At 44.4% G+C, this 243793-nt stretch overlaps 2 protein-coding genes across 3 annotated transcripts in view; one reads left to right on the top strand and one right to left on the bottom strand.

Annotated features, from left to right (window-relative positions):
- The first annotated feature begins 946 nt into the window (after nt 1-946).
- Nucleotides 947-186033, top strand: SLC4A5 (solute carrier family 4 member 5). The gene is made up of 24 exons (XM_073569061.1): nt 947-1058; nt 37140-37269; nt 74588-74748; nt 74902-75057; nt 78876-78971; nt 79573-79628; nt 82536-82693; nt 84303-84390; nt 86833-86987; nt 87206-87349; nt 99779-99953; nt 108746-108879; nt 109698-109969; nt 112404-112465; nt 115426-115626; nt 117367-117480; nt 120865-121026; nt 121237-121415; nt 123323-123395; nt 148941-149009; nt 153508-153681; nt 178672-178827; nt 182804-182871; nt 185425-186033. The coding sequence occupies exons 1-24, from the start codon at nt 1040-1042 to the stop codon at nt 185588-185590; spliced, it is 3168 nt and encodes a 1055-aa protein (XP_073425162.1). The 5' UTR covers nt 947-1039; the 3' UTR covers nt 185591-186033.
- Nucleotides 186034-234874: 48841 nt separating this feature from the next.
- Nucleotides 234875-243793, bottom strand: part of MTHFD2 (methylenetetrahydrofolate dehydrogenase (NADP+ dependent) 2, methenyltetrahydrofolate cyclohydrolase) — a 21153-nt gene continuing 12234 nt past the window's right edge. For both annotated transcript variants that reach the window (XM_073569059.1, XM_073569060.1), the window contains exons 3-8: nt 242125-242247; nt 238384-238536; nt 238179-238286; nt 237572-237664; nt 237356-237481; nt 234875-236686 (exon numbers count right to left, since the gene is read on the bottom strand). In XM_073569059.1, coding sequence (XP_073425160.1) covers nt 236535-236686; nt 237356-237481; nt 237572-237664; nt 238179-238286; nt 238384-238536; nt 242125-242247 — 755 coding nt within the window. In that variant the 3' untranslated portion in view covers nt 234875-236534. The remainder of the gene's footprint in view (nt 236687-237355; nt 237482-237571; nt 237665-238178; nt 238287-238383; nt 238537-242124; nt 242248-243793) is intronic.

The following is a 243793-nucleotide window of genomic DNA, read 5'->3' as shown; positions in this document are numbered from 1 at the left end:
TTCTCTTATTCATTCTCGTGTGGACTATTGTAACTCTCTTCTAATCGGTCTCCCTCTTACCAAACTCTCCCTCCTCCAATCTGTCTTGAATACTGCAGTCAGGATCATATTCCTCGCCAATCGTTACAGCGATGTCTCTACATTGTGCCAGTCATTACACTGGCTACCCATCCACTCCAGAATCCAGTACAAACTTATCACCCTCACCCACAAAGCTCTCCATGGCTCAGCACCACCCTACATCTTCTCCCTCGTTTCAGTCTACCACCCTACCTCTGCCCTCCGTTCTGCTGATGACCTGAGGTTAGCATCCTCAATAATCAGAACCTCCCACTCCCGTCTCCAAGACTATACACGTGCTGCGCCAATTCTTTGGAATGCACTTCCCAGGTCAATACAATTAGTCCCCAATCCCTACAATTTTAAGCGTGCCTTGAAAACGCATTCATTCAGACTGGCCTACCGCCTCAACACATTAACCTAATCTATCCCTGTGTGGCACAGTCAAAAGTTTGACCATAACCAGGTTCCCTCTGTCATGTTCCCACATGCTTTATGCATCCATTAGCCCTCTGTTTGGACCAGCCATAATGTTAAGTGTGTAACAGTATAGACACAATCAGGGCAACTGTTACCACCCACCTTTCGTGTCTACCTCTTTCCTCATAGATTGTAAGCTTGCGAGCAGGGCCCTCACTCCTCTTGGTATCTGTTATGATCTATGTGATTATTGTTATGCTGTAATGTCTATCGTCTGTACAAGTCCCCTCTGAAATGTAAAGTGCTGCGGAATATGTCGGCGCTATAGAAATAAAATTATTATTATTGTTATGTTCATTATTACATTGGAGCATACATAACACTGAGCTGCTGTAAATTAGGCTCAGGTCGTATCACCTCTGGATACTGGATTGTGTGACCTCACACTATGAAAACCCCTGTCCATGGTAAAGCACTTGAAACCTTCTGTAATCTGCTCACTAAGCTGTAGCTGAAGTAGAGAAACTTCAGTCACTAGAGAAGAGGACAGCGGGGCAGCATGCAGGTACCACCTCCAGGTAAGACCCAGCCGGGACCTTACATGTGGGCACGCTTCATTGCCACAGAGGCATGAGGCTGAGACATTGCAGCTCACAGACAACAATTCTCTCTACATTCACCACCATGTTCTGTAATCAGGAATTTAAAGCCATGCGTGGAATCCAATTATCTATCTGTCTATCATCTATCTATCTGTCTGTCATCTATCTATCTATCTATCTATCTATCTATCTATATATCTATCTGTCTATCATCTATCTGTCTATCATCTATCTATCTATCTGTCTATCATCTATCTATCTATCTATCTACCTATCTACCTATCTATTATCTATCTGTCTATTTAATATCTACTGTATCTGTCTGTATATCTATATATTACATGTCTGTCTATCATTTATCATCTTTCAAAAATGTATTTAATATAACAAAACTGACGTGTTTCTTTATTGATAAAAATTAAGCATTTTAAAAAATGCACTAAAATGGGACAGAATGCTTAACCCTAACGTTGCACCACTTAAATGTGCACTAAAATTCTTTACAATTAAAGGGTCCTACAGAAAATGAAATATCTGAAATAAAGAAAAATACTTTAGAAATAAATTGTAAAATTCCTTTGAGTTTTTATTTATATCCTTTTAGTCTGAGTGCCGATGGTTTCAGATACAATAGTAAATTCAGACCCTATGCTAAATACAAAGAAGGGTTGTGTCAGTGCAGAGAGCCCCAGACCTTGAGTCTTCCTGATTGCTCTGTCAGTAAGGATATGTTCACACAGATTTTTTTTTTTCACCATGGATGATTTCTTATGTCTGAAAAATCCACACTGAAAAATAAGCTTGAATAACAAAGTTTTTAGCATTTTTTTGGTGTATTTTTATATACAGGGAGTTTTTTTTATACAATAGTCAAAGTTGAGGCATATTTACAAGCAGAACGCCTCAAGAACTGACATGTTGCCTCTTTTTCCACGTGTAAATAAACCATGTGAACCATAGACCTGGTTTCAATGGAAAAGTGTAGGACACTTAATCAAAGAGTCCTTGATGTGGTTTTTCATGTAGATTTTGAAAAACTCCAAGTAAAAAACCATATGGCCATACTATTTTATATAAGGAGAGACAGAAGCCTCCTGTCTTCCTGTCTGGAGTAGATGTGTGCGTCTGGTCCCTTCTCACAGCTTCTGAGGTGTCTGCCTGTGCCTCATTTATGGACACACAACTGTGATGTTATCTCATCTGTGTTATATACGGATTGGTTTTACGGTTAGATACAGAGAAGGCAAAAATCCCATGGGAAACCTCGAAAACAATAGCACAATATAGGGTCTTACCCCGTAAAAAATGGATAGACGAGAAGTGCAGGGATTTGATCACCTTGCAGGGTCGTGAGATCACAACATCATATTAGCTCAAAAAAGCAACGGCTGCTGCAGATCCACGACTGAATTCTAGGAAAAGGTTAAAAGTGAAAAATGTACCCTTTTTGCATTGCTGAAGACACCAATAGCGGTTTCCAGAGATTTTGATGGAAGAATCCAGAAGACGAAATGTAGAGAATTGTGGTTTTATTGTCTACGTGCTTCGAAGTTCACAGACTTCTTTATCAAAGACATTTCAGGTGGTTAGTCCTGATGAAGAAGTCTGTTAACTTTGAAATGCGTAGACTCGCAAACTGCTATTCTCTACAATTCGCCTCCTGGATTCTTCCATCACAATCTTTGGAAACCACTATTGGAGTCTTCAGCAACGCAAAAAAAAGGACATTTTTCCATTTTATCCTCTTCCGAGAGAAGGCAACAGAGCTTACGTAGTTCTGGCTCTCTTTATGGACACAGTCCATCCTGCTCTGTGTTTAGGAGGGGTTTTCTGTTTATTAGAGATGAGAAAATCGATTCTGCGAGAACCAATTTTGGGGCACATTTTTTTAGACAATGTAAATCCAAATAATTCTAGATTCCTTACTAGTGAACTTTCTAAACTGGTTGTCGCAATGTTACAGATAGCATAAGACAGAGAAGAAGGTTTCATTGATCTCAAGCACTTCCCCATAATGCCTTGCAGCAGGCACCCTATAGCACAGCAAATCATATAGGATTCTAGGTTAGAGCTCAATAATAACTGATAGCCCAATCAGGAGCAGCTGCTTTTTTGTGGACAATGTGGATAAGGCCAGGTTCACACATGCGAGGAATACAGCCGAGTCTCGCATGTTAATACCCGTCACTGCCGCCGGCACTTGTGCTCCTCCATGTATTTCTATGCGGCCGCATGCTACGATCCGAGTGCCGGCGGCAGTGCCGGGTGTTAAGATGCGATACTCGGCCGTGTTTCTCACATGTGTGATCCCGGCCTAAGAGAGAGGACCTCAGAGCTCAGTCAGAGAGACATACAGTCAAGATCGTTTGTGTTGACACTCTTTAAATTGTTACTCATATATCTGACTATAATCCTACAAAATCCCTCACTTTTTTCAAGTTTACCTAGCATTAATGCAGTTTTGAAAGAAAAAGGGTGGTTACTAGTGTTGAGCATTCCGATACCGCAAATATCGGGTATCAGCCGATATTCGCGGTATCGGAATTCCGATACTGAGTTCCGATACTTTTTGCATATAGAATACCGGAATCGGAAGTTCCCATAATGCTATGAGCCAGTTTGATTTGATTCAGCCAATGACAATCCTCAGAAGTGTGGGCACATCCTGTTAGGCATGTAGGCATGTTAACTAATGGCGTGGCTGTGATTGGCTGCTGAAATTATGTCATGATGCACTATAAAAGCCGCCGCCGCCGCCATTTCGGGTTCACTCTACTGTGAATTCAGTTAGGGACAGGCTGCTGTTCAAGACTCTGAGAGACAGTTAGAGATAGCGATTTTACAAATAATATTGTGCTTTACCCAGGCTACATTATCAATCAGTGTAGCTTTCTTTTGCCTTGCAGCGCTGTTCACAGCTGTCTGCAAGGTCTGTGTGAGTGCAGCTCACGCTGTGTAGTGTGTCCTGCAGCCACGTCTGGTTGTAGGCCGCTCAGCGTGCGTCACTGCCTCTTACATATTTTTCTTTTATTGCAGCTCATTTTTCATTAATTCTCCTATTAGTGTGCATCCATCCGTATCCATATACATTGGTTGCAAACACTATAGGAGTAGACAGCGGAGCCTTTCTGCAGCCTTTCAGTGCTAGTGCCCAGTTATCTGCACTGTTCACGGCTGTCTGAGAGGTCTCTGTGTGAGTGCAGCTCACGCTGTAGTGTGTCCTGCAGCCACGTCTGGTTGTAGACCGCTCAGCGTGCGTCACTGCCTCATACATATTTTTCTTTTATTGCAGCTCATTTTTCATTAATTCTCCTATTAGTGTGCATCCATCCGTATCCATCTACATTGGTTGGTTGCAAACACTATATAGGAGTAGATAGAGGAGCTTTTTTTCTGGCTTGTGCCCTGCAGCCGCAGCCAGATTAGTATTACCCTATTTTTTGGAGCCTCATATATTGCATTGTAGGTTACCTTCCTGCATTGTAATAGCTCCAAAAAGTTTGTGATACTATCGCTTTCACATCTTTGGTCACATCCTTTTTGTTTTTTTGAAAACAAAAAAGAAAATAAAGTTCACCAAACACTCCACTTGACAGATGTGTAGGCCACATTAGCTCATATTAAAGTGTAGTCCACACACTTTATAAAATTAGTGTTTCTTCTACCTGTAACCAGCTGTTCAGGAATAAGCACACTAAGCCCCCCTTTGTACTTTTCTGCCTATCTTTATCAGTCTACCAAGATGAAGAAGGCAGGGAGTAAGGCACGAGGTCGTGGGCGTGGAGTTGCAGCAGCGAGAGGACGTGTTGATTCAGCAAGGAGAGGACGTGGGGATTCTGTGCCTGCTGCGGGCACCAGTGAGTCAGCATCCCCCAGTTTTACCAGGCAACAGTCCTTTATGCGCAGCTTTGTAGGACCTCACCGTACCCCACTGCTGCGGGACGAACAAATTGAAGCCGTTGTCGGATGGATGGCAGCTAACGCATCGACTTCAATGACTTCCACATCCTCTCAGGGCCAGAGCACTGAAGAGCAACCATCTGTCTCTTCACCACCTGCCAAATTGCTCAGGCAGTCAGAGAGCCCTGAACAGGAGCCATCTCAGTCTCTACTTCTGTTCTCTGAATCTGTTGGCTTGGAAAGAGGGGGCCTGCCAAGCAGCATTCAAGAATGTGAAGAAGAGGGAGTATGCAGTGATGCGCAACTACTTTGTCCCTCTGAATCTGAAGAGGCGGGTGGGCCAGTGCCTATGGTCAGCACACCTCAGTACGCATCAGATGATGAGACTCAGGTGCCACTTTCTGGTGCGTACGGTGCTGGCGAGACTACCCAGGAGAAGCAGATGTTTGAAGAGGGGAGTGTAGATGATGAGGTCCTTGACCCATCATGGCGTGAGGAACAGGAAGGTGGTGGGAGCAGCTCTGAGGAAGAGATTCCCCGAACGGCCAAAACAGGAAGGAGAGAGAGGGAGGGGGCAGACTTGGTTGCCTGTAGCCTCCACTTCGGCACCCGTTAGGAGCATTCCTCTTCCAAAAGCCAAAACGGGCGCTCCCAAGACTTGCAGTGCGTGGTCCTTTTTTGACACAGTTGCAGATGACATTTGCTTTGTCAAATGCAAGCTGTGTCAACAGAAAGTCAAAAGAGGGAAAAGTGTCAGCAACCTCAATACCACAAATATGTGGAAACATGTGCGGACCAAGCACGAGGTGGAGTTACAAAGACACACTGAAGACGTAGGCCAACCTACAGCACCACCTACCACCTCTTCAGCTCGTGTTGTAGCCTCTTCCTCCAGCTCACACACAGCTGGTTCGGCTTCCTCACAGGATTGCCATGGAAGAACCTCTGGCACTGTTGTCCAGAGACCCAGTGACATTCCACCCACAGCACCACGTTCCCGTTGATCCTCACAGTCCCAGGCCACTCTACAGCCATCCGTAGCACAGGCATGGGAGAAAAGGCGGCCATACTCGGCAAACCATCCCCGAGCACAGGCTCTGAATGCTGGCATTGCCAAACTACTGGCCCTTGAAATGCTCTCATTCAGGCTGGTGGAGACAGACACCTTCCGGAACATCATGGCATTGGCAGTCCCACAATACACCGTGCCCAGCCGCTTTTATTTCAGCAGGCAAGCCATCCCTGCCCTGCAAAAGCATGTGGAGGGAAAAATTAAACATGCGCTACTAAACGCCGTCAGTAGCAAGGTCCACCTGACCACAGATGCGTGGACCAGTAACCATGGACAGGGACGATACCTTTCCCTCACTGCCCATTGGGTCAATGTTGTGGAGCCGGGTACAGATCTTGAGAGTGGTTCTGTACGTGTTCTGCCAACTCCAAGGATTGCAGGAATCCAGTCTGTACACATTGACTCCTCCTCATACTCCAGTTCCTCAGAATCAGCGCTGCAGGAGCCTGTTACGACCGATATGAGCACAGCCGTGGCCAAACGTCAACATGCCGGACTGAAATTAATTTCTTTTGGGGAATCGAAGCCACACAGCGCAGGAGCTCTGGAATGCCATCAAGCAGGAGAGCGACGTGTGGTTTGTGCCAGCGAATCTCCAGCCAGGCTTGGTAGTGTGTGACAATGGCCAAAATCTGGTGGCAGCTCTGGGTCTAGGCAACCTCACTCACATCCCATGTCTAGCACATGTGCTCAACTTGGTCGTGCAGAGCTTTCTGAGGGACTATCCGGATCTTGATGCACTGCTGCAATCAGTAGTAGTCTACAACAGATATTAAACTTGATGAAATTAGGCCTCAGCCTACACCCTGACTGACCCTGGGCTCCAACATTGCCAGTTGTTGCTCGGAAGTGCCATCTGCACAGAGAAAAACACATGCTCCAGTGTTAGTGGGATTCAGTAATGCCAGCTGCTCCCCTGCTGTGTGTACGGCAATGTCTCCTGCTCCCTCCACAATCAAACTACATCACATATAAAACTTGCTGCAATTAGGCCTCAGCCTGCTCCATGATTGATTCTGGGCTCCAACATCGCCAGTTGTTGCTCAAAAGTGCCGCCCGCACAGAAAAAAACACTAGCTCCTGTGTTAGTGGGGTTCAGTAACGCCAGCTGCTCTCCTGTTGTGTGTACGGCAAAGTCTCCTGCTGCCTCTACATTCAAACTACCTCAGATTTTACACTTGCTCCAAGTAGGCCTCAGCCTACACCATGATTGATCCTGGGCTTCAACACAGCCAGTTGTTGCTCAGAAGTGCCGTCTGCACAGAAAAAAACACTAGCTCCTGTGTTAGTGGGGTTCAGTAACGCCAGCTGCTCCCCTGCTGTGTGTACGGCAAAGTCTCCTGCTCCCTCCACATTCAAACTACATCACATATAAAACTTGCTGCAATTAGGCCTCAGCCTGCTCCATGATTGATCCTGGGCTCCAACATCGCCAGTTGTTGCTCAGAAGTGCCGTCAACACAGAAAAAAACACTAGCTCCTGTGTTAATGAGGTTCAGTAACGCCAGCTGCTCCCCTGCTGTGTGTACGGCAAAGTCTCCTGCTGCCTCCACATTGAAACTACCTCAGATTTTACACTTGCTCCAAGTAGGCCTCAGCCTGCTCCATGATTGATCCTGGGCTCCAACATCACCAGTTGTTGTTCGGAAGTGCCGTCCGCACAGAAAACAACACTAGCTCCTGTGTTAGTGGGGTTCAGTAATGCCAGCTGCTCCCCTGCTGTGTGTACTGCAAAGTCTACTGCTGCCTCCACATTCAAACTACATCCGATTTTCAACTTGCTCCAAGTAGGCCTCAGCCTGCTCCATGATTGATGCTGGGCTCCAACATCGCCAGTTGTTGCTCGGAAGTGCCGTCTGCACAGAGAAAAACAAATGCTCCAGTGTTAGTGGGGTTCAGTAACGCCAGCTGCACCCCTGCTGTGTGTACGGCAAAGTCTCCTTCTGCCTCCACATTCAAACTACCTCAGATTTTACACTTGCTCCAAGTAGGCCTCAGCCTGCTCCATGATTGATCCTGGGCTCCAACATTGCCAGTTGTTGCTCGGAAGTGTCGTCCGCACAGAAAGCAACACTAGCTCCTGTGTTCGTGGGGTTCAGTAACGCCTGCTGCTCCCCTGCTGTGTGTACGGCAAAGTCTCCTGCTGTCTCCACATTCAAACTACATCCGATTTTCAACTTGCTACAAGTAGGCCTCAGCCTGCTCCATGATTGATCCTGGGCTACAACATCGCCAGTTGCGGACGACACTTCCGAGCAACAACTACTAGTAGTGGGAATGTGGACAGAGCAGGAGACATTGCTGGACACACATTAGGGGATCAGCTGACGTTACTGAACCTCAGTAACACAGGAACAAGTGTTGATTGTGCAGACGGCACTTCTGAGCAGCAACTGGCGGTGTTGGTGGACAGGGTAAATACTAGAGACAGTGGAGCCAGAGGCCTAATTGGAGCACGGTTAAAATCAGTAGTAGTATACAACAGATATAAAACTTGATGAAATTAGGCCTCAGCCTACACCCAGATTGACCCTGGGTTCCAACATCGCCAGTTGCTGCTCAGAAGTGTCTTTGGCACGGGTACTCCCTCCTGTCCAGCCTGGTTCCAGCACGCCTGCTGTTTCCGGGTAGTGTCAACGTTACTTTGCCACCAATACGTTGTCCTGTCGTGTTGCGGTCGGGTTAGCTGAGTCTATGGTGCCTGCAGTTTAGGTGCTTCCTATGTGGGCTGCGGGTTCTGGTAATAAAGGCTAGTTCCGTAGTGCCAATAGGACAAGCATCCCCTGTAAGGACTGTGGGTTTCGGTAACTGCGACCGGCTCGCGGCCTTGCAACATTGTTTTTCATGGGTACCTTCTGCTACCCATCCAGGTTCCAGTACCGTCAGCTGGTTCTCGGCAGTGCCTTTGGCTGAGGTGCCTCCTTCTCGGTATCCGAGTTCCAGCAACGTCTGCTGGTCCTTGGTAGTGCTTTCTAGCACAGATACCTCCTGCTTAGTAACCGTGTTCCAGCACCGTCAGCTGGTCCACGGTTGTGCCATTGGCTCTTGTTCCTCCTGCTGCCCTCCGGGTTCCAGCACCGTCAGCTGGTCCTCGCTAGTTCCATTATCTCTTGCAACTTCTGCTACCCATCCGGGTTCCAGCACCGTCCGCTGGTTCTCGGCAGTGCCTTTGGCTTAGGTGCCTCCTTCTCGGTATCCGAGTTCCAGCAACGTCTGCTGGTCCTTGGTAGTGCTTTCTAGCACAGGTACCTCCTGCTTAGTAACCGTGTTCCAGCACCGTCAGCTGGTCCTCGGTAGTGCCATTGGCTCTTGTTCTTTCTGCTGCCCCTCCGGGTTCCAGCACTGTCAGCTGGTTCTCGGCAGTGTCTTTGGCACGGATACTCCCTCCTGCCCAGCCTGGTTCCAGCACGCCTGCTGTTTCCGGGTAGTGTCAACATCACTTTACCACCAAAACATTGTCCTGTCGTGTTGCGGTCGGGTTAGCCGAGTCTATGGTGCCTGCAGTTTAGGTGCTTCCTATGTGGGCTGCAGGTTCTGGTAATAAAGGCTGGTTCCGTAGTGCCAATAGGACAAGCACCCCCTGTAAGGACTGTGGGTTTCGGTAACTGCGGCCGGCTCGCGGCCTTGCAACTTTGTTTTTCATGGGTACCTTCTGCTACCCATCCAGGTTCCAGTACCGTCAGCAGATTCTCGGCAGTGCCTTTGGCTGAGGTGCCTCCTTCTCAGTATCCGAGTTCCAGCAATGTCTGCTGGTCCTTGGTAGTGCTTTCTAGCACAGGTACCTCCTGCTTAGTAACCATGTTCCAGCACCGTCAGCAGGTCCTCGGTAGTGCCATTGGCTCTTGTTTCTTCTGCTGCCCCTCCGGGTTCCAGCACCATCAGCTGGTCCTCGCTAGTTCCATTGGCTCTTGTTCCTTCTGCTGCCCCTCCGGGTTCCAGCACCGTCAGCTGGTCCTCGCTAGTTCCATTTGCTCTTGCAGCTTCTGCTACCCATCCGGGTTCCAGCACCATCAGCTGGTTCCAGGCAGAGCCTTTGGCCTAGGTGCCTCCTTCTCGGTATCCGAGTTCCAGCAATGTCTGCTGGTCCTTGGTAGTGCTCTCTAGCACAGGTACCTCTAGCTTAGTAAGCGGGTTCCAGCACCGTCAGCTGGTCCTCGGTAGTGCCATTGGCTCTTGTTCCTTCTGCTGCCCTTCCGGGTTCCAGCACCGTCAGCTGGTCCTCGCTAGTTCCATTGGCTCTTGCAGCTTCGGCTACCCATACGGGTTCCAGCACCGTCAACTGGTTCTCGGCATTTCCTCAGCCTTCTTGTACCTTCTGCTACATTTCCAAGTTCAAGCTTTTCGAAATAGTTTTTGTTTATTATCACTCTGGATCTCCCTGACAACAACCCTGAAGACGACGACCCTGAAGACCACCCCAAAGAAGACGACGACAAAAACGATGACCCTGAAGACGACGTCCCGGAACACCACCCCGAAGAAGACCAAAAAGATGACCCTGAAGAAGATGACCAAGAGGACAAAGAACATGAAGACAACTACCAAGATACAGAACAACAAGAGACAGAAAACCAAGAAGCAGAAGACCAAGAAGCTGCAGAACAAAAAGCAGAAGAACATTAAGCATAAGACTAAAAATCAGAGCAAAAGATATTATCTAAAGCATAAGCAGAAGAAGACTAAGCAGTGTATGGGGGTGAGTCCATTCCTCCTCGTGGTGCCCCTGGAAAATGCCTGCTGCTGCAGGCCAAACTGAACGCGGACAAATCCTGTTGTAAATCTTTTGTGACAGGCAGAACGGAAGGTGTAATCTTCAAACTTTTATAGATAAAAACTACAGGAATGCCTGTCACAAATAAGAATATGATGAAGAAGAAGAATAGGAAGAAGATGAAGAAGTAGAATATGAAGAAGAATAATAGTTGAATAAGAAGAATATGAATAATGTAAAAAAATGAATAATAGGAAGATGGTGAAAAAGAAGATAAAAAAGGTGAAGAAGAAGTTGATGAAAAAGATGCTGCTGCTGCTGCTGAGGATCATGAAGGAGAAAGTGTGGGAGAAGTAAAAAAGAAGATGAAGAGCATGGAAGTAGTGAAACATACATATCTGACAAAATATAAAAAAGGTTAACATTGTCAATATCTTTGTAACTCCAAACGTCTTTAAAAAAAAAATTTATTCCTGCTATTCCATTTGATTGGGATAAACCTCTATGCCTTTAATGTCTCCTCCACCTCCCCCAATACATTCTACATTATTCTTAGTTGTTTTTCTTCATGTTGAATTAACCTACAAGGAAAGAAAGGGGGTATTTTAATTCCGATCTTTCTGTCCCATTGACTTGCATTGGTTTCCGGTATCGGAATCGGCGATAACCGATACTTTTTTGGTATTGGTCCGATCCAATCCGATCCAATATTTCACGATATCGGATGGTATCGCTCAACACTAGTGGTTACACCAAATATTGATTTAGATTTCTCTTTTGTTCATTTATTTTGTCTGAACCATTAATGGAGTTTTGTGTGAAATTATATCCAATTTGCCATTTTTGCTTGTTTTCTTTGAGTTTTCCAATACATAAAGGAAATAAATATGTGCATAACAAAACGTGTAATTGCCATAATATTCTGAGAGAAATATTCCATTTTCTGAAACAATTTCAACACTTTCAGCCATGATTGTACAATGCTTTGCAAACCTTTTAGGCGGGTGATGAAAAATGCTTCAAAGCGAGAAAGCATTCAAAAATAGAAGTGCTAGTAGTTTAAAAAAAAAAAATGCAAAGTGAATGAATAAAAGAAAAATCTAAATCAATATTTGGTGTGATCACCTTTTGCCTTCAAAACTGCATTAATTCTAGGCATACTTGCAAAAAGTCTGGAATTTTGTAGGGTTATAGTCAGATATGAGTAGCTAATTATACTAAATATGCAATTATGATCATCATTTTCATGTCTAGGTTGAAACACAGTCATTAACTGAAAAAGAAAGTTAAAACTGGACAAGAAATAGCTAAACTCTGTTACAAAGGTGAGGTTTTGGAAGACAGTTAAATGTTTTAGGTCAACGACAAAGACAAGACTGAGCACAGCAACAAGTCACAATGTAGTTATACATTGAAAGAAAAGTACAGAAAAGTCTCTCCCAAGTTTTAAAAGTAGACTGAAGTTTCAAGATGTGCTGTTCAAGCTCTTTTTAAGATGCACCAAGAAATGAGTAACATTGAGGACCATATACGCAGTGATCAGACAGGGAACGATTTCAGGTTCAGGTACCGCGGGTGCCACCTCAGGGTGCAGGTACCATGGTTGCAGGTTCAGGTACCACGGGTGCAGCTTCAGGGTTCAGGTACCAGGGGTGCGCGTCAGTGTTCGATGGCCGGAAGTGCAGCATCTGGGTTCAGGTACTGCGGGTGCTGCTTCAGGGTTAAGGTAGCGCTGGTGCAATTTCAGGGTTCAGGTACAGCCTCAAGGTTTAGGTACCGCAGGTGTGGCTTCAGGACTGTTACCATGGGTACAGCTTCAGCATTCAGGTACTGCAGGTGCGGCTTCAGGGCTCAGTTACCACGGGTACAGCTTCAGTGTTCTGGTACCGCAGGGAGCCGTATTAGGCTCAGGTACCACAGGGAGTGGTGTCAGTACTCATTTGTGGAGCTTGCCATCTACACATCTATTGAATTGAATAGGAGGCGGATGCACCTCGGCCACCACCAGAAGACGAAGTAGCTTGGAAAGTGAGTATTTCCCACTCATGGCCGTCTTCGCCAACACCTATAACAGCTGACTCAGAAGGTTGGGGCCAGATGTGACAGTCTCCTTTCACGCATCATCTCACTGATCCATTCCTGGAACTTGAGAAGAGGAGATGCAGCAGAAGACTCTCTTTCCAGCTCATCAAAGACCTTTCAGAAGGCTGCTAAGAAGACCTGCAGATCTGAAATCACGGGATCTCCTCTCTCCCATAAGAAGTTGAGCCAAGCCATTGCCTCTCTTGCATATCAGCGGGAAACTGATGAACCAACAATTCATAGTACTGCGTGCACTGTTCTAGGAACCAATGGCACTGCTTAAAATTTCCACCAGAACATGATGGAGCAGGCAGGAGGGGTTTAGCTCCAGGAGTGTAAAGCCCCCGTCACACATAGCAATCTCGCTAGCGAGATCGCTGCTGAGTCACAAGTTTTGGACGCAACAGTGATCTCACCAGCGAGATCGCTGTGTGTGACACTGGCCAGCGACCGGCCCCCCTGCCGGTTATCGCTGATCATGCTGGAATAGCCAGGACATTTTTTTGATCGCTGGTCTCCCACTGGCCAGCACGCATCGCTGCGTGTGACAGGCGGGAGACCAGCGATCAGCGCGCTGGTAACTAAGGTAAACGCAGGGTTTCTAAGGGGCGCGCGTCACTTAGAAACCCGATGTGTACCTTAGTTACCAGCGCGCTGGTGCAGGGAGCTGGTAACCAAGGTACACATCGGGTTTCTAAGTGACGTGCGCCCCTTAGAAACCTGATGTGTACCTTGGTTACCAGCTCCCTGCATCAGCGCGCTGGTAACTAAGATACACTGCGGGTAACTAAGCAACGTGCGTCGCTTGTTTTACCTACGTGTCGCTGCTCCTGATCGCTGGTGAAGCTGCCTGTTTGACAGCTCACCAGCACTCATGTGGTGACACACCTGCGATCCTGACAAGGTGATATTGTCGGTATCGCTAATGAGTCGCTATGTATGACGGGGCCTTAAGTTGCAGGCTGATTAGCCATGGCTGCCGATACAACTTGGGCTGGAGCAAATGAAACAGCCGTGGTCAGGGCATCCCACTGGGTATTCACAATCCATAGATAAAATAACATTTTTACCTGCTGATCTCGCTGATGGATCAACTGTTGTTTGTAAAGCTTCAAAGCCTGGTGGTCTTGGGATCAGCAGGGTTCATGGCCAGTACAAACTGTCAAGCACATGTGGATGGTGTATCCACCGCACCGCAATCTGGGCTTACCTTGGAGGGGTATAGCTAAGCAGCTACCTGGTTTTGGCTAGAACTTATGATGGTGGAGTTAGACTTGAGCTGAAGGTAGCAGCCATGTACCACTAATGGGCAGTTCCCGGTGCTGCAGCTCCTCGCCCCAAGGGTTAGGTTCGTTGACACGGACACGGATTTGGAGTAACAGGAAAAACAGAACTCGGACATTGTTCAGACATCTCAGATTCTGGGTCAATTTGAAGAACAAATATTGACACAGAGTCACAGGCAGGGCTAGTGGAGCGCCCAACGGGGCCGGGGGTTACTCGGTACCAGGCCTTTCAGGCTCTTGCAAAGGGGAAGTGTGTCACGGTGGTGATGGTGACCCGGTCAGTGGCCCTGGGGGTCCATTGTCAATGATGGAAGTTCAGATATAGGGGAAGATGGTAGGAAAATGAATTAGGAAAAGGGGATTCGTGACGCCACCTGTGGTATTCGGCAATGCGGTTGTTAAGCCGACGCTGATCTGCAGATCCTCTGGGAGGGTGTTAGGGCAGCGGGGATGGTAAAGCTCTCCACAGGTAGAGCTGTGTCCCAGGGCAGTTGAGCCGGTGAGCCGGTAATGGTGATGTTGAGTGCGGTGTATGGCAGGAGAGATGTAAAAAGACAAAGGACACAGTTGGGTGCAGTTTCTGGATTTTTACTCACAAGTTTCTTGTTACTTGATGACCCGCTTGGTACTGTGTCCTCCAGGTGAGGGGTCCAGCCAACTCCCAGGTAGATTGGGTTCACCTTTCCAGGACTCCTCCTTGTGTTAACCTTTCTAGGCCGTCTCTCTGCACTGTTCACTCCTCTCTCTCCTGCCCTGCGCCTTCGCACGCAGTGTCCCCAAGCCGGCAGCCACGGATCTCACCGGGCGACAGGTTTCAGGCCCCGGGACCCTCCACAGCCACCTTTGTTAGGAATGTGTACGGTTGTGGCCGAGGTACTGAAAGTCACCTCAGCCTCCAGCTTTCCAGCTGAGCTTTGTAGTACTCCACTAGTTTGAGGGGCCGGTTTCCTCACTGCGACCTGGTCCTCCATCTCAGGATGCGGGTCCCACGGTTGGCTTAACGCACAATCCGTGCCCCAATGACCCCTTCTCTTCTCTCAGGAGCTTCCCTCTGGATGTTTTTCCCACTGACTGGAATTCTCACTGCGTCAGTCCTGCTCCTCCGCTATCCAGTAACCAACTGACTACTCTCTGGAAAGATCTATTTACCTCAGAGCTAACTCCTCCCACAACTGTCACCTACTTCAATCTGATTGGATGCCTAGCTATCACTCCTCTGCTAAGCTCCTCCCACTCTACCTACCATTCTCACTTGCCTCCCAACACCCTTTCCTGGCCAGTCTGGTGTGTATAGAGTGCAAGTGATAGGCGTCCTATGTGGTGTTCCCTCTGGATGAGGTGCAGTACCTCTGTGGCGACCGGACCCTCAGGGGCGCCACACTAGATTCGGACTCTGTTCAGACAACACAGACAACGCACATTCTGAGTAAGTTGGCAGAACCTATACTGACATAGAGTCACAGGCAGGGCTGGATTCAGACTCTGTTCAGACAACACAGATTCTGGGTCAGTGGGAAGAACAGATACTGACACGGAGTCACTGGCAGGGTTGGATTCGCATACTGGAATAGGCTACAACAGTATGGACTCTGGAAAGCTAACCAGAAGAGACACTGATGCTGGTTCAGGTACAGCAGGTGCAGCCTCAGGGTTCAGGTACCACAGATGCAGCTTCAGGGTTCAGGTCCCGTGGGGGCGGCTTCAGGGTTCAGGCACTGCAGGTACAGCTTCAGGGTTCCGGTACTGCGGGTGCAGCTTCAAGGTACAGGTACTGCAGGTGCAGGTTGAGATACCGCAGGTGTGGCTTCAAGGTTCAGGTACCGTGGGTGAGGCTTCACGGTTCAGGTACTGCAGGTGCTACTTCAGGTTTCCGGTACCACAGTGAGCAGTGACAGGCTCAGGTAGCGCAGGGAGTGGTATCAGGTTCAGCTAAGGTACCGCAGGGAGCGGTATCAGGCTCAGGTACCGAAGAGAGCAGCGTCAGGGTTCAGGTTCTACTGATGCAGCTCCAGGCTCAGGTACCGCAGGAAGCGGTGTCAGGGTTCAGGTGCTGCCGATGCAGCTCAGGCTCGGGTAACGAGGAGCGCTGTCAGAGTTCAGGTGCTGCCGATGCGGCATTTTGCTCAGGTACTGTAGGGGGTGGTGTCAGGGTTCAGATAACACAGGCAACAGGAACAAATTCAGGGTCAAAAACAAGGGGCACAGGAGTATTTTCAGTAACCTGGCAACAAACTAACAAGAATGACCGCAAACACTAAGAAGGGAATTGTACAGGCACCTCCCTACAGAGGAGCATGACTGAAATACTAGATGCCTACCAGCTATTGTCTGGGGGTATTTCCATAGTTTGCTTCTTTAAGAATCAGTGATCGCACGCTTGCACTAAGAGCGCCGCCAGGGAACCAGGAAGCCGTGCAGAGCAGAGAGATACCGCTGAGCAGCTGGGACAGTCAATATGTCAGCCCCAGGAGGAAGGAGATGGAGCATTCAGGGACGCCATCATAGTGTTACATAATCAAGCAGCCAGCGTCATTAAGAACTAGCTTCAGCATAACAAACAAGGATCCTGAAAGTGATGGTATAGCCCCACAGAGCCCTGATCATCCAGTTTGGGAGGGATTACATGAAGACATAGAAGGATTTACCCAAGCCTGTATCAAAAGAAGATCTGTGGTTAGTTCTCCAAGATATCTGGAATAGCCTCCCTGCCGAGTCCCTTCAAAAACTGTGTGCAAGTGACAAGTACAAGTGGACCCAGTAGAACTAAGGCTGTTTTGCAAATAAAGTGTGGTCACACCATTAATAGTTTTTATTAAAAATTCTCTTTTGCTTATTTACTTTGCATTTTTGTTGCTTGATAAAATAAACAACTAACACTTCTATTAATTAAAGCATTCTTATTTTGAAGCAGTTTTTGTACACTTGCCTAAATCTTTAGCACAACACTGTACTATGCAGAATACAGAGCTAAATATAGTGTAAGTGGAGTAGAAGCTAAATAGCTTTAGCTACATAGAATTGATGGGTAGTGGGAGAGAAATAGGAGTCACTGCCACTGTGTGAGGGGGGCTTCTGCTAGCAGCGCTGCAATCACACTGCAAATCAAAATTACATTTCGTTAGTGACTTGGACTTAATCAATTTGCTCTTTGTCCAAGTACAGGGACAATTTAGCATGTTATAGCACTCATTTTTTTGCACCAGTGCAGTGACTGCGAATGCCATACTGTCACTACCACAGCTGCTACACAGACTGAAATCTCCTGCCTGTCCCTTTGTTCCATACTGTCTTGCTGCTTCTGCTACCATTGTCACAACACAGCTGCCAGTCCACCATACTACATATTGTCCTGCTGCTGCTAGGAAGGAACTCAACCTACACAGGGTAAATATAACAGCAAACCTGAAACTGCTCCCAGAAAGGGATAATTTTTGGACGGCTAACAGAAGCCATTGCTTTTTCACTTTCCAAAGACCAAACCTATTGCTACTTCCCAAAAAGGGATAATTCTTGGACAGTCTTCTTTCATCTATATCACCTGTGTGTAAACGTCGGCATGGCAGACATCTGCCCCCGGCCCAAAATTGATAATTTTTGTATCTTTTTTGCATTTTAAAAAGCATAGAAAGTTTTGGAGGTGCATATTTTGATTAAACAAGCATTTTGTCACCACCGTATTATCATCTGTTAACCAACAGTCATATAATTAATGCCACTTTGAAATTACTAATGGTGTTTGTGTATTAAAGAGGTTGTAATGGGTTGATAAAGTCCTATGAGACCTCACAGTGCTATACATGTCTTTTCCAAGCAATTAAAGGCTTTGAAGCCAAATTGATTTATTTCAAAACAAATTATTTGGATGAATTGGGCAAATCGAACCTGAAACAGACTTCAGGAAATTCCTTCATCTCTAGTAATTACTAATTCAGTATGTCAGCAGCCAGCCACTTTAATAAACCTAATAATACACCACAAACAGGACAAGAGTATAGAAATAATTTAAACTATTCGTGAACTTATTTATAATATTTTTTTTTTTTCATTTTCTGTAGAACCCCTTCAACTTGGAAACGTATAGCTATGGATAGTATATGAACTAAAATGCTGCCCTTATATTTAGGTTAACAGGTATCTATTGTCACGGTCACGTGTGTCTGGACGCAGCGAGTACCGCAAGGCGAACCCATATGATGCACGTGACCCTGGATACACCGCCTCCAGTGGGGCAAATTTAAATAATATGACGTGCAGCTGGATACGCCGCCTCCAACTGGCGAATTTAGGTATTACACGTAAATCTGGAAACCCCGCCTCCAGTAAGGCGAATTTAAACAATAAAGGAGAACCTGGGTAACATCAACAATGGTGGGCCCTGCAACAGGGAATAGGGAAGTGGAGACCTCCTGTACTCCCCTGAGCCAGTGTCCCTGCACTCCCAATGTTCCCCATGCCGGTTCTGCACCGGGCGACGCACAGGAACCCAAAAACCCTAGCTCGCCCTGAACCTAACCCCTCACTAGGGAATTGGTTGGTGCGGAAACTAATCCCACCACTGCACTAAACACACATGAGGGAAAATGACAATACAGGGGAAACACCACTTAGCTTTGCTCTGTTGCGTACTCTCCTAGCAACAGAGCCCACCACCTGTGTGCATCTTCTCCTCCACCCGGATCCATCACCATAACTGGATCCTTCACCATAGTGCAGCCTTGGAGCAGAGTCCACCACCAATTGCAAAAGTCCAGCAACAGAGTCCCAAAGATGAGTTCAGCTCCTGCCCAAAAAGTCAAGCATGCCCGAGTCCAGCTCTCAGTAACCAAGTCCCGCATGCTGAGTGCAACTCTCTCCATAGTCGTCACTCCACCAAGCCATGCAAGCACTTCCCGCCGACACCACAAACCGTGACTCCACCACGCCATGCCCGCCCTTCCTGCAGACCACATAGCTGCCACTCGTCCCCTCTGGCTGGGCTAGGCAGGACTCATGTTCAGCTCCTTCTTTCACCCAGGCTTGCTTCCCAAATGACGAACACACAATATCACCACCTGTGATTGAACACACCTGGCTCCCTTTTATAGAGTCTAACACCTGATTTGTAATTAAGTGCACATTAACCCCGTACCTACAAATGATGTAATATTCCGTCCATGTGACCATGGACCTAATTACCATGGACGGAATATTACGTCATCGCGATCAGCGGCGCCCACGTGGTGAGCGCCGCTGATCGCGGCCGAGTGTCAGCTAATTATCATAGCTGACACCCGGCACAATGTGTCAGGGGCGGTCACGGACTGCCCCCGACAAGTTAACCCCTTGCACACCGCGATCAAACACGATCGCGGTGTACCGGGGGTTAAAGGGAAGCATCGGCAGGGAGGGGGCTCCCTCTGTGCTTCCCTGAGCCCCCCACAGCAGCGCAATGTGCAGCGCTGCTGCGGGGGGCTCCTTTCCTGCAGGTCCCCGGATCCAAGATGGCGACGGGGACCTCCGGGGGCCTGCAGGAAGCTGGCTTCCTCAGTGCCTGCAAAGCGCAGGCATGAGGAAGCCTGTGCAGTGCCTGTGACAGATTGCTGATCTGTCACAGTGATCTGTGATGTGACAGATCAGCGATCTGTCACAGGACAGTGATGTCCCCCCTGGGACATTGTAATAAAGTAAAAAAAAAATAAAAAAAAAAGTGTAAAAATAATTTTAAAAAAATCGCCAAATAAATTAAAAAAAAAAAAAAAAAAAATATTCCCCAATAAATTCATTTTTTGGAAATAAAAAAAAAAAAAACAATAAAAGTACACATATTTGGTATCGCCGCGTCCGTAACGACCGGCCCTATAATACTGTCCCAATAGTTAACCCCTTAAGCGAACCCCTTAAAAAATAAAAATAAAAAACGAAGCAAAAAATAATGATTTATTATCATACCGCCGAACAAAAAGTGCAATAACGCGCGATCAAAAAGACGCATATAAATATCCATGGTACCGCTGAAAACGTCATCTTGTCCCGCAAAAAACGAGCCATGATACAGCATCATCAGCAAAAAAATAAAAAAGTTATAGCTCGCAGAATAAAGTGATGCAAAAATAATTATTTTTTATATAAAATTGTTTTCATTGCATAAAACCGACAAAACATAAAAAAACGACCTAAATGAGGTATCTCTGTAACCGTACTGACCCGAAGAATAAAACCGCCTTATAAATTTTACCGCACCCGGAACGGCGTAAACGCACCACCCAAAAGAAATTCATGAAACGCTGGTTTTTGTAAATTCTGCGTCCCAAAAAACAAAATAAAAAGCGATCAAAAAATGTCACATGCCCGAACATGATACCAATAAAAGCGTCAACTCGTCCCGCAAAAAATAAGACCTCACATGACTCGGTGGGTCAAAATATGGAAAAATTATAGCTCTCAATATGTGGTGATGCAAAAACTATTTTTACAATAAAAAGCATCTTTTAGCGTGCGACAGCTGCCAAACATAAAAACCGCCATAAATAGTAAATCAAACCCCCCGTTATCACCCCCTTAGTTAGGGAAAAATAATAAAATTAAAAAAATGTATTTATTTCCATTTTCCCATTAGGGATAGGGCTAGGGTTAGGGCTAGGGTTAGGGTTAGGGCTAGGGTTAGGGTTAGGGCTAGGGTTAGGGCTAGGGTTAGAATTGGGGGTTTCCACTATTTGCGCACATCAGGTGCTCTCCAAACGCAACATGGCATCTGATCTCAATTCCAGCCAATTCTGCATTGAAAAAGTCAAATGGTGCTCCTTCCCTTCCAAGCTCTGCCATGCACCCAAACAGTGTTTTACCCCCTCATATGGGGTATCAGCCTACTCAGGACAATTTGCAAAACAACTTTTGGGGTCCTATTTCTCCTGTTGCCCTTAGGAAAATAAAAATTTGGGGGCAAAAATATCATTTTTGTGGAAAAAAAAATGTTTGTTATTTTCACGCCTGGGCGTTATAAACTTCTGTGAAGCACTTGGGGGTTCAAAGTTCTCACCACACATCTAGATAAGTTCCTTGGGGGGTCTAGTTTCCAAAATGGGGTCATTTGTGGGGGGTTTCCACTGTTTTGGTACATCAGGGGCTTTCCAAACGCGACATGGCGTCCGATCAGAATTCCAGCCAATTTTGCATTGAAAAAGTCAAACGGCGCTCCTTCCCTTCTGAGCTCTGCCATGCGCCGAAACAGTGGTTCCCCCCCACATATCAGGTATCAGCGTGCTCAGGACAAATTGCACAATAATTTTTGCAGTCCAATTTCTCCTGTTACACTTGGTAAAATAAAAAAAATTGAACCTGAAGTAATTTTTTTGTGAAAAAAAGTTAAATGTTAATTTTTTTTAAATATTCAAAAAATTCCTGTGACGCACCTGAAGGGTTAATAAACTCCTTGAATGTGGTTTTAAGCACCTTAAGGGGTGCAGTTTTTAGAATGGTGTCACTTTTGGGTATATTCTATCATATAAACCCCTCAAAGTGGCTTCAAATGTGATGTGGTCCGTAAAAATAAAATGGTGTTGCAAAAATGAGAGATCGCTGGTCAACTTTTAACCCTTATATCTTACTAACAAATAAAAATTTTGGTTCCAAAATTGTGCTGATGTAAAGTAAACACGTGGCAAATGTTACTTATTAACATTTTTGTGTGCCATATCTCTGTGATTTAAGGGCATAAAAATTCAAAGTTGGAAAATTGCGGAATTTTCAAAATTTTCGCCAAATTTCCATTTTTCTCATAAATAAACGCAAGTTATATGAATGAAATTTTACCACTAACATGAAGTACAATATGTCACGAGAAAACAATGTCAGAATCACCGGGATCCACGGAAGCGTTTCAGAGTTATGACCTCATAAAGGGACAGTGGTCAGAATTGTAAAAATTGGCCCGGTAGTTAACGTGCAAACCACCCTTGGTAGTGAAGGGGTTAAACCAAAGAAACTAAAGTGCACTACCGCTCACCACCACCGTGGCAACTTAGAATGAGCGACACCACGTGTAATAATTCTAATGGCCACCGGGGGGCAATCAACCCACTTTGGCACCAAGCCAAAGAAAAAAAAGTTCACTTTGTGCATTTAAACTGTCAGATCCACCTTGGATCATGACATCTATAAATGAAAGTTTCACAACATGTTTGGGACACTTATAACTCGCAGGTCAGGCCTATATCACTGGCACTTGGCTCCAGAACATAGAAAACTTTCGTATATCATTCTAGATCTGGGCCCATCACTTTATTACTACTGCTGGGCACTATTTCATATATTTCCTATGTTTTTCTTAACTTATTAGTAGCTGCGTGTCTGGTTCTAAATTATCAGTAGAAAGAACAATTGTTTCATTTATATAATTTCTGCAATTTTTCTATATTTTGCACTGTTAATATTCAGAAAACCAATACAATATATGTTCCAGGACTAAAATCAAAGCGATAACTAATTTAAATTAATTTTTACATTTTTTTTTAACTACAAAACCTAAAAATGACGAACAAAATATTCCAACATAGAGACACAGAGACAAATTTACTCTAATAATCAGATAAATAATTAAGAAAAGATCACAAATATATCATTGTTTAAGATGTGATCATAGATTAGTTAGAACCATATAATAATGGAGATTGGGAACACAAGTGACATCAATCCCGCAGGGAAAGTCCAAGAGTAATAAAAATAAGAACAAAGTGTGGTTGATATTAAGGAACTCACCCACGAAATATCGATGCGCGTTTCACAAATGCTTCATCAGGGGTTAATATTCAGTATATTCACATCTGATATAAGGAAATTAGATTGTCATCTATGACAATCTGGGTACAGCATTGCAGAACGTGTGGCTGCTATATCAGCAACAGGAAAAAAATACATAAATGCACATTGAGTTATAGTAGTTATGTCTGAAAACTTCCTAGTGATATGTTGAAACCTGATGAAAACAGTAACCATCAATTTCCTTTTTATTTCATAACCCAATAGTGCACATGGAAATGAAAAACTTTGTATTATATCACATAAGAGAAATGTGCTCCTTTCTCCTCCTGAATTGATGTTTCACTCTAAATTCATGGCTGAAATTTGTTAGCTTTGTTTTCAGTGAAGATAGACTTTCCCATTACTGAGATAGGCGGTAACAGTGTTTTTCAAATTCTATGGAGGAGGAGGAGGAGAACCTTGAGGCTGACACAAACATCATGCTGCAAGTTTTCCTGAAACAATAGTTACAGTTCTTCATAGTATTTTATGAGCACCAACTGCCATCTCCTATCTTGCAGTGGGAAATTCTGTATTCACTCAATACAGATTTTACCTTTGAATCGAGAATTTCGAGAATCAACGATCAGTTCTGGAGGAGAAAAAAGCTGATTTCTCTGATGAGATATATTACAAGAAAAAGAAAGGAGTAATATACGACTAAAACAATTAACTTTTTATTGAAATAACACATAAAAAAGTACATTACATAGCCAAAAACATAAGAGATAACAAATATCAGCACCCTAGCGACTTACTATTGCATATATATGAACTGACATAAGTACATCAGTTTATCAAATTTATCTATATCTATAATATAAAGTTCTCATCATATTGACAGATAATGATAAATATATAGGTACAGGAAAACAACACATTACACAAGTAATAGACACAATGGTCAGAAGAGACTACATCCCCATCATGTGCCAGTTCAAATGTATATGGCTGTAAAACCACCTTTACTCATGATATAATGTACCTAGCCTGGTTACCAGCGATACATGCTCCCCAACGCGCGTTTCGCATATAGTAATCTTGCTTCCTCAGGGGCACAATACACTAAACAGCCGATCTTTAAATATCGTAAAGCAAGCGATCACATGATCGCCCAGTAACCAATGAGATCCAAGCTATCGGTGCATGCACACAGCGCCGTGCACTAACTTCACATTTAGTTTTTGCATAGTCGGAGAGCAGGGGCATGTAAACTGCATCTATGCAGAAAATCCTAAGGGTCATCCTCAAATTTCTGCCACGGTTTCTAGAGTGAATACACGGCAAATCTTTTCACATGAACAAGGAACATTCACTGTAAACTTTTCCTGAGCTAATTCTGAGACAAAGAAGTGTTACCCTGTTCAGGATGACCTCACTAAGAGCTGGCACCAGCAATCAACACATAGGGGGAGGTATTGGGGAGGGTTTATTGATGTAAGCCGGCGCACCCAACTGGCGTTGGACCCTCCACATGGTAATTGTAACCTAATTTGCACAAAGGATAAAACGACATGATAAATTACAATAAAGTTGTCTTAAGAAATGTCTTTAGGCATACTACTCAGCACTGCCATTAGTTCAGTAGCGGGGCTCCATCTGCACAATCGGAGGGTTCTCTTGTAGTTTACAGCTTATAATTAGAGGGTCCCCGTGGTGGGACAACCTGTTTCAAGCTTATTTTAATGAGACTATCGTAACAATAAGTGATTGTACGAAGTGAGTTTGTAGAGAAGCATCTTTCTTGTATGTCTCGCAGTTACTTTCCGTATTATTTTCTGGGTGAGTTGTGGGCACGTTCCCCTCAGCACATGATTAGTTACCAAGTGCTAGAATTTCAGGTGCCCCTATGGGTTCTGGATACAGATCTGCCATCTCTGATTCTTTACAAAAAATGAACATTATTAGATTTTCCCCTCTTTTGTCAGTGTTTGGTGATTAAACCGCTCCAGAATGTAGGTATAAAACGAAGAGGAATTCTTCTGCAGAAATAATGTGGGATTAACTTTTGACATACAATGCGTGAAAACTGCATTTCTGAGTAAAGCCATCCAGAGAAACAAAGAGGAGACTGTTAGGTTTGTTCTTAATGGTTCTTTGAAATAATATGACCCCTGCTGGGAGTATGTTAGTTTTGTTTTTCGTACAGACGTAGTGCCACCTACCGCGAGCAAATCATTCTGCAGTGGAGGAATTCCCGCCAACATCCAGGAATGGATCACACAGAGAAAAACTAACATTGAAAGATTGACACCTGTTCTGTGTTTGGGAAACACTCCTGGTTTTGGCATACACATAAATAATGTGAATAAAACCTTAAGGAAGAGTGAGAAGTATAGCTTGGATGAGGATCGCAATGCAATGCTTGGACTGGCTGGCGGCTCTCCCGACCCAAACATGACAGCTGCATAGAAATACATGATTCTTCCCTTAGGATGCAATTTTCTGCATTCACAACTATTTGCTACTGGTATTGAAAGAAGTAGTACAATCTGAGTTTGCATTTGTGATTCTTCCATATTACAAAGAAGTTTTAATCTCAGATAATAGTAGTAGAAAACTCGGCACTCAAAAGGAAGCTTTCTTAAAGAACGTGGACTTTATTTACAAAAAGGAACAGGCCGTGAAAAACAGCTAATGACATTTTGGTCCTACCAGTGACCAGGTCACCAGTCTTCACCGCAGATAGCACATGTTTCCTTAATGAACACAGCCCGCATCACCCTGATCAATACCCCTGAGAATATTATGCAATGTCACAAAAATACAGTGAATAGCTGATGAAGGTCCATTTTTGACCGAAACGTCGTTAGCTGTTTTTCACGGACTGTTCCTGTTTGTAAATAAATTCCACTTTCTTTTGCAAAGCATCCTATTTAGTGTCGAGTTTGTCTACTACTATTATCACTGATTCGAGCCCTACTCTGGCGCCTCATCAACTTCTACCAGAGTGCCGTATATTATTAATTTACTGAAATTTTAATCTCAGTCACATGGTAAGGAGATGGAGCACCAAAATTTATATGGGTGGTTTAATTGACCATCAAAAAGTTTAGCAAAACTTAAATTTAACAGTATTTGAAGGATATAGACTATATACAGATACAAAATATTTCCATCTGTGGTGGGATATATGATGTCATGGTGTGATATGCTATGTGGATGTCATTTTTTTAATATTCCTATTTTTCTATTTCAGTTATTTTCAGTGTTTTTCTTATTACATTGTAAGTCTACAGCCTCACTGTATCTGTCTCTTGATGACCCCCCTGTAGTGCATTAATCCCTAAGGCCCTTTGTTCTCCTCTGGGGGGCCTGGAAACCGCCCCAACTTGTTTGACTTTCCCTGGACAAGGAAGGGGGTGGAGAGAGAACAGGAGCTGGGCAAGTCAGTTCCGGTGTGGACAGGATCATGTAAAGACTGCATTTCAGAGAGAAGGACCCATTTTATCCTCTGGTGCTAGAGTTTTGGAATCTCATTTCCCTGGACATTTTATCCTGTTACTTGACTGCATTCTTATTCTGGACTATCTTATCCTTTGTGTGGTGGACTGAATATGGACCTTTTCGTATTTTTGCCTGAATAAAGGTCTTGGAATTGTTCACTCTTCGCTTGCTCTGTTGATTGTGTGATACCAGAGAAGGACCCCATGGCAACTGGTGGCAGCAGTGGGATCAACAGAGCGTAACCCAATGGAGAACCACCCACAGAGTGAGTACAGAAATTGGACTGTATGCAGTTTACAGGAGAGAGCCAGAGACCTGGGCCTGAACTACCAGGGACTGACTAAAGAGGCCTTAATCGATCTACTGGTGGGCGATAGCCCGGCCACCGCCTCCCAGATGTCTGAAGGACGAGCACTGGAGACAGGGATCCCCTTCCAGAAAAGCCAGTGGTTGGTGTGGTACGAAGAAGAGATGGCGGTTCTGGGCCTCGGCGTCTCTCTGGAGTACGAGGAGGCTGCCCGCCGGGCACAACGGAGACAGGAAGCAATGGAGCTTGAAAAAGGGAGTAACGCAATGTGGAGTGTAACCCCAACAATCCGGGAGCCTGTACGGATCACCTGGACAGAGTTTAAGCCATTTGATGAGGCTTCCGGAGATGTGGAGGGGTTCTTCAAGGACTTTGAGCAGCAGTGTGCTGTGATGGAGGTGCCCCACTCTAGCTGGATGCGTTTGTTAGTGGGGCTCCTGAACGGAAGCATGGCGGAGGCTTACCGAACCATTGATGCACTGCGGAATCGGGATTATAACATTGTAAAGCGGACGATCCTGGATTACCATGCTATCACCCCAGACTCATATAGGGCCAAGTTCCGAGACCTCCCATGCATCACGTGGGGATCGTTTAGGATGTTTGCACATAAGATGTCCGAGGCATTTCGGAGATGGCTGGAAGCAGAAAACGCCTTTACTGTGGAAGATGTTATACAGGCGTTCCTTATAGAACAATTTGTTGCTAAGTGCCCTGCAGAGGTACGGGAATGGGTCCAGGAGCGCACGCCGTGTACCGTGGATAGAGCTGCAGCCCTGGCCGATGAAGCTCTTACTATCCGGCCGCAATGGAGGAGGCTTCTGGACAATGAACCACGGCCTGCTCCCGCGCCCCGTCCCCCTCCAATTATATCTGCCCTTCCACCTAGTCGTAAGCCGATGACAATCACGCCTCACAATCCTAGGCCCCAACAGTTCCGACCACGACCTGGGGGTATCACAGAGAGGAGGTGTTATGGGTGTGGGCAACCTGGACATTTGCAGTCTGGCTGTCCCTCCAGGATTCGGAGGGAGCCCCACGCAGCCCCACCTCATCCAGTGCATCTTGTACACTCCACCACACCTGAGGAAGAGCTACCACAACCCCCACCAGAGTGGACCACCGACCACGGCACCATAGATACCCCTAACGGAGGACTCTCGGGAGCGCTCAGCCTTCATTACTCCATTTGGGCTTTATGAGTTCCTGGGAATGCCCTTTGGGATGAAAACTGCCCCCACTACTTTCCAGAGACTGGTGGATCGACTGTTACAACAATGTCAGGACTTTGTCTGTGCTTACTTAGACGACATTGCCATTTTTAGCACAACCTGGGAGGAACATCTTAAACACTTGGGCATAGTGCTGGACTGTATCCTTACTGCAGGACTGACCATTCGCCCTGATAAGTGCCAAATAGGGATGGCTGAGGTGCAGTACCTCGGGCATAGAGTAGGGGGTGGGACACTAAGGCCTGAGCCTGCCAAGGTGGAAGCCATTAGCAACTGGTGTAGACCCCAGACTAAAAAGCAGGTACTTGCATTTTTAGGAACTGCTGGTTACTATCGCAAATTTGTTTCTAACTTCAGCACCTTGGCCAAGCCCCTAACCGACCTGACCCGCAAGAACATGCCTAGGAATGTGACGTGGATGATGGCATGCAAGGATGCCTTTTCAGCGTTAAAGACTGCCCTCATCACTGCTCCTGTCTTGGCTGCCCCAGATTACAAACGCAGGTTCCTCGTGCAGACAGATGCATCCACCTTTGGGATTGGGGCAGTACTTAGCCAAGTGAACGCCGCCGGAGAAGAACATCCTGTTGCTTTTGCCAGTCGGAAACTAATGGATCGGGAAGTTGCCTATGCCACTATTGAAAAGGAGTGCCTTGCCATCATATGGGCGCTAAAAAAAATTGCAGCCATACTTGTATGGCAGAGACTTTACGATCATTACAGACCACAACCCCCTCACATGGCTGAATCGAGTATCAGGGGACAATGGAAGATTGCTGCGGTGGAGCTTTTCCTTACAACCCTACAGCTTCTCCATCCAATACAAGCGGGGAAGCCAACACCAGAACGCCGATGGACTGTCTCGACAAGAAGAACCATAGGCTCCCCAGGCCGACCTACCCCTGCCACTGTACAAGGAACTATAAATAACTGAGCAATGTGGACTAAAGTGAGCAGGCCAGAGGTCTGTGTAGACCTCATGGCGTGCTCACTTATTATGGGGGGGAGAGGTTGTGATGGTGTGATATGCTATGTGGATGTCATTTTTTGTATATTCCTATTTTTCTATTTCAGTTATGTTCACAGTGTTTTTCTTATTGCATTGTAAGTCTACAGCCTCACTGTATCTGTCTCTTCATGACCCCCCTGTAGTGCATTAATCCCTAAGGCCCTTTGTTCTCCTCTGGGGGGCCTGGAAACCGCCCCAACTTGTTTGACTTTCCCTGGGCAAGTCAGTTCCGGTGTGGACAGGATCGTGTAAAGACTGCATTTCAGAGAGAAGGACCCATTTTATCCTCTGGTGCTAGAGTTTTGGAATCTCGTTTCCCTGGACATTTTATCCTGTTACTGGACTGCATTCTTATTCTGGACTATCTTATCCTTTGTGTGGTGGACTGAATATGGACCTTTTCGTATTTTTGCCTGAATAAAGGTCTTGGAATTGTTCACTCTTCGCTTGCTCTGTTGATTGTGTGATACCAGAGAAGGACCCCGTGATATATGACATCGCAAGTACAGAGCACATGAAATTGATGTACTGGAAGTAGGAAAAGTGGCAAAGCGTACAGTTATGAGCGACGTTAATAAGGATGTAATAATTACCATTAGAGGATGGGGTCAGAACATTTCCAATACTTCAGGCTTGTGAGGTTTTCTCAGGTTGTAACAGTGCGTGCCAATAGTGGCCTAAAGCAGGACAACCTGATGACCTTCAACATGGTAATGAGAGTCCAAGACACATGAGGTGTAGAGATGAGCAAAATAAAATAAAAATAATCTTTTTGTTCATTGCTAATGAGGAGCGAGAGTTACCCTGTAGTTGCTGATTCCACAGAAGTAAAACAATTTGCTGAAATGCCTCAATGGGTCAGAGCTCATGTGACGGCATAAGGGGAACCTATACAATATTAGGTACATGGTTGAAATTTTAAGGTGCGCGAGCGGGGTAGTCGGGGTGAGCTGTTGCTCCTCTAAGCTCTGGCATCCTACAAAAAAATCGAATCCCATTCTCAGTATGCTGTTAGGTGTGGGGTGCATCCCACTCACTTGTGGGCCATAGGTCTCCTCTTAGCATAGGACTAATTTCTTAGCCTAGGACAACTGATTGGATCAATGAGGCTCTTTGCGTACATCGAGTAGTGATCACTAATGCCACTTTATTCATTTTAGGAAATTATCTCCACTAGTCTTATAGAAAATCCAAAGAGCATCAGCATCATTCAAATGGGGGAACACTGGAACCGCAATGTTATGATCAACATGGGTCTCAGAGATATGGCTAAGAGCGATCATACTCATATCATCTCTCCATTGGGTACGTGATAAGTTATAATTGTCAGACCACCTCTTTTTGTGCTTCACATGCATAATTTTGGCTTCATAAAAGTCTCTGTGTGGGTTAAAACAGAGCACCTCTATTTTAGACGTTATAAACAGGCAATCCCCACATGTATTCAGGCTGTCCACCAGCCACAAATCATGCAGCTGCGTCGACAGAAACTAAATCTCCAAGCACACCAAAATACTCAGAGGACACCCGAGCATGCTCAGGTAAACCAGAGCAACGAGTATACTCGCTCACCACTAGAAATAAATTAACTTTTTGATGATATTCTAATTTTGTAAGAAGCACCTGTATTTATTTAATGGCTGTTTTGACAGAATTAGGTATTTATGGACTCTTGTGTCCTATCATATGTATCAGCTGCCATGTCTACAAGTGCGCTGCTGACATCGGCTTTGTAAGTAGCTCCCCTGACAACAGTGTGGTATGTTTCCTCCTGCCCAGGTACAATTTATGATAATCAGAAGGAGAGTTAAAGAAAATACAATTCTTTCTGTTTTAAGGATATAAGAAAATGACGATACATTAAAATTTGCTGCACATGTAATAAACCAACCTCGTCCTCCGTCTATGAGCAGTGAAGTGCCATACACAGCCATGCGGATCAGCCAGGCACTTGTGATACATTCTGTTGCGCGCTCACAGTAGTGGATCTACATTCTGCAGCTCACGATAAAGAGCAAGACGCTTAAATTCTTACACACTGGATAATTTAAGGAATGTGGTAAATCCTGAGATTACACCATTCATCAATTCAAATACACAGAGTGTTACACTATAAGAATCTTTTGTAGACTGAATACAGAAAATACTAGCACATCTTCACTCAAGTTACTCCTCTCATCTTTTTCTCAAGACATTTATGTATACAGACCTAGGGTTTCTTGGACCTATTGGAGGATATGATCGTTTCATGAATACAGAACATGAGCACGTACCATTAGTTGCCCAGAGTTGTAACTTTGAATGTGCCCAATGCAGAATCAGTAACAACCCTCATCCCTACCATGTGCTATTTATAATATTGGTATCTCATACCTTCTAACTTTTATAGAAAAAGAAAGAGGGACAAAACAATATTCTGACCATGACCCTTGCCACACCTCATGCCACAGCCATTTACAATTTCTTTCTTCCCTGGCGGGAAGAGATGCCAGAAGGGGTGGTGATTATTGCTGCTTTTTTATGCCTTTCCACCATTATTTTTTGTTTATTTATTATGTTTTTTGATATTTTTTAGTAATCTTATAGGAAGAAAAAAAAATACTTTTTATTTACTGCTAGAATACAGTTACATAGAAATACACTGCTACATACAATGTATCTCTATGTAATAGCATAATCTAATTGAGGGTTCAGAGCCTGCAAAACTCTCCATGTCTTGACAGCCTAGACTGTGGCTCACAGCTTTAGCTGCTGCTTTCAATGACAGAGGTTGTGGGTTTGTTTTCCAAGGAAACCAGATAACAAGGAGAGAAAATAGCATATTTGTTTTTCATTATTTTTTAGTAATAGGAAGAAAAAAATCTGAATTTTATTTTCCCTGTGGAATACAGGGACATAGAAATACACTGCTATGTACAGATGTATTTTTATGTACCATATCATTATAACTTGCCTGTGGTTTCAGAGCCTGCAATATACCTTGAAGTATACAAAATTCTCCCATGTTTATCAGTGTTATCTGTTGAGCATAGCTTTAACTGCTGCCTGCAATGGTAGAGGTTGTGGGTTTGATTCCTGGGAACAGAAAATCTTTCTTTAATTACGGTAATGAAAATGTGTACATAGCAGAGATACTGGCGCACCACTCCCAAGGACAAGTAGGTACATAGCGATGAAGACATCAAATCACACAGAGAAGACAGTTAATGGAAGTTGTGATAAAGCCCTGACCTGCCGCAACAGCAAGACTGATCCTTCAAATCGGGACTGTCCCACAGAATCTGGGACGGTTTGGAGCTATGATATCTTCCTGGCATAGTGGTTCCTGGTTTCTACTCTTTACCCTCCATGCCTCTGCACAGGATGTATCATCAATTATGGAGGTCTAATAAGTAATTCGTGAATCCTCTCATAAGGAATAAAACTTAGTTGTAAGTAACTGGCTCCAAACTCACCTCAAAATAGGATATTGTTATGATAGAGTAAGTAACAAAATAAAAACTGAAACAGAGTAAGTAACAAAATAAAAACTGAAACTGACCCTACTTACTCCTTTACAGACTAGAGATCCTGACCCGCAGTCCCTAAAGGTACCTGTGTGAGCATAAATAACCCCAGAGAGTATCCCACATAAAGTCAATTAAAACATAACCTTTAATGAACCATTAAAAGGACATAACACACAAAAACATTACTAAAAAGTGCACGTGTGAACCAGTGCTTAATAAAAAATGGTTTGGTCTCACCGTTGGTATTAGATATAGCATTCCAGCATCAGGGCGTATCCTGCTGGAGAGACGATCCACTCATGGGGAGCTGAGACATGGGAAAACCAGTGTTAATGTAAAGTGTTCCCCTACACTCCCTGTCGTGCCCCAGTGTTACTCCTATCCTAACAAGGACAGGCCCCGAGTGGATCCTGTAGTGGACACCCCCACTGATAAGGGGAAAAACAGACAGAAGCTCCCTACGCGTTTCTTCCCCAATGGTGGGGATTCATCAGGGGAGTCAAATAGATATAAAGCAGTAGGAAAGGATATATAGAATTAGTCTTATCCGTTAAGTCCACAGGCCCTGCAGTGGCGAGGTGCCTAAAAAACTAGTGTGACAGTCCCTGTCACTACCAAGGACTCCACTTGGTAGTGACAGGGACAGTCACATTAGTAAAGAACAGAAACAGTAAGGAGAAAAATCCTAGCTGGAATTTCACTGACTGGCTTTAAGCTACAGCAGAATAGCTGAACAGTCACAAGAACTATCACCAGGGGGACAGAATATAAAGTCGCACCCAAAAGATGATAGGGCAGACAAATGAAAACACTTGTGCTAAGCTAAACAGATTTTAGCCAGAATAACAAAACCTAAACATTCAGACAAAAGGTGTGGATGCTGTGGCTTGGCAGATAGAGACGCAGACCACAAAACAGCCCAAGGGTTCAAACCCACCAGTATGAAAGGTATTTGTGACTGCTGTACCCTTTGGGCCCATTATTTTGTTAGAGCCCTTACCCATTAAAAGATTATTTGGTACTATGATGGGTATGTAATGAATGTCCTTTTAGGCCCCCTTGACACGTTTTGGTTACTCCTGTACTGAAAAAAAAAACAGTACTCATGAGATCTGTGGTCCATGTCCGTGTGCTATTCATTTGTACGCATGTGACATCCATGTGGTGTCTGTGCTGTCAGTGTCCATGTGCTGTCAGAGTGACAGTATAGAAATTATACAGTTTCATGTAATAAAGATGTTTAAAGGTACAGATAGATAGCGATGAGGAACATGACAGAAGATAGATAGCTAGAATATGTCAGTGTGATTTCTAATCAGTGCTTTGCGTGCTTATTTTTCTGTATGTGTATTTATTTTTTAAATAAATAAAAAAATGGTATGGGGTCCACCTTAATTTTCATAACCAGCTGAGGAAAGGTGACAGTCGAGGGCTGATGTTAATATTCTGGGTAGGGGCAAATAGACACAAAGGTTCCCAACCTATTAATACCAGCTCACAGCTGTTTGCTTAGCCTTTACTGGTTATTGTAGGGGAGACCACCCAAAAAATGATGTGGGTTCCCCCTATATTCACTAAGGAGCAAAGGCTAAACAGACAGCTGTAAGCTGATATCAATAGCCTAGGAAGGGGCCATGGATATCAGTCCTCTCCCAGACTAAGAACATCAGATCTCAGCCACCCCAGAAATGATGCATTCGTTAGATACACCAATTCTGGCGCTTAGCCTCCACTCTTCCCACTTGCCCTGGTGTGGTGGCAAGTGGGGTAATAGTTGTAGTGTTGATGACAGCTGTTTAATCGCAGTTGACATTCAGCCCAGAGGTTAGTAATGGAGATGCATCTATAAGACACTCCCCATTACTATCTCTATAGTAAAATTTAATAAAGACACAGACAGAGTAAAGTTCTTTAATTGAAATAAACGTACAAAGTCCTTTTATTAAATAAACACTCCAGACCCTCTTTTACCCATTTATTCAGCAAAGATAAAAAATAAGAAAGCAAAGTTATACTCACCTTTCCGCCGATAATCTATTACTGCGACCTCTCACCACGCCAGCTGGAACACACTGAGCTGAGCATGAGAATGCGGTCATAGGCAACACTTTTCATGCTCAGGTCAGTGTGTTTTGGCTGGCATGGTAAGAGCTCGCATTACCGATGTGACCACTCTCCAAGCCATCTGGATCATCGTGGGATGTGAGCATTAATGAATTATTGGCAGAAAGGTGAGTATAACTTTGCTTTTTTTTGTTGAATAAATAAAAGAGGGTTGGGGAGTTTTTATTCCAAATAAAGGACTTTGTGTGTTTATTTGAATTAAATGACTTTACTCTGTGTCTTTATTAAATTTGACTATAGGGTTAGTAATGGTGGGGTCGTATAGACGCATCTCCATTACTAAACCCTGGGCTTGATGTCAGCAGCCTTTAAACAGCTGACATCAACCCTACAACTATTACCCCACTTGCCTTTGCACTAGGGCAAGTGGGAAGAGCATAGGCTAAGCACCAGAATTGGTGCATCTAATAGATGCAACAATTATGGGGCAGCTGAGGGCTGATATTCTTAGTTTGGAAGGGAAACAATATTCATGGCCCCTTCCTAGGCTATTAATATCAGTCTGCAGCTGTCTGTATAGGCTTTGCTGGCTAATAAATACAGGAGGACCCCACATCATTTTATTTTGGGGTGTCTCCCCTATAATAACCAATAAAGGCTGAGAAAACAGCTGTGAATTGATATTAATAGTCTGGTAACTTTTATGGCTATTGGTCCCTTCCCAGAATATTACCATCAGACCCAAGCTGTTGGCTTTCCCTCAGCTGGCTATGAAAATTAAGGGGGACTCCATGCCATTGTCTTATTTAATTATTTAATACATGCTACACAGACAGTGTGTGCTGACTCCAACTACCATCAGTGTTGCCTGGTCTCGCTGATTGCAGGGAGACCATGCGACAATGATGAGAACTGTATTCAGCACCCAGCGCCTAGGAACAGCGCTAATTGTACTGCTTTTCCCAGGTGATATGTGTCACAGTGATGACACACGGATATCATTCGTATGTCATCAGTGTGCACATGTGCAGCACGCATTTTGTCCATTCTGCATGAAAAAAAGGATGTCTGCGGGTTTTCACACCGTCACACGGTTTGTGTGAAAAACCTGAATGTGCGCGCCACCATTCAATACAATGGATGTGCTTACGTCCTTAAAAAACAGACTATATAAGTGTCATGATCCCTGTGCGGGTTGGACCCGCATGCTTTGGGTTAATGTCTGGAACCAATGCTGGTGGACCAGCACTTCTGGGGTTAATGTTATGATCTCAGTGCAGACTCTTACCTGCACACCTGGGGCTTATTATTGTGGCCTCTCCTTGGTTCTTGGCAGGTGTGTTGACCCCTGAGTGTGTTTGTGCTGTGTTCTGGTTGCCTGATACTTTGGTTTTAACTCGGTGTGTTCTCTGGATATTGCTTGTTGGATTCTGCTTGGTACCTTCTATGTCTGTTTGGTTTTGACCACTGCTTGACCCTGACTATCCGTTCTGTCTCATCCCTGGTACTTTACTGCTATCTCTGTTTATGACCCCCGTTTGTCTGACTTTGAGCATTCTTGTAGTTGTGTCCTGCCGATCTCTGGCAGCCCCTTGCGGTCATATGACCATATGTCCTTCACTGCTTGCTAAACTTCAGCATCCCCAGGTCCTGTTTGTCTGAGCTTCCCAGCCATACCTGATCTCTGCTCTGCAGAGGCTGCTCGCCGGCGCTGACAGGACCCTTACAATAAGGACATAAAAAATGGACATTTGAAGAAGGCCTTAGTGGGAGAAGGTTCAACAAAATATCCATTCTTGATAGCATATGAATAACACAAATCCTTGGCACTCTATTAGGGTGCTGTTAGCACTGATATGGGGCATTTTAGCTGGTAATGTTATGGAGGACTGTGCCTGTGTCTGCAATAGTGGCACTGTTTCAAGCAGTCTTGTCGGGTTATTTAAATGGGGCAATGTGACTTGCTCTTATACTTACGCTATGGATAGAAAGAATAAGGTAAGTCAGAGGTGGGGAATCTTTTTTTTGCCAAGGGTCATTTGGATATTTATGTTATCCTTCGGGAGCTGTACAAATTGTGCTCTAACTTCGCCCACAAAGTACATTCTGATGCTGACATTAATGGACCGGCAGCCTTCAAAATACAGCTGCAGACCCAAGCACTGAAGTCCCCGGGAATCTGCCCCAGGGGCCGGATAAAAGGTCATCGAGGGCCGTAAACGTTCCTCAGCCCGGCCTTAGGCTATGGAACCTAAAAAAAAGGCCACTGGAAAAATGCTAAGATGTACTTTTATTCCTTTTTCAGATTCACAAAGGAGAAGAGGTCTAGTTACTTATGTGGGTAATGATGGTATGATATTGTGACTTTTTGGGTGCTATTTTTCTGTAATAAGCGACCCTTAATTTTGTGCTCTCAAGAAAGAGTTCATATAACTTTAAAATATCACTTTAAGATTTCAACATCTTTTGGAATCTCCCTGTTGAATACTAAAATGAGTCTATCTGCCCTAAAGACAACCCTCATCCATTATCCAAACAATAAGATAAATTATATTTTTTGTATAATAATCCTGTTATGATTTCAGATCACTTGCAATCACTGATAATTCGCAGAACAAGTCCATGGATTTTATGCACTAATGATCACTTTATGTCACCCTTAGTGTCCCCAGCGGCTGAACGCCTGCGATATATTCTGGGAGAAGATGATTACGTGCCAAATCCCACGTTATTTACAGAGATGGACACTTTGCAGCATGATGGTGATGAGCTGGAGTGGAAGGAAACCGCAAGGTAGTTCTCTATACACTATATCTACGTCACCAATTCTAGAGAATTTACTGGGTCCTGAGCTGCCGTTGCAACAACATGGACATACTGTACTTGTAGTATGATAATATACAGTATACATTCTGAGGCCTTCATCATTCCACAGGGTATAGGTATACATGAGGCTCTCCTGGGGAATGTGGCCTAGATTTTGGGCGCCCTTAAACATAATCTCTCTTTGTGGGACCGTCTGACTATCTTAGGTTTATGGGGTGTCTCAACGTTCCCTTGATGGCAGATGGCAGGGGAAAATGGGATAGAGAATATTGGATTTCAGTATGCCTGATCCTTTCTTCTTTTGAAAGATAAGCCTATTTCCCCACTGAGAACAAATGGACACTTGAGTGAGTCTTGCATGCATGTATATGGAGATAGTAAGTGTAAGAAGGAAATGTTGTCAACCTAACAAGCAATAAGCCAGCAGCTATCTAAGATGTATGTCCTCAATTTTCACCTTTGCTTGTTGTCCCTGTAACGTCCCTGCCGGAATCACAGCATGGCTTTCCATCTCCCATTAGGCAGATACACCATCTTACTTACCTCTCCTGGCCATGCTGTGAGTTCTGTCCTCTGTCTGCTCCATGCTGTGAACCTCATGTCCTTGTTTCCTGCATACTTCCTGGCTGTATGCTTAGGGCGGCGGCACTGGCACTTCCTGAGTCTTATAGAGACAGTGTGCACACCCCTAATTTCGCCCCAACCTATTGCCAAGAGGTATCAGGTACTTAAGGCATCTCCACAAAATAGGGAGATGCCTGAGCAACAAATTCTGTCAGTCTGTACTTTGCTACTGAGTTGCCAGGTCCTGTCCTGTTTCTGCCTTCCTGAGGGCTGCATACCCAGGCCTGTTTCTGTGCTCTTAGTGTCTTGTTTCCGCCTTCCTGGGCGCTGCATACCCATGCCCGTGTCCTTTGTCCTATACCTGTTCCCGTGTCCGTCCTTATCTGTCCTAAATCCGTTTATTGTACCTGTTCATATATTTGCCTGTTTCCTTCCCTACTCAGCTGTGTATAGCCTTGTGTCTACTCCTTCTGCTCGGCTCTCTGCTCCACACCCTGCGGCTCTGCTCTGCTCTCCGCTCCACACCCTGCAACTCTGCTCTTCGCTTCGCACCCTGTGGCTCTGCTCGCCACTCCGCATCTTGCGGTTCTGTCCACTCCCGTTCCGCACCTTGCGGTTCTGCTCGGCTCTTGTTCCGCATCCTGCGGGTCTTTGTCCTTCTAGTATGAACTGGTTCCTAACAGTCCCTGTCATTCCAGTCTGAACTGCTTCCTATCAGTCCCTCCAGTCTGAACAGGTTCCTATCTGTTCTGTGATACTCCTCATACCTGCCTATGTTCCTGCCCTACTTGTAATGGTTCTGGTTCCTCCAGTCTGATCCATGCCCGTCTGCCTGCCAGAGTGCCAGCCGTGCCTGCCTGCCAGAGGTGCCCGCCTTTCAGAGTACCAGCCGTGCCCGCCAGCCTGCCAAAGTGCCAGCCGTGCCCGACAGAGTACCAGTCGTGCCTGTCTGTACTTGCCCACACCTGTCATTAGTGTTCTGTCCCCAGTGGGATCAGCTGCTACAGCCAGATACCTCCCTGGAGTGGTACATGGAAGCTACCTGCCGCACAAGCTTGACCTCACTATTAGAGGCTCCAGTGAACACCAAGGTAGCTGCTTAATCATGCCCCTCCAGGGTAGTCTGGTTTGTGGCACAGTGGGGCCACAATCCTCGCTCGCATCATCCAGTGTGGGCGCGAGCATTACAGTCCCCAGTCAACCCTTTTGCCCCTGTGATCCAGTCTGCCAGTTATGGATTTTATAGAACTAGAGAAACAAATGGGTTATTCTGTGTTGCCTTGGAGAAAAAAATGAAGGATGACAATCCAATTTCAAATGGTTTTATTCGTCAACCTATTTCGAAGTATATAACGTCTTCATCAGGATAAACTACAAGACCCATTTTTTTCTACTGTTCTACGCATTTATATCCTTGTGGGTCTGCAGCAGCCTTAAGCCTTATAAGTGGTTGTGTGCACACAACCCATCCAGATGAGCACAATCATTCTGCCAGCGATGATTGTATGTGAGATGTGTCTGAGGGATGTGAGCACAGATGTCTGTAGAAGCAATGGCAGATAATGTTACTCGCTACCCTTCCCTCCTATGCTTGACCAGCTGCATGTGGTTGATCCTGGAAGGATGATACAGTGATGAACTTTGACCACTTTTATTCACAGTACCTTGGTGAGATGAGGTAGGATGTCAGGGAAAATGAAGGGATGAAGATGAGGTAGAATATGAAGGGTGGAGGATAGAGGTGACAGGAGAATCCTCTCTTCAGTCCTGATGCAACGTTCTGCAAGAAGGCACTGACCAGCAGAAAGGATGTGATGTAGAAGACACGAGCAGTTGCAGTGAGAGAGGCATTGTGGGAAATCACAGCTATAATACATGAACAACATATTATAACAATGGTCAGTAGATGGCAGCAAAGTACAGAAAATACTAGACAGTCATATCTAGATATGATAAATGAATGAATTATGACATATAACAGTAGGCAAATGTCCCTGAAATGGCTGAAAGAATTTGCAGACTATTAGCTGAACAGCACAGAAATCGTGCATATACAGTACGTCTATATTGTTACCCAGATAAGACCCTATTTGTGCTTTGTCTCCTCTCCTTTCTCTCTCTGGATTTGTGCATTTCAGGTGCTGTCCAGTGAGGTCTATTGTATGTCCCGCTACACCCCTTAGCCGTACTACTGTGCTGCCAGTGTGAGCATATCAGTAGTGCTCCTTGATGCCTGCTCCCCTTGCTCTCATGATACATTTTGTTGGGGGCAATAGAGAGACAATTTGTGGTTACACCAGTGCCTAGTAAATTGGGCATGGTTGCTATGAAGTCAGGCAGACAGCTTTATACTGTGCTGTAATTACATGTACACTGTGCTCTACTGCCCACGTGTCCCTGAAGTCCTGCCTTTTGTGCATTATTCTTTCTCTGATTTTTATCTGTGACACTGACAAATAGAGCAAGATTATGAATTCTGTCCCATTTCACCATAACGACCACAAGCAATTTTGGTAGCGATAGAAAGGTTATGATCTCTATAGTTAGCACTCCATCATTTATTACCTCTTCACTTTCTCTCCTGTTCCACAGAAAGTATGCCCTCTCCTCTTCTCAAAAATCCCTTTAACATAGCCCCTCAGCATGCTACTTTTGGTCTATGCATACACCAGGAAGGCCATTTATTTTACTTTTGGATTTGTGGGATTTAGGATGGTCTCCTCAGACTCAGGGACGCAAAACAACTGCCATGCCTATTAGACCCATGAGAATTGGGAGCATTAAATACTTTATGTATACATGATATCAGGCAAAGACTGGCCCACAGTGAGACCGGTAAATCCTCCAGTAGGCCTCTGTGCAGAAGTGAGCACCCAAACACCTCATTCTCCTACAGGAGCAGTGATTGGCGCAAAACACTTGACGTGTTGTATAAATGTAGAGAAAACCAACATAATCTAATATGACTAACCACCATTAGTTAATAAGCAATTCGAACTCAGGTATCGAAGCAATAAATATTTTTATTAGATAGCAACATATAAGAGCAATTAAAAAGACAGAGAAAAAAAGCCTCCAAAGGATAGGGGAAGGAACAACAGCAATTTAATGTGTAAGTCAAAAGATGGAAGGGAGGAATGGAGGTGGGGCTGGCTGATGTGGATATGGAACAATATCAGCCAAAATATGTGGCCATACTGTAATGGCAGCAGAACCCCAGTAGGCAAAAATGTAGTGCTTTTCACTGAAGTTGCAGTAAATTGCTGGGAATCTGCCATGCAGTGGACAGTAAAACTGATATTGAATGTAATATCCCCACATATGGATCCTGGGAGTGCAAATATACCAGTGTGTCAGTGCAATCAAAAAAGGATCTGCACTAGTGCCACACTGATTGAGGAACCCCACAGGGAGACAGTCCCTCCCCTCATGAACCAATCATCCATAATGTACAAGTCAAACTCATGTAAATATAAAATATTACCTATTGGAGAATGGTACAGGGGACAGTGAGTGTCATGATCCAAGACGGGGTTTCACTTTGGCCCGTCCTGGTCAGACTGGGGGTTAATTGTTTTGCCTCTCCCTGGCAGAGGGCGGCTATTTAATGCTCACTGGACCTGGGTCCGGTGTCAGTTAAACTCCTGCCCTCGGCTGAGTTAGTTGACCTCTTGTATACGTGTGCCTTGTGCCTGATTACTTGTTGCTTGTTTGGTTGTGATCCGGTTCTGTCCCTGTTACGAGTTCTGCCTGCCCCTCTTGTACCGGACTGCTCTCTCGTGTATGACTCTCTGCTTGTGACTCGACTGCTCTCTGCCCGTCCCTTTGTTACAGCACCGCCCTCTTGTGTATGACCTTTGGCTTTGTCTGACCTCCCGTCTGTTTATCCCTCCTGTACCTCATTTGCCTGTACTGTGTATGACCTCCGTTTTGCCCGACTCTGAGTTTTCTACCTTCTCTGAAAGCAGGACACTAAGCCCTGCCCCCTTGCAGTCACATGACCGTAGGTCCCGTGCCAGCTTGCTAAACTTCAGCGTTCAGGTCCTGTGCATCTGTATTTTCTGGCTGTTCTTGTCCCCAGGGTTCCCTACAGTACGAGTGAGTCCCTGCTTAGCGGAGGCTGTACGCCAGCGCTGTCAGGATCCTGATATTATAACTGACCAAATATCATTTTTTTTTCTCTGCTCCCCTTCTCCTGTGTGTGTGATGGATCCTATGCATGCTCTTTCTGAGCAGGTAAAGCACCTGACTCAGATGTCTCAGAAACTCCTTGGAGAACAACGAGTCCTGGCTTAGTCTCAGCAGCTGATCGCTGACACTGTGCAGGGGAGTTTTTCGTCAGGGGCTCGGGAGGTTACATTAGTTTCCCCTGAGTCTCCGGTTAAGTTACCGGATACCTTTTCTGGAGACAAAAAAGAATTCAGAATTTTCAAGGAGGGCTGTAAGCTTTTTTTCATTAAGACCACACTCTTCTGGGGATGAAAGTCAGAGAGTGGGGGTCATTATGTCTCTGTTAAGGGGAGCCCCCCAAGCTTGGGCTTTCTCCCTTCCGACCACGGCCCCTGAGCGTAGGACTGTGGATGCATTTTTGGAGGCCCTGGGGCATATTTATGATGAGCCTGATCGGATGCGTATGGCTGAGGGCATGGTGATGAGTGTGTGCCAGGGGAAGCACTCAGCCGAGTGGTTTTGCTCAGAGTTCCGACGATGGGCTGCTGAGGTCTGCTGGAATGATGCCGCCCTCCGGGGTTTGTTTCGTAGAGGCCTGTCTGAACATCTGAAAGATGCCTTGGCTCTCCACCCTCCGCCTGATTCCCTGGAGGAGGTTATGACACAGGCCGTCCGAATGGATCGCAGGCTACGGGCAAGGGGAGTGATGCAAATTGAGACACCGTTATTCTCCCAAGGAAGGAGAGCCAGTCCTACATTGGAAATCACGGAGATGGGGACCATCGACCTCAAAGAGAATGAAAGGAGACAACGGCGCGTGGGAAAATGCTGTTTTCACTGTGGCGATTCTGGACATTGGAAAAAGGATTGCCCCTCCCGTCCACCAACCTACAAGCGACTGAGCCCGGGTGATTGTCATGGAGGTCACCCAGGCTCTCAGGTACCCTTTTCTGCCTTCTCTAAAATGTTGCAAGTGGAACTTTGTTGTGGGAGTGTCTCCACATCCACTTCTGCCTTCGTGGATTGCGGATCATCATTGAACTTTATTGACTCTGACTTGGTGTCCAGATGTAAGATAGGGACAGTTAGGTTGGAGACTCCTATGCACATTGTTGCCATTGACAAAACACCACTGGTTAAGAATGACATTATGTTTCGTACTGAAGAGTTTCTCCTTAAAGTGAGTTCCTTGCACCAGGAACATATTTCATGTTTTGTGATGGACAACCTGCCTGCGGGACTGGTGTTGGGGTTCCCCTGGTTACAATTGCATAATCCTGTGATTAATTGGGATTCTCGGGACATTGTTAGATGGGGTCCCTATTGTTCTGAAAATTGTCTGGTTACTGTGTTTGTGTCGTCCATGGGTCTGGAAGGTATTCCAGAGTGCCTGAAAGTTTTCTCCGAAAAAGAGGCTGAGGTTTTACCACCACATCTCCCATTTGATTGTGCCATTGACCTAGTTCAGTTCCAGATGCTAAATTGCCCAAAGTCCGCTTTTATAACCTTTCGGGTCCAGAACGGGCTGCGATGAAGGAATATATTTCCGAGAGTCTCCGTAAGGGACACATTCGGCCTTCTGTTTCTCCCGTGGCGGCGGGGTCCTTTTTTGAAAAGAAAAAAGAGGGTGGTTTACGCCCATGCCTCGATTTTCGTGAGTTAAATAAGATAACTGTGAGGTATACGTATCCCCTTCCACTTATTCCTGATTTATACAACCAGTTATCCGGAGCTAAGTGGTTTTCAAAATTAGATCTATGGGGAGCGTATAACCTTATCCGAGTCCGGGACGGAGATGAGTGGAAAACCGCTTTTCTCACTACTGAAGGGTTGTTTGAAAATTTGGTCATGCCTTTCGGCCTGACCAATGCTCCAGCGGTTTTCCAAAATTTAATAAATCACGTGTTTTCTGATTTTATTGGACGTTTTATGGTGGTATATTTGGATGATATATTGATCTACTCTCCTGATAAACAGGCTCACATTGGTCATGTTCGGGCAGTTCTCCAAAGACTCCGGGAGAACTGTCTCTTTGCTAAACTAGAAAAATGTTTATTTTTTGTTCAGGAACTGTCTTTTCTGGGGTTCATCGTGTCTGCTGAAGGGTATCACATGGATCCTAATAAGGTGCAGGCTATTGTCAAGTGGGTTCAACCTTGTGATCTGAAGGCTCTGCAGTGTTTCCTAGGATTCGCCAATTATTATCGTAAATTTATAAGGGGGTTCTCACAGGTGGTTAAACCCCTCACAGACATGACTCAAAAGGGGGCCGATATCAAGAATTGGTCAACCGCAGCGGTAGCGTCATTTCAGTTTTTGAAAAAATGTTTCATGTCTGCCCCGGTTCTTATTCAACTGGACCCGTCTGAACCATTTATTGTTGAGGTGGACGCCTCAGAGGTGGGGGTGGGGAGCATTGCACCTAGGATTTCACTGATTGAGCGCCTTTGACGGCTGCCGGAGTGTTTTCTTTGACTGGTCTCCCTGAGGTCAGCGATTGTTTTGTGATGTTGGTCTACTAGGCCTTGCTCCCACCTAGCCAGAATCCTACTCCACACTGATGAGGGGCAACACCCCGAAACAGCTGTCTGTGGATGGATACCTGGCCTTGGTATTTCCCTTGTCATATCTGTAAACTCGTAAAGAGCTGGATATTGACTTAAAGGGCCACTTAATATGGTGGTAATGGTGGTTTCCGAAAGGAGCCACCCCTTGGCTGGGTCCTTCCCTGGAGGAAGATCTGGCAGGTCCCGTGTTTGAGACTCTTAAATGAGGCTCCACGGACTTTATTTGCATATTCGTATTTCCCAGGGAACATTGCACCTAGGATTTCACTGATTAAGCGCCTTTGCCGGCTGCCGCAGTGTTTTCTTTGACTGGTCTCCCTGAGGTCAGTGATTGTTTTGTGATGTTGGTCTACTAGGCCTTGCTCCCACCTAGCCAGAATCCTACTACACACTGATGAGGGGCAACACCCCGAAACAGCTGTCTGTGGATGATACCTGGCCTTAGTATTTCCCTTGTCATATCTGTAAACTCGTAAAGAGCTGGATATTGACTTAAAGGGCCACTTAATATGGTGGTAATGGTGGTTTCAGAAAGGAGCCACCCCTTGGCTGGGTCCTTCCCTGGAGGAAGATCTGGCTGGTCCCATGTTTGAGATTCTTAAATGAGGCTCCACGGACTTTATTTGCATATTCGTATTTCCCAGGGAACATTGCACCTAGGATTTCACTGATTGAGCGCCTTTGCCGGCTGCCGCAGTGTTTTCTTTGACTGGTCTCCCTGAGGTCAGTGATTGTTTTGTGATGTTGGTCTACTATGCCTTGCTCCCACCTAGCCAGAATCCTACTCCACACTGATGAGGGGCAACACCCCGAAACAGCTGTCTGTGGATGGATACCTGGCCTTGGTATTTCCCTTGTCATATCTGTAAAATTGTAAAGAGCTGGATATTGACTTAAAGGGCCACTTAATATGGTGGTAATGGTGGTTTCCGAAAGGAGCCACCCCTTGGCTGGGTCCTTCCCTGGAGGAAGATCTGGCTGGTCCCGTGTTTGAGACTATTAAATGAGGTTCCACGGACTTTATTTGCATCTTTGCTAAACTAGAAAAATGTTTATTTTTTGTTCAGGAACTGTCTTTTCTGGGGTTCATCGTGTCTGCTGAAGGGTATCACATGGATCCTAATAAGGTGCAGGCCATTGTCGAGTGGGTTCAACCTTGTGATCTGAAGGCTCTGCAGCGTTTCCTAGGATTCGCCAATTATTATCGTAAATTTATAAGGGGGTTCTCACAGGGGGTCAAACCCCTCACAGACATGACTCAAAAGGGGGCCGATATCAAGAATTGGTCAACCGCTGCGGTAGCGTCATTTCAGTTTTTGAAAAAATGTTTCATGTCTGCCCCGGTTCTTATTCAACCGGACCCGTCTGAACCATTTATTGTTGAGGTGGACGCCTCGGAGGGAGGGTGGGGGCAGTGTTGTCCCAGGGACCCGCCACTTTGACCAATTTGAGACCTTGCGCCTTTTTCTCAAAGAAGTTCTCCCCTGCGGAGAGAAACTATGATGTGGAGAATCGAGAGCTTCTGGCTGTAAAGTTGGCCTTTGAAGAATGGAGGCATTTTTTGGAGGGGGCTGTCCATCCTATAACTGTAATTACGGACCACAAAAACCTAGCTTACATTGAGTCAGCTAAAAGGTTGACTTCCAGGCAGGCTAGATGGTCACTTTTTTTTTCTCGATTCAACTTCTCGATCACTTTTCGTCCAGGATCAAAAAATGTCAGAGCTGATGCCTTGTCACGCAGTCTAGATCCGGTGTCCCCCCCGGAACCTCCATACTCCATCCTTCAGCCTGGATTGGTGGTGGCAGGTATTTCTAATATGTTGGAACGGGAGATTCGGGAAGCCCAGTCTCTTGCACCTCCGGCTAAGCCGGTGGATAAACTTTTTGTGCCAGCTCAGTTTCGTCTCAAGGTCCTCCGGGAGTTCCATGACTCAGTTCTGGGTGGGCATCCAGGGATCTTGGCTACCCGGAAGGCCATTGCTAGAGTATTCTGGTGGTCTTCTTTAGCCTCTGATGTTGGGGAATATGTGTCTGCTTGTGATGTTTGTGCCCGTGCAAAAACCCCCCATAACCGTCCGGCCCGGGGAATTGGTACCACTGTCAATTCCTGAGAGACCATGGACTCATCTGTCCATGGATTTCAATACCAACCTTCCCCCCTCCAAGGGCAATACCGTCGTCTGGGTTGTGGTGGACAGGTTTAGTAAGCAGGCACATTTTGTACCTTTGCCAGCTCTACCTAATGCGGAAACATTGTCCAGATTGTTTGTTGAGCATGTGGTGCGGTTGCATGGGGTACCCTTGAATGTGGGGTCTGATAGGGGAGTGCAATTTGTTCCCAGATTTTGGAGAGCTTTTTGTAAAAGGTTAGGTATTGGTCTGTCCTTTTCATCCGCTTGTCATCCAGAGACTAATGGGCAGACCGAGCGGACCAATCAGTCTCTGGAACAAATTCTGCATTGCTTGACCTCAGCCCGACAGGATGATTGGTGTTCTGTGTTACCGTTGACCGAGTTTGCATTTAACAACCGCATTAACCAGTCTACAGGTATATCTCCCTTTTTCTGCAATTATGGGTTTCATCCTCATTTTGGAGAATTTACCCGTTTGAATTCTGGGTGTCCTGGGGCGGATGAGACTATCCAGCGGTTGGGGGAGGTATGGCGGGAGGTCCAGAGTAACATTACGAAGGCCCAGGACAAATTTACATTTTTTGCGGACAAAAAACGATCCGCGGGACCAGTGTTTCAGATTGGGGATTAGATATGGTTGTCCGCCAAGAATATAAGGCTCAAGGTCCCCGCTGCAAAGCTTGGACCCAAGTTTATAGGTCCCTATGAAATTACCGAAGCAGTTAACCCGGTGGCTTTTCGGTTGCGTCTCCCGCCATCTCTGCGGATCCCAAATGTTTTCCATAAGGCCCTTTTGAAACCGGTGAGATCCGGTGGGGAGGGATCATCAGCTTCCCCGCCACCGGTTTTGGTAGACGGGCAGTCGGAGTATGAGGTGGAATGAATTGTCAACTCCAGTTTGATCCGTTGTGCCCTTCAATATCTGGTACATTGGAAAGGCTATGGTCCTGAAGAACGCTCGTGGGTTCCGGCTCGATCGGTTCATGCGGATCAGTTGGTCTGGGCCTTTCACGTCAAGTACCCTGAGAGACCTGGGGGTCCAGTGGCCCCCCATTGAGAGGAGGGTACTGTCATGATCCAGGACGGGGTTTCACTTTGGCCCGTCCTGGTCAGACTGGGGGTTAATTGTTCTGCCTCTCTCTGGCAGAGGGTGGCTATTTAATGCTCACTGGACCTGGGTCCGGTGTCAGTTATACTCCTGCCCTCGGCTGAGTTAGTTGACCTCTTGTATACGTGTGCCTTGTGCCTGATTACTTGTTGCTTGTTTGGTTGTGATCCGGTTCTGTCCCTGTTACGAGTTCTGCCTGCCCCTCTTGTACTGCACTGCTCTCTCGTGTATGACTCTCTGCTTGTGACTCGACTGCTCTCTGCCCGTCCCTTTGGTACCGCACCGCCCTCTTGTGTATGACCTTTGGCTTTGTCTGACCTCCCGTCTGTTTATCCCTCCTGTACCTCGTTTGCCTGTACTGTGCATGACCTCTGTTTTGCCCGACTCTGAGTTTTCTACCTTCTCTGAAAGCAGGACGCTAAGCCCTGCCCCCTTGCAGTCACATGACCATAGGTCCCGTGCCGGCTTGCTAAACTTCAGCGTTCAGGTCCTGTGCATCTGTATTTTCTGGCTGTTCTTGTCCCCAGGGGTCCCTACAGTACAGGTGAGTCCCTGCTTAGCGGAGGCTGTATGCTGGCGCTGTCAGGATCCTGATAGTGAGACTGTCAGGCTGTGAGACTGCCTACGTTCCCTTCACATCCGATGAGCACCGTTTTGCAGATTGCTTCTTCCGGGGGCGTGACAGGTCTGGGATGCCAGTGCATGTTAAGTACAATTATTCCCATGACGCTCTGCCATGCCACAAGGGTTTTTTTTTTGCCTTACTCTGGATCAACATGTTAGGGCAGGTTAGGATAGGATATGGGTTGAACTAGATGGACTTCAAGTCTTCCTTCAACCTTAATTACTATGTTACTATGTATGTCATTAAATGTTTCTAAGGCGTACTCGTAGTGCGTGCTGTTGAATCTCCACCACTATAGCTAAGGGGACTTCCGGAATCGTGCTTACCTGTTAGAGCACTACCGGAGGTCGTATGGGAGACTGGACACAGCGCATACACAGGACGTCAAGGGAAGAAATACCGGCTGGCCAGAAGCTAGAGATTAACAGATGGCACATCGGAGTGAATACGAAAAGCGGTGAACTCCTACGTATAATAGTGGACGGGAGGGAAGGAAGGAAATAGGACATGTGATCAATTTATAACAGATAAATATAAAAAGGTACATAAAGCAACTTTGGGTATATACAGAAAATGCAATAAAGTGGACATTATAGATTAAAATGACAAATAAATCCCATACATCTCTTATATCAAAAATAGAACCCCCATATTCAAGTAAAGGGGAAATATATTAGGACTCTCAATCTAAGAGTGGAGGTAAAGTAATACCAACCTAAAGGGGGGGTATGAATAACTATTTATACCTATTTGATGAAAGAAATTCGATCACTGTTTTGATTAGAAAATCATGATGTGATCGCATCTTAAAAAGATTGTGACTTAGGCCTGTTTCACACTTCCGTTTTTGACCATCAGTCAAAATCCACCATTTTTGCAGAAAAACGGATCCGCCATTTTTTTTGGCGGATCCGTTTTTTTCCCCATTGATTTGCATTACCGGCGGATCTTGACGGATGGCCATCAGTTGGATCCGTTTTTTTGCGGATCCGTCAATTTTTTTGCGTCCGCCGAGATATGTCTCTCTCTCTCTCTTTCTCTCTCTCTCTCCCCCCCCCCTTCCTGGGCAGCGGTTCCTTTAAAATTCTTCATTCAGCAGATCCGTAAAAAAAACGGTCTGGTGGCATCCGTTCACATCAGTTAACAACGGATCCGCTTTCCGCCATTTTGGCGGATTTTATCTGACACAAAAAAACTGATGTGTGAAACAGGCCTTAGGCATCAGCTTATTATTAATAAGAACAAGTGTGGTGCCAAAGCGCATTTCATAGTTTATTAAGGAAGGCCGTGTACCTTCATACACATATTAGTACATAAAGGTAATAAATTGCTGCAGTGCTGTTCATAAACCGCTAAAGGCCTGTAATTTTTACACAACAAAAAATATAAAGTGTGTAAGTGCTCGCGGGAGTAAAAGGGGCCTTTTACTCCCTCCTCGCCTTTTACTCCCTCCTCGCCTTTTACTCCCTCCTCACCTTTTACTCCCACAAGCACTTACTCACTTTACATATTTTCTTGTGCGACATTTACAGGCCTTTATATAGCGAAATCATATTCTGCAGAGCTTTCCAGACATTTCCATCACGGTCCCCATTTGTTGTTTTGAGGTCTCCAAGTCTCTCTCTATCATAAAATGTTAATGACCTAATGTGTACAGTATTTGTACTTCTGGCCATGTCAAATTGATTGATGTTATTGCAGCATTTATGTCATGTGAATGGTTATTGCAAAAGCATTGGGAAAGTCTTTTATGGGAAAATGAAAGGATTAATTTTTGTAATATTTGAGCATATTAATATTACCACCCGCATAGTCATAGTTTTTGGCCTTTGTGGGTAAAAATCTGCAGAAACAAGAGGTTTAGAGCTTTTAATTCTCTTGAGGCTGTTTTAGTTACCGGGTGTGTAATCAGGGAAGGAGTGACATCAATAAGTAATATGTGTCAACCTGAAACAAATTAGCGCACTAATGAAACAACCGCATGCATTCTTATTAGGAGAGCACAAACAAATCCCGCTTTAAAGTCTAATGAAAGAATTACATGAGCCCGAAGAAATGAAACTTATTAAAGTGAGGCGATTAACGAGTCAGAAGCTAAAATCCACAAGGAATTTTCTCTGTATGCCACATATCCCCATAGGACCTTATTGTGCTCACATAGCCCTCCGACAATCCCACCTACTGGCCGGACAAAAATAAAGTTACCTATTGAACTACATTCCAAATATTATATTTCCCATAAGTCTACGGCTTCACTTTTTTCTACCTCAAGTCAAGGTAAATATATCATGCAATGTTAATAGGCACTTCCATCATCTTCATCCATTGGTGTAGGATTAAGCACCAGGTGGTGTGCAGGTGTGGGAGTGGGAGTCCCCACTGTGTAACCGGGCTGGAACCAAGGGAACTGTCACCCAGTTTCCTAGGGAAACTGTTTCTGGGGGACATAATTAGAGGACGGACCGGGGATAGTTCTAGAGGGAGTGGGGGCGGAGCCTAAATAAAAGGAGCTGAGGACGCCAGCAGGGGGCACTTGAGAGAGTGGGAGAGAAGGAGCAGGAAGACTGGAGGGCGCCGGAGAGCCAGAGCCAGAAGGAGAGAGCACCAACTAGAGGAACTGGAGAGAGACTCACAACGGACAGGAAGGAGACGGGACCAAGCCGACCAGCAGAGGGACCCCGACTGCACGACCGCGCTCCCCGCGGCTGTCACTGCCCGACTCCACTCAGTGGCTGCAGCCTACCTGCTGCTGCCTGCGGCCGCCACAGCCCGACTCCAACCCGTGGCTGCGGTCTGTCCGCTGCCGCCTGCGGCTGCCGCTGCCCAGATCCAGCCCGTGGTTGCGGCCTGCCCGCTGCCGCCCACGGCCACCGCTGTCCAAATCCAGCCTGCGGTTGCGGCTTGCCCGCTGCCGTCCGCGGCCGCCGCTGCCCAAATCCAGCCAGCGGCTGTGGCCTGCCCGCTGTCACCCACAGTCCAGATTCAGCCCATGGCTACGGCCTACCCGCCGCTGCCCGCGGCCACCGCTGCCCAAATCCATCCTGCGGTTGCGGCCTGCCCGATACCACCCACGGCCGCCACTGTCCGCCTCCAGCCCGCAGTTGCGGTCTGCCCGCGCCCGACCCCGGTCCGCGGCTGCGGCCTGTACTCTACTACCTGTGGCCATCGCTGTCCGGCCCCAGCCCGTGGCTGTGGCCCACACAGCTCGGGCCCTGACTGTCGCCATCCCGCCTCCGCCGGGAGGCGTAACGCAGAGGAACTCTAAAGGGGCCTGTTGAGTCCACACTTCATCTGGGCGTAGGAACACCAGAAGCATGCGTCAGATCCTCATCGGCTGGGCCCAGCAGCTAGGACGCCAAAGAGACACCGACCACCACTCTGCCGGACGTCAGAGGAGAATAAGTGACACGTAGTAGTTGATAGCCTGTAGTTTTCTGGACCCGTAGTCGGCCATACCGCGGCCCTATAGTTAACGGTTTAGACCGGTTAGTCGTGTTCGTGTTACCTGTGTATTATTGTTCTGTTCCCTGCGAGGAATAATTGTTGTCAGCTTGTTGATTACTCAAGATAGCCCTTACAGATATAAATATACATCTATGAAAGTTATATTCTAAGTTCACTCCGACTCCCGTCTCGTCACTGCATCCCGCGTACCTGCATTACCTACACAGGTTTGGCATCAACCTGCGCAAGTTAGCAAAACCAATTATCACATGGCTGTGAAATTGAAATGAGCCTCTAAAAGCATGTATAAGCATAATCCTCCATTTGCAATCAAATAATAAGAATTTGGGGAAAAAAAGATAATGTACTAAGAATTGTGATGCCTCAGAGTTACCTATCATTTAATTCTTTAAAGATAGGTACTACCCAACATGTGTAGCAGATCGATGGGGTCTGGGTCCTGTGGACCCCATCAGTTACTCAAAAAGCCCCTCTGTGGCTCTCTTGTTAGAGTAAAGTACAGGTTCCTAGACTTTCTATTGAAGCTCAGGGATTCTGCATGAGTGACACGCAACAGAGCAACTTTTTAAGTGATCGGTGAGGTTCTCAAGACTAGGTGCCTGGATCTGCTACAAGTTAGGTTGTAGCCTTCATTAAAAAATGTATTTACATGATGGGTACTTTTTAAGGTTGGATCCATCCCCCACCGATTATTCAAAAAGCTGCTCTGTGGCTCTCTGGTTAGAGTGGAGTACAGGCTCCTAGACTTTCTATTGAATCTCAGGGATTCTGCATGAGTAGCACTGCATGAGGAGCCTGGGTCTGCTACGAGTTAGGTAGCAGCTTTCATTAAAAAATTAATTTATATGATAGGTACTCCTTAAAGAGTTCAGATGAGCATGTAAAAAAATGCCCATTTGTCATCTAGAAAAAAAACACAAATTTTTTCATCTGTATGATATTCGTTATGACCGTTCATCACATCCACATGTCATCTGTATGTCCATTTTTTAATTTTGTTTTTATATTCACAATTTAAAAAAAAAAGAGTAAGGTACCACGCTAGCTTGATTTTAAAGAGGGATTGAAATCTGAAATGGGTGTCTTTTCATGTTTCACATAAGTCATTTTTCCCGTAGTTTGGAGTGGTGTCTCTTGATCTTGTAGAAATCAAATTTTGCTATTTGCCCATGTAATACACAAATAGGAACTTGGCAGCTTCCACACTCTTACTCCTCGTCTATTGTACAGCTACTCTCTTATAAAGATGAGGATGGCAAACGTTGCAGGCCTGGAAGGTTTAGGAAGCTTAGGATTACGAGGCCTGTTTGATTGTTCATCTGCTTAACAATAATTTTTTTCTAAGAAAATCAAAACTCTTAAGAGAGTTTCTTAAAGCCTCCCCTTGTTTTAGCTGTAAGCCATAATACAAGTCATGCAACATCTAGTAAATGAAGGAAGAGGAAAACAAACTGAGCAGGATTAGCTTAGCCGGCAGAAATGTAAGATATTTACATTCTTTAGTTTCTCATTTTTTAGAATTTGCCAGGCTTAGAATAAGTGCACACTGCGTCTGTACAATGTATGCAACGGAAGAAACTCTGATCATACATGTTAATGATTTCAATAGCCCTGTTTACCAGATGGTGGACAAAAGAATGACCTTAGGCTAAGTTCACAGTTTGCGTTTTTGCTGCTTTTTCTTCTGCGGCAAAACCTGACCTCTTGGCATTAAAGAAGCTGCAGAAAAAAAGCATGTTTTTCTTGCGTTTTTGATGCGTTTTTTTGCTGTGGTTTTGGCATGCTAGATTTGTCTCTTGTAAATGCTGATAAAGCTTAGTATTGAAAAAAAACGTCCTATTCCAAAGAATGAGGTTTTGGCACAAAAAATGATGCAAAACCTGATACCTGCATTTTTGGTGCGTTTTTGCAGAGTTTTTTCACCACCCATTCAAGTTACTGCGTGAAAAACGCTGAAAAAACGCTGAAAGAAGTGACATGCTATGTCCAAAAAACCATGTAAAGCACAAAATACTGATGAGAAAAAAAACAGGTTGTGTGCTGAAATATCATAGGCTTTCATTTTACTTTAAAACACAGCTGAAAATTAGCATAAAAAAAGCAACAAAAACGCCCAGTGTGAACTTGGCCTTAAAGGGGTTGTCCGGGCTTTTCACATAATCTCAGTACATATCTGGGCTGCAGAATGGTGACAATAAGTAATTTACTTTCTGTCAATAGTTTGCACGGTTTTCTAGATATTCGGAACAGAACGTTCAAGGGGGGTTGTGTTATGGCATTGAAATGAGAACTAGTCGTAACCTCCTACTCAGATTTGGTTCAGTGTATGTGCGAAGCTCCACCAAACTCCCAGCAAGCTCCAGTGACCAGCACCACCCACTGCCCACTCATTGGCAGTAAACTGCACCAGCACTCATCTTTATCATCATTCCAGCATTGGAAAGAACACAGCAGTGATCCTGTATTTGTGAAAGCAGCACAATACATACATACATACACCCCCCAACACTTCACACTGTTACAGCTGCTGATTGGACAGGCTGCTCCCATCATTATTTGTGTCATTAGAGACACAGTGCTCACACATACACTGCACCAAATCTTCTGCTGTGTGAAGACATCAGTGACACAGAGCTGTCTCATTCACACAGCAGAGGCTTTGTCACACAACAGGTTACATCAGTGACTGCCATTCCCTGTGCAGATTAGAAGCTGCAGACCCCCATCACTGGCCATCACACAGTCTGTTCTCACTGCTGCCAGCAGCCTGGGACAGTGAGGGAAGGAATTACTGATAATGAGTTATGTATTGTAATCATGGAGTGGCCCAGAATACAGGACGATTTTCCCTCCTCCTCAATGGTTTCACTTTCCATAGATCACTGTTCAGCGTGTGTCTGGGGGAGGAGCAGCTGGGTGGTCTGCTCTCTGCAGTGAGGCTGCTAGAGGGGGAGGATTTGTTACTGTGTGATGAGGGCTTCTTCATGTGGATGGGGAGGGCCTGTAGCTATGGAGGGTGGGGTTGTTGCTATAGAGTACAGGTTGGGAGTAGAGTAGAAGGTTACGACTAGTTCTCATTTCAATGCCATAACACCCCCCCCCTTGGACCTTCAGTTCAGAATATCTAGAAAATCGTGCAAACTATTGACAGAAAGTAAATTACTTATTGTCATAATTCTGCAGCCCAGATATGTACTGAGATTATGTGAAAAGCCCGGACAACACCTTTAAACCTCTCCATGTTTTGGCACAAAAAGCATTGGAAGGGGAGAGAACAAAGAATCATAGTCATCATGGGATAGTTTCCAGGATAGGGAAGGGATGCACTGCATTAATAATAGCCAACTTTGGTATAGGTGTAAGGAGAACCACAGGACCATGTGCACTTGTACCATGCCGGGGCCGGAACTGCTGAAGCTGCATCCCATGTTCTCCGAGGGAAAGCAAAAGGGCCCTGATGGAACCCCTGACCCGGAAAGTGCCCCGGTCATCAGACCAGGGGAATAGGGTGACTAGAAACTCCAGAGATGACTGCTCCCTTGGAACCGTGCGTACCCCCACCTTCCACTATCCAGCCTGACTTCACCACTCATCCTGACCTACGTCATACTGAACGGACCACCGTTAGAATACCCCCTACCAGCTATGAACAGGATCAGTTTATTTGGCAGCGGATTGTGTAAGAAGTGAAAGAGTGCCAACGTTTACTGCAAGAACTCTCGCCTATGGAATGGCGAGCTAAAGGAGAGGAGGAGTGTAAGGAGGATCACTGGACCACGGGCACTTGTACTACGCCGGGTCTGGAACTGCTGAGGCTGTGTCCCGTGTTGTCCGGAGGAAGGCAAAAGGGCCCGGACGTAACCACTGATCAGGAAGCAGGGGGTGTACACAAGCAAAAGCGCGTGCGGCAGCAGTTAGTTTTGGCACGGACAGGCAGCGAGCAGCAGGCTCAGGAGTATGCTCCATCCCCTGAGCACCCGTGCCGCGTCGGTCTGCGCCCACTAGCTCCCACCACCACCCGAGTGACCGTCAGAGACCGAGGTGTTGGGTGCCCTGCCTACGCGCGACTGAGAGGTGCCGTGTGCCCCACGGCTGAGAGTACAGCACACGGGCTGCCTAGAAAGAGCCTGGTAACATATGAATGTCTGCAGCCTACCTGGCCCATTGCTGCTGATCGCCTTATAATAATAATAAATAATAAATTTTATTTTTATAGCGCCGACATATTCCGCAGCACTTTACATTTCAGAGGGGATTTGTACAGACAATAGACATTACAGCATAACAATAATCACATACAGTAGATTATAACAAATACCAAGAGGAGTGAGGGCCCTGCTCGCAAGCTTACAGTCTATGAGGAAAGAGGTAGACACGAAAGGTGGGTGGTAACAGTTGCCCTGATTGTATGGACCAGCCATAATGTTAAGTGTGTAACAGTACAGACACAGAGGGCTAATGGATGCATAAAGCATGTGGGAACATGATGCTGGGAACCTGGTTATGGTAAAATTTTTGGCTCTGCCACACAGGGATAGGTTAGGTTAATGTGTTGAGGCGATAGGCCAGTCTGAATAAATGCGTTTTCAGGACACGCTTAAAATTGTGGGGATTGGGGACTAATCGTATTGACCTGGGAAGTGCATTCCAAAGAATTGGCGCGGCACGTGTAAAGTCTTGGAGACGGGAGTGGGAGGTTCTGACTATTGAGGATACTAACCTCAGGTCATCAGCAGAACGGAGGGCGCGGGTAGGGTGGTATACTGAAACAAGGGAGGAGATGTAGGGTGGTGCTGAGCCATGGAGGGCTTTGTGGGTGAGGGTAATAAGTTTATACTGAATTCTGGAGTGGATGGGTAGCCAGTGTAATGACTGGCACAAGGTAGAGGCATCGGTGTAACGATTGGTGAGGAATATGATCCTGGCTGCAGCATTCAAGACAGATTGGAGAGGGGAGAGTTTTGTAAGAGGGAGACCGATTAGAAGAGAGTTACAATAGTCGAGACGAGAATGAATAAGAGAAACAGTAAGAGTTTTTGCAGAGTCAAAAGTAAGAAAAGGTCGAATTCTAGAAATGTTTTTGAGGTGCAGATGACAAGAGCGAGCCAGTGATCGAATGTGGGGGGCAAAGGAAAGCTCGGAATCAAGTATGACCCCAAGACAGTGGGCATGTTGCTGGGGAGTAATAGTGGAACCACAGACGGAAATGGCAATGTCGGGTGTAGGTACATTAGTAGCGGGAGGAAACACAAGGAGTTCAGTCTTTGACAGGTTCAGTTTCAGATATAGTGAGGACATGATATTAGACACAGCGTTTAGACAATCGCCAGTGTTTTCTAGAAAGGCTGGCGTGATGTCAGGAGAAGAAGCGTATAATTGGGTGTCATCAGCATAGAGATGGTACTGGAAACCAAATCTACTGATTGTTTGACCAATAGGGGCAGTGTACAAGGAGAAGAGGAGGGGGCCTAGAACCGATCCTTGAGGAACCCCAACAGTAAGGGGAAGGTGAGAGGAGGAGGAACCGGCAAAAGAAACAGTAAAGGAGCGGTCGGAGAGATAGGAGGAGAACCAGGAGAGAACGGTGTCCTTGAGGCCAATGGAATGGAGCATAGTGAGGAGGAGCTGATGATCCACAGTGTCGAATGCTGCAGAGAGATCCAAGAGAATTAGCATGGAGTAATGACCATTTGATTTAGCTGTTAGCAGATCATTAGAGACTTTAGTGAGGGCAGTTTCAGTGGAGTGTAAAGAGCGGAAACCGGATTGGAGAGGGTCGAGAACAGAGTTTTCTGAGAGATAGCGGATAAGACGGGAGTGGACCAGGCGTTCCAGGAGTTTAGAGATGAAGGGAAGATTAGAGACAGGTCTATAGTTAGCGGCACAGTTTTGGTCGAGGGATGGTTTTTTAAGTAGTGGATGTATGATGGCATGCTTAAATGAGGAGGGAAAAATACCAGAAGAGAGAGAGAGGTTAAATATTTTAGTTAGGTGAGGGGTGACAGCAGGGGAAAGGGACTGGAGGAGATGTGACGGAAATGGGTCACTGGTGCAAGTAGTTGGGCGAGAAGATGCAAGGAGCCTGCTTACTTCTTCTTCTGTGACTGGTTCAAAATCAGAGAGTGAGTTAGATGCAGTGGGGGAGGGAGGACAGTGCATGGTATGAGGGGATTTGGAGATAATTTCCTGTCGGATCTGGTCAATTTTTTCTTTGAAGTAATTGGCCAGATCGTCAGCTCGGAGCTCAGTGGTTGGGGCCTGTACTCTTGGATTGAGTAGAGAATGAAAAGTGTCAAAGAGACGTTTCGGGTTATTGGACAGTGAGATGATGAGGGTGTTGAAATAGGTTTGTTTGGAGAGGTGAAGGGCAGTGTTGTATGTTCTAAGCATAAACTTAAAATGGATGAAATCTTCGTGTAGATTGGATTTTCTCCACAGACGTTCGGCGCACCTGGAGCACCGCTGCAGGAAACGTGTTTGCACCGTGTGCCAGGGTTGTCGCCGTCTGCGTTGTGGTGTTCTATTTATAGGGGGTGCAAATTCATCCAGGGCAGTTTGAAGTGTTTCATTGTAATGCTTCAATGCAGAATCAGGACATGAGAGGGAAGAGATAGGGGCCAATGAAGACTGCAAGTTCTTCAGAAGTTTCTGGGTGTTAATGGCCTGTGTGTTTCTATAAGTCTGGACAGTGGGGGTGACCTGAGCAGCCTGGCAGTTCTTTATAGAGAATGAAAGAAGATTGTGGTCAGAGAGCGGGAGAGGGGAGTTTGCAAAATCATCCACTGCACAAAGCCGAGAGAAGACCAAGTCGAGGGAGTTTCCGTCTTCATGCGTTGGAGAATTAGTAAGCTGCGAAAGGCCAAATGAGGAGGTTAGAGATAAAAGGTGAGTAGCAGATGGGGAGAGGGGAAGAGCAATGGGGATGTTGAAATCTCCCATGATGAGGGTAGGGATGTCACAGGAGAGAAAATGTGGAAGCCAAGTGGCAAAATGATCCAGGAACTGATGGGAGGGGCCGGGAGGACGATATACCACCGCCACTCGCATGGAGAAGGGGGTGTAGAGTCTGACGGCATGGACCTCAAAAGAAGGGAAGACAAGTGAGGGTACTTGAGGGATAACCTGAAAGGTACATTTTGGTGATAGGAGCAGACCAACGCCTCCACCAGCTCTATTGTCTGATCTTGGGGTATGAGAGAAGTGTAGCCCCCCGTATGAAAGAGCAGCAGCAGCGGTAGTATCTGACTGCTGGATCCAGGCCTTATGTTAGACCCTGCACGTGCCGCAGCCATGCTTATCCCGACTGCACCAACTTATGGACTAGGGGCTCAGCGAAGGTACCGGAGACCAACCGCTGCCACCAGAAGATGGACCGTTGCTTGCAGGACCCCAATGGAACAGTATCGTGCCAGCCATTGTCAGCGCCACTGCCCTCCAAACCTCAGCAGAAGACTGGGAAGTCTTGACACCATAAATGATTTAAGGAACTGCTGCTATCTTGTTTAATGCTCATTAACTCTACCTATTGCCTACCCTTGAACTGTTTAACCCTCATTTAACTGTTTATCTCCCTGCATGGAGTATCCCCTGTTAAATTAGAACTGTTAACCCTTGCTCTGCCTCACTTGCGTCACTGCATCCCGCAACCTGCTTACACTGAGGCCCATTTTCAATTCGTAAGACCCTTACATTGTAATATTAATTTTTCACTTCAGTAACACAGGACCTACTGATTATATATATATATATATATATATATATATATATATAGTGGTGTAGTAGCCACTGAGTCCGCTAGGGGGCGCTGTGTGGATGTCCCAGGAGAAAGGATGAATGGCAGAATACGGAATGGCCGTTATGTATCCCAAAGTGGGTGGCTTTGGGATGGAGACTTATGTGTTGTTCATCAATGATATTGCTGAGGTGTTGCTTCAATGTATAAGGGAGAAGTCTCCAGGTAACTAGAGAGATGGGCGGCCCTGGTTACCTACAAACCCACCCAGGGGTGTGTTTGAGAGTGTCATAATAAAGTATATGTGTGGCTGTGTGTAATAGGACCTTTAGTGAGGTCATAGCCATGTGATCACCTGTGGGTGTGGTTATGGACCATATAAGGTACCTGAGGTCCGGTCACATGAGAAAGAGCGCATGGATCTGATTGGGCCATGTGGAAGGTCTCGGCAGGCCTATGTGGAGGAAGGTGTGCTACCTTCCTGAAGACCACGTGCTGAGGCTGCTGACCCAGTGAGGCCTGTGGATATTGGCTGTATGTGAGGAGGGATAAGCCTCCTGTGTTTGCTGAGGCTCCAGGACTGAGCCTGAAACAATGGACACTTATACTTACTTTCGCCTGAGCTAAAGGCTATTCCTTATGTTATGTGCTGGTTTATGGGTTATGGAGCAATAAACCCTATGAACTTTTAAAGGAACGTGCCTCCTGATTGTCTATCGTTGCTCCTGAGCGAGTTGAATTCCTACAATATATATATATATTTACTCCAATATACAGTACAGCACTCATTTAGAGGCATTTACTAGAGAAATGCCTACAATGGCTGGAAATTCCTGCCTGTCACTTGCACCGCGGATCGACCCTGCCTGTGGCAGTGTATATTGAATGTACTGATGGCCCAGATCCAGGAACATTGTAAGCCGAGAATATTGTCATCTAAGGCCATTGTTATTTGTAGCCTTCGATTTATACTACAAGGCCTGCTATGACCCACTTCAGCCTTCTGCTGCATACATGATTAATGTGGGAAAGTCTTTTCCCTCCTCACTAGTTTCACTTTCCATAGATCACTGTTCAGCGTGTGTCTGGGGGAGGAGCAGCTGGGTGGTCTGCTCTCTGCAGTGAGGCTGCTAGAGGGGGAGGATATGTTACTGTGTGATGAGGGCTTCTTCATGTGGACGGGGAGGGCCTGTAGCTATGGAGGGTGGAGTTGTTGCTATGGAGGGCATGTTTGGAGTAGAGTAGGAGGTTACGACCAGTTCTCATTTCAATGCCATAACACCCCCCCTGGACGTTCTGTTCAGAATATCTAGAAAACCGTGCAAACTAGTGACAGAAAGTAAATTACATATTGTCATAATTCTGCAGCCCAGATACATTTGTGGCCAAAAGTATTGACACCCCTGCAATTCTGTCAGATAATACTCAGTTTCTTCCAGAAAATGATTGCAAACACAAATTCTTTGGTATTATTATCTCATTTAATTTGTCTTAAATGAAAAAACACGAAAAGAATTGTCCTAAAGCCAAATTGGATATAATTCCACACCAAACATAAAAAAGAGGGTGGACAAAAGTATTGGCACTGTTCAAAAAATCATGTGATGCTTCTCTAATTTGTGTAATTAACAGCACCTGTAACTTACCTGTGGCACCTAACAGGTGTTGTCAATAACTAAATCACACTTGCAGCCACTTGACATGGATTAAAGTTGACTCAACCTCTGTCCTGTGTCCTTGTGTGTACCACATGGAGCATGGAGAAAAGAAAGAAGACCAAAGAACTGTCTGAGGACTTGAGAAACCAAATTGTGAGGAAGCATGAGCAATCTCAAGGCTACAAGTCCATCTCCAAAGACCAGAATATTCCTGTGTCTACCGTGCACAGTGTCATCAAGAAGTTTAAAGCCCATGGCACTGTGGCTAACCTCCCTAGATGTGGACGAAAAAGAAAAATTGACAAGAGATTTCAACGCAAGATTGTGCGGATGTTGGATAAAGAACCTCGACTAACATCCAAACAAGTTCAAGCTGCCCTGCAGTCTGATGGTACAACAGTGTCAACCCGTACTATCCGTCGGCGTCTGAATGAAAAGGGACTGTATGGTAGGAGACCCAGGAAGACCCCACTTCTTACCCCGAGACATAAAAAAGCCAGGCAGGAGTTTGCCAAAACTTACCTGAAAAAGCCTAAAACGTTTTGGAAGAATGTTCTCTGGTCAGATGAGACAAAAGTAGAGCTTTTTGGGCAAAGGCATCAACATAGAGTTTACAGGAGAAAAAAAGAGGCATTCAAAGAAAAGAACACGGTCCCTACAGTCAAACATGGCGGAGGTTCCCTGATGTTTTGGGGTTGCTTTGCTGCCTCTGGCACTGGACTGCTTGACCGTGTGCATGGCATTATGAAGTCTGAAGACTACCAACAAATTTTGCAGCATAATGTAGGGCCCAGTGTGAGAAAGCTGGGTCTCCCTCAGAGGTCATGGGTCTTCCAGCAGGACAGTGACCCAAAACACACTTCAAAAAGCACAAGAAAATGGTTTAAGAGAAAGCACTGGAGACTTCTAAGGTGGCCAGCAATGAGTCCAGACCTGAATCCCATAGAACACCTGTGGAGAGATCTAAAAATGGCATTTTGGAGAAGGCACCCTTCAAATATCAGGGACCTGGAGCAGTTTGCCAAAGAAGAATGGTCTAAAATTCCAGCAGAGCATTGTAAGAAACTCATTGATGGTTACCGGAAGCGGTTGGTCGCAGTATTAGGCTGAGGGTGCCAATACTTTTGTCTGGCCCATTTTTGAAGTTTTGTGTGAAATGATCAATGTTTTGCTTTTTGCTTCATTCTCTTTTGTGTTTTTTCATTTAAGACAAATTAAATGAAGATAATAATAACAAAGAATTTGTGTTTGCAATCATTTTCAGGAAGAAACTGAGTATTATCTGACAGAATTGCAGGGGTGTCAATACTTTTGGCCACAACTGTATGTACTGAGATTATGTGAAAAGCCCGTACAACCCCTTTATTGTATTTTATTCCCTGAACAGTATGACAAAAGGGTTAGACATTTTATTCCCATGTTACTCTGACAATTATGGCAGAATAAATCTGTTAATGTGAGAGAATTTATGTACTGCAAAACAAAATGGGTTATCGGATTGGCCACATCATGTATCTTTGCAAAAAGAATATACATGGAAGATTATTTGTGAGTTCAGGAGAAGAGAGGGGGAGCACATTGGGGACATCGCTAATTCTGGTGATACACCCATTGCTCAGCATATGATCAATGCCAATGAGGGGAATAGTGGTGGGAATTTCTACAAAAAGAAGCATGGTGGATTTTCGCATTAATGGCAATGGTAACAGATGGCCTTAATTATAGCTGCTTCATATAGGTCAGTGGCCATCATGAAGTCCACTTATCGATCCCGTTCCTCCTTCTCTCACCAGTTACCCTTCTAGTTGAACATATTATTTTCTCCTCTATAATTTTAAACATATATCGATTGCCATCCATTGCTGGTCCTCTCATTCGGTTCATTATAATTTTTCCATCTGGCCTAACTTATTCTCATTCTTCTCTCCCACCACCACCTTTTCTTCACTGTTGTACTGAATTTCCTTCATCTGGCCCAATTCAGTCATATTTTTGGTCTGGTCCCTCTATGGTGCTCTGCATATAATATGTTCCGTATTTTACTTATCCGTGCTGCTGTAAGGGGGTGAGTAAAAAAATAAAGATTATTATTAGATAGAATTACCTCCTTGTGTCCCTTTCTTTAATTGCCTTTGATCTGTTAATGTTTACATATTATTAATGTTGATTATGTCTATGATGAATGCTTGCGGTACTGCTACATCAGAATATGTATTACCGCTCATATTTTTGGTACTGTCACATTTATACAGTATATGTGTTACCATGCTGTACAGACTGTGTTTCTTAGTGCTACATTGAATATAATGAAAAGTGACGTATATTAATTTTCATGTATAGTTCAGGGTAATCCGACGCTGCCTCTCCCCACCGACGCTCCTCCGTCAGCGCGCTCTCTTACCCGGCCTCCCGCTTTGCTGTATCCCCGCGCTCTGTCCTTAGGCCGCCGGCGCGCTCCCGTCCGCTCTCTTCATCCAGCGGTGGGCGTCGCTGAAGGCGGGGCTTGCCTCTCACTTCCTGGCCATTAGGTATTTCAGGCATCCTCCCTATGGGGAAGACGCCTGATGATTGTGTGGCCTCCCGCACTCTCTGGCCGCTATAGTTCCTCTATAGTACACCTGCCTTGTGTCTCGCTCAGTTCCCCTCTGTTTGCCTCAGCCTCGTCCTGTCCTTTCCTCTCTCCCAGTGCTCCTCCTGCCTATTTTCTGGTTTACGTACCTCCAGGTCCTCTTCCTCTCTTCCTGGGCTTCCCTCCTGGGTTCCCTGTCCTCTGCCCGTCCGCTCCTATATTCCTCCCGTGGCTTCCTCCTCTGTACTTCTTCGCCTCCTGTGGCGTAGTCTTGCTACCTTACAAGTAACTGCTGCCTGGTTTCCTCGCTCCGGTACCCTGGTCTCTGTCCGGTATCTCTGCCCTCTCTCTGTCCTAGCTTGTCCCTAGAGCCGTCCCTCTTGGTACCGGCTGTCGCGGTTCTGACCCCTGCGGTCCTGCCCCTAACGATCCCTGTATAGGGGTCGGTCATCACCTGGCGCGCTTGGGTTACATGGCGTCCGTTGACGATCGACTGCTTGCAGTCCTCGGCGGCCGCCTCAACCTCATCCCGGGACGCAGTTTCGTCCCCGCCCCCTCATCTGGGAAAGCCTCCCAGGTATAGCGGAGATCCTGGCTTCTTAAACCAGTGCAGATAGCAGATAGTGCAGATAGCACTTTGAGCTTTTGCCCCAGCAATATCCCACAGATCGCGCCAAGGTGACGTTCATAGTATCCCACCTTGAGGGAAAGGCCCTGGCCTGGGTGAATCCTTTATGGGAGAGGGATGATCCCATACTTTCTAGTATCCAGAATTTTCTGGAGATGTTCCGCAAAGTATTCGAAGAACCCGGACACGTAGCATCTACCACGGAGGCCCTCTTTAACCTCCGCCAGGGTTCCCTTACTGTGGGACAGTACGCCATCCGCTTTCGGACATTGTCGTCGGAGCTGGGGTGGAATAATGAGGCACTTGTGGGTGCCTTTTGGAGGGGTCTTTCAGGTAAAATCAAGGACGAGCTTGCCGGGCGAGATACCCCTACCACCCTGGAGGATCTCATATCCCTGGCTACTCGTATCGATCTGCGGTTTTTGGAACGCGCTCGAGAGTCGGCTAGGGAGGAAAGGCCCTTTAGGCTGTATCAAGCTCCTATTCCTCGCTCCTCTGCACCCTCCACTAGCGTCGCCCCCGAGCCCATGCAGATACATCGTATCAGGCTGTCCGAACAGCGACGCAGGGAGAGGATGACGAACGGTCTCTGTCTGTATTGCGGTGGAGCCAATCACTTTGTGCGCACCTGCCCTGAGAAACCGGGAAACGCCTACACCTAGGTCAGGTAAGAGAGGTCTCCCTAGGTGATCATAATTCCTCTCTGCCCCTTACCCTTTCAGCTTTAGTTATTGCAGGTCGGGAGCGTAGATCTGTGGAGGCGTATGTGGACTCGGGTGCGGCTGGTAATTTCATTCGACAAGAAGAGGTTGATAAGCTCCAGATTCCAGTGGTCATCCTAAAAAACCTGCGTGCTATCGCCTCTGTTGATGGAAAACCTCTCCCCGAGCTCATCACCATGGTTACTGCCGAAGTAGACCTGCAAATTGAAGCACTTCATCTTGAGAGGATCGCCTTTTACATCCTGCCGCAATTATCCCATGCTGCTCTCCTTGGATTACCCTGGCTCAGGCTGCACGAGCCAGTTGTTGACTGGCGCTCAGGGGAGATTCTGCGGTGGGGACACTCCTGCCATGAATGTTGCCTGTGGTCCATCGTCCTTCCTCATTCGCTGCCTAAGCCAGTCGAGCTTCCGGGCCTTCCCGCACCGTATCACGCGTATGTCGGTGTTTTTAGCAAAAATGAAGCGGATTCACTGCCTCCGCATCGGGCCTATGACTGCCCTATCGACCTGATCCCCGGAGCCACCCCTCCCAGAGGGAGAACGTATCCTCTATCCCCAGCAGAGACCACGGCTATGACGGAATACATTCAAGAAAACCTGGCCAATGGGTTCATTCGGAAGTCCTCGTCCCCTGCAGGCGCAGGCTTTTTCTTTGTTTGGAAGAAAGACGGATCACTCCGACTATGTATTGACTACCGGGGCCTGAACAATATCACCGTTAAAAATCGATACCCGCTTCCGCTAATACCTGAACTCTTCGACCGGCTGAGAGGGGCTCGGGTCTTCACGAAGTTGGATCTGCGGGGAACTTATAATCTAATCCGCATCTGCACAGGGGACGAGTGGAAGTCTGCCTTCAATACCCGTGATGGTCATTATGAATATTTAGTCATGCCGTTTGGTCTCGGCAACGCTCCGGCCGCGTTTCAGGAATTCGTTAACGAGGTGTTACGGGATCTACTGTATTCCTGCATGGTGGTGTACTTAGATGATATTCTCATCTTTTCACCCAACCTATCCTCTCATCGGAGAAGCGTTCGCATGGTCCTGCATTGTCTTCGGGAGAATCATCTCTACGCCAAGAATGAGAAGTGCCTCTTTGAGCAAACCTCGTTACCCTTCTTGGGTTATATAATCACAGATTCCGGTGTGAAGATGGATCCAGAAAAGCTCTCAGCGGTGCTCAAGTGGCCTCGTCCTGTTGGTATAAAAGCTATCCAGCGCTTCCTCGGATTCGCTAATTATTACCGACAGTTTGTGCCTCATTTTTCCACAGTGACCAAGCCCATTACGGCTCTGACGTGTGAAGGAACTAAGTCAAACAGCTGGTCTCCCGAGGCTGAGGATGCCTTCCTTGCCTTGAAACGCTCTTTTGCATCAGCACCGATCTTACATCGCCCGGTGGTCAGTAGGCCTTTTGTCCTAGAGGTGGATGCCTCCTCCACCGGAGCCGGGGCGGTCCTTTCCCAGCAGGCTCCATCTGGGCGGCTGGTTCCCTGTGGGTTCTTTTCTAAATCCTTTTCGCGTGCAGAGTGCAATTTACTCAATTGGAGACCGGGAATTGCTGGCCAATAAGATGGCTCTGGAAGAATGGCGGTATTTGCTTGAAGGGGCAGTCCACCCCTGTACTATCTTCATGGACCACAAGAATTTGGCCTATCTGCAGTCCGCTCAGAGACTCAATTCCAGACAAACCAGATGGGCCCTGTATTTTTCTCGTTTTGATTTCAAGCTTCACTTCCGTCCCGGCAATAAGAACATCAAAGCAGATGCTCTCTCCAGGTCCTTGCAGTCGCCTGAAAGGGATGAGGGTCCATCATATATTATCAAGCCTGCCAAAGTTATCACAGTGGCTCCAGTGAATTTCTCTACCCCTCCACCAGGCAAAACCTTAGTCCCCCAGAATAAACGCCCGGATGTGCTCTGCTGGGGGCACTCCTCCAAGGTTGCCGAGCACGTTGGGACCAAGAAGACCCTCCTGCTTCTCTCCCGTTACTACTGGTGGCCCTCCCTTCGCCAAGACATCATGGACTACGTAGCCTCTTGCACGACTTGTGCTCAGAACAAAGTTACAAGAACCCTGCCTCCCGGGTCTTCTTCACCCGTTACCAGTTCCGGAGGCTCCATGGCGGCAAATCGCAATGGATTTCGTAACGGACTTGCCCCGCTCAGCTGGATGCACTACCATCTTAGTAATAGCAGATCGCTTCTCCAAGATGGCCCATTTTATACCTTTGCCCGGACTGCCCTCAGCTCCAAGGTTGGCCGAGATCTTCATCCACCAGATCTTCAGGCTACATGGCCTTCCTCAACGGATTGTGTCTGACCATGGGGTCCAATTTACCTCTCGATTCTGGAGGGCTCTCTGTCGGCTTATGGGCACATCTCTCGACTTCTCCTCCGCTTATCATCCACAGACCAACGGGCAAGTGGAACGGATTAATCAGGTTCTAACAACCTACCTACGCCACTTTTCCAACGCCCATCAAGACAATTGGGTCTCTCTCCTACCTTGGGCAGAATTTGCCCATAATAATCATCCCAGCGAATCTACCACCAAGTCGCCGTTCTTTGTAGTCTCTGGTCAGAACCCGGGGGTTCCACTGTCCTTTTCCACGTCATAGGGAGTTCCTTGAGCAGATACTCTTGCCATGGAATTTTCGCAAATCTGGAAGGAGACCAGAGAAGCCCTCGTGAAGGCCAGTACCCGAATCGAGAAACATGCGGACAAAAGACGAAGGGACCTTCCTCCGTATCATCCTGGCGACAAAGTGTGGCTGTCGACCAAGCATATCCGTCTGAAAGTTCCTTCCTACAAGTTAAGTCCCCGATACATCGGGCCTTTCGAAGTACTTGAACGCATCAATAAAGTGGCTTATAAACTGGGGTTGCCGGCTTCACTTCGAGTCCCTAACGCCTTTCATGTCTCGCTCCTGAAACCTGTGGTTCTGAATCGGTTCCAACCTGCCTCCACTGCTCCTCTTTCACCAATTGGGTCTGAAGACATCTTTGAAGTAAAGGACATTTTGGCTATGAAAAGCGTTAGGGGAAGACTCTTTTTCTCATTGAGTGGAAGGATTTGGCCCCGAGGAGAGGTCCTGGGAACCTTGAGAGAATGTTAATGCTCCTCTTATACTGAAAAAGTTTTTGGCCACTCTCAGAAGGGGGGGACGTAAGGAGGGGGGTACTGTGACATCGGCGGCCGCGGCCGCCGATGCCTCATCAGCGGCGGCATCCGCCGCTGCCTCTCCCCACCGACCCTCCTCAGTCAGCGCACTCTCTTACCCGACCTCCCGCTCTGCTGTACCCCGCGCTCTGTCCTTAGGCCGCGGGCACACGCCCGTCCGCTCTCTTCATCCAGCGGTGGGCGTCGCTGAAGGCGGGGCTTGCTACTCACTTCCTGGCCATTAGGTATTTCAGGCGTCCTCCCTATGGGGAAGACACCTGATGGTTGTGTGGCATCCCTGCACTCTCTGGCCGCTATAGTTCCTCTATAGTACACCTGCCTTGTGTCTCGCTCAGTTCCCCTCTGTTTGCCTCAGCCTCGTCCTGTCCGTTCCTCTCTCCCAGTGCTCCTCCTGCCTATTTTCTGGTTTACGTACCTCCAGGTCCTCCTCCTCTCTTCCTGGGCTTCCCTTCCCTCCTGGGTTCCCTGTCATCTGCCCGTCCGCTCCTATATTCCTCCCGTGGCTTCTTCCTCTGTACTCCTTCGCCTCCTGTGGCGTAGTCTTGCTACCTTACAAGTAACTGCTGCCTGGTTTCCTCGCTCCGGTACCCTGGTCTCTGTCCGGTATCTCTGCCCTCTCTCTGTCCTAGCTTGTCCCTAGAGCCGTCCCTCTTGGTACCGGCTGTCGCGGTTCTGACCCCTGCGGTCCTGCCCCTAACGATCCCTGTATAGGGGTCGGTCATCACCTGGCGCGCTTGGCCCAGGGGCTCCAGATCCGCGACCCAGGTGGTCCACTCTCGGACGTTGTCGGTTCCTGAACGTCACATATAGTTCTTACACTTACGGTAAGTGTAGTTCTGTTGTGGGCCACTAGATGGGGGCATACTAGTGGGCCTTGTAGGTATAGTTTATAGGATGATTATAGAGGGTTAATTGTAGAAGGGGCTGCCGCGTAGTAAGAGAGAAGTTTCTAGGAAGTTAGGTCAGACGGGGCCAAGGTGCCCTAGTGACCACATGGGTTATAGGCCCAGACTGCTTGGCAGCCACGCAATCTTAAAGTGCTGCAGCCCACGTTACCAACAGCCACTGTGGGTCGTAGCAGTGGGCCAGTGCAGGAAAGGTAAGATGTGGCGACTTATCGCCTGGGTAGATGCTTTTAGGGCTGGAGTCAGTTGGACAGAGGAAATTAAGGAAGTTGGAGCTTCGATGAGATCGGTACAGGCGGGCCGGATGGTTTACCAGAGGCAACCAAATCTGGTGACTGATGATTTCGAGTCTGGGGTGATACAGGCAGAAGGAATTGTCAACATGGCGAGGTCAGGCCAGGAAGGAACTGGGGAGCAGTCTAGGACAGTGCGGTCCGGGTGTGTACTGCACGGAAGTGACAGCCAGAAAGTGAAAGATAAGGAACCAAGTGAATATCATGATGTGCCAACTGTGGATGTAACGTGTGAAGTATTAAGTAGAGAGAGTGTTTAAGTTAACCTGGACTGTGTCTCCGTTACTGGGGGTCGCCAGAAGGAGAGACCGTGGTCGCCTGGGAAGTGCCCAGGGAAGTCTGGATATGGAGATGCCGGTATGCTGAAGCGAAGGATACAGTTTTCTGTAGGGGAAGGACTGGACATCGATATTACAGTATCTCAGGTCACGACTACAGTCCTGCCCTCCCCTTACACTGCCATCTACAGCGGTGCTAGATATAGTCCAGCATGTGTTGTCTGCTGTTCATATTTGCGCAACACAGTGATCCTCTTTATAAAATGAATTTTGCTGAAACACGTTGGATTGAGAGTTTGGGTTAATTCCGCCTAAGTTAGAACTACACTTGAGTACCACCCTTTTGAGGGCGAGAGTCTTTTCATTACCACAACAGGGGTAGGTTTAGGAATTAGTACTGTCTTGCTAACCTCACAAGTGCTGACCTGGCTCTATAGCACACTACTATCAATTTTATATTGCCATTTATGGATCCTATGTCAGTTTTTTGGTGACAGTATAACCAGATTTGGCTTGGGCAACTTACCCTAAGACTCACAGGGTATGTTTCCATGTGGCGCATTGGCAGCGCTTTGGACGCAGCTCCGCTCAAAGCATTGCCCCCTTTTGTACGTGTTGTGATTCCACGTGTTCATCGAACACATGCGGAATCACCGCATCCTATACATAGACTGTGTAGTTTATCTTGCTGAGACTGAGCTGTTGTGAGTTCATTTTCCCCTTCACCATTGATGTCTGATGAACTCCTTCTTCTGGTGAAGGAAGGTAGTGAGGCTGATTACCAAGCACCTGGGCAGGATGATGATGACTGGGTGACGGGAATTACTGAATGGATATAAGGCAGCCGACGCCCTTCTGCCTTGCTGGTGATCTCTTTGAGGGATTCTAGGAGACCAGTCTGATTCCTGCTCCTCAAAAGCTAAGTTTTCTGTTCTACTATTTGCATTTGTGTTTTGGTTTTGTTTTGCATTGTTTTAATTGATTTCTGCCATTCCTTGCTGGGGTGAGCTGAATTTCTTTTTGCTCTGTCTTCAGAAAATACCTGAGTACTGATATAGTCTTTTTGAAGTCTAGCGTCTTCAGGGCTTTTTTCCCTATCAGCTGTTGGCTCTTGTTTTGATAGGGTTTTGGCGGATTACAGACAGCAGCTTTTCTATCCTGTCCTATCTAGTTAGCTTGGGCCCCATCATTTGCTCAGCCTATCTTTCTATCTGTGTGAGTGTTTTTTCATCTTGCTTCACCGTCATTATATGTTGGGGGCTGCCTATTGCTTTGGGGTCTGCTCTGGGGAAGTTTAGATTTCCCTTTCTGTCTTTAGGCTATGTAGTTCTCTGGCTGTGATCGAGGGGTCTAGGGCACCGTAGGAACCCCCCACGGCTACTGCTAGTTGTTGTTGATAGGTTCAGGGGTCTGCAATCCGATAGCTGCCAACTTCTCTGGTTTTCTGGACTTAGCTAGTATTTCTGTTTTTGCCTCCTACGGTGACTCATTCATAACAGAAGCTGGTGATTCTGTGATTCTGAATGGCAGAAATCAAGGAAAACAATGCAAAACAAAACCAAAACACAAATGCAAAAAGTAGAACAGAAAACTTAGCTTTTGAGGAGCAGGAATAAGACTGGTCTCCTAGAATCCCTCAGAGAGATCGCCAGCAAGGCAGCAGGGAGTCGGCTGCCTTATATCCAGTCTGTAATTCCCGTCACCCAGTCATCATCATCCTGCCCAGGTGCTTGGTAATCAGCCTCACTACCTTCCTTCACCAGAAGAGGGAGTTCATCAGACCTCAATAGTGAAGGGGAAAATGAACTCACAACACTGAGCATCTATGCAAGATAAATAGACATGCTGCAGTCTATAAAGACGTGCCGCATGTGCGTATACGCAGGTCTGCCACCTGCGTCTTTGAACGCATAGTGGAGATAGGATTTCATAAAATCCCCTCCACTATGCTGTAACATCTGGATGCTGTGGATTGGACACTGTGAAACATACCCTTAGACTATTTTACTATTTCCTTACTAAGACTTCATATAATCCGTTTGATGAAGACCATTGACTTTTGCCTGTATAGTGTGGAACAAGTATATGGACCTTTTGAACTTTATATACATTTCTATATCTCATACACATTTTAATAGTTTTTATATCTCGCTATATTCTATGCAATCAGTTGCAGTGTGTGAACGCCTCTTTTAGAGATATGTCAGCAAACTTTAATATAATCATTAAAGGCCAATTTTTAAGAGTTCATCTCCTTAAAGAAGCACTCCTGTCAAGGTTTTTATCCTTTTAATATTTTGCAGTCATCATATTCTATGGCACTGTGTACTTACAATTGCTCATTTTGCCTTTCTACCCAGCTAATTCTTATCTTTTCCACTAGGTCTATGACATCACATGATTAAAAACTGAGTAGCTGAATCCTTCTAAGCTCTCTGCAGGAGCAGGAGGTCTATTTTCCCTGCATAAATCGTCCTCCTCTTCAATTCCTGAACCAGTTGTTCCCTCCTCCTCCTGCCATGGAATTTTGCAGTGACTCATACAGGGAAAAGAGACTTGCTATTTCTACATACAGTGGGGAAAAAAGTATTTAGTCGGCCACCATTTGTGCAAGTGCTCCCACTTGAAAAGATGAGAGGCCTGTAATTGAACTCATAGTTAGACCACAACTATGAGAGTCAAACTGAGAAAACAAATCCAAAAAATCATCTTGTCTGATTTGGCAAGACTTATTTTTCAAATTATAGTGGAAAATAAGTATTTGGTCACCTAAAAATATGCAAGATTTCTGGCTCTCACAGACCTGTAACTTCTTCTTTAAGAGGCTCCTCTGTCCTCCTCTCATTACCAGTAGTAATGGCACCTGTTTGAAATTGTTATCAGTATAAAAGACACCTGTCCACAACCTCAAACAGTCACACTCCAAACACCACTATGGTGAAGACCAAAAAAGCTGTTGAAGGACACCAGAAACAAAATTGTAGCCCTGCACCAGGCTGGGAAGACCAATTCTGTAATTGGCAAGCAGCTTGGTGTGTTAAAATCAACTGTGGGAGCAATAATAAGAAAATGGAAGACATACAAGACCACTGATAATCTCCATCGATCTGGGGCTCCACACGGTCAGAATGATCACAAGATCGGTGAGCAAAAATCCTAGAATCACATGGGGGGACCTAGTAAATGACCTGCATAGAGCTGGGACCACAGTAACAAAGGCTACCATCAGTACCACACTGAGCCGCCAGGGACTCAGACCCTGCAGTGCCAGACGTGTCCTCCTGCTTAAGCCAGTACATGTCCAGGCCCGTCTGTAGTTTGCTGGAGAGCATTTGGATTATCCAGAAGGGTATTGGGAGAATGTGAAATGGTTTGATGAAACCAAAGTAGAACTGTTTGGCAGAAACAACACTCGTCGTGTTTGGAGGAGACAGAATGCTGAGTTACATCCAAAGAACACCATACCTACTGTGAAGCATGGGGGTGGCAACATCATGCTTTGGGACTGTTTCTCTGCAAAGGGACCAGGACGACTGATCCATGTACATGAAAGAATGAATGGGGCCATGTATCGTTAGATTTTGAGTGCAAACCTCCTTCCATCAGCAAGGGCATTGAAGATGAAACATGGATGGGTCTTTCAGCATGATAATAATCCCAAGCACACCACCAGGGTAATGAAGGAGTGGCTTTCTAAGAAGCATATGAAGGTCCTGGAGTGGCCTAGCCAGTCTCCAGATCTCAACTCTATAGAAAACCTTTGGAGGGATTTGAAAGTCCCCATTGCCCAGCGACAGGCCCAAAACATCGCTGCTCTAGAGGAGCTATGCATGGAGGAATGGACCAACATACCACCAAAAGTGTGTGCCAACCTTGTAAAGACTTACAGAAAACGTTTGACTTCTGTCATTGCCAACAAAGGATATATAACAAATATTGAGATAAACTTTAGTTATAGACCAAATACTTATTTTCCACCATAATTTGCAAAATAAATCTTGACAAATCAGGCAAGGTGATTTTCTGGATTTGTTTTCTCATTTTGACTCTCATAGTTGTAGTCTACCTATGATGTCAATTACAGGCCTCCCTCATCTTTTAAGTGGGAGAACTTGCACAATTGGTGGCTGACTAAATTCTTTTTTCCCCCACTATACATATTACAAGGATCCAGCTAGTCAGTTTTTAATCACATGATGTCATAGACTTAATGGAAAATAGAAGAATTATCTGGGTAGAAGTGTAAAATGAGCAATTGTAAGTACACAGAGGTATATAATAAGATGACTGAAATATATTGAAAACTTTGATGGGAGGCTTCTTTAAAAGAGGTGAAATATTACAATTTGACCTTTAATGATTATATTAAAGTTTGCTGGGAATGCTTCATTATTATTGCCTCTCTCCTGCCGTGTTCATCAGAACTATTGAAAGTTTTCATATAACCTTTATAATAATAAGGCTTACTGTGCATGAAAACCGTCTCAAAGAGATCATAACTTTTGTACAGTCCAGTTGACCTGCCATTTATTTACTTTAAAGAGAAAGATGAAGTTATTCAAATTGGTAGACAGGAAACCTGCTGCCCATGAGAATATGGTTCCTGTAATCACAAGATTCCTGGTAATAGCTTCATGAAAGGTTATCTATTGCACCATTATTTTTTTGCTTTCATTAGGTGGATAAAATTTGAAGAGAAAGTAGAAGAAGGTGGAGAGAGGTGGAGTAAGCCACATGTGTCAACATTGACCCTACACAGCCTATTTGAGCTGCGGACATGTCTCCAGACGGGAACTGTGTTGCTGGATTTAGATGGTTATTCCCTCCCACAGATTATAGGTACAAAATATTCTCTTGTTTGAGAAATTTATTGGCAAACTGAAAGTGGCCCTTGGTGCCACATCCAAGGTGACAATACAAGACAAATAAAATGTTTCATGTCATCTCTCTGTTAGTGCTGTGAATATAAAATTAACAATTTTTTTTCTACAGATGACATAATTGAAAAGCAGGTAGAAGATGGGATACTCAAGCCTGACCTCAGGGAGAAAGTTAGTTTTGTTCTATTAAGGAAACACAGACACCAAACCAAGAAACCCATTCACCGATCTTTGGTGGACATTGGAAAATCTGTCTCCACCACCACCAGTAGGTTGAAGAAATTGTTCATAGCTACAGCTTGCAAGATTCCTTTTTTATCTTTTTTTGTTGTTTATTATACAAAATCATATTTCTTTTTATTATTTTTCTTTAGAGAAGATATGTATGAGCAAAGGATCATGAGTATTACACATAGTAAGGTTCTGTAGATGAAGGGGGGACAAACTTAGAATCATAGAATGGTAGAGTTGGAAAGGACCTCCTAGGCCATCTGGTCCAACCCCTTGCTCAAAGCAGGATTCACTAAATCATCCCAGACAGATGTCTATCCAGCCTCTGTTTGAAGACTTCTATTGAAGGCCACCTCACGTGGCAGCCTGTTCCACTCATTGATCACCCTGTCAAAAAGTTTTTTCTAATATCTAATCTGTGTCTCTTCCCATTCAGTTTCATCCCATTCATCACTTGATTAATATTGAATCTACTTTTGTTGAGCATGAGTTACAGTAGGTGATTTAATTTAAAACTAGAGAATGATACATGCTCACATGGAGGATCCATTGCTGTATGCCCCAATAGTGGTGTACCATAGCATAGCTCCCAACTGATTTGTGGGAATTGTCCCAGCTACATCTGGGTGTCTGCAATGTCTTGTCTTCTCCCGTGCTGGAGTTTTCATGCTTTTCATTAGGGATGAACGAATAGGAACCGTAAAGTTCAGGGGTTGTACCGGACACCAAACAGAGACATTTTTCTGTAAGTCCATTTTACTGTTCTTGTTCGGTTCCGAATAAAGTTTGTTGAAAGGCTGCAGCACAGCCAATCAGCAAGGTTTTAGGCTGTGAGCACTTCCAGAGCCATCAAAGCCATGCCAAGTATTGGCTGTGATTGGCCAGCACAACACGTGACCCGACCTTTGTAAACGCCAAATCACGGGAGGTGCCGTCGTTGATATCGGGTCCCTCCTTATTTTTAATAACCTGCAAGGTAAAGTAGACAACTGTGGTCTCGTCTTATTATTAAGGGGCCAATATCCATGAACCTTCCCAGCCTATTGATATCAGCCCGCAGCTGTCTGCTTTGCCTTTTCTGGTTATTAAAAATGGGTGGACCCCCCCAAAAAAATGACTTGGGGTACCCCCTATTTTTAATAACCAGCTAAGGAAAAGCAGACAGCTGGAGGCTGATATTAATAGGCTGGGAAGGTCCATGGATATTGCCTCCTTCCCAGACTAATAAGACCAGCCCTCAGCCACCCCAGAAATGACGCATCCATTAGATACGGCAGTTCTGACTCTTAGCCTCGGCTCTTCCCGATTGCCCTGGTGCAGTGTTAATTGGAGTAATAGTTTTTGGGGTTGATGTCAGCTGTGTAATGTCAGCTGGCATCAAGCTCAGAGATTACTAACAGAGAGGCATCTATCTGACACCCTATTACTAGCCCCGTATTTAAAAATAAAAAGACACAAAAAAAGTTTATATGAATAAAGATTCCATGGTTTACCCAAAATGCAGGGTGTAGAAGAAAAACAAGGAGGCAGTGCTGGAAAAAGACAGATCATAGGTATTGGTACAGTCACTTTATGGAGGCTATACATTTCAGCACCATACAGGTGCCTTCATTAGTGCCAGCACCACTCCTCGTTTGTCTTAACATGACAAGATAAATTTTTCAGTGGAAGGGTGTGGTTAAAATCCCATTAAACCAGTAATCTACAGTTGTCACACTGCTATGTGGAATCCAGTAGGGAAACAGCCTTGTGACCTGACATTAAGGCCATGTTCGCACATCTGTATTTTCATTCGGAATGCTGTCCAAGAAAAATCGATAGCACTTGGACCAATGTTATTCAACATGGTTTTTCAAATGTGCATTTCTTTTTTCATGAACCTGAATCTGCACATGAAAACAAATGGAGCATGAACTAGTTTCTTGCGTATTTAGGATGAGATTCGTCTATTCTAATCTACAGGTGCACAAATGTATCAGATCCCATACGGACCAATCATCATCCAATTTTTACAGATACATTCCAATACATTGCTGATGCATGAAAATGGATGCCGTATGGATGACATTTGAAATGAAAATCTGGAGAAAACTAGGACAATTTTCTCATACCCTTGCATGAACCTAACCTAAGATTTGCAGATTCCTGGTCTCTTACTGATGTTTACATGTAGGTTGTGATCATCTTTTGCTCACAGGAAATTTTAGTTTTGAAGTGGTGATCATTGGGATATCTGAAAGAAAGAGAAGGACAAACCAGGCACAGTATAGAAGGGGGAGAGAAGTGAAAATGACAGGATTTATGTAAATTCACACCTAGGAAAGACTTGTCAATCATCTACAGCAGCACTGAGAAGAGCCAGCTGGTTTCCGGCTCCTTCCAACTATGTTACCTCAGAGAAAAATATACCTGGCTGCAATCATGCTGCCAGGTTCTGATTCATGCTGCTCGTGGTTTGTGAAGCATGAATCAGATGACGGTTATTTTCAAGCTATCTCGTAAGCAGCTCACAACTGTTCAATCTCCTTACTTCCTGGTTTCTAGCTGGGTGGGCACTTCTCTTTGGGTGACAAGTTTCATGAGTAGCATAGCTATAGTATTAGTAGAGTTATAAAGCTAAGCTCAAGTTCTGCTATAACACATTCAGCTGTCAGTGGTTTGTTCAGGAGTCTACACTGTTATCAATATGTTTACACATAGATGTAACAGGGCATTTGAACAAGCACACTGGTCTGGACAGTGAGAGTCATGATTAGGAGAGCTTCTACCGAAGTGATTTTGCAAGATTTATAACAGCAGCTTGTATGGAGCTAAGAGGGGGAAGGGAGTTAAGCATCTAACTGTTATAAAGAAATATAGAGCTGATTGGGATGTTAGGAATTAACTCCTCTCCTGGAATATAACTAATATTTACTGTTGGCCAGGGTATGGGCAGGCGGTAGTGGTCAATCTACATGGAAACTAGCTGTACACTATGTAAGATAAAAACGCAGATCTTACAGCAGGATAATGACAGCAGATAGGAAAAACAATTCAGTTGCAAACTTGCTTATTCTCATACTGTGTAACTAGCTAAAGCAATGTAATAACATAAAAATACCCATTGAGATGTCATTGTTATCCAGCCTCTGTGGATAATGTCAATGCAAAAAGCTCGTCCTGAAAAAACAGAAAGTATAGTCCGAAAATAGCCTTAGTGCCCAGGGTGAAAATTGCTAAATTACTAATTTTGTTGTTTGCCTTTTATTAATAAAGACTGTAATATGAAAAAAATTGCCAACATTTACTAAAAAAGATGCATATAACACGAAAACTTGATTTCAATAATAGGTCATTTCAAATTACCAATTATTTTTAAATTCCCCATGTTAGAGTTTTTTTATGGGCAGTGCTATAGTAACAGGACTACAGTGAGGGCAGTGCCCTTGACAGAATTGTCACTTCTTTGTCTGGAGTTGAACTGGTAAATAAACCTTGGTACTGCTTGAATACACCTTCCCGGACCTCCTTCTCCTATTTTTCTCATAGTCATGTTTCTAGTAATACATTTGTAGAACCTGTTATGTCGTTAAATATAGGGGAAAAGAAATATCAAGGGTAGAGTAGGGAGCTAGTGTTAAACAAAATCATACCAGGTAGGTAGAAGATTCCTTTAACTACAACCAAAAACTATGGTTGGGGAAGCAGATTTTCTCTTTCTCCCAAGTTTTTCTGCTATAAAAACCCCTAAATGAGGCCATATAAACACATTTCTGCTTATATTTCTGTTTTTATAATTCTCGTTTAGAATATATTGTATCTATGTATATTTTGTCACAGATTTCATCTGTATAAATTTCTTTTCATCTCCTGTAGATCGAATTCCTGCCCCAAGTGCCCCTGCCGGTAATCATCTCCATCGCTCTACGGAGGATCTGAGAATGAGACAGAACTGTAACTATGGAAGATTGCGTAGGTTTCCCCTTCTAGAGGGTTTTATCTGCTGTGTCTGTAATGTATGGGGTTGTGTTCTGTGCAGAGGACATTGTAAATTATTGAGTTGTTCTGGACGCAGAAAGCTGAACTATTTCCTAAAGGACAATAACACACAACGTGACTTTATCATCTTCAGCAAGGATTGGGCCTACCCCTGTGATAAATGTTTCCTCCTAACTCGTGCATTTGGATATCTAATTTTCCATTTTGCTTTTCTTACATTTACTTATATTTTCTTTGCAGACTTTTTTCTTATATCCACTATTTGAATGTAGTTTCGAATCGCTGCGATCTGAACTTTTCATTTCCTAGTTCAACACGGTCTAGTATGTACAGTACATTGATCCAAATTAATTTTCACTTGGTATCAGGAGGTAGTTTTTCTCCTTTTAGGGCAGATTGGCTCATGCCTTATGCCTCTGGTTGAAGGACACGTTTTTTTTTTCCCCAAAAAGCTACATAATTTTTTACTATGGAAAGAAATAATGTTCAAAAATTAGAAAGGTTGTGGTGCTGAAGGTTGAAAATAAGATGGTATTTCAGATTTGTATTCAACTATGTGTGGTCTACTTCCTAGGTCATGCACAAAGCAGAAGTATGAATGACATCTCCGAGACCCCAAGTTCTGACCAGGTATTGAGCTGTGATTATTTCCATACTGATTAATTATTGAGCAGTCACAGAATCTAGCCAAATGTAGAAATATACTGGATATACGAGGGGCGCCTGAAAACTTTGAGGCCCACCCATGAAATCTTTTTTGCATGGTCTTGTTTTGCAATGCAATATGTTATTTAGTTAGTTGAATGGTCTCATGAGCAATCTGGATTTATTTTGATTTTTTTTGTTTCCGTTACAGCATTTTAAAGTTGGGTCGCAAGGCTGAAATATGGAAATGGAGAAGTCGGCAAAGTTCACACATCGGCTGTTGCAATGGCTGCAATTTCACCTTCCACCAAGGTGCTTTTTCATCTGTGGGAATAGGTGATAGTCCGAGGGAGCCAAATCAGGGGAATAGGGTGGGTGCTGAAGCAGTTGGAAACCCGAGGAGTGAATTGCAGCAGCTGATGTGTGAACTTTGCCAACTTCTCCATTTCCATATTTCAGCCTTGCGACCCAACTTTAAAATGCTGTAACGGAAACAAAAAAAATCAAAATAAATCCAGATTGCTCATGAGACCATTCAACTAACTAAATAACATATTGCATTGCAAAACAAGACCATGCAAAAAAGATTTCATGGGTGGGCCTTGAAGTTTTCAGGCGCCCCTCGTATGTATGCTGAATACTGTACATACTCACCAAATATAGGCTAGCCAGATAGTGTAATAGTTATACTGGAGGACTCAGGAGTCTTTATGTGTGGAGCAAAACACTACAGAACACAGTTTGTAGGTGAAAAAGTCAATATTGTAAACACACAGTTCTTCAAACAAGTGCAGAGAAAACTCAAGTCCATAACACTTAGAATAACTACTGAATAAAACTTAACAAGTCTGTTGGAAACCTCAGAGAGAAATGCAATCAGCAAAACAGTCTGTGAAGCACAGTTTATACTTGAGAATGCTGGAAACAAGTAAGTCCGTGTCTAGTCCATGCATGGATGAGCATGTCCAAACAAGGTGTTAGATTATCCAGGGAGCCCTGGGTAGGAAGTTTTAGATTAAGCAGAGCAGTCCTGAGCTTTGCAGCTAATTAAACGAAGGCAGAACCAGAGCAGCAACCTGCTTATGTTTTTAGCAATTGCAGTTGAAGGTCAGTGGCACCGAGGAAGCAGCACGAGCAGTCAGGAGCAGGAGGTACACTGGGACAGATGAATACAGCAGGATCTCAGAGATCGAGGAGCAGGCTATTCACAGGTTTGCAGGAGCAGCTAGAAAGCCAGGAAACCACCAGGAGCAGGACACATGCAGAATACTCTAGCACAGACTAGAGTATGGGGTGGAGTTATAAGGCAGGAAGACAAGGCACACATGAAACAAAAGACGCCATCTTGATAAAGGGCAGGCATGCCCAAATGGTAACCAAAAATATTCAGTCCTGACAGATAGATGATAATTCATTATTATTACACGTCAGTTTTTATATACTTTATTTTCACTGTTTGATTATCTCCAGAGGAAGAGTATCTGATAAAAGATGACACTAGAGAAATGTGCATGTACAATTAAAGAGAATCTGACACCAGGTCAAAAGTGAACAGTTATTGCCGCTATTCCCCTGAGTTTTCCAGGTTTTTTTTTGTAGTTTTTTTTATTTAAACCTACCATATTGTTCTAGAGATATGAGTCTTTTTATTTAGTGCTAATTTTATGTTCTTTCCTAAGGGGGCGTAGCTTACAGCTTTCTCAGGGGCAGGTCTTTAGTGTGCTCTGCATTATTAAACTTTAAGCCACACCCTCTTAGAAAAGATTAGTAAAAACTAGCACTAAATAAAATGGCCCATATCTCTGGAATGGTATGGTGGATTAAAAAATAAAGGTAAAAAACAGCATATTCAGGGGAGAAAGAGGAATAAAATAAGAGTATAAACTGGACAATTTTGACCTGGTGACAGCTCCTCTTTAAAATGAATGTCAAGCCTCCTCAAAATCTTTACAGGTGCAACGGATGGTTTATAAAATACTCAGTTCAAGCATATTTATCAGCTTTCACCCAGGGGACCAGAAGCTATGATGCTGAGGCCTGTGATTGGCCGCAGCAGTGAAGTGACTGAACCATTGCATCATTGGATGCTACTGAAGACATGCCCTTAATAGTCACCAGACCACTCTAGCCAGTCATAGTCAGGTGACCAAAGAATGGACCATCATCGTTTCTGGTTTCAATCTGGACCACCAATACAGCGGTCAAATATGAGGAGATAGGGAGAAGGTGAATTTGCCTAATTGTGTTACTTGTAAGTCATTCATGCCACCGTTTAAGCTTCTGTTGAGGCCGGACAAATCCTAATGTTTTGACAATGCTAATTAAATGTTTATTATGGTGTTGGGGGACTAAGAGGGCAGGCAGGAAGGGTTAATATTGAAGTGGCCACTAATTGAAATGCGCCAGAATTATCTACTTTATTTGGTAAGAGCAATCATTTTAATGCCATTAATGAATTAAATGGATCCTTCGCATTAGCCCTAGTTGTAGAAGGGGCCCTGGACAATAGGTTGATCATGAAGTCTCCAGATGCTGGGATCATCAGTGATCAGCCCTGGCAGTAAGTGTTCAATTTCCCAGCCCTCCACCACAGGAGAAATGAAGCATTGCACAGTGCATATTCAGATCAATCAGTTGTCTGTGGAATGCAAGACAGGACAGGTCCTCCAAAGAGAAAGACACTCTTTGGAATCGGTCACTGTTCTCATTAATGGAGGAGAATCCTGAGCATTCGAATCCCCTTTAACAACTGGGTTTTCGAAACTTGACAATTTGTAGCTAACTCGATTGGCGGAATCTAAGGTCCTATGCTTATAAGCCCCCCAAGTCCTGTGCCTATAAGCCCCAGAGTTTTTAATTTGATGCTGATTCTGTCCCTCTTTATTCTTCCAGCTGAGAAATAAGTTTATAAAGAAAATTCCTCGGGATGCGGAAGCTTCCAATGTTTTTATTGGAGAAGTAGACTTTTTAGACAAACCATTTGTAGCATTTGTACGACTGGTCCAGTCTTTAATGCTTGGAAGCGTCACAGAGGTTCCAGTGCCCACCAGGTAATGATTAACATTTATATTGACTTAACGGGAATCTGTCAGTAGGATCAACCCTTCTAAGCTGTCTATATAGACATGTAGGTCATACGAAGCTGAAGAAAATGCTAGCTTGATATCTGTGATCCAAAGTCTTATTCCAGAGAAATCCATGTTTTTCTTAATATGTAAATGAGCTTTTAAGATCTATTGGCTGGACACAAATCTGCATTCAGAGCTTATTTTAAATGAAAGGGTCCTTACCAGTGTGAGACATGTAGATCAGGAGAGCTGACTGTCAGTCATTACATGTCTCACACTGCTAATTATCCCTTTCATTTAAAATAATCTCTGGAGGCAGATTCTCAGGGAGATCTATGTCTGGCCCATAGATCTAACAGCTCAGTTATATATTAAGAAAAATATGTATTTCTCTGGAATACTACATTGTATTGCAGATATCAAGGAATGATATTATTCAGCTTCCTGTAACCTACATGCCCATATAGACGGGTTAGGAGGGTTGATCCTACTTACAGATTCCCTTTAAATCTCTCATAACGTAAAAATAAAGTGAAATGGTACAGATACAAGGCCCTATAGACTTTAAAGGGAAAAACAAAAACAGCATGGTCCTATATCAATAGTTTTGTTTCCATGACACATTGTCTCAAAGGGATGGCCACATTTTAATTAACACTGAGAAAGTGCTGTACAATACCTACCTAATGATTGCATAGCCAAACTTAATGCTTTGCTTAGTGAATCTTAACCCCCTCTTCTGATTAACCATGACTTTATTGAGTACCCAGCCTATTGACACATACAATAACAGCACTAGCCCCCCATTAAAGGGGTTGTCCATGGAACATAAGTTATCGTGTATCTTTAGGATAGATTATACTGTATCTCCTAGCTGATGGGGATCTGACCACTGGAGAATGCAGAGATGTCTGGACAGAGCTTGGACATTGGACATTATGTGGACTTTTCTCCTCTAGCAGTAACCAAAGTAATACATTATCTTATAGAATATGCTAGATTTTTTTCCAGCAAGTACATGCAGATTTTGACACAAAATTTGCCTCTATAAAATTGGAGTAATAGAGTTGAAATTACCGTAATAATAATCATCGTCATAAAACAACAACAAGAAATTCGGGAAAACAGCAACATTTACATTAGGTAAAAAAATGACATATTTATAGCAAGAGACAGGTCCGCTTAAGTGGGGTCATCCAAATTACTGCATCAAATTATTTTACAAAGAGCAATGTAATGAAGAAAAACCACTGCGCACCTAATCTTTCCCTTGATTATCCAGTGCTGATCCTCCATTGGTATATATACGGCTGACACGTGACCACGGCTGCATCGGGGCTTCTATTGCTCAGCATTGTACAATACGTGACCTCTGCAGCCACTGATTGTGTTGGCCACAAGTAAATACGACATAGCATCGCTAGATTGTCAGTGCTGGATCATCATGGGAAAGAATAAATGAGTAGAGTTTCTTTATATTTTTTAATTATCATTATAATGTCAACAGCTATATGTAAAACTTATTTGATCATTTGCATATATAGAAGGGTTATTACTGTTCCTAACTATATTATTCCTCCCTGTTTATTAGGTTCCTTTTTATTCTACTGGGACCAATGGGGAAAATCAAGTCTTACATTGAAATTGGCAGAGCGATTGCAACCTTAATGGTGGATGATGTAAGTAATAGATACTGCACAGGTGATTTTCATGTAGATATGTTAGTGCACATAGTCCCAATTCATTGACACTAGCGTTTTGCATGCCAGTCATAATGAGCAGTGCGCTGGAGTAAAATGCACCAAATTGTTAAGAGGCGGGCAATTCTTAATTAATTTGGCACACCTTTCAGTTGTAACAGGCGCCACGTCCGTGCCCCACCACGCTACAGGAAGCTAGGGATCCTGGCGGGGTGGGTGTGCTGTTATTTTAGCGATACTGGCAGACAGCCTGTTGCGCTCATATGGCAGGCCAGGACCCAATGAAGTAGAGATGAATGAGGGAGAGCAGAAACCAAAAATAAACTTTTCTTTACTGAACAAACTGATGAGGAGTATGTACATTGGATAATAGGCATAACACTTCAAGAACCCTTCTTCAAAGAACATTTCTTCTCCATAAACCAGAGGCAGGAACTTCACGATTACACATGGCGCTGCATTTCTTCTGATTCATATTACACTAGTCCATTTAATCAATATGGGAATCTCCATCTTCCCTTCGTGTGAGGACCTCACTGGCTGAGGTGCGTCTGTACGACTCCTCACTACTATTCTCAAGGTCCATTCTATGAGGGCCATACGCTCCTTGCCATGCCACTGCATCTTCAGCTCCTCGTAGGAGAACTCATGTCCCAGCCTGCCCATCTTCTCTTTCTATGACCCTCAGGTCTGGCTACACTTTCTTATCTACTATAGATAATGTTTTTTGTAGGTCCCATCTGCCACTTGAGATAAGAAATCCTTCTGCAACTTAACCTGTGTTTACTTAAAACATGCTATCAGATTATGGTCTCTCCTCTTTGCACACAACACTCCATTTCAGGGCAGGTCTACTAACATTAAGACCATACATCTACCTCTTTTCAATATTTTTCCCTATATGCCTTACACCAGGAAACTGTATTTCCCACTTAACTCCTCCCACCATGGGCTGACCCAAATAATTAACCTTATCCACTGTTCTGTCCTCACTAAAAGAAGCAGAATTCATGTAGCTTATACAGGCAGCTAAACCGCTATACTGGGGTCCAATAAGGAGACTGTAAGTTGAATCTGAGCTTTATTGAACGTGATGGTATATTGGCACGGTGAAACTGCAAACAAAAACATACATGCATACAATCAATACTGGGTTCATCAGGGATTCATATATACATAATACATCATCAGTACCAATAGCTAACCAGGGGAGAACTAACTAAGCAGGCTAGTATGAGACAGGAATTGGATACAGGAAACATAAGTACATACCAGCTATGCTGTCACAAGGGGAGAAAAGAAATGAGATGCTTCCTAAATGCAGGCAGAAAGAAAATGGTGGACTGGAGGGAAAATGGGGGCTGAACTATCCATAATCTTTTGCAAAAGGCTACCAGGGTGCATTGCAACCTTATCAGAACGCACTGCAAACGGAGGGAAATAGAAAGTGAAAGTGAAACACACAATAACACTGCGGTTATGACTCTGGTCACTAGATGGAGCCAGAAAGCACTGTAAACATTAACAAGCAGAATAATCAGGGATTATGAATTAAATGTCAGAAACAGAACATCCACTGTTTAGCTAAGTGCCCTAAGCCACAAAATAGATAATACAACATTCACAACATGGCAATGCATTACATAACTATAAGATCTTCAAGGGGGGGTGTCAACAGCTTCTGCACTCTTTTACACAACGGCCATGCACCACCGCAAGAAAGGTACGTCAGTCTGGGATTGGTGTACACTTGTATCATTATTTGCACCACTTTTATGCTTAAAATTATAATGATTTTCTCAGTCATGCCTTCTCCCGGCCTTGTTCTACCCACTTTCCAAAATTCATAAAATTTTGCTAATAAAGAGTTGGGTAAAAAAATTGCATTTCAACAATTTTTACTCCAAAAATGAATCGGCCCCATAGTGTCTGTATAAAGAGTCAATTCTAATCCCATCGCTTCCACTTTAGGGGGATTATTTCTTCACTTGTTAGCAATAATTTTGGTTCTGCTGTAGCTCTTTGTATATAATATTTGGGTGGTGGGAGATTAGAAAAAAATTTTTTGAAGGGGAATCTGTCTTTTGTTTTGGGGATTTGTCGGGCATTTCAGGGGAATAGAGATTAGCTGCAATGTCAGCCGCAGCCTGTGGAAAACAGTTAATAAATTTATAAAAAAAGAAAATAGATTTTTTTTTAATTTAATACAACCATTGAATGCACAGTTGTCAACATTTCAAGGCGAATTATGGTAAATCCTGCCCCGAACTCCACCCCAGTCCTCCCAGGAATGGCTTTAACCCACCCCAAAACATCCACTTTTTGGCAAGGTTTTCATGAGCCCCTCCCATGGTGACAGTCATAATACATTCTTACCTACCAGTGGCTCCATTGTATTATCCTACAATCTACTTGTTTTAGTTGTTCAGTGATGTCGCTTACAAAGCCAGAGATCGTGAGGATCTGATCGCAGGAATAGATGAGTTCTTGGATGAAGTCATTGTCCTTCCACCTGGAGAATGGGATCCTACCATCAGAATAGAGCCTCCCAAAAAGATCCCCTCAGCAGATCAGAGGTAGGTATTTATAAGCTACACACAGCGTTCACTGTATCGCTAATTCTTCCCATGCAGGAAAGATTGCCAGCTCAAGACTACCTTCTCTGGTGGTCTCCATAAATAGAGCCAGACCACCCCCTACGTAACAAATAGCTGTTCCAAGGTTCAAGCTAAACTTTTCTCCAAAGCTGTATTATTTCATGAATGTCAACAAATTCAATCTTTGTCTCCTGCAGAAAATCAGTGTTCTCAGTTAATGAAGCCGGGCAAATGAATGGATCAGCTGGCGGAGGAGGTGGCGGAAGTGGCGGAGGAGGCAGTGAGGATGGAGAAATGCCTGGGGCACATGAGGTTGGGGAGGAACTCTCCTGGACTGGCAGGTGCGGAACAGCCAAAAACATTTTAATTTAAGCAAATGTTCTTCAAAATGTTTTCTAGTTTTTTCATAGTTTTCAAACTTCCGTCTAAAAGAATGAAATCCTGCAGTCATTCTTACACTTAAGCATCATACATGATCACCAGGGGGCAACTCTCAAAGGGTTAACGCTAACACCACAAAACAGAAAGAAAGCAGCATCCCAATGTATATAAAAAATACTGTATATAGTTTTCATGATATCAAATAACTCGTTCATCAGAATATATGCGGTATTTAAAAAAGCTAGCATTACAAAAAACAAGAACGGCCCAGGGATGCAGACAGCTGCTGACATATTTCTTAGAAGCCAAATAAAACATATTCATATACCGCAGTCGTCTCACATATAAAGAATGGAAATATCGTGCACTATAGAGGTGGCAGGATAATGTTACCACCTGTGAAGGCTGTTCACCAGTAAGTACAGCAGTCATCTCACATATAAACTATAGAGGTGGCAGGATTCCGTTACCACCAGTAACCTGTGTAGGCAGCTCACCAGTAACTACAGCACTCATCTCACATATAACGTATGGAAATATTGTGCACTATAGAGGTGGCAGGATAATGTTACCACCTGTGAAGGCTGCTCACCAGTAAGTACAGCTTCTTGCCATTAAAACTATAAATGTGGATGATTTGCAATTTTACTGTAATCTCCGCCTAATGGGGAGATAGGATTGGATCATTGCACTCTATGGCATTAATGGGAATATTTCATCAGGTTCTGTTATGTAATCCGAGAGCAGCATGATGTAGGATCTGAGACCATGATTCCAGCGATGTGTCACTTACTGGGCTGCTTGCTGTCATTTTGATCCAATCTGCTGACATCCCCAACATCCCCATTGACACTTCCACCCCGGCTGCCTCTAAACTTTCTACCGCTCACGGCTTCCCTCGGCCTCACCCAATGGTCCTCTGCGGCCACTCACAAAGATGGTCACACACTGGACCTTATCTTCACCCGTCTCTGTTCCCTCACTAATCTCAATAACTCACCCCTCCTCCTGTCTGACCACAACCTACTGACATTCTCTTCCCTCTCCTCTCCTACTGCGCAACCCCCGCTCCATAAACTCGCTCACCCTCGCAGGAATCTCAAACACCTCAATTTACAATCACTCTCTGAGTCCCTTCTCCTTCTTACAGACAAAGCTTCCCTTCATGACACAGACGCTGCTGCCTCTTTTTATAACACCACAATAACAGCAACACTTGATTCGGCTGCCCCCCTCACGCAGAGCAAAACTCAAACAATCAACAGGCAGCCCTGGCTGACCAGCCTGACCAAAGAACTGAGACGGGTTTCCAGGGCCGCTGAGCGGAGATGGAAGAGAACCCATTCTACTGAGCACTTCAGCGCATACAAGCAGTCCTTCGCCAGCTTTAAGTCCACGCTCTCTGCCGCAAAACAAACTTACTTCGCATCTCTCATATCCTCCCTGTCTCACAACCCTAAAGAGCTCGTCAACACTTTCAATTCTCTACTCTGTCCCACAGCACCTCCTCCCCCTCCTCTCATTTCTGCTGAAGACTTTGCCTCCTTCTTTAAGCAGAAGATCGACACGATCAGACAAAATTTTGGCCCGCAGCCCCCAATGCCCCTCTTAGCCGCTCAGTCCTGTTCTGCAAAAGCCAGCTTCTCCACCATGACAGAAGATCAGCTCTCCACCCTTCTGTCAAGATCACACCTTACCACTTGTGCCCTTGACCCACTCCTGTCTCACCTCATCTCTAACTTGACCACAGTCTTCATCTCATCTCTAACACACCTCTTCAACCTTTCACTTACAAATGGTGTCTTTCCCTCATCCTTCAAACATGTCTCAATCACACCCATCCTCAAAAAGCCATCCCTTGACCCATCCTCTGTGTCTAACTATCGCCCGATATCTCTTCTCGCTTACGCCTCAAAACTACTGGAGCAGCATGTATATCTTGAACTGTCCTCCCACCTCTCCTCCTGTTCCCTCTTTGACCGGTTACAATCTGGCTTCCGACCGCATCATTCAACTGAAACTGCCCTAACTAAAGTCACTAACGACTTACTAACCGCCAAGAGCAAGCGACACTACTCTGTCCTCCTTCTACTGGACCTGTCCTCTGCCTTCGACACCATAGACCATTCCCTCCTGCTACAGACTCTCTCATCTCTTGGCATCACAGACTTGGCCCTATCCTGGATCTCATCATACCTAACAGACCGAACATTTAGTGCAGGGGTGGGGAACGTCCGGCCCGCTGGCCGTATACGGCCTGCCATATCATTTTGGCGGCCCGCAGCCGCTTTCCCCACTTTCCCTATTTTTTGGCCGCGGGCCCTTTAAAAATTGTGCGCGGTATCTTGCCGCGCTTTTCCCATCAGTGGGGACTCGGGAGACTCCTGCTGTGCTGCTCCAGGTGAGGGACTGAGTCAGTGAGGAGACTCCTGCGGTGCTGGCTCCAGGAGAGGCAGAGTTATAATCCTGCTGCAGCAATAGACAAGGGGGTTGCATTGTCAGCGAGACTGCACCAGGGAGACGCCGGACTCCACGCACAGGAACCAACCCTGACAGGAGTCGCTGCCCTCCCCCGCTCCATCCACTGCTGAGCGAGATAGCAGAGCTGAAAGTGTCACGTCCTCCTGTGCGGCTGCAGTGTGCAAGGTAATCACGATACCTCAGGCCCCATGTACCCCCTGTAGCGGGGTCTACCAAGCTGGGGTACCTCTTTCAGTACCACCTCATGTTTTCGGAGGTCCGCTCTGCATTGGCTGGAGTCTGAATGAATGACGCTGGCTGGAATTCCTTGGTTACATGGGCGCATATAAAAGATCACTGCTTCTCCATGTATTTCCAGTCTGACAACACTTTACTCACAGGACACAGAATATATCACACAGATACAGAGGGCCGGCCAATAGAAAAGCGGCAGGCCAGAAATACATTACAAATGCCGCAGGTGGCCGGAGCCTGCCGATGTTTACTGTGGGAATTACAAAGGTGGGGGGAGGGCGGACAAAAGGAGAATATCGTGTCCCCTCTGCCCAGGGGCGCAGCCTGTGAACTGATGCATTAGGGACATGCATCTCACATGGAACCTATTATACATACATATAACTGCACAACATATTCTGGGTGCTGAGTGGTGCTGTAACACGTAACACGGCTCCCCTTTTCAGCGACGCGATCGGCATACACAGTCTGATCCTCATCGGATCGGTTTGGGGATGACCGAAGTTTATGGGGTTGGTACAAGTTCCGTTTGTCGACTTAGTCCATCGGCATTACCGTTTTGTTTGCCGGGTCTGTTGTGGATGGTGAAGTCCAGAGGTTGTAGGGCTAAACTCCACCGCAGCAATCTGGCGTTGTCTACGGAGACCCGATTAAGTCAGACTAGGGGATTATGGTCCGTTAGGAGGGAAAACTGTCGTCCATACAAATATGGTTGCAACTTCTTGAGTGCCCATACTATCGCCAGGCACTCCTTCTCGATGGCCGCAAAGCTTACTTCACGGGGCAGTAGTTTCCGACTCAGGTAAGCTACCGGGTGTTCTTGGCCGTCCGGCCCGACTTGTCTCAGTACTGCCCCCAATCCAAACATAGAAGCGTCTGTGTGAACAAGGAAACGTTTAGTTGGATCGTGTGCGGCCAATACAGGGGTATTAGTGAGGGCGTCCTTTAGTTGGCAGAAGGCTTCCTCACACTCTGAGGTCCAGGTTACCTGGCGGGGTTGGTTCTTACGGGTCAGATCAGTGAGGGGATTGACTACGCTGCTGTAATTGGGAACGAATTTCCTGTAATACCCCGCTGTCCCTAGAAACGCCATGACCTGGATTTTAGTGCGTGGGATGGGCCACTTGGCCAGGGCCGGACTGGGACTAAGATTCAGCCCTGGCATTTGAAGTTACACAGGCCCACTAGTCACATGGTGACTATATAATATCTTTGTACACTTGTAGTTTACAAGAAGTGAGAGGAGATTAACACGACTATATAACATGTAGTCATAGCTGTGCCCAGTATTTCAGCTCAGTCCTATTTATTGCTTTTAGGTACAGTACTCCTCCCAAATCTCTGTCCCCTTTTGTATGCATGATTACAGAATTCCTGGCAGAACCGCTCTCTATTGGGCAACCAGACCCCCTGGTCATAGCTGCCCCTATCATACCTCCCAACTTTTGAAGAAGGGAAAGATGGACAAAGACTGCGGCGCACGCAGCTGCAAATTTTGGCCACGCCCAGCCACACCCATTTCACAACTAGTCACACCCATGTGCACACCTAGTCGCACCCATTTAGCACTGCTGATCACACTGACTGGTACTGAGGGCACAGTGGCTGGCATTATGGGCACACTGACTGGCACTAAGGAAGAGAGAAAACAGAGAGAGAGAGAAAAAAGAAAACAGAGAGAGCGAGAAAGAAAGGGGAAAGAAAGAAAGAACAGTGAGAGACAAAGAAAGAACAGAGAGAGACAGAGAAAGAACAGAGAGAGAAAGAAAGAGGGGAAAGAAAGAAAGAACAGAGAGAGACAGAGAAAGAACAGAGAGAGAAAGAAAGAAGTAAAGAAAAGAAAGAAAGAAAGAACAGAGAGAAAGAGAGGAAAGAAAAAGAAAGAAAGAGGGGAAGAAAGAACAGAGAGAAAGAAAGAACAGAGAGAAAGAAAAAGAGAGAAAGAAAGATTCTACAAAGATACTATAGCAGCCCGGCTCCCATTGTAGTGCCCACCTGAGCCTCCCGGTGCACGACCTATCATGATCCGCTCACATGGCCGGCATCCCCGATTCCAAGGCGATCCTGCTGTCTGCGCTGTCGGAGGAGGACACGGTGATGGATCTGAAGCATTCCTAGTTCCGTCACAATCTCCTCAAGAAATTTTCTCATTTCCGGTCAGCTTCCAGCATATCACTTCAGGTGGAACGTCATGTGTGTGTTTTAAAATGCTCCTCGGGGCTCCGCGTGTACTCCTGTGTCCGTGGGAAAAGCACGCTTTGTATGCTTTGTACACACTTGGCTCCGCTCTGTACATCCCTTACACATATGGCTCCACTCCATATACATACGACTCCACTCTGTCCACCTCGTACACGCGTGGCTCCTCTCCGTACACCTCGTACACACGGCTCCTCTCCGTACACCTCATACACACACGGCTCCTCTCCGTTCACCTCGTACACGCGCGGCTCCTCTCCGTACACCTCGTACACGCGTGGCTCCTCTCCGTACACCTCGTACATGCGCTGCTCCTCTCCGTACACCTCGTACACGCGCGGCTCCTCTCCGTTCACCTCGTACACGCGCGGCTCCTCTCCGTACACCTCGTACACGCGCGGCTCCTCTCCGTACACCTCGTACACGCGCTGCTCCTCTCCGTACACCTCGTACACACGCGGCTCCTCTCCGTACACTTCGTACACACACGGCTCCGCTCCGTACACCTCATACACACACGGCTCCTCTCCGTACACCTCGTACACACGCGGCTCCTCTCCGTACACCTCGTACACACGCGGCTCCTCTCCGTACACCTCGTACACACGGCTCCTCTCCGTACACCTCGTACACACGGCTCCTCTTCGTACACCTCGTACACACGGCTCCTCTCCGTACACCTCGTACACGCGCGGCTCCTCTCCGTACACCTCGTACACGCGCGGCTCCTCTCCGTACACCTCGTACACGCGCGGCTCCTCTCCGTACACCTCGTACACGCGCGGCTCCTCTCCGTACACTTCGTACACACACGGCTCCGCTCCGTACACCTCATACACACACGGCTCCTCTCCATACACCTCGTACACACACGGCTCCTCTCCGTACACCTCGCACACACACGGCTCTGCTCCGTACAGCTCATACACACACGGCTCTGCTCCGTACACCTCGCACACACATGCGGCTCCGCTCCGTACACCTCACACACACGCGGCTCCGCTCCGTACACCTCGTACACACGCGGCTCCGCTCCGTACACCTCGTACACAGACGGCTCCGCTCCGTACACCTCATACACACACAGCTCTGCTACATCCACACTGTAAATCCTGACCCCACACATACTTACCTCAACCAGCACCATGACAACAGCAAAGCAGAGTCTTGCAGACGGTAGAGGCAAGGCTGAGCACACAGGACCTGTGATGAGGTCACAGGAGGGGCGGAGTCAGGGGTGACATGATCGGGGGGTCTGGACAAAGGCTCCTGATCATGTGACCCCCTGACTCCTCCCCTCCTGTGACCTCATCACAGGTCCTGCGAACAGAGCGAGCAGGCAAGCGAGTGCGACGCTGTGAGTGGCTGCGGGGGGGAGGGGGTCTCATGCTAAGGCGAGGATGGGGGGCATGGCGGCTTATCTCCCTGCAGTGCGGGAGGAACTTGAAACTATCACCGCCGTGCCCACAGAGGGCCGGCGGCAGGAGCAACAGTGGCCGCAGCAGCTGGCAAGCGGCCAGATGATTGGGCGGTGCCGCCCGCGGCCCACGTGACAGCGGCCCAGCGGGAAAATGCCCGGTTGGTTATATTGCCAATCCGGGCCTGCACTTGGCTATGGCCTCAATCTTGGCTGGTTCTGGTTGCTGTTTCCCACTTCCCACCCAATGCCCTAAATACTGAACCTCTGCTTTGACCACGTGACACTTGTTTGGGTTCAGGGTGATTCCGGCCTGGTGGATCCTGTCCAATACTGTCTCTAGGTGATTTAGATGCTCTTCCCATGTCGCACTGTAGATGGTGATGTCATCCAGGTAGGCACAAGCATAGTCCTGGAGACCATCCAGAAGCCGGTCAGCCAGCCTTTGGAAGGTCGCCGGGGCATTCTTCATCCCGAATGGCAAAACTCAAAACTGGAATAAGCCGAACGGGGTGACTTATGCCGATTTGGGAATAGCGTTAGGACTAAGGGGAATCTGCCAGTAGCCTTTGCATAGATCGATGGTGGTCAAATACTTTGCCCCCGCCAGCCGGTCTAACAACTCATCCACACGCGGCATGGGGTATGCATCCGTCACTGTTTTCTCATTGAGCCTACGGTAGTCTACACAAAACCGTGTAGTCCCATCCTTCTTGGGCACTAACACTACGGGGGATGCCCAGGGACTATCTGACTCTTCAATGACCCCTAAACGCAGCATCTCTTGTATCTCTTGTCGCATCCCCTCTCGTACAGACTCAGGGGCGCGGAAGGGGTTTTGTCGCAGGGGGGTCTGATCCTGGGTCTCAACCTTGTGTTGTGCCAGGCGAGTGTACCCTGGTCTCCCCGAAAACATCCTCTGTCGCTGCCTCAACAACTCCTCCGCCTGCTGGCTCTCCCGGGGGCCTAGGTCTTCACCCAAGTGTACCTAGTCCCATGTTTTAGACTGAGTCCTTTCCCCTAAGACATCCGGCAAGGGAAGTCCGGCTAAATCCTCTGCATCAGGTGCACAGATGGCCACTACCTCTTCAGGGCGCTCCCGGTAGGGCTTCAGCATATTCACGTGGAACATGCGGATAACCCTGGGGTCGTCACAATCGGCGACATTATAGGTTGTGTCGGCTATTTTCCCCACTACCTGGTAGGGCCCCTGCCATGCAGCTTGAAACTTATTCTGCTTAGTGGGCTCTAAGGCTGGTTTCACATTTGCGTTTTTTTGCGCTGGAAAAAAACGCATACGTGCGCATGCGTTTTTTCCCCTATATTTAACATGGGTGCGCATACCTGCGCGCTGGTAAGCGCACGTATGCGATTTTCATGCGCTGCGTTTTTTTGGGGTGTGCATTTGTATTTTCCAGACGCAGCATGTTGCATTTTTTGGCCCTGCAAAAAAGCGCATGCGCACGTATGCGCACGTTTTGCGCTAAAAATGGCCATTATAGCCTATGGATGCGCATGCGTGCGCACTGGCATGCTCATGTATGCGTTTTTTTGCACATGCGTTTTTTTTGTTAACCATGGAATTTAGGGGTTTGGGTTAGAGTTAGGGTTAGTTAAGGGGGTTTAGGGTTAGGGTCAGGGTCAGGGTTAGGGTTGGGGTTAGGGTCAGGGTTAGGGTTAAGTATGGTTTGGTTAAGGGTTAGGGTCAGGGTTAGGGTTAGGGTCAGGGTTAGGGTTAAGTATGGTTTGGTTAAGGGTTAGGGTCAGGGTTAGGGTTAAGTATGGTTTGGTTAAGGGTTAGGGTCAGGGTTAGGGTCAGGGTTAGGGTTAGGGTCAGGGTTAGGGTTAGGGTCAGGGTTAAGGTCAGGGTTAGGGTTAGTTAGGGTTTGGGTTAGGGTTAAGTATGGTTTGGTTAAGGGTTAGGGTCAGGGTTAGGGTTAGGGTTAGGGTCAGGGTTATGGTTAGTAAAGTCATGGTTTGGGTTAGTGTGAGGGGCCACCTAATGTTGGAAAAAAACGCAAACGCGGTAAAAACGCACTAAAAACGCATACAAACGCATAAAAACGCTGCGTTTTTTTCATGCATGCTCATAAAAATGCTTGAAAAAAACGCAGCAGTTGTATGCTTTTGTATGCGTTTTTTCAATGCGTTTTTTTGCGGGAAAAACGCGCTGCAAAAAAAAGCAAGTGTGAAACTAGCCTAACACCAGGACCTTCTGTCCTATTTCCAAAGTGTGCTCTCTGGCCCTCCGATCATACCATATGCGCTGGCGCCACTGGGTCGCCTGCATGTTCTCACGTACAGCCTGAGTCAGCTCCTGTAGGCGGTCCCGGAATTCCAGCACATAGGGTACAATAGGTACCCCTTCTATGAGGCCCTCCCCTTCCCAGTGTTCCAGCACTAAGTCTAGGGGTCCCCTTACCCATCTCCCGTATACCAGCTAGAACGGGGAGAACCCTGTGGATTCTTGGGGCACCTCCTGATAGGCAAACAGGAGGTGTAGCAAGAATTTCTCCCAGTCCCTGTATGTCCTGGTAAAAGTCCCAATGAGCTGTCTTAATGTCCCGTTAAAGCGTTCACACAACCCATTGGTTTGTGGGTGGTACGGGGCGCTTCTAATGGACTTTACGCCGCGCAGCTTCCACAGTTGGTTGGTCACCTCTGCTGTAAACTGGGTACCCTGGTCCGAGATAATCTCCCGGGGAAATCCAACCCGTGAGAACACCTGGAGCAGGGCGGCCGCCACCGTCTCTGCCAGTATGTTAGGTAATGCAACCGCCTCTGGATACCGTGTGGCATAATCTACCACTGTCAATATATACTTTTTCCCTGACGGACTGGGTTTGGCTAACGGCCCTATCAGATCGACTGCTACTCGGATAAATGGTTCCTCCACAATGGGGAGGGGGCGCAATTTGGCCTTGCATTGATCCCCCCTCTTGCCAATGCGCTGGCCACTGTCACAGGTCTGGCAGTACTGAGGAACATCATAGGGTACCCCTGGCCAAAAGAAGTGCCCGGCTAAGGGTATGTTATGAGAGATTCGCAGTAGCTCCTGCCTATACTTCTTGGGAACTACCAGCTGTCGTCTTATAGTGGGGCTTGTCCCTGTGTGGTGCTGCTCTGTGATCTGGTAGAGGAGTCCCTGCTTCCATACCAACTGTTCCCCTTCCAGTACCCCTCTCCCCTCCTGTGCCTTCCCACGATATCCCTCTAATGAAGGATCCTCAAGTAACTCCCTCTTAAATTCATCTGGGGTGGCCCAAGAAATGTGTCTGGCTATGGGAATACGTGTAGGGCTGGGATGTCTTACCTGGGCCTCCTCTGAGTGTGATTCCACCTCCGCAGCTCGAGCTTGTCTCCGGGTGGTCACAGGATATGTCTCAGCCAGAGGGGCCACCAAGAATGCAGACAACATGGGCCCCAAGTCATTTCCCAGCAAGACGTCTGCAGGCAAATCCTCCATCAAGCCGACCTCAACAAAGCCATCCCCGACTCCCCAGTTCAGGTGAATCCTGGCAGTGGGCAGTCGATGTATGGCTCCCCTGCTACACGGACTGCCACTGTCCGGTCCGTCTTCTCTTGGTCCCGGACGAGATGAGGCTTCACAAGGGTCAAAGTTGCTCCGGAATCTCTTAATCCCTGCATACGTTTCCCATTAACCCACACGACCTGTCGATGCTGTTGTCGATTATCTGCCCGGGCTGCCTGCACGGGGTCTACTTCATGCAGCACTTCCTCCATCTCTTCCACCCCTTGGTTAGTCGTAGCCCCCAATGCCGGGTCAGCTTCGCCTTGGTAACAGTGTACAGCAGCCCGGCTGAAGGTAGCTGTTCCCGCCTTTGGCCACTGGGTATGCTGAGTCCGGTTGGGACATTGTCTTTGCAGGTGGCCCAGCTGACAGCAGGTGTGGCATCGTACCCCAGGTGGACTGTGGTAGGCCGGGTTTCTAGCTGGTCCCCCTACAATCTTTGGTGGTTTGAGGCCCTCCAGGTTCATGGGCAGGCCCCTAGTGACCATCTTTGATCCGGACAACTGCGGCCTCCTGGCATCATGAGGTTCATCGGCCAGACGAGCGGCTTCCTCAAGAATCATTGGCCGCCTGTCCCGAAGCCATTCCTGTGTCTCGGGGTTTAGTCCATTAAAGAATCATTCCAACAAGAAGAGCTGGAGGATGTCCTCCTTAGTGGTTGCTTGGCTCCCTTGTACCCACTGTAGCAGTGACCGCCGTAATTTACAGGCCCATTCAGCGTGGGTATCGGTTACGCGTTTTATAAGTCCGCGGAACTTTTGGCGGTATGCCTCTGGTGTCAGCGCATACCGGGCCAAGATCACTTCTTTGATCCACTCATAGTCCATACAGTCCTCATCAGGTACCGTGCGATAGGCGTCCGCTGCCCGGCCTGTCAGCTTGCTGGCCAGAATCTGATCCCGTTCCTCCGGCTTCACTTGATGAAGGGCACACTGCCGCTCAAAGTCCTGCAGAAAGCCATCAATGTCTTCCTCTGCCTCCCCCAACTGTCGGAAGGCATTATACTGGATCTTTTTGTGGCTTGCTGTTGAAGGTACCTGGTCGAAGGCCAGAGCTCCCCCTGCTCGCTGACTCTCCTCTCTCTGCTCTGCCATCTCCATCTTGGCCAGCTCCACTTTGGTCCGCTCTGCCACAGGCTCCATTTACCCCCCATGTGCTGTATACCTCAGGCTCCATGTACCCCCCATGTGCTGTATACCTCAGGCTCCATGTACCCCCCATGTGCTGTATACCTCAGGCTCCATGTACCCCCCATGTGCTGTATACCTCAGGCTCCATGTACCCCCCATGTGTTGTATACCTTAGGCTCCATGTACTCCCCATGTGCTGTATACCTCAGGCTCCATGTACCCCCCATGTGCTGTACACCACATGCTCCATGTACCCCCCATGTGCTGTATACCACAGGCTCCATGTACCCCCCATGTGCTGTATACCTCAGGCCCCATGTACCACCCTTGTGCTGTATACCTCAGGCCCCAGAAATGGGGTTATTAAAATAGCTGTTAAGTAAAGGGGGTTTTACACATAGCGATATCGCTATAATGTCACCAATTTTGTGACGTTATAGCGATACTGCTAGCGATATCGCTATGTGTGATACTTACCTCCGACCGGCTCCCCCGCTGTCCATCGCTGATCGCGCGAGAATGTCCGGCTCCATTTCTCGTCGGGCGCTTCCTACTGGCGCTGACGAGCGACGCGTGGAGGCGGGCGGGAGGACGTCAGGATCACTGTGTGTGAAAGGTGAGTATCGTCCGCTGTATCGCTGCTGCATCGCTGTGAGATCTTCCTGTGTGGAAGCTCACTAGCGATCATTTAGCGATGCACCAGCGATCCTGACCGGGTCGGATCACTGGTCGGATCGCTGGTACATCGCTAAGTGTAAAGGGGCCTTTAGTGATAGATTGCTGGAATCAGGGTCTTTGCAGCTACATCATGCTGCTCTCAGATGGGGGTAGAAGAAACCTGGTGATATTTTCCCTCTAATCTAATTCACCCCTCATGTCATTAGTATGTACATAAATACTGTATATGCATGTTGCATTATGTGCATATTGTATAGTGATTCTATATGAGATCACACCGAGCAGGAGGACTAGGAGGCAGGAGACACCTAGTTTTGTAATGATAATCACCTGCTGATAAAACACTGATTGTATCAACGCACCAACACACAACCCAGTAAATGACACATTGCTGGAATCAGGGTCTCTGCCCCTACATCATGATGCTTTCAGATTACATTGTAAAACCTGCTGACAGATTACATGCAATAAGGCACTCAATGCATTTGCACTGGAAAATAAGATTGATGTTAATAATAATGTTAAATTTTTAAATTATTCAGCACAAAAACATAGACCAATAAATGACATAAAGGGTGGAGATTTACTTTACTCTAATTGAAGATTAACAAAAAAAATCATAATTTTATGACTAAATGTGAAAATCTAGTTAAATCTACATACAATCAGATCATACGTTTATTGAGGGCCTCGGCTGATGTCAGTATTTGCCCTACAGATTCTGTGGAGGACTTTACCTGGATATTAAAAGAAAACTTCCATGGTTCCTGAGTGATTTCTATGAAGCCTTCCACATTCAGTCCATTTCCGCCATTCTTTTCATCTACCTCGGTTGTATAACAAATGCCATCACATTTGGTGGGTTGCTGGGTGATGCTACAGACAACTATCAGGTATGAGCAAGGATGGAGGCCTAGAATGGTGTCAGAGGTGTCTTTAAGGCTCGGGTCACACCACCGAGAGAATCTGGCCGATTATGCTAATAATCAGAACTTGATCAGAGTGATCAGAGTGTAATCCGATGTTCTTGGATGGGGAGAAGATGGAGAAAAAAATGTCTCCATCTCTTTTCTGACAGACTGTGAAAGTCTGACTGCCCTCAGATGTCATCCGAGTGCGGTCCAATGGTTTAAGCGCACTCATAGGACTTGTGTGATCCAAATATCGGATGCAAATTGTGCATGCTGTAAGATTTTTTTTCCTCACACCGGCTTTTTCTGAGGAAAAAATCGTACGTGTGCCCGAGCCCATAGACTAACATTGGTCCGAGTATGATCCAATGATCGCACTTGGACCGAAAATATGTTCATCTGCACTTGCCCTTCATGGCTTGAAAGTCACAGCTGACCTCTAGCTTGCTGTCACACTTTGCTGCCGTTGTGTTTTTCATTGTTTTTTTTTTTTTGCTGCAACCATGATAGAAATGCACAGTCTCCCATGTCAGTAGCAAAAAACAACAATGTGTGAACGCAGCCTTACAATTAAGAGGGCCGCCCGCTCCCGAGGAACTGCCCCACACAAATGGTAGCAGGAATGCCGTAGTGTAAAGAAAACGCTCAGAAGGAACTACCGCATTGTTCTTGCACTGCTTACCCGGTTTTTCATTCTATGTATTTTCAGGCAGGTCCTTTACGCAGTAACACATGGTTGTGCCATTGAGCTGAACTGCGTGCATTGGATACTGTAAGCAGAGGTTTCAGAGGAGCGCAGGGGCACTGAAGCTGCAGAACTGAGCGATCCGGCCAGCTTCAGAGCAGCGCTTACAAGCTCTATATCACAGAGATTTCAAATGATACGCTATTTGCCTATGTAGACCGGCCACTGCGGATGCTCTACAGAGGAAAAATCCCTCCTTTCATGATAAGAGAAGACTTTTAATAACAAGTAAATTGCAATCTCACATGTTTTTACAAGCACTTTGCAATTTTAACCATTTATCATGTTGAGACAGCCTCTTTAACCCCTTCCCGACATTTGAAGTATATACAGTATATACCATGGAAGGGAAGGACTTTCTGACCAATGAAGTGTTGGCATATGCAACAGAAAAGGACTTATTGTTTATATAAGGCTAGCTTCACATTTGCGCTTTATAGCGCAGCGACGGCCTGCGCACGGCCGCCGCTAAGCCCCGCCCCCTGCCGGCTCCCTGCCCGCCCCTTCCGGTCATCGCCGCCTTCTAGCGCACATGGGTGCTTGCGATCTGCGCACCCTATCTTTAGCATAGGGTGCGCAGATCGTGCGCTGGCCGTGCGCTAGCAGGATTTTGCCATGCGCTGCGCACTTTTGAAGGTGCGCCCGTGTGCGCCGAACGCAGCATGTTCTCCTGTGTACCGGTGGATTCTCAAAAGATACACTCTGCTACATGATATATATATACGTCATACGTCATGTTATTCATGAGATTACCATGGCTAAACGCACGGTGATGGCATGAAGGTAACTGATGTTCCTAACAGGGCACTCATAGCCACGTTTGGTGGTGCCGCATCCCACAACTACAATCACTGTAATTGGCTGTTCAGTTCTGAAATTGCCTGAAACACTAATGTCCAGCCTATGATAAGTGCTCTACACAGGACCCCAAACCAAACTGTGCACTGGGGTACAACAAGAAGATGGGGGGAGTTGATCTCTCTGATCAGTTCCTCCAGCCGTACAGTGCTATGAGAAAAGCCAAGGTGTGGTACAAGAGCCTGGCCGTGCACATAGTACAGATGGAAATGTATAACTCATTTGTGCCATTACGATTTGCAGGCCGGACTGGGACCTTCCTTCAGTTCAATGAGGCCCTAATATTTGGCAGTCAGGAAGAAGCGGGCCCCAGTACTTCCAGAACTGAAGGTGCCCATGTTGTACCAGGGCAACATTTCCCCTGGGAGGTCCTTCAATCTGCGAAGAGAAGAAGGTCACAGAAAAGGTGCTGAGTGTGTTAAACGAAAGGGCGACATTTATCAGTGTGACACCTGCCCCGACAAACCTGGTCTGTGTATGAAGGTCTGTTTCAGAGTCTACCACTCATTCATGGACTAATAACAAGTGTTATGCTACCACATTAAAAAATTCACATACCAGGAAAACACTAGATCAATTTCAATATAGGGTCACTTGTGGTGGAACAAATGTGATTTTTTTATTTTCACGGATCAACATTATAAATTTCTACAAAGCACCTGGGGGTTGAAGGTGCTCACCACACATAGATAAATTAATTGGGGGGTCTAGTTTCTAGTTTCTAAAATGTGGATGCCAGTGTTTAGACACATCAGGGGCTCTGCAAAATGCAGCATGACACCCACAGACCATTCCATCAAAGTCTGTGTTCCAAAACGTCACTCCTCCACATACGGGGTATCAGCATATTCAGGGGAAATTGCACAACAAATTTTCGGGTCCATTTTCTCCTGTTACCCTCGAGAAAATAAAAAATTGGGGCTAAAAGAGCATTTTTTGTGGAAAAAACTTGATTTTTTTTTTTTATTTTAACAGCTCAACGTTAAAATAACGTCAAATTCCTGTCAAGCACCTATGGGTTCAAGGTGTTCACCATACATCTAGATAAATTCCTTGAGAGGTCTAGTTTCCAAAATGGGGTCACTTGTTGGGGAGGTTTCCACTTTTTAGGCACATCAGGGGCTCTCCAAAAGCGACATGGCGTCCGATCTCAATTCCAGCCAATTTTGCACTCAAAAAGTCAAACAACGCTCCTTCCCTTCCAAGCTCTGCCGTGTGCCCAAACAGTGGTTCCCCCCCACATATGGGGTATCAACATAGTCAGGAAAAATTGTACAATACATTTTAGGGTCCATTTTTTCCTGTTACTTTTGTCAAAATAAAAAAAAAAATTTCACGAAAAAAGTTAAATGTTAATTTTTTACTTCCACATTGCTTCAGTTACTGTAAAGCACCGAAAAGGTCTAAACTTTCTGAATGTGGTTTTCAGTACCTTGAGGGGTGCAGTTTTTAGAATGGTTCTCACTTTTGGGTATTTTCTGTCATATAGACACCTGATAGTCACTATGGTTTTGTAAATTTTGTGGGGAAAATTAGAAGTTGCTGGTCAGTTTTAACCCCTCTAATAATAATAATAATAATAATAATAATAAATTTTATTTCTATTGCGCCGACATATTCCGCAGCACTTTACATTTTAGAGGGGATTTGTACAGACAATAGACATTACAGCATAACAATAATCACATAGATTATAACAAATACCAAGAGGAAAGAGGGCCCTGCTCGCAAGCTTACAGTCTATGAGGAAAGAGGTAGACACGAAAGGTGGGTGGTAGGTAACAGTTGCCCTGATTGTATGGACCAGCCATAATGTTAAGTGTGTAACAGTACAGACACAGAGGGCTAATGGATGCATAAAGCATGTGGGAACATGATGCGGGGAACCTGGTTATGGTAAAAACTGTTGGCTGTGCCACACAGGGATAGATTAGGTTAATGTGTTGAGGCGGTAGGCCAGTCTGAATAAATGCGTTTTCAGGGCACTCTTAAAATTGTGGGGATTGGGGACTAATCGTATTGACCTGGGAAGTGCATTCCAAAGAATTGGCGCAGCACGTGTAAAGTCTTGGAGACGGGAGTGGGAGGTTCTGATTATTGAGGATGCTAACCTCAGGTCATCAGCAGAATGGATGGCACGGGTAGGGTGGTATACTGAAACAAGGGAGGAGATGTAGGGTGGTGCTGAGCCATGGAGGGCTTTGTGGGTGAGGGTAATACGTTTATACTGAATTCTGGAGTGGATGGGTAGCCAGTGTAATGACTGGCACAAGGTGCCCCTCTAGCTTCTTAATAAAAGAAAATATGTTTAAAAAATTATGCTGATGTAAAGTAGACATGTGGTAAATGTTATTTATTAACTATTTTGTGAGACATATCTCTGTGGTTTAAGGGCATAAAAATGTAAAGTTGAAAATTGCAAATTTTAAAAAATTTTCACCAAATGTTTTATATTTTCACAAATATACACAAGTCATATCAAATAAATTTTACCACTAACATGAAGTACAATATGTCACAAGAAAACATTCTCAGAATCAGTGGGATCCATTGAAGTTCCAGAGTTATTATCTCGTAAAGTGACAGTGGTCAGAATTGTAACATTTGACCCGATGATGAAGGTGAAATCAGGCTGGGAGGTGAAATGCGGTTGTCAAGCATTAAAGCTAAAATTAAAAATGGGCAGAAGGCATCCTGGAAAAGGAAGCCAAGAGACCAGCAGAGGACATCAGTAGCCACTCATTGTCTGCAATGGTCTTCTAGGGAAGTTTTTTTATTTTATCACTGCCATGGTTCATTTTTAAAAATAGGGTTTTTTAAGTTGCTGGTAACCCCCAGAATGACTTTATAGCAATTTGGGCAGTAGTTAAAGTAGGGATTTTAAACATGAAATTTTGCTTCTTTATGGCAACGGACAGAGATTGGAATAAGCTTTATACTACAGTAAGACACAATATAACTGAACCTGTTGGTGATGGAGACTGTTCCTGACCTTATCTATAATATAGGATTTGGTGCCATCTTGTGGATATGTAGCTCACAGCAAGTAACAAAGCAATTGTAGTAATTAATCTTCAGCTGGATAGGTGATGACTTATTTTCAACCCCCTGTAACATCGATGCTCTGGATCACATGACTCCTTCTCTATTAAATCTGTTTCAAAGTCAGCATATGAAAATGGCTTTTCTAGACAAGACAATCTGGGCAAAAATGGGAATGTAAAATGCAAACTCTAAGGCCGGAGTCACACAAGCGAGAAAAAATCGCTTTGCCCTCGTCCCAATGTTAATCTTTGGGGCAGCTCCCATCATCCGATTTTTTTCCTCGGCCGTTTTCCTCGGGCTGCGATTGTCACCGATTCTCGGCAGAGACTCGCCAATGCAAATCTATGGGTGCGAGAAAAAAATCGGATTACACACGGACCACAAGTGTGTCTTGCGAGAAATACGCACCGTGTCCCTTAACAAAAGCCGGCAATTCAGTGCGTGATACAGTAAAATCACACTGACATGTTTAATAAAGAATAGAAAGAATAGATATAGACACATAGAATACACATATATATACAGTACAGACCAAAAGTTTGGACACACCTTCTCATTCAAAGAGTTTTCTTTATTTTCATGACTATGAAAATTGTAGATTCACTCTGAAGGCATCAAAACTATGAATTAACACATGTGGATTTATATAATTAACAAAAAAGTGTGAAACAGCTGAAAATATGTCTTATATTCTAGGTTCTTCAAAGTAGCCACCTTTTGCTTTGATTACTGCTTTGCACACTCTTGGCAATCTCTTGATGAGCTTCAAGAGGTAGTCACTGGAAATGGTTTTCACTTCACAGGTGTGCCCTGTCAGGTTTAATAAGTGGGAGTTCTTGCCTTATAAATGGGGTTGGGACCATCAGTTGTGTTGTGCAGAAGTCTGGTGGATACACAGCTGATAGTCCAACTGAATAGACTGTTAGAATTTGTATTATGGCAAGAAAAAAGCAGCTAAGTAAAGAAAAACGAGTGGCCATCATTAAGTTAAGAAATGAAGGTCAGTCAGTCCAAAAAATTGGGAAAACTTTGAAATTGTTCCCAAGTGCAGTGGCAAAAACCATCAAGCACTACAAAGAAACTGGCTCACATGAAGACCAAGAGTCACCTCTGCTGCGGAGGATAAGTTCATCTGAGTCACCAGCCTCAGAAATCACAGGTTAACAGGAGCTCAGATTAGAGACCAGGTCAATGCCACACAGAGTTCTAGCAGCAGACACATCTGTACAACAAGTGTTAAGAGGAGACTTTGTGCAGCAGGCCTTCATGGTAAAATAGCTGCTAGGAAACCACTGCCAAGGACAGGCAACAAGCAGAAGAGACTTGTTTGGGCTAAAGAACACAGACATTAGACCAGTGGAAATCTGTGCTTTGGTCTGATGAGTCCAAATTTGTGATCTTTGGTTCCAACCACCGTGTCTTTGTGCGACGCAGAAAAAGTGAACGGATGGACTCTACATGCCTGGTTCCCACCGTGAAGCATGGAGGAGGAGGTGTGATGGTGTGGGGGTGCTTTGCTGGTGACACTGTTGGGGATTTATTCAAAATTGAAGGCATACTGAACTAGCATGGCTACCACAGCATCTTGCATCGGCATGCTATTCCATCCGGTTTGTGTTTAGCTGGACCATCATTTATTTTTCAACAGGACAATGACCCCAAACACACCTCCAGGCTGTGTAAGGGTTATTTGATCAAGAAAGCATGTGATGGGGTGCTACGCGAGATGACCTGGCCAACACTGTCACCAGACCTGAAACCAATCGAGATGGTTTGGGGTGAACTGGACCGCAGAGTGAAGGCAAAAGGGCCAACAAGTGCTAAGCATCTCTGGGAACTCCATCAAGACTGTTGGAAAACCATTTCCGGTGACTACCTCTTGAAGCTCATCAAGAGATTGCCAAGAGTGTGCAAAGCAGTAATCAAAGCAAAAGGTGGCTACTTTGAAGAACCTAGAATATAAGACATACTTTCAGTTGTTTCACACTTTTTTGTTAATTATATAATTCCACATGTGTTAATTCATAGTTTTGATGCCTTCAGAGTGAATCTACAATTTTCATAGTCATGAAAATAAAGAAAACTCTTTGAATGAGAAGGTGTTTCCAAACTTTTGGTCTGTACTATATATATATATATATATATATATATAGATACTGTATATATACACACACACATGTCATTGAGACACATATATACCGTATATGTATACATAGAGTTCTACATAGCATAATATCCACTAAATCAAATGCTGGCTTCTGTAAAATCATTACAAAACCCGACATGAAATGACACATGGTTTACATACAGTAAGGGTAACGTTACACTTAGCGATGCACCAGCGATCCCGACAACGATATGGATCGCTGGTGCATCGCTAAGTGGGCTGCCACACAGGCAGATCTCACCAGCGACATAGCAGCCGTCGGGGGTCACTACTTACCTGTCAGACGCAGCGATCCTGACGTCCTCCCGCCCGCATCCACGCATCGCTCGTCGGCGCCACAGGAAGCCCAGCAGGAAGTGGACGTTCTCGCGCGATCAGCGATGGACAGCTGGGGAGCCGGTCGGAGGTAAGTATCACACATAGCGATATCACTAGCAATATCGCTATAACGTCACAAAACCAGTGACGTTATAGCGATATTGCTAGCGATATCGCTATGTGTAACGGGCCCTTAAGCCATTTCATTTCATTTAGTTTTTTCTATGTCTTTGACTAATAATTAGATTAGGCTATGTGTGCAAATTTGGGCCATCTAGGTGTTGAATTAATCCAGCCAGGGACTCCTCGCAGCCTCACTGACTACCACTGACATCAGTGAGGCTGCACGGAGTCCCCGGCTGACCAGAGATGAACTAATAAGCATGGGAAAGTTTCTGAACTTTTTCCCACGCTGTCAGTTCACCTCCAGTCAGCCAGGGACTCCGTGCAGCCTCACTGACGTCAGCGGTAGTCAGTGCGGCTGCACGGATTACAGCGTTTACAGCGGGGCCAGTAGCATTTGCACCGGTCCCCATTGTAAACTAGTTACCCCCTTGTGATGGATTGCAGTTGGGGACCTGACTGAATGGCAGAGAGGTATGTATATTGTTGGTTTTTTATGTTTTTTTTTTTACAGAACAAGTGCTTTTTTTGGCTTATAGCAGATTAATAAATGTGGTTAAAAAACTTGGTGTGATTATTTCATTAAAAGAATTTTTAATTAATGTGTGTGTGTCTTTTTTTAACCCTTTACTATTCTAGGGTTAATAATGGATAGGTGTCTTATTGACACCTCTCCACTATTAGCCCTGCTTAATGTCACCTTTCAATAACAAGGTGACATTAACCCATTATTATCAACCCGTTAGCCACCGCTAAAGGCAATGGGAATAGAGAGGCTAAGTGCCAGAAAAGGCGCATCTTATAGATGCGCCTTTTCTGGGGTGGCTGGGGGCAGATTTTTTAGCCGGTGGGGGGGAGGCAAAAACAATGGTCCCTCTCTAGGCTATTAATATCTGCCCTCACTCACTGGCTTTCCCTCTCTGGTGGAAAAATTACCCCGGGAGCCCACGCAATTTTTTTCAACGAATTTACCCGGTAATTTAACACCTACATGTCCCAAATTTTACACACACACCCTAATCTAATTATTATGTCAAAGACATAGAAAAAACTAAATGAAATTAAATGGTTTACTGTATGTAAACCATGTGTCATTTCATGTCGGGTTTTGTATTGATTTTACAGAAGCCGGCAATTGATTTAGCTACTATTATGCTATGTAGAACTCTATGAAATATATATACATATATATATATTTGTGTCTCAATGACATGTATATATATATCTATATGTATTCTATGTGTATATATCTATTCTTTCGTTTGTGTTTTAACCTGTCATTGGCCTCCATTATATGTCCATTTTGCAAGCCGGCGAGAAAATCTCATCACACGGATGCCATACGGATGTCCCTCGGATGCTTAGATGTGAGAAAATCGCATCCTCACATTCCAATCGGATGACATACGGATCACTGTTCATGAAACATTTGTGCGATTCTGGTCCGTTAAAAATGGACCGATTTTTTTATAGGTTGTGTGTGACTCCAGCCTAACAGAGTGTATTTCCTCCTCTCAGGGTGTGATGGAGAGTTTCCTAGGGACTGCAATGACGGGCTCTGTATTTTGCCTCTTTGCTGGACAACCTCTGATCATCTTAAGCAGCACCGGACCCATTCTCATCTTTGAAAAGCTCCTGTTTGATTTTAGCAAGTACGTATGACCATGCTGCTACTGATCGTGCCATGTGCCAGCAATGCCCATAAATCATTAGTGCCTGAGGCTCACACTGATGCAGCTGATCATCCACAATACTAAATTACTCAACACACAGCCATTAATGTCTAAACCACTGGCAACAAAAGTGGGAACACCTCTAAGTGAAAATGGCCAAATTGCATCCAAAGTGTCAGTATTTTGTGTGGCCATCATTATTTTAAACCGTCTCCTGGGCATGGAGATCACTAGAACTCACAGGTGGCCACTAGAATCCTCTTTAACTCTTCCAAGACGACATCACTCCCAACAATCAGCTATTCATGATGCCAGCAGTGACCAAAAGTGATCAGTTGCGGAGTGGATGCTGCACATCCATGCTTGTTCAATATGGGGTGGATCGCCAGAACCCCGCTGCGGCTGCCGGCCACTATAGAGTTGACGGAGCCCTGTAGTTCCGCTCCACAACTGATCAATTTCAGCCAGCACCGAGAACAGCTGATCTGCAGTGGTGTCACATGTTGCACCCCCTCTGATCTGATATTAATCTATCCTAAGAATAAAGTATCAGATGACCCCTTTAAGGTTATTCAAATTAAAATTCAATATAGGATGTTTAGTAGCAGGGTGTAACTATGGGGGGCAGTCACACTTGGACTATTAAAAGCTCCCTTTGCCCAATATTGGAGGAGACCATTGCTATAAATAATGGCCCTGTAGCAAATTTTGCAATGGGGCCCAGGAGCTTCCAGTTACCCCTCCATTTTGTAATTTGACTGTTACCGTACTTTACCAACAGCCTTGTCTACTTGCAGAAGTAATGAAATCGACTACATGGAATTCCGCCTGTGGATCGGCCTCCATTCAGCTCTGCAGTGCCTTATCCTGGTGGCCACTGATGCCAGTTTCATCATAAAGTACATCACACGTTTCACAGAGGAAGGCTTTTCTACCCTCATCAGCTTCATTTTCATCTATGATGCTGTTAAGAAAATGATTGGAGCCTTCAAATATTACCCCATTAATTCTGATTTCAAGCCCGACTACGTCACGACGTACAGATGTGAATGTGTGGCACCGGACCCAGGTCAGTGGAGACATTAAACTGAAGGTCACAAATGGGAGTATGGCCAGTATTATCTGGCTGAAGCTACTCTATAGAAAATATTTTAAATTATAAATGATGGGTTTATTATGGTAAAGATGGTATTTTTGGGGTGTGACGTTTTAACCTTTTCACGATGGGGCCAATTTCTGTTTTATCGTTTTTGTTTTTTTCTCCCCTTCTTCCCAGAGTCATATATTATTTTTCAGTGCACATAGTCCTATGAGGCTTGTTTTTTGCAGGACAAGTTGTAATTTTGAATGACATCATTCATTTTACCACATACTGGACTGGAAAAAGGGGAAAAAAATCCAAGTGGGGAGAAATTGTGAAAAAAAGGCCATTCTAACATTGCTTTTTGGGAATTGTTTTTAGGGTGTATATTTAGTGGTAAAAATGACCAATGCAATGTGATGCTGGTCATCACTCATCTGTACGAATATGGCGACACCAAACGTCCAGTATTTTTATTATCTTAGCGTTAGCAAAAAAAAAAAATGGGGGGTAGTGTTGTCATTTTCGAAGACTTGTAACATTTTTATTTTTATTTTTCTGCCAATGGAGCTGTGTGATGGCTTATTATTTGTTGGTACTATTTTGGGATGGATGTACAGTAATTTTTTGATCACTTGTTTCAGCCTTTTTGTGGAATTGCAGCCACCAAAAAAAATCTTAGTTTTTGCACTGATTTTTTTCGTCTACCGTGTTTACCAATCGGGATAATTGTTTTTAGATTTTGATAGATCAGACTTTTCTGACGGGTGCATGGAGTAATACGACCCCATGCCAATGTGTGTTGAATGCCCCTGTCAAAGACTGACAGTGGCATTTAACAGGTTAACAATTGCGGACGGAGCTCCACTCCACCAGCAATTGTTAGGGTGTGTGCACACGCTGCGGATTCTGCTGCGGATCCGCAGCGGTTTTGGTCCTGCGGATCACTGCTACTGTGTATAGTACCATTACAATCAATGGAAATAGAAATCCGCAGTGCACCCTGTGCGGAATTTTCCGCGTGGATTTGCTCCGGTTTCAAAACCGCAGCATGTCAATTCTTTGTGCAGATTCTGCTATGGTTTGGCACCTGCTCCATGGCAGGTGTCAAACCGCAGGGGAAACCCACAGGCTAAACCGCAGAAAATCCGCAGATAAACCGCAGGTCTTTTGACCTGAAGTTTTACCTGCGGATTTACTCAAATCCGCACGAAAAATTCCACAGGACACTTCGCAGCGTGTGCACACACCCTTAGGATCCGCAGCAGTTTTTGCTGTGGTGCACAGTACCTTTATATTCTATGGAAAACAAAAACCGCAGTGCACACGGTGCAGATTTTTCCATGCAGATTTGCTGCAGTTTCAAAACCGCAGCATGTCACTTCTTCGTGCGGAATCCGCAACGGTTTCACACCTGCTCCATTGTAGAGGTGTCAAAGCGCAGGTTAATCCTCAGATAAACCGCAGCTCTTTTGACCTGCGGATTTAGCAAAATCCGAGCGGAAAAATCCGCAGCAGAACCTGCAGCGTGTTCACACACCCTTAGAGGCAAGTCCTGGCCATCACCTGCTGAGTATGGGGCATTCCTAGATTTTTGGGGGTTTCTAATTATAACTCTATCGTTTCCATCTGTTGTAACTGATATCTGCCACATCTCTCCTTATTCTCTGCACTCTTTTCTCTGGCTGCCCTTCAATCCCTGTAAGTATTAGCTTTTCACCTTTTAATATATATTTTTTTTAATTATAATAATCCTATTTTTTTTTTTTACTTTTAATTTACTTTTGTAACTAACAAGAATTATTATTCCATTACACGCCTGACAACCCCTTCTCAATTATTATGTTTCCCCCCAGTAAAATAACAGCAGCTGTACTCACATCCGCTGCCAGCTCTGTTCCAGTGGTGTCGGCACTGGCTCTCCTGGAGATCACGTGACATTGCGACCAATCAGCTCTGGCTTCACTCTCCCCGCATTCGGACGTATCACATACATCCGGTTGAAGTGAGAGCTGCTGTTACGTCACGCGATCTCCCCTGGAGAGCCAGTGCCAATCTATAGGAACAGGCTGGCACTGGAGGTGAGTTATTATTTTACTGAGATGAAAAATAGGGTTGTCTGAGTAGTGGACAACGCCTTTAGTCAATGGATGAGTCTAGCAATAAGTGTTCTATCTCCCTACAGCACCCCCCGCAGGTGAAATGAAGTATTACACAGCGCTATCTTTATTAGTGAGCTGTGAATGTAATGTACACACTCGTCAGGTGCTCCGGAGCCAAATGCCACTTTTGTAGCAGTTATTTGTTTCCTTTAATTGATAAGGGTCTGACAACCTTAGAGATCCTTCCTCTTTGTCATTTTTCTGTAGAGTTTTATGCATGTCTACATGTAAGCTAAAAAACGGAAATCTTTGTCTTGCAGTGAACACGACTTTATTTAATGCTTCAGCTCTGTTTGCACCAAACAACACTAACATTTCTTTGGTAAGTAAAGTACAGTAAATCTGACTCCTGAACCAGAAAATACCCTAAGGCCACGTTCACAACTTCAGTATTTGGTCAGTTTTTTACCTCAGTATTTGTATTGTAAGCCAAAACAGGTGAGGAACAGTCAGAGGAAAAGTATAATAGAAACACGTCCCCACTTCTGGATTTATCACCCACTCCTGGTTTTAGCTTACAAATACTGAGGTAAATACTGACCAAATACTGTGTGAACGTGTCCTAAATATATTACATGTCTAATGCGTGAATCTATACTATACCCCGGAAATGTATGAATAAATTGACAACTAGTCACTACATAATCTGCCATTGTCCAATCAGTAATGACCGTCGAGTGACGCACCCTACGGACAAGGGAAACGGCAACGACTATATGGCAATGTATTAATACATTTCCAGGACAAATAACAGAGGAGTGGAGTAATGCAGAGATCTGAATATAGACCCTCCATCTTTCCTTATGTAAGGGGTATTTTCCATAGTGGACTTGTCATGAGCCGTGACAGGTGCTGTAATAAAGGATATAGTGCAGAAAATGTAGAAAGAAGCATTTGACCGGAGTACGTAATGTACGGGTACAAAATCTATTAGATGTTTGCTAACTCTTTACACCTACCTTGACAGTCTGAAAAAGAAAAAGAAGTATGGCTACCATTAGACAGATCATGATAAAGCTTTTGAAGATGTCTGTTTATTTAGGATTTTTGGGTGTGCAGTACTAGTCAAAATGGACACACTTGTCCATGCAGTGTTTTTCCTTGTTCTTTTTGGAATGTGCAATAAAGCCACAAAGGAACACATATGGAATCAAGTAGTGAAGAAACGCATGTGAAGCAAAGCATAATATGTGTTAGGCCGGGGTCACACTTGCGAGTGCAATGCGAGAAACTCGCGTGAATCTGTCTCATAACTCGCGTGAATCTGTCTCATCAATACCCGGCACTGCCGCTGGCGGTTCGGGCCGGAGCGTTCAGCTGCATAGAAATATATGCGGCCGCGCACTCCGGTCCCGAGTGCCGATGGCAGTGCCGGGTGTGAGCCCGACCTTAGAGAGAACATGTCATGTCCAAAATCATTCTTTACCTTCAGATTTAGGGTTAATCTGCAGGTATATAGCTTTAAAATCCTGCCCAGTTGCCTTACTGCAAGAGCGGCTACAGGGAGAAAACTAACTTAAATCATCTCTTTAGCCACTCATTTCCAGTCATTGGGGCGGTGCAGGGAGCTATAACAGTCTATAGTATGCTGTGAGAACGGCTGCAATCACTCTCCTGTACTTTGATAGCCTCTACTGCACACAAACACTGCAGAACAGGCTGTCAATCAAAGTGGCAATAATTGTAATGCTCTTTTTGTAATGTGAGCAGTGACTATAATGACTCCCTGCATCGCCCCAATGACTGGAAGGATATCAATTCATGTCTCCCTGTAGCTGATGCTCCAGTAAGGCAGGCAGGATTTACCTACAGATCAACCTTATATTTGCAGGTAAATAGCATTTTTGGACATGACAGATCTCCTTCAACACCTTCACGACATGCCTTCCCCTTTAATGAGAGCTCCGCTGTTTAGAGCTGCATCTTTTCCAGCACATAGCTGATTTCATCAGCTGACAATCGCCACTAAAAGCCACGGGTGGAATCGCGATCCACCCGTGGCTGAAAACATGTTAAATACTGCTGTCAATCTCCGAGAGTAGCATTTAACATAATCGCGCCGGAAGCACATCACTAGCACCCCACATCTGCACCATTGTCACATGACCGCAGTGCGCTGATGGGTTGGCATGACAACCTGGGGTCTGAAGATTGCCAATCTTCTATGATCGCAGCTTCGATTCTCCTAAGGAGACTATTAAAGCAAATGAAATGTAAAAAAAAAAATGTTTTTTTAAAAAAATTTAAAAAATAAAAAAGTTCAGAAAGTTCACCCCCCTATTGCCCCAATAAAAAAAAAAACAATAAAAAAGCGCATATTTGGTATCACCTTGTTCAGAAACGCCCTCTCTATTAAAATATAAAAAGAATTAATCCAATCGGTAAACAGCGTAACGAGAAAAAAATTTAAAACACCAGAATTAGATTTTTTGGTTGCCGCAACATTGCAATAAAATGCAATAACGGGCGATCAAAAGATCGTATCTGCACCAAAATGGTATCAATAAAAACGACAGCTAGGAGCACAAAAAATAAGCCCTCACCCAGCCAGAGATCTCGAAAAATGGAGACACTATGGGTCTCGGAAAATGGCGTAATTTATTTTATTTTTAACAAACTTTGGATTTTTTTTCACCACTTAAATAAAAAAGAACCTAGACATGTTTGATGTCTATGAACTCGTAATGACCTGGAGAATCATAATGGCAAGTCAGTTTTAGCATTTAGTGAACATGGCAAAAAAAAACAAACCCAAAAACAATTGTGGAATTGCATTTTTTTTCTTTTTTTGCAACTTCACCACACTAAATTTTTTTCCGGTTTTCCAGTACATTTTATGGGAAAATCAATGTTGTAGTTCAAAAGTACAACTCGTCCTGCAAAGAACAAGCCCTGACTTGGGCATATTCACGGAAAAATAAAAAAAGTTATGGTTCTGGGAAGAAGGGGAGCGGAAAAAAAACGTCAAATGTCACAGGGGTGAAGGGGTGAAACCTTAGATTCCTAAAATTACCACTGTTGACAACTTTACACCCCCTAGCATTCACTCAGACAGCACTCATTATGTAGTCACTAGTCACGTGTATGTGTATGTTCTAGCTAATTTCAGGCTGGATGCAGTAAGAGATATCCTACAAATACCCAATAAGCCATTGAGTTGTGCACTATGTCATGCCATTAACTGCAGGACATGAATAGCTAGAAACTATATACTTGCAGAGGTATGGAGTACTGCTGTTCTAAAAATATGTTGGTTATCATCTTCCCTACATGAATTCCAAGTACAATGTCATGAATAACACAGCGTTGGACTGGAGCCAGCTTAGTATGAAGGAATGTCTGAAATATGGAGGAAGCCTGCTGGGAAACTCATGCAACTATGTGCCTGACCTGGCGCTAATGTCCTTCATCCTTTTCTTTGGAACTTATTCTATGACCTTAACGCTAAAGAAATTCAAGTTTAGCCGATACTTTCCCACCAAGGTAAGGAGACTTATCCATCCACTGTGTCATCATTATAGAAGGCCCTGTTGGGAGCTGCCTGGCCACCATACTCTAAATCCCATTCTCAAGGCTCGATTACAATTTCTCTTCCGTGTTTGCTAATATACGTAATTGGATGTGAAAAGTCCACGATCATCTAAAGGATTTCACGTTATAATGGAGACGAGGCCAACATGGAATAGGACTCATCTATACTTAAGCCCCAGAGCAGAAGAATTCCTTTATTGGCAGGGAACTGTAGTTGGAACATGTTGACCACTTTTTTGTTGGGTACTGCCCCTTTGTTATGTTGTGCACCGAATTATATATTTATATATCTTATTTTTTTGTTGCAACCTATGGCTGCTTTTGAGTGTGTAGGAATGAATGCAGGGCCAGTGAGTTTTGAGGGCCAGCTTAGCTGCTGTCTGACTATAAGAGCCTCGGTCATCATGCCTGGCAGAGTAGCAGGGTGACTGTCCCATTATGGCCAATGGATCACTTGAGTGCAGGTGTGTAACGTGTTAATCTCCTAAAAAGTAATTTCAGAGCAGGAGTCAGCATGGGGTCAGTGTTAGCACACACTCTTAGCAAAGCAAAAAAATATATTGGTTACTGTTTTCCTACCAATAATAATGATACCCAGGGATGGAATAATGGCATGAGCTGTGTAGCTCACATAGAAAGACCCTACATCCTACAAATTGCTGGAAAAGCAACACTTGCAGATTGTTGTGCCACGAAAAAAAAAATAAGTTAGAAGCAAAGCGATGCCAAGAGTCCTGTGAGTAAAGAAGTGGGTGACCACTGAAAGAGTGCTTACCACTTACACATTGGGAGTGCTTTCCCCTTACACATCGGGAGTGCTTACACCCTACAAGTCGGGAGTGCTTACCCCTTACACATCGGGAGTGCTTACCCCTTACAACTCGGATGTGCTTACCCCTTGCATATCGGGAGTGCTTACCCCTTACACGTCGGGAGTGCTTACCCCTTACACGTCGGGAGTGCTTACCCCTTACACGTCGGGAGTGCTTAGCCCTTACTCGTCGGGAGTGCTTACCCCTCACATGTTGGGAGTGTTTAACTCTTACACGTCGGGAGTGTTTACCCCTTACACGTCGGGAGTGCTTACCCCTTACACGTCGGGAGTGCTTACCCCTTACACGTCGGGAGTGCTTACCCCTTACACATCGAGAGTGCTTACCCCTTACACGTCGGGAGTGCTTACCCCTTACACGTCGGGAGTGCTTAGCCCTTACTCGTCGGGAGTGCTTACCCCTCACATGTTGGGAGTGTTTAACTCTTACACGTCGGGAGTGTTTACCCCTTACACGTCGGGAGTGCTTACCCCTTACACGTCGGGAGTGCTTACCCCTTACACGTCGGGAGTGCTTACCCCTTACACGTCGGGAGTGCTTACCCCTTACACGTCGGGAGTGCTTACCCCTTACACGTCGGCAGTGCTTACCCCTTACACGTCGGGAGTGCTTACCCCTTACACGTCGGGAGTGCTTACACCTTATACGTAGGAAGTGTTTACCTCTTACATATCGGATGTGCTTACCCCTTACATATCGGGAGTGCTTACCCCTTGCAGGCACACATCTGGGAACACCTACTCGTAACTGTGTTCTATAGGAAAAATAGCAATATTTTCCATTGTATGTACCGTGTAGAGCCTGTAGGACGTTATGTTATGATATTCTGGATAACCATGCCTTTTACCTGTTTCTTTAGCTTCGCACCCTTGTGTCTGATTTTGCCATTGTCGTCGCCATCCTCGTCTTCTGTGGTGTGGATGCATATTTTGAGCTGGAGACACCAAAATTGCATGTTCCTAGTGAAATTAAGGTTGGCCTCTGGTGTCTATATCCTTTCCTTCGACTATGTCAATCCTAAACTCTCACAATCCTCTTGTGGCCTGGCACTGTAACCTACTGTAACATGTCTTATGCATCACCTTGCTCATAGTAGATTGGCAGACACATATGGCATTTATTGCACAGAATACAATGCATATTTATGGCCTTTTCTAACTTTTTCTAACTTTCTCTTTTTACATGCTGCAATCTTAAGCTTCGTAAACTTATTAGCGACTTTTCAATCTTCATGTCCATTCTAATGTTTGTTGGTCTGGACATGCTCTCTGGATTAAATACTCCTAAACTTCAAGTGCCTACTGAGTTTAAGGTAAAGAATATGATAAAATAGACAGTAGCTTGTTGGCAGATGGAAACATAAAATTTCATTCATACGAAAATCCCTTCTTTATGACTCGACTCAATTAATCACATTGGGACCTTTTCACTCATTAAGGAAACATAATCCTACTGTAGTTGGTTTTTGACAAACATTAAATAGGCTGGTAAAAAAACAAGGACTTTTAAATTAGCCAAGCATAATCATAAAGGTAATATGCCAGCATGATTGAATTCCCCCAAACTACTTATACAGGTGCTTCTCACAAAATTAGAATATCATCAAAAAGTTAATTTATTGCAGTTCTTCAATACAAAAAGTGAAACTCATATATTATATGGAGTCATTACAGAGTGATCTATCTCACGTGTTTATTTCTGTTAATGTTGATGATTATGGCTTACAGCCAATGAAAACCCAAAAGTCATTATCTCAGTAAATTAGAATACTTTATAACACCAGCTTAAAAAATTATTTTACAATCTTAGATGTTGGCCTACTGAAATGTATGTTCAGTAAATGCACTCAATACTGAGTCGTGGCTCCTTTTGCACCAATTACTGCATCAATGTGGCGTGGCATGGAGGCGATCAGTCTGTGGCACTGCTGAGGTGTTATGGAAGCCCAGGTTGCTTTGATAGCAGCCTTTAGCTCTTCTACAATGTTGGGTCTAGTGTCTCTCATCTTCCTCTTGACACAGGTCAAGATATCAGATTTCACATCAGACGAGTTTTCTGGCCAATCAAGCACAGTGGTACTGTTATTTTTAAACCAGGTATTGGTACTTTTGGCAGTGTGGACAGGTGCCAAGTCCTGCTGGAGAATGAAATTTCCATCTCCAAAAATCTTGTCGGCAGAGGGGAGCATGAAGTGCTCTAAAATTTCCTGATTGACGGCTGCGCTGACTTTGCTCTTGATAAAACACAGTGGACCTACACCAGCAGATCACATGGCTCCAGAAACCATCATTAATAGTGGATACTTCAAGTGATAGTTTGGGGAGCCATGTGATCTGCTGGTGTAGGTCCACTGTGTTTTATCAAGACCAAAGTCAGCACAGCCGTCTACCAGGAAATTTTAGAGGACTTCATGCTTCACTCTGCTGACAAGCTTTTTGGAGATGGAAATTTCATTCTCCAGCAGGACTTGGCACCTGTCCACACTGCCAAAAGTGCCAATACCTGGTTTACAAACAACAGTATCACTGTGCTTCATTGGCCAGCAAACTCGCCTGACCTTATCCCCATAGAGAATCTATGGTGTATTGTCAAGAAGAAGATGAGAGACACCAGACCCAACAATGCAGACGAGCTGAAGACTGCTATCAAATCAACCAGGGCTTCCATAACACCTCAGCAGTGCCACAGGCTGATCGCCTCCATGCCACACCGCATTGATGCAGTAATTGATGCCAAAGGGTCCCCAACCAAGTATTGAGTGCATTTATTGAATATACATTTCAGTAGGTCAACATTTTCAAATTTAAAATAATTTTTTCAAGCTGGTGCTATAAAGTATTCTAATTTACTGAGATTATTGCTTTTGGTTTTCATTGGCTGTAAGCCATAATCATCAACATTAACAGAAATAAACATGTGAAATAGATCACTCTGTTTGTAATGACTCTATATAATATATGAGTTTCACTTTTTGTGTTGAAGAACTGCAATAAATGAACTTTTTGATGATATTCTAATTTTGTGAGATGCAACTGTATGCGTTTGAAGCTGTTTCAAAGGCAAGTGCATCAATACCTTTACATGGTCAGTCCATTCCTCCGTTACTGAGAAATCAATGCTTGCATTGATATGCAAATTGCATATTTTTCAGCGTGCATTCGCGAGATTTGTACAAGCGTGCAATGAGGCCGGCTCGTGCAAATTATGTTATTATGCCCACAGGGGTGTGATAACATGGAAAGAGAGCTGACTAGTCTGACTAAGCTAACGCCCCATTGACTTGTCAAACCCCTCATTAGCATAGGAAACGGGGACATAATAAATGCTTTTATAAAGCATATATTTAACTGAATAACATTATATGGGGCTGGTTAGGCAGGGAGTTTACTCATATGTAGGTGAATATTGCTGGGTTGGAGGGCATGGGGAATCTGACAGGTTCCCTTTAAACTTCACATACAATTTCACAGTCTTACAAAAATCTATCCTAAATCCCTCTATAATATTACATTTACCTCCTCTGTGTTGGTTATCTTGCTGAGTTTAGTATCTTCTTTAAATATTTGAATTGTGCTCTGTATGACCTATATGAGGTCATTAATAAATAAGTTAAAGAGAAGATGGCCCAATACTGACCCCTGTGGTAGCCTACTGTTAACTGTGACTAAATCCGAGTGTTCCATTAATAAACACCCTGTGTTTCCTGTCAGTGAGCAAGTTAATAACATGTTTTTCCATAGTCCAATTTCTCTCATTTTTATGTGCCAACCTTTTATGTACACACGTGGTCAAAATTGTTGGTACCCTTCGTTTAATGACAGAAAAAAACACAATGGTGAGAAAAATAACTTGAATCTGACAAAAGTAATAATAAATAAAAAATCTATGAAAATCAACGAATGAAAGTCAGACATTGCTTTTCAACCATGCTTCCACAGAATTTAAAAAAAAAATAAAACTCATGAAATAGGCCTGGACAGAAATGATGTAGAAAACAGCAGCCTAATGTAGGAAAAGAGACCCTAATTCCAACAAGTTTTTAGATGTAGAATGCAGCAGAGCTGAGAAAGCTAACCCCACCCACACCAGGCTCTGCATGTCCATAGTCTTTTGGCAGTGAGCTGCTAATAAGGTATATCCGCATTATAAGACGCACCCTCATTTTCTCCCCAAATTTGGGGGGAAAAGTGCGTCTTATAATCTGAAAAATATGGTATATGCCAGCATAATATTCAGTCTTAAATGTTTTCTTCTTTTCCCATGAAAGTCCAAAAACTTTCACATCTTCAGAAATTGAGCTCTAAATACTTAAAAGTGAATTTGTGATGTAAATCTCTCTGCTTTAATTTATTCCTAGCCAACACGACCAGACCGGGGCTGGTTTGTATTTCCATTTGGGAAGAATCCTTGGTGGATTTATTTGGCCAGTGCATTACCTGCTCTGCTGGTGACAATCCTGATTTTCATGGATGAACAGATTACAGCAGTCATCGTAAACCGAAAAGAGCACAAGCTGAGGGTAAAGAAAGTAGAATTTCTCTTTTCTATTGTCATTTTTAACTTGAGGTACTGAGTATGTCAGCAAACTATAATACATATCATGTAAGATTTATCAGAATGTTAAATGTAAAACATATCAAAGCTATCAAATAATTATAGGAACTATTTCCCATACTTTGTATGGGACAGTGAATGACGTGTATTGGGGAAATATATTTTGTCTTTCCAGAAAGCATGTGGTTATCACCTAGATCTCTTCTGGGTTGGCATTCTTATGGCTGTTTGCTCTTTTATGGGTTTGCCTTGGTATGTGGCAGCAACTGTCATCTCCATCGCTCATATCGACAGCTTGAAAATGGAGACCGAGACTAGTGCCCCTGGAGAACAGCCACAATTTTTGGGAGTGAGGTACGTGGAAGTCTGTAGTCTGACTACATATATATAAAAGTAATTTATTGTGTTTATTTTAATAATGAGAACTTTTCAGTCAGTAGTCAAAAAAGTCAGAAAAGTTTTAGTTATGTGCTCAACCCTATGTCTAGTTGTGATCTCAAGATAATGCTGTGTTCTCAGACCCAAGAGCCTATAACCTCAAAAGATGTCCCTGAATTGCTCTAAATAGTAGTGCTCATGGCAGACTTGTCTACACCCGAGCATCTTAGTACCTACACAGTGGTGCAACCTTGCACTACTTCAAGTTACCGTAGGTCTTAATCCATAAAAGTACAAGTCTAGGAAAGTCAACTCAGTTGATAGGTGTCCCTATCTGAGGTTACCAGTAATGTATCGTAAAGTTGTTCTTCCTTCCATCACTTGGGCTAAAGATTGAATAAAAACTTCAATTATGCAGGTTTTATGTGACACATTAACCAAAAACTTCATCTGCTCAAAGAAAGGTAACCAGGCACAGTCATAGTTAGGAGTAGTTTGACAATAGTAACCATAAAAGAAGAGAACAAGAAGGTACCCCATAGGGTTAGTACGTCAGTACAAGTGTGATGGCACATAAGAAAATGGTATAGGGAGGCCCAAATTAAAGTATTAAGGTACGTCTAGCCACAACACTATTGAATTGCATCAAGCATGGTAGATTTATGATATTTGATGAAGTCTTCGGCTATAATCTACCATGCTTGATGCAATTCAATAGTGTTGTGGCTAGACGTACCTTAATGAATTGGAGCTGAGGTGAAACAAAACCAAGACATCTGTAATGCGGCAATATATCTTCAATTCCAAATATACAGAAGTCAATGTTGAGCTTAATTTGAAGTCTCAGGGTTTGACAATGTGCTTCAGGATTGTAGTTTCCCTTTCTCATGTCACAGAGGTATTATCCGAGAAAAGGGGTGCTATAGTTCTAAAATATGTTGTCAAAGCCTGAGACTTCAAATGAAGATAGATCGTCATTGAGTTCAACATCTTTGGAGTTGAAGGTGTAGTGCACCATTTTAGGTCCCAGGATTTCTTCTGGTCTCCAATTCTTCCCACAATTCATGCTCAGTCAAGATTTTGACTTCCCTAAGGAAGCTTATGCGAAACATACGTCGGAATGAGTGATGGGGAACAGATCAGGCTCATCAAGCAACAGGGTCTGTACATTACCCACTTGGGTTTTATTTAATTCATTTTTTTCCTTTGTTCTTTGTATCCAATGTGAAGTTTGCAATTTATATATTTATTGGGCTGGTATAATATTACTTAATCTTCCTGGTACTATCTTGCACATTTTTATTTTGTTTTGTCTCTCCTATTTTTAGCATAAAGTGATTGTTACAGCTAATAATTATCGTGCTTGGGGGTGACATTGTAAGGCGGCCAGAGTGGTAGTTGTGGCAACGGGCTGTAGTGTTCCCACACCCTGGCACCCCACGGATTAAATATAATGTCCGTTCTGCTGTATGTGCAGCGTGCGCAACAATACATTCACATTTACTGTCAGCGTCTTCTCGGCTTCTGTCACTCCGGCTCCATATCCATGAGCTCCACAAACCATTTCAGAGGCAATGTCTTTTCTCAACAGTTCAACTTTACTTAGCAGTAGAGTATCCATCACAAATCTTCCGAACCACAATCTCAGGACTGAACACATCATTCCCTTTATATTACATCTGCAAGGAGTTTGTATGTTCTCCCCGTGTTTGCGTGGGTTTCCTCCGGGCACTCCGGTTTCCTCCCACATTCTAAAGACATACTAATAGGGAATTTAGATTGTGAGCCCCATCGGGGACAGTGATGATGATATGTGCAAAATGTAAAGCGCTGCGGAATATGTTAGCGCTATATAAAAATAAAGATTATTATTATTATTACAGGGAACAAAGAGTGACCGGAATTATCGTATTTGTTCTCACTGGTATCTCCGTCTTCTTGGCTCCAGTACTCAAGGTATATTTTATTCATTTACCGAAAAAAAAAATATTGCTTTTTAACAATTATTCAACCTCAATTGAAAAGACAGATCTGGAGTAGCACTAGGATCCACCCCAAAGTCCATGTGACGCATATAGTTCTTTGTAAACAGGACCCCGGTTACTTATGTTATACACAAAAATGAACATGAGTCAATTAGAAACAAAAATGAACCAAAATCCGAGAACAAAATTAACAAAACTAAAAATATTCAAATGAGTCAAAAAATGAAGAGAACATAAAATATAACATTTATGCCAACTGTTTTGATGATAGGCGTTCTGTCCAGCCATTAGATTAACTCTCAATGTGTATTTTTTGTTTCAGTAATTTTTATTGGAATTTTTTATATTAATATATGGGTGAAGAGAAGAGGAAAAGGAAAAGAAAGGATAATAAGGAAGGAAATATTTATTAGGGGGGACATCAGAAAAAAAGAAAATGGGGGAAGGAAAGGGAGGCGGAACTCGGTTTATAGTCTTGAGTATTACAAATAACCATAATACAGCATACCAAAATTAACGATAACAATGAAAAACAAATATAAAACATATACAATATATAAATCATGGCAGTGAGTACAGAGATAGAGGAAGATAAAACACATTATACCAAGATAGTATTATACAGATTAAGGAAAAGCAAGATCACAACGGTCCCATTTTTTCTTATATTTTTTTTATCAAGGTTGTTAACTAAGGCATGCCTATATTTAAATGATTTGTGTGATGATGATATTTATTCAGGATTTGGGGGAAATCATTTTTTCTAAAAAAAAAAAAAAAAAACACAATTGAATTTTTAACCACAAGGAAAATATGAATCAGGATAGGTCTGGATGAAGGATCTACATTTTCCAGTCTTCCATATTTAGTGAGAGGAGGACCATTTGGGGAGTTATTGTTAAATCATAAAGTAATTTGTTGATTAAATCAGAAACTTGGTTCCATATTTGTTTTTTTGGGCACTTGCAAAAAATTCTAAGTAAATTACTAGAACAACCACAATTCCTCCAACAGGTAATGATATGCCCATGCCCCGGGGTGGTCTGTGGGGGTCTCCATGTGGTGCTCTGATTAGCTATTCATAATGCAGACTGCTGACAGGTCACTGATCCCTCACTGACCTGCCCCCTAGTTTACATAATGAACATTCAGGGGGCGTGGCCAAGACTCTGATGCGGTAAGCAGCAGAAGTCGGGAGCTCTGAGGAGAAAACCTCTAAAGGCCCCGTTACACACAACGATGTCCCAGCGATCCCACAAACAATCTGACATGGATGAGATCGCTGGGACATAGTTAGGCTGAACGCTGGTGACTTGTCACATAGACAGACTTACCAGCGATCAGGACCAGCGAGCAAGCTATTATCTAGGGTAAACTCTTGGTTACCCGCTGTTTACCCTAGATACCAGCGTGCACGCTGGTATCTAGGGTAAACAGCGGGTATCCAAAAGCCGCGCGGCTCTTAGTTACCTGCTGTTTACCCTAGATACCAGTGTGCAGCGTTGCTGATCGTTGGTTTCCCGCTGCGATGCGTGCAGGACGATCCTGCACGATCAGCGATACCTGGCGGGGGGGGGTCGCTGATGGATGTCACACACAGCGAGATTGCTGGAGAGATCGCTGATGCGTCCCAAAATCAGCGATCTCGCTAGCGATCTGACTATGTGTGACGAGGCCCTTACTCAACTTTAATAGCTACCAGAAGTCTTTTTCCACAAACATTTATATAATGTTCAGCAAATCTTCCCTGAAAGAATTGGACTCTCCAATCTGAAGTTATTTACATCAGAAGCCAGCGGGTAAGCTGAACCGCAGGCCAGAGACATAACTGCCTTACACGCATTTCAAACCGTTGACAAACCGCCATCTTTCAAACAACGTTTCCCTGATGATGCAATACACTAACTCTGAGGTAAATCAAAAGCTGAATTAAAAAAAACAAAACAGGCTAGATCTGTCCCACTGCCGCCTCTGCTTTCAAACAACCGATTTGAGTGACCGAGGATGTACCAGGACTCAGGAGAGCTGCAGCCGGGAGTAATGAAGTGAAGCCGCAAGCAACGGCTGACAGCCGCGAGAGCACTTTTATAATAGTTCATAGCACAACAAAGAGTCCTGCAGCACCTGCTTCTGTGCGGCTGTATAGAGTGACAGCCGTGGACCGGAGCTAAGGAGAGCAAAGACTGAAACCGCTGGTGAAGTGATACATGCCGTGATCAACACCATCGAAGATTTCCCTCGCTACTATCTAAAGGAGAACCCTGACCCAGAGACAGGAAGCATCGGACACCTTCAACTTGGACAGAGGCATAGGCAAGAGCAAGATACACCAGGAACCGAGGAGAGAGAAGACCAGACCATCGGAGAAGGACACATGTCACAGCTAAAGCCGACACCCAGGGTCGGACTGGGGTGTCTGGGGCCCACCAGGGGAATGGACTCTAGGGGCCCACCCTGCGGTTATATGCAAATATCTGTCAGTCATTATCCCCATTATAGTGGAGCATCGGTTGTAAAACACAGGCGGCTCCTGCACATCTACTGTGTGCCCCCATATCTGGGATGTATAATTACAGTAGCTTACATTAATGGGGTTCTTTGGTTAAAACAAGTTATCACCGATCCAGGGGCTCCACAGGATAGGTGATCACTTAGGTCCGACCATTAGAAACTGCACCGATTGGAAGAATGAGGAAATTTTATCCCTGATAGGACACTTATCCCCATTTTAAAATGGAGCGGCAGGTGGGATATCTGACCGAAGCGCCATTCATTCTCTTTGGGGCCTCTATAAAAAAACAAGTGCAGTCACTGAGGGAATGAATGGATCAGTGATCAAGACAGGCATGCCACTCCAGTCTAATGGGGATAAAAGCTCCACATTCTGCCGATTGGGTCAACATAGTCCGCCATGCAATATTATGGGCAACCACATAGTCCACCATACAATATTATGGGCAACCACATAGTACGCCATACAGTATTATGGGCAACCACATAGTCCGCCATAGAGTATTATGGGCAACCACATAGTCCTCCATACAGTATTATGAGCACCCACATAGTCCGCCATACAGTATTATGGGCAACCACATAGTCCTCCATACAGTATTATGAGCACTCACATAGTCCGCCATACAGTATTATGGGCAACCACATAGTCCTCCATACAGTATTATGAGCACCCACATAGTCCTCCATACAGTATTATGGGCAACCACATAGTCCTCCATACAGTATTATGAGCACCCACATAGTCCGCCATACAGTATTTTGGGAAACCACATAGTCCGCCATACAATATTATGGGCAACCACATAGTCCGCCATACAGTATTATGGGCAACCACATAGTTCGCCATACAATATTATGAGCACCCACATAGTCTGCCATACAGTATTATGGGCAACCACATAGTCCGCCATACAGTATTATGGGCAGCCACATAGTCCACAATACAGTATTATGAGCACCCACATAGTCCACCATACAGTATTATGGGCAACCACATAGTTCGCCATACAGTATTATGGGCAACTACATAGTCTGCCATACAGTATTATGGGCCCCCTGCTCCTCCATGCTGCACATTATGGCCCCCCTACTCCTCATTGCAGCACATTATGGCCCCCCTGCTCCTCCATGCAGCACATTATGGCCCCCCCGCTCATCCATTTAACACATTATGGCCTCCCCTGCTCCTCCATACAGCATATTATGGCCTCCCCTGCTCCTCCATGCATCACATTATGGCCCCCCTGCTCCTCCATGCAGCATACTATGGCCTCCTCTGCTCCTCCATGCAGCACATTATGGCCTCCCCTGCTCCTCCATGCAGCACATTATGGGCCCCCTGCTCCTCCACGCAGCACATTATGGGCCCCTGGCCCCCCCGCTCCTCCATGCAGCACATTATGGGCTCCTGACCCCCCTTTTCCTCCATGCAGCATACTATGGCCTCCCCTGCTCCTCCATGCAGCACATTATGGGCCCCCAGCCGCCCTTGCTCCTCCATGCAGCATACTATGGCCCCCGTGCTCCTCCATACAATGTATTATGGCCCCCATGCACCTCCATACAGTATATTATGGGCTCCCTGCTCCTCCATACAGTATATTTTGGGCCCCATGCTCCTCCATACAGTATATTATAGGCCCTCTGCCCCTCCATACAGTATAATATGGGCCCCCTGCTCCTCCATACAGTATATTATGGGCCCCATGTACCTCCATACAGTATATTATGGGTCCCATGATCCTCCATACAGTATATTATGGCCCCCCATGTGCCTCCATACAGTATATTATGGTCCCCCTGCTCCTCCAGTATATTATGGGCCCCATGCACCTCCATACAGTATATTATGGGCCCCCTTGCTCCTCCATACAGTATATTATGGCCCCATGCACCTCCATACAGTATATTATGGGTCCCATGCTCCTCCATACAGTATATTATGGCCCCCCATGTGCCTCCATACAGTATATTATGGACCCCCTGCTCCTCCAGTATATTATGGGCCCCCATGCACCTCCATACAGTATATTATGGGCCCCCTTGCTCCTCCATACAGTATATTATGGCCCCATGCACCTCCATACAGTATATTATGGGCCCCCATGCACCTCCATACAGTATATTATGGCCCTATGCACCTCTATACAGTATATTATTGGCCCCCTTGCACCTCCATACAGTATATTATGGGCCCCCTGCTCCTCCATACAGTATATTATGGGCCCCCTGCTCCTCCATACAGTATATTATGGGCCCCCTGCTCCTCCATACAGTATATTATGGGCCCCCTGCTCCTCCATACAGTATATTATGGGCCCCCTGCTCCTCCATACAGTATATTATGGGCCCCATGCTCCTCCATACAGTATATTATGTGCCCCATCTGCTCCTCCATACAGTATATTATGGGCCCCCTGCTCCTCCATACAGTATATTATGGGCCCCCTGCTCCTCCATACAGTATATTATGGGCCCCCTGCTCCTCCATACAGTATATTATGGGCCCCATGCTCCTCCATACAGTATATTATGTGCCCCATCTGCTCCTCCATACAGTATATTATGGGCCCCCATGCACCTCCATACAGTATATTATGGGCCCCCATGCACCTCCATACAGTATATTATGGGCCCCCTGCTCCTCCATACAATATATTATGGGTCTCCTGCTCATCCATACAGTATATTATGGGCCCCTGCTCCTTCATACAGTATATTATGGGCCCCCATGCACCTTCACACAGTATATTATGGGCCCCCTGCTCCTCCATACAGTATATTATGGGCCCCTGCTCCTCCATACAGTATATTATGGGCCCCCATGTGCCTCCATACAGTATGTTATGGGCCACACCACTACCACACAGCCAAGGACACTGGACGCAGCACAGACCCTGACTCTCCCCTTCCCCTACTATTTTCTACTCACCGGACCGGAGGGCTGTGTACACACTGAGGCGCAGAGGGAGCGGGAGCAGCAGGGTGAGCACTGCAGAGTGCGGCGGGCTGGCGGCGTCCTCTTGTCTGTGTGCTGGCGCTGCTATTAGCCGGGCAGCAGCCAACTACAGACCAGGAAATCTGAGCGTGGGGCAGTTGTCACCGCCCATCAAGAACAGGCCGCGCCGCTGTTGTGAACTGTCTGCAGCAGCAAGGTCACACGGCGGCCAGGGTGAGATTGGTGACTCATCATCAGTCTCTCTCATCACAGACTGTCAGGAGCCGCTGGAGCCAGCCAGCCAGGGGGTCGCTGCCAGACCGCGCGCGGTGCTAAGGTATGTGCACGCGCACGTCCCTGTGGCTCTTAAAGGGCCAATACATATAAAGGGGCAGCAAATTTAAAGGCCCCCCCGCGACCCTCGGGGCCCACCGGACATTTACTCGGCACCCCGCCACGCCAGACCGAGCCTGCCGACACCATTCCTCACAACAGCAGACACCGGCGGTCCCTTCACCCAAGACCAAGGAAACCCACTTCAACTATATAAACCAACAAATCACTTCTAATATCTCTATAATACTGGAAGCTGAATAAAAATAACCGGACCCACAGGTTAAAGGTTATAAGCAGCTGCTAATAGCAGAGGCTGATAACAGCGAAAATCTTTTAATAGCGCTTATTTCTATAATTCTTTTACATAAGCCTGCGGGTCACTAATAACAGTGTGAGGGGGGGACATAGCTCCGGAGATGTGAGGAAGAAGAACAGAGCTCCCACTGGATTTTCCCTTGAAGCGACTACAAAGCGGTTTCAGAGGTACAACATCGTCTCTTATTATTCTGAGACAATTGCCACATCTCTAAAGAGCATTTTGAGACCAAAACTGGCTTTCTAAGGCCAGACACTCTAGAGATATTTAGTAAAACAGCTGGCGGTATAGCTATGTACAGAGCTAGTCCGAATGGGACTAAGCAGAAGGATTCTTTATAAGTGTAAAGTGGTTATCTGAAGCTTATTATTTATTGCTCATGTTATATGATAGACCCCTAGTCTTTCTAAGCTAAAGTTTTCTTCTATCTAATATTGAATTTGGTTGTATTGACTAATATCTACCTTCTTTTAATCCTTTGAGCTTCCAACTAATAGAAGGCTATAGCATAATTGAATTCACCTTAGTTAGGAATTAATCTCATATATTTACATGTTGCTATAGATTTAAAAGTTAGGTAACTTCATAATTATTTTTATACATAATTGTAGCCCTACAAACAGTACAAGTTATTTTTTCTTTATAGACCAATTAATTGGTGATTGTACTGACACTTCACTTACATTGTTATTTGAATTGGCTTCTATAGGGATCTATCAATCACTAAAAAATAGTTATTTTGTTTAAATTTAGACTCTATGAAACAAAATACTGACCTTGGTTTGGAGCCTGTACTTATTATCCTTCTAAATAACAATTTAAAGGATTAAGTGCCAGATCTCTCAGACTTAAGGCCCCGTCACACACAGCGAGATCGCTAGTAAGATCGCTGATTTTGTGATGCAACAGTGATCTTGTTAGCAATCTCGCTGTGTGTGGCACGCATCAGCGACCGTCCCCCCCGCCGGGTATCGCTTATCGTACACGAATGTCCTGGGCCGTTTTTTGATCGCTAGTCTCCCGCTGGCCAGCGCGCATCACTGCGTGTGGCAGCGGGAGAGCAATGATCAGCGAGCTCCCAGCGCTGTAAGCAGACGCTCGGAGCTGATATCCAGGGTAAATATCGGGTAACTTAGCGTGCGCGTCGCTTAGTTACCCGCTGTGTACCTTGTATACCTGTGTGCTGGCACTTCATTACTTCATTGTTTATATGAAGAGGTCTTAACTTTGTATATATATTTTATTTCCCCAATACATATTTAAAATGGATACAAGGGACACAAAAACAAAAAACTCAGCTGTAAAGTTTCTGATTACAGTAATAAGAAAAATTTTAACCCAAAAGATAAACTCTCTTCATGTCATCATATATCCAAGTCCACTGAGGACTTTCCTAGTCTAATTAGTCCAATCAAATCAAGATCTCTAAAGAGGGATGAAAAACCTTCTGTTCAGGGTAAACATTCACCTCCCTCTTCCTACAGTAGCGTTACTAAAGATGGACTTAATAAAACTAATCCCCCTGAAAAACCATCTGTTACTAAAACGCTTTTATTAGATTCAAATAAGGGAGAAAAAAACTCCTTCCCTATTAGATACTACATTTTTAGAAGATATGGATCTCTCAAAATCCAATAAAAGAAATGACCCTGATTATATGGATAAAAGGGGTTCAACTCCCCAAGAGGATTCGGACCACTTTTCAGGCTATTCCTCACCTAAAGGTACTGTCACACTAAGCGATATCGCTAGCAATATTGCTATAACTTGTGACGTTATAGCGATATTGCTAGCGATATCGCTGTGTCTGATACTTACCAACGACCCGCTCCCCCGCTGGTTGTCGCTGATCGCGCGAGAACGTTCAGGACCGCTTCTCGTCGTCAGTTTCCTGCGGCGCTTCCTGTGGAGAGACGAGCGTGGACGCGGGCGGGAGGACGCAAGATCGCCCAGTGTGACAGGTAAGTAGCGACCCCCGTCCCCAGCGATGTCGCTGGTGAGATCTGCCTGTGTGGCAGCTCACTAGTGACTACTTAGCGATGTACCAGCGATCCTGACCACGTCATATCGCTGGTCGGGATCGCTGGTACATCGCTAAGTGTGACAGTACCTTAACAGTACTCCAATTAAAAACCCTGCTAAGGGTGGTTTCACATTAGCGCTTTTTAAGCGCACGCACGGCCGGGGGTAGCTCCGCCCCCGAGCCGGCTCTCTGCCCGGCGTGCCCGCCCCTTGCTTGTAGCGCCGCCTCCTAGCGCACAGCGGCGCCTGCGATCGGCGCACCCTATCTTTAGCATAGGGTGCGCAGATCGTGCGCAGGCCGTGCGCTAGTTGCGCTTTGACCTGCGCTGCGCACTTTTGACGGTGCGCCGTGCGCGCCAAAATAAAACTTTTCAGATTTTGGCGCGCACGGCGCACCGTCAAAAGTGCACAGCGCAGGTCAAAGCGCAACTAGCGCACGGCCTGCGCACGATCTGCGCACCCTATGCTAAAGATAGGGTGCGCCGATTGCAGGCGCCGCTGTGCGCTAGGAGGTGGTGCTACAAGCAAGGGGCGGGCACGCCGGGCAGAGAGCCGGCTCGGGGGCGGAGCTACCCCCGGCCGTGCGTGCGCTTAAAAAGCGCTAATGTGAAACCACCCTAAGAGAGATCGTCCTTAATCTTCTCAACGAGATGAAGGTCCTATTCCTCCTTTTAGTATTGAAATTAAGCCATCCCCAGGTATTCAAATTAAGGAAGAACTTAAATCTTTTATACAGTTAGGTCCATATATATTTGGACAGAGACAACATTTTTCTAATTTTGGTTCTAGACATTACCACAATGAATTTTAAACAAAACAATTCAGATGCAGTTGAAGTTCAGACTTTCAGCTTTCATTTGAGGGTATCCACATTTAAAAGTGGATGAAGGGTTTAGGAGTTTCAGCTTCTTTTTAACATGTGCCACCCTGTTTTTAAAGGGACCTAAAGTAATTGGACAATTGACTGCAAGGCTATTTCATGGACAGGTGTGGGCAATCCCTTCGTTATGTCATTCTCAATTAAGCAGATAAAAGGCCTGGAGTTGATTTGAGGTGTGGGGCTTGCATTTGGAAGGTTTTGTTGTGAAGGAAACATGCGGTCAAAGGAGCTCTCCATGCAGGTGAAACAAGCCATCGTTAAGCTGCAAAAACAGAAAAAACCCATCTGAGAAATTGCTGCAACATTAGGAGTGGCAAAATCTACAGTTTGGTACATCTTGAGAAAGAAAGAAAGCACTGGTGAACTCATCAATGATAAACAGCAAAAAAGTGGGTTAAATACCCACAAATTCTCACGATACAAAGTACCGAATCAGCAATCGAGAAATAACATAAAACATAACTTTTAATAATAAAAGTAAAAGCTACCAAAGATAGTAGTGCAAGTAAATCACTAAATCAAAAACCACAAAAAATAAAGGAGGTAACTGTATGAGTCTCTATGACAAATTACTACCAATATATACATGTGGCTATTCCAAGTCCAAAATTTTTGAGAGATTGGACCAGAAAAATACTTGGACTAAACCAGTGCAAAAAAGGCCAAGTAAAAAATGAACAGTTTCCTTATCAGAGGAACTAAAGAGGCCTCTACCCTGTAAAGGTTATCAAGGAATATGCCTATTCATGTATATAATAAGGACATAACAATAAACCCATCAACAAAGAAATGTGAAAAGGAAAGATCTCACCACATGAAGATGGAGGATGTCCAGGATCAGATGTCCCATCAGAGTCACATCAGGTCAGGAAAAAATGGGGATTCACCCTATACAAGCCCTGTTTGAACTATAACTGACAACCATGACTCCCGCCCTAACAAGGGCAGTCCACATCTAATCCCTATAAACCATAGCCCTACAAAATCCCTGTGCATCCCGACGCGTTTCGTCACTAAATGACTCTTCAGGGGACATATTAGCACAAACTGGGCATCATGACAGAGTATACAGGCTGCCTCCTAAGATGAAAATGGAGTGAGGCAGACTAATGAGGAGGGCACTTAAATAAACTGCCAATCAAATAGAACACATCCACCTGAGATGACTTGGAACGCACGCCGTCCACCATTGGTCCCTGTGGGACGCAGGCACATGATGAGTGTATCAATGGAAAACGCCCACCCTCCAAACCATGCAATAGTGTGTAAATGCCGGCGTATCCCGCGGCAAAGGCCGCCCTGTTTCCGGTTGCGTCATACCGCCCAAAAGCAAAATGGCCGCCGCACTTCCGGTCATGCGCACTCATCGGTGCCAGCAGAAAAAATGGCCGCCACACTTCCGGTCATGCGCACTCATGTTAAAGCAGCGCCAACATAACGGAAGTAAAGCATGCGACAAAGGTCGCAATGCTGCTAGAAGGCAATATCGTCATGCGCACTTAAAACAGTCCATAAGCCAATATTAAAAGCGAATAGACAGATCATACATCTCCAAAAGGCCTTAATCATGAAATGATTACCAAAAATATTAATCCAATCAGAGGCCTGAAGAGAGCATTACCAGAATCAAAAATGAAGCAAGATGGAAAATGACAAAAATTCAAACTCAGAATAAAAGGTAGCGTAAACATGTAAAAAAAAGAGGTATTTTACAGTATATACAAAGGAAATATTAAACACATATATCAAACCCTAGATGTAGCAGCCAAAATTGAGTTGATCATTAAGCCCTCTTGGGGTCATGGTATTCAAACAAAAAATCCACTTGGTCTCTTTTTGTAGAATGATGCGATCCCAATTACCACCTCTTGGTGGTTTTTTTACCCTTTCAATCCCCAGAAATTGAATGGAATTAACATTCCCTCCTTGGCACTGATTAATATGACGTGAAATAGGGGTATCTCTCTTATGGATAATGTCTCCAATATGTTCCCCAATCCTTCGTTTGAATTCTCTATTGGTTTTACCCACATATTCTATGCCGCATGTACAAGTGGCCTTGTAAATGACTCCCTTGCTGCTACAGTTGATAAATTCCCTAATTTGATATACCTGTCCTGTAACATTACTGGTAAAACCAGCACCAGGAGAAATGTGGGAACAAGCAACGCAGTGGCCACATCTGAAGCAACCATTCATGTTAGTAGGCAACCAAGTGGTACGGGAAGGTCTGGTGAAATGACTGTTGACCAGCCGATCCCTTAAGGAACGGCCTTTCTTGTACGTGATTAAAGGTCGTGTCGAAAGTACACCTCCAACATCCTTATCCATTAATAACACGGGCCAATGTTTGGCCAGGATAGCACGTACAGCACTTGCTCCATTATCAAAAGTGGTAATCAACCTCATTTCACCTTTATTTTCAACTCTGGGTCTGGGTCTAAGGAGTTCCATTCTACTTTTACCCTTAGCATGTTTGTAGGCACGTTTTAAAACATCAAGTGGATAACCCCTATCCAAAAATCTGTCTCTAAGTTCTCTCGCCTGTCTCTCAAAAGATTCATCTGTAGAGCAATTTCTACGTATCCTGAGATATTGACCCTTGGGTACTCCACGTTTAAGATGTATAGGGTGGCTGCTGTCCCACCTCAATAAAGAATTAGTAGCCGTGGGTTTCCTGTAAGTACAGGTGGTAATAGTACCATCATTTTTCCTCTCAATCAATATATCAAGAAAGGACAATGAAAACGGGTCAATCACAGAAGTAAAAAATAAACCACAATCATTATGATTCAGAGTGTCAACAAAAGCAGAAAAACTATCCTTCGAACCCTTCCACAAAATCAGGATGTCATCAATATATCGAACCCACAGCTCAATTCGTTCCATAACATCCATGCCACTCCTAAAGACCTGGGTCTCCTCCCACCAGCCCAGGAACAAATTTGCATATGCCGGGGCACATGGACTCCCCATAGCGGTGCCCCTGAGCTGGTGGTAGATCTTGTGATCAAACAAGAAAAAATTCTTAGTGAGACAGAAACGAAGTAGCTTGATGACGAATTCGCTGTGGGTCCGATACTGACATCCTCTAGTGTTAAGAAAATATAACAGCTTCAAGCCCCTTATCGTGAGGTATGGAGGTGTAAAGCACCTCCACATCAATACTGCCCAAATTAACTTCGGGATCAACACATAATCCCTCTATTCTCTGAAGAAGGTCAGGGGTATCCTGCACGAAGGATCGTAATGAGGCAACAAAAGGTTTCAAGACACGGTCTAAATAAATGCCAATGTTGTGGCTAATACTGCCCATACCTGACACAATAGGTCTCCCTTTTAAAGGGGAAAGACCCTTGTGTAATTTCGGCAGGCAGTAAAAGGTAGCAACTATTGAATCTTTAGGCATTAAAAAATCAAATTCAGATTTGTCAATGACTCTCATGGATAAACCCTCATCCAGGATACTTTTGAGTTCAGACAAATAATCAGAGGTAGGGTTATGATCCAAAATCTCATAACTCACTCTGTCCTCACGGAGGGTCTCACACATTTTAGAATATTGTGTAGAGTCAAGGATGACCACATTGCCACCCTTATCTGAGGGTTTAATGACAATGCGGTCATCCTGCTCAAGCTTATTGATAACTGCCATTTCTGTTTTCGTACAATTATATCTAGAAAAGATCTTCTTTCCTTGTAAGGATTTCAGATTTTCTGTAACCAAATTTTCAAAAATATCTATAGCAGACACATCTCCAATGGGAGGGGGCATTTTAGTGCTCCTATTTTTTAATTCAGTGAAGGGACCCCTTCCGAGGTCGTTAGGGTTCATTACACCAATACTAGATAACAGGCGTACGTCTGGCAACAAATCAACAGGAATCCCCATATCCAAACAGGTACGATTATCCTGTTGCAGAAAAAACTTTCTCCAACGTACCTTACGTAAAAACAAATTAAGATCTTTTATAGACCGAAACAGATCAAAGTCTGTACTGGGGACAAATGTGAGACCCTTTTGCAAAACCTGTAGTTCTTCACGGTTGAGCACCCTAGAGGACAGATTGACCACTTGTATACAGTTAGTGACCAATGAAGATACTGAATTAGGGACACGACTATTGGGTAAAGTGACATTAGAATAGTTATTCCCAGGAACAGTACTTATTTCCGTACCGGATGTTGACGGTTCCTTAAAGGATAACTCTGATCTAAAAAATGCAATCCTGCAATAGTATCGGATCTATCCAGAGGACTACGATAACCACGGCCTCTAACTCTACCTCTATTCCTCCCCCTATTGCTTCTACCCCTTCCCTCAGTATCAGAGAAGTCAGTATCTGTAGAAGACAAATCAGTTTCAAGATCAATGTTGTTATTACGATTACCAATAACCAAATAGGCCTTGTTATCCTTAAAATCTTGAGCGTCCCTCAAATATTGGCGATGTTTACGCTCCTTAAGATGATATTGGAAACGCTCAAGATTAGTTTCTAACTTACTTTCCTTTAATGAAAAGTCAGTCTCCGTAGAGAATTTTTTGGTAACTTCAATTTGATCTCTCAAACGGTCATTCAAAAGACTCAAAGTTTTCTTTTCCTCCTCCAAGAGGAGTTGCATAAGACGAAGAGAACTACTTGTAGCCTCTTTTTCCCATTTGGCAATAAAACTGGGGTTCTTGTGTCGTGCCCCTGCAGAAATATTAATTCTTAATCCTCGTGGGACAATACCCGCCTTTAAATAATTTTCAAGGCTCTGTACCTCCCACCATGATATAATCTGGTCACGATATACCTTAGTGAGTTCTTTAAAAGCAACACTATATGTAGGGAGATACTTTTTCTGTGTGAACGAGTGTTCAGAAAATAACTCCTTTGATTCAGCTAGCCATTGGTCCGTATTTAGACCAGTTGACAAGAAACCTGCCATACCCAAGTAATTTAAGATAAACAGCAAAAAAGTGGGTTAAATACCCACAAATTCTCACGATACAAAGTACCGAATCAGCAATCGAGAAATAACATAAAACATAACTTTTAATAATAAAAGTAAAAGCTACCAAAGATAGTAGTGCAAGTAAATCACTAAATCAAAAACCACAAAAAATAAAGGAGGTAACTGTATGAGTCTCTATGACAGATTACTACCAATATATACATGTGGCTATTCCAAGTCCAAAATTTTTGAGAGATTGGACCAGAAAAATATTTGGACTAAACCAGTGCAAAAAAGGCCAAGTAAAAAATGAACAGTTTCCTTATCAGAGGAACTAAAGAGGCCTCTACCCTGTAAAGGTTATCAAGGAATATGCCTATTCATGTATATAATAAGGACATAACAATAAACCCATCAACAAAGAAATGTGAAAAGGAAAGATCTCACCACATGAAGATGGAGGATGTCCAGGATCAGATGTCCCATCAGAGTCATATCAGGTCAGGAAAAAAGGGGGGTTCACCCTATACAAGCCCTGTTTGAACTATAACTGACAACCATGACTCCCGCCCTAACAAGGGCAGTCCACATCTAATCCCTATAAACCATAGCCCAACAAAATCCCTGTGCATCCCGACGTGTTTCGTCACTAAATGACTCTTCAGGGGACATATTAGCACAAACTGGGCATCATGACAGAGCATACAGGCTGCCTCCTAAGATGAAAATGGAGTGAGGCAGACTAATGAGGAGGGCACTTAAATAAACTGCCAATCAAATAGAACACATCCACCTGAGATGACTTGGAACGCACGCCGTCCACCATTGGTCCCTGTGGGACGCAGGCACATGATGAGTGTATCAATGGAAAACGCCCACCCTCCAAACCATGCAATAGTGTGTAAACGCCGGCGTATCCCGCGGCAAAGGCCGCCCTGTTTCCGGTTGCGTCATACCGCCCAAAAGCAAAATGGCCGCCGCACTTCCGGTCATGCGCACTCATCGGTGCCAGCAGAAAAAATGGCCACCACACTTCCGGTCATGCGCACTCATGTTAAAGCAGCGCCAACATAACGGAAGTAAAGCATGCGACAAAGGTCGCAATGCTGCTAGAAGGCAATATCGTCATGCGCACTTAAAACAGTCCATAAGCCAATATTAAAAGCGAATAGACAGATCATACATCTCCAAAAGGCCTTAATCATGAAATGATTACCAAAAATATTAATCCAATCAGAGGCCTGAAGAGAGCATTACCAGAATCAAAAATGAAGCAAGATGGAAAATGACAAAAATTCAAACTCAGAATAAAAGGTAGCGTAAACATGTAAAAAAAAGAGGTATTTTACAGTATATACAAAGGAAATATTAAACACATATATCAAACCCTAGATGTAGCAGCCAAAATTGAGTTGATCATTAAGCCCTCTTGGGGTCATGGTATTCAAACAAAAAATCCACTTGGTCTCTTTTTGTAGAATGATGCGATCATGTGCCTGCGTCCCACAGGGACCAATGGTGGACGGCGTGCGTTCCAAGTCATCTCAGGTGGATGTGTTCTATTTGATTGGCAGTTTATTTAAGTGCCCTCCTCATTAGTCTGCCTCACTCCATTTTCATCTTAGGAGGCAGCCTGTATACTCTGTCATGATGCCCAGTTTGTGCTAATATGTCCCCTGAAGAGTCATTTAGTGACGAAACGCGTCGGGATGCACAGGGATTTTGTAGGGCTATGGTTTATAGGGATTAGATGTGGACTGCCCTTGTTAGGGCGGGAGTCATGGTTGTCAGCTATAGTTCAAACAGGGCTTGTATAGGGTGAACCCCCCTTTTTTCCTGACCTGATATGACTCTGATGGGACATCTGATCCTGGACATCCTCCATCTTCATGTGGTGAGATCTTTCCTTTTCACATTTCTTTGTTGATGGGTTTATTGTTATGTCCTTATTATATACATGAATAGGCATATTCCTTGATAACCTTTACAGGGTAGAGGCCTCTTTAGTTCCTCTGATAAGGAAACTGTTCATTTTTTACTTGGCCTTTTTTGCACTGGTTTAGTCCAAGTATTTTTCTGGTCCAATCTCTCAAAAATTTTGGACTTGGAATAGCCACATGTATATATTGGTAGTAATCTGTCATAGAGACTCATACAGTTACCTCCTTTATTTTTTGTGGTTTTTGATTTAGTGATTTACTTGCACTACTATCTTTGGTAGCTTTTACTTTTATTATTAAAAGTTATGTTTTATGTTATTTCTCGATTGCTGAACTCATCAATGCAAAAAGACCACAGAAGACAACAGTGGTGGATGATCACAGAATAATCTCCATGGTGAAGAGAAACCCCTTCACAACAGCCAACCAAGTGAACAACACTCTCCAGGAGGTAGGCGTATCAATATCCAAATCTACCATAAAGAGAAGACTGCATGAAAGTAAATACAGAGGGTTCACTGCATGGTGTAAGCTACTCATAAGCATCAAGAATAAAAAGGCTAGACTGGACTTTGCTAAAAAATCATCTAAAAAAGCCAGCACAGTTCTGGAAGAACATTCTTTGGACAGATGAAACCAAGATCAACCTCTACCAGAATGATGGAAAGAGAAAAGTATGGCGAAGGCGTGGTACAGCTCATGATCCAAACCATACCACATCATTTGTAAAACACGGCAGAGGCAGTGTGATGGCTTGGGCATGCATGGCTGCCAGTGGCACTGGGTCACTAGTGTTTATTGATGATGTGACACAGGACAGAAGCAGCCGAATGAATTCTGAGGTACTCAGAGCCATACTGTGTGCTCAGATCCAGCCAAATTCAGCCAAACTGATTGGTCGTCGTTTCATACTACAGATGGACAATGAGCCAAAACATAAAGCCAAAGTAACCCAGGAGTTTATTAAAGCAAAGAAGTGGAATATTTTTGAATGGCCAAGTCAGTCACCTGATCTCAACCCAATTGAGCATGCATTTCACTTGTTAAAGACTAAACTTCAGACAGAAAGGCCCAAAAACAAACAGCAACTGACAACCACCATAGTGAAGGCCTGGCAGAGCATCAAAAAGGAGGAAACACAGCGTCTGGTGATGTCCATGAGTTCAAGAATTCAGGCAGTCATTGCCAACAAAGGGTTTTCAACCAAGTACTAGAAATTAATATTTTATTTACAATTATTTAATCTGTCCAATTACTTTTGGTCCCTTTAAAAACAGGGTGGCACATGTTAAGGAGCTGAAACTCCTAAACCCTTCATCTAATTTTAATGTGGATACCCTCAAATGAAAGCTGAAAGTCTGAACTTCAGCTGCATCTGAATTGTTTTGTTTAAAATTCATTGTGGTAATGTCTAGAACCAAAATGAGAAAAATGTTGTTTCTGTCCAAATATATATGGACCTAACTGTATGTGAAACTATAATTGAATTTGGAAAACAAACAAACAATCCATTTGTAGTGGCATAAGTGTGAGGTTCAAAGAAAATGAAAAGAGGATAGAGAAAGTGGAAAATATAACGGAAGTTCTTTCTAATCAAAATGAGGACTTACGTTCCAAGATTCAAAATCTAAAATTAAAACTTGCAGATTTAGAAATAGACATAATAATCTAAAAATTCATGGCATTCCAGAAAGCGTACCACCTAATGAACTAGCCAGCTATACAAAAGACATGTTTAAAAAAATGATTACCTCGTTGACTGAGTTAGATCTCAACATTGACAGCATTCACCGCCTGCCTTGGCCTAGTAATATCCCTGCAGACAAGCCTAGATACATTATCACCCGTTTACACTTCTTTAGAACTAAGGAAAAAATCCAAAACTTCATGAAAGAAAAGGGTTCCTTTCCAAAACCATTTGATCACATAAAAGTATTTGCTGACTTTTCCAAGTCCACTATTGACATAAGGAAATCCTTTAGAGAGATCACTTCAAAACTAAAGGGGGTTTTACACATAGCGATATCGCTAACAATATTGCTAAAACGTCACCGATTTTGTGACGTTATAGCGATATCGCTAGCAATATCTCTATGTGTGATACTTACCTCCGACCGGCTCCCCTGCTGTCCATTGCTGATCGCGCGAGATCGGGCGGCTCCATTTCTCGTTGGGCGCTTCCTGCTGGGCTTCCTGCTGTGACGACGAGCGACATGTGGAGGCGGACGGGAGGACATCAGGATCGCTGTGTGTGTGAAAGGTGAGTATCGTGCGCTGCGTCGCTGCTGCATCGCTGTGAGATCTGCCTGTGTGGAAGCTCACTAGCGATCATTTAGCGATGCACCAGCAATCCTGACCGGGTCGGATCGCTGGTCGGATCGCTGGTGCATCGCTAAATGTAAAAGGCCCTTAAGAGACAAGGAAATCCAGTACAGGTGGGGTTTCCCCACAAAACTCCTGGTCATGTATAAGGGGAAAACTTTTCCTCTTGTGAATCCAGAGGAAGGATGGGATTTTACTGCTTCTCTTCCGGGCAATCAAAGGAAAAATAATAGTAGAGACAAGAGATAATTCTTTCTTCTACTATATACTAATATCTCATAATATATGAGATACGATGTTATGTAAAGAGAAAAATCCATATTTAATTCTGTAATTGCTTATAATGCATTTGTTAAAACCTGTTTACTCTCTTGTACCTCCAAAAGTCTTTTTACTTGGGATCCAGATGGAGCTATACCACAAACTTTATACCCCAAACTAGGAGAGATCCAACTGGAGGTTGGGATCCTTCAAGAGAGCTCTTCGATTGTGATATTATTAACTTTCGCTTGTTTTTTGCTTGATTGTTGTATTTTTGTTTTTGGATACTTTGTGTATTATTAAGTCTAGTATTTAAAAGTTTCCTATTTCGACCAGACCCACCTACAGTAATTGGTAAGTCCTCAATTTTGGTTACTGAGGATTACAGCACTATGAATATTAAATTCTTATCATACAATGTCAGAGGCCTAAACTGGCCGAGGAAAAGATTTGCCATCGGGAGGGAGATCAGGCAGAGTAAAGCAGATATTATCTGCCTTCAAGAAGTGAAATTTGCAAAAGACAGTCATCCAAATTTTAATCCCAAAAATTTCCCATATACTTTCTCTTCTTTTAATGTCAGAAAGAAAGCAGGTGTGATAACTTATTAAATACTCCATTTTATTCCAATTCCGATTAGTAGAAGAAATTAATGATGCTTATTGTAGATTCCATATCCTGATCTGCTACTTAGATAATGTCTTATGTACTTTAGTTAACGTATACACACCAAACAGGAAACCTCTCCATTTCTTAAACAAATTATGGAAAAAAGTACAATTAATCAAGAAGGGAGATTTGTTTTTAATAGGGGACTTCAACATAGTACCAGATGGATATCAGGATTCAGCTTCCTCTACCCGTCACTCTGCACCAACTTTAAACAATTGGCTTTCAAAGAGCGAACTGTTTGACACATTTAGATGCATTAATACATCCTCAAGAGAATACACCCACTATTCCGATGTCGATAAAACATCATCACATATTGACCTGATCCTGACAGATGTATTTACCCATTCCAAATTTAAAAATATAACCATTTTGAATAAATCTATTTCTGACCAGTCCCCAGTTATGGCAGAAATCCTACTAGGCCCTTTTACTAATTCTGCATTTCTCTGGAAATGTAATTCCATTTTGCTTAAAATACCAGAATTCAGAACTGAATTAGAAGATACCTCTACACATTTCTTTAAAGAAAATTCTTCAGCCGATATAGACCCTTTTCTTCTTCGGAATACCTACAAAGCAGTAATTAGGGGAACACTGGTTCAACTTTCATCCAGATATAAAAAGAGGAACAGAGAGAGGATTAGGATTTTACAAGCTAAAATTAAACAGAAATAAGACCTTCAAAACAACCTACCCTCCCCATCTCCCAAAATCCATCTAGGAATTTTAAAACTCAGACAAGAACTTAGAACAGAAATATTTTCAGAGTATGATGTCATGATTAAATCATCTCAGTTTAAAACATATTCTTCCCTTAACAAGCCTACAAAATTTATGATGTCAAAACTGAATCAAGAAAGAATTAAAAGGAAAACAGATAAAATTAAAACCCTTCAGTTGAAATCAGAGTTCACACGAGAGACATAGCCAATATTTTCGCAAATTACTACAAAGAACTTTATAATCTTATAAATCATCTGTTATCTTCTCCAGACCAAAAAGATATAAAAACCTTCTTTAATGATTTAAACTTACCGAAATTGAGTCAATTAGATTTTGATCTATTAACGACATCTTTTACTAAAGAAGAAATAATAGAAACCATTCAAAAGTTGAAGATGCAAAAATCCCCAGGACCAGATGGTTTCAATAACAAATTTTACAAAACTTTCTCAAGTCTGATATCTCCACATCTGGCAAACGTTTTTAATCAAGCATCAAAGATAGACTCATTTCCTAATGAAATATTAGAAGCTAATATAATAATGATTCCAAAACAGACAGGAGAAACAGATAACGTTAAAAACTGCAGACCGATTTCTTTGATTAATTGTGATATCAAAATCTACCCTAAAATTCTAGCTGACAGGTTGAAAACTATTATCCCTCATCTATAATAATAAATGCCCTAAGCAGCTTCCGGTTGTAACAACTTCCGTCCAGTTGTAACCGGTGACGTCACCGCACACCTCTTTCCATGTTAACCCTCAACACACACACTCCTCTCACCTTTCACCATCTCCACTCACTCTTTCACTCCACATACGACCCTTTCTCTCACTCCGTCTCTCATACTCACGCCGTCATCGCCGCTGATCCACGATCCCCGACATCTTCTTCCGCCAGCGCCATCCAGGATCCCGACGTCCTCCACGCCGGCGACATGTTCTTGCGGCGACGCCATTTTGGATCGGCGAAATCCCGCGATAGTCAAGATGGCGTCGCCGCAAGAACATGTCGCCGGCGTGGAGGACGTCGGGATCCAAAATGGCGTCGGCGAAATCTCGCGAGATTTCGCCGACACCATTTTGGATCCCGACGGCATCCACGCCGGCGTCATGTTCCTGCGGCGACGCTATTTTGGATCGGCGAAATCCCGCGATACTCAAGATGGCGTCGCCGCAAGAACATGTCGCCGGCGTGGACAATGTCTGGATCCAGGATGGCGCCGGCGGAAGAAGATGTTGGGGATCGTGGAGCAGCGGCGATGACGGCGTGAGTATGAGAGACGGAGTGAGAGACGGGATCGTATGTGGAGTGAAAGAGTGAGTGGAGATGGTGAAAGGTGAGAGGAGTGTGTGTGTTGAGGGTTAACATGGCAAGAGGTGTGATGCTATCGCATCCTCCCGATGCGATAGCATCGGGCCATAATCTAGTTTAATAAATAATGACCAAATAGGATTCGTTGAGAGTCGACAAGCGTCCGATGGGACGAGAAGAATGTTCAATATTTTAAATCCTGTTAGGTCTTCTAATACCGCCTCAGCTTTCTTAACTCTTGATGCAATAAAAGCCTTCAACAGACTCAATTGGAACTACTTGAGGACAGCACTAACAGAATTTGGATTTAATAAAAAAATATCATCATCAATATTTGCGCTATATTCCTGCCCAAGCTAAAATTTAAACGAATAACCATCTGTCAAGTTCCTTTTATATTACCAACGGTACTACACAAGGCTATCCTCTATCCACCTTATTATTTGTCCTAGCAGTAGAGCCACTAGCTGAAAAAAATAGAAATAATTCCTCTATTTCAGGATTCAAAACTTCTTTCCGACACTTTAAAATCAGCCTTTTTGCGGACAACTTGTTTTTTTACACTTTCTAATCCTTAAATTTAAATTTCCGCTTTACTACAAATCTTAGATTCCTTTTCCAAGATTTCTTTTTTTTAGAATTAACTGTCATAAATCAAAAGGAATGTGTTTCAGTTCAGGGGCCCATGCTATTAACGATTTGAAATCCACTACAGGTTTCAACTGGGATGGAACAGAATTATCTTATTTAGTGATTATTATTACCAATAATCTCAACACAACTATATCAGCAAATTTAGATCAGGTCACTGAAACCATTTCAAAAAATCTATTAAGACTTAGGAATCTGGATATTTCTTGGACGAGGAGAATTTTAAGCCTTTAAGACCTTGGTCTTATACGTATTTAGGGCCTTACCTTTAATTCTCCCTTCCCATCTCATTAGTACATTACAGTCCGCTAATAATTCTTTTATTTGGGAGGAGAAAAGAGCAAGGGTGGCTGCAAATATTCTGTATAAAAGAAAGAATAATGAAGGTCTAGGTCTACCCAATATTAGATCATATTTTTAAGCTAATTTAATCAAAGTTCTTTTTGGTTTAAAGAAAATTCTTCACCAGCGTGGATATCGTTGGAAATAGTTCAAATTAAAAATTGTTCCTTGAAGGATATTATATATAATCATTTATTTAAACCTACATCTTATGAATCCCAATTTTAGATTTTTAAAGCTATTATTTATGCTTATACCAGGTAGAGGATATAATAGAGCAAACTTCATTAAAAGCTTCCCATTCAAACTCGTAACGGATATTTATAAAATTGACATTCCAAATAATTGGATCCAATCTAGTATTAAACAAATAAAAAATATATATATGATGGAACTACATTTTTATCTTTTAAAGAAATCAGAAATAAATACAATCTCTCCTTCTCAGACTTTATGCCTTTTATTATACTAAAAGATCATATACACAACCTCATTAACAATAAAATCTTTAAGGCAGAAATAGTTTTATCACTCTTGAATAACCCTAACCACAAATTCTTATGGAGTACAAAAAACTTATGCAACCACTTTAATAAGGATACAATATTCTCCAAAAACAGTTACATGTTAAGATGGGAGTCTGACCTAAACACTTCTTTCAGTATCAAACAGTGGGAAAACCCTATTAAATCCACCTATGCTTCTAACATTTCAATGAGACTACATGAGTCATCCTATGAGATCCTGACTAGATGGTATTATACACCGGTTAGACTGTCCCATAAAAATTTGATCTACTCTACATAATGCTGGAGAGATTGTGACAATCCAGGAAATCTTTTTCATATTTTCTGGAGTTGCCCAAAAATCAAGCAACTATGGAAACAAGCCCTCGGTAATATAAATTTACTTCTTAAAAATAAGTTACTGATTAAATTAGAAGGCTTTACTCTCAATCGGTCTAGAAGAACTTGACTTCTCGATTAGACATGTATTTATTCATCTCTTCCTGGTAATCAAAAATTCTCTGGCCTTCTTTTGGAAGAGACCAGAAATACCTACATTTTCAGAGATAATGGATAAGATGCACCTGCACGGTTCTCTGGAACAACGCTTCGCAATACATAATGACTGTCTCATAAAATATTCCAAAAAATGGGACCTTTGGAACTCAACATTTCAAAGACTGTAACCCTTTTCAGTAGTCTTCCTTTACTTTTTACTTCAAGATATACACTGAAATGTGAAGAGGTGGTCTGGTTGTAATATTATTTTATATATTTTTATCTTATTTCATTTCCTTTTACTCTTTGTTATTCAAAACTAGATATTTTATTAGATTGTGTGAGATCTCTAATTTTTATGATTCCCCATTCTCTCCCTGCTTGTTTTTCCCATGTTCATCCTTCCTTCCCTTTCCTCCTTTCCTAACCTTTTGTAAAATTAAAATTCAATAAACATAGTTGAAATACATAATTAATATTATATATTCATATACATAAATACATGCTAAAAAAACCCCTTCTGCAAGTTGTCGCCAGCCGTGGTACCTGCGCTGCAAAATAGTCGCATGTGTACTATACATATAATTATTATGATTGAGGTTATCCTGATATTTAAAAAAAATTGAAAATGGCACCTGCCGCACCTGCACAGTAGCAGATATCGGTGTCATGGAGGTGATCCGATAGCTGCTTCTGCGCATGTGCCGGCGGCACCATCTTGGAGGAGGAATTTTTTTTTCTCTAGCAAGATGGCAGAAAGATGAATAAAATGACACCTTAATATCTGCAATCTGATGTATTATTCGAAATATAGCAACGTTTTCTTATATGTAAATGAGCTGTTAAGATCTATGGGTCGGCCATAGATCTCCTTGAGAATCTGCCTTCAGAGTTTACTTTAAATGAAAAGGTGCATTACCAGTGTCAGACATATAATGACTGACAGCTTGCTCTCCTAATTACATGTCTCACACTGGAAATGCCCCCTTTCATTTAAAGTAAGCCCTGGAGGCAGATTCTCAGGGAGATCTACTTCAGGCCCATAGATCTTAACAGCTCATTTAAATACAAGAAAAACATGGATTTTTTTGTGACTATAGTCTCTTTCACACTTCTGTTTTTTTGGTCAGTTGCAATCCGTGAAAAAATGCAAAAGATGGATCCGTTTCTGTTGTGACACAACGTATGCCACCGGACCGTTGTTTTGACGGATTCCCTGAAGTCGGAAATTTAAAGGAACCGCAGCCTGGAAGAGAGAGAGAGAGAGAAAGAGAGAGAATTTTTCCTGCCACCAGAACGGGATTTGGGGTTAAATTTTTGGACAGGAAATTCTTCCAGGCATGCTCAGTGTGAAAAGCGGATCTGTGCATACCAAAAAACGTTTCATTGTCCGTCCACTCAAGTAAGCGGACGCCAAAATTTTGGCGGATCCGTCAAAAAACGGATCCAAGCGGATGACCATCTGTCAAAATCCGCCGCTAATGCAAGTCAATGGGGAAAAAAACAGATCCGCCAAGAAAAATGGCGGATCTGTTTTTTTTGCAAAACGGTGGATTTTGACTGATGGAAACAAACAGAAGTGTGAAACAGGCCTAAGACATCAGATCGCAGATATCAAGGTATCATTTTATTCAGTTTTCTATGACCGACATGTCCATATTGAGGCCTATAAAAGAAAAAAGTAACATACTTACAACATATTTTAGCTTCCAATGACCAGTCACGTGAGCTTTCAGTCAATCAGTGTCCTAAGCGGTCAGGTCACAAGTGGTCATGATGTCATTACTTCTGGACCAGCAGGGACCATTAGAGCAACAGGGCTGGAGATGGGGCAGATTCCGTTGGGAAGTATGGCTTTAATTTTTTTTATAGGAATGGTGTTCCACTGGTAACTTTAATAACATAGCAGAAACCCTCTTTAAAGTCTCTCAGTCTCATAAGAGGGCTGGCTTGCTGTAATTTCTATTTGCATATGCAATGGAGACTCCATTACAGATTCTGTTATAAATACTGGATAAAACAGCAAAGTATTCTGAGCCGATTTGTCCAGCAATAGGACGGACTCCATGCTAGAAGCCCAACCCATCCCACAATAGTCATTGGATTCTATTGGGCCTTGTTGGTGTCAGTCATCACCAAGAGCCTCCACTGCCGTCATTTTCCATGTTGTGCTCCTACAACATAACAGAATAATGAAAGTGAAGAATGCAGATATGAATGAGCCAAAATCCTTTTCACAATGAAAAATGTACAAGATCCTGACTATATAAATGATACAGTTATGTTCATTGCGTTTGTAATTGTTAACTGAAGCTTATTTGTGACCTTTTTTTTTAGTACATCCCAATGCCTGTCCTTTATGGCATTTTCTTGTACATGGGTGTTGCTTCACTCAATGGAATCCAGGTAAGAATCAGGATATGTCACTTAACATACCGGAATTTTGGCTAAAATGTGTTAACCTTCAGGAGAGACACATCGAGAAATATGAAAAGTAATATCTGCAGCTATGGAGCCAAGTAGCCAAGGGTAAGGGGGCAACCTCTAAAAAAAATAAACCTCTACATAATGGCTAATTTCAAATTACTGCTTTATTTTGAGGACTTGTGGGAAATCGCTCAGCACAAAGCCTCTGTAGTTAGCACTGTCGTCTTGTAGAATCCAAGAATGGAGAACATCTGCAAGATTGTTCGTTCTTACTATGTTTGGGTGGGTTTCCTTCAGGTTCTATGGCTTCAAAACACACTGATAAGTCCATTGACTTATGAAATTGTACTTTGGTATTTGAGATAACGAAATTACATTGTATTAGGGAAAGTGACTAATGAGAGGGACTAAAACATTTCTGTACCGAATGACTAAAAATTCAGCAGGTGCAAGCTATATATAAATAGAAATAATCCTGATAAAGACCCATTAGCCACTCCAAGACTAATATGACTACACAGAAAAAAAAACAAAGGAGTTAAATGGCTATAAGCAGTAAATATCCTATTAAAGTGCATCCAAAGGAAAGATATGAACTTTATAGTCTGAGAAATAGCACACCAAATAGCAATGTTGTAAGGTGCGATGCGTATAGCCTGGTGAATTTCACATATCGTATACGAAATGAGTGTAAAAAATAAGACTCAAACTCTCACTGTAAGGTCTTGTTCATATGTTCAGTATTTGAACAGTATTTTACATCAGTAATTGTAAGCCAAAACCAGGAGTCGAACAGTCAGAGGAAAAGTATAACAGAAACACGTCACCACTTGTGTATTTTTCACTCTCTCTTGGTTTTGGCTTACAAATAGGGATGAGCGAGTACTGAAGTTGTAGGTAACAGCAGGTACGCAGGATGCAGTGACGAGACGCGAGGCTGAGTTGAACTTTGGCTAGAGAACTTTTATAAATTTAAGCCGCTAGGGCTATGCTAAGCAACCAAAAACAATAACAGCTATTGTCCTCGCAGGGACTCTGTACAAACAAACACTTTAAAAGAGAACACGACTAATCCGGCAAAAGCCGGTTGCTATAGGGCCACGATATGGCCGACTACGGGTCCTTATTTCGTATAGTGTCACTTATCCGTCCTGACATGCCTCAGCGTCTCTGATGAGACTGCATTGGTGTCGCAGCCGCTGGGCCCAGCTGCTGAAGATCTGTCGTAGTCTTCGGGCGCCCCAGCGCCCAGGAGGAGTTGGGGCACAACAGGCCCTGAGGAAGTCCTTTGATGAGGTAACCCCCTGTAGAAACAGCGGGGTTCTGCTCGTAGGCAAGTTCAATGAGACTCCAGTCTCCAAGCAGGGTTGTGTCGCAGTTACCAGGAGTGGCGGTTGGCAGGCCACGTGCATGGCCTGGGCCTGGGCAAAGAGTTTCTCTGTAGGCGAGGAGTAGGCCCCAACTGCTGACTGCAGCGGGGTGACGTCAACTGCAGCCGATGATGAACAGGCCGCAACCGCGGGCTGAAGCGGGGCGGCAGCGGGCAGGCCGCAGCCACGGGCTGGAGTGAAGCAGCAGCGGCTGCGAGGGGTGGCGGACAGGCCGCAATGGGCTGGAGGTAACAGCTGCGGACGACCGTGGGCAGGTAGTGACCCTGGATTGGAGTGAAGCAACAGTCTCTTGTTGGTAGGTTCGGCGCTTACTCTCCGCAGGCCACTGTAAGTCTCCCCTCTGCCGATGGTCTCCTCTCTGGTCACCGTCAGTCACTCTGGCTCTCTCAAACTCCCACAGTCTCTTAATTTGTGCCTGCCGTTCCGCCAACTGACTCCCTGCGCGCTCCCTGTCCCTTTTATACTCGCCCATCCCCTTGCTGTCCTGTCACTCCCAGCAGTCCACTCTCCTCCTACGTTCCCCGGGTACAGTTCCCTTAGGAACCTAGATGGCAGTCCCCTTGGTTCCGGCCCGGACACTCTGCGGGGGCCCTCCTCCCTGCAAAGTATTCGGACTCGCTATACTCGTACCGAGTATACCCTAATGCTCGGGTATTCGGTACGAATAGCGAGTCCAATGATAGTCAATGGAAAATGCGAGTAATTGTCTACTGGACCCTACAAAGCGGTCTGGGGACTGAGGAAAAGGCTAAAAAATGTGTAAATGTTAAAAAATGTATGCTGTAAACAAATGTATATAACATGGGGGCACCTGGTCAGGGGCTGTTTTTACACCACTGCTTCACTAGAATGTACAAACACTATGAAGTCCTGTGTTATTTTGCCGGAAGAGCGGGACTCGTATGCCATTAACGCAGTGCCAGTGTTATATCAGAAGTGTCGTAAGAGCGACTGATGATGGAGTCGATCATCTGACAGCTAAGTGTGTAAGTGGTGTGAGGAGAGCAATCTACCCTAGGGGCTGTGTTATGGTTAACGCAGGAAGAAGCCACCCATCATCATCACAAGGGATTAACAATTATAAAGCTTGGACTACTATCCTTGTTGTGCCACTGCCCAATGTGTAGGCATAGATATAATGTCTTCAAAACATTAGCCCTAGGGGCTGTATCATGGTTGATGAAGGAAGCAAGGCAGGTCTGAAGGGCCAAACAATTAAGATAAAGCTAGGACTACTAGCATAGAGGTGGCCGTGCCCAGTGTCCAGGCATAGCCATAGTGTCTCCAAAAATTAGCCCAAGGGGCATGAATGATACCATGGTTGATGAAGGAAGAAGGGGGTCTCACTCTCATCGCAAGTGCCTCCGATGGGAAATATTAATTAACGTAAAATTGTTTTTAGCTTATTGACCATGAGGTACATGTGTCAGTAGCAGTTTTTGAAAACATGTGTAAGAGGAAGAAAAGGGGCTTGTATGAGAAGGGATGGATGTGATCACCAATTTAAAAAAAAAAACGTGTAGGGTGACTTTAGGTTGGGATACTGTCATCTGGAGGGCTTAAAAATACTGTTGCGAAATCCAGTCCTTGTTAAATTTTATGAGTCAGCCTGTCTGCATTCTCTGTCAACCGTGTGCGTGTATCTGTGATGATTGCCCCAGCGGCACTGAAAACACGCTCTGACATCACACTAGCAGCAGGGCAGGCCAGCACCTCCAAGGCATAGAAGGAGAGGTCGGGCCAACTATGCAGCTTGGATACCCAGTAATTAAACAGTACAGAAGCGTCAGGAAGGACGCAGGTATGGTCACTTAGATAGTCGTTGACCATCTTGTTCAAATTCTCCCTCCTTGACATTGCTGCTGTTCCAGCTAGTCCTTGGTGATGAGCCGGTTTATTGAACATGCGAGGGTGCGCAGGAAGGTAAGTAGGATTTTTTTTATAGGAACCATGCATACAAGAATAGGTGATAAGGAGCCATTCATACAAGGACAGGGTCGGGGGTGCCATGCATGCCAGGATAGGGATGAGGGGACAATGCATACCTGGTTTATACTCGAGTCAATAAGTTTACACCGTTTTAGTGGCAAAATTAGGTGCTTCAGCTTATACTCTGGTCAACTTATACTCGAGTATATACGGTAATCCATTTTTATACAGCAGCTATTAATCATTTACAAGACCATTTGCAGTTTCCCATGTTACAGAAGTGCAATGTATCTGTAAAAATAGGATGCTGCACTGTGGCTCTGTATGGCATCTGATTTTTTTTTTCACTCATTCATTGACTTGAATGGGCAAGTCTCATCTGATCTACAAAATAAATGAGTATGGCTGCCATTTTTTTCCCCACTCAGATTTGGTCAGTGAAACAAACTTGCTTATCTTCATTGACCCATTGAATAGCATTTTTTTCACGGACAGCCCTAGGACAGAAAATACGGCTGTGTCAACGAGCCCTTAAAGTCATCGTTCCGTCCAGAGACCGAGATTTAACATGATGGTGTATAAGGAACAGTCATACCTGGGGACCGACCTACTTTTGCTTCACTCTGCCCCCGAATTTTCCATTTTAGGGTACCCGTCAATCTGCTGTTTTAGATGCAGAGCAAAGTGAAAAGGACAGTACCAAGTATTTTAAATTGTTGCTTTACCCTATGTTAAGTTCTCTAATAGTTTTCTATTTCTTAGCCCTAAGCAGCCTAGTAATTATCACCTTATAGGAATATTCCCATATTGTTGAACAACGGCATCAATAAGACATGCTGTCACTTTTTAATTGGTGTGCAGGTCCCCACTGATTCTGAAAATGACAAGGCCACTGCTCAGGTGTGGCCCTTGATTCCCTTTACTTACCCTGCACAGAGAACTAATATTTCACCAGCACCGCAGCCCCTTCATATTCAGGATCGATAAGGGTCCTTACTGATCAAGGAGTGACAGCATGCCCTAGCAATATGCTGTCACTTTTTTAGATGGGAATGGTCCTTTTAGAATTAGAGTGTGATTGTGATCTATGGTACATAGGTATACTTATAGAAAATATTATTGAAAAACAGAATATTAATTATTTCACTTTTTGCCAGTTCTGGGACCGCTGTAAGCTCTTCATGATGCCCGCAAAGCACCAACCTGACTATGCATATCTCCGACACGTTCCTCTACGTCGAGTTCATCTCTTCACCCTTGTCCAGATCATCTGTCTCGCTGTTCTATGGGTTCTTAAGTCTACGGTGGCAGCCATCATTTTCCCCATCATGGTGAGAAACAATCGTGGAATCTATAGATGTTAAATGTAATTGTATAAATGTAAAACATAAAGGGGATTAATATCCGCTAAATATCTGTTAGACTGCGGAAGTGAACTTAGTTGATCTGGGGCACTGGCTGAATTGGAGACAGGAGGAAGCTTTTTTCCCCAAAGGTCATTTGGCCACCACCATACAGAACTGTCCTGTCTTTGCTTGGATGAGTTATGTGGGATAATAGGGTGAATGCCTTTAATAACTATAACTTGTTTAACCCCTTCATGACGGAGCCCTTTTTCGTTTTTGCGTTTGTTTTTCGCTCCCCTTCTTCCCAAAGCCATAACTTTTTTTATTTTTGTGTCAATATGGCCATGTGAGGACTTGTTTTTTGTGGGATGAATTGTACTTTTCAACGACACCATTGGTTTTACCATATTGTGTACTTAAAATTAGGAAAAATATTCCAAGTGTGGTGAAATTGCAAAAAAAAAGGGCAATTCCACACTTGTTTTTTGTTTGGCTTTTTTACTAGGTTCACTAAATGCTAAAACTGACATGCCACTATGATTCTTCAGGTCATTACAAGTTCATAGGCGCCAAACATGTCTAGGTTCTTTTTTATGTAAGTGGTGAAAAAAAATTTATTTGTTTAAAAAAAATTGCGCCATTTTCAGATACCCGTAGCGTCTCCATTTTTCGTGATCTCGGGTCGGGTGAGGGCTTATTTTTTGCGTGCTGAGCTGACATTTTTATTAATACTATTTTGGTGCAGATACGATCTTTTATCGTGCGTTATTGCATTATAATGCAATGTCGCGGCGACCAAAAAAAACTAATTCTGGCGTTTTTACTTTTTTTCTCTCTGCGCCATTTAGCGATCAGGTTAATCCATTTTTTATTGATAGATCGGGTGACTCTGAACGCAGCGATACCAAATATGTGTATGTTTGATTGTTTTATTTTGAATGGGGCGAAAGGGGGGTGATTTGAACGTTTATTTTTTTTATAGTTTTAAAAACTATTTTTTTTTATCTTTGGCATGCTTCAATAGTCTCCATGAGAGACTAGAAGCTGCCATAACCTGATCGGCTCTGCTAAATACAGGCGAATATACATCTTAACTGGAGACCGTATGCCCAAAGTACTCGATTTCTATTTGGAACAGATGATTCTTCTGGGGATTTATCTTCAGTCCATGCTTCTGAAGCCACTTTAGCACCTGCTCGAAACTACCAAGATGCTCCTCAAACATGTTGGGGTATATGATGATGTCATCCAGGTATATTAGTGTTGCCTTAAAATTCAGGTCTCCAAGGCATTTCTTCATCAAATACTAGAACATCTCTGGGGTATTAGTTAACCCTGACTTCATCCGATAGAACTTGACTAGTCTCATACAAAGAATAAAACCTGCCTTCCACCTGTCTTGCTCCGCCATGGGGACCTGCCAATAGCCACTGGCTAAATCAAAGTAGGAGAAGTATTTTGCTTTTCCCAATGCTGACAGGGACTCTTCTATCCTTGGCAAAGGGTAGGAGTCTCGGACCGTGCAGGCGTTCAACTACCAATAATCCACAGAGAATCTCAAAGTCCCCTACTTCCTAAGGATCAACACTAAGGGCTCTGGCTCTCTCGTATCACCCTGTTCAGCAAAATGTGGCCTAACATATCCTTCACTTCCTGATACAACTGGGGTGGAATTTGACTATCTCTTTCCCGGATAGGTGCTGCACATCCTGTAGAGATCTCATGCTGGATAGCCTCTGTACACCCAAAGCCGTCATCAAGCGAACACTTCCTGATATTGCCCTAACAGGTCTTCCACTTGTCCCACTTATCTAGGGGAAAACCCTTCAGTATACAATCATATGTTAAAGTTTGGGCACCCCTATTAATGTTAACCTTTTTTCTTCATAACAATTTTGGTTTTTGCAACAGCTATTTCAGTTTCATATATCTAATAACTGATGGACTCAGTTATATTTCTGGATTCAAATGAGGTTTATTGTACTAACAGAAAATTTGCAATCTGCATTTAACAAAATTTGATCTCCAAACGTGACATGGCGCCACCATCGATTCCAGCCAATTTTGCGTTTAAAAAGTTAAACGGTGGTCTCTCCCTTCTGAGCCCTGCCATGCGCCCAAACAGTGGCTTTTCCCCACATATGGGGTATCGGCATACTCAGGAGAAATTGCACAAATTTTTTCAGGCGCCGACAGGCACCAAAGAAGAGGACGTCACCGTTAGAAGATGGACGGCAACACTCATCGGACTAAGACTATGGACTATGATCCGAAATCCCCCTACTTCCATGTTTGATATCATCCACCCACGCCGCCAGACCGCTAGACCCAAAAATGTAGTCTATACGAGACAAAGAGCGCTTAGTGGAGGAATGACAAGCATACTCCCTTATCTCTGGATGGCGCACCCTCCATAGATCCAACCACCCACTACCCGCCATGAATTGTGACAGTTGGGATGTACCCGGAGGGGAAACCCCACCCTGTATTCCATCACCCAGTCTCAATTTATCCAAATGGCTGTTCATGACTAAATTGAAATCTCCCATACAGATGACATGTGCGTCTGGGTAATTCAAAGCAAAGCTCTATGCCTTCCGAATAATTGATATATTGGCTGGAGGGGGATTATAAATACAAAGGATGACATATTTCTGAGAATTAATCACTGCGTGCACAAACACAAATCGCGCCTCGGGGTCTTTCCGGGCCTCCCTAACCTCCCACCGAACATCCTTATGAATTAACAGTGAAACTCCCCTTGAGTAGCTGGTATGAAAAGCATGCATAAACCATTGCACCCATGGTTTCTGTACCCATCGAACCGTATCTCTGGTCAAATGTGTCTCCACCAGAGCCACAACGTGAGGATGGTAATGTCTAATTTGTGAGAACACTTTAATTTTTTTCCGAGGGGTTTTTATGGATATAATGCATGATGATGCCTGAACCAGGTGCGGAGAACCCACACAGATAGCAAAATTTGGCGTCGCCTGCGGCCTCTATCTAAACAATTATAAAAAGTAAAACTTTTGAGAAAGAAAAAGCAAAACAGGAACCTAATAGCATAGGCGTACAGTCTTACGCCCCCATCAAAAGATAAACAAGGGGATACCATCACTGTATACAGCGTCCGGTATAGCTGGCATCTGGGAACTCGCCAAGAGAGCTCCAATTAGACCGTTGACTGAGAGGATTCAAGGTAACAGCCGCCACATTAGGAATCTTTCGTAGGGGATCCCTTACGGGACCGTAGCCACTCAGTCGCCTCCACCGGATCTGTAAAAAATACGGAGGAACCTTCATGGACAATCCGGAGCCGGGCCGGATATATCATCGAATAAACAATGTTCCTATCTCTAAGTCGCTTCTTGACCTCAAAGAATTGTGCCCGTTGCTTCTGCAGTTCCATGGAGAAATCCGGAAAGATGGAAACGATGGCATTGTTGAACTTGATAGGAATTTTCAAGCATGCGAGATGAAGAATAGTATCTCTGTCCTTGCAATTGGCAGGCGTGCCAGGAACGGCCGAGGTGGGGCCCCCGGAAGCAGGGGTCTTGTGGGGACCCTGTGAGCTCTTTCAACAGCGAACATTGAGGAGAATTCGTCCCCCAAGGAGGTCTTAAGCCAATCCTCCAGAAACTGCTCAGGATGCTGACCTTCCGAGCGCTCAGGCAGTCCAACAATACGGATATTATTCCGGCGCATTCTATTTTCCAAATCATCCGCCTTCTGCTTCCAAGCATTCATGGAGCCTGCCACCTTCGCTAATTTAGCCTCCATGGGTATAATGGTATCTTCCACCTTGGACACCCTTGTCTCCACCTCCGTAATGCGTCCCCTCATAGCCTGCATATCCTGACGAAATCTCCCCACCTCCGTATAGACATCCTCAATTCTCTCTGTCAGGGATGTCCTGGTTAACGAGAGAGCCTGCATCGACTGCTGTGGTTTTTGAGAGAGAATTCCCTGTTTGTTAAGGGATCGAAATGCCTCTTTGGTGTATAGAGGATTTCATTTTTGGGATTTATCTTGTCTCTATCGACTATTGAAATGGACCCTGCCAAGGTACAGGCCATTTATGATTGGGTTCAGCCTACTTCTTTGAAGACCCTCCAGAAGTTTTTGGGTTTTGCTAATTTCTATCGTAAATTTATAGGTAATTTTTCTGGTATTGTCAAACCACTGACTGATCTGATCAAGAAGGGCGCTGATGTGCTGAATTGGTCTCCTGAGGCTGTCTCAGCATTTCAGGAGCTTAAGCAGAGATTTACTTCAGCTCCAGTTTTACGGCAACCTGATGTCTCACTTCCATTTCAGGTGGAGGTAGATGCTTCTGAGATTGGTGCAGGAGCTGCTTTGTCCCAAAAAGACCCTGTGACTTCTAAGATGAATCCCTGTGCCTTCTTTTCTCGAAAGTTCTCCCCATCTGAACGCAGCTATGATGTGGGGAATCGGGAATTGTTGGCCATGAAATGGGCATTTGAGGAGTGGAGACATTGGTTGGAGGGAGCTAGACATCAAGTCGTGGTCCTCACCGATCACAAGAATTTGATTTATCTGGAGTCGGCCAAACGCTTGAATCCTAGACAGGCTAGATGGGCCTTGTTTTTCACGCGTTTTAATTTTGTGGTCTCTTTTCTTCCGGGCACTAAGAATGTTAAGGCAGACTACCATCCTAGGTGAGGGGGTAGTTCTTTCTGCCATTTCGCCCGATTTGAGACGCGCCCTGGAGTTATTTCAGGAGGATAAACCTGAGCGTTGCCCTATGGGAAAATTGTATGTTCCTGACCAGTGGAGAAAGAGAGTGATGTCTGAAATTCATTGCTCTGCATTGGCTGGTCATCCAGGTATTTTTGGTACCAGAGATTTGGTGAGTCTGTCTTTTTGGTGGCCTGCCTTATGTCGTGACGTTAGGAATTTTGTACAGTCCTGTGGGTCTTGTTCTCGGTCTAAACCCTGTTCTCGTTCTAGTGGGTTGCTGATGCCCCTGCCGGTGCCCAAGAGGCCATGGACCCATATCTCAATGGATTTTATTTTATTTCTGATCTTCCTGTCTCTCAGAGGATGACTTATCTGGGTGATTTGTGATAGATTTTCGAAGATGGTCCATCTTGTACCACTCCCAAAGTTGCCATCTTCCGCTGAGTTGGTGCCCTTGTTTTTATAACAGGTGGTTCGGTTACATGGGATTCCTGAGAACATTGTGTCCGACAGAGGAGTCCAGTTTGTTTCCAGATTGTGGAAAGCCTTTTGTTCCAATCTGGGAATTCAGTTATCCTTCTCCTCCGCATTTCATCCCCACACCAATGGACAGACTGAGAGAACAAACCAGACCTTGGAGTCTTATTTGAGATGTTTTATATCTGCTGATCAGGATGATTGGGTCTCATTTTTGCCCTTGGCCAAATTCGCACTGAACAATAGAGCTAGTTCTGCCACTTTGATGTCACCCTTTTTCTGTAATTTTGGGTTTCATCCTCGATTCTCTTCAGGGCAAGTGGAATCTTCGTCCTGCCCAGGTGTGGACACTGTGGTTGAGAGAATGCAGCAGATATGGGACCAAGTGGTGGATAAGTTGTCACTCTCTCAGGAAAAGGCCCAGCAATTTTCCAACCAGCATAGGACCATTGGTCCCCGGTTTAAAGTGGGTGATATGGTTTGGTTGTCGTCTAAGAATATTCCTATGAAGGTTGCATCTCCAAAATTTAAGCCAAGATTTATTGGACCTTATAAGATTTTGGAGATTATTTATCCTGTTTCTTTTCGAATGGCTCTTCCAGTTACGTTCAAGATCCATAACGTATTTCACAAATCTCTGTTGAAGAGGTTTGTTGAGCCAGTGGTGCCTATGGCAGCACCTCCTGACCCTGTGTTGGTTGAAGGCAATGTGGAATATGAGGTAGAGAAAATATTGGATTCTCGTTTGGTTAGACGGAGACTCCAGTATTTGGTCAAATGGAAGGGTTATGGCCAGGAGGATAATTCTTGGGTCTCTGCCACTGATATTCATGCCAATAGATTGGTTCGTGCTTTTCACCGGGTCCATCCTGATCGGCCTGGTGGCGTGGATGAGGGTTCGGTGACCCCTCCTCAAGGGGAGGTACTGTTGTGAGTTCATTTTCTGGTCCACCAGTTGTGAGTTCTCCTGCCAGGCTCCCTCTGGTGGTAACAGGAGGTAGTGAGGCTGATTTAATCAGTAGAGATCTGCCACCTGATAATGAGGATGACGATTGGATCTCAGGAATCTCAGACTGGATTTAAGACAGCCAACTCCCTATTCTGGTGCTGGTGATTCCTTCTGGCTTGTCAGGTCTTGGTTTTCAGCTCTGTTCCAGTCATCTAAAGCTAAGTTTTTCTGCTAATATTCACACTTGATTTTGTTGGTCTATTCAGTTTTTTGTGTTGTCAGCCAGCCCCCGGCTGGGGCTGTGCTGAATTTCCACTTATTTACCTGTATTTGCCAATTTGCTTTTTGTCCCTTATTAGATTGGCCTCTTTTTGCTCTGTCTCAGAATATTTCAGAGTGCTGATATAGTGGGAGAAGTCTAGTGACTTCAGGGTTAATTTTGCTATCAGAAGTGTTGGACATTATTTTTGTAGGGTTTTTTGCAGATTGCAGACAGTGTCTTTCCTTTCCTATCCTTTCTAGTTAGTTTGGGCCCCAGACCGCCCCCTGTGAGTATAATCTAACTCCTTTTTCTTCTCTTTCAGGTTACATCGGGGGCTTATCTACAGCATTACAGAATTCTGTAGATAAGCCCCTGATGTCGGTGCCGGCAGCTCATAGTCGAAAAAAAGGGGTGACAGATTAACTTTAAGTGTACAAAAATTTAAAGTTTGAAAATTGAAAAATTTTCAAAATTTTTGCCAAATTTCCATTTTTTTCATAAATAAACACAAGTTATATCAAAGAAATTTTACAACTAACATGAAGTACAAAATGTCACTAAAAAGCAGTCTCAGAATAAGTGGGATAAGTTGAAGCGTTCCAGAGCTATAACCTCATAAAGTGACAGTCGTCAGAATTGTAAAAATTGGCTTGGTCATTAAGTACCAAATTGGCTCTGTCACTTAATGTAGAGGGTGCAAATACTGGTGCCACAGTAAGCTTTAGGTTTTTCTATTTTTCCCTCCCATTGTTTTTTGTTTTACACAATTGTTTATCATTTGCTCTTCTGTATCTAACATGAGAGCTCTATACAAAAAAATTGTTTCACTTGATTAATTAGCTTCAGGAGATATTCCACATTATGTATTTAAACTTCATGGGTGCCTATAATGATAAGCAGGACTGTGCATGTGTGTGTGTGTGTGTATATATATACAGTATAGATATATATTATATATATATGTGGACCTGGAGGAAGACTCATGTAGTGTCGAAACATGTCATCCAAAAGGGATTGACTATATGCAAAATTGTTACTGAAGAAACATGGTGTTGAAAGAGGGCTAAATTAACCCTTCACGGTTGAACAAGTGATATCCAAGTTAATCCGCAAGGCATTGCTAGCAACTGGAAATGACCAGACGGAGACGTGTGCCTCTGTATGGGAGGATCAAGGCAGATCACTAACCCCGTTTATTATATCATCTTTTTACAGTATTTTGCTTAATTATGCAAAATACTCAACTACCAATAGCATCGTCATAATACATTTACTTTATAAACCAATAGTATTGCAAGAAAATCGGAATATGTCCCTAGTTACGTGACGTAGAGAATAGAACAATAGCGCATTCTTAAGGGTCTCATATCTCATCTCTTGTGCAAGCTGGAACAGTCTGGTTTTATAACAGCTGCGAACTTTCACCTAGTTACAAAATTTAACTCGTAAACAACAAAATGGCGTCACAAGCACAAGAATGGAGGTTTGGAGAACAAGATATCCCGTACAAATGAATACTGTACTTCACAATGGAACCTTTTTAATGGAAAAATAAAAGTTATATTTTACCCCACCATTGGACTGATCGCTGGAGAAACTGTTATGAATGGGTCACCGAGGAGAAAAAAAAAAAACAAGCTAAGTCACAGAAAACCAGAGAGGTTGGTAACTATGCAGATTGCAGATCCCCCTGATCCTAACCACACAACTAACAGCAGCTGTGGAGCGTACCTACGATGATCCTAGGCGCTTCATCACAGCCGGAGAACTAAATAAGCCTGAAGCAAGAAAAGGGGAAAACTAACTGACCCAGAGCAGACCCCAAAGGAAAGACAGCCCCCACACATGTATTGACGTTGAAACAAGATGAAAGCACAAACACAGGCAGGAAAATAGGCTGAGCAAACGATGGGGCCCAAACTAACTAGAAAGGATAGGAAAGGAAAGACACTGTCTGCAATCTGCAAAAAACCCTACAAAAATAATGTCCAACACTTCTGATAGCAAAATTAACCCTGAAGTCACTAGACTTCTCCCACTATATCAGCACTCTGAAATATTCTGAGACAGAGCAAAAAGAGGCCAATCTAATAAGGAACAAAAAGCAAATTGGCAAATACAGGTAAATAAGTGGAAATTCAGCACAGCCCCAGCCGGGGGCTGGCTGACAACACAAAAAACTGAATAGACCAACAAAATCAAGTGTGAACATTACCAGAAAAACTTAGCTTTAGATGACTGGAACAGAGCTGAAAACCAAGACCTGACAAGCCAGAAGGAATCACCAGCACCAGAATAGGGAGTTGGCTGTCTTAAATCCAGTCTGAGATTCCTGAGATCCAATCGTCATCCTCATTATCAGATGGCAGATCTCTACTGATTAAATCAGCCTCACTACCTCCTGTTACCACCAGAGGGAGCCTGGCAAGAGAACTCACAACTGGTGGACCAGAAAATGAACTCACAACAGTACCCCCCCTTGAGGAGGGGTCACCGAACCCTCATCCACGCCACCAGGCCGATCAGGATGGACCCGGTGAAAAGCACAAACCAATCTATTGGCATGAATATCAGTGGCAGAGACCCAAGAATTATCCTCCTGGCCATAACCCTTCCATTTGACCAAATACTGGAGTCTCCGTCTAACCAAATGAGAATCCAATATTTTCTCTACCTCATATTCCACATTGCCTTCAACCAACACAGGGTCAGGAGGTGCTGCCATAGGCACCACTGGCTCAACAAACCTCTTCAACAGAGATTTGTGAAATACGTTATGGATCTTGAACGTAACTGGAAGAGCCATTTGAAAAGAAACAGGATAAATAATCTCCAAAATCTTATAAGGTCCAATAAATCTTGGCTTAAATTTTGGAGATGCAACCTTCATAGGAATATTCTTAGACGACAACCAAACCATATCACCCACTTTAAACCGGGGACCAATGGTCCTATGCCGGTTGGAAAATTGCTGGGCCTTTTCCTGAGAGAGTGACAACTTATCCACCACTTGGTCCCATATCTGCTGCATTCTCTCAACCACAGTGTCCACACCTGGGCAGGACGAAGATTCCACTTGCCCTGAAGAGAATCGAGGATGAAACCCAAAATTACAGAAAAAGGGTGACATCAAAGTGGCAGAACTAGCTCTATTGTTCAGTGCGAATTCGGCCAAGGGCAAAAATGAGACCCAATCATCCTGATCAGCAGATATAAAACATCTCAAATAAGACTCCAAGGTCTGGTTTGTTCTCTCAGTCTGTCCATTGGTGTGGGGATGAAACGCGGAGGAGAAGGATAACTGAATTCCCAGATTGGAACAAAAGGCTTTCCAGAATCTGGAAACAAACTGGACTCCTCTGTCGGACACAATGTTCTCAGGAATCCCATGTAACCGAACCACCTGTTGTAAAAGCAAGGGCACCAACTCAGCGGAAGATGGCAACTTTGGGAGTGGTACAAGATGGACCATCTTCGAAAATCTATCACAAATCACCCAGATAAGTCATCCTCTGAGAGACAGGAAGATCAGAAATAAAATCCATTGAGATATGGGTCCATGGCCTCTTGGGCCCCGGCAGGGGCATCAGCAACCCACTAGAACTAGAACAGGGTTTAGACCGAGAACAAGTCCCACAGGACTGTACAAAATTCCTAACGTCACGAGATAAGGCAGGCCACCAAAAAGACAGACTCACCAAATCTCTGGTTCCAAAAATACCTGGATGACCAGCCAATGTGGAGCAATGAATTTCAGACATCACTCTTTCTCCACTGGTCAGGAACATACAATTTTCCCATAGGGCAACGCTCAGGTTTATCCTCCTGAAATAACTCCAGGGCGCGTCTCAAATCGGGCGAAATGGCAGAAAGAACTACCACCTCACCTAGGATGGTAGTAGGCTCGGTCACACTAAGGGAATCGGCAAAGAAACTCCTAGAAAGGGCGTCTGCCTTAACATTCTTAGTGCCCGGAAGAAAAGAGACCACAAAATTAAAATGCGTGAAAAACAAGGCCCATCTAGCATGTCTAGGATTCAAGTGTTTGGCCGACTCCAGATAAATCAAATTCTTGTGATCGGTGAGGACCACAACTTGATGTCTAGCTCCCTCCAACCAATGTCTCCACTCCTCAAATGCCCATTTCGTGGCCAACAATTCCCGATTCCCCACATCATAGCTGCGTTCAGATGGGGAGAACTTTCGAGAAAAGAAGGCACAGGGATTCATCTTAGAAGTCACAGGGTCTTTTTGGGACAAAACAGCTCCTGCACCAATCTCAGAAGCATCTACCTCCACCTGAAATGGAAGTGAGACATGAGGTTGCCGTAAAACTGGAGCTGAAGTAAATCTCTGCTTAAGCTCCTGAAATGCTGAGACAGCCTCAGGAGACCAATTCAGCACATCAGCGCCCTTCTTGGTCAGATCAGTCAGTAGTTTGACAATACCAGAAAAATTACCTATAAATTTACGATAGAAATTAGCAAAACCCAAAAACTTCTGGAGGGCCTTCAAAGAAGTAGGCTGAACCCAATCATAAATGGCCTGTACCTTGGCCGGGTCCATTTCAATAGTCGATAGAGACAAGATAAATCCCAAAAATGAAATCCTCTATACACCAAAGAGGCATTTCGATCCCTTAACAAACAGGGAATTCTCTCTCAAAAACCACAGCAGTCGATGCAGGCTATCTCGTTAACCAGGACATCCCTGACAGAGAGAATTGAGGATGTCTATACGGAGGTGGGGAGATTCCGTCAGGATATGCAGGCTATGAGGGGACGCATTACGGAGGTGGAGACAAGGGTGTCCAAGGTGGAAGATACCATTATACCCATGGAGGCTAAATTAGCGAAGGTGGCAGGCTCCATGAATGCTTGGAAGCAGAAGGCGGATGATTTGGAAAATAGAATGCGCCGGAATAATATCCGTATTGTTGGACTGCCTGAGCGCTCGGAAGGTCAGCATCCTGAGCAGTTTCTGGAGGATTAGCTTAAGACCTCCTTGGGGGACGAATTCTCCTCAATGTTCGCTGTTGAAAGAGCTCACAGGGTCCCCACAAGATCCCTGCTTCCGGGGGCCCCACCTCGGCCGTTCCTGGCACTCCTGCTCAATTGCAAGGACAGAGATACCATTCTACGTCTCGCACGCTTGAAAATTCCTATCAAGTTCAACAATGCCGTTGTTTCCATCTTTCCGGATTTCTCCATGGAACTGCAGAAGCAACGGGCACAATTCTTCGAGGTCAAGAAGCGACTTAGAGATAGGAACATTGTTTATTCGATGATATATCCGGCCCGGCTCCGGATTGTCCATGAAGGTTCCTCCGTATTTTTTACAGATCCGGCGGAGGCGACTGAGTGGCTACGGTCCCGTAAGGGATCCCCTACGAAAGATTCCTAATGTGGCGGCTGTTACCTTGAATCCTCTCAGTCAACGGTCTAATTGGAGCTCTCTCGGCGAGTTCCCAGATGCCAGCTATACCGGACGCTGTATACAGTGATGGTATCCCCTTGTTTATCTTTTGATGGGGGCGTAAGACTGTACGCCTATGCTATTAGGTTCCTGTTTTGCTTTTTCTTTCTCAAAAGTTTTACTTTTTATAATTGTTTAGATAGAGGCCGCAGCTGACGCCAAATTCTGCTATCTGTGTGGGTTCTCCGCACCTGGTTCAGGCATCATCATGCATTATATCCATATAGACGGGAATGGGTTCTGAGCTGATTTGTATGACCTGGAATATAAGAGGCATAAAAACCCCTCGGAAAAAAATTAAAGTGTTCTCACAAATTAGACATTACCGTCCTCACGCTGTGGCTCTGGTGGAGACACATTTGACCAGAGATACGGTTCGATGGGTACAGAAACCGTGGGTGCAATGGTTTATGCATGCTTTTCATACCAGCTACTCAAGGGGAGTTTCACTGTTAATTCATAAGGATGTTCGGTGGGAGGTTAGGGAGGCCCGGAAAGACCCCGAGGGGCGATTTGTGTTTGTGCACGCACTGATTAATTCTCAGAAATATGTCATCCTTTGTATTTATAATCCCCCTCCAGCCAATATATCAATTATTCGGAAGGCATTGAGCTTTGCTTTGAATTACCCAGACGCACATGTCATCTGTATGGGAGATTTCAATTTAGTCATGAACAGCCATTTGGATAAATTGAGACTGGGTGATGGAATACAGGGTGGGGTTTCCCCTCCGGGTACATCCCAACTGTCACAATTCATGGCGGGTAGTGGGTGGTTGGATCTATGGAGGGTGCGCCATCCAGAGATAAGGGAGCATGCTTGTCATTCCTCCACTAAGCGCTCTTTGTCTCGTATAGACTACATTTTTGGGTCTAGCGGTCTGGCGGCGTGGGTGGATGATATCAAACATGGAAGTAGGGGGATTTCGGATCATAGTCCAGTTATTCTCAAGCTTAAATTTGGGCCCTTGACTAATAGGATAACATGGAGGTTGAACCCCTTTTGGCTGAAGTTGATAGCATCCCCTGATAGAACAATAGATCAATTACATTGCTTCGTCTCATCCCATCCCGAACCCCGAAATATTAATGTATTCTGGGATGCTCTTAAAGCTTATTTACGGGGTTATTTTTCCTCTACAATTTCTCATATTAAGCGAGTGACATCGAAAGAGGATGGTGAGATGGAGCGACGTCTGAAAGACTCAGAGGCAGCCTATATATTGGATCAAACTAACAGTAACAGGGTAGAATGGCTGACCGCTCAAAGGCTATATGCTCAATACACTGACACTAAAACGAAACGTAAATTATTTTTTGCCCGCCAATCTTATTTTGAAATGGGGAATCAGGCGAGTAAATTTCTGGTATATTTAGTACGACAGCACAATGCTACTAACACAATTCTACAGATTCGTGACTCAGATGGTGCTCTGGTTTCCTCAACTAAAAAGATACTAAAATGTTTTTCTGACTATTATGGTTCATTGTACAATTCTAAGACTGATGGGGATGGCCTGGAGTGTTTCAATTATTTGTTAGATATAGAATTTCCTAAGCTAAGTCCTTCCCAACGGGCCTTTATGGATGCAGAGTTTACTCTGGAGGAGGTAGAGGATGCCATAAAAGACATGGCCTCCGGGAAGGCCCCTGGGCCTGATGGATTTCCTGTGGAGCTATATAGGAAATATCAGGATATACTGGCACCCCTTTTGTTGACAGTGTTTCGTGGGATTTGGGAGGGGGGATGCAAGCCGGAGTCCTTTTATGAGGCCAATATAATAGTTCTTAAAAAGGAGGGGAAAGACCCTTTAGACTGTGGATCTTATAGGCCTATATCACTAGTAAATGTGGATTATAAAATTTTTACAAAAATTTTAGCCGAAAGAGTAAATTCAGTCATATTAGATCTTGTACACCCTGATCAGACGGGTTTTATGCCAGGTAAGAGTAATTCCATAAATATCAGACGAGTCCAGTTGATGGTCCAATATAGCTCTTTGGTACCAGATAATGAATGGGCATTGGCATCGCTGGATGCGGCCAAGGCCTTTGACTCGCTTGAATGGCCTTTTCTCCGTGCATGCTTACAGAGGTATGGATTTGGTGAAAGATTCCAAAAATGGGTTAATGTTATATACATGAAGCCCAAGGCCCGGGTTATTGTAAATAACTCCATATCTGAATCATTTGCACTGCATAGAGGAACTCGTCAGGGGTGTCCCCTTTCCCCGGCCCTTTTTGCTCTTGCTATTGAGGCGCTGGCAATACGTATAAGATCCTCCCCTAACATTGCTGGTATAGAAATAGCATATCGGATAGATACCATAGGCCTATATGCTGATGATATGGTGATGTTTATGGACAAAACTGAAGAGACCCTGGCAAGAGTGATCACTACCATAAATAAATTCAGTAAATATTCTGGCCTATACATAAATTGGGAGAAATCTGCTTTGATGCCTCTTTCCCACACTCCAATACCACGACTTGAGACTCTCTCCTTACTGCCCATTGTAACTAGTTTTAAATATTTGGGTGTTCATATCTCTCAAAGTAGTAAATTTGATCTGCAACTCAATATACAACCATTGCTGGAGATGGTCAGGGGTAAATTCGCGATCTGGAGTAAACTTCTACTGTCTGTAGCCGGACGTATTAATTTAATTAAAATGATATTACTCCCTAAGCTTAGCTACTTTCTTCAACATAGTGCGGTGGTGGTACCCAAATCCTTTTTTGCTAATCTAAATTCCCAAACCACTTCCTTTATTTGGGGGAAAGCCAGGCCCAAACTTGAACTAACCACTCTGCAGAGGCACAAGAAGGGAGGAGAGGCAGTGTTACCCGATTTCTTTTTATATTATCTAGCTGGATAATCCAAGGCCATAAATACATGGATGCCTGGAGGTCATCTTCCGAATTCTGAGAGTCATCTACTTCATGCTGCAGGGATTGGTTGCCCACTGGGTTTTTTGGAAATGAGGAAAATAAATGTCTCGAGACTGTTACCTATGCTTCGTCTGGCACGATCGATATGGAGACAGATTAAGGGGGTGGTTAGATTTGGGGATATTATAACTGAAATGCCCCTATGGAATAATGACTACTTCCCTGTGGTACTTAAACATCCATCTGCTGAATTTTGGGCTGACCATGGAACATTGGTATCCTTTGAGCAATTACAAGTTAAACGTGGAGTCCCGAGAGCACAGTTTTTTTAGTTATCTACAGCTAAGATCAGCCTTTCAATCGCACATGAGATGTATGGATATAGATAATGCCATTTCGTCTCTACCTCTGATAGGGATTCTCAAATCACAGGGCCCTCAAGGTCTCATCTCCTCTCTATATACGTATATGCTGTCAGTGGGGACAGAAAATGCTTTAGATTCCGTTAAGAAGAAATGGGAGAGACTCATCCTAGATACACAGGGTGAGGAATGGGAAGAAATCCTGGAGTCACCAATCTGGGTGTCTCCATCTGCCAACAACAGGATGATACAACTATATATTATAAATCAATCATATTTGACTCCAATTCGACTCTTTAGGATGGGCCAATACCCGTCATCAGAATGTTTAAGATGTCATTCAATAGATACAGACTTTATTCATATGGTCTGGTGCTGTCCTGTTGTTGTGCAATACTGGAGGGGGGTGACGTCTTTATTAACATCCTTAGTACAAGCCCCTGTTCCCCTTGAACCACTGATTTGTCTGTTTGGAGTGTGGGATGAGGAGGCCTGGGGTCATTATGTGGGGATTTTTCTACGGGAAACACTGTTCATGGCACGGAAGATACTTGCATTACGGTGGATGGGGAATTCACCCCCTTCTCTTGGGTCCTGGATCTCTCTGGTAAACTCGATTATCAAAAATGAACGTACACTGTATCAAAATAGAGGGTGCCCGGGTAAATTCAAAAAGATTTGGGAGAGGTGGAACTCCTCTCACCTCACTTTGCAGGGTGGGGGTGTGGCACAGTAAACCGTTTATTATATAGAAGTCGGCTGCGGAACTGTTTACGTTTTGGTAGATGTAGGTAGGTTTAGAAGTTAGGCAGGTTTTTATTACTGGTACAATAACACAATACTACTGTGATTCAATTGATATTATATCTGCTTTATTTACACACAATTGATGCACATATTATGTATCACGTTTTCATGTTACCTGAGCATATATATACTATGTATCACGTTTAACATTTTGTACTGAATGTGTGTATTATATAACTGCTAATGGTTTAATAAAACGAATTAAAAAAAAAAAATCCGGAACACAGTCCGGACGTGTTCCACATGAGAATCCCAATCACTAGAAAAGATCAAAATATCATCCAGATAGATGATCAAAAACTTATCCACAAAGTCACGGAAAATATCATTCATAAAGGACTGGAAGACAAGGGGCATTAGTGAGCCCAAAAGGCATCACCAGGTACTCAAAATGTCCCTCCGGAGTATTATACGCCGTCTTCCATTCATCCCCGTGCTTGATGCGAATAAGATTATACGCCCCCTGAGGTCAAGCTTAGTAAACCAGCAGGCACTCTTAACTCTGGAGAATAAATCAGACATCAGAGGTAACAGGTACTGATATTTAACCGTCATCTTGTTAAGGGAACGATAATCAATACACGGTCTTAATGAACCATCTTTCTTGGCCACAAAAAAAAACCAGCACCTAAAAGTGACGAGGATGGTCTAATATGACCCTTCTCCAACGACTCCTTTATATAGGATAGCATAGCATCATGTTCGGGTACTGATAAGTTGAAAAGCCGACCCTTGGGAAATTTACACCAAGGCATCAACTCAATTGCACAATCATAACTCCTATGAGGAGGCAAAGACGCAGACTTGCTCTCACTAAATACATCAGAAAAATCGACTAGATAATCAGGAATATCATGAGACTGAGGAGAGGTGGAGAAAACAGGAGCATCCCTAAGAACATACTGACAACCCCAACTCACCACAGACCCAGATTTCCAATCCAAAACTGGATTATGAGTTTGCAACCAAGGAAAACCCAGAACAATAGTATCATGCAGCACCAAAAATTTACAATTTTCTTGGTGGTCTGGGGCAACTCGCATTGTCACTTGGGTCCAAAACTGAGGTTTATTCTCCGCCAAAGGAGTAGCATAAATACCCCTCAAAGGAATAGGCGTCCGCAGAGGCGTCATGGAAAATCCACAACGTTTAGCAAAGTCCAAATCCATCAGATTCAACGCTGCTCCTGAATCCACAAAAGCCTTCGTGGAAAACGTGGATAAGGAGCAGATCAGTGTAATTGCCAAAAGAAACTTAGGTTGTACACTGCCCACAGCAGATGTGTGTGCAAAACGTTTCTCTCGTTTAAGGCAGACAGAAATGGTATGAGAGACGTCTCCACAGAAAAAACACAGCTTATTACGCCTTCTGAACTCCTGACGTTGCGCCCTAGACAAAACCCCATCACATTGCATAGGTTCAGACGTTTGTTCAAAAGGTGACAGCGCCTCCCGTGTAGTTTTACGTTCACGTAAACGCCGATAAACTTGAATGGCTAATGACATAGACTCATCCAGACCAGAGGGAACAGGAAATCCCACCATAACATCTTTTACGGTCTCTGATAAACCCTGCCGAAAGAGAGCTGCCAATGCACTATCATTCCATGTAGTAAGGACCGCCCACTTTCGGAATTTTTGACAGTATAACTCTGCAGAATCCTGACCCTGGTTTAATGCCAACAGGGTTCTCTCAGCTTGATCAACAGCATTAGGTTCATCATACAACAACCCCAAGGCTTGAAAAAATGCATCCACATTAGTCAGAATAGGATTTTCAGGTGTCAGAGAAAAAGCCCAATCCTGGGGATCGCAGCGCAGCAAGGAGATGACAATTTTAACCTGCTGCACAGCAGGTTTCAAGGCAAGAAATAATTTACAATTAGGCCAGAGTCACACTAGAGATTAAATCGGACGAATGCAATGCGATAAAAAATCGCATTGCATTCGTCCCAATGTTATTCTATGGTGCTGCTCCCATCATGCGTTTTTTTTATCGGGTCCGTTCCTCGGACTGAGACAATCACAGCATACTGCGATTGTCACCGATTTTCGGATCGGATTCGACAATGCAAGTCTATGGATGCGATTAAAAATAGCATTGAAAACGCAACACACGTGTGACTTGCGATTAAATCGCAAGACTTCTCCAGGTCAACAGGAAAGAGCATCAGGCATTGGCATTGGATGTCAATTTGATGCTTAGATGCGAATAAAATCGGTTCATCACCGGAAAATGGGATGACAGACGGATCCCTGGACAAGAATTCTTTGTGCGATTTCGTACCGTTAAAATGGGACCGATTTTTTATTAGTTGTGTGTGACTCCAGCATTATTCTTAAAATTCAGAAATTTAGACCGATCCCCAAAAAACACATCAGGAGTAGGGATCTTAGGTTCAGCAGCATGTGACTGAGTGAGGTAGGTGGAAATTCCCTGTACTTCAGCAGCAAGTTGCTCCACACGATCAGACAATTGCTTAACCCCTTCCTGACATCAGATGTACTATCCCGTCCATGGGACCCGGGCTCCTATGCCCATGGACGGGATAGTACGTCTACCGCGATCAGCGCCGCCCACGTGGTGAGCGCCGCTGATCGCGGCCGGGTGTCAGCTGATTATCACAGCTGACACCCGGCACAATGTGTCAGGGGCGGTCACGGACCGCCCCCGACACGTTAACCCCTTGCACACAGCAATCAAACATGATCGCAGTGTACCGGGGGTTAAAGGGAAGCATCGGCAGGGAGGGGGCTCCCTCCGTGCTTCCCTGAGCCCCCCCACGGCAGCGCAATGTGCAGCGCTGCTGCGGGGGGGCTCCTTTTCTGCAGGCCCCCAAATCCAAGATGGTGACGGGGGCCTTCGGGGGCCTGCAGGAAGCTGGCTTCCTCAGTGCCTGCAAAGCGCAGGCATGAGGAAGCCTTCGGCACTGCCTGTGACAGATCGCTGATCTGTCACAGTGATCTGTGATGTGACAGATCAGCGATCTGTCACAGGACAGTGATGTCCCACCTGGGACTATTTAATAAAGTTAAAAAAAATTAAAAAAAAGTGTTAAAATAATTTAAAAAAAAATCGCCAAATAAATTAGAAAAAAAAAAAAATATTCCCCCAAATAAATCCATTTTTTGGAAATAAAAAAAAAACAATAAATGTACACATATTAGGTATCGCCGCGTCCGTAACGACCCGCCCTATAAAACTGTCCCATTAGTTAACCCCTTTAGCGAACCCCTTAAAAAATAAAAATAAAAAACGAAGCAAAAAATAATGATTTATTATCATACCGCCAAACAAAAAGTGTAATAACGCGCGATCAAAAAGACACATATAAATATCCATGGTACCGCTGAAAATGTCATCTTGTCCCACAAAAAACGAGCCACCACACAGCATCATCAGCGAAGAAATTAAAAAGTTATAGCTTGCAGAATAAAGCGATGCAAAAATAATTATTTTTTATATAAAATAGTTTTCATTGCATAAAACCGACAAAACATAAAAAAACGACCTAAATGAGGTATCGCTGTAACCGTACTGACCCGAAGAATAAAACCGCTTTATCAATTTTACCGCACGCGGAACGGTGTAAACGCACTCCCCCAAAAGAAATTCATGAAACGCTGGTTTTTGTTCATTCTGTGTCCCAAAAATCGGAATAAAAAGCGATCAAAAAATGTCATGTGCCCGAAAATGGTACCAATAAAAACGTCAACTCGTCCCGCAAAAAATAAGACCTCACATGACTCGGTGGGTCAAAATACGGAAAAATTATAGCTCTCAATATGTGGTGATGCAAAAACTATTTTTACAATAAAAAGCGTCTTTTAGCGTGTGACAGCTGCCAAACATAAAAACCGCATAAATAGTAAATCAAACCCCCGTTATCACCCCCTTAGTTAGGGAAAAATAATAAAATAAAAAAAATGTATTTATTTCCATTTTTCCATTAGGGTTAGGGCTAGGGTTAGGGCTAGGGTTAGGGTTAGGTTAGGGCTAGGGTTAGGGTTAGGGCTAGGGCTAGGGTTAGGGCTAGGGTTAGGGCTGAGATTAGGGTTCGGGTTGGAGTTAGAATTGGGGGGTTTCCACTGTTTGGGCACATCAGGGGCTCTCCAAATGCAACATGGTGTCTGATCTCAATTCCAGCCAATTCTGAGTTGAAAAAGTCAAATGGTGCTCCTTCCCTTCCAAGCTCTGCCATGCGCCCAAACAGTGTTTTACCCCCACATGTAGGGTATCAGCCTACTCAGGACAAATTGCAAAACAATTTTTGGCGTCCAATTTCTCCTGTTACCCTTAGGAAAATAAAAAATTGGGGGCAAAAATATCATTTTTGTGGAAAAAAATGATTTTTTTATTTTCACGTCCGAGCGTTATAAACTTCTGTGAAGCACTTGGGGGTTCAAAGTGCTCACCACACATCTAGATAAGTTCCGTGGGGGGTCTAGTGTCCAAAATGGGGTCACTTGTGGGGAGTTTCAATAGTTTAGGTACATCAGGGGCTCTCGAAACGCACATGACACCCGCAGACCATTCCATCAAAGTCTGCAATCCAAAACGTCACTGCTTCCCTTCCGAGCCCCGACGTGTGTCCATACAGTAGTTTTCTCCCACATATGGGGTGTCAGCGTACTCATGACAAATTGCACAACAACTTTTGGGGTCCAATTTCTCCTGTTACCCTTGGGAAAATGAAAAAATTGGGGACTAATTGATCATGTTTGTGGAAAAAATACGATTTTTTTATTTTCATGCCCGGGCATTATAAACTTCTGTGAAGCCCTTGGGGGTTCAAAGTGCTCACCACACATCTAGATAAGTTCCGTAGGGGGTCTCGTTTCCAAAATGTGGTCATTTGTGGGGGGTTTCCACTGTTTAGGTACATTAAGGGCCTAGGCAACATGACACCCGCAGAACATTTCCTCAAAGTCTGCATTCCAAAACGTCACTGCTTCCCTTCCGAGCCCCGACATGTGTCCATACAGTAGTTTTCTCCCACATATGGGGCGTCAGCGTACTCAGGACAAATTGGACAACAACTTTTGGGGTTCAATTTCTCCTGTTACCCTTGGGAAAATAAAAAAATTGGGGACTAATTGATCAAGTTTGTGGAAAAAATACGATTTTTTTATTTTCATGCCCTGGCATTATAAACTTCTCTGAAGCCCTTGGGGGATCAAAGTGCTCACCTCACATCTAGATAAGTTCCTTAGGGGGTCTAGTTTTCAAAATGGGGTCATTTGTGGGGGGTTTCCACTGTTTAGGTACATTAGGGGCTCTCCAAAGGCAACATGACACCCGCAGACCATTCCATCAATGTCTGCATTCCAAAACGTCACTACTTCCCTTCCGAGCCCCGACGTGTGCCCATACAGTAGTTTTCTCCCACATATGGGGTATCAGCATACTCAGGACAAATTGGACAACAACTTTTGGGGTCCAATTTCTCCTGTTACCCTTGGGAAAATAAAAAAATGGTGACTAAAAGATCATGTTTGTGGAAAAAATACGAATTTTTTATTTTCACGCCCGGGCGTTATAAACTTCTGTGAAGCACTGGGGGGTTCAAAGTGCTCACCACACATCTAGATAAGTTCCTTGGGGGGTCTAGTTTACAAAATGGTGTCATTTGTGGGGGGTTTCCACATGTGGGGTATCAGCGTACTCAGGACAAATTGCACAATAACTTTTAGGGTGCTGTTACCCTTGGAAAAATAAGAATTGAGGGTGAAAAGATCATTTTTGTGGAAAAAATATGATTTTTTAATTGTACAGCTTTATGTTATAAACTTCTGTGAAGCCCTTGGGGGTTCAAAGTGCTCACCACACATCTAGATAAGTTCCTTAGGGGGTCTAGTTTCCAAAATGGTGTCATTTGTGGGGGATTTCCACTGTTTTGGTACATCAGGGGTTTTCCAATCGCGACATGGTGTCTGATCTCAATTCCAGCCAAAAACGTCAAATGGCGCTGCTTCCCTTCCGAGCTCTGCCATGCGCCCAAATAGTGGTTTACCCCCACATGTGGGGTATCAGCGTACTCAGGACAAATTGCACAATAACTTTTAGGGTCCTGTTACCTTTGGGAAAATAAAAATTGGGGTGAAAAGATCATTTTTGTGGAAAAAATATGATTTTTTAATTGTACCGCTGTACGTTATAAACTTCTGTAAAGCCCTTGTGGGTTCAAAGTTCTCACCACATATCTAGATAAGTTCCTTGGGGGGTCTAGTTTCCAAAATGGGGTCGCTTGTAGGGGGTTTCCACTGTTTAGGTACATCAGGGACTCTCCAAACGTGACATGGCGTCCGATCTGAATTCCAGCCAATTTTGCATTGAAAAAGTCAAACGGCGCTCCTTCCATTCTGAGCTCTGCCATGCGCCGAAACAGTCGTTCCCCTCGACAAATCAGGTATCAGCGTACTCAGGACAAATTGCACAATAACTTTTGCAGTCCAATTTCTCCTGTTACCCTTGGTAAAATAAAAAAAATTGAACCTGAAGTATTTTTTTTGTGAAAAAAAGTTAGATGTTCATTTTTTTTAAATATTCAAAAAAATTTCTGTGATGCACCTAAAGGGTTAATAAACTTCTTGAATGTGGTTTTGAGCACCTTAAGGGGTGCAGTTTTTAGAATGGTGTCACTTTTGGGTATTTTCTATCATATAGACCCCTCAAAGTGGCTTCAAATGTGATGTGGTCCTAAAAATAAAATGGTGTTGCAAAAATGAGAAATCGCTGGTCAACTTTTAACCCTTATAACTTCCTAACAAAAAAAAATTTTGGTTCCAAAATTGGAAAATTGCGAAATTTTCAAAATTTTTGCCAAATTTCCATTTTTCTCACAAATAAATGCAAGTTATTTGAATGAAATTTTACCACTAACATGAAGTACAATATGTCACGAGAAAACAATGTCAGAATCACCGGGATCCATGGAAGCGTTCCAGAGTTATGACCTCATAAAGGTACAGTGGTCAGAATTGTAAAAATTGGCCCGGTCATGAACGTGCAAACCACCCTTGGGGGTGAAGGGGTTAATCTCCATTAGGAAAAAAAAAATCCTCCTACGGCCCCAGAGAAAAAGAGGAAAAAATATATAAAAAAAAATTCTGACACTTTTTTTAACAACTTTTTCCTGCTTTTGAGTACCCTAGAATCTGCGGTATGGCTGGTGATTCTGTTATGAATGGGTCACCGAGGAGAGAAAAAAAAAAAACAAGTTAAGTCACAGAAAACCAGAGAGGTTGGTAACTATGCAGATTGCAGATCCCTGATCCTACCGCACAACTAGCAGCAGCCGTGGAGCGTACCTACGATGATCCTAGACGCTTCGTCACAGCCGGAGAACTACATAAGCCTGAAGCAAGAAAAGGGGAAAACTAACTGCCCTGGAGCAGACCCCAAAGGAAAGACAGCCCCCACACATGTATTGACGGTGAAACAAGATGAAAGCACAAACACAGGCAGGAAAATAGGCTGAGCAAACGATGGGGCCCAAACTAACTAGAAAGGATAGGAAAGGAAAGACACTGTCTGCAATCTGCAAAAAACCCTACAAAAATAATGTCCAACACTTCTGATAGCAAAATTAACCCTGAAGTCACTAGACCTCCCACTATATCAGCACTCTGAAATATTCTGAGACAGAGCAAAAAGAGGCCAATCTAATAAGGGACAAAAAGCAAATTGGCAAATACAGGTAAATAAGAGTGGAAATTCAGAACAGCCCCAGCCGGGGCTGGCTGACCACACAAAAAACTGAATAGACCAACAAAATCAAGTGTGAACATTAGCAGAAAAACTTAGCTTTAGATGACTGGGACAGAGCTGAAAACCAAGACCTGACAAGCCAGAAGGAATCACCAGCACCAGGATAGGGAGTCGGCTGTCTTAAATCCAGTCTGAGATTCCTGATGTCCAATCTTCATCCTCATTATCAGGTGGCAGATCTCTACTGATTAAATCAGCCTCACTACCACCTGTTACCACCAGAGGGAGCCTGGCAGGAGAACTCACATCTGATGGACCAGAAAATGAACTCACAACAAGAAACCATACTTTATATATATATATATATATATATATATATATATACATACACAGTGTATGTGTATATATATATATATATATATATATATATACTGTATATGGCAAGTTACAATAACAGGGTCGATACAGTATATTATGACACAGCAATGCGATTAAATACAATATCTGTGCAACATACACTGTTCTTGTTATTTAGCAGTTAAATGACTGTTAATGTCTTTATGTCTCAACTTCACGGGCACTTCTCAGTACTAGGCTCGCCACCACCGTATACTCTATAAACACGTCTGATCGTTACACTGTCCCTAGAGGGGGTCAACCGTATTTCCCGCTAGGCCACGAGTCACTGGATATTCAGTGTGTTCCTCACACAGCCGTCTCTGTTCCCTGAAGCACGGCCCACCTTTCACTCTGTACCATACATCTACGTTGTAAGTAATGTCCCACACAGCCAGATCATCTCCCGAGCCTGGTTCGGATCTGGTCTCTGTCTTCTACTGGCACTGCTTATGGATCTTCTACTGGTGTTGAGTACAAATCTTCTACTGGCACTGCTTATGAATCTGTTACTGGTGCTGCTTACAGATCTTCCTCACAGCTTAGGCCTTCTCCGGGGTCTGATCGCTCTTGGACCCTTCTGTGGCAATCGTGGCAGTAAGCCCACCTAGCAGCTACTTGCCCTGTCCTGGTACAGGTTCTGGTGCCAACTGCCTCTTCTCGGACAGGCCTTTAATTAGTAACTGCGACAGAGGTGTCGCCTGACCTGGTGTAGTCTTTAAACTCTTCCTGTCGATAAATAGGTTCCCACCATTAGGTTCCTACTATTGTAATTCTTCCTTTACTTTCACTTTCCTCTTTGACCAGCAGAGGCAGTGTTCACTTGCAGCTACTCAGCAAGAGGCATCAACCATGCTCATCCTCTCTCTGGTCCACTTTTTTAAAAAGTTATATACATTAATTTAGTTCTAGCTTGTGTCATGTTCCCGTTGTCTACCCAGATCCTTGGCCTTATGATGGTGAGGAAGATGCTTGACTGGGTGTTCAGCCAACATGATCTTGCCTGGTTGGATGACATATTACCAGAAAAGGAAAATAAAAAGGAAGATGACAAGAGCAAAAAGAAGAAAGAGAAAGATGAAGTGGATAGTGATGAGGTAAGAAAGCTGTGGTAGCGCTAGTCATGTACCCTCTGACATGGCAACAGAATGAGATATCTATCCACAGGACCAATCAAATTTGGAGGGATTAGCTGATCATCTATGGTCTACCACATATCAGATGACTGGTCTTTGACAATATTTGATGTACAGTATGTGACTACTTTAAGCTTTTTTCTTGCATATAATCCAATTATTTTGCACATATCTTCTAAAATGTTTTCAATTGATAATAAAATACTAAGTCTTGAACAGAAGCCTGCTTTAATGAAATGGAACAAATTTATTAAATGGCAGAAACTTCTTAATACACATTGAGCATCTTGGGCTTTCCTTGTACAAGAAGATAAAGTCTCCAACATCTAGAGGTGTCACATTAGAAACATCTATTAATTATGGTCCCAATTCATCAAGCATTTTTTGCTAGTTTTCTGGTGCAAACCTTCGAACTTTTCAAAATTTTTGTATACACCCCATAACTGCCCAAAAATATTTCAACTTTTGCCATTTTTACGTCAGTCACGTCCTGTTACGTTAATTTTTTTGTAAAGTATATTGAACTTGGCTGACATGGGACTCGGAGGAGTGTAGTCGACAAATTTATTATAACTTACGCCAAAAAAGTAGTATAACTGATGACAGTTATGTACGCCAGCGTCTGACTTGGGTACATTTTTTGCAGTGGCACAGGGCAGCTGAGAGATGCACCAAAGTCATCAAGGGTCGCACTACTGTTGATCAATTTGGCGCATCTTACTCCAGCGCATCCTTCATCAAGACTGGTGAGCAACATGCTCTTAATGAATCGGGGCCTATATATTTAAAGGGAATCTGTCACTAGCAAAAACGCCATTAACCTGCAGATATGGGGTTAATCTGCAGGTTAACATCTTTATTAACCTGACTGGCGCCTGCATGTAGCCAAATGCTGCGGGGAGAAAATGAACTTTATTCCCCAGGGACCATTCGATATCAGTCACAAGGGCAGCGCCGGCGCAGATTCAGTCACCGCTGAGTATACAGAGCTCCGGCTCTAAACGCACCCCTGGTCCTGACTGACAGCCGGCCATAATGCAGGACCAGGGGGGCAATTACAGCCAGCGCTCTGTATACTCAGCGGTGACTGAATCGGCGCGGCCCCTGTGACTAATACCGAATGCTCAAAGAGGGAATAACGTTTATTTTCTCTCCACAATGTTTGGCTAAGTGCTAGTGCTGGGATGGTTAATAACGCTATGAACCTGGAGATTAACCCCATGTCTGCAAGTTAATAGTGTTTTTGCTTTTGACAGGTTCCCTTTAATAGAGCATGAGAAAATTGTGTTTCTTTTTCTATTACTGCAAATTGCCACCAGTTGGCGATTTTGTAAAGAAACAGATTTACTTGAGCTAATCACAATTCAAGGATCACATTAAAGGATCTACCGTAATCTAATTCATTTTACAAATGGTGGAGTATGAAGTAGGCTTTAATCCAAACCTCGGCACTGAAAGTGAAACGTCCCATTACTTTGCAAATATACTTTCCCAAAGACTTACAAGTTAGAAAACGCATCTGAAACTGTATAAATGTCCATATATACACAATAAACACATGTGCATATACATTGGATATACAGTACTCAGCATAAAAGAGTACACCTCCTTTGAAAATCAAGATTTTCATCAAAATCTCACAGAGCACAAGAACAATTTCCAAATTTTTGTATGAGTATCATAGGACATGTTAACCCATAACATGAAAGTATAATTAATGATCTAACTTTCCTTGCAAAATATTCACTTTTACACAAATAATACATGCAAAAATGAGTACTCTCCACATAGAAAACTTTATCTAGTATTTTGTGACTTCCATGATTTGTAAGGACAGCACCAAATCTTTTGGGCATGGAATGAACGACATGTTACAACTTCTCTTGGTCTGAAGGCGAAAGTAAATTTTATCTAAATCCCTATCTATTTGATGCCACAATGTAAGTATTTTCCAATCTACTTGCTTTAAAAATTCCCTACCATTCCCTAACTACACTATCTACTGTAGCTGTCTATTATCTTTTTACTTCCTGTCTAATGACAATTCATTTGAGAGCCCCCATTGCATCCTGGGATACTCAAATGAAGTGTCATCAGAGCAGGGGGTAGCCGCTGCGGCCATTGCCACAGCCTTTGCCCCCTCCCAGAAAGGAAGCATCATCAGTGACACTCGTTTCTGGAGCAGGTCTGGTCACTGCACTATTCATCGTGCGATGTGCACAGTGACAGTCTTCGCTCTGTTGTCGGCTCAGATCTGTAATGAGCCGCCAACACAGCGGTGCTACAATATCCAGCATGCAGGAGATCAATGCCTCCCCCGCAGATCACGTCACTGCCGGTCTCTGCTGGGCATTGTAACACCACTCTGTTGCCGGCTCATTACTGAAGATCTGAGCCGACAACAGAGTGGAGGCTGTCACTGTGCACAGCGCAGGGATAGAGCACAGACCAGCCCCAAAAAGAGTGTCACTGATGACACTTCATTTCTCAGAGGGGGCACAAGCTGTGGCAGTGACCGCACTCTCTGCCCCTGCTCTGATGACCCTTCGTTTCAGTATCCCGGGATGCACTGTGTGTTCTGACATGGATCGTCATCAGACATGAAGTTAAAAAAAATAGACAAAGATAGTTTCGTTAAAGAGCAGTAGGGAATTTTGAAAGCAAGTATATTAGAAAATATCTATTTGATGTCATAAACTAAGCTAAGAATTTAGATAAAATTTTCTTTTGCCTTCAGACCATCCTTTTAAAAATTATGGAGGTCATATAAAATACTAGATGTAGTAGTTTGTGATGTGGGGTGTTTTCATTTTTGGATCAACAAAGTAGAGTAAAGCTGAAGATTTTGCAATGAAAGTTATATTATTAACTTTACTTTCATGTTCTGGATTAACAAATTGTTCTATGAAACCCTGTCTTGTCACAATCTTGGATATTGTTCTTGTGTTCAGTGAGATATTGATTAAAATCTAATTTATGCTGAGCACCAATATATATACGGTATTTTTTGGATTATAAGATGCACTTTTTTCCCCAAAATTTGAGGGGAAAATTGTGGTGTCTTATAATGCGTATGTACCTTACCAGTACCGTTGCTGCTGGCTGGGATGAGGGGGTGTCTGGCGGTGCTGAGGGTGCCCTGTGGTGCTACAGGGTGTCCGGCGCTGCGGGGGTGTCCGGCGGTGCTGCCTGGTGCTGCTGCAGGGGGCTCTGCTGACATTTTGTGAAAGACCAGAGCCCCCCGCAGTTCCATGGTTCCTCCTGTGCGATGGACTCTGGGAAAATGGCCATAGGGCAGCACATGCACAGATGGAGATCTCGGGACCAAGATCTGGGGAGATGAGATTTCAGTGTTGAGAGCTCCATCTGAGCATGTGGCAGCCATTTTCCCGGTGTCCACTGCACAGGAGAAAACCATGGAACTGCAGGGGGCTCTGCACCGGAGACACCCACAGCAGCATCGGACAGCACCGCCGGACACCCCTGCAGCACCGGACACCCACAGCGGCGCGCAGCACATCGGAACACACCCTCATCCCAGCCTGCAGCATCACCCCACTCCTGACTTCTCCAGCAACGACCCTGGGACCCCGCTTCGCCGCAGCCACCACCCTCGGTAAGCAAAAAGACGCATGGATTATAAGAAGCTCCACCATTTTATTTTTTTTAAAAATCCTATTTTTCTCCTCAAAATTGGGGGTGCATCTTATAATCTGGAGCGTCTTATAATCCGAAAAATACGGTATACATTTCAAACCAAGTGGCATACAATTATTACATTTTCCTTGATTATATATTTATATTTATATACTACTCAGGTCTCTTACCTGAGAAGTCTCGAAAGCTTGCAATGTGTTACCATCTTTTCAGTTAGCCATTAAAAGACATATTCGAGTTAGGAAACAGTACACTAACTTGAAATGTCTTTTTTAAATAGGAAAGAACTGGCCATCTGGGGGCGCTGCATTCAGATTCCTCTGCAAATGGATCTGATATGGATCGCAGGTGGGTATATAATACCTAGTAGTGTTATTTACTCTATAATCTGACATTTTCAAGTATGTTTTCACTGCAATGGTGCCGCGTATGAGAATAAAACGTAAATGCTTGTAATAATGGAGTCAGGCAGCGTGAATCATCCGACCGAAGCATAATTGTTATATACTCAGATGTCACCAGCACAGTCTCACGCCTCACTTACACTTTACCACTTTACCGACCCTTGGCTTTGGTCTCCTTCATAGTTCCCATATGTAGGGCTTGCCTCTACAATTCCTGCCCCTTTCTGTGCTTCTGTCACTGACCCTGAGTGTTGGCTCCTGTGTTATCACTGCTCTGTTCTTCTGTTACCACAACCGAATTGTCAAGGATTCGGTCTAAAAGGGCTCCATCTCCCAAACTTTCTTCCCTTGGACCTGCCACCAGTTCTATAGTGATCAGTTCTTTGAACTTATTTTATTCCCGCTGCTCCCCTGAGTATCACAATATGGTTCCAGAGATATCAACCTTTTTATTTAGTGCTAATTTTTTGTCAAAAAGAGGTCATGGTGTGAGAAAATGGGTGTCAATGCAAAAAAAATGTAGTTCTCCCGTAAGAGAATTAGTTGGCAAATAATAGAATGGTAGAGTTGGAAGGGATTTCCTGGGTCATCGTGTCCAACCCCCTGTTCAATGCAGGATTCACTAAACCATCTCAGACAGATCTGTCCGGCCTCTGTTTGAAGACTTCCATTGCCACCTCTCGTGGCAGCCTATTTCACTAATTGATTTCCATCGCTGTCAAAAAGTTTTTTCTAATATCTAATCTGTGCCAGAATATAACATACTTTAAAGGGAATCTTTCAGCTGGTTTTGGCTATGTAATTTGAAGACAACATGAGGTAGGGGTTAAAACACAGATTTCAGCAATGCCTCTCTTATTAAGCTCAGTGGTTTTGTTTACTTGCAATTATTGTATTAGCACAAGGACACAGCAGCACTGCATGCTAGTTCAACATGGCCCCCTCCTGTGATAAGTGTAACAAGGGCAACCAGGGGAGGGTAGTTAGAGCCAGGTTCTTAAAGGCACAGTACATGAATAGAGAGTCCACTGAGCCAACTGTCAGCGAGAACTCCCCTGGTCCTTTGCACATAGACAGTTGGAACCAACACAACCTTCCTCACGACGTACCTTGTTCTCACTCCAGCCGCAGTAGTCCGAGCAAAACAGAGGCAGAAGAGGCAACTGTTGTCCAACGGGGTAAACAACTTGTTTAATGTAACAGGATATAACGAATAAAGTGACAAAAATACATCACTGGAATCCTGATCTATCCCTGATGCTGGCTACATCTGTACCCACAACGGCTGCAGAAACCGGAGATCACAAAAATCCACATGCTGGAATCTGGGCACCTGAGACCTCTTCAGCATGGGGCCTTTAGTCCTTATTTTGTAGTCCTTCACAATCCAGGGCAACAGTTCTCTCCTGTCCTGAGGCCTGGCAGTGCCCTGGGTCATATACGTCTGCCCTGTTCAACGATCCGGGCAGTTCTGAGGAAGCTGTAGATTCCTTTCCACCTTGTGGCTATAAGCACAGCCCACAACTGTTAACCCTTGCTGTCCCTGACCTAGCAATAGTGCATAACAACATGGCTGTTTACAGCAGATAAAGAATACATTACAATCAAGGCAATTAAAACATAAGAGGCACGAGGGTGACACGGAAGGAGGAGAGGGTGCAACTAAGGGGACCGGCCACCTCCTTGCATAAGCACCTCACTGTCTGGACTTTGTACATACAGAGCCTGGTGTGGGCGGGGTTAGCTTCCTCAGCTCTACTTTATGCTAAATCTAAAAACTCTGTGTCAGAATGGCTGCATCCAGTAAACTAATTGATAAAGAGGTAGGGGAGAGGGAAAGGTTGGAGCTGTTCACGCTGGTATTATAGATGGATCTGTTGCTGTAATTAGAAACCAGTGGGTGCTGTACCTGCTGGTCATTGCAGCTGACAGAGAAAAAAAACAAGGGTAGTTTCCGGCACAACCATCTGGATAAAAACTAAGTTTATTGAACAGAGTTAAAAGTCCATAAAGGTTAAAAACCTCAGCACCTAAACTAATTTATACATCATTGTAATCAGGGTCCCTTTGCCTACATTATGCTGTTCAGAGATGAAGTAGCTAAAACCTGCTGACAGATTCCCTTTAATGTACATTAGTACAAATAAAATCTGAGCATTGTCTCAGCAATTTTCTGTTCCTTATAGAAGTATCGTCAAGTTTGGAAGTCATCCCCTATCAATGGGATAAAAGATTACTTCCCAAACATTGGGACCACCACTGATCCGGAGACCCATGAGAATAGAGCAGTGATCATGGGCACAGCACACTGTTCTCAGGATTGCAGAAGGTTCCAGCGGTCGGACTCCAAGCAACCTGGAAGTTATCCACTATCCTGTAGATAGGACATGCAACAAACAGGATACATACTAGTCTATAACTTTTTTCACCCTACTTACAAGTGTTCCTTAAAGATATCCACAACCTCTAATCTTTCCAATGGTCTTCCTTACTATAGCATTACCCTGCATCTGAAGATCTCCTGCCCTTCATCTCCAGCCATCACCTATCCTAGAAATGTCGCCAGTGCTGTTCCCCAAGTGAAGATCGAGATGGATTCTGAGGATGATGACTCCGACCTAGAGAAGAATCCTAGAGATCGAGGCAGTGAAACCACCTTATAGCAGTCATAAGACTCATAACAGATCCTGTCTGGACTACCAAGTCGCCTACATCCTGGAACTGTGTTGAGATGTGACACCAGGCCATCTGGGTCTCCTTCCAGACTCTGTGTATAAAGGACTATTGTGATTTATATTTTTTTCCTATAAGGTCAAAAGCAAAGGAATCCACTAGCTGCAGCCACTGACTGTGGACCTCAAATGACCAGTGGCAATCAGAACTGGTCTTTCTGTAACTGCAATATAGTAGAAACTGAAAGAAAAGGGCGCAATAGGGTCTTACCCGAGAAAAATAAAGATATAAGACAATGATTTATACTCACCCTCTGCAGGAGAGTATCAGGCATAAAGGAACAAAGGTCAGCTTGCTGCACATCCAAATGACCACGCCGTGGCCATAAATCTTCAGATTCTAGCAGGGAATTTTTATGGATTAAACGTGCGCTACCAGACCATCACTCCTCACAAGTTGTGTGGTTAATACATTTATTTCCCTACGCGTTTCAAAGTTAAAAACTTCTTCCTCAGGGGATGATATCACATATCATCCCCTGAGGAAGAAGTTTTTAACTTTGAAACGCGTAGGGAAATAAATGTATTAACCACACAACTTGTGAGGAGTGATGGTCTGGTAGTGCACGTTTAATCCATAAAAATTCCCTGCTTGAATCTGTAACTGCAATATAGGCACCTGCCTAGGACAGTACTGATCGTGAGTCTCATAGAAATTCTGTTACGTTGACTTATTTATTTCTGTCTTCTTATTCCTTTATTGCAGTCTCTAGCTCTTGCTCGCTTTTTTTCGGTACAAGAAGAGATGGAAGATTAATGTATGGGGTTTAAGCGATTTTCATTTTGGAAGTATTGACTCACAATGTCCAGGACTGACAGCTACTAACACAATCCTGCATGTAGAATATGACATGGAGGGTAATGGAATCTTGCATTATGCTGTAGTTGTGCCCCCTTCTTATTAGTTCACTTGCTATGATGATAATTTATGACAGGAATAAATGAATTTATGATCCAAATGAATTATTCTGTCAGATATGTGATATCCATGGTGATCTTCTTGATTTGACTTTCTACTTGCTTTTAATATTGGTTTTTAATAATAGAGCAGGTGATTGGCCAGAAGTGTCATCAATTATTCTGGATTTTTATAGGACTGTACAGGATTTTTATACAATACCTCCACCCAGGCTCGGACTGGCCCACAGGGTAACAGGGGAGTCCCCCGGTGGGCCCTGTGCACTCTGGGCCCCCAACCCTCCTGTATGGGCAGTACTTGGCATTATTCAGTTGATTCTCTCTGTACAAAAAAATGCAGCATCTCATCATTCATTAACCAAACTACCCAGTTTATTATTATATAGAGATGTAGTTAAATTTGTGAATGGGGTTAGTGTTTGGATGTAGGTGAAAAGTGGGCCCCCCAGTCAATGTTACTGGTGGGCCCATGGCATCCCAGTCCAACACTGCCTCCATCTTCCAGAATCAGCACAAGTATACAATTCGTTAGGTAAGATGAGAAGTAAACTTCAGGCTGTACCTTTTCAGGGCTGTAGGGGGCAGCATTTTAGTAATCTAAATGTCTATCCTTACATTTTCTAATTTAGAAATGGGCTTGGGTAAACTTTGAAGGGAAGCTATCATCACAAAATGAAGTATCGTTTAAATCAAAATTTGCATTTCTTTTCATATCACGATCTTTATTGAAAGGCAAAATTACTAGTAATCTTGCAATTTTTACAGTGTCCACTGGGACTATTTTAGACTCCTACTTGGCATATAATCCACTAATCACAATAGGCAATGGGACAGCTGACTCTGTTCCCCCCTCACTTCACAATGACCTCTCTGCACATGCTCTTTATTTGCTAAAGTACAAAAAAATAGAGTTAGAGTCTGACCATTGCAGCTATGTGCAAGTGTTGTTTCCTGAAACTACAGGAAGTTAGAGTCTTAAAAAGCCCAGGTGGCTGCTAATTTTTATTTTGAATATGTGATTAAAAAAAATTGCTAATTTTTTTTTAAATGTTACACAAAAATATGGTTTAAACAGAAGACCATTTTTTGATAATAGCTTTCCTTCAAAGAAAAGAACATTGGAATAAAATGCAATATTTTTTTATTTGGCATAGGACTTTTAATACATTTGTTGGCTCTTCTGTGCCTGTCTGTGCAGCTATAAAGCAAATCTACTTCCGCTAAGGATTAACTTATATTGGACCGCATATGAACCCATGGGGTTTTATCAAGCCATTTACACATCCGCTTTAAGAAAGTACAGTGTCCGTGTGTCTAGTGATGAATGAACGTGTTTGTTAGTGAAGATTTCAGAGCATGCTCAGGTGTTTTCCGAGTATTTTGGCGTGCTCGGAAATTATGTCCGAGTCCCCGTAGCTGCATGATTTGCGGCTGCTGGACAGCCAGAATAAATGCAGGTATTGCCTGTCTGTTAGGGAATCCCCACATGTATTCAGGCTGTCTAGCAGCCGCAAATCATGCAGCTACTGGGACTCAGACATCATTTCTGAGTAGGCTCTCAAAATACTCGGAGAACACCCAAGCATGCTCAGAAATCTCAAGTAACGAGCACACTCGCACATCACTACCGTGTGTCCAGTCTGTGAGACTCCGGGCATGTTCTACTCTCCACTGAAAAGACTTCTCCATTAAAGTCTAAGGGGATCCATTAAAAATGGTTTAAAAAACATCGTTTTTTAATTCAGTTTTACATCCGATTTTAACTGATGCATAAGAGTCAATGAATAAATAAAATACAGTTCATACAGTCTACCTGCTTCAGTGTTAAGAAAAACAGAAGAGAATAAAATGGATGTGTGCAGCGAAGAGGCATTGTGGATGGCAGATCGAAGAAAACGGTCTGTTTTTCATGTATGTGGATACAGATGTGTGAATCTTGCCTTATTCTTGTTGGAGACCCAGGCAGACACCATGGTCAGGTGTGTATATGTGGGGAGGAGGACTCCCAGACAGTGAAGGGGCAGGTGCCCAGGGGACCGCCATCAGGGTTCCTGAGGGAACAATGCTGGGAGGACAGTAAAAGAAAAGACTTGACTGAAGTTGTCAGGGAAACAGGGGGCGGGGCAAGCTTAACAGGAGCAGGGGGCGCGCTGAAGTGGCAGTTGACAGAGAGCCAGACAACAGACAAGAAGTCGGGTGAGACAGAGAGGACCGAGGGAGCGAACTGTGTGTTGTGGAGAGACCGACAGGGCCCTGTGAAAGGAAAGCTGCGAACTTACCGACTAGAGACACGTGAGAGCCTTGCACCAGCGGCCGCTCCCCTCATACGGTCGCATACAGCCATCCCTGCTGTTTCCCGTCCTGCTGTGACAAGTCCACGACCTCCACTGACCGCTGCGACTACAGACCATTCCTTTACAGTGGTCAGGACACTGCCCCCCTGCCTTGTTCCACAGCTGCGGCCCTGTCATCACCGGCCCCAGGGGGCGCCACCTCGCTACAGGCGGCAGTAGAGGCCCTCGTCTGGTTTGCTGAGGGACTCTGGGCAGAGACTGGTGAACGGTAGATTTAGAGACTGCGTCATCACCGCGCCCCACCGGCATCATTTCTTCAGGGCCTGTTGCGCCCCACCGGCATCATTTCTTCAGGGCCTGTTGCGCCCCACCGGCATAATTTCTTCGGGGCCTGTTGCGCCCCACCGGCATCGTTTCTTCAGGGCCTGTTGCGCCCCACCGGCACCGTTTCTTCAGGGCCTGTTGTGCCCCACCAGTCTCGATTCTTCAGGGCCTGTTGTGCCCCACCAGCACCGATTCTTCAGGGCCTGTTGTGCCCCGCCAGCACGGATTCTTCAGGCCTGTCGTGCCCCACCAGCACAGATCCTCCAGGGCCCGTCGAACCCAAATCATCGGGGCGTCAAGGCAGCCGCATCAGCGACCTCTGAGCGGCCGCATCTGCGATCCTGAGCGATGCCTGGAAGGATAAGTTGTCCATAGGAAATAAGGACCCTTAGTTCGGCCGTACGTGGCCTGCAACACCCGGACTAGCCGGATTAGTCGCATTTAGTATAAGGAAAAGTGTTGTAAATGTTATTGAGTCCCTGCGAGGACAGTTTGTTGTTGCCCATTTGATTTGTTCAGCACAGCCCCAGCGGCACCAATTTATAAATATTTATTTTACCAATCACACTCAGTCTCGTGTCTCGTCACTGCATCCTGAGAATCTGCTGGTCACTACACTTGGCGTAGTCAGCAGGATGCAGTCTCCGAGCACAGACAGTGGTGCCCCAGATTAGGGTAGAGCTGTAAACTCTACAAATGAGGAGGGACCCTGTACCAGCATATCATTGGGGGCCATGCTGAACAACCTGCCTAGATTTTACGGCTCCAATACTATGTTATGGAGCTGGACAGAGCGGATGCGGGGGGCTCTTCCGGATGCACCCAATGACCCCTGATCTGGAGGCCGAGGTGGCACTCATGGAACTGGACGGGGAGGTGCGGAGGTCAGTGATGTTGAAACCTCCGGGGCACCGAAAAAGTGTTACAGATAGTAGAACAGACCCATGGGGACCCTACTGATGTGGGAGAATTAAGAACCCGTTTGTTTAGTCGGATGCAAGTAGAGGGGGAGACGATCACAGAGTATATGAATGTCCTCCAAGAATTGCATATGGCTATAGAAAGAAAGGACGGGGTAGGGGCAGGACCTGTTGACATTACCCTACGTGACCTACTGGTGACTGGTTTGCGAGATCCATTAGTCAAACAGGCACTGCGGGAACAGATCAGAATGAATCCCCAAATAGATTTTTCAGAGGTGAGAAGTCAGGCACGTGCTCGAGAGCAGGAGCAGGGGATGGCGGTCCCCGTGGGGAAAGTCCGAGGTGTGGGGGCCTCCGCGAATGTAGTTGAAGAGCCTCAGTGGGTGGAAGAGATGAAGCAAGAGCTGAAAAGTATTAAGGGCGAGTTGGCCGAAGTAAAGAGAAGAACCGGGACTGGACGACCTAGCTTTAACCCCGGCTCCTGGGGATCACGCTCTCCGCGGGGTGGTCAGCCTACCCAGGCCTGGTGTTTTGAGTGTGGAGAACCAGGCCACTTTGCCCGAGAGTGTCTTGGGCTAGTCATCTGAGTTGCATGGTCCTCGGTCAAGGCTTCAAAGTATTTTTTTTTCTTAACATTGCCCAATTTGATGGCAGGACATACACCACTTGCAATAACGCAGCCAGTCTGAATCATTCTGCCTGTTGCTCAGGCAGCTTGAATCCTTCGTCAAGTTCCAATTACGTTTTATAAAATCTGGCAAAATCAATGGGAGCCGCATAGAAAAACCTAACGAGCAACTCTCTAGCAGCAGAGGGCAGATGGAATTTCTTTAACTAGCAGATATATTATTGTGTGGCACTGTACAATCTTACGTTTCCTTTAGGTTAGGTTCACATGATGTGGGGGTTTTTATTTTTGAGACAATTTTGTAAAACCACTTTGCAAACACATCGTGTGAACATGGTCTTAGGCAATAAAATCAGGCAGACATCCCAAATCCTGATATTGAAAAAAATATTATCTGGGCAGAGAAGTATATCATCAGGCCAGCAAGGTGTTGCTTATGTACATAACCAGATAGTTGTCAGTTCCCGTCTATAAGCCCAAGTCTCCACATTTACACTTTTCTGACTCATAACTAACAGAAGTCCTCTGTGCAGACACTAAATTGGTAAGATCATTTCAGCAAATGGTTAATTACAGAATTCAGTATTTGTCCTGTGTAAAAAAAATGAATTAAATGTAAAAGTATTTAACAGTAATAAAATAGTTATGGATATCTTTTGTGTTTAACTTTAAAGTATTCCAACATGAATCTCGCAGTCTTAGGCTGGTTTCACATTAGCGCATTTTCAGCGCGCGCACGGCCGGGGGTAGCTCCGCCCCCGAGCCGGCTCTCTGCCCGGCGTGCCCGCCCCTTGCTTGTAGCGCCGCCTACTAGCGGACAGCGGCGCCTGCGATCGGCGCACCCTATCTTTAGCATAGGGTGCGCAGATCGTGCGCAGGTCGTGCGCTAGTTGCGCTTTGACCTGCGCTGCGCACTTTTGACGGTGCGCCGTGCGCGCCAAAATCAAACTTTTGAAAATGCGCTAATGTGAAACCAGCCTTAGCTTGCAGTAGTGGCTGGGAGAGCATGCCTGGTCCGGAGTTATCCCTTTTGCACCACAGCCTGTTTTCGCCTTCGTGACCAGGCCACTTTTTACAATTCTTCTGACCAGTGTCAATTTATGAGGCTATAACTCTGCAACGCTCCAACGTATCTCACTGATTCTTAGATTGTTTTTTCATGACATATTCTACTTCATGATAGTGCTAAAATTTGTTCGATATAACTTGTGTTTATTTCTGAAGATATCAGAAATTTGGTGAAACTTTTGAAAATTTCACAATTTTCAAACTTTTAATCTTTATGCCCTTAAACCAGAGCGTTATATCACACAATAGTTAATAAATAACATTTCCCACATGTTTACTCTACATCAGCACAATTTTTAAAATATAAAGTTTTCTTGTTACTTTCTAATTTCTAATTTTTCCATAAAATTTACAAAACCTTTTTTTTTTAGGGATCACATCACATTTGAAGTGACTTTGAGGGGGTCTATATAACACAAAATACCCAAACGTGACACCATTCTAAAAACTGCACCCCTCAAGGTACTCAAAACCACATTCAAGAAGTTTATTAACCCTTCGGGTGCTTGACAAGAATTAATGGAATGTAGAAGGAGAAAATGATCATTTTAACTTTTTCCCAGAAAAATGTTACTTTACCACCATGTTTTCATTTTCACAAGGGTAACAGAAGATAATGCCCCATAAAATGTGTTGTGCGATTTCTCCTGAGTACACCAATAGTACATATGTGGAGGAAAACTATTGTTTGGGCACATGGCAGGGCTTGAAAGGGAAGGAGCGCCATTTGACTTTTGGAATACAAAATTGGCTTGATTCAATGGCCGACACCATGTCGCGTTTGGAGAGCCCATGAGTACCTAAACAGTGGAAACCCCCCACAAATGACCCCACTTTGGAAATTAGACCTCTCAATGGCTTAATCTAGATGTGTGGTGAGCACTTTGAACCCTCTGAGACTTTACAGAATTTTATAATGTTGAGATGTGAAAATTAAAAAACACATTTTCCCAATAAAAATGTTGTTTTAGCCCCTTTTTTTAATTTTCACAATGGTAACATGAGAAAAGGGATGCCAAAATTTATTGTGCAACTTTTCCAAAGTACACAGGTCCCCCATATTTGTTGAAAAACAACTGCTTGGGCTCATAGAAAAGCTGGAAAAGAAATGAGTGGTATTTTGGCTGCAATAGTTTGCGGATACCATGTCACATTTGAAGTGTTCCTGCCATGCCAAAATAGCAGAAACCCCCACAGGTGATGCCATTTTGTAAACTACACCTCTCAAGGAATTCATCTAGGAGGAGTACTGAGTATGTTTAACCCTCAGGTGATTCACAAACTTGTATAAAATTGGGCTGAGTACATGAAATATTAGTATTTTTTCCACTAAAATGTTGATTTGACCACAAGTTTGCAATTTTTCAAAAAAGGTAATAGGAGAAAACAAACAGTACAATTTGTTATGCAATTTCTTCTGACTACAGCAATACACTATAAGTGGTTGAAAACTACTTTTGAGGAACAGTGCAAAGCTCAAAAGGGAAGGAGCGCCATATTACAGTGCAGATTTTGGTGCACTGGTTTGAGGTGCCAGAACAGCAAAAAAAAACCTGTAAGTGACCCCATTTTACAAACTACACATCTCAATGAGTTCATTTAGGGGTGCAGTGATCATATTGTCACCATGGTTTTATCACAGAATTTTAAACCATTGGGCATTGAATAAAAAATAATTACATTTTTGCCACAAAAAAATACTTTAGTCGCAGATTTTATATTTTCACACTGGGAAATGGGTAAAAATGGTGCCAAAATGTGTAACATAATTTCTGTTGAACTTGGCAATACCCCATATGTGGCTGTACAGTACTGCTTAGCCACACAGCGAGACTAGGGAGGGACGGAGCTCTATTTGACTCTTGAAGAACAAATTATTATAGAATGGTTTCCAGACTCCATTTTAAAAAGCCTCTAAATGCCAGAAAAGCAGAATCCCCCCTCAAGTGACCTCAGTTTGGTTTGAAAATTACACCCCTTTGGGAATTTATCTACAGGTGTAGTGATGATTTCAACTGCATAAGGCTGTGTTCACACGTTGCGGATTGTAAGCATTTTTGCCACTTTTTTTGCCGCGAAAACATGGTGAAAATGCTGCGAAAATGCTTACAGAATGCAACCCATTGAATTCAATGGCATTCCGCAATGCTGTGCTAATGCGCATTTATCCGCGGTGTAATCGCATCATTCTTTTGCGGAATCACAGCGATTCCGCACACATAGGAATGCATTGATCCACTCACTTTCCGCATGTGACTATGCCCACCATGCACAAAGTAAGCGGATCATGTGCGGATGGCACCCTGGGTCTGGAGGAGAGGAGACTCTCCTCTAGGCCCTGGGTATCATATCCCTGTTAAAAAAAAGAATTAAAATAAAAAATTGTGATATTCTCACCTTCTGGTGGCCCCCGCAGCCTTCCCAGTCCTTCCCGACGCTCCCAGCAACTCCCGTTCCCAGTGATGCCTTGCGACAATGACCTGTGATGACGTAGCGGTCTCGCGTGATGCTACGTCATCTGGGGTCATTGTCGCAAGGCATCACTGGGAACAGGAGTTGCCGGGAGCATCGCAAGGAATTTTTATTTTTTTATTATTTTTATCATTAGATCTTTTTACTATTGATACCGCATAGGCAGCATCAATAGTAAATAGTTGGTCACACTTGTCAAACACTATGTTTGACGAGTGTGACCAACCTGTCACGGTCACGTGTGTCTGGACGCAGCGAGTACCGCAAAGCGAACCCATATGACACACGTGACCCTGGATACAGCGCCTCCAGTGGGGCGAATTTAAATAATAAGACATGCAGCTGGATACACCGCCTCCAACTGGCGAATTTAGATATTACACGTATATATACAAAAGTCTGGAAACTCCACCTCCAGTAAAGCGAATTTAAATAATAAAGGGAGAACCTGGGTAACTATAACAATGGGGGCCCTGCAATAGGGAATGGGGAAGTGGAGACCTCCTGCACTCCCCTGAGCCAGAGTCCCTGCACTCCTAACGTTCCCTATGCCGGTTCTGCACCGGGTGACGCACCCGTACCTTAAAACCCTGACTCGCCCTGCACCTAAACCCTCAGTAGGGAATTGGTCGATGCGGAAACTAATCTCACCACTGCACTAAACACACATAAGGGAAAATGAAAATACAGGGGGAACACCACTTAGCTTTGCTCTGTTGCCTATGCTCCACGCAACAGAGCCCACCACCTGCGTGTATCTTCCCCTCCAACAGGATCCATCACCATAACCAGATCCATCACCATAGTGCAGCCTTGGAGCAGAGTCCACCACCAGTTGCAGCTGCCCAGTAAACAGAGTCCCAAAGATGAGTCCAGCTTCTGCCAAAAAGTCCAGCATGCTTGAGTCCAACTTTTCTGCCAAAAAGTCCAGCATGCTTGAGTCCAGCTTTCAGCAACCAAGTCCAGCATGCTGAGTGCAACTCTCACCATAGTCATCACTCCGCCAAGCCATGCAAGCACTTCCTGCTGACACCATAAACTGCGACTCCACCACGCCATGCCAGCCCTTCTTGCAGACCACATCGTTGGACTCCACCAATCCATGCCAGCACTCCTTGCAGACTCCATAGCTGTCACTCGTCCCCTCTGGATGGGCTGCCCAGGACACTTGTTCAGCTCCATCTTTCACCCAGGCTTACTTGTGAATGACTAACTGAAGACCTATCACCAACGGTGACCAAACACACCTGACACTCTTTTATAGAGCCTAACACCTGATTTGTCATTACGTGCACATAAAACCAAAGAACTAAAGTGCGATACCACTCACCACCACAGGGGCAACTTAGAACAAACGACACCACAGTGCAATAATTCTAATGGCCACCGGGGGCAATCACACCAGTTTGGCACACAGCTGTACTGTGCTGTATTAGTATTTAGTGTTAGGTACCCGTAAACGTGGAGATCTTTGACGTAGGTTACGGGCTCACGTATTTTGGCCAAAATATCAGCTAATACTCCACATTTTTTTAAGTGTGTTTTTTGCACTTTTTATTCGGGGTGCAGTTGGGCCCATTTGGTCTTGTAAACTGCGGCGTCTGTTCACACGGCATGCATTTTGTTAGCGCTGGGCAGCCCGCCTGAACTAATAGAAGGGTGTTGGTACTAGGCTGGCCTGGATGCTGTGCATGGCCTTAGTGTGAACAGCGCCGCATACAAGTTGTTTTGTGCATCAACATACCAGGCAATCGCCCCCTCCATGTATTGGTAGGCTGCGAGCAGTTGCTTGATTGGTATTTTTGCACCTGTGTTGCCATCTTTATTATATGGGTCCACTGCATCCTGATAGTGCATTTGTTTGGAGGCCTGTACGGGTAAACCTTGTTGTTCTCTTGCCACACAGCCAAAGGGAAAAAAGTTTAATTTGTCCATTTAACTTGTTAGATCCAGCCTGGATCATGACACAACCTGTCAATCAGTTTTCCAAGCGATGCTACAGATCGCTTGGAAAACGCTAGCATTCTGCAAGCTAATTACGCTTGCAAAAAGCTAGTGTTTATCGGGAATACGCATGTCAATTCCGCATGCATGTTTCCCGCGGCAGGGAGTTGCGGAATTGCCGTGGAAATTAATGCGGCAATTCCGAACGTGTGCACATAGCATAAGTGTTTTCCAGAAACAACCAGCAGTGGATGTTGCTGAGTGAAATTTGCAAACTGCCGTTGTAGTGACCAGTACGTTGTAATCACCAATACGTTATGCCCAGCTCATAGTTCTGGAGACATGCACCCGTAAATTAGGGGAGCTCTCATCACCACAGAAATGCCAAACATGTGGACGCTAAATGTGAATTAAGAACACTAGGGCTCAGAAGGGAGGAGGCACTTGGATTTGGGGGCACAGAATTTCTTTTAGGGGGGTGAGAAGCCATAGCGCTTTTCCAGAGCCTTTGCACTATCAGTAACTTGGAAGCCCCCTATATTTCCGTTAACAGATTGTGGATTGTGGATTGAGTTGAAGCTATTATTCAGAACATTTTAAATAGCATTTGGGATCACATTTATCCAGAACTCTACTCTGAGCGTTTACTTTGGAATTTCCATCTAAATCTCAGAGTGACGTGATTCAGGTGAATCCCCCAAGGGACTTCACTATAACGAGGTAGCAGAGTTACACTGGACTCTGTCTGCCCTCTGTCCAGTGGTGTCCTTTTCAGAGATGCACAAAACTGCCAGACTGCGCTTTTATGTATGACTTAAAAAGGACACCACTGGATCACAGGTCAGATGATGTCCACAATGCCTCCATATGTCTCATTATAGGGAATTTTTCTCCAGGGGTTCCATGTGAATCATGTATTTCAGAGATTTACACAGAAACCCTGATGTAAGCGCTCAGCGCAGGACAAAAATGTGCTCCAAGACTTACTGAAATCTTTGTCAGGCAAAATGAACAAATCAACAGCCGGTGACAAATTGTTTTAATTATTTTTTTCCTTGTGCGATGTAAGTGATTAGTGATCTGGTCATGGTGCGAGAAGTACATGCAGCCGCACTCTCCCGAGTGCCGGCAGCAGTGCCAGGCATTAAGATGCGAGACTTGTCCAAGTTTCTCGCATGTGTGATCCCGGCCTAATAAAGCTTTCAGCCTTATTTCTCCAACCGGTTGTTGAGTATTTATTCATATATGGTAATAATTGGTTTCTATTTAACCTTTAAGTTTTATTAATTTATCAGTCCTTGTATTCCCATGTTCTGCATCTTCTGAATCAGGTTTATCTTCAAGTTTTTCTGGAGGTGAAGGGCGAGGTATTCCTGGAATGTGGAGCATAGGATGAATCGCTGACAGGAGGTCCGGGTATATTATTTCCTTCTTTTTTAAAGGTTGAATCCCTCCACATTACACACACAATGATTTTGCCGTTCCCTGTAGATCATGGGCCCACACGAAACGCCAAACCAAGGTTCTTACTTCCCTTTAGACAACTGTTTTGGTTCTACACAAACAGAACACACTACATGTGGAGACCATGACTTCTGATCACCTAGTTTTACACCAAAGTAGTCACTTTTCTAACAAAGTCTGTAATGTTCCTTTATTTTTTCTTCACTGCAACACAAACACAAATGTGGCAAGAGTTGTTTGGGTGAATTACGACAATCCCTTGTAGACATTTCGATCACGTTGTTAGAAACTTAATCCACCACAACCACTAAATACTGATAGGAATCGTGGTATAAGCGCACCGCCACACTCTTATGAGCTCTGTCTAAAAGAAAATCTGCCTTTGCTCCCCATAGCAACCAATCACAGTGCTGCTTTCAGTGCTTATACCGCTGAGGTAAAATGAAAGCGGTGCTCTGATTGGTTGCTATGGACACCACCACATGGTCTTGAACTGTGCCTTTAATAAAAATAAATAAAAATCTGTTTTTATTGCTCATAACAACCAAACACTTCGCAGATTATATTTCTTATACTGCTGAGGTAAAATGAAAGATATGCCTTAATTGTAGAATTCATTGTCTGCAGGGAGTAGCTCTGGTAATGTCTCATGGTGGCATGGTGACCCTACAAGCAGACTGATCAATAGTCAATGAACAGCTACTTCCATCAAAATATATATATAAACTTATTCTGCTTTATTCCACGTGCAATAACTAAAATACTTAAAATGGGTGCTCACAGAAGATAATGAGCCTTATGTACCCACAGTCATGTAGGGACCATACTCAGGATAAACATGCACAGCAAACATACAGTCATAAGGTGCTCGCATAAAAGCAAGTAAGCACACCCCATGACAATTACTTGTTTTTTATAAGTGCACCTTATGACCGTGTGTTTACACTGCGTATTTATTAGTTTTTCCATATGGAGTGAGGGGTTAATATGAATGTCTATATCAGAGAATAAACAATGTTGAAAAATGAAAGCTTGCAGATTTTTTTTTTTTGTGGCCAGATTAAATGAGGCTAAAGTTATAAGAATTACACCAAATAGTGCGAAATTCAGATGCCAAGTGTAAGAAGGCAGATGAGAGTCTGTAGGTTACGCTCCTGTGCAGTAGAGAGAAGAAACTCTGAATCAAGGCTAGAAGTACGCTTACTACTGCCACATAGTGACCTTATAGTGGACCAATACTAGGACTATACGCTTACTACTGCCACATAGTGACCTTCTAGTGGACCAATACTAGGACTATACCATTATTAGAGTTCTCCTTTACTTTTTATCTCCATCTAGTTGTAGCACATCATGACAACATCTGGGATCGTTGGCTTCTCACTTCTGTTGCCAACCCTAACCGCTAACATCACAAATTAATCAGCTCCTTTCTAGACCCTTAAAATAAAACCAGAAACTAGATTACCCTCTTGCTTCTAGGGTCAGACAGACATAGTATTTATTAGGGCTCATACTCATGTGGGAGGAAAACGGACAAGTGCAATCGGATAAAAAAAAAATCAGATTGCACTCTGACCAATGTTATTCTATGAGTCCCTTTTCATCTGCGATTTTCTTTTTTTCAGCTGAAATCGGGCAGAGAAAAAAGTCACAGCATGCTGTGATTGCCCTTGTATCTTGGATGAGACTTGCCAATGGAAGTCAACAAGTGTGATTTAAAAAAAAATAAATAATAGCACGGCACTCAGACCATGCGATTCTCATCCGATTTTTACACACCCATGTCCTTGAAAACCTGACATTTCAGCAGCCTCATATAGTAGACCTGACAAGACCTGACCTGACAAGATAGAATAGATATATACAAATAGAATAGATAGAAAGATATGAAGATGTAAGTGGCATATATAATTAGTACATTGCTTCTGTAGCTTACTGTACAAGTATTAAATATTTGACAAAAAAATGGCATGGGATCCCCTGACATGCTATTAACCAGCAGAGGGAAAGTGGACAGCTGGGGACAGATGTTTATAGCCTAGGAAGGGGATAATAAACATGGCACTTCCCAGGCTGTTAATATCAGCTCAAAGCTGAATACATAGCCTTTTCTGGCTACTAAAATGTGGGACCCTGAAAAAAATTACTTAGAGTCCCCTATAAATAATAACTAGAAAGTCTAGGCAGACAGGTGTAGGCTGATATTAATAGCCTAAGAAGGAGCCATGGATATTGGCTGCCTTCCAGACTAAAAACATCAGCTTTCAGCAGTCCCAGAAATGGCACATCCATAAGATGCACCAATTCTGGCACTTAGCCTCACTCTTCCCACTTGCGCTGGTGCGATGACAAGTGGAGTGATAGTATTGGGGTTGATGTCACCTTTGTCTTGTCAGGTGACATCAGGCCCAAAAGCCCAGAGATTAGTAATAGAGAGGCGTCTATAAGCCTGGGAAGCGCCATGGATATTATCTTCTTCCCAGGCTATAAAAATCTGCTCCCAGCTTTCCCTCTGTGGTTAATAAAATTTTGGGAACCACATGCCATTTTTTTCGGAAAATAATTTATTTAGTAAGAAAATACATCTACAGTAAACTACACATGCAAAGCACTGATTATATCTCAGTCACATATTTATATCTATATTTATGTATCTATGTATCTATCTAATGTCTCTCATTTACATATATCTATCTTGAAGAACGCTTCCTTGAAACCTTTTAAATGACAGAATTATTTTATGTAAAATCTGATGTTAAAATACAGTGCTGTGCAAATTAATTGGGACAAAGCATTTTTTCAAGTAAAATCATAAGTTGGTTACCAGTCAGTGATTCAAACCAGTTTTAACTGCTTTGAACAGGCACGCACACCTGATCAAAGCAGTTAAAACTGGTTTGAATCACTGACTGGTAACCAACTTATGATTTTACTTAAAAAAAATGCTTTGTCCCAATTAATTTGCACAGCACTGTAGCATTGCAATTGGATCGCATTCACATGTAAATCGGATGCTGTTAAAAATCAGATTGTACTAGCATGACAATCACATGACACGTCCCACTTTGCTGGACCGAAATCGGATAATGCATATATATGTAGTATATATATATATATATATATATACATACTAGATGGTGGCCCGATTCTATCGCATCGGGTATTCTAGAGTCTCTGTTAAAATAAAAAATTGTTATATACTCACCTTCCGACAGCCCCCGGCTCTTTCTCTCCTCTCCACGTTCCCGGCATCTTCCGGTTCCAGTAATGCTTTGCGCGAAACACCGCTGATGACGTCAAGCTCTTGCGAGAGTGACGTCATCTTCAGCCCTTCTCACTAAGCATTACTGGAACCGGAAGATGCCGGGCGCGTGGTGAGAGGAGGGACAGAGTCCGGGGGCAGACGGAAGGTGAGTATATAACTATTTTTTATTTTAACAGAGACTCTAAAATACCCGATGTGATAGAATCGGGCCACCATCTAGTGTATTATACTCCTGTTACTCCCGGAGCTGCTGTCACTGTTCTGCTGTTACCTAATGTATTGTACTCTAGTTACAGCCAGAGCTGCAGTCACTGTTCTGCTGTTACCTAATGTATTGTACTCCAGTTACAGCCAGAGCTGCAGTCACTGTTCTGCTGTTACCTAATATATTGTACTCCAGTTACAGCCAGAGCTGCAGTCACTGTTCTGCTGTTACCTAATGTATTGTACTCCAGTTACACCCAGAGCTGCTGTCACTGTTCTGCTGGTATCTAATGTATTGTACTCCAGTTACTCCCAGAGCTGCAGTCAATGTTCTGCTTTTACCTAATGTATTGTAGTCCAGTTACACCGAGAGCTGCAGTCACCATTCTGCTCTTACCTAATGTATTATACTACTGTTACAGCCAGAGCTGCAGTCACTGTTCTCCTGTTACCTAATGTACTCCTGTTACACCCAGAGCTGCAGTCTGTTCTGCTGTTACCTAATGTAGTGTACTCCAGTTACACCCAGATCTGCAGTCACTGTTCTGCTGTTACCTAATGTATTGTACTCCAGTTACACCCAGATCTGTAGCCACTGTTCTCCTGTTACCTAATGTACTCCTGTTACACCCAGAGCTGCAGTCTCTGTTCTGCTGTTACCTAATGTAGTGTACTCCAGTTACACCCAGAGCTGCTGTCACTGTTCTGCTCTTACCTAATGTATTATACTCCTGCTACAGCCAGCGCTGCAGTCACTGTTTAGATCTTACCAAATGTATTGTACTCAAGTTACACCCAGAGCTGCAGTCACTGTTCGGCTGTTACCTAATGTATTGTACTCCAGTTACACCCAGATCTGCAGTCACTGTTCTCCTGTTACCTAATGTACTCCTGTTACACCCAGAGCTGCAGTCTCTGTTCTGCTGTTACCTAATGTAGTGTACTCCAGTTACACCCAGAGCTGCTGTCACTGTTCTGCTGTTACCTAATGTATTGTACTCCAGTTACTCCCAGAGCTGCATTCACTGTTCTGCTTTTACCTAATGTATTGTAGTCCAGTTACACCGAGAGCTGCAGTCACCATTCTGCTCTTACCTAATGTATTATACTCCTGCTACAGCCAGAGCTGCAGTCACTGTTTAGATCTTACCAAATGTATTGTACTCAAGTTACACCCAGAGCTGCAGTCACTCTTCGGCTGTTACCTAATGTATTGTACTCCAGTTACACCCAGATCTGCAGTCACTGTTCTCCTGTTACCTAATGTACTCCTGTTACACCCAGAGCTGCAGTCTCTGTTCTGCTGTTACCTAATGTAGTGTATTCCAGTTACACCCAGATCTGCTGTCACTGTTCTGCTGTTACCTAATGTATTGTACTCCAGTTACACCCAGATCTGCAGTCACTGTTCTGCTGTTACCTAATGTACTCCTGTTACACCCAGAGCTGCAGTCTCTGTTCTGCTGTTACCTAATGTAGTGTACTCCAGTTACACCCAGAGCTGCAGTCACTGTTCTGCTGTTACCTAATGTATTGTACTCCAGTTACACCAGAGCTGCAGTCACCGTTCTGCTCTTACCTAATGTATTATACTCTTGTTTCAGCCAGAGCTGCAGTCACTGTTCAGATCTTACCTAATGTACTGTACTCCAGTTACACCCAGAGCTGCAGTCACTTTTCTGCTCTTACCTAATGTATTGTACGCAAGTTACACCCAGAGCTGCAGTCACTGTTCTACTGTTACCTAATGCATTGTACTCCAGTTACATCCAGATCTGCAGTCACTGTTCTGCTGTTACCTAATGTATTGTATATGTACAGGACTATGCCTGTGTAATGAGCGACGCAGCAGTGATGCCTTTAATGTCTGTAATGTGCCTGTACAATAAGCGATGCGGCCATGTTGCCGCGACGACTAAGCGACTGTCGCTGATTGGTCTCTGCCTAACTGCCGCGACCAATCAGCGACGCAGGATTTCGGTTACAGACAGACATGATAAGACAATTATATATATAGATATAGCTAGCTCTGGCAAAAATTGAGAGACCACTGCACAGTTTTATAAAAATCAGCTTCTTTACATGTCTGACAGCCATTCCATTCCAGCGTCAGTTGAATTCCAACCAGAGTACACCTCATTCTACTTAATGTGCTTCTGATTAGGTGATCACCTGAACCAAATCTTATTTAATGAAGCAAAGTATAAAAAACCCTGCTGTGGTGTGCACAATCCTCTTGCAATAGGACAAGCGCTAGTAATATCCCAAAAGTAATAGGAATGAAAAAATAACTTTTAACCATTCCAAAGGAGTTGAAAAGAAACGTCTTGAGTCAGGAAAAGAAGGGCTCAATTCTGGTTTTACTAGCAGAGGGATACAGTGAGTGTCATGTTGCTCCATCCTTAAAATTTCTAAGACGGCAGTCCATTACAACAAGGTCAAGCAGCAGACATAAGGGACAACAAAGCTACAGACCGGCACAGGGCGAAAACGACTCTCCACTGACTGAGGTGACCGTCATCTTATTTGATTGTCACTCAGCAACCGCAGGATGACATCAAGTGACATACAAAAGGAATGGCAAATGGCAGCTGGGATGAAATACACGGCAAGAACAGCTCATAACAGGCTCCTGGAGGCAGGGTTCAAATCATGTAAAGCTAGAAAAAAGCCTTTCGTCAACGGGAAGCAAAGGAGAGCCAGGCTGAAGTTTGCCAAAGACCATAAGGATTGGACTATAGAGGACTGGAGTAAGGTAATCTTCTATGAAGGGTCTAATGTTCAGCTTTGCCCAACACCTGATCATCTAATGGTTAGACAGAATCCTGGAGAGGCGTACAAGCCACAGTGTCTTGCACCCACTGTGAAATTTAGTGGAGCATCGGTGATGATCTGGGGATGCTTCAGCAAGGCTGGAATTGGGCAGATTAATCTTTGCGAAGGATGTATCAATCATACAAGGAAAAATCCTGGAAAAACAGTTGATTCCTTCTGCTCAGGCAATGTTCCCCAACTCTGAGGACTGGTTTCTCCAGCAAGACAATGCACCATACCACACAGCTAGGTCAATCGATGTGTGGATGGAAGGACCACCACATCATATCCCTGTCATTGTCATGGTCAGCCCAATCTCCAGACCTGAACCCCATTGAAAACCTCTGGAATGTAATCAAGTGGAAGTGTCACGATCCATTTTTGGATCTGTGTCAGAGTCTGGAATCTCTTATATAAACCTTTTTTCTTTCCGGCCCTCGGGGGTTAATATGGGTTTTTGCCCCAAGTGGCCGCTGGTGTTACTACAAGTTTAGTGAGTCTGCTGCTGGGTTCCCCCCAGTGGCCACTGGTGTTGCTACATGTTTAGTCAGTCAGCAGGTGTGACCACTCCCTCCTTCCTATCAAAGGTCATCAGGTGCTTCAACTCACTGTTGGTGAAATTATTCATTTGGAGACCAACCAAGCTGGACTCAGGAGCAGGCTGTGCAGCAGTGGAGCTCCAGCTATCCCCATCAAGTGTACCCCCAAGTAAAGGAGAGTCAGGACACCCCCTTAGCCTGAGGGACAGTTCAGGGGCCCAGGTTCCACGTCTCCTGTTTTCCCCCTACTGACCCGTGACATTATCACCAACCCACACTTTATTTTTTTTTCTGGTGAGCCATGGCCCAAATGCAGGCCTTTGCCACACTGCTTCAGTCCCTCACTGATGAGCTTAGGGTGATGCATGGTGAGGTGGTGCAGCAGCTGCAGCAGTGGGCGGGGTTTGGGGCCTTGGTACAGGTGCAGGCTCAACCAGAACGCAAAATATCTCTCAAAGACAGGTTCTCTGGAGGGAGAGATAAGTTTTTGGTTTTTCAGGCCTGCAAGTTATACTTCAGGCTCCGTCCTCAGGGAGTGAGGAACAACGGGTGGGAATCATTATGTCCCTTCTTAAAGGTGATCCCCAATCCTGGGCCTTCTCTCTATCGGTCGATTCACCATCTTTACGATCAGTGGACAAGTTTTTTGCGGCATTGACGCTGGTGTATGGAGATCCTGATGGCGTCTCTCTGGCGGAAACCTGACTCCGTAAGATCAAGCAGGGGGGCTGGCCTGCTGAGGAGTACTGCTCAGAGTTTAGGAGGTGGGCCACTGACACACAGTGGAATGACCCTGCCCTTAGGAGTCATTTTGTGCAGGGTCGGTCCCCAAAGTTGCAGGATACTCTGGTGCAGTATGCCGCCCCCAGGTCATTGGAGGCCGCCATGTCCCTTGCTGTCCGGGTGGATAGATGCCTCAGGGAGAGGCATACACCAAATGTGCCCCCTGTAGTCCTTGCTATGGAAGAGGACATACCAGTGCTGATGGATGAACCCATGCAGGTGGAAGGAGCCCAAACGATGTTACATGCAGTTTGCCATGGTGGGGGGGCATGTTTTTACTGTGGGCAGACTGGTTATTTCATCGGAGTCTGCCCAATGCGCGCACCAAATCTTCTGCACCAGCTACGAAGCCGAATCCCCCTGGTGGTGTGGAGGGAGGCGACCAGGGAGTGTATATTTCCTCCATTTCTTCCCCTCAGTGTAACCTGCCTGCGGAGGTGGTGCTTGGCGGGGAGACTGAGGGTCTACCGGTGCTTGTGGACAGTGGAGCAGGAGTCAATCTGGTCGATGCTCACTTTGTCCGGACCCATGGCCTGAGCTGTAGGACACTAGCCAAACCCCTAAGCGTCCAGGCCATTGACTCTGTCCTACTTAGCCAGCGGAGGTTGACCCAAGTCATGGATAACATACATCTGCATATAGGGACTCATCACGAGGAGTCCCTGCCATGCTACGTCTTGGAGGGAATGCCAGTACCTATCATTTTAGGCCTCCCGTGGTTGGAAAAGCACAACCCGGTAATAGACTGGCGGTCTAGGGAAGTAGTCAGCTGGGGTCAGTCGTGTGAGGGCTGCTGCCTGGGGCTACTGTCTCTGCTGTCATTCTACAACCATCCCCTTCTACTCCAGTGGGGGCAGCAGAGGTGCTGCCAGGGAGTAGGGGCAAGTCTCTACCCTCACCACATGTTAACCCTGGGTGTCTTAGTCCTCTTGGGAGGAGGGGTCAGAGGAGGGTGGTGACTCCTTCTGAGCATTGTGGGGGTGTGAGTGTGACAACACAGGGGGACGCCTCTGTTGTCGGTTCTGTGAAGAGTTCACCATCTTATGGCAAATGTGTGCGTGGCAATAAACGTTCAGGTCCGGACCTGTGTGTGAATGAGTACGTATGGGTGTCCACCAAAAACTTCCGGTGGAAGTGGGCTGCAGGGGTCTGGAGTTCTCGGGTGATCAGGCCGTATCAGGTGTCGGCCATTCCCGGCCCGGGGACTTACCAGCTGGAGTTGCCCCCAGTAATGCCCATACACAACTCATTCCCCAGGTCGGCGCTCTGGAGATTCGTGGCGCCTCCGTAGCATACGTTGCCACCTCCATCAGCCCACGTTTGCCAAGAACCTGAGAGTCAGGTGGTCGCTGAGGTGAACTCTGGTGGATCTAGGCGTCCTTACCATAGGTGTTTTTCTGGTGAGGTGCAGTGTTGAGGGTCCAGAGGCCCCTCATTGAAGGAGGGGTACTGTCACGATCCATTTTTGGATCTGTGTCAGAGTCTGGACTCTATTATATAAACCTTTTTCCTTTCTGGCTCTCGGGGGTTAATATAGCTCCAGCTATCCGCTTGTTCTGGTGCCTTACTCTGCTGCTCAGAGCTTTAGCAGCAGAGAGAAGCTTAGTCTTGTTTTTTAGTTTATTTTACCCTTAGGTGTCTGTCGTATCTTTCATTGTTTGTTATTTGGTGCAGTACACGTTTTCCCTGTCTCACCTCCTGGGGAGGGGGTTGGGGGTTTAGCTCAGGGCTAAACAGGAGATAGGGACATGCCGGGGACTTAGGCATCACTACCATCAAGTGTACCCCCAAGTTAAGGAGAGTCAGGGCACCCCCTTAGCCTGAGGGGCAGTTCAGGGGCCCAGGTTCCACATCTCCTGTTTTCCCCCTACTGACCCGTGACAGGAAGATGGATAGTCACAAGCCATCAAACATAGAAGAACAGCTTAAATTTTTGTACCAGGAGTGACATAAGGACACCCAAAAGCAGTGTGTAAGACTGGTGGAAAGCATGCCAAGACGCTTGAAAGCTGTGATTAAAAATCATGGTTTTTCTACAAAATGTTGATTTCTGAACTCTTCCCGAGTTAAAATATTAGTATTGTTGTTTCTAAATGATTATGAACTTGTTTTCTTAGCATTATTTGAGGTCTGCAAGCACTGCATTTTTTTTGTTATTTCGAATATTTCTCATTTTCTGAAAAGAAATACAAAATTTAGTGCTTGGAAATTCGAAGACATGTTGTAGTTTTTACTCAAAAATATACTGTATCTATAAAGAGAAAAATCAGACAAAATGAAAATTTTGCAGTGGTCTCTTAATTTTTGCCAGACCTGTATGTATGTATGTATGTATATATATATATATATATATATATATATATATATATACAGTTGTGGCCAAAAGTATTGACACCCCAGCAATTCTGTCAGATAATACTCAGTTTCTTCCTGAAAATGATTGCAAACATTGGTATTATTATCTTCATTTAATTTGTCTTAAATGAAAAAACACAAAAAGAATTGTCCTAAAGCCTAATTGGATATAATTCCACACCAAACATAAGAAAGAGGATGGACAAAAGTATTGGCACTGTTCTGTTCGAAAAATCATGTGATGCTTCTCTAATTTGTGTAATTATCAGCACCTGTAACTTACCTGTGGCACCTAACAGGTGTTGGCAATAACTAAATCACACTTGCAGCCAGTTGAAATGGATTAAAGTTGACTCAACCTGTGTCCTTGCGTGCACCACATTGAGCATGGAGAAAAGAAAGAAGACCAAAGAACTGTCTGAGGACTTGAAAAACCAAATTGTGAGGAAGCATGAGCAATCTCAAGGCTACAAGTCCATCTCCAAAGACCTGAATGTTCCTGTGTCTACCGTGCGCAGTGTCATCAAGAAGTTTAAAGCCCATGGCACTGTGGCTAACCTCCCTAGATGTGCACGGAAAAGAAATATTGACAAGAGATTTCAACGCAATATTGTGTTCATGTTGGATAAAGAACCTTGACTAACATCCAAACAAGTTCAAGCTGCCCTGCAGTCCAAGGGTACAACAGTGTCAACCTGTACTATCAGTCGGCGTCTGAATGAAAAGGGACTGTATGGTAGGAGACCCAGGAAGACCCCACTTCTTACCCCGAGACATAAAAAAGCCAGGCTGGAGTTTGCCAAAACTTTCCTGAAAAAGCCTAAAACATTTTGGAAGAATGTTCTCTGGTCAGATGAGACAAAAGTAGAGCTTTTTGGGCAAAGGCATCAACATAGAGTTTACAGGAGAAAAAAAGAGGCATTCAAAGAAAAGAACACGGTCCCAACAGTCAAACATGGCGGAGGTTCCCTGATGTTTTGGGGTTGCTTTGCTGCCTCTGGCACTGGAGTGCTTGACCGTGTGCATGGCATTATGAAGTCTGAAGACTACCAACAAATTTTGCAGCATAGTGTAGGGCCCAGTGTGAGAAAGTTGGGTCTCCCTCAGAGGTCATGGGTCTTCCAGCAGGACAATGACCCAAAACACACTTCAAAAAGCACTAGAAAATGGTTTGAGAGAAAGCGCTGGAGACTTCTAAGGTGGCCAGCAATGAGTCCAGACCTGAATCCCATAGAACACCTGTGGAGAGATCTAAAAATGGCAGTTTGGAGAAGGCACCCTTCAAATATCAGGGACCTGGAGCAGTTTGCCAAAGAAGAATGGTCTAAAATTCCAGCAGAGCATTGTAAGAAACTCATTGATGGTTACCGGAAGCGGTTGGTCACAGTTATTTTGGCTAAAGGTTGTGCAAACAAGTATTAGGAGGCTGAGGGTGCCAATACTTTTGTCTGGCCCATTCTTGGAGTTTTGTGTGAAATGATCAATGTTTTGCTTTTTGCTTCATTCTCTTTTGTGTTTTTTCATTTAAGACAAATTAAATGAAGATAATAATACCAAAGAATTTGTGTTTGCAATCATTTTCAGGAAGAAACTGAGTATTATCTGACAGAATTGCAAGGGTGTCAATACTTTTGGCCACAACTGTGTATGTATATATATATATATATATATATATATATATATATATACACACACTACTGTTCAAAAGTTTGGGGTCACCCAGACAATTTTGTGTTTTCCATGAAAACTCATACTTGTGTTAATCGAATGAGTTGCCAAATGAATTTAAAATCTAGTCCAGACATTGACAAGGTTCGAAAAAAAGATTTTTATTTGAAATAATCATTTTCTCCTTCAAACTTTCGTCAAAGAATGCTCCCTTTGCAGCAATTACAGCATTGCACACCTTTGGCATTCTAGCAGTTAATTTGTGAGGTAATCTGGAGAAATTTAACCCCATGCTTCCAGAAGCCCCTCCCACAAGTTGGTTTGGCTTGATGGGCACTTTTTGCGCACCATACTGTCAAGCTGCTCCCACAACAGCTCAATGGGGTTGAGATCTGGTGATTGCGCTGGCCACTCCATTACAGATAGAATACCAGCTGCCTGCTTCTTCCCTAATAGTTCTTGCATAATTTGGAGGTGTTCTTTGGGTCATTATCCTGTTGTAGGATGAAATTGGCTCCAATCAAGAGCTGTCCACAGGGTATGGCATGGCGTTGCAAAATGGAGTGATAGCCTTAATTATTCAAAATCCCTTTTACCTTGTACAAATCTTCCACTTTACCAGCACCAAAGCAACCCCAGACCATCACATTACCTCCACCATGCTTGACAGATGGCATCAGGCACTCTTCCAGCATCTCTTCAGTTGTTCTGCGTCTCACAAATGTTCTTCTGTGTTATTCAAACACCTCAAAATTGGATTCGTCTGTCCATAACACTTTTTACCAATCTTCCTCTGTCCAATGTCTGTGTTCTTTTGCCCATATTAATCTTTTCCTTTTATTAGCCAGTCTCAGATATGGCTTTTTCTTTGCCACTCTGCCCTGAAAGCCAGCATCCCGGAGTCGCCCCTCCAATGTAGACGTTAACACTGGCGTTTTGCGTGTACTATTTAATGAAGCTGCCAGTTGAAGACCTGTGAGGTGTCGATTTCTCAAACTACAGACTCTAATGTACTTGTCTTATTGCTCAGTTGTGCAGCTGGGCCTCCCACTTCTCTTTCTACTCTGGTTAGAGCCTGTTTGTGCTCTCCTCTGAAAGGAGTAGTACACACCTCTGTAGGAAATCTTCAGTTTCTTGGCAAATTCTCGCATGGAAAAGCCTTCATTTCTAAGAACAAGACTAGACTGTCGAGTTTCACATGAAAGTTCTTTTTTTCTGACCATTTTGAGAGTTTAATGGAACCAACAAATGTAATGCTCCAGATTCTCAAATAGCTCAAAGGAAGGTCAGGTTTATAGCTTCTCTAATCATCCAAACTGTTTTCAGCTGTACTAACATACTTGCACAAGGGTTTTCAAGGGTATTCTAACCATCCATCTTACACAGTTAGCAAACAAAAAGTACCGAAAGAACACTGGAGTGATGGTTGTTGGAAATGGACCTCTATACACCTATGAAGATATTGTATTACAAACCAGACGTTTGCAGCTAGAATAGTCATTTACCACATTAACAATGTATAGAGGGTATTTCTGAATATTTATTGTTAGCTTCATTGCAAAAAAAACTGTGCTTTTCTTACAAAAATAAGGAAATTTCTAAGTGACCCTAAACTTTTGAACGGTAGTGTGTGTATATATATATATATATATTTTTTTTAACAGTGATTGGTATGAGCCCTTAATTTAAGATACACAGGGGCCAAAAGAAGTAAGGGGGCCCACTTCTATCTTCAAAAGGAAAAAGGCACCACAGAAAACGCAGTCAAATAAGTCCCATAAAATATTACCTTTATTAGATATCAATACCTCACTTTACCTCTTTTACCATCGCTATATATTGTCCTTTTTTGTGGCATATAATGAATCGGTTTAGCCATGTGAGCACTTGCTCTGCTACTATGTGATGTCTGTAGGCATGTATATATATATATAATTCCATATGGGCTATCTACAGTATTGATAATTGCTGCAATGTGGATGGGTGGGGGATGTGCCTGGTTTTGATGTGTGGTCCATGGGGGGATGCATTTCCTTCCCCCCTCTTTTTCAATGTACTGGTTGTTCACTTTTTATATTTGATATCTAATGAAGGTAATATTTTATGGGACTTATTTGACTGCGCTTTCTGTTTTGCCTTTTTGCTTATTTGCAGTATGTCCTTCATAGTCCTAGTTATATATATATGTATATATATATATATATATATATACACAGATGTGAGTAGTAATTGATTTTCTTCTACTTCTATCTATATGGTCTTTCTTTTGCATGTATAATGCGTGCCGCAATTGTGTTATGCCATCTTCAAAAGGAGCAAGGCGCTCCTGTTACAGACAAATTATTGAAGTGCAAAGAACCTGTGTATTGTTCTTATTAAATAAAGCATCTCTTCTGTCTATCTGACCCTGCTCCTAGGCATTGTGAGCACTTCCACACTTTACATCAAAATACCCGATTTTAACCCCTTAGTGACAGAGCCATTTTGCAGCTTAATGACCAGGCCAATTTTTACAATTCTGACCACTGTCAGTTTATGAGGTTATAACTCTGGAACGCTTTAACGAATCCTGCTGATTATGAGATTGAGATTGTTTTTTCGTGACCTATTTTACTTCATATTAGTGGTAAAATTTCTTCTACATGACTTGTGTTTAGTTATGAAAATAACGGAAATATGGCGAAAATTATGCAATTTTCAAACTTTAAATTTTTATGCCCTTAAATCAGAGAGATATGTCACACAAATTTCTTATTAAATAACATTTCCCACATGTCTACTTTACATCAGCACAATTTTGGAAGCAAAATTTTTTTTGTTAGGAAGTTATAAGAGTTAAAAATTGACCAGGAATTTCTCATTTTTACAACACAAATTTACAAAACCATCTTTTTAGGGACCACATCATATTTAAAGTCATTTTGAGGAGTGTACATGACAGAAAACACCCAAAAGTGACATCATGCTAAAAATTGGACCCCTCAAGGTGCTCAAAACCACATTCAAGAAGTTTATTAACCCTTTACGTGCTTCACAGGAATGTGGAAGGAAAAAATAATTTTTACTTTAGAACCAAATTTTTTTTTATTTTCACAACTTTTAAAAGAGAAAATGAACCACAAAATTTGTTGTGCAATTTCTCCTGAATACGGCAATATCCCATATGTGGGGGTAAACCACTTTTTGGGCGCACGGCAGAGCTCACAAGGGAAGGAGCGCCGTTTGACTTTTTCAATGCAGAATTGGCTGGAATTGAGATTGGACGCCATGTTGCGTTTGGAGAGCCCTGATGTGCCTAAACAGTGGAAACCCCAAACAAGTGACCCCATTTTGGAAACTAGACCCCTTAAGGAACTTATCTATATGTGTGGTGAGCACTTTGAACCTCCAAGTGCTTCACAGAAGTTTATAACGTACCGTAGAGCCGTGAAAATAAAAAAATCTTTTTTTACACAAAAAAATGATCTTTTCGCCCCAAAATTTTTATTTTTACAAGGGTAACAAGAGAAATTAGACCTCGAAAGTTGTTATACAATTTGTCCTGACTATGCCCATACCCCATATGTGGGGGTAAACCACTGTTTGGGTGCACAGCAGAGCTCAGAAGGGAAGGAGCACCGTTTGACTTTTTCAATGCAAATTGGCTGGAATTGAGATTGGACGCCATGTCACGTTTGGAGAGCCCTTGATGTGCCTAAACAGTGAAAAAACCCCACAAGTGACACCATTTTGGAAACTAGTGTGGTGAGCACTTTGAACCCCCAAGTGCTTCACAGAAGTTTATAACGCAGAGCAGTGAAAATAAAAAATAATTTTTTTTTCCTCAAAAATGATTTTTTTAGCCTGCTATTTTTTATTTTTCGCAAGGCTAACAGGAGAAATTGGACCACAAAAGTTGTTGTGCAATTTGTCCTGAGTATAACGATATCCCATATGTGGTGGGTAACCACTGTTTAGGTGCATGGGAGAGCTTGGAAGGGAAGGAGCACCATTTTGGAAAGCAGACTTTGATGGAATGTTCTGCGGGCATCATGCTGCGTTTGCAGATCCCCTGATGTGCCTAAACAGTAGAAATCCCCCACAAGTAACCCATTTTGGAAACAAGACACCCCAAGGAGCTTATCTAGATGTGTGGCGAGCACTTTGAACCCCCAAATGCTTCACAGAGGTTTATAATGCAGAGCCATGAAAATAAAAAATCATTTTTTTCCTCAAAAATGATTTTTTTAGCCAGCTATTTTTTATTTTCCCAATGGTAACAGGATAAATTAGACCCCAAAGTTGGTAAATAGTAGAAACCCCTCAATTCTAGCTCCAACCCTAACACACCCCTAACCCTAATCCCAACCCTAACCTCAACCCTAATCATAACCCTAATCCCAACCCTAACCCTAATTCTTTTCTTTTCAATGGTCTTTTTATTGAAAAAGATGAATAAACATGAAATCAGACAAAATGTAGCGAACAAAACATTATAAGGTCAGAATAAAGCAGAATCCTTCTACTAAATAATACTAACCATGAGGCCTCTGCAATGTGAAATAATATATAGCGGTTTAATGAACCTCATATGTCAACAACATCACAGCTTGCCAATTTCGTGAAGGATAAAAGACCTCAAATCGCCACAGCTCATAAAACAACATTCTTGTTGTATTAAAATATAGAAACATAAAAAAGAGGTACAGAAACATGAAAGGAGTAATGAAAGGGTGAGTGCGAAACAGGGCAGAAGGGAAAGGGGGGTAAGGGGAGTAGGCATAAATCCTTACGATGCTAAATTGACGCAAATTAATAGTGTTCCTTTAGTCTTATTTATGTTTGTGAGCGGATCTAAAATGAATCCATGGGCGCCATATTTCATCAAATGTCGCTTGTGAACTGTTTACTACAGCCGCTAATTTAGCCACGTGGTATAACATGTCTACTTTTTCATATAATTGGAGGGTGGAAGGGATAGATGCTGTTTTTCAAAACACAGGGATTAATAACTTTGTCGCTGTCATAATGTGTTGTACCAGAAGTGAAGCGTGTTTGTGTTCTGGCCAGATCGGAAAGTTTAATAACACTGTTTCAAGCGTCAGTCTGACTGATTTGTTCAACACACCTTAAATGAATTTTTCCACTGCATTCCAGAATTGACAAAGGATTGGGCAAGTCCACCATATATGAAAATAAGTACCTTCAGCATTACCACATCTCCAACAGTTAGTTGAGGTATTTGTCCACCAGCGGTTACTTTGTTTCGGCGTGATGTACCACCTGGATATAATTTTATAAGAATTCTCCAGGGCTCTGACATATTGCGTCGGACCAAATGAGTGATTGTAGATGTGGGAGGTCTGGGCCGGTGTGAATTTGTATCCCAGATCTTTTTCCCAATGTGTAATAAAAGCTCTTTTGAGACAACAGTCTACAGTGAGCAATATCTGGTAAATGATAGAAATTATTTTCTTGGGTCTATGAACTTTTGCGCATAGGGTTTCAAATGCAGTTAGGGGACAGGTTTGATCAGTCGACTGAAGATAGTATTTCAATGAATCCCTAATTGAGCCATATTGAATAAAGTTCAAGTTCGAAAGGCCTGGTATCTCTTTTAGTTCCTGTAGCGAAGGGAGTGTCCCACCCAACAAGAGTTGATCAATAGGTATGTTCGTCAGCTGACTAGATTCCTCTGTATTATTACCTTGGGCCGGTAAGGAATATGGTATGATATCTGCCAGTCTAATTAGTGGAGATAAAGGCGGAGCGAGGATTCTAACAGTCTCTAACCATAATTTCAGAGTAGCTTTAATGTGGATATTATGGAGAGGATTGATTGGTTTCATATGAGAGCACGTTAAAAGCATGGAACGTAAGGGGTAGGGGGCAAGAGCCTCCTCCACCTCGATCCATTGCTTCTCACAGGATTCCTCAGTAAATCAACCACTCTGGAAATCATGGCCGCATGATATTTAATGATATCCGGCGCTCCCATCCCTCCTTTCGAATTAGGTAGAGTCAGTGTCTGATAAGAAAGGCGGGGTTTTCGCATCTGCCAAATATAGTGGCGGAATAATGAATTAATTTTAATGAGAAATGACTTTGGGATAATAATAGGAAGCATCTGGAACATATATCTAAATTTAGGCAGGATTAGGCTTTTCAAAAGATTTTTCCTCCCCATCCACGAGCTATATGAGTCCTTCCACGTCTTCATGGAGGCTTCAACTGAGTAAATCAAGGGAGGAATATTTAGTTGAAACAAATCCTTATTTGCTATGCCCAGTTTCACTCCTAAGTAAGTGATGTACTGTTTAGGCCAAGTAAAGGGGTAGAGACTTTTTAACTTCATCGGGTTTTCTGGGGTATATGTAAATCTAGCGCCTCGGATTTAGACACATTCACTTTAAAGTTGGATAGGCTTCCATAATACTCTAATAGAGTCACCATGGCCGGAATTCCAAGTAGAGGTTTAGTCATCAGAACTAAGAGGTCATCTGCAAATGCCGCAGTTTTATGATGTATCTTCTTGATTTTGATGCCCTCAATTTCTGGATGGTGCTGTATAGCACTTAGGAGAGGTTCCATCGCTAGAACAAATAATAGGGGAGATAATGGAAACCCTTGCCGCGTTCCATTTCTAATAGTGAATTTGTCTGTCATGGCGTCATTAACCCTAATTCGAGCCGTAGGATTTTTATACATTGCCATTATGGCTGCTATCAAAGCATCCGGAAGCCCGAATCTTACAAGCACCTCCCTTAAATAAACCCAATCCACCCTGTCAAAGGCCTTCTCCGCGTCCGTTCCAAGAAGTACTAAAGGAAGTTTGCGGTGCTTTGCATACTGAAGGAGATGTAGCACTTTATGAACATTATCCCTCCCCTCTCTTCCCCCCACGAAACCAGTCTGATTTAAAGAAATCAAATTTGGCAGAAATTCGGCCATTCTTCTCGCCATTAAGCTAGAGAAAAGTTTCAGATCCACATTAAGAAGAGATATCGGTCTGTAGCTGCTACACAGCTCTGGATCCTTCCCTTCTTTGTGTATTAAGGATATTCTAGCTTCAAGCATTTGGCTTTGTAGTGGATGACCTTCCAATGCTGCATTGCAACTGATTTGTGTGCTTCCCACAATATCTGCAGAGAAGTTTCTTCTATACTATTGTGTTCAAAATACTGAGACAGCACTTTGCTCAGTGGCAATTGAACTTCAGCATTCCCTAGGACAGATTCATTGAGTCTCCAAGTCCTACATCGGGAGTAAGGTTTGGACAGTAATAGTGTAAAAGACACTGCTGAATGGTCAGAGTATATATTTGGAATTATTTTTGCCTGTTTCATATTGGAAAGCATTTCCCTGGGGACCAAAATATAATCCAGTCGGTGATGAGATCTATGAGGATGGGAGTAAAAGGTGTAATCCCGGGCGGCTGGGTTCAGATATCTCCATGAATCGATCAGCTGCAATAACTTTAGTTGTGATTTTATTCTATGTAAGTCATTAGGTGAGATCGTGCTCTTTTGTTTATTAGTGTCCATAAAGGGTTCCAACGCAACATTGAGATCTCCACCCACTATCAGTAGTAGGGTGAGGAAGTAAAAGATAAGGAGTGGGTCATAGTAGCTAGAAAGAAAACATAAAACATAAATGTTACGTGTTACGGAACCACTCAGCACCCAGAATATGTTGTGCAGTTATATGTATGTATAATTGGTTCCATGGGAGATGCATGTCCCTAATGCATCAGCCCACAGGCTGCACCCTGGGCAGAGGGGACACGATATTCCCCTTTTGTCCGCCCCCTCCCCCCCACCTTTGTAATTCCCACAGTAAATATCGGCAGGCTCCGGCCACCTGCGGCTATTGTAATGTATGTCTGGCCTGCCGCTTTTCTATTGGCCTGCCCTCTGTATCTGTGTGATATATTCTGTGTCCTGGGAGTAAAGTGTTGTCAGACTGGAAATACGTAGAGAAGCAGTGATCTTTTACATGCGCCCATGTAACCAAGGAATTCCAGCCAGCGTCCTTCATTCAGACTCCAGCCAAAGCAAAGTGGACCTCCGGAAACACGGGGTGGTACTGAAAGAGGTACCCGAGATAGGAAGACCCCGTTACACTGGTGGCAGCCAGCGGGATATGATACCCCTTCTACAGGAGGAAAGGAATGAATGTAAAATAACTACCAGAAGTTAAAGAGGACTACATTAAAAGATCTGGTGGAAGCCCGAGGGTTGATCGCCAGCAACAAAACAAAAGCGGATTTGATAGCATCCATCATGGAACACGACAGTGCAGCGCCCCCCCAATGTGAACGTGGAGGAGACTGAATTCCAGAGGGAGGTAAAGAACAGACTGGCGTTCTATGGCCCAAACCCTGCAGTAGAGATCATACGAGAGGTGATGGCTGATGTACGTACTGATCTGAAGGAAAAGATGGCCGAGCGGACCAGGATAGAGCTAGCCAAGATGGAGATGGCAGAGCGGTCCAAAGTGGAGCTGGCCAAGATGGAGATGGCAGAGTGGAGAGAGGAGAGTCAGCGAGCAGGGGGAGCTCTGGCCTTCGACCAGGTACCTTCAACAGTAAGCCACAAAAAGATCCAGTATAATGCCTTCCGACAGCTGGGGGAGGCAGAGGAAGACATTGATGGCTTTCTGCAGGACTTTGAGCGACAGTGTGCCCTTCATCAAGTAAAGCCGGAGGAACGGGTTCAGACTCTGGCCAGCAAACTGACAGGCCGGGCAGCGGACGCCTATCGCACGGTACCTGATGAGGACTATATGGACTATGAGCGGATCAAAGAAGTGATCTTGGCCCGGTATGCGCTGACACCAGAGGCATACCGCCAAAAGTTCCGCGGACTTATAAAACGCGTAACCGATACCCACGCTGAATGGGCCTGTAAATTACGGCGGTCACTGCTACAGTGGGTACAAGGGAGCCAAGCAACCACTAAGGAGGATGTCCTCCAGCTCTTCTTGTTAGAACGATTCTTTAATGGACTAACCCCCGAGACACAGGAATGGCTTCGGGACAGGCGGCCAACGACTCTTGAGGAAGCCGCTCGTCTGGCCGATGAACCTCATGATGCCAGGAGGCCTCAGTTGTCCGGATCAAAGATGGTTACTAGGGGTCAGCCCATGGACCTGGAGGGCCCCAAACCACCGAAGATTGTAGGGGGACCAGCTAGAAACCCGGCCTACCACAGTCCACCTGGGGAGCGATGCCACACCTGCCATCAGCTGGGCCACTTGCAAAGACAATGTCCCAACCGGACTCAGCATACCCAGTGGCCAAAGACGGGAACAGCTACCTTCAGCCAGGCTGCTGTACACTGCTACCAAGGCGAAGCTGACCCGGCATTGGGGGCTACGACTAACCAAGGGGTGGAAGAGATGGAGGAAGTGCTGCATGAAGTAGACCCCGTGCAGGCAGCCCGGGCAGATAATCGACAACAGCATCGACAGGTCGTGTGGGTTAATGGGAAACGTATGCAGGGACTAAGAGATTCTGGGGCAACTTTGACCCTTGTGAAGCCTCATCTCGTCCGGGACCAAGAGAAGACGGACCGGACAGTGGCAGTCCGTGTAGCAGGGGGAGCTATACATCGACTGCCCACTGCTAGGATTCACCTGAACTGGGGAGTCGGGGATGGCCTTGTTGAGGTCGGCTTGATGGAGGATTTGCCTGCAAACGTCTTGCTGGGAAATGACTTGGGGCCCATGTTGTCTGCATTCTCGGTTGCCCCTCTGGCTGAGGCATATCCTGTGACCACCCGGAGACAAGCTCGAACTGCGGAGGCAGAATCACACTCAGAGGAGGCCCAGGTAAGACATCCCAGCCCTACACGTATTCCCATAGCCAGACACATTTCTTGGGCCACCCCAGATGAATTTAAGAGGGAGTTACTTGAGGATCTTTCATTGGAGGGATATCGTGGGAAGGCACAGGAGGGGAGAGGGGTACTGTAAGGGGAACGGTTTGTATGGAAGCAGGGACTCCTCTACCGGATCACAGAGCAGCACCACACAGGGACGAGCTCCACTATAAAACGACAGCTGGCAGTTCCCAAGAAGTATAGGTAGGAGTTACTGCGAATCTCTCATGACATACCCTTGGCCGGGCACTTCGGCGTCAGTCGCACCAGTCATCGTCTGACACAAAACTTCTTTTGGCTGGGGGTAACCTATGATGTTCGTCAGTACTGCCAGACCTGTGACAGTTGCCAGCGCATTGGCAAGAGGGGGGATCGATGCAAGGCCAAATTACGCCTCCTCCCTATTGTGGAGGAACCATTTAGCCGAGTAGCGGTCGATCTGATAGGGCCGTTAGCCAAACCCAGTCCGTCAGGGAAAAGGTATATATTGACAGTGGTAGATTATGCCACACGGTATCCAGAGGTGGTTGCGTTACCTAACATACTGGCAGAGACGGTGGCAGCCCCCCTGCTCCAGGTTTTCTCACGGGTTGGATTTCCCCGGGAGATTATCTCGGACCAGGGTACCCAGTTTACAGCAGAGGTGACCAACCAACTGTGGAAGCTGTGCGGCGTAAAGTCCATTAGAAGCGCCCCGTACCACCCGCAAACCAATGGGTTGTGTGAACGCTTTAACGGGACATTAAAACATCTCATTGGGACTTTTACCAGGACCTACAGGGACTGGGAGAAATTCTTGCCACACCTCCTGTATGCCTATCGGGAGGTGCGCCAAGAATCCACAGGGTTCTCCCCGTTCGAGCTGGTATACGGGAGACGGATAAGGGGACCCCTAGACTTAGTGCTAGAACACTGGGAAGGGGAGGGCCTCATAGAAGGGGTACCTATTGTACCCTATGTGCTGCAATTCCAGGACCGCCTACAGGAGCTGACCCAGGCTGTACGTGAGAACATGCAGGCGACCCAGCGGCGCCAGCGCGTATGGTACGATCAGAGGGCCAGAGAGCGCACTTTGGAAATAGGACAGAAGGTCCTGGTGTTAGAGCACACTAAGCAGAACAAGTTCCAAGCTGCATGGCAGGGGCCCTACCAGGTAGTGGGGAAAATAGCCGACACAACCTATAATGTCGCCGATTGTGACGACCCCAGGGTTATCCGCATGTTCCACGTGAATATGCTGAAGCCCTACCGGGAGCGCCCTGAAGAGGTAGTGGCCATCTGTGCACCTGAAGCAGAGGATTTAGCTGGACTTCCCTTGCCGGATGTCTTAGGGGAAAGGACTCAGTCTAAAGCATGGGACCAGGTACACTTGGGTGAAAACCTAGGCCCCCGGGAGAGACAGCAGGCGGAGGAATTGTTGAGGCAGCGACAGAGGATGTTTTCGGGGAGACCAGGGTACACTCGCCTGGCACAACACAAGGTTAAGACCCAGGATCAGACCCCCCTGTGACAAAACCCCTTCCGCGTCCCTGAGTCTGTACGAGAGGGGATGCGACAAGAGATACAAGGGATGTTGCGTTTAGGGGTCATTGAAGAGTCAGATAGTCCCTGGGCATCCCCCGTAGTGTTAGTGCCCAAGAAGGATGGGACTACACGGTTTTGTGTAGACCAGGGGTCCTCAAACTACGGCCCGCGGGCCGCATGCGGCCCTCCACAGACTTTTACCCGGCCCCCTGCCAGGCCGACTTTGAGCTCTTGAACTGCACTGCAGTTCAGTGCCGGCGGGCCGTGTAATTGCGGGCGGGACGAGGCGCCGAGGAAAGGCGTTGCGCAGCCCTCCCGCAGCACAGTGCACAGAGACTACGTGATTGTCATCACGCCGCCTGATGATGTCACGCCGCCTGGGCCTGTGCCGGAAGAAGACGGAGACGAGCGGGCGCCTCTTCAGAGCAGCGCGGGGACATAGGTGAGTACTTTTTTTTTTATTTTTTAATGCCGGGTCCTATTGGGGTCATTTTCCTGCCTAGTGGGGACCTGTGCTACCTATTGGGGACATTTTCCTGCCTAGTGGGGACCTGTGCTACCTATTGGGGATATTTTCCTGCCTAGTGGGGTCATTTTCCTGCCTAGTGGGGACCTGTGCTACCTATTGGGGATATTTTCCTGCCTATTGGGAACCTGTGCTACCTATTGGGGATATTTTCCTGTCTATTGGGGACATTTTCCTGCCTAGTGGGGACCTGTGCTACCTATTGGGGACATTTTCCTGCCTAGTGGGGACCTGTGCTACCTATTGGGGTCATTTTCCTGCCTAGTGGGGACCTGTGCTACCTATTGGGGACATTTTTCTGCCTATTGAGGTCATTTTCCTGCCTAGTGGGGACCTGTGCTACCTATTGGGGATATTTTCCTGCCTAGTGGGGACATTTTCCTGCCTAGTGGGGACCTGTGCTACCTATTGGGGATATTTTCCTACCTAGTGGGGTCATTTTCCTGCCTAGTGGGGACCTGTGCTACCTATTGGGGATATTTTCCTGCCTAGTGGGGACATTTTCCTGCCTAGTGGGGACCTGTGCTACCTATTGGGGATATTTTCCTGCCTAGTGGGGACATTTACCTGCCTATTGAGTACATTTACCTTCCTATTGGGGACCTGTGCTGCCTATTGGGGACATTTACCTGCCTATTGGGGACCTGTGCTGCATATTGGGGACCTGTGCTGCCTAATGGGGACCTGTGCTGCCTATTGGGGACATTTACCTGCCTATTGGGGACATTTACCTGCCTTTTGGGGACCTGTGCTGCCTATTGAGGACATTTACCTGCCTTTTGGGGACCTGTGCTGCCTATTGGGGACATTTACCTGCCTTTTGGGGACCTGTGCTGCCTATTGGGGACATTTACCTGCCTTTTGGGGACCTGTGCTGCCTATTGGGGACATTTACCTGCCTATTGGGGACCTGTGCTGCCTATTGGGGACATTTACCTGCCTTTTGGGGACCTGTGCTGCCTATTGGGGACATTTACCTGCCTATTGGGGACGTATGCTGCCTATTGGGTACATTTACCTGCCTTTTAGGGACCAATTCTGCCTATTGGGGATTCTTGCACCACACCAGTCTGAGCCTGAGGTAAAAGTGGAGTTCCACCAATATGGGCACTGGTGAGGCTGCATTGATGGGCACTGATCAGGCTGCATTGATGGGCACTGATCAGGCTGCATTGATGGGCACTGATCAGGCTGCATTGTTGGGTACTGATCAGGCCGCATTGATGGGCACTGATCAGGCCGCATTGATGGGCACTGATCAGGCTGCATTGATGGGCAGTGCAGTCTGTATGTCTGTGTGGGCAATTTTATTGCTGGTATATTGTTTTTGTAGCGCTGTATATATGTTGGTATTTTACTAATAGCAATTTTGAATCCCTAGGAAACAATGATATCAAGAAAGAGAAAAAATTGACTCGAAGTGTAGGATATTCGAATTCGAATTCGATTTAACTTAATTTTTAATATTGTATTTGTTCCTATTTTTGTTTTACTACTTCTAAATAAGATATGTGCAGTGTGCACAGGAATTTATTCATAATTTTTTTTAAACTATATTCCGGCCCTCCATCGGTCCGAGGGACCGTAATCTGGCCCCCTGTTTAAAAAGTTTGAGGACCCCTGGTGTAGACTATCGTAAGCTCAATGAGAAAACAGTAACGGATGCATATCCCACGCCGCGTGTGGATGAGTTGTTAGACCGGCTGGCGGGGGCAAAGTATTTGAACACCATCGATCTATGCAAAGGCTACTGGCAGATTACCCTTAGTCCTGACGCTATTCCCAAGTCGGAATTTGTCACCCCATTCGGCTTATTCCAGTTTCGAGTTATGCCATTCGGGATGAAGAATGCTCCGGCGACCTTCCAAAGGCTGGCTGACCGGCTTCTGGATGGTCTCCAGGACTATGCGTGTGCCTACCTGGACGACATCGCCATCTACAGTGCGACATGGGAAGAGCATCTAAATCACCTAGAGACAGGATTGGACAGGATCCACCAGGCCGGAATCAACCTGAACCCAAACAAGTGTCACGTGGGCAAAGCAGAGGTTCAGTATTTAGGGCATTGGGTGGGAAGTGGGAAACAGCGACCAGAACCAGCCAAGATTGAGGCCATAGCCAAATGGCCCATCCCACGCACTAAAACCCAGGTCTAGGGACAGCGGGGTATTACAGGAAATTCGTTCCCAATTACAGCAGCGTAGCCAAGCCCCTCACTGATCTGACCCGTAAGAACCAACCGCACCAGGTAACCTGGACCCCAGAGTGTGAGGAAGCCTTCCGCCAACTAAAGGACGCCCTCACCAATACCACTGTATTGGCCGCACCCGATCCAACTGAACGCTTCCTTGTTCACACAGACGCTTCTATGTTTGGATTGGGGGCAGTACTGAGCCAAGTCGGGCCGGACGGCCAAGAACACCTGAGTCGGAAACTACTGCCCCGTGAAGTAAGCTATGCGGCCATCGAGAAGAAGTGCCTGGCGGTAGTATGGGCACTCAAAAAGTTGCAACCATATTTGTATGGACGACAGTTTTCCCTCCTAAAGGACCATAATCCCCTAGTCTGGCTTAATCGGGTCTCCGGAGACAACGCCAGATTGCTGCGGTGGAGTTTAGCCCTACAACCTCTGGACTTCACCATCCACTACAGACCCAGCAAACAAAACGGTAATGCTGATGGACTAAGTCGACAAACGGAACTTGTACCAACCCCATAAACTTCGGTCATCCCCAAACCGACCCGTTAAGGATCAGACTGTGTATGCCGATCGCATCGCTGAAAAGGGGGAGCCGTGTTACGTGTTACGGAACCACTCAGCACCCAGAATATGTTGTGCAGTTATATGTATGTATAATAGGTTCCATGCATGTCCCTAATGCATCAGCCCACAGGCTGCGCCCTGGGCAGAGGGGACACGATATTCCCCTTTTGTCTGCCCCCTCCCCCCACCACCTTTGTAATTCCCACAGTAAATATTGGCAGGCTTCGGCCACCTGCGGCTATTGTAATGTATGTCTGGCCAGCCGCTTTTCTATTGGCCTGCCCTCTGTATCTGTGTGATATATTCTGTGTCCTGTGAGTAAAGTGTTGTCAGACTGGAAATACGTGGAGAAGCAGTGATCTTTTATATGCGCCCATGTAACCAAGGAATTCCAGCCAGCGTCCTTCATTCAGACTCCAGCCAAAGCAGAGTGGACCTCCGGAAACACGGGGTGGTACTGAAAGAGGTACCCGAGATAGGAAGACTCCGTTACAATTAATAAGAGTATTACGTGTACACATAAGGATATCATTCCTATCTTTGATGATAAGCAACGGTAACTAATGTCCATCCTAACATTTGTAGTATGCCAGCTTAGAGGAAATTCAAATACTTTAAATTTCTAAGCTCAAACTGCTCTATTTTGAAATATTGCCCGACATGGGGCCAACAAGCAACTCAAAAACAAGACATTCCTGAGATAATCCAACTGTATAAAACAAGTATTATTCATTTAAAGAGAAACACACATTTCTTCCCAAATGGTGCGACTTTGACTGTCATCACACATCACCATCTACGTTTAGGCGTGTGATCAACTTGGATATTCAGCGACACTCAGACTTCAGGCGGCATCCTTTGGATCTTTAGGCGGTGGTATTTTTGCCAGCTTTCTCTTCTGTCTCTGTGACTTTGGGGTCAAAGCTAGCTGCCATGCCGGCACGTCAGGTAGAGGGTGCAGCAGAGATGCAGAATGGAAGGACTCCAGATCCGGATAAGTATCCAGCGTTAACTCCAATGTCTTACAAGCCGATTTAATGTCCAGTGAGGTTCGGACCTGGAAACTTTTATCCCCTGCTGTTATATGGACACCAAAGGGCTCTGTCCTGGGCCCTGTATTGTTCAACATCTTTATCAACGATTTAGATGAAGGAATTGAGGGTAAACTGATTAAATTTGCTGATGATACAAAGCTAGGAGGGATAGCTAATACTAGAGAAGAGAGAGAGAGGATTCAAAAAGATATAAATAAACTGGAGCAGTGGGCAGCAACTAACAGAATGGTTTTTAACAGGGAGAAATGCAAAGTACTACATCTGGGCAATAAAAATGAAAAAAGCATATACAGAATGGGAGGAATAGGGCTAAGTGACAGCACATGTGAAAAAGACTTGGGTATACTAATAGATCACAGACTGAATATGAGTCAGTGTGATGCAGCAGCAAAAAAGGCAAATGCAATTCTAGGATGTATTAACAGAAGCATACAGTCTAGATCACGTGAAGTCATTATTTCCCTCTACTCCTCTTTGGTCAGACCTCATCTGGAATATTGTGTCCAGTTTTGGGCACCACATTTTAAAAAAGACATCAACAAACTGGAGCAAGTTCAGAAAAGAGCGACCAGAATGGTGACCGGTCTGCAAACCCTGTCTTATGAGGAAAGGTTGCAGGATTTGGGAATGTTTAGTTTGCAAAAGAGAAGACTGAGAGGAGACTTAATAGCTGTCTACAAATATCTAAAGGGCTGTCACATTGTAGAAGGATCAACTTTATTCTCATTTGCACAAGGAAAGACTAGAAGCAATGGGATGAAACTGAATGGGAGGAGACACAGATTAGATATTAGAAAAAACTTTTTGACAGTTAGAGTGATCAATGAGTGGAACAGGCTGCCACGAGAAGTGGTGAGTTCTCCTTCAATGGAAGTCTTCAAACAGAGGCTGGACAGACATCTGACTGGGATGATTTAGCGAATCCTGCTTTGAGCAGGGGGTTGGACCAGATGGCCCAGGAGGTCCCTTCCAACTCTACGATTCTATGATTCTATAAGAGCCAACGGAATCTAAATCCTTTTCTCAGGATGGCCTCAGTGAATGGTTTCAGAATTCTCCATTTCCTAAGGGTGGTGGCAGATAAGTCTTGAAAAAGTTTGATTTGTGAGCCTTCATATAAAATCTCTTGTGACTCTCGGGCCCTATGGAGCACTAGATCCTTAACGCGGTAGTCAAGGAAATGACAGATCACGTCGCGTGGTTGCTCCCCTTGTGTAGGCTTGTGTTGCTTTATGTAATGCCTTGAGTGCCACCTTTTCAGGTAACCCTTTAATTCTTATATTGTTGCGAAGTTCACGGTTTTCATGATCTTCCAGTGTGGTATGGCCTGCGTGTAGTTGGTTTTCATGTGCAGTTAGACAGTCCAGAAGGGCATTGGACCGCTGAGTCATAGTATTCTGTGAAGTTTCAAGTGTCTCTAGTCTGTGACCCTGGAGATTTAAATTGTGTTTTATCTCTGCAAGTTCTTTCCCTATCGGCTCCAAAGCTTTGGACAATATACGTTTTATAAACGAGCGACTGACCAATGCATTTTTTGTTGAACCACCCTTATCAGAATCGCTTTCAGGTTCAGAGCCAGAATCTTGAGTTAATGCCATATCTGAGTGTCTGGGGGATTTGGTGGGAATAGGAAGAGTAGCCTCTTTTTTCAGGATGTTATCTACATCCGCTTGTGTAATAGATTTTGTCATTTTGGGTGCACTTTTCTGTGCTTTTACTGTAGATTTCCCCATATTTGCTGTAAAGTAAGAGAGCAGATTTGAAGTTATAATTCCCAAAGCTGGCAATGTGGTTAGTTAGAATAGCATATTCATATGTGGGAGCGGCCATGAAACAGGGTATAAAAGCTGTCTGGCAGAAGGGAGCCGGAAATTAGTATAGTAATGACCACCAGACACCACTAATGTCCCTTGCTAGTAGTTGAACGCCAAGAAGTCTCAGATTCACTGTGATTTCAATAATTGCCACTAGGTGGCAGCATAGACTATTATTCTAATCCTAGGACACTTCTTTCCTCTCTGTCGAAAATGAGAAGTACACAAAGTCTTGTATTGCCGACTGTATTGGAATCTGCTTGTTTGAATAGAAGTGTATATTTAACTTTGAAGCAATGTAAGGTCCGGTGAGTGGGCACGTGCTTTATTACTACCCCTGGCCACTCTCTCCTCAGTATTGGCAGGAAGGTCTCTTAGCCTAACCCTAATTCTAACCCTAATTCTAACCCTAATACCAACCCTAACCCTAAATCCAATCAGAACCCCAATTCTAACCCTAATGGAAAAATGAAATTAAGAATATTTTCTTTATTTCATTATATTTACCTAACTAAGGGGGGGGGGGGGTATTTACTATTTTTTTATTTTGATTACTGTGATAGGGTTTATCACAGTGATCAAAACGTACCTGTAATGAATGAATGGAATCTGCCAGCAGATTCAGTGGGCGCACTACGCATGTGCCCGCCATTTTCTTCCCAGACCAAGATGGCGGCGCCCACTGGAGGAGGCAGGAGGGCCCAGGGACCACCGGAAGGTACTGGGGGGATCGGGGACCCTATTTCTCTCTCCTCTGATGAGCGCTCACATCAGAGGAGAGAGAAATGACATGCAAAGTCGCAGCTTTTTTTGCGGTCGCTGTTATACGGTTAATATCAGCGATCGCAAAAGCGGGGTCAGTAAAAACTGACCCGATTCATGCTCTCTGGGGTTCTCGGCTACCCCCGGAAGCTGAGACCCCAGAGAAAATCCGACTCTGGGGGGCGCTATACAATTTCTCCACAGCGCCATTAACGGCTCTGTGGTTTAAATACCCTGAACTACCGCCGTTAAAAGGCATATCGGCGGTCGTTAAGGGGTTAAAGGAAAAAAAGGACAACACTAGTTGGGTGGGGCAATTTCCTCAATTGTCACCCAGTCAAAATCTGTAGCAGCCATGTCCTGGAGTCCAAGGTATCAGAGTTAGGTTAAAATTTCATCTTCATTCATTCCATCAGGTCAAAAGACAAAAACAGTAGCAAAAGAGTGAAACAATGTTTCCGCCATATAGTCTTTTTCCTGCAAAACAAAAATAAATAGCAGAAAATACGTTTCGGCATTTGCTTTCTTCTGCCCTCTGAACTAAGGCCCCCGTCACACACAGCGAGATCTCTGGTTTTGTGACGCATCAGCGATCTCTCCAGCGATATCGCTGTGTGTGACGGGGATCAGCAACCGGCCCCCCTGCCGGGTATCGCTGATCGTGCGCGATCATCCTGGGCCATTGTTTGATTATTGGTCTCCCGCTGGCCAGCTCGCATCGCTGCGTGTGGCAGTGAGAGACCAGTGATCAGCGACGCTGATTTCCAACGTAAACATCGGGTAACTAAGAGCTGCGCGGCTCTTGGATACCCGATGTTTACCCTAGATACCAGCGCATGGTGGTATCTAGGGTAAACAGTGGGTATCCAAGAGCAGTGCGGCTGGTCCTGATCGCTGGAGGGGCTGTCTATGTGACAGCTCACCAGCGATCAGCCTAATGATATCCCAGCGATCCCACCCATGTCGGATCGTTGGTGGGATCGCTGAGACATCGTTATGTGTAACGGGGCCTTAACTCTTGAAAACAGAATCCTTTTCTAAATACAAATCTTTTTCTTGCACTATTCCTGCTGTGTGGATAGCAGTCTTGTTATCCCACCTGTCAGATTTTTCTTACCTTTAGAACAATGGTTTCCTCTCCTCCAGCCCCAGGAGATGTCACTCCTGAGGTGGTCTCAACCAGGCATAAATGGACATTCCTGTCTCAGGTGACTTCTCAGGGAACCTGATATTATTGGATGTAAGATCAAAGGAAGCTAGAGCAAAGCTAACAGGTGAGATCGGAATGGGAAAGAAAAAAAATACCATTTCTAGCATTTCTTTTTCCCTTTAACCTAAAGCAATTTTTGTGGGAAAATACTTTGCGATATTTTGGCGTGAACATATTGTCAGAAAACATTCCCCTATTGAAGCAACATTATAAAACTTTATTTTTGCTTTTGTAAAACATACTAATATTAGATAAGAGAAACTGTGTGACCATGCATGTGTGTAAATAACTAGTTAATTAAAATGTAATCATCTATTATGTGACACATAAATGAATGTTATATAAGGAACACTGAATATGCCGTCTGCAGTATTTACATAGCAATGCAACCTCTAGATCAACCGGTTTACTAAACCATAATGCGCAGGTGTGTGTTCACATCGCTATCTATTACACTCCTCAGCTGTTTAAGCAAGGTATAACTTCTACTGTACATTATTCACGCCTTATTCATTTTGCTTCTTTTTTGTGCATGAAAAAAAAATAGAGAGGTTCATGGCCCTTAAAAGGGATTTCATACCCCAAACTAATTATATGTACAGATTGCTCTTTCAAACAATAGTCCAGAAATACCTAGACATGGCCAGTTCGCTCCTCCATTACTGAGAAATCAGTGTTTGAAATTATATGCAACTGCGAGTGAAGAGATATGGTAGATCTGAAGCCTTTGGCAAACCCCGGCGCAAAGCCATCTCGTCCTGCTTCACAGCCAGCCTCTGTGCTGTGACCTCAGGCAAAGAAGCAGTCTGTCAACCAGGTGGAGGCGGCGCAGGGTAAAGAATAGAGCTGGAGTGACAGAGACTTCAGATCTATCATTGTTCTTCAGTCTCATATGCATATCAATTAAAACACCAATTGCTCAGTAATGGATAAACAGACTGGACATGTAAAGGTATTGCTGGGTTTGACTTTGAATGAGCTGTATATTCATATGGTGTATATAGTTTTGGGGGGTGGAATCCTGCTGACAGATTTCCTTAAGGGCTTGCTCACACGAGTGCATAACACGAACGAGTACCATCTGATGTTGTCAGACAGCAACCGGACTAATGTTAAACTATGGGGCAGTGTAGACCTGCGATAATTTTCTCATGCTGATTCGGCAGGAGAAAACAATTGCGGCATTATAAGGGGATGGAGAGCAGAAGATATGGATTATCAACGTTCTATGGCTCTCAACCAAATTTCGCCATTTGCTGAGCAAACCAAGTAGGCCTGAACTGAAAGATTGAGGAAGTTTCTGGAGGGGAGAATTTGAAGGGAACACCAGGTCAGGTGGTACATGTGACAAAGTTATCAAATATAATAGGCTGGAGTGGTAAGGCAGGAAATCAGTTAGTGGCAGCATGCGAGACAGAGAGGACGTGTGAGCAGTGGAACACAGAGGCAAAGCGACCAAAGAGTGGTGGAGGACCGTGGCAGGTGAGATGTCGTTGGTCAAGTACTGAAGCCCAGACTTTGCTGATCAAGACCATACGTCCTGACATCACAGGTCAAGCACTGAAGGTCAGACCCTGATCATTGGATGAGGCCGGACTGCTGCTGTGGTGATAAGGAGACCCGACTGAACGGGCCGCTACTTCTAGGGTAGTGTCTGCAGACTTCCATCTTCTCGTCTTCCGCAGCAAATCTCCACTTGATGCCCTTAAAAATAGCAGTGTTATTATAATGCTCCTGAATACAAATATCTGCCCTACACTTAGCCCCTGAATAAATAATTGCCCCTCACTATATTGTCTGCACAAAATATGACCCCACGCGGTCCTTCTTATGGTACATGCTCTTCACACTGACCTCTATTCCATACTGACCCCTCTTCATTCTGTCCTCTCACACTGTGTCCTCCCTATAGGGCTCATTCTCTATACTGTACCCTCTCATCACACTCCCCCCCCCCCCCCCCTTCTTCCTTGGTATACTGTCCCCTCCGGGCTGTTCACTTATACTGTACCCCCCCCATGCTACACTCCCCACACTACTGTCTTTAGTCTGTGCCCACCCACTTTTCTCCCCCCCCATACTGTCTCCTCACACTATTCCCCACCCTCCTCATACTGTCTTCTCATATCCCCCCTGTTCACGTCTCCTTATATTTACCCCTTACTCTCTATAAAGCCTACTCATACTCTTGCCTCCCCATACTGTCTGCACACATCCCATCACCCTCACTCCCCATACTGTCCACATAATTTTCCCATCCGCATACATTCCCCTGTTCGCTCCCCATACTGTTTGCACCCATCCCCCCCCACTCACCATACTATGTCTGCACTCATCCATGCCCCCATACCGGTTCCTCATACAAGCTCTGCATCTCCCCCTTTGCTCCTAATTTTGTGTCCTCAAATCCCGACACATTAAAACCGCCATCCCCACTCCAGATTTCCCCTCACACATTAAATCACCCCATCTCCAAGCTAAGTCTTCCCCTGTGCACTTAATGTTCAGTGACTTTAGCTCCACTGGAGCACTTACCACTAGAGTTGAGCGACTTTGGTTAGATAGGGTTTCATGAAACAAAATTTGTTTCAGATGAAACTGGTCCAACTAGGTCAAAAAATAAGTCGGGATTTTCGTCCGAAACCCGACCCCAATGCAAGTCAATGGGGAATAAAAGTCGGCATTGAGTGGATGAATGTCATCCGCTCAATGCCGACTTTTATTTCCCATTGACTTGCATTGGGGTCGGGTTTCGGACGAAACTCCCGATTTTTTTTTTTGCCCTAGTTGGACCAGTTTCATCTGAAACAAATTTTGTTTCATGAAACCCGATCCGGCCAATGTCGCTCAACTCTAGTGTTCAGTATTACCATGCATACCTGTTGTGAGTTCATTTTCCCCTTCACCATTGAGGTCTGATGAACTCCCTCTTCTGGTGAAGGAAGGTAGTGAGGCTGATTACAAAGCACCTGAGCAGAATGATGATGACTGGGTGACTGGGATTGCTGACTGGATATAAGGCAGCCGACGCCCTTCTGCCTTGCGGGTGATTACTCTGAGGGATTCTTTGAGACCAGTCTGATTCCTGCTCCTCAAAAGCTAAGTTTTCTTCTCTGCTTTTTGCATTTGTGTTTTGGTTTTGTTTTTCCTTGTTTTTCTGGATTTCTGCCATTCCCTGCTGGGGTGAGCTCAATTCCTTTTTGCTCTGTCTTCAGATAATACCTGAGTACTGATATAGTCTTTTTGAAGCCTAGCGTCTTCAGGGCTTTTTTCCCTGTTGGCTCTTGTTTTTGAGGGTTTTGGCGGATTGCAGACAGCAGCTTTTCTATTCTGTCCTATTTAGTTAGGCTGAGCAAATGATGGGGCCCAAGCTATCTTTCTATCTGTGTGAGTGTTTTTTTTCATCTTGCTTCACCATCATTATATGTTGGGGGCTGTCTATTGCTTTGGGGTCTGCTCTGGGGCAGTTTAGATTTCCCTGTCTTTAGTCTATGTAGTTCTCCGGCTGTGATCGAGGGGTCTAGGGCACCGTAGGAACCCCCCACGGCTACTGCTAGTTGTTGTTGTTAGGTTCAGGGGTCTGCAATCCGATAGCTGCCAACTTCTCTGGTTTTCTGGACTTAGCTAGTATTTCTGTTTTTGCCTCCTACGGTGACTCATTCATAACACATACCCAATCCTTCCGAGTGGGCAAAGATTAGAAGTGACTGTATTCTGTACTATATGGTTCAGACAAGCAGCTTGACAAGAATCAAATGCAAAAAGGCTCATCAGATAAAGTTTGTACTATAGAGAGGTTCCAAGTAGGGGTGAGCAATACTCAATTGGTCTGCCAGTATAGGGAACCAGTTTGCCCATTTGTTCTAAGGGGAATATTCACTGTTCAAACCAAGTACAGGTGTATGGTGCTTCACAGCAGGGCCAATCATTTACACAAACCTTCCCATCTGCTTGTTTACAGTCTATCTTTACCCTCTCTTTAATTGACAGCTCTGACTTTTTACTGGGGAAAAAAAAAAAAGCAGGTGGGAAGGTGTATACAAATATTTGGCCCCACCATGGAGCACAAAGCACCTGTACTTGCTTTGAACAGTCATTCTGTGCTGACATAGTCCCTTTAAAATCAGTGAAATCCAACTCTGGAACAGCTTATCCCAGGTGAAACAATAGTTCAACGCCATCAAGTTTTGATAGTCTAATGTGTATCTATCAATCAACTTTTGGGACCTCCTAGACCGTTTATAATGTAGGACCTTTAATTGAAAGGGAAACAAGGATCCTTTTTGTTCTGTGCCCACAGAGATGACCGGCAGCAGCTCTGAGAACACAGGAACGCTCGGCCGAGTAAACACTCCTGTGTATAGCAGAATCGGGAAGAAAAGACAGCTGAACCGGGAAGAACAGACAGCTGAACCATCAGCCACCTAAACTGTATGGGGACATAGGATTGCACAGATACCTCCAAGAAACTGTCACAAGGACAAAAGGACAGTTCTGCAGAGGTTACATACGCTATAGGACAACCATTCTGCTGCGGCAGACGGAACGTTTTACTGATCCCACATAGCTTATAAATGAATTGTAAATCATTATATAAAGCCTGGTTATGCCACACTGTACTATGATGGCCATTACTCACTTGTGCTTCTATCATTCCTGATGAATGGGATACTGAGGTCATCCCACTGTAAGGTGTATTCTAAATTGTCGTGAAGTGCATTGACCTGTAGGGGAAATTAAGTTTACCAGATTAAAGGGAACCAGTCATGTCCAATAACCTGCACAAATAGGGTTAATATGCAGGCTAATAGCATTGTGAAGGTGCTCAACTGCAGAAATAGAAGTACAGCACTGGGGAGAAAAAAATTAACTTTACTTCTCCTGTGAGATGCCAGCTTTTAGTCATGCAAGTGTGCTGCCCGGACCAAGTAGTCCCTGTTCACACACGCCCTGGCAGTGACCGCTCACACAGCATCAGTAAAGAGCTGAACAATATAGTCATAGCAAATGTGAGCAAACATTTCATCTACAGAGTCACATTTCTGTAGGATGTGGTGGGAAAACCCACAGACTGACTGGTATTGATGCAACAGGGGAAATATTGTGCTTCTAGGAAGGAGGAACAACTTGGGGACTGTGCATAAGGCAGTGCCTCAGATACGTGACCTAGCCATAAGAAGCATGTCCAAAGGTATTACTTCACCATACACTACCTGCTTTATCAAAGATTTTTCACTGTTTCAAAAATCAAAAGTGTTCCCATTCTTCCACAAGATGGGAGATAAGTTTTTGATTGTACATTGTCCAAATACCATATGCAGATATCACGATAAGTTCCACAGAAAGTGAAGAGGAGCAGCACAAGCAACCTGGGGTCCATTCACAAAGAAGATCTCCGGTCTCAAGATTGTTGGGCTTTCCAGCACTGAAGCCTTCCACAAATAAGTGTCACTTTTCCTGCAGATAGGTGGCAAGATTTTAATTTTGGGATATCCACTTTAATTCCGCAGTTGCATAGGGAAAAAAAGCAAAACTGATGGATTGGATTTATCTGGGTGCACATAATTAACATTCAATGCAGAGCACAAATGGATCATAGAGGCCATCGGGTGCCCATCTGTAAGCCAGACACCCTGCCGCACATGGTGGCTTTTCTTTAGTGCCAGTGAACAGTCCCTATAAAAGGTGTTCCGAATAAATATCCCCTTTAAGGACGCACATGTACGATGTTCGGTTTACAAAAATATATCAAATTCATACAATAATGGAAAACACATCAAGTCCCATCATTCACATTCCCCCAGAGTCACAAGTGTGGCCTTCAGAACAGGTTTTTCCGTAAAGCAATTTCAAGGAAGAAGGTAGAATTGACAAGTATTTTGCATCCGTTTTCAGTAGAATTTTCTTTTGGTCAAGCAGAATCTCATTATCCCACTGTTAAAAGTGATGCAGCAGAGTTTCCCCACAGTCAGGAAAATAACAGAGGTCCACACACCCAGAGTGACGGATAGTCATTACATAAGGACACAAAGGGTGGGAATCAAGCATTTTAATTCATGTCACAATAGCACCTACATGTCACCCACATGGTGGTAAAGTTAGATAGCAGGCACATCTGCATAACACAAATTACAACTCCCAACAAAAAGCTGGAATAGATTCTCAAATCAGACCTCCACAGAGCTCGCACGCCTCACCTGCTGATGGCCGAACACTTCATTCACAACGACACGCAATCCATAAAAACCTGCAAAAAGCAGCACGAGCGGACGAGGTTTTAAAATAAACCCCATCAGCCCATGACGGTGTACAGCTGGGTATCTTGCTTGTGCCAAGTAACCCTTCCTTAGCCAAAATATTCTGGTCACCGGCCAAATAACCACTTGTGAGCTCCTAGCCCATGTAGCCAAAAAGGACAACCACCCATTTCTTAATATAAAAAAAATAAATAAAAACCTAGCAAAATGGGGTTGGCCTCAATAAGATGTTGTAATTGGAATAAGCAATATACAAAAAAAAAAAAAAAAAAAAAAAAAAAAAAATGACATATCAACCCTCTTGCTAAGCCAGTGCAGCTACTCCCATCCTGCAAATGGTGGCTTGTGAACATGCATGTGAGGCGACCTCATCTCCCCAATGGGAATGCACTGCACCAGATTACTGTGTATGACCAAGAATCTGGCGCTAGTGCAGTATGCTACAGCTGGGGGGGATGAAGAACAAGATCCAAAGAGGATGGGCCGTACAAAAAAAGTACTTGCATAGTAAGTTGGTGCCTCTTAACAGAATGTCTGAAAACTATTACCAAGTGGCCCATATCCCCATTAGCCATTCTTGTACCCAACCCTTTTAATATTAACAGAAGAGGGTATATCAGACTACTAAAAAAAAAAAGTACCTAAGCACTAACAGGCAGGTAATTGCAACTTGGTAGTCTATTGTGCCCAGCACCATTCTTACCCAGCAAAGAATAGTCACAGATGGATCCTGCCAGTGATTCAGAAGCCTCTACTAACATCATGTCTACAGAGAAGATGCTTCTCTCCGGCTCTGCTCTGTCGACAAGGAGGGACTTCCGACGTAATTCTCATTGATAGCAGGATCTCCGCTCTTTAACTGGAGGAGGCGGCTGTCAATCACAGTGTCAGAAGTCACGCCCTGTCACATCGGCAGCTGAATCATCAGCATGTGTGGTCTGTGCCGCGAAAGAATGACACCGAGCACAACAGGCAGGTAAATTGAAATTACCTGCCAGTTAGTGCTTTAGGCACTTTTTTTGTTTTGCCATAAAGTCCCAGATATACAGCTTAAGAATTATTTCAAACTCAAAATCCCCTTCATGAAGAATTGTAACGCACCACTGAGCATGAGCCTAGTCAGTAATGGAGGGCCGTGTCCTTCCAGCAACCCTGGCTTCTAACATCCAAGATGCAGTACAGGGTCTGTAGCTTTGGCTTTATCATGCACTTGTCACAGTAACTGGTAACAGCCCCTGTAACAGCACATGTGAGAAGTATGCACTCAATGCAGAGGAACAGGCCCCCCAAGGACCATCCATTCTCCTTGCTCTGTATGAGCAAGAACACTCCTTTAATAAATAACGCTGCCTTCTCTATAATAAATACAAGTATTGCATTTCTTCTTCGGCCTGTTCATGGGTGTGGAATGTAAAAAGTTCTTGGACACAGCATGTGCTACATGGCGACAGCTCGGACAGCTGGGAGCTGCTCTGTGGGTTTCAGCAGTTTCTTTGCAGCAATGATCGTGTTCTTCATCAGCATGGCAACAGTCATAGGGCCGACTCCTCCAGGAACAGGTGTGATGTAACTCGCCTTCTTTCTTACCTCTAGAAAAAAAATATACACTGTGAACCCATCCTCTTTATGAAGCAGAAAGTATACACGTTCAGTGATGGGCCAAGAACGCAACGTTCCAGCTAAATTCACTTCCAGACTTGTAAAGAAAACGTACAACTATGTTCTTACATCACAACAAAGCATAAAAAGGGATTTATCAAGATGGTTCTTGGTGGGCCCTCCTTAGACTAGATCCATGGGGGTCTGACTGAGCACTCAGATTGGACCAAAGCCATGTCCCCATTACTAGGCACATCGCCGTACATTTTGGATCGGCTATAGCTACAGCAGCTCTCTGCTGTGTAGTCCCATTCAAATACATAAAAAATATATAATGTATGCGACTCTTGTAACATCACAATCACCTAATCGATGGAGGTGGTAAGAGTCATGGTCTAGTATTAATGGTCCAGACTGAAGATATACCATAAATATCAAAGTCCCAGAAAACCACTTTCATAGTTATGCAAAGACTGACATTGGTGTACACATTGCAGCTTTTACCACAAATCTCCAAAATTTTGGCAAGCGTGAATAAGCCCTCAAAATACACAGGGCAGCCAATTTATATAAATGGGGCAAGATCAAATTCTGATGAAGGAAGATGGCAGGGAGAGGATACACACAATATGCCCCAAAATATATTACTAGATGAATACCTTCAAAATCCACATCTCCCACAAGTTTGGACTTTCCGGTGATGGGATCCTGGACCCGGTTGATTCCAACATCGATCACAGCAGCTCCTTCTTTGATCATGTCAGCTGTAATGAGATTGGGAATTCCTAGATGGAGAAAGGTTTGCAGAAGATTGTCATTTACTGTAGTCATTACCCATTCCTGTATGACAGTGCAGCACAGTCCCGACAGCTCACCTGCAGCCGCTACTACAATATCCGCTATTATAGTGTGCATCTTCAGTTGTTCCTTGGGGGTGTACCGGTGGGAGATGGTAACTGTGGCATCACCTGCAAGATGAACATTATTTTATGGAACTAGTCAATGGATACAAGTTACCTAAATCACCATTCTGTTATTCCACCTTTGTTTCAGCATTATCTAGAATATAATCTTGTAACCTACTGTACGTTTTATGTCAATAACCACCAAACTATCACGCAGTTTGGCCTTCACCCCCAGCTTCACCGACAACCTCCATCTCCTCCAAATCTTAAAGGATGTGCTGTTGATTTCTTGTACAAACCCACTCAAGTCTTGGAGTTGTCAATCAAGTTGGAAGAGGGTGATTGAAGACTTGACTGACTATTCAGTGTATTGCAGAACCTCCCCCTATTACGATCCATCCCAGGGTGGCAAAGAAATGGGACTTTATAATTTCATCCACAATGCTGAATGAGAATTTATACAGAGGCATCTTAAGAAAGTCATAGGTTATGTGCGGGTTTAAAAGATATTAAATCATGTATTCTGTTCTCATTTATTGGCACCTGGGAAATTAATACAGATGAAGCACGCACTGACCTCCAGGACGCTCGTGCCGGCCGTCCGTGTGTAGCAGCATAGCGATGGGCATTCCTACATTCTTAGATCTTCCAGCTACCACTACATTTTTGCCAAGAGTGGGAATTCCTGTACAAAAAAAAAACCACAAGAGACATGCCGGTCAATTCGAGATTCTGTGATCACAGCTGACAGATTTACAAGCCGAGTGGACGAGGAGACGTACCTGTTCTCTTTATGATCTCCCATACACCCCAAGGAGTAGCTGGTAACATGGAGTCTTGGTCAAGGCACATTCTGCCAACGTTCACGACGTGGAAGCCATCAACATCTTTGTCCGGGATGACCGCATTGCAGACTTCTCGCTCATCAATATGTTCTGTATTAAGAACATGTTGTATTTGATCAAATTGCAGGCCAAAATTGCAAATAAAGCAATATATGTACATGCAAGTACAAATACTAAGACAATTAATAGTGAGGAGACACAAATATCAATGTCTATATACGACTTATAGACGCAGACAACAACCCCATCTATGAGTACATGGGGTGTAGGAGGTTCTGGCCTCTAAATTATAAAGTAATCTGCCAAGTCACTTACACCCCACCACCCAATGGGTTACAAGGTTCTGCGCCAGAGTCTTCGTCATATTACATATATATATACAGTGGGGAAAAAAAGTATTTAGTCAGTCAGCAATAGTGCAAGTTCCACCACTTAAAAAGATGAGAGGCGGCTGTAATTTACATCATACAGTGCCTACAAGTAGTATTCAACCCCCTGCAGATTTAGCAGGTTTGATAAGATGCAAATAAGTTAGAGCCTTCAAACTTCACACAAGAGCAGGATTTATTAACAGATGCATAAATCTTACAAACCAAAAAGTTATGTTGCTCAGTTAAATTTTAATAAATTTTAAACATACAAGTGTGGGTCAATTATTATTCAACCTCTAGGTTTAATATTTTGTGGAATAACCCTTGTTTGCAATTACAGCTAATAATCGTCTTCTATAAGACCTGATCAGGCCGGCACAGGTCTCTGGAGTTATCTTGGCCCACTCCTCCATGCAGATCTTCTCCAAGTTATCTAGGTTCTTTGGGTGTCTCATGTGGACTTTAATCTTGAGCTCCTTCCACAAGTTTTCAATTGGGTTAAGGTCAGGAGACTGACTAGGCCACTCCAACACCTTAATTTTTTGCCTCTTGAACCAGGCCTTGGTTTTCTTGGCTGTGTGCTTTGGGTCGTTGTCTTGTTGGAAGATGAAATGACGACCCATCTTAAGATCCTTGATGGAGGAGCGGAGGTTCTTGGCCAAAATCTCCAGGTAGGCCGTGCTATCCATCTTCCCATGGATGCGGACCAGATGGCCAGGCCCCTTAGCTGAGAAACAGCCCCACAGCATGATGCTGCCACCACCATGCTTGACTGTAGGGATGGTATCCTTGGGGTCGTATGCAGTGCCATCCAGTCTCCAAACGTCACGTGTGTGGTTGGCACCAAAGATCTTGGTCTCATCAGACCAGAGAACCTTGAACCAGTCTGTCTCAGAGTCGTCCAAGTGATCATGAGCAAACTGTAGACGAGCCTTGACATGACGCTTTGAAAGTAAAGGTACCTTACGGGCTCGTCTGGAACGGAGACCATTGCGGTGGAGTACGTTACTTATGGTATTGACTGAAACCAATGTCCCCACTGCCATGAGATCTTCCCGGAGCTCCTTCCTTGTTGTCCTTGGGTTAGCCTTGACTCTTCGGACAAGCCTGGCCTCGGCACGGGAGGAAACTTTCAAAGGCTGTCCAGGCCGTGGAAGGCTAACAGTAGTTCCATAAGCCTTCCACTTCCGGATGATGCTCCCAACAGTGGAGACAGGTAGGCCCAACTCCTTGGAAAGGGTTTTGTACCCCTTGCCAGCCTTGTGACCCTCCACGATCTTGACTCTGATGGCCTTGGAATGCTCCTTTGTCTTTCCCATGTTGACCATGTATGAGTGCTGTTCACAAGTTTGGGGAGGGTCTTAAATAGTCAGAAAAGGCTGGAAAAAGAGATAATTAATCCAAACATGTGAAGCTCATTGTTCTTTGTGCCTGAAATACTTCTTAATACTTTAGGGGAACCAAACAGAATTCTGGTGGTTTGAGGGGTTGAATAATAAATGACCCTCTGAATAAACTTTTCACAATTTAAAAAAAAATTAAACAAAGAAATAACATTCTTTTTTGCTGCAGTGCATTTCACACTTCCAGGCTGATCTACAGTCCAAATGTCACAATGCCAAGTTAATTCCGAATGTGTAAACCTGCTAAATCTGCAGGGGGTTGAATACTACTTGTAGGCACTGTAGGTAGACCTCAACTATGGGAGACAAACTGAGAAAAAAAAAATCCAGAAAATCACATTGTCTGTTTTTTTTTTCATTTTATTTGCATATTATGGTGGAAAATAAGTATTTGGTCAGAAACAAAATTTCATCTCAATACTTTGTGATATATCCTTTGTTGGCAATGACAGAGGTCAAACGTTTTCTGTAAGTCTTCACAAGGTTGCCACACACTGTTGTTGGTATGTTGGCCCATTCCTCCATGCAGATCTCCTCTAGAGCAGTGATGTTTTTGGCTTTTCGCTTGGCAACACGGACTTTCAACTCCCTCCAAAGGTTTTCTATAGGGTTGAGATCTGGAGACTGGCTAGGCCACTCCAGGACCTTGAAATGCTTCTTACGAAGTCACTCCTTCGTTGCCCTGGCGGTGTGCTTTGGATCATTGTCATGTTGAAAGACCCAGCCACTTTTCATCTTCAATGCCCTTGCTGATGGAAGGAGGTTTGCACTCAAAATCTCACGATACATGGCCCCATTCATTCTTTCATGTACCCGGATCAGTCGTCCTGGCCCCTTTGCAGAGAAACAGCCCCAAAGCATGATGTTTCCACCACCATGCTTTACAGTAGGTATGGTGTTTGATGGATGCAACTCAGTATTCTTTTTCCTCCAAACACGACAAGTTGTGTTTCTACCAAAAAGTTCCAGTTTGGTTTCATCAGACCATAGGACATTCTCCCAAAACTCCTCTGGATCATCCAAATGCTCTCTAGCAAACTTCAGACGGGCCCGGACCTGTACAGGCTTAAGCAGTGGGACACGTCTGGCACTGCAGGATCTGAGTCCATGGTGGCATAGTGTGTTACTTATGGTAGGCCTTGTTACATTGGTCCCAGCTCTCTGCAGTTCATTCACTAGGTCCCCCCGCGTGGTTCTGGGATTTTTGCTCACCGTTCTTGTGATCATTCTGACCCCACGGGGTGGGATTTTGCGTGGAGCACCAGATCGAGGGAGATTATCAGTGGTCTTGTATGTCTTCCATTTTCTAATTATTGCTCCCACAGTTGATTTCTTCACTCCAAGCTGGTTGGCTATTGCAGATTCAGTCTTCCCAGCCTGGTGCAGGGCTACAATTTTGTTTCTGGTGTCCTTTGACAGCTCTTTGGTCTTCACCATAGTGGAGTTTGGAGTCAGACTGTTTGAGGGTGTGCACAGGTGTCTTTTTATACTGATAACAAGTTTAAACAGGTGCCATTACTACAGGTAATGAGTGGAGGAAAGAGGAGACTCTTAAAGAAGTTGTTACAGGTCTGTGAGAGCCAGAAATCTTGATTGCTTGTTTCTGACCAAATACTTATTTTCCACCATAATATGCAAATAAAATGAAAAAAAAAAACAGACAATGTGATTTTCTGGATTTTTTTTTCTCAGTTTGTCTCCCATAGTTGAGGTCTACCTATGATGTAAATTACAGACGCCTCTCATCTTTTTAAGTGGTGGAACTTGCACTATTGCTGACTGACTAAATACTTTTTTTCCCCACTGTAAATCAGTCCACTGCGAATAAATTGGATTTAAAGCTTGGATTACACTGGTGTTGATGGCGAGAGGAACACAACTCTGCCCATTGTCTAGGCATTTACCTGGCAGAGGGAGCTGCACCAGGAGGCCGTCCACGTTGCGGTCACTATTTAGCTTGTTGATTAAATCGAGAAGTTCGTCCTGGGAGATGGATGAGGACTTGAGAATTGTTTCACTGCTAATTCCTGAGAAGAGAAAAGTAAAATTTTTCATCAGAAGAGGAACTGCTACTTCTCTTATGACCGAAAACACACACGTCTATCTACACAGCAATTCTGGTTATTTTAATATGGTGACATTTTCATCTGAACTTGCATAAGACTGGTTACATCTTTAAGAGTTTTAACAATATATTTATAATTAAAAGCCAACTTGCATGGCAAAGCTTGACATTTCATACCGTCCTAGCAAAAGCATTGATCAACAGAGGTGCAGGTGCCAAGACCTTCACAGATACATGGGAAAAAAAGTGCAGAGGTGACCAGCTGAGCAGCGCGCAACTACTGATGGCCAGACAACTGTCAGCCAAACCGATGTCCCGACTATCCCAATAGACAAGGTCGATTAAAAGAAGGGATGGGAATGTGAACCCTTATTCCCAAGGGACTGAAGATCCAGCTAGAGGGTCTGGCAGCAGCTGACTTCCCTATGCTTATGAAGAACAAATGAAGCTCTGGTGCCTTCATGTCTATGGGATCTTGGAAGGAGTGGCCATCTATGGTTAGTGGCTATCATAAAACTATGATCAGTATTTTCTACTGGGAAGAACTAGAAATATCTTCTAATCTTTGTGTCTACACATCTCTACTTCAGGAAAAGCCAACGAAGAGCTGATTATAAAGTACAGAAAGCGCAGCATTCAGACCAACATTTTTGTACTTTTCTTGTGGAGATCAGAAGGGGTCTCAACATGTAGATCTCATCCAATCCAATCTTTTCTGAACAACATCTCAGAAGGTATAGGAAATGACTGACCCTTTAAGGGGAACCTGTCCAATTGATTTTATTAGCAAGATCAGTGGTATACCTCCACAGGTCCAAACTACAATAAAAAGTGATACCAGTTTTGCAGTAATCCGATGTGCCAGTACTGGAAAAAAAACAAGCTTTTAAGCCACATGTAAATTGGCTGGAAGTGCATCAGGGGCAAGGAAATGTACTCCAAGCATCAACGCCCTTCCCATCACCTCCAACGCATTCGCAGGCTAACTTTTGTGGCTTCCAGGCTCGGTTTCTTTATGCTGGCACACAGGGTTAATACAAATAAGTAGAGATGGGCGGACCCCTGGATGTTCGGGTCCAGCCAAACTGTTCTAAAAAGTTTGGGTACCAGAACAGTACCCAGACCCAAACCCGAACCCCATTCACTTGGGGGGGGGCGAATATCCAGTGTTTGCCACGCTGTCATGTGCACTACTTCTGATCGGGGGGAAAATAATCCCCACTAGTCAGAAAAACGCAGTTCCCACGCTGTCAAAAAAAAAAAAAAGACAGCATGAGCGCTCAGCTGTGATGGAAGGTATAAGGTTTACCTCCGGTCACTGATGTCAGCTGGACAGTGCCAAGACGCGACCGTCCAGGCTGAGAACCACTGGTGACTGAGCGGCACTCAGCGACCAGTGGTGACGTCATTGAGTTTACGTCCGGTCACAGTCTCCGTTCCCAGCTGGGCTGAACTGCGGTGACCTCAGCGAGATCCCAGCTAGCACCGTGAGAAAAACTCTCCCAACC

Source organism: Dendrobates tinctorius, unplaced genomic scaffold (genome assembly GCF_039654945.1).
Source record: "Dendrobates tinctorius isolate UK_male_01 unplaced genomic scaffold, ASM3965494v1 ptg000022l, whole genome shotgun sequence".
NCBI classification, from domain to species: domain Eukaryota; kingdom Metazoa; phylum Chordata; class Amphibia; order Anura; family Dendrobatidae; genus Dendrobates; species Dendrobates tinctorius.
Note: the sequence above shows the minus strand (reverse complement) of the source record. Positions and strands in the feature narration are given on the sequence as shown.

What these genes read in the sequence shown, in the direction of transcription:
- SLC4A5 (XM_073569061.1), top strand. An exon ending in GAACTCTCCTGGACTGGCAG is followed by an intron (nt 87,350 to 99,778) that starts GTGCGGAACAGC and finishes TTTGCCCTACAG; the next exon opens with ATTCTGTGGAGGACTTTACC. An exon ending in TCTTGGCTCCAGTACTCAAG is followed by an intron (nt 123,396 to 148,940) that starts GTATATTTTATT and finishes CTTTTTTTTTAG; the next exon opens with TACATCCCAATGCCTGTCCT.